General features: G+C 46.4%; 1 protein-coding gene across 15 annotated transcripts; it reads left to right on the top strand.

Annotated features, from left to right (window-relative positions):
• The first annotated feature begins 65,376 nt into the window (after window positions 1-65,376).
• On the top strand, window positions 65,377-287,980 carry CADPS (calcium dependent secretion activator). Of its 15 annotated transcripts, XM_052778693.1 has the most exons (33): window positions 65,377-65,899; window positions 109,176-109,289; window positions 113,804-114,136; window positions 146,598-146,678; window positions 150,719-150,955; window positions 153,252-153,373; window positions 172,469-172,580; window positions 176,856-176,995; window positions 179,054-179,120; window positions 187,436-187,544; window positions 188,655-188,867; window positions 199,976-200,112; window positions 205,379-205,566; window positions 206,630-206,794; window positions 215,805-215,906; window positions 216,838-216,901; window positions 217,674-217,797; window positions 220,200-220,268; window positions 221,137-221,154; window positions 227,902-228,006; window positions 230,687-230,793; window positions 236,485-236,641; window positions 237,633-237,774; window positions 244,406-244,552; window positions 247,696-247,851; window positions 250,744-250,891; window positions 255,090-255,104; window positions 256,268-256,342; window positions 257,417-257,500; window positions 262,407-262,439; window positions 265,547-265,654; window positions 284,755-284,859; window positions 286,644-287,980. In XM_052778693.1, the coding sequence occupies exons 1-33, from the start codon at window positions 65,498-65,500 to the stop codon at window positions 286,821-286,823; spliced, it is 4,359 nt and encodes a 1,452-aa protein (XP_052634653.1). In that variant the 5' UTR covers window positions 65,377-65,497; the 3' UTR covers window positions 286,824-287,980. The 15 variants fall into 15 exon arrangements, with proteins under 15 accessions (XP_052634653.1, XP_052634645.1, XP_052634646.1 ...); XM_052778682.1 differs by lacking the exons at window positions 220,200-220,268; window positions 227,902-228,006 and having other exon boundaries at window positions 65,378-65,899; XM_052778685.1 differs by lacking the exons at window positions 220,200-220,268; window positions 227,902-228,006; window positions 244,406-244,552.
• Window positions 287,981-288,358: the final 378 nt, after the last annotated feature.

Below are 288,358 nucleotides of genomic sequence, written 5' to 3'. Positions count from 1 at the left end.
TTCATATACTGTACTTGTTTACTGTCATTAATTATTAATATTGCCTTGAAACAGGAGATTTTGGAACTGAAACATACTGAAAAATTCAAGGTTTTTAACACCAACATCAGTTCAAAACAGAAGAAATTTTTTAGAAATGAGTAAGTAAACTTAGGCCAAATCTTATCCAAATTCTTAAAGCCAAGACGCCATGTTCTCCAACAGACAGCACGTAATTTACTTCTATCCTCATTTTGTTCCCGGTCGACTTGATTAAATGTTTGGAAATACCATTATGATCGTTAAGGAGGAGCATCCATGTATGGCAGATTCTTTCTGTGTAATAGAGATCAGGAAGCAAAAAACACTGAGATACTTTCCCTGCCTATGGAGAGTTTTCGATTGTGAGTGAAACATGGAAACCATTGCCATGCTTCCTTCTGGGTTTTGCTAGCATTTTAGCATTTTGCATGCAGCAAAATTTATTTTTTGGATAATGATCTTACTCATTTAAATAACTATTAAAATCTCTGCACAAGGTGCATTTCAGAGGAAAAAAAAAACTATGCATGTGAAACTTCCATCTGAAAAGAACTGGGGGGCACATAAAATAGGGGAAAATACGGCATTTTGTCTATTTTAAAAATACAAAGTTTTTGGAAATGTAAAGCATTTTGTCTCAACAGTTTCAAACTGCTACCGGACTCTTCATCTGAAAGAATAGGGTTTTTTTCTTTTAAAATCTGACCTGAATTTTTAATGAAGGAAATCATTAAATTGTTTACAGTGAATCAGAGCTTTTCATTCCAAGACAAACAAAAAGTTTTAGGTGTACTCAAACAATTTTTTTTCTTTGATTGTTTCATCTAATGGTTATTATTCTCATTTTGATTAAAACTGAATTACTTTGCCCTTGGGACAAAGAATGCATTAGTCTCCCATTTCCACCTGCAGGGTTTCAGAGAGAGCACATGGCAATTGCACTTGCTCTGTGAGGGAAAAGATAAGATGTGACGATGATTTAAAATTAGAGATCTGCCTGGGAATAACAGAGACAACAGACTACATTACAGCAGGCATTACTACTCCCTCCACTTTTCTCATATTAGCTGTTTAATCCTGTGACTATTAGTGGCTGTGCAATGACAGCTTTTTAAAAATCTTTAATTTTAAGCAACCCAGGTTCCTCGAGGTGCCCACGGAACTGGGGCTTTGTTAGACCTGTGCCCCTTCCCTGGCAGTCCTTCAGTCTGGGTCTGGTGTCTGGCCAGCCCCGCGCCATGGGTGCTCACTAAGTCACGTTGTGTAGAAGTCATCATGCACCACGCAAAGGTCGAAATAATAGGTGAAATACAGCTATTGGGATATATGTAACTGACTGGCATTTACCTATCAGCATAGGGCACCAAATTCTTCTTTAGAATATAGTAACAGCCTCACTTGACTATACTAGAAGAGATATTTGCATACTTAAGGGCGGTATTCGGCAACACATTACAGTTTCTATGGAAATACATGGTTTTATTTGCTTGGTATCTGAAGTATAATGGCAGACATTGCAAAATCCATACCAGAGGCTTGGTACTATATACGGCACTGCGACTGTGTAATCCCATGCCCCGTGGAAAGCTTTGTTGTGTGATATAAGGGCTCACTGGTGTTCATCATTTAATTTGACTCCAGGGAAGCACAGAAGACTAATGAGCTCCTGGACAACTGAATGCTTACAGTTGCTATTACACAGCTACTCCTTTCCCTAAAACATAAAGATTTACATTTGTACATAAATTCCACTCAAAATTGGCTTGCAATATTGCTGATAAAACATGATGATCCTTGCCACAAGTTATCTACTATTTTAACATAAGATGAGATATGGAAAAATGAGCAAAAAAAAGAGGAAGAAAGATGACCAGAAAGAAGAGAAGAGACAATGATGTTTTATCTGATAAATGAATTTCATGGTCAAGTAATCCACGGATATCACGCGCAGAAGAAAACTCATTGTTGTGTGCGACTCAAATCTCTGTATAGACTGATATTGGCAATGACCAAGGCAAAATTCCTATTGAAATCCGCAACACTAATATAGATTTAAAATAATCCTGTTGCAATGCGCAGAAGATGGCAATTCATTTCCAGAATCAGCAAAGCAACTCAGCTTTCTAGAGTGCATAAAAATGTCTGTGTGGGGACAACCCACAGAAGCTGCTTTGCTAAATGAAAATGGAATTGAAAAAAAGAAATATTCTGAAGGATCCTGGCTGTAAAAATAAATCCCATGTAGGAAGCTACACTGACAGAAAAACAAAATTGTCACAGATGACTCTTCCGCATTATCAACACTAAAAACCACTTGAAAAAAAGGAAACCTCAGCTTAGCTCCCAACTCTTCTCTGGAAATAGCAGCAACAGTAAATTTTAATCTCAGCGCTGATTGCATGGGAGAAAGCAAAAATAAGAACCCTTCCCAAAGCTGTTACAAAGCTTGGAAAAGCAACAAGGTTTTGTCATCAGTTCTAGACTTCCTTCCTCTAGCAGCGTGCAGGTCAGACCCTGAGGGCTGTTGCTTCTGCTGAACTGCCTATTCCTAGGGATAAATCAAGAAATAAGGGTGACAATAACCACTGTGATGTGCCCCAAGCAGGACTGAACCCTGAATCTCCCATTGAAGCTGGAAAAGTGAACTTGACATTGAAAAATTGGCCAGTTTTCATTCATAGACATTGCCAACAAAATTATTAGGTGACTTTGATCCTCAAAAATAGCAGTCCATATTTTTTCATTGTTTTTTGGGGGGATTGATCATTTTGCACAAATTCCCTGATGCTGCCAGCAGACTCATTACCTTGTTCGAAACACCATTGGTTGTAGGGTGGCAGGTTGTCCGGGGGCTTGCCATGGCCTCCTTCCCAAAGAAGGCAGTTTCACAAATATGCCAAATATTTTTAGGGTTTCCCTTGCTATTACCCATCCGTTACATCACACTACAGTATGTTACAATCCCAAGCAGGAGTGGCCCATGTGTCCCCTTCTCTCCCACCCATGTAAAGCAGCCCGCCGCGGCACTGCCTAAAATACAGCAACATGCTGTAAAAATCATTCTGAATACCAAGTAACTCTGAGAAAAATCCCTTCCCAGACCATTCCAGATGAGAAAAAAAAAAAAAAGCAAAAACAAGGAGGAAGGGTTTGGATAACCTCAGAGGGGCCGGTGCTGGCTTTCTCACGCCCATCACTGCGTCGGAGAGCATTCTCATACCAGTCTTGATCCTGCAAATTTCTGCTGCAGTTCTGGGGATGAGCTACTCACATGATTGAGAACTTGTGAAAGAATTAAAAATAAACCCCTGCATACGTGTGCTGATAACACTTAAAATATGTCCCCAGAGCTTTATCTGGAGAAAGTCTGAACAAGCCATCCTGTGGTGAGAAGGTAATGACCACTCTGATCTTCATTGCTGCTTCCTTAGGCTGTGTGACCAGCTATGTCTAGAATACAGCAACATGCATCTGGACTCAATACAACAAAGCTTCTGAGAGCATTTCACTCTAACTAGACACTTAAATCTTATATTAGTATCAGTGGGACATAGGCAGCTGCTTAAACACTTTATTGAACAGGAATAGACTTAAGCAGGCACTTACATGCTTTGCTCCATCAAGACATAAACTAGCTCTGAAGAAAATCAATGAATTTTCCCTTTCTATATGCACATGCATAAAACATGCACCCAAGCTGAACACTAAATCAGAATGTACTTTGTCCCCTAGTCTAAGTAAATTCTTGTTTGCTCCAGACTCAGTTCCTGCCAGATATTTTTCATTTCGGCTCTACTAACAGGCACGGCAGGCTCAGCTCCGGCATTTTTAACAAAGTTATTTTGATGGGCACAATGGAGCACATTCTGCATGAGGCACATAGAGAACAGGTATGCAGGGCCCATTAACAATGACAATACCAGTTTGCCATAGCAAGTCTACTAGAATAACACAGGTGGAGAAATTAGAATCATTAATCTGTCTCTAGATCCAGACTTCTACCAGTCTGAAAAGGAAGGTCTCCGAATTATGAAACTTTCAGAGGTGCACCTAGCTAGCTAGTAACAATAAATTAGCTCTCCCCCTATCTGTTTTTCAGCCCAGTTGTCTGGTGGGTATACACAGAGGCACCTGCTAGCTTTGCTGCGGCTGAGGCTTTGTCAGTATTACCATTATTAAATCCTGTTTTCAGGGTTTTATAACTTGCCTGTGAAAATTTACTCCAGGCTCAGAGTTGACATTTAAAGTGTCAGCTAAGAAGAGATTAATTCTTGAAGTGTGTTTTTGAATGTGTATGGCTGCATTTTTTTTAAAGTTGCATGAAAATAAATGGAATTGGAAGTTGGAGGTTGGGATGCTTTTCCTAGTAATAAATATTTTCAGCCCTCCAGGGAACCTTCTAGTTTTGTTTTTATATAAGGCATAAGACTTTGTTCTTACTCCTCAAGGGCTTGACCAAAACCAGCTCATTCACTTCAGATGAGCCATTCTTGGGGGAGTAGAAACTGACCTGACATGGCAGATTTCAAGAGGGAATCACTCCACGTGCACTGTCAGCTCAATCTTCTTACCCAGGAAAGCCCTTGCAGAAGATGCTCCGTGCAACTAGCAAGGATCGGATGGCTTCAATACATACTGCCCACCTCTCTCCATGGCAGGAGCGGGACGGGAGCTCCATGGGCAGTAAACTGGAGGTAAAAGCCACCCGGGAGGTTTGTGTCGGGCATCTGCGCTCTCACAAGGACAGAGGAGCAAAGAGCACCTATGTGCAAACCACTCTCCTTGCACGGGCAGTGTGGCAGCCTCCGTTCCTAACCTGAGACTTAACCCTGTTAAGCATGCACGTGAATACTTCTTACCATGGGTCTCAGGTCCCTGCCTGCACTTTTACTGTCCCAAAAGTATAAAATCAAGGATCTCAAATACAATTACTTATGAGGCACCAGCACTTAACATTTCTGATGTATGCAGGAAGGTGCTTTATGCATCCAGTTGATCCTACAAGCTCTAAGAGGAGAATTCCGTTTGCCTGTACGTCGCTAATAAAGCCTTGGTGGTCAGTCACCGCTCCTGCTCCCACAAGTGGTTTATACGCTGGTGCCTTCTTCAAGGAGAAGGTTCCTCTGCAAAGAGTGCAGCTTCACAAGACCCTGATGCTGATGCAGCACCTCAGTGAGACACTGTGACACTGCTCCTGGTGACTGCAGCAAGACCAAGGTTTCATCCCTCCCTTGTTCACTGATACATCCTCTGTCTTTCACTGTCCTTGTGATGCAGCCTGGACTCTCGTGACATGCTTTCTGGGTATATATCTGCTTTCCAACATTACCTTCCTGCCCCAAATTCTATAATGGTTTTCCTTGATGTGAATTTAAATCCACCTTGTAGCTGCTCTTTATAAGAAGCCCCCTTGCCTTCCAGACTAGTGTACTCATTTTGTGTCTTATGTTTGCTCAGGAATGAACTAATTTAGCCAAGGCCAATCTAGATGACAAATTAAGTTTTTCTCTAGTGGGCATTTAAACTTTTAAAAAAGCAGAATGATTGTAAAGACAGTTTAGAGCCAAGCGTCTGGCAGGCATTGCATTTGTCACTAGGGAGACAAGGGCCATCAATCTAACTAAATTGCTGTGTCTATATGAAATACTTGGCAATAATCAGGCGGTGGAAAAAAACAGAAAACAAGCACAAATTGTAGGCTTTGCACCCTCAGCCTTGCAGGAGTGAAAATGAGAAATTTCTTGTTGCACCTTTCCCCCTGTCATGTTGGGCTGTGCACTGCTGGTACAGTCTGACATTTGCCATCCACCCAGGCAGCAGCACCAGCCTGCACGGGGGCAAGGAGCATCGCTCCCGACCTGCCCGCTGCAAGAGACCTGGGAGGGACCTTTCCAGAGCCCCTCAGGGACGGCATTGCTTGATAGCAGCTCAACAGCCACAAAGGCCAGGAGTCCACTTGCAAAACTGCCGCAACCCCCCCCCCAGAAAGAGACGGTCCCACTCCAGAGAGCTTCCTGCCCTAAAAGACGACGGAGATGAAGGCGAGGCGGGAGGCAGGACTGAGGAGCTGATCCAGGTTTCCTGAGCTGCAGCCACAAATAACTCCCCAACTACATGTCTTAGAGGTCCAAGGAAATCAGCAGCTCTCTGCCTCCCTCTTCCAAGCGATCTTTCTTCATAAAACATGCTGGACCAAACTGCCAGCTGTTTCCAGCCAAAATGACATCAGTGATGCTCCCCTGCTGCCTGCCTCTGGCAGAAGCTCAGGAAAACTTGCCCATGATGGTGATCATGGCGTGCTCACCTCAGTGCACCAGAACTAGTGTGCACAAGTCGTCCGATGATTATGAGGGTTAGGTGTTTCAATCCCTCTGCCTGATAACAAAAACATCCCTCTTCCACAAACGGTGCTATCAGTAGCCTGATTAAATCCCAAATGATTTACATTTGCCTAATACCTCCCTCTGCTGTGATGGACTTTGTGAGTGGACCAGCTCACAGCAGATGTTTTTTGCAAAATGCCCCTGTGCCGGGGAACGTGCACCCAGGGCACCCAGGCACCCTTCAGCCAAAATGGCCATGCCAGAGACAGTCAGATACTTTGGCAAAGCCTGTTTGTAACAAGGTTTTCATACGTACCTTTCAGTAATCCAGTGCTAGATTACTTTGCAATAGCAATGTACTCACTCTGTTCATATTTACTGGTCAGCCTGCTCCCAACGGGGCAGGTCAGAGCAGCCCCATCTCTGTTGCAGAGTGGTTGCAGAGTCCTGTGGGAGTCTGCTATGCTGAGTCGCCCTCCAAATTAGGTTTTATTGATGGCTCGTGGAGTATGGTTCCTGACTGCTTTGCCTCCTATTCCCTTGCCTTGCTGAATATTGGAATGCAATTTCATTTCAGGCAAGCTTGCTCAGCTTCTACACATTTGCTTTCTCTTTTCTCCTTGTCCCAAGTACTCAGGGTGATTAGATTAGGGTTACTTTGAGCATTACTCAGAGAAATCCAGCCTTTGTCCAGCCTTTTGCTTCTGCTATATGTCCCATCCCTATCCTCTCCCTCAAACTGCCAATCTGATTTGTAAGTGATATCAATAGTTTCCTTATACCATTTTTGTCTTACTTTGTAAATCATATTCCCTTTGTGGCACACTGTCAAACGCTTCCCTGAAATCATGATAGATGATGTCCTCTATTACATACTTATCTAGCAATGCCCCGATGTACTCAGAGAATTCAAACACATTTGTCAGGCAGAAGCCTTCCCGCATGAATGCAGCAGTCACTCAGAAAGTCCTGGTGATACTGCTCCAAGCTTGGAGGGCATCAATTCTGCTGCAGGTTTGCTCTGGTTTTGGTGTCTGTTATGGATCACTTCATGGGGCTCCATTTTTCAGATGGTGAGAAAACAAACCAGGAGATGTACTTGGAGGGCCAGAATTCTTTAAAAAGAAAATAAGGACAAACCCTCAGGTGCCAAATGCTGCTTTTCCTATTCCTAGCAGAGACAAATTACTATTCCTGTCACCTAAACTGTCCTTCTCATCTGGAAGACTTGTACGTGAACATCTCACCAGCACTAGTGGCAATGTGTTCCCTAGAAAGTGTGCAACACCTGCAACCAGGAAATGTCAGCAATTCGGTGTGGAAAGGCACATCTTTGGGTGGATGAGACCCTTGCTGTGCTCTGGGCTGGACCTCAGCCCCCCAGGAGATCCTGATGCCAAGGAGCTCCACGGAAGACCAGCAGGGAAGTGGTTAAGAAAAAGCATCTCCAAGATGACAAACAGCAGAGCTGGAAAACCTCAAAAGTCCTGCAATATGTAGGCTGGCATACGCTGGCTTCTCATATGGTTGGTTAGGTTAGACTGTGAGTGATGATGCATTCACATGTAGAAGTCACTGTAGACATTAGGAGTGCCGTCTGTACCCTCATGTGACAACTGTCCCTTGTCAGACCCTGTCCACATATACTTCCTGAAACTACCCATGTCACTTACGTAGTTGTTGCTTCTTGGAAATACTTACCCTAACTGTTCTGGAAATTGAGCAGAAATTTAGTCTTGCAGTGTTTTTCTGCTCCTTTTCCCTCTTAAAGGAAGGAGAATTGACCCACTTGCATATACCATAATTTGGATCCAGTATATTGCAAATCCTGAAGTATATTAAAAAATAACTTCTCGTGCCCCATTTCCTGTCTGCCAGGCCCGCTTTCATTTCATCAGCAGGTTGGTTTAGCTGATTAGGTAGAACCGAGGTCAAAGAAAATCAAAGCCGCATATTCAGTGTAGCTTCCTTAGAGACCTCCGCTGATGCTTAGCAGGAGAAAGGATTGCACCTATTCCTCCGGGGGGGGAACTGCAGCCACTTCCCTCCCAGCTGTGGGAGGAGGGTGCAGCAGAGATGTCTTGACTCAGAGATGTGTCCTCCAGGACGGCTTTTGGTGGCAAATGGTCTCCACAGCACCTCTCAGTGCAGGCTGTGCCTGCAGAGAGACTGAGCTCCTGTATATTCCTGGAGGACAAAGTCGGAGGGATTGGTGTTTCACCTGTCTGATGAGTCCTGTCGCCTACTGCAAGCACAAGGCAGAAGAGACATCTGCTAGTGCAGACCACACTGACTGCCTGTCACAGCCCACATTATTTTTATTTGAAACAAATAAATACATACGAGGGCTTTCTACCCTGCTGGAAAAGGTGTTCTGCCCACATTCATGGTGCTTACAGAAACTTCCCAAAGAAGCTCTTAGCATGTAGCTCAGTGTGCCTGAAAGGGTATCAGACAGATGGATCAGGTATAAGTAGGATGTGCCCAATCTGCAAGCTACCTATTATTTTTTTATGTGTGTTTTGCCTGGAAGTCATTGTCCGAAAAAATGAAGACAAAAATAAGATGTGGCCTAGATTGACTACACTAAACCTAAAGGGACTTCCAGACCAAACCTGTACTTGGTCTTGGTATAGGTAACTGCTCCAAGGGCAGGCCAGAGAGTTTGGTGGCACCCTGCTAAGGCTGGCATGTGAGTCCAAAAGCATCTGGTGTCCTTTGATCTGAACTGAATTATCCATAGTGAGAGCTGTAAGGAGCAAAAAAGGAAAATGCTTTCTCAGAATGCTCCTCTGTGAACCCCTCTATAAGGCTCATGTGGGGACCAGCCCAAGGACACCATCCCATCGGTGGGACGTGGACAGATGCTCTGGCTCTGTTCCCTGCCAGCTCTCTTGGGAAGGCAGTTGAGCCCCCGCAGCTCAGACACCGCTGCTTGCTTGCTGCTTTGCCTTCTCCGTATGCTTCGCAGACATCCAAGGTGGGCGCAAATTAATGTATGGAATGGGTAGTTTCACATAGCTTCTGGGAGCAGTTGGTTTGGGAACAGAAGAGTATTTTAATGACAGATTACAAATTGAACTTTAATGGCAAACAAATGGTGAGTGTTGTCGCTGCATCGGCGGTCTCACAGACAGGCTCTTGACCCTATAAATAAATGCTGGTTGATCCTCTGCATTAAACCAGCTGATCACCAAGGAGCAACTCTGCATTTCATATCCCCCCCCACAGATACGCCTTTCTGGTGCACCATCTTCGTGGTGCATCTAGATAGATGTCACACTCCTCAGACGGACAGGGTATCCTCGGATGAGTGCACATATTGCTTAAGCTCTCATCAAGTGACTGAAGCAATAAGAGCAATTAAACAAAGAGGTCTAATGGGAATTTTCATCTTTTCTCTTCTAAATGATGATGGATGTCAGCAAAGGATATGTGGAAGAGAATACTTGAGTGAGCTCCCTATGCTATGTCTATCGTTATGAACAGTTTTGACTTCATGGAAAGTTTATATGATATAAATAAAGCACAGTACTTAGTGGGACCAACCAACAAGACCAAACATGTCTCCAACTTTTCACTAGTTGCAGTGAGAAGGTTTCATCTTCCTATTTTTCCGTGTCCAATTGATTTCCTTTCCTCTGGTATCTGTCTCTAGTGTTTGCAACCTAGGGAAAAGCAATATTAGGAAACAGTTTCATTAGCTGTGTCCAGTGCTATACTGAGACTGGATTTCCAAAAGCACTTGTTGGCTCACGGAGGGGAGGGAATGTTACTGAAATCATTTGGGTGTAGGATTTAAAAATTGGACATTTAACTTTCTATGTAGAAAGTTATTTACCTCTTCCTTGCCAAAAGAAATTTGCTTCCACAAATTTGTTAAAACTTACAAAACACCTTTTTATTTTAAATCAGCAGTTTGTAGCATACGAAGTGATATCATGCCACCTCTGGATCAAAGACCTGAATAGACATTTTGGTGACATCCCAGTTACTGCCACCTCATTTTACTGACCTTGTGAAAATCAAATGCAAAACTCCCCGTTTCTTCTAAGAAAAATCCCAGCTGGTGATTCTCTGATGGCCGAGTAACAACTAAGGAACGCTGTGGTAAGGAGGGCATTGAAGATATTATTGTGGCAGAAAGACTGAGCTAAGCAAGGCACTGGAATAAAGGTGATGCTCAGGTACAAAATTAATGGCAAAGATGATTAGTTAGAGAGGAAATCTGTGCAGGAACTTAGAAGCAATGAAAATAAATTCAGAATGTGATATGTAGAGTCTGTTTCCAAATTGGCCTGAAAATATTACCTTCAAGGTGAGTAAAGGCAACACAGTCTCACACTCAGACAGAAACCTCAACAGCAGAAATGGCTTAAGTTCAAAGAAAAGCAAAGTTGAGAACAAAAAACATGGACTCTAACAGTAGAAGATGACATGAAGTGTCAGACAAAGTGCTCAACACCACTGCAGTACACACCAGAAAGCTTGTTACATGAGGAATTAGCCCTCTTAAAGTCAATCAGGTTGAAGAATCCCAGATTGCTAGGGCTGGATTTGGGGTTAGTGTAGCTTAAATGAGTCTGTGAGGCTGCATATCACCTTAACGACTGTATTTGTTCAGCAGAAATCTGAGAGACTTGCTGAGGAGAGCTAAGATGTGTATAACTTAGCCATCTTGGTGTCAGATCAAAACAAAATGCAGCTTGTTTTTTATTTGCCCTGAGCTTACACACAGAAGATCTTCACTTCAGTGTTTCATCAGAAACCCTCTAGACAGCTACAAAATATGAAAGTTTAAACAACTTTCGCTGTCACTGCTTCCATTAGCATTGAAAATTTAAAGCAAAGGTTAGTCATTCATTCAGACGTGGTCATTAGCCTGCCTGGTTACATGGTGCAGTGCAGGGATGACCGTATGCTGGGGTTCCCTGACACAAGGTGTTTCCACTGGGACCTTTTTCAGAAAAATCCAGCAAAGGTCATCATGCACAGGATTTGGGAGAGCGAGTGTGAGTCTATCTGTCCAAGCTTAGGTGCCTAAAATACCTCTTGTATCTGGGGTTGTGGCCTGGAATCCTGGAGTGGGATTCAGCATGCATGAAAGAGCAATTTATTTCAAGTGAAAAAAGTGGAGCAATTGTCGTGGTTTAACCCCAGCCAGCAACTAAACACCACGCAGCCGCTCACTCACTCCCCCCCACCCAGTGGGATGGGGGAGAAAATCGGGAGAAGAAGCAAAACCCGTGGGTTGAGATAAGAACGGTTTAATAGAACAGAAAAGAAGAAACTAATAATGATAATGATAACACTAATAAAATGACAACAGCAATAATGAAAGGATTGGAATGTACAAATGATACGCAGTGCAATTGCTCACCACCCGCCGACCGACACCCAGCCAGTCCCCCGAGCGGCGAATCCCTGCCCCCCACTTCCCCGTTTCTGTACTGGATGGGACGTCCCATGGTATGGAATACACCGTTGGCCAGTTTGGGTCAGGTGCCCTGGCTGTGTCCTGTGCCAACTTCTTGTGCCCCTCCAGCTTTCTCACTGGCTGGGCATGAGAAGCTGAAAAATCCTTGACATTAGTCTAAACACTACTGAGCAACAACTGAAAACATCAGTGTTATCAACATTCTTCGCTCTGAACTCAAAACATAGCACTGTACCAGCTACTAGGAAGACAGTTAACTCTATCCCAGCTGAAACCAGGACAGCAATAATGCTAAAAAAAAAAAAATCCTAGATGAAGTGAACATTTTGGAAATAGTACTTTTCACTCAGTAATGGCAATCTCATCTTTCATTCTTCTTGGAACAATTGCCTTTCAACATCAAGCAAAGCCATCTTCTTTATCTCCCAGGCCGCTGTTTCCAGGTGTTCATCTCAGCATGCCGCCCTCTCCCTCTTTGCATGTGGCTCCGAGCCATCAACAAGTTTTCCACTAACTTTGGTGGTTTTCCATCGCTTCTTTCATTACTTATTTAACTCCAAAACCTTCCCTACCCCCTTGCAAGTTTTCATTCTGGGAAACAATTGCTTCTGGTATGACTCACTCTGCAAATAACTTATCTGATTTCTGCCATCCTGACTCAGCCATGCCACCGCAGTATGGCAATCACCAGCCCCTGGCAGGCAGTGACAGAAGGGCTCATATCACCTTCCCTGTGGTCCTCAGGATGGCTCTGGGCCTGCAACATAAAGGATGCTGCAGAAAGCCCAGGGAGCTCATCCCTCTCGCATGTCGCCAGAATCTATTCTTCCTCAAATATTCTCTCCTTGTGACATATTATGACAATTCTGTGCTGAATAGCAAGAGCACCAAGTTTAATAGCCATTGAACAGCTCATAAAAATTTAAACAAAGTCATGAGCTGGCGGTGGGGCAGCTGTGGCTGCATTTAATACCTCAGCCCAAGAAAGCTAATTTGTAATTATCTGTCTAAAACACCCATATGGCTGGGTTTTCTACAGCAGCTGAACGTGCCGCTATTTCCCATGTCTGCTCAGAGCACCTCTGCACTCTGGTTTTGGGCTGACATCCCCATTTTATGAAAGCTGCTCCCAGGCCAGGCTGCTGATGCTGAGAAAACCTCCTTGAGCCAATTTAAATCACGGACTGAAGCTAACAAGAAGCCAGTGGTGCCAGCGGAGAGCTGCAGTGAGATGCCGCTTGGTGGCAATGCCATTTCTGGCCTTCACGGTGCTCAGGAGCGGGAAGCAAGGACACAGCTGGGGTGGCAGAGGCAACAGCAGCAGCAGGGGCAGCCGGGGCTGCGGTGGGTGCACGGCGGCTTCCCCCAACCCATGGCCCTTCTGCAGCTCCCTGAGGCCAAGGTATGTCTGGTTGCTCATCTCATCTCCAGCAGAGACCAGATCTAGTCCCTAAGGAAAGGGGACTTGCACCCAGGCAAGGCTCTGGCTGCCTTGTGGGAGTGACACCCGGCCTCAGAGGTTTCAGGGAAGCAAAACATCTTCTGAATCCATTTCAGGAATTAATACTGTTTGTATAGAAGGGTATCATTTTAAACTTTCTTGGATTTTCACTCATGATGATGCTGTCAGTAAGTTCACGTTGTGCTATAGGTATATGCATTGTGTGCTACAGGTGTGTGCACGTTCATCTTCTTTCAGACTGTCTCCTTGTAATCCCCTGGTAACTCCTAGTGGCAAGAGGAGCCTGCTCTCAGGGAAAGGTTCTTCCCAAGCTCCAAGCTGTGGCAGAGCAGGGACAGCACGTGGGAGAGCTTTCCTCCAGGCACAGACCTGTAGAACAGAGAGTGTAGGTTTTACTGGCTCTGCAACTGTTTGTGTTAATTAGGCACTATGCCTAGAGGATTGGAAAGGTAGAGAGACACAACGCTCAAAAAGTCTCTTAACTGGCAAAATCTGAGATGTACTACTAATGTGATATAACAAGAGGAGGAAGGTGCTGAGGGCTGAAGGGGAAGGCAAGTTGGCCAGAGGAAATTTCATCTCCTTCTTCTCTTTGACCTTGAGCAACTCACTTGCTCTTTTGGTGTCTTCAGCTGTACTGTGGGGATGACAATTATTTACTAGTGTCACCTTTAGCACCAGAGAGAAGGTGAATGGAAGATGTCCTGAAAGCCCTATTTGGATTCTAGCTACTAGGAGGAAATGGTGGGGGTTTAGCTCTCCAGTTCTTGCAGAGATTTAAGAAGGAAAAAGCTGAGAGTCTGAAGAGGAACTCAGCTCAGCTTCCAGGGATTTAAGGAAACCTGTCCGCAAGCTATGAGGAGGTGAGCCTTGGAGGACTCCAACCTCAAATGCAGTGCTGTTTCTTTCATTTTTTATGGGAGAAGCAAAGATATTGCCTTTTCCAGATACCAGAGAGAGGCACAGTATGGGCAAATTAAGGACAACATTTTCTGCAAGGCCCTCCTGTAACAATACACTGTCTCAAGCTGTTTGGAAGTAATCCAGGTCTCTCATCTTCTTTTTTACTTTATTAGCTGGGCCGAGAGGCTGTGGGGGACTGTGCCTGCAGTGATGAAAGCCAAAGCACAGAGCAGTGCTGTACACGGCTTGCTCGGCTCCCATGCTTCTTCTCTCCCATCAGGACAGCTCGGAGGGAAGGTGTTACGGGCAGGACAGCAGAAGAAGCCCTGGGTTCCCCGAGCCCTGGTCCCAAACATAAACCTCCTTCCCATTGGGGGAATTAATGCAGGAAATTGCCATTCTTATGCATTCCCCACTTCTGTTTTTCAGTTGCTCATGAGAAACACTCCAAGGTCATACCTAAAATCTCAAAGGACATAGCCAACAAACTGGGTTTTGTCAGAGTAATGGGCTGGTCTTTAAGGTCTTAGTGTTATTAAATGTGTTAACAGCAATATTTATAAAAGCCTTTAATCCCTCTTTATCTTGTGACATAAATCATAAGCATCTTTATGGTAGGTCCTACTTCCTTTGTGTTTGGAAAGCACCGACGAAATTTTAATAGGGACATTACTAATCATTTGCTAATCACTTATCTCTTGACAAATTCCTAGTGACACAGCAAGAGTAATAAATGTCTGTGCCCGATGAATATCCCTACTAAGTCAGTCTTCTAAAGGATTATATTTAATTTTTCTGAACATGCTATATACGATTTCCATAGGGGAATAAAACCACATTCCTAACAGTCCATGAAGCAAGGCAGCTCACTTGCAAACGTGTCGCACGGAAGAGGACACGGGAGGATGAGGAAAAGAAGAAAGGAGTTGCTCGAGGAGTATGTTTTGCCTACTTACATCTTCACAAGCCTCAGAACAGTCTAGTAGCCTGACCCAAAACTGAGTCTGGATCGACGGCAAGATATCTAAAGGAATTTGGATGATTAAACGGCATGGATTTCAGGGGGATTTGAGTAGTTAAGGGCACAGAGAGACCATTTCCCAAAGTGCACAGTGACCCCCTTGCACATTTGTATCCACATGTGGTAGCCTAGTCCGGTGCAGGTTGTGCCCAGTGCCCAGCCAAGGGTCTGGCGGTGCCCCCCCGAGCTCTTGGGCAGACGTGCCTCGTTACCCGTGGGGCTCATGGGCTGCACAGCCATGCAAGCGATGTGCGACTGCCATGGGGAGATGCATGAGGAACCATCACAGACCTGTCCACTTCTTCACATGCAAAAGTTGCAGTCACAAAAGGTTATTTGTCTCATCTACCAAACAAATTTCATATCAAATCATCTTTGCCAGAGGAGGGCAAGGATGAATAACATCTATTATTTTGTTTTTGAGGTTGGGAGACCATTGATTCCCTTAGGGTAACTCACGGCAGGAACCGAGACCAAAAAGGAGAAAGGTGCAGTTGTTGATTCAGTAGTTTTTGTGTCATTTTTTTCTGTGTTAAACAATGTTTTCTTTGGAAACCCTACTCTTTTTATACTGAATAACAGCTTAGCAGCACTGCATTCTTCCAAGAAAAGTGGTATTGACAACTCTATTTTAAGCCTCAGACCAACATGCTGGTAGGAGCCTATGAGCAAGGTAAACCTTTGTGGGGAAGTCAAACCACTGAGACGTACATCTCACTACTCGAACATGTCAGCTGGGATCAGAAAAGCCCAAGATTTTAGAGGGATATTAACTACATAGTCAATACAATTCTTTATGTTTCATGAAAAGTACTATTTCAGTCTAACTTTGCAAGTGTGATATCCTATGCATGATGGTATGGCAGGAAAGGCATGGCAGAAGGCAAAAAAATTATTTTTCATTTCTAATTAATCAAAAAGAGAGGAGTGGGTAACTCTGAGAGTCCTGTACGCAGCTGGCACAAGCCCCACTGATTACAAGCTGACAGGGCACACTTGGGGTCTTGGGACAAAAGGGGCTTGCCCATGGGAGAAGGACCATTTCTGGACAATTCCACACGTATTTACAAAGTTTTTGTAAATGTTCAGTTTTATTTGTAAAGGTAGTTTTTGCATCTTGTCCAAGTTCCTTTAAATCTGACTGCAGAAGTGAATACTTGCTGCGCATAATGACTTTGACTGCTTCCACCATGAAGCAAGGCTGAGTATCAGGAGCACTATTAAACAAAATTGTTTCCGGAATTGCTAGTTTAAATTTGTGATAAACTACCAGAGCTGAAAAGATCATTTAGAAGAAAAACACACACCTGGATTTTGCCAAGTCAGGTAATGAAATGAAAATCTTAGGAAGGGCGGAGCTCCCAAGGAGTGGCAGAAAAGAGTTCAGGCCTTGCCTACAGCTTAGGAAAGGAGGAAGGACGGAGGTGATGTTTCTCCGCCGATATACTGGAGAATACACCACTGTGGTTGGGATATACTGGAGAATACACCACTGTGGTTGGGATATACAAGCTCTTTTAATGGACCACTAAAAAGATGGTCTGTAAAGCTTCATGAAGAGCAGGGTGATGGCGGGCGGTGGCGGTGCCGCTGTCTGGAGGCAGTGCTGGAGGGAAGCCAGACATCCCTCGAGCCCCGGGGTTTGCAACTGGGCTCGCTCTGCCCTGCTGGGATTTAATCTTCCCTGGTCCTAACCGCTGCCCCATGCATCACTGCATCACCCATCGACCAAACAGCCCGTGGTGGCCGTCAGCCGTCCTGCCTCCCGGCATTTCTGCCTTTTCCTGCTGAAGCTGCAGTGGGCATTTTGTCCCTGGGAATATAACGTCAGCTGAGTCATTCCCCGAGTTATTGCAGGGAAGGTCAGCCATGCGCCAGCTCTCCCCTGGCACGGTTGCGGGAGCTCTCCATCAAGTGCAGTATACTGCACATCACACACAGCGGCCAGTCACTTTGGGGTTATTTGCTGCCAAATGGCCGTGGTCTTGCAACTCGGTTTAAAATAGGTTAAAAATTCATGTGTCCACAGCTGTTAAAGGAGACAAACAATACAGATTTGACATGCCTGCGCGTTCCTGGCAGTGGCCTTGCGCTGTCAGATAGTGTTCATGGTATCTCTGGTCAAAAATCTTTTCATGCTTGCAAAAATGTGGGCAACAGACTCCCTGCCTCCAGTTAGCCAAAGTCCAAAGACTTGATCTTTAAACAAGAAGGATAAATAGGAGGTGAGCATGCTTTGTTAATTTTTAATATATCCAATTTTTTATTTATCTTGCTTCTGGTGTTATCATTTATTAGCCGGTATGTCACAAGTGAAGAGATGGCACAGGTCAAATAACCTTCTCTAATGGGACTTGTGTGCTGCGGGCTGAAGTTTTGCTGTTCATATGGTCAGTCTGGACATGCGTTGCTCTTACGACCAACCGCGTTTGGACACCTATGGAGCAGAGGAGAGAACAAGCAGAGATGGGGGCCACTGATTTCTCCAATGTTTGGTTTCGGTTTGATTCAATTTCTCCGATGTTCAGTTTCAAACCTTTTCCAACAAGCATTTAATTTCCATTTCAATTTCTGCAACATGCCTTTTGTTCCTCCCCTCCCATTTCCCCAGAAATTCCACCCTCCTGTTTTTGTCTGGACGTGAATATTTTGGACATTGGTACATTAATATTTACAGGCAGCACTCAGACCTCCCAGGTCCCATCCATGCCATGTCCAAGGATGAGGCCAGTACAAGCCCAGGCCCCCTCCCACCTCAGGGACCTCTCCTGCAGCTTGGCTCAAAGCCCAGAGCATCCAGTTGGTTTGAGAAAGCAATTCTCCCCATTTCCAACCTAACTGATGGATTTTGAGTTTCTTCTACCACTGGTTGATAACATAAATCCAGAAGTGCCTGGTCTTGGAAAGCAATAAGACAAGTTGGTAATGCTTAGAGAAATGAGCATCTGTTTAAGTAACTACAGACAGATTTCTCCTAAAATTAAGTCTCATAAGTGCCTGTTGGAAGCTCATTAGAGCCATTCTGGGCCATGCCAACTCCCACTGCTGTTGGGGAGGGTCTTTTGGTTGACTTGAACAGGCGCTGGATGAGCACTAGAGCCTAACATTGCCGCTGTTTGCATACTCAAATACAACAATACAACTCTTGCCCAAGCAATGGAAAGGACAAACCTGCTCTGAGCAATACAGCAAATGTGAGTGGGGTTTCCATTTTTCCTTTTTTTTTTTTTTCTGGGGAGGCAGGGTTACGGCCAGGCTGACAAGGTGCTCCGGGCAATTTGGTGATGGGGGAGCTCACAAAGTTTTTTTGAAAAAAATCAGTTTTAAGCAACTCCTTTGGAGCTTTGCATCCCAAGTTAGTGAGAAAGGACACTTTGCTGCTGTGGCAGTCAAAGCGACCGCTTGCTCTCGTTCTGGTTATGAAAAAGTAGGGACAGAGAACTTGAACTTGGGACGGGCAAGTATTGCAAGTCATTCTGCTGTCTCTAGATCTCTCCTCCCCTTGCAAGCAGTATTTCTTAAAAGGGGGGATTACAGGGTAGTTCTAGGGGATTAATAAAATAATTATTGAAATGCACATCAAGACAAGTTGATGATCAAAGTGAAACAAGTGCTGTCATATAAAGGGAGCGTCTAAATGCAGTATGATAAGGGCAGTTATCCCTGACCTATTTAAACGTTTCTGGCCTTGGGCAGCAAAGCTTCAGAAGAAATGAAATGCATAACAATACCCAAATGAGATTCACCTCTGCAATGCTAAATGTGCTTCAGAGATGGAATTATATTTATTTTAATTCTAGTATAATCACATTATCTCAAGTGTATGGTATATTGAAAAGAACTCCAACAACTTTATTATACATACCAGCTGTGTATGTTAGGATAAAAATCTGCATATATATAGATACAATTTATTGCATTACTGATATTTCTCTGAATTTTATCTTTTCTATCTTACTCTTGAGACACAGCAGCTTGTGAATGTACTGCATTTCCTGGATAACCCTGATGATTAACATCCCAGTTCAGATGAATGGAAAAAATAATACAAGGATAATGTGAAATACAGTCCAACAGTGCGAATGCTCTGGGTCTGAAAGTCTGCAAGTGGGGTTTCTGCATCTCCCAGCAGCTGTGGCATCCTCAGAATTGGCAATACAACAAGCAGCACAGTGACCTTTCCATGCAAAGAGTTAGAAGGATATTTTTAAAAACTGATGTCTAAATTTTAGATCCTAAACTGATGCCTAGTCGTCTGAATGCAAAATAATAATAAGGGATGCAAATAGCAATAAGCAGAGCAGATTTTCCCCAGCTGACTGATTACAGCCCCAAAGATCAGTGCGTGTAAATACTGTATATTCATCGCTGCAGATATTTTAGCATGTGGCTATGTGATTATCAGTGGTCTGTGGCTCCAGTCTAAATGTCAAATAGATCTGGGGCATTTCTACATCGTCCACAATGTATATAAGTCAAGGTCTTTAAAGTGAAGGTACTTAAAATATATATTCAATACAAATTAAAGGGTGAGTTTGTGTGCATGTTAAATTGTGTTATTCCCCCTGTGGTTGGGACCCTGACACATCACACCTTACCCCACGGCTTCTGAGACGTGGTAACTGCTGATGTGCTCTTAGCTCAAAGATAATGTGAGCTGAAAAGACATTATCGCAACCTCTGTGAAAGAGGTCTAACACTGACTCACCAAAATTTATTTTAAATTACACATTTTCGGAAGTCTCATCATGCTTCAGCTAATGCCCCAAAAGAGAGCAGGCACTTACTCAGAACTGGATAAACTGCAATATTGAATAATGGCTAATATTTAGGGAAATCATCTCCCCACGGGCTGTACCATACTCATCCCATTGATGAAGAAGAGCTCACAGCAGCAGTATGACTTCTGCTCCCGGTGTTGGGTTTCCAATCCGGCTACGCGCCTCTGCAGGGCACAGATGAGTCACTCCCTGTTTCACTAACGGAACGGGCATTTCTTTACACGCAGATGATGTTCAGACAACTGCGTATATTTACTCACTTCTTCACTCCTGGCTCAGGACAGGGCTTGAGAAACACAGCGAGAAAAGCTTTTTCTTTGTAGACATCCTACTGGCAAGTGTAGGAGAAATCTTGTCTGAGTTTTCGTATCTGATTTTTCAAATTTCAGATTAAAGTTAGAGCTGAGCATGAATTATGTGTTTTGATTATGCATGTATTCCCTGGGAATAGTAGGTCTTCACAAATGAAACTGTTCATGGGAATGGACTAGTTTTGCTGGCTTCCTTAGCTCAAAATAGAGGAAAAAGTCTCTGAAACTGTCCAAATGTTTTGGCGCTGATGTTTATCATGCAGTACAAAATCCTGCACTTCATCTTCCAAGCAATATTAATGTCAACTCTGAAGCTGGTTATAGAAATAAAAATTTTAATAATGGTTGATACTGAGATGGAGTGCTTTCAAAAATCTAAATTAATTACCAAAACAGTTTGCCTAGTTTCACCCATAACTGTGTCCAGGTTTTGACATTTAGTCCCAAGGTTTGCAATTTATTTACATACATTTATTACATTACATACATTGCAATATATTTACATACATTTATAGATACATAAATATATATGTGTCTATATAAGTGTGTGTCTGTGTGTGTGCATGCATGTGTGTGTAAATATACCTATATATATGTGTGTGTATATATATATAAAAGTGTTCTTTAAGCAGATGCAGTCTCCTGAAGAAATACCTAGATGCAAATCTGGATCCTTATACCATGCCCACGTCTTACAAGGTGCAGCTGTAAAGACAAGGTGACGATTGCCACTGCTGGCCCCTCTGAAGATGCTCCCGTTCAGAGTAGAAGGGACGTGGGCTCCAGGCTGGGACTGGCATACACAAGCTCCCAGACATTTAACTCTGAGCACACGGTCACTGGGGTATATGCAGGAAATAAAATGGTATTGAAACAATGCATTTGTGTTAAATAAAAGTGCTAGCACTTAATGAGCCTCCTCTTTTTCTGTGAGATAGGAGTAGAGGAACACGAGCAGTGTGTTTATCATGCTGAAGGCATTGCAGGCTTTGACAGGAATGGAAATGAGAGGAAGGGAGGAAAAAGGATGGAAGTAGGGGAACAATATTCAGAATAGGGAACAGCTTGCCAGCTTCCTCTGAGGGCAACAGGGGAAGAGAGAGATTTTCATTAATGGATAACTGGCATTCCTCTACTTTTCAATTTTAACAAACCTTCTAATGATAATTACAGACTTTCTGTATTTATAGAGACCCAGTGTGTGTGTAGACAACAGCGTCATTTACCAAGTCCTTTCTTCTGCCGCTATACAAATTCAGCCATTATCTTTCGTGCCCTTCATTAAAATATGAAAGGAGATAAGCAATATATAGCTATGTCATTTCCCAGTAGTAGGAGGGGAGGATCAGAATTAACTCTGGCTAAGGAGAGCCAAAAGAAAATCTGAAGAAAGAGTTAGAAAGAAAGGTAGGCAGAGCCGTGCTCGCACAAATTCCTGCTGTCAGCACTGGCTAATGCTTACAGGAATGATCAAAGGTGAAAAAAAAAAGAGAGAGGACTATAAACCCACAAGGTTAATGCTCCAAAGAAAGAGACACACAGCCTACAGGGGTTTCATCTGCACTGGCTGTGCCCAGCCAGGCAGAATTCCCATATAATCCTTTTCCTTGGTCTTCTTCAACAAACAAACACCTTAGTGGGATAAAAAGCTGGACATTTTAAACATCCTGTGCTCAGCAGAATTAGTCAAGTGCCTCCTGTTTGGAATTATGGAGTAAGAAGGGGCACAAATTCCAGATTTCAGCACAAAGGACTGTAGCAGATGCCCATCATAGCACACATAGCAGACACCTGAGCCAAATCATGCTTGGGACAAATGCACATTTCTGGTTGTACCTAAACTCTTTTTGGACTTTTATTAAAAGAGATTTTTAAAAATACTTCCCCCCCCCTTCTTATATAATTTCATTTAGTAACTTGATATTGGTGAGATCAAAAAAAGGTTAAGAGAATTGATTTTAAGGAATTTCTCCCAATAACTGGTGTCCTTGTGTGCTTTCAGATGCCACAGACTCACAAAATTAGTAAGCTTCATAAGAGCAAAGAGTTTTGTGCCTGAAATGTCTGTCAGTCTTGTATCTCTACCAGCATACCAGAAGATTTTCTGTGGATCCTGGACATACTCTCCAAAGCTCAGGCTCCTGGCTGTCTCAGGGCTGTAAACCAGAGCAGTCATCATTAAAAGGCACTTTAATCTTGGCTGTAATTTTTATACTGCAAAAAGCATTTGGATGATCAATTTGCATTAAAATAAGTCATCCAAAATATGGTACCTGCAGCCTCGGAGCTGTGTGGGAAATTCACTGCAGCTGACGAGCACTGCAAGGAACACGGCTGGGGAGGTCGTCCCTATCCCTGGCTACCCTAAGGGGCCACTGGCATTTTTCTTCTGCTTTTATTGTTTTACTGTCCTGTTACAAAACCATAACCATCTCTTTGCTCCAGTCAGCCAGTGCACATCTCCAGATTTTCTCCTTTCTGTTTACCTAAAGCAGCCTCCCCCCTTTCCAAAGCATAAGTCATGGTTCTGGGGAGAAGGCACCCCAAAAAATGTCACCATAGCATTTGAAACATCGAATATTTTGCTTGCTTTGTAAAATCTGTGAAAATAAAGGGAAATAGCTTACCATCAACTTTCTGTGTGCTTACAGATTATCTATAGTATTTTTCAGTAGCAGGGAAGGCTCAGAGGCATTTTCTCTCTCTGGAAAGTAGTAATATGAATAAATTCATACAGATCATGTCCTATAGCATTGAAATTGCTTTTCTAGCTCTGAAGTGTAAATATTTTCATGTTCCCTGAGTGATCCTAGCCATGTACGGCTGTTTCTTTTTGAGTGCTGAATATTTATGGTTGATACCTTGGGAAGAAGATGCAGCGAGTGATGAGAATAACCCCTTTGCTTTGGGGGGGAATGGGAGCCAGAGGGAAAACTGCCCTGTTTTGCTGAAGAGCCTCTAGATTCTGACGGCAACAAATCCACTGCAGCAGAGATGAGGCAGAGCCTCGCATCCTCCAAAAGTGCTGTAGAGGTTGCTTTGCAGTCAGTCATCGTGTGCCACGCTCCGGTGACGTCGTTCGTCACCTGCCCTTCAACAAGGTTATCTAATGATAGTGCTTTTATTGATATTCCTAATGGTCACAGAAGAGGACAGTTGGTGGCAATTCTTCAAGAATTGGTTAAAAATAGCAACGGCGCTACAAGGCTAGGCAGGAAAGCTGTAAGGGATCTTACAGAGAATTGCTAATCCACATCTGCAGTTTCATTTCTCAGGCTTTGGTGACTGAACTGTTGTTCCATTCTCATGACTTTATAAACACCATCACAGTGAAAGATGTGATGTTCAAATTAAGAAAGCTATGGGACAAGGGGGAACCTAGACTTTAGAAATGACAGTGTATTTTCTGCTTTCTGCAAAATCATAATCACTTCCAGAATTATTTTTCTGTTTAATTTTGCCTTTCTCAAAAGCTATGAGTGCTTCCAAGCTAGCTGACATTTCCGTTTTTATTTAGCGTTTGTCCACTTTGTCATTCTTCAGTTTGCATTTTAATAACATTACCAGAGGAGGCTATTTAAAATGAAAAGTAACTCATGTTCTTTCTGCGCTAAGATAAAAGCATTAAAGGAACCCGAGCACAAAAAGTGAATGCGTTATTAGGGGATGACATTTCTGAGCAATGAATAATGATCATTGCAGCTGTGGCTTACTGTTGTCAGAGGAAAGCTGTAGTTGCCAGTTCACTACAACAGTAGTCCAAAATTTCGTGGCTCTGTGGACCACTCAGCAAATGCATATTGCTGTTCATTGCCTTGTCCGTAGGATGAAGGGGTGCCTTCATTTGCTCCTTGGCTTCCTCCACCCCTGCAACGGCACCTGTGGCATATATGGAGCAGAGCACAGCGGGGATGCTGGACACCAGATGCAAAGGCAGGTATGCCTGTTCGAATGCCCAGCTCATGTTACAACTGTTGCTTGATGACTTTGTTTTATATTAATTTAAAAATGTGGAAAACTGTGTTTCCTGTAGTGGTTTTGTACGGTGATGCGCTGTGGTACCCTGGACCGAGAGCAGAGGTCTGGGTAAGAGGGAATTGCCCCGTGTGGAGTGAATGTAAATGCTCATGTCGCCTGAAAAGAGCAGAATGTTTTTCAAGGGCATGAGCGTGTCACAGCGAAACACTGTTCCTGAGGCTGCCGGGGGCAAGGCAGAGGCAACAGCAGTTATTTCCCTCCCCGTATTGCTGGTCTGAGTCTGCAAAACCTCAGGCGGGAGATTTCAGCCTTTGCTTTCTGCTTCCTCCACACTGGCCACAAGAGCCCTTGGGCAGCAGGCTGGATGCTGTGGCTCCGAGCAAACCCTGCCAACTCGCCGACAGCACCGTGCGTCTCCTCCGGTGGGGCTGGGAGGCTCAGCCCCAGGAGTCCTGCTCACCATCGCCTGCTCAGCTGCCTCAGCCCTGCCAAAAATAACATTTCGGCTCAGAAAAGCAGCAACAAGCGACATTTCCTCTGGTAATGAGACCCACTGCAGGATGAAAAACACCCTCTATCTTCCCTATCCCCTGCATCATTATTTTTTAATTGCTAAATGATTTTGTATTTTTTCTATATATTTTTCTTCCTTTGCTGCTTTGTGCCTGGCACTGGGCTGTTGAACTGTAACGTTACACAACTACCGCCAGCCATCTGCCTCAGGGAGGCTCACCATAACCCAGATGTGTCACATGAAAGGAGAAGTTGGGCTTATGACAGTCGGAAATGCTTTTGTCTACTTCTTAAAAAAAAAATCTTCCCAGCTTCATCCTAATAGTAGAGCTCAGAGTAATCCCTGCACAGTGCTCTGAGCTGCTGAATGAAAAGGATTCTTGTTGCTGTTTTATGTTGCTTTTCAAACAAGATTTGGGTAATTAGGAAGAAAGTTGAAAACTACAGCACTTGGAAGACTGAAGCATCACCCTCCCCCCAGTGCTAGTCAGAAGGACTTGATCAGTTAAAGGGCTCAACGTCATTGATCTAAACTGATTTCGGTTGCCCACAAAGTCCCTATCAATACACTCGCAGGGCTCGGTCCATCTTTTCTCATACAAGAGAGAGCTCTGTTTATGCCACTGAGTATGGCAACCCATTCCTGTGTCCAAAGCAAACTCGAATTCATACTAAGAAAATACCAGTAGTTCTGATATGTATATCCCAAGGCATTTGGTGATTCAGGCATTAGATATGGAGTACAATGAATGATCCAGGAAGAAATAATCCTTGAAGTGTAATGCATAAGCAGGAGAAACGTTAGAATAAATGGCCACACAGGCCAATAAAATTAAAAGTCAGACTCAAACTTATTTGAAATCAGTGAGTCTTCTCACTGATTTCTGAACAGGCTTTGAATCAGATCATAAATGAACCTCTGTGGCAATCTTGATGGATACCATAAATAAGTCTGCTAATGAGAATAATAGTAATAAATAAATAAACAAACAAATAAATTTAGCTTGAAAATATCTTCCCATGATTAACTTCCCTATGCCACTGTATAATGCAAACAAGTATTTTTGCTGTTTAGTAAGTCTTTGGCATAGTTAAAGGTACAAACAACTTTTAAGGAAATTACTCATCTCTCTGTAAGTTAATTCTCATCCTAATTAATGACTTCTGATCCTGTTAGCCTATGAGTATAACAGACAGTCCATACCCTTAGGGCAGATGTCCTTAAAAAATAAGTAAAACCCAAATAAGGTCTGTCTCTATTATATGGAAGGGAAATCCATGCATGCACAACAAAACCTCCCAGTTTAAATGACCATGCATAGTACTACAATTTGGGTCATATTCAGGTCTGTTAGCTGGTGACATTCGCAGTGCAGATAAGAATGACTGGCGATTTTTTCTTTTGCATAATTGGATTACTAGCAAATATATTGTTTCAGCTTCTTGTTTTCTGATATCATAATCAATGGTGTCACTGTGAATTTGCACGCACAGAAACACTTTCAACTCCTTTCAGTTTCTTGAACAGAAAAAATTCCTTGAGCTTCTCAAGCTGCCAGTAAGCAGGAGATCTTTAGATGTGGCCTCCAATTTATTCCCCTGCAAAAAATAATCCACATTCTTATTGCTCTCTCTGTTTCCTAAGGTTCAAGGCAAGGAGACTACAGCTGACAGGGAGAGAGGAAAGCTCCGAAGCCACCAGGCACAAAGGTGAAGCATGGATGATGCCTGCAGTCTGATATCTTGCAAGCATCTGTCTTTCAGTCCATTATGAAATTCTTCTGCTTCACTTTACTCTCAGGACCAGGGGACACAGAGCACATGACAAAAATGGATGAGAACTTGATTTCCACCAGGGTATGGGATTTCAGGGGCAACCCTACAGGCCTGTGATTTTAAAAAACACTTTGGACAGATGAGATAGCCCTCCTTCAAGCTTTTCAGCCTCTGGCTTAGTGGTTGGCTACTCCAGCAAGAGAAAGGAAAAATAACCAGTATACGAAATATGCCTCTCTAACATTTATATTCCTAGAAGAGGATTTCAAGAAGAATTTGTGAGTAAATTGGCTGGAATCATCTTCCAATTCTGTAGTACTGGCACACACCATGACATGTCATGGCTGACCTGACCCACGGGTACTCATCCAGACCTTTGCCATTAATTTCAGGATGAGGATGATAAAAAGCAAAGCAGGATGAGTCCCAGTTCCTCCCCGCAGCCCTGACTCATGCACTTGGCTCCCTCAGCCAGGATGGAGAGGTGCTACACAGAAAGCATGGCTTTTTACATGGCACTTAGTCCTTTATTTAGCTAGCTGCAAGAGATGCTTTGACCTGCCTGGGCTGGGATCTTTCAGTGGGACACGGTGGTGGGCAGTAAGGGTGAGGCTCTGACGCACGCTCAGGTCAGTCGGGCTCCAGGGTACGGCACATCAGCCATCCCTACACACAGGCTTCACCTGAGGCAATTTACCTCTCATTTTCAGAGGGCTGAGGGGGTCTGTGTGAACACCGAGGGGGACCCATATGACCTGCCGTAACTGAGAGCCTCCGAGTGCCTCTGGCAGTGGGAGGATGGTGCTGGCGGTCCCAGTGAGACCGAAACTGGGGGAGAGAACTCATCGGGATGGCGGGATGCCTGTCAGCACTGCTGCTGCGAGGGGCTCTCCAGCCACTGCACCACATCTAGGACTCGGTCCAGGAACTCCAGGAATCAGATCAGCCAGACGTGTTTGTGAAATGTTATCTGACATTCCCTGGCAATAATTCAGTGGTGTCCCCTTCACTCTGCACCATCAGTTCTGAAGGGCTCTCTTTTTACTCCTTGAGAAGATAGAATACCGCCTTTCATCATGTCACTGGGGAGTTCAGGGAAAGCTGGTGCATTAATTAGACTTCCCTGCAGTTTAACCAATCATTGCTCTAGGCTTGGGATGGAAATATAGTAATTAATCTTTTTTCCTTGTTTTTTTTTTTTCATCAAAAGATAACCATTTGAGTATCCCTTGTTAGCAGGAGAGTAATCTTACACTCAATTACCACAATTATTACCATTCTTTACAGCTTTACAATGTACCCCACAAGTGACTGCACAGTCCATACAACAAATCAAGCCGTGTGACTAGCCCAGCTAAGGAAGGGCTGGGATTAAATATCAACTTTAATTCTAGTTTTATAACCAAAGCTATGTGAGTGAAGGGAGAAGATAGCACCATTTGACTTTAAAACTGAGACAACTCCTGACGTATTGCAGCCTCGTTGACTCTACTTATTGTTTTTTTTAATCAGAGTAGTGTTAAACAAAAACCTTTGTCCTGCAAAAAATGAGCAAAAAGCGCAAGCCATACAGCGAGATATCGGCTAACGCATATACTTAATCACCATTCCTGCAGCTTCAGCACTGTGGGAAGCCCTTTATGTCTATATGGATTTTATGGGGTTTCTTACATTCTTCATTCCCATTTTCTCTGGGGAGCTGCTGTTGGGCAATCTTCTCTACATCGGCCATAAGGACTCCTGGGTCTGAGTGCTCTGGGAAGAGATAGTGACTATGGTAAATTTTCACACGTCTCCTGAACTTATGGAGAAGAGAGCGGCTCAGCTGGCCCCACGCCAGCTCTGCTGTATGCTGTGGCTGTGATGGATCTGCAGCCACATGCAAAGTTCAGTAGCTAGTTTATTCATGCTACCATGCTAATGCGTTGTCTTGACACCACCACAATATGCTTGAAATTACTTCTATAAAAAAAGCAGAGTGACTGAAAATTCCGAGCAGGAATTATTTTAGGTTTGGCACCTTCAGTCCATGCAATTTCCAGCTGCTCAGCAGATTAATATTTTGCATTTTAACCTTTACATCCATCTTCAGATACCATTGTATCCAAAAGAAAATGCTTTGAAACAAATTGCAGACCTAAGCTGGGTGAAAGACTTTAAATAATATAAAGCTCTTAAAGAACAAAGAGTTCATTATGTAGGTTTAAAACTGTTCATTTATTTGTAACCAGGCCCTTAAAGGAAAATCTGTCAAAGTACACCCAAATATATCATTGCCTGAGTAGCCCTAACGGGGCGAAGGATTTTGTTTCCCTTTCAATATTGCATCAAGAAAGCAATCTCAAGCAACCAATGAAGTATTTTTGCAGCAAGATTCCTAAGTACTCTCAACAGATTGAAATTAGAAAATGAAAACTGCTGATGAAAAATGAGAAATATAAGTATTGTAATGCATAATTCGTATTTGCTTTTACTTTTTGAGGCATTGCTTATGTCTGGGATAAACAGCATATTTCAGCTATTTATTTACAATGTAAACATTTACAAACTGGAAGCATATGAATCAGGCTGTTGTAATTGCTTTGTCTTTAACATCTGATTGCTTCAAGTGATGTTTTGTTCTAGGTATGAAGTGAAACTGAGGTCTACATTCTACCAGTCTGCCTGTTCATCCGCCTATTCTCCGCCTTTGCTGTGGCACCCATTTCTTTAACAGGAAAAGGCCCAACTCACCCTACAGCTCTGGGAGCTGTGACAAAATTGCTGTAATGTGAATATTTCCCTGGGTGGCCTTGTGCCCTTCTTGTCCACATACGGCTTAATGAGTTTGGGGCTACATCCAGAGACATGCAGTGATTAGTTTATAACACATTTATTCAGTTTAATACAATTTTGTGTTAAACACACCAAAAAATGAGTCAGAACCTGCTTACTGCCACGAATTTCTGAAAGCATCTGGTATGGCAAAATGTCAGAACCTGGATACAGGTAACAGATGCTGAGTTGAGAAAGGTTAATAAATGTGGCGATCCTGCCACAGCATGCAGGATTTGGGACAGACCCAAGGCTGGGTCTGGTGGCCCCACGCTCCCCGGGGAGCACAGCTCCAAAACCTCCCAGCTCTAGAGACGGCACAGACTGGGCTCGAATCGTTTATACTTTATTTGTAATTTTGCTACCACAAGAAGCCATTAGTTGTGCATTAGGTTACCCGATAACTTTGCAATGCTGTCATTTATTAGGTACTTCTCTGGATTAATATTTATCGTTATTGCTGTGTTTATATCATTCTTATGGTTATTGATATTGTTGCGCTTATTCTGCGTAGAGTGAAATTCAGTATATTAGCATCTGGGGTAGGACTAGGCAAGGTCTAGCGTGAAACGACTGTGAGCTGCAGGTTTTTCAAATGCTGCCAGCCCCGTGCTTTGCCTTTGAGGGTCTTGCTGCGGGGCTGAGAAAGTCCTGCCCTAAGATCAGCTCGTGGAAGCCAGGACACGGCCATGAGGAGGCACCAGGAGGGATTTCCTTCTGCTGCAATCTCTGCCCAAGGTCCAGAAGGAAAAATATCCCATTTTGCATGGATGCTGAGCCCCAGGGTGGCTGAAGGGCATCCTCGGACTGTCCCTGGGATCAGGATCCTTTCAAAGGGTTTGCCAGCATTTAGCCAGTTCAGCAGCCAAAATGCAGCATGCAGATGCCCATGCATGGCTGCATTATTCAGAGCAACCCTATTCCCACCTGCCCATGGACAACTGAACTGCAATACATTGCACCCAGATTGCTGATCAATTAAGTCTCCATAATTGATTTTTGGCTCTTCTGCTTAGTGCTGTTTCAGCCAGACCTGCTGCAGAGCCCAGGATGCTGAAGTAAATGAAGTCTGGCTGCTGACGTGGTGGCGTGTAGCAGCTCGGCCACCACAGCTGGGAACAGAACCTGCTGAATGGGACTTCTACTTTTTTCTTATTTTTACTTATTCAGCAAGTGGAATGTTTATCAGCCTCAGCTCAGCCCTGCGCTCCTCCTTGCCTGCAGCTGTGGCTCAACCCAATTTCTGAGCATCCCTGGCTGCTGGTGACGCCCAGCCCAAGTCTTATAAAAATTTAGAAATACCTGTATTTATAATTGTCCTACAGGAAAAGTTGACAGGGAGATATTTTGATAAATGCTGAGTCCTTATTACAACCCATCAACACCAAGGAAAGTCCTGCTTGCAAGAGGGAAAGGATGAAATCGCTCCCTGGTCTTAAATTACAAAAAATGTGTTTGATAACTTTTAACTGTAATGACTTTCCAGTCTTCACTGCCATAAATGATCTTGACAGTGTCACTCCAACATATTGAAAGCTAGGTCAAGCAAAACATATTAGACCAGCAAATTAAATTTTCTTATGAGGAGAGTGACAGAACTGAGCTCTGCCATTTGTCCTCCTTTTCCCCTCTTCCTTACCAGATGGCCAGAGCTTGTTTTTGTATTCTTTACTGGCTTCTTTGGATGACCCAGAGGAGCAGCCACCGGATGCTTCGGTGGGTTTTCCTTTCTACTTTTTTCCCCAGCTTGAAAAACTTCAGGTTAGAACATGAGGTGGGAGTCCTCAACTTTCTAGCACAGTCACTGTTCAGGCAAAATGTTCTGTTTTCCTTGGTTTTACAACTAAAGCAAGCAAAACCTCCAATATTCAGATACTGGCCTATCTCATTCCCAGTATGAACAGCCTTTTTAGAGAGTTTATGGATTTCCATGAGCCGTGAGCTTCACAGGAGGTTTCATGTTCTTCTATGCATTTTTCAAAAGCTCCGATTTAAAAATTTTGAAGAACAAATGCCCAGCACCATGTAATTATGAGACCAAGTGACCTGGGTCTCCCAGCCTGCACCTTCTTGCCCTGAGGGTGCTACTGGAGAACATTACTGTTAGATGACACAGGTCTTCACAGCATGGTATTTCTTGAATGCTTTTCTGGCAGTGAGATAATGACAGGGCTGATAAGCACGTGGCTGGTCTCTGGCAGCATCCTTGCCCCTTGGGAAGACGTCAATGCCTTATCCACACTTTTGCTTCTGGATCGTTGCCTTTGGCTCCTTGCAGACTCAGGCACGTGCTAGTGAGGTTGGTTATCTATGGCTTATGCTCAGACATGTGTGGGCCATTTGTACTATATTTGTATCTTCTCTGTGATCAATACATGGAAGAATAAATAGATCTGTCAGTTAATTTCAGAGTGGAAAACATTTTGTTCCAGCATTTTTCCTTCCTTAAGGCAGTTGGAATAGTGAAGGTATATTATTTTTATTCAGTGCTTGAGGTTACAAGACAAATTAAAATAACAGCACGTTCCAAATGAGATTGCAATATATGTATTGGGTTCCTTTCATTTGATTTCTTTGACTGGGATATTAAATTGAATTGACTAGTCCCATACTTCACAGAGCAGTGAATTATTTACAGGAAAGCTTGAACTGCAGTTAATTTAGCCTCCTACAAACCCCAGCTAAACTGTTGTTTTCATGGACTGTGATTCAGGGTCTGGAGAGCTGCAGCTTTGGATCTTCTGGACTGGATGTCTGCAATGTTCAGCCCTTGGGGGCCCGGGGCTCCTGCAGGGACGAGGACCTGACGCAAAGCTGAGATGGGATATTCCCAAAGGGTGTACAACAGGGGGTTAGCCTGCCTCGCAGAAGTATGCAGATTCTGGGTCTGGCTCGAGTTTGGCTGAATAAAATCTCCCAAATAGTATCTTGTGTACTAACATGCTCTCAGTGCTTGCAGAAATAATGAGAACTGGAGTTAAAAGTAGCAGATGCTCAGCTCTGCTGAAAATTAAAGAGATTTTATCCTCCACCCAGACAGTCCGGTACAAAACAACTCCTTGCTGTAACGGAGACAGATTTCAGTCTTTTTAGAAAAGGACAAACCCCTCCTGCTCCACGCTTGATACATCCCACTCCAGCTTTCCTCTGCACCGTCGGTGTTGCTAGACCCTCCGTTTCTGTTGTGTACATAAGAAAGCAAAAAATAAAGCAGTCAATTTTTGCAGCTCCAATTTTAGCAGTATTTTCACAGTTACTATTGTGCCAGAACTCCACATGACACAAAGAAATCTAGTAGGTCAGCAGCTTGAAAATAAAGTCTAATTTTATATTTAGGCAAGTTATATAAGCATTTGCTAATTAAGAACCATGTTCGCCTATCATTCTCCCAGAAGAGAAAAACACACACAGTACTTGAAAGGTCCCTTAAAGTTAAAACCAGAATTGCTCAGAATTGCCCTTTCCATAAAAGATTTCTAAGAAATTTTCACAGGCCACATCAATATTTAAAAATAAAATCAAGTGTTATGTTTGAAAACATAGTGAGAAATGTGTTAGGTTTTAAGTAGCACAAGTTGATAATGTTAGCACCTCTGCTAACAAAAACTCTGAAGCACTTGAAAAGACCCAATTAAATTAACAGGGACTTTTTGTTTTCTGCTTTTCATGCTGTAAAAGTAATTTGGCTGGCCTTGGCTGGTGATTTCAACGGAGCTGAACCAGTAACCAATTTGCCAGCAAGAGAGAGGCACTAAAAATTTTAAAAGGCCTCCGGTTTTCACTCTACATGAATAATTAGTGGGATTGCTTTTGGAAAATAAGCTAAATTCTGTGATGCATCTTCAGTCAATGGGGAAAAATACTGCTCATGACAGCAACGTATCTGCTCCTAGCTGGAGGGTGGAGCACCAGACTTTCTTTCTCAGCGTGGCAGGATTGGAAAGGTGCTAGTCAGAAATCTCCTTTTCCTCATGAGAGGCAGAGAGAGGGGGATGATCGCGGGGTGACCGAGGAGAGTAAGCAAGGGACTGAGTTTTTGTACGCAGTGGTGGTGCGGCTGCCGTGGCGAACAGCAGTTGTCATTACACTTACTAGTAAAAGTGAATTTATAGATTATAAAGAACCAGCTGCTAGTTTATGAATGATTAATCAATTTTACAGACTGTCAGAGTTTAACAACTCAAAAACTTTCTTAAAATCACGGTTAATAGTTACCTATATTGCATGCTATTGATGGGCTTTAATAACCATCGATACCACACACTCATTGCCTGGCTGTGCTTTCAGCTACAGGATTTAGCTTCGAGCTACAGGGTGAGTAACATGCCCAGTGAGCCAGCTTTCATCCAATATTAGTATCTTCTTTAAATGGAGATCTTCATTAGCTGTCTGCTCATCGCAAAATATTGGCAGAGGTTGCTGAAAGTTTTGTTTTGAAATGGCCCTGCTGAAGCAGCACAGGTTGTCTTTCTAGTTCAGCAATTTTTGTGGCTTGCAGGCTTGGCTGGGCAAAACTGTTGCTCTCCTCCTCCCTTTGTACCACCACTATCGTTAGGGACTTCCAAACTCTTGCACCACTACTGACAAATCTGGCCACCTTCACACGTTTTATAGGCTTTTTTCTTTCCTTGAGGTTTCTGGGTTCACTTAATTAATCATCTTTGTTCCAGCTCATTCTGCGTGATAATTAAGTCCATTTATTCTAACCAGCTTTCTTCAAACATGGAAAATTCATATGCATGAAGGACACCTCTCAGCAGTGAGAAAAAGAAACCGCTGAGTGCTTTGGCCACGTTGCCAGCAGTGAAAAATGTCATTTTTGTTTGGCTTGCAGGTACCCTTCAGGAGTCACCAGCTAAGGAAAAAGTGTTAAAACAGTGAGCAAAATTCTTCTCAGACCTTCATTTCAACTAACTCAAATCTTTCGTTTAGGTGACTTTACTAGAAGTAACTGCCATTATTATTATACCTTCACTTTCTTCAAAGAGAAAAACTGCCTTTCCCAGAACATCCTGAATTTTCTTATCCCTCCAGTCTGCTTGGCCTTTTCTCCTCCAAGAGATCCTCAGTCTGTGCCACCTCATGTCTGTGGAGCTGATTTCCCCTCCCAGAGCTCGGTGGTCTCAAGCATATTTGCCTTTCTGAGGCTACTTCTCAAAATGAAATTTTCACAACAAGCTGCTCACAGTAAACAAACTGCTCACAATAAACAAACCTCAGCATCTAAAAGGATATTACTGTTAACTCTCTCCTGTTTCTCTGCTACCACTACCAGAGTCCAACAACAGTTTTATGGGGATCCTTCTTTAATGCAACTCTTTTCCATGTTTTGCTGGCTGGAGAGAGCTTTAAAATGAGTATGAGCTATAGCTCATCTTCCCCTAACGTCTCCACTGTGGCACTCCTCATTTGAATGCACCCTGCGTCCATCACTTAATTTCCTAACCAGATGAAGCACAATGGTTTCTGGCCTGCCTGGCTCTGGAGCTCTCATTACAATAGCAGCCTAGGTATTAAAAAAAGACAAATACCTCTGAGATCCTTGTCAGTCTAATATATTCTTACTAGAACTAATAAAACACACGTAGTTTAATAGATGAAGACTTACTCATTCTCTGAAAAATATCTTGGTGGGAGTGATGATAAAACTATTCACATTCTCCCATTTTGTGCTTAGCATTATTTGTGTAGCTATGAATCACCTCCGCCGCCGAACGGGGGACAGGGGAAAGCCGGTAAGGCTCTTGCAGGCAAAGACTTTAGCTGAATTTGCAGAAGGTTCTCTGTGGTTTATGGTTTTCTGGGAAGTATTTGTATTGCTGTCATTTTTCCCGATGCTGAGTACGTGGAGAACTCTGCAAAAGTGAACTTCAATCTGTGCTTCCCACAGATGACAAAAAGAATTTATGAAGAAGACCTCTGATTTATAGTGAGCAATTCTATCCTTGGGAAAGTGGGGAATTAATAATATTCAGAGAAATTACGCAGATTTAAACCAGTGGTGATATAAATCAATGGACAGGGCTGCATATTCTGAAGGCGCCCTGCCTGTTCTGCCTGCAGCTGTAAAGAGGGGGAGACCTGAAGGGAGAAAGCAGGTCAGACAGCTTCAAGCTAGCAGCCACAGCTAAATCTAGTAGGATTTCTGGATCAGAGCAGGTTTGTGACTTAAACCCTACAAGAATACCACCAACAGCTGGGATGCAGCCAGTGAGTCTGCATTCCTCGTCCCTTGCCATGGGCAGCCTGGAAGATTAGCCTACAATTGGGACTGAAGATGTGACACCAGCCCGTGATGGGGGAAAGTAGCAGGCTAGGAAGTAACTCAATTATTTTCTTCTGCAAATCATCTTTCTTCTTTTTGTTAAAAAGTTTTTTATTTCCTTCTTGACATTTTCCCTCTTTTCTCCCTCCCTTCTTTCCTTTTTCCTGTTTTAAAGCTGTTCTTCATTAAATAGATACAAAATCCTGCTCTTCATAAAAAACTTAACCCCTCTTCATACAATTTGAAACATTTTTTCAACCCTGAAGATGAAGAGTTCATATTCTGTGCTTTGTGGTGCTTTATAATGACAAGCTGGCTTTATAAATCTGTGGGCCATAGAGTAAAACCGAAATAAAACCAGACTGCAACCAGGAAATCACACCCGGTGAAAAGACCATTGTTTAGCAGGCATTAAGCAAACTACTCATCATAGTTTATGTTTTTTTCTGTAAAAGAGGTTAGCTACCAGGATCCCCATGCACACAGGGCATGCCAACACACACATAAAGGCAGCGCACCGCCCTGCCAGCCTAATGACACAGCAGGGATGTGGTTTTGCTGGATGTTAATTAGGGAGTGGGAGGCCGGCCCCGCCGTGCTGAGCTCCAGGACGCGGTGGGGACACAGCGTGCTTGGTACCGCTGTGCTGGATGCTGCACATCAGCAGCATCGCATATCAGCGATGGTGAAGATAGAGGAACAAGCGCTTTGCTCCCATCCAGCTGTGCGCGGAGAGGCTTCGGCTCTGCGAGGAGCCGGACGAAGGCAGTCTGCCCTCCCAGCTGGGCTCAGCCCCAGCTCTTGGCGCAATGTGCACCCCGTGGATGGTCTGTCACTCACCCAGGCCTGATCCGTCAGACCTCAGGAGCGTGGTCTTCTGGTTGGTGCCTGTAGCAAGATGCAGAGCATGTTCAGTCACTGTGAGGACAGATATCCCGTGTTGGGCACCGGTCACCTGCTCAGTCAGAGCACGTGGGAGGATGGAAGGGACAGAGAAGAGGACATCTGCAGCCCCTTTACTGGTCCTGGTAAATTCTGGGGTCCATCACGGCCATCCTCACTCCAGTGGAGCTCCTCCACCCTAGCAAAGCTGTGAAAACCCCAAAGGGCTACATTCACCTGAGATTGGAAAAAACATTGGAAAAAAAAAAAGAACGTTCATCTCCATAATCCAGTTAGAGATGGAAGAAGGTGGCAGCGTTTCTGGCTGATTAGCAGGGCCTTCCTGCACATTCCCGAGGAGCAGAAAGCCCAAGCTTATCATACAAGAACTGTTTTAAATTTGAAGCGAAATTGTTTGATGTTTGTGTTCGGAAAGGTGGAGAGATAAGTACTTTATTTCAATAGGGAAGCTAAGTTTACTTCAGGTATTTCAATGATAAAAATATTTTATTATACAATATGCTTAAATTTTGATTTTGAAGCTCTTGCTTTACCATCTCATCACTTCTTTTACCCCTTTTGTAATTCAAGCTCTCATGTCACATCCCTCTGGGAAATGTTTTTTTTAAAAAACAGGAAAAACTCTTTAAAAAGCATTCTGCCTCCACTTCTTTGACTCTTACCTGTAGCTGATATAAAGAGAGGTATAATTAGACATGAAAAAGTCAACACATTAAGCTTCTTAATTAATTATGATTTGCCTATTGAGTTAATGTCCTTGTAAATTATTCTGCAGGAGATATGATTGCCTTTTCCAGACATAATTGCATTGTTTATCCTATAGAGACTTTCCACAGAGTTCTGTAAAGCCGAAGGTACTTGTTAAATGTAATGACAACCCATGCACAAAGCAATCATTTGCATTGTCCTTTCTTGCTCACAGCTTCTAGATATGCAAGCAATTTACCAAATCCCACAAACTGCACATTTGCATCTCAGGCATATTTTTTTTCCTTCTAAAAATCTAACTATAAGTATCTTAAAATCAGGTATGTAGATTTATGTATCATATGCCATAACTAATACCCTTTGTATCTCACATTTTTAGGTGCAATATCTAAGCTCCAATGCTTTCATAACTCAGGACGTAGGTTAGATAAGTTATATTACAGCTACCTGCAACTGTCTAAAAGCAGCACTACTGAATTTTAAGCTATTTCCCAAGGCCACAGGAAATAAACAGGCCTGATTATACCATTCCAGAGGACAGCAATATTCCCTGTGAGCATACGCACATCTTCCATCTATGAAGACTGCTTATTAACAGGGCACATATTGCTGCTACCTGATACTGCACAGAGTTTTGCAATGAGTGATTAACTTGAAACAGCTTGATAATCAAGTGCAGATTAGGAAGGGGTAGGACTGGGATGTTGGAATCATTAAAAGACCAGGCAACCTCCCTTTCCAGTCTACTTCTAGAGATAAATGTTGTAATGGTTATTCTTCTGTGGCCGACCATGCTATGCTCACAGGAGAGCGGGTGAAGGAGCAGGGCGAGGAGACAGCACTCGTGCAGGCGTGGGGGGACTGTCCCTGTCCCTGATGACTCCCCACTTGGTGTTCTCCATCTCCCCGTGCTGGGCTGCAGAAGCTGCATGTCTATCGTGGCTCACATAAGGGGGGCTCCTTTGCCAAGCTGTCAAGAGATTCATCCTCTTGACTCGTGAGAGGTGGATTTGGTTCGCTCCTGAAGGTCAGCAGCTGTCAGGTACATGCTCCACCAGTGCCGCTCGGTGGGAGGCTCTGCTCCAACCCAGTTGCTTTTTCCACATACAGTTGGGCTGTACACATTACTCAACAGGGAATTCATGGGCTTTAATCCAGCTGTTTGGATGTCTTTGTTTGGTGGGTCTTTGGATATCTCTTGGGGAAGGAAGCTCCCACCTGCACTTGCTTTGCTGAATCAGGTGGTGCAGGCAAATTCAGGTGATTGCTTTCCCACAAATCAGGCTGCATCTCAAAGGCAGGGCACAGTGGTAGCTCCATAGCATTGATCTGGGGGAGTGGAAGGGCTACAGTAATATCTGTTAGCATTCGAGGTTCTCTCTGCATTCTCTGCTATCCTTTTTGTTTCTCTTTTGTTCTCTTAAGACTATGTGGTTTGGTGATGAGAAACTTCAGCAAACTTCTCATTGAAATTCTCTTTATTTCACATTTTCCCCTCCCCATTTCCAAGACTGGGCAGGTCTGCTTGAACCCTTTGCTTCTTCCTTCTGCCTCTCCAGTGCTCTCTTAGCAGAAAAATCATCCTCCTCAAATCCTCCTCCTCTTTTCTTGCAATGTTCAGAAACCACAGTCGTGGGCAGAAGGACTCGCTGTACTGAGGTTTGTGGGCACTTTCTGTGGTCTGAGTTATTTCTGAGACTAATTATCTTATCAGCTCTTCTTGACAAGATTTGTTAAGTGCCTGCTTAAAGGAAACAAACAGCAAAAGCTTTGAATCTTTAGAGAGATGTCAAATCGGGGTTCAAGCCCAGTTAACTCCCCTCCTGCAGTTTGGCAAAACGTCCCCGCATATCGGCTCTTCTTCTAGCACCTACCTGCCTCATCTCAAATTGCTGCACAAGATGTGCAAATGTTATTTTCCTTTCTGCTGTCAGCTCTTTTCTCCACATCATTTACTACTTCAAATAATGCTTTGAAAAAGGAACTCTGATGTCTGCTTTCAGATGAAAAATGACAATCCCTGGGTAACCTGTTCAAGCACATTGACAGGAAAGCTGTAATTTCAGGATGGCATCTTTCTCTATACAGTCATGAGATTTATTGCAGATGAATGGAACAACTGAGAAGTAATTTCTTAGTCACAAGTTTCAATGGATATGCAAGGAAATGCCCTGATAGTCCATTGAGGAGCTACATTGGACGTAATTTGTGCAAGTGCTCTCATCGCAGTGTGTCTACCTTCCTCCTAGCACGAAAAGATACCTTCACAAGTGTATTTTTCCAGGAAGTCTCAAAGGGTTATTTTATTTTGTTTTGGTTCTGTAACATCTAATTGCTTCACTTCTTTTTAAGTTAAACCATTGTGTTCAGAAACAGTTTTTTTAGGCTGTGTGTATCTACATGCCTTTAGGTATGACTATAGACACCCCTATGCAAAGGAGAGAATGCAATTCCTGCTGTATTTCTGCAGTAGGGCATTCAGGGGAAACCAGAGAACTGTAAATAAAGCCTAAACATGTAACGAGGCAAGAAAAGGTGGAAAGCTGTTGTGAGCATGGGTTGTTGTGCAGTAAATCCAACATAAGGGTTGTTGTGCAGCAAGGGTGGTGGCAGATTTCAGTTTGACCTTGAGGATTTCCCTAATTTTTCAGCTGGGCCTAAGTCCTTTCAAATAAGTGAAAAGAAGCCTTTGACAAAGAAATGGTGTCCAAAGCATATGCAGCTTTTTGGCTGTTTAAAAATATAGATTGTCTCTTAAGAGGCCATGATCAGACAGGTGATTTTATTGAAGAGCTGATTGTCATAGATATAAAACTCCGTGGCACACAGGACACGATGGAAGTGCTGGCAGTCTGTGAACATGGTGCCATTTATGCCAGAGTTACGATAAACACTCTGAAAAGCACTTCCAGTTATTTTAAATTACTTTATTCTCTGCATCCCCGAACTCTGATCACTTTCAAATTGAAGTGCTCTTAAAAACTTTGAGTACTCCATTAATTTTAAATTGCTCTAAACTGTGCAAGCCCAGAAACCCAAAGCACTCTTGAAAAATCTGAAGCGCTACAATTACTTTGAATCACTCAAAAAATGTGGGTTCAAAATCCATTTTATGTGTTTATTTTTTTCATGGTCATATTTTCCTTTGCAGTGCAACAAACAGAGCAGAGACATAACATGTTCAGCCCACTAGGAAAAAACTGTCATTCTAAGAACAAGTCTTCACCCAAATTGTTAAAATAAAAAAGGAGCAGCTTTGAAAAAAATTCAATAATACACAAGGATCACATGCTCCTATCTACCCCAAATCTCAGATGCAGGCAGACATATGCTATGTTGTTTCCCTGTTACTGATAACTGTATTAAATTCTTGAAGAGGCTGGTGCTGCTTCCTTGTACCCACCAGCAGCACCCTGGGCTGTTCCACATGTGTTGTATCTGATAGCAAAGCTTCTCGTGGGCTGCTGGGCACCGGCTACTGCCTGTGAGCACAGAAACCTTTCTGATTTCTGCTTGGATTGACAATAAGCTTTACCCCTGAAAAATGGCACTAAGATTCTGATAAGTATTTTAATAAATCCTATCTGAAAAGAAAGGCAGGGTTGATAAGGGCCTGAAGTTATTGGCAGGATGTGTCTGCAAAGCATGAGTACAGGGGCAGCGAAACTGTAGTGTTTCCCACTCTTGGCTTTTTCATGCTGCTAATATACCGCTGGCACAGGCTGCTGCTGCAGCTGAGATGCTTGATCTCTGTTCACATCACATCCCTGATGAGTAAGCCCGGTCAGCTCGAGTCCCCAGACCGTCTGCCTGTCCCACAGACACCAGAGCTAGTCGTGGTCATGCAGGTGTCTGGAGGTGTGCATGCTAGTGGGGATGTTCAGCAACTTCAGGGCTGATAAAGGCTTTCAAATTTCATAGATTTTGACACTATAATGCCACTGCATTGTGTCTCTCCCACCCTGCCTGTGCACTCCTTGTCATACCCCCACCCCAACCGTAAACCCCCAAAATATGTCTCTGATTTCCACCCTGGAGGTATTTGGTTATGGAGAAGAAAAGATTTCAAAATTCCTAAAAGCTGTAATATTTTTATAAAGGGAGGGGGCATACCTTGAAGTAACTGTGCAAAGTTCGCTCAGTTCCTAAACTCTTTCTATTCCTGAAATGGGACTTAGAGGACCGTGATGTTGTAGAAAAAGACCCAGACTGCTCTTAAAGCTACTGCCACGCAAGTACTTACATTGCCTCATTGACTTCAGTGGTGCTATTCCTACATGCAAGTGTCTGCCTGGTAGTTTTAGTGAGTGAGAGTTGTGACCTTAACCCCATTACACACAGACTCTCCTACCAGCTGCACGCCCCACTGAGCTGCTCTGGGTTAGTCTTGCCATAGCTCCCACCAAATCCTGGTGCTTAGGCTGTGTCTGAGCCAGAGAGCCCCAGCACTCACATCCATCACCAGGGTGATCACCTCAAACCATTCAGACTTGACTGAACATATGATTTCTATATATTTCCTTATGCTATGAACCTTTCATACTTTTGCATCAAATATGTAAAATATTGTCTGTCCTTCTACATTTCCTGCTCCGCTCTCGGAATGGGAACAAAACTGTGGTTTACTGGGTGCTGCCTGACTTCTGCATAGGTTTCCTTTTCTCAGCATCTTCTGCTGGGGACAAAGAACACAGCGTGCGGTACTGACGGTCTCTGAGTGTCGGTCACCAGCCATGACAGGCAGGTTTCAGATTCAGTGGGGAAAATGTCACCCCATTTAATTGCAAGGTTGCTATGGACAAGACACTTAAATGTAAATGAGCTCCAAAGAACATCTGTGACAGGTTCCTGGCATATGCTGGGAGCCTCTTCCCGCAAGTAGGAGAATACAAGAAGAAATGTAGCAGCTTGAGTGCAGCTGAATGAGAAGATGAGATGGCTGCAGCTCCATCCTGCCTGGCTTCATGACCACGGCTGGACTGCATAAAAACCGGGGCAGGGGACTTTTTTGATGCAGATTTTCGGAGGCCACAAAACGAAAAGGAAGCTTCATCCCAGAACACCAAACCAGGCTTTCACACCCCAGTGAACCCAGTGCCAGCTCCGACCCACCTGGGTACCAGATATGTGGGTACAGTTTCTCCTGCAAAGTGTATTCCCCACCTCTGTGGCCAGGACACTTGGGCACGGGGTAGAGAAGAGCAGAGGTGTCTCTAGACCGGCTCAGGGACATAGTGCCTTTGGTTTGCTGCTTTGGGGAAGGAGGAGTGGAAGGTACTCTCAGGTGACACTTGTTGCACGGGGTAATAAAATGAGCTTGCATTAACTGATATACTGGAGAGGTCAAGCTCAAAGGTCGATGTGACACTTTGCACTCCTGTGTTTCCAGCTGACCCTGTCCTCACCCGTCTGCTCAGCAGCAGGAGGTGTTGGTGCTGCCTTCCCCAGGGAACGTGGCCTTGCAGGAGAGCGCTGGGTCCTGATCTCCTCTTGGTCCTGGGAGCTGAGACTCCTTGCTTCACTTGTCTCCCAGATTACGGAGGCTGAAGCAACTCTTGTTCATGCACAAATGCTCAGCAGTGAAAAGCTTTCCACAAGAAAGAAGAGCAGCATTGAAAGCAGAAGTTAGTTTTCAGACGAGCACCTCAAGAGATTGGCCAGTGCGCCGGGCTGGCTGCTGGGCTGCCTGGAAACTATATATATTTCTTATCACTTATGTATCAGACCACCCTCCCTTGTGAGAGCTGGGACTATTTGAGACTCCGCTGTGCACATCAGGCCCCTGGGCTGGCCTGGCGGAGCAGAGCCGGGTGCTTTCCCCCATCCCCAGGGAACCATGCTCTCCCCTGCAAACTCCTGCTTCATTAGCGCAGCAAGGACGACGTTTAGGAGGATCCTGCAGACGAGCTGCTTTCAGCTAATATCTAATCAAAAGGAAATACCCTCTTGGCAAGGCGTGGGAGCAGCACTGTGCTGTGCTTCATTGGGGACAAGTCACACTGTGATCTTCAGCTGCTGGAGGAGAGTTAGGTATGACTAATACGTAATGAAGCGGCACAACAGGTTTGGCCCCCTGGTAAAGCCTTTGATTTCAGTGGCAGCCATTGACAGACAAAACAAAGAAATGCTTCACATGCTCAGATAAAACCATATGAATACTATCATAAATAGAAACTTTAAATAGACTTTTCCTTGCAAAAAGGATGAGAAATAATAGCTATGCAGGAAAGCTTTTGGGGATCTCTGTTAAGTTGTTTGTTTTGCATTTGTTTTCCCAGAATTTTTTAAAGTAGTATTTATCAGAAAATAAATAATTCAGTATCCTTAAAAAAAAACCAAATAAAATCTCTGATCATTACTTCCAAGAAACAGTATCAAATATTTAGGTTTTCCTCCTTTCTAAAGTAACTGTTTCTGTCACAGGATTGTGGCCTCCTGTGTGGCTGAGCAATGCACTTTCATCTTCAGTCAAAACAGCCATCAAATACTTTTGCAACCCCCCCTGCAATCGGGAAATCTGCTGTTTAAAAGCTCTCTCTACTTTTAGGCTCTGATGTCTCTGCTATGTTCAGCTGGGGAAAAAAAAAAATTAAGAATTGGAAAAGCCATTTTTCATCTCTCTGGGGAGATTCTCACTTGGAGAGCTCAGCATCCTCGGTTGCCTTTGGCACAGCCCTAATTCCACAAATACATCAAGGTCTGACTTTGAGCCCACGTGCCCTGCTGTGTCCCCACGACTGCATCTGGGGAAGGATGTGCCGTCAGAGGACTCGTCTCCGGGGCACCCTGCGTGGGATGGCTGGTACCTACCGAGGTGCCTTGTAGTCAAGGGGTTGGTTTGGAGGGACTAGCGTCGGTCCCAGCTGGCTCTGGGTTGCAGAGGCTCCGTGTGTCCCATGGGGGCCAGGGTCCCCCAGCCCCGTGGCTGTACCTGGGTCAGGTCCCTGCGTCCCACAGAGCTCCCCATCGCCACCAGCGCCTTGCTGCGCAGGGAACATGGCACATCCCCAGCGAGGTAAAAGCAAAGGCAGCCGGGTCGGTGCAACATCTTTCATCGCTACTCCCTCCTTATTAATGCCATGTCATCAGTCAGTCCATAAGTGATTAATAATGTCTCTAATTGCCTTTCTTCTCCTTCGCCCTCCCACTGGCAGATGCATCTGCACAGACCTGCCTTTGCCGAAATCCACACGTATGCTCCAAGACAGTGAGCGTGTCACCTCTGCGTGGGTCTCGGTCCCTCACTACCCAGCTCTGCGCTGGCACCCAGCACGCCATCAGGAGGGGAGATGAGCACCCCGTTTGCTTTCAGACCTCTATGTTGGTGCCAAGGACTGATTTGGTTTATTTGTCAGCGACGGTGCAGGTTGATATATTCTTTATTTCAATTTTAATTAACAGGCCCTCACCCCAAAAAGCTATTTGCTGGTATGAAGGCTGTGCGTATGCATTAGAAACGCAATAAACATCTGCACTTGAGCATTTTTGTTCCCAAAAGAAGCAACCAAGTGAAGGTGGGTTGGTTCCCTGCACGGCATTTGGCAGCATGAGAGGGCAGAAAGCATGAGCAACGCAGCCATGATGTGGGACCGCAGCCACCGCAGTGAGATGGCCTCCCAGCTTGGCCAGGGACTGAGATGCAGCAGCTCCAGCACTGCTTCTCTGCAACGGGAAGGGCGAACACTGCTGCTTTTCTTACTTAATTTAAATCTGAGGGATCCAGCAGACATTACGGCGTGGTTTAATCTGCCAGAGCTCAAATAGTCCTTCTGGTCACCCCAGTAAATTGGGCTAAAAGTGGGGGTCTCAAAGCTGCTGTGTGGCACATGAACACAGCAGACCACCTCGGGTATTTTGGTGTGGCTTTGTTTGAGGAGTAGCAAAAAGGGGAGAAAAAGGCTGGGGAGTACTTCATGTTCGGTCCAAAAAACAGATTGCTGGCATCGCCTCACTAATATGAGGGGTGAATTTTTGGCTTCAGGATAGGTCTGTGACATACAGACATTCATGAGAACTGAACTCAGGATACTTGATTTTTACCAGCTCTTGATAGCTTAAGAGAAAAGATTTGAAGAAATATATGGAGACGTGGATCCAGAGGGTACTTTGTAAATATTTTGTGTTCCCAAAGGAGCAATGTGCTATGTTGGTGTGGAGAGCAGGCTGTTCACCTTGTCTGTAGCAGCAGTGCATCACCCACTTGAACTGCAGCCGAGCCTTTGGTGCCAGGGTGCCCGGACCCCCCCAGCAAGGACCTGCAGTTAGTGATCCAAAGGGTGTGTGAAATGAGCTGCTTGGATGCAAATATATCCTAAAGCACTTTAGCCATCATCAGCTACTAGAAAGAAAAATAACCAAAAATCCACCATTACTGTATGGAAGCCAAATGGCTGAAAAACCATTACATGTGCCAGCTATTAAGTGATGTGTGATGAGGTGCTTCAGCAGTTGATCATGGAAGAGATGAAACCACTCTATGAAACAGAGGGGAAGAGGAAAGACAGAAGAATCTGCCTACACCAGACTGGGCCCTCTCCAAGAGATGAGACACTAGTTTTGTTGCACCAAAGTAACTGCTAAAAAAGAAAACCATTGAACTTGATGTTGGAAAGAACAGAGATCTCAGTTCAATAGGTAGAGTCCTGATAGCAGTGGCTGCAGTCTCCAGCTGTGCCATCACTCTAATAAAAGATCCTGTTTTTCAGTGCAAAGCCTGATGAAAACATTTCCACTGCGAGCAGATCCACCTCAGCACTTAAGAGCATGCTGCTGTGGCAGCAGCCCTCCCACTGCACAGCATTTCAAAATAATTGCCTCAGCCCCCCCTCCCCGTATTAGCCCTTTAGCTATTTTATACCTAATTACCCATCCTCAGACCCAAATCTCTCTCTCAGAAGATGATCTCCTGGGCACGGCTTCACCACGTCCCCATTCTTGGCAAGCACAAGTGCCACAACCTCTTTCAGCACATGACCTTACCTGTAACTAAAAGAAAATGTGTGTGGTTTCATCACATTCAGCTAAGCAGGACACCTGCCCTTGCATCAGGGACCTTTCCTCTCCACTGCTCACCGCTCGCCCCAGCACGGGTCAGCAACCAGCCAGATCTGATGGGATTTCATGTGATTTTTTCCAGGTAGCCAGTAAAACATTGCCTGACTTAAGGCCAAGGAGTGATTTCTGTGGAGATCCCACTTGAAAAGTACCCACATCAACTAGTCTTTGACAGGTAATTCTTTTAGCTCGTATTTAATTCACTTTGTGTGCTGTGTTGATTTTGTACTGAACTGGCTTCTTGAATGTTACATTGTGGAATACCACGTCAAATATTTTACAGAAGCTTAAATCAACACTGTTTCATTTATTAAGCAAAATTGTAATCTCATTATAAAAAAAAATCCAGTTAGTTTTAGAAGATCTATTCCTCGTCAGCCCCTGTTGATGGGCATTAACGATATTATCCCTTCCTATTTTTTAATTTCTGCAGTTGTTTCTCATTGTCTGGGATCCATTATCTCCCCAGGATCAAAGCTCAGCAGATCTATCAATATCCAAATCATTCAACTTTCCCTTAAATATTAGCTTTTCTTCTCCTGCTGTAATTTTGCCTGTACTCCATGATCTCTGCAAAACCAGCATTAGCAGTCCAGAAAAACCAGCAAGTTCTCTTCAAAACACTTCTATGCAAATTATTTAGACTGCTGATTTGAAGATGCTTAGCTGTTGTAACTATTGCTTGCTACCCCCTGAACTTCTGCTGTTATGCAAATTGTTGTATCATCATCATCTGATGGGAATGCATCATTTGTGGTTGTTTTTCTCCCCAGATTCAGAACAGGAATATTTGTTCATTAGAAACATTTGCCTTTCTGCATAATTATTGCCATTTCTATAATTTCAATTTGGTAATAGTCCAAAGACATTGTTTGGCTTCTCTTCATCCCTAATATATTTTAAAGACTTTTTCTTACTGCTCTTTTCTCTGTAGCTGTAGCCTGTCTCTTGTATTCTTTTCCTTCCCTTATCTAATTTATCCAGTTTCTAATTTCCAAATTACACTAATTGTGACTTTCCTCTTTTCTGTTTGTTTTCTATTTGGATGCAAACATTGCTCCTTTCATCGTTTCTCTGAGACACATTCGATTTCTGTAACCATCTCGGGAATCCTTTGCCAGCGGAGGGACTGGGTCTTTCAGAGGCCTTGGTTGCAGTAGGATACCTACAAAGGTATTTCTGTATTTTCTGAGTTCTGTTTCACAGTTTGCCCTGGTACATAATTGTTTTGCATTGTGAAACTGGCTCTTTCAAAGTACCAAATGGATGTGTGACTAGCTGAGATTTTTTTCCAACTTTCCATGAATTATGATCAACACTTGATCTTATGCTCCTGGAGGAGTTGGCTACATCTCTGTTCTGGAGTTAACTCCTCTCTGCCTGAGAGCAAATACTGTCTTGTTGGATGCCACTTGTGTTTGCATTAACTGAAATAAACTTTAGAGCTTCAGTGGGTGCTGACAGGTACGCAGAGTTGCCTGCTTTCAGCCAGCCCTCCCTAGACACTTTCTCACGTTTTCATCCCTAGCTTCCACCTCTGTCATAGTTGCACCCTGAGCTGCACAAATTTGCTGGCCTGGGAGAATAAATGCACTCACGTGAGCAGCAGCTTATTACTGAAAAGAGGATGCCCCAAAAATGCAAACAGTTTCTCATTGCTGGGGTAATCGGGCCAGGGCTTTCTAACTGGCTTTTCTGCATGGGGTCAGTTTGTTAATTGATGAGTATTTTCTGCTGGACAGGCAGCATGCTTTCTCAATTATTTCTGTTTCTGCCTTTAGGTAACAGACCTAGATGATCAGAGGTCATCCTATGGCCACTTTTAAGGATGTGAGTCTGGCCCAGCTGCTGCTGTCAAAACCATGCAATGTTCTCAGCGGTAGGATTCTGAGAGAGGAAGAAAGGTTGACAGGAAGCTCTTGACGCAGGTGACGATTTGGCGGTGTGTTGTCTTCCTTCAGGAAGAGCGTTCACCTCCGTGGTGGCTCTACCAAAAAATTAGTGAGATGAGCAAGGAAACCTGGTAGCCCATGCAGGGCTCAGGTGGGTGCCCTGGGGCTGCCGCCTTCCCTGGGCCACCTAGGCTTGCAGATCTGGGGCTGGGCTTGCAAGGGCTGGCATGTGTTGTCCTGAACCTCTCCTCTCTGGGATGCCACCTCTCCTCTTGCATCTCAGCCAGACTCTGGGGACTTGTACTCAACACACAGTGCCAGCCTTGAGGGAACTCCCTTTTTAATCATCTCCCCAAGTGCAGGCACTCCAGGTTTTCTGTGCGTTTCTTAAATAACGAGGTCCCAATGCAAAATTCAGCACATCTGGATAGCACGCGAGTTGGTCACACACCCTGCTGGTCATTTCAGCAGAAGACGAAGGCCAGCAAACCACAAAGACAATGCCCTCCTCTCTGATGGAGGTGCCTTTCTTTGCATTTTGCTCAGATTGTTTAAAACAAATTGCATCAATTTTCTTCACACTGCACAGTCTGAATCTTAAAAAATAGCACATTAGGTTATGAATAAATGGAGAATAACATGTTATATGCCTGAGAAGTTTTAATCTTTCAGCATATGGCTACCCACTTTGATAACTGCTTGTTCCACACAGGAGCCAATAAGTAGTTCTCCACTAATTTATGTCACTAGGTTGTAATTATTTTCTAGTAATACTCTTGTGTGAAGCTCTGTATAAATTTAAAATATAAAAATAGCCCCTGTGCTAGGAACTTGCAGTTCAAATGACATAGAAAGTAGTGCCATATTAATGAACATAAGATCGTGGTGGGCCTTATCTATCCATAGTTAGCCATCAGATCAGGCTGATATTAGATAAAATACAATTACATCACAAGCATCAACTCTGCTCACATTAAAATTATTATAGAAAGTCATGTATTTACTTAAGCAAAAAAGCCCCTCAGAGCCTGTGTTAACTTTACTTTAGTGCTAAATACAAAAAAGCATTCTATTAAAGCAAAGCCTGGCTAGCATCTTCCTTGTCTTCTATGCTGGTCCATGCATTTCCCAGCCACTGAGCTTCTCAGGAATGCCGCTCTTCTCTATTTACACTAAAACCTTTCATTTGGCTAACCATAGCTTGCTCTGCAGCCAGCAGTGTTGAGTGTGCTCTCAGCAGTGACCAGCTGCCAGGTGAAGGGATGCTCATGGTGCCCAGGGGACAGGGAAGAAGCCACATTTCCAAAGCACATGGCACAGTGTGCATCTGCAGCATCAAGGTCTTTCCCAGCAGGTTTCTATAGGAAGACATTTGTTGGACATTTTGCATTCTCAAGATGATATCAGGATCTAAAATCTTCTTCTCTACAGAGAAGAAGTAACTGAACAGAATCTCCAGGAGTCCACTCACAACGATGACCTCTGCATACACAGCAAAATTGATTAAATGTACATTCACTTACCTGCAGCTTCAGCAAGGCCAGCAGGTCAATCACATTAATATCAGATACTCCGTTTTATTGGAGATTTCTTGTGGAAATAAATGTCAGCATGGCTGCAGTCCAGAAATGTAAAGATTCACTGGAGAAGTCAAACATAAATGGATCATATCTTGCGGTTTGACAAGGCTTTTTCCATTGATATTTCTCCCTAGGCACCTCAAGCTATGGATGCAATATAGGATGTGCTCTATGATTAGGAGAAATGTTTTGTCAGATAAAGTGTCTCAGCACGACACAGAAGCAAGTGAAATACAGTGGCTTTTGTGATGCAATACATCTCTCCTGACATTGGAGATGTTATTATAAACATCTCCATCTCCATTAGTGGCATGGGTGCCTTTCATAGCTAAGGAGACAAATCAAGACTGCTAAGGCAGGAAGCTATCAGACACATTTAAGATACCTATCATAAAAGGAGATTGACCATAGCCTGAAAGTGCCTGTTGTGCTGTGGCCTCTGCAAAAGATGGTCCTTGTTTGTAAGGAACCAGCAGTTCCAGTGATAGATGGCTTGGAAGGTGCTCGCAGGAGAGCTAACGGGCTGGCCGTGGCCCGTCAGCCCTTCCACTCCTTCTCCTTATGCAGACTCCTGTTTGCAGTTCAGTCTCCTGCTTCCTCCATCGCTTCCCTGCCCTGAAACACCCCCACGATCCATGTCACTGCAGTTTTATCATCGTGGCCACATGGGCTGGAGACCTGGAAGCAGCAGAGCTTGGGGGTTTCTTCTGCTCTGCTTTACTGCCCCAACACAGCCTACAGGCTCGACTTCCGTACTGCCTGCCAAACCCAAAACCTCCAGGAGATTTTAAAGTTTGCAGTGCAGTATGTTAACAGCACACCACACGTTCAAATGCGTAACTTCAATATCATAGTATTATAGAATAAGGTGGAAATTAAAGGGAAAGAAAAGGTGAGTACTTCAGTGGTCCTGTCCTCTCCTGGCCGAGCATTGCACAGGCAATGTGACACCAAGTCTGTGCAACCCATCAAAAAGCTCAAGTACCTGTTGAAACCGGTGAAATGTCTAAGACATGAAGCTACTAGCACAGGGGTGTTTGTATGACTGGCAACTGCTCGCTAAATTTCGTGTTTTGTTTACTCATATTCATCCTTGTCAGACTAAATTAGGTTTCAAAACGCTTTAAAAATATTGGACAAATTCAGTATATCGTTAAGGGAATGATTCATTATCTGTGTAGTATTATTAAACTTATATCTTATACCCTTTTTAGCACCATTTTTTCGTAAGTTAATTACCCAAAGCTTTTCTGCACCAAGAACACTAATAAAACCTCTAACAGGCTGCAACCAAGCAATTTTTTGTTAATAGAGAAGTGCCTGGATTTATGTTTAAAGGCAAAAAATGAAGAGTAGTGCTAGATCTTTGAAGAATATACGTTGTATTTGCATTTTCAGAGGCTGGCTCATTCGTTGATTACTGGGTCCCTTAATTACTCTTACAGATGGGGTGAATATGGCTGTACAAGAGTGGCTTGCCCAGTCCCCCATGGTACCTGTAAATCACAGGCAGCAGCAATTGCTTTTTTTTTTTTCTTTCCCTGCAGGTCTCAGAAATGTTTGTGGTCACAGCTGTTTCCATGACTGGTCAAGTGCCAAGTTGCCATTTCAAACATTGTCCTGCGTCCAGTCCCGAGCAGCTGAGCCGGCTGGCGAGGCATGGCCAGCTGCATGCAGGGGCATTTGCAGGTAAGAAGAGAACATATAAAAAAAAGGCAGGCAAAAATAGAGAAGTGCCAAGAAAAATGGCCCAGTGCTGCTCTTTAACCAGAGCAAAGCAGAAATGGGAGAAGATCTCAGTGGAGTACAAGAAGACACGTGTTTTGGAAAGAAAATAAACCAAAGATGACTGTAAATACCAGCAGTGTGGGGAATGTATTGCAGTTCCCTGTGAGGGAAATGGTGGCTCCCATCTTTGTCGCGGCCACCTGGAGAGTGTCAGCGTTGAAATGCTCGCCCCGTCTCCCCACGCGGGCTGCACATCCCAGCGGGCACCGATCCCCCGCGCATCGCCCTGAAAGGGGGGTGCGTGAGCGCGTGAAACAGTAAATCTCAGTAAATGCTGGGGGTGGTGAAGTTTTGGAGCCTTCTCTCAAAAAACAACCTCCATGTGGCAGTGACGTTGGGAAGGGCTCCCTGGGAAGCCTGCTGCTCCCTGTCCACCCTGGCTGCAGGGACGATGCTCTGCCGAGGGGACCAGGAGCAGCAGCTCCTTGGCCATGAATTACCATGGGAAATTAGATAGCAAGAGGCAGTCCGCTTATGGATGTTGTGACATATGCTCTCAGAGGGCTTGATAAACTGCAGCAATATTTACCTAGTCATCGACTTTCTATTTCAGAGGGAAAAAGGGCAGCAAACATTAAGTGGCCTTCTGAGAGCTTGCTTTCTCTCGCTCATCTACAACTGTAAGACTTTTAAGAGATGAAGGACAGTAGGAAGGCTAGAAATAAACATGACACCTTTATTGGTTTATATATTTTTAGACAGAGAAACATGCTATCTCATACGTAGGAAATATTATATAGAAGAAAGGTGTATTTGCAGTGCTGCAGAACTTCACATAAAATAGTGCAAGGAAGCCAGGCAAGCATTCAAAGAACAATCCTGAGCTTAGCATCTTTGGTACTTTGGTATAATTTATTGCCTCCTAAGAGGTGACTTGACCAGAGCCTACACAAGTCTATGCAGGAGAGTACATGATGCTGTCACCTAGCAGAAAATGGCACAATGAAATGGGAGCCGAATCCAGACAAAAGGCTGAAAAGGTGGCACAAGATGTTTAATAAAGACAATATTTAATAAGCTGTGTAGATACGCCAGCTTCCCCCGCACTGCAGGCCTTTGCATTGGGACTGGGGATCCTGAACCAAGGCACTGCTGAACTGCAGGCACGTTCGGTCAGGAATTACTGGGTGAGATTCAGGTTTGGAGGCTGCAGTCAGCCTCGAAAATCAATTCTCATCACTCGTGGCCAAAAAATATTTGATTGTATCCTTTGATTTCAGCTCGGGCAGTGTCATCACAGGGCAGGGAAGGTGGGGCACCTTCCTCCCGCTCTGCAGGGAGGTGTCCCTGCCTACCTACCCCGGATTTTCTGATCACACAGAAGTGGGTACAAACCCGGTACCTCCCGCGTAAGGGTGGAGCAGCCCTCTGGGGCTCGTCCTTACTGTCTGTGGTGACAGACACATTTGTGCACTCACAGGATGGCACCGAACAGCAGCGGGATCCTGCAGGGAAAAGGCACAGCACAAAGGCTGCTCGGGAACAGCTTGCCCGGCTGATACAAGTGCTGGCTCCTGCGATGACTGGGGAGTCTGCTGGCAGTTTTTTGTAGTCATGGTTATTCCCAGTGAAGAGCTCCTTACCTCCCACTGCGCTTCAAGCTGCAGGGTTTAACTGATATTAGCCTTTTTCCAGCTGTTTGAAATCTAGTGAGCAATATTGCTTTGCTTCTCCCCTCTGCCATTGCTGGCCTCCCTGGGCGGGGAATATTTTGGCTGTTTTCCCACCTGAAGATGTGTTTGGAAATTCGGATCAGTCCAGGGAGCAAACAGTCTCTTTTGTTCTCATCGCAAATACCACTAGAGTTATTGGGCTTCATAGTTATTTCCACCTCTGTGTAGTCATTGTAAAACACTGCCCTGCCCTCGGCAGTGGTGCTAACCCTCCTAACGGCTGGTCCTCATTAGCGTGAGCTGTTGCTTGTGGTTTTCACATTGTGTTTTTGCCAGCCCTGCTTCCACAAATACTCAGAGAGGCCAGCTGGCCCTCTGCGTGCTGGCTGGGCACCGACCAGGGGCTGCTATGCACACAGCAGACGTGGCATGGGCAGCACAGCGTACGTACAGCACAGTACACGTACAACACCGTGTGTGCACAACACAGGGCGTATGCAGCATGCGGCACAGGGCACGTACAGCTCAGTGTACATAAAATACCATGCACGTCCAACACAGTGCAGACAGCGCAATGCATGTACAGCATGGTATAGATAAAGCATGGTGCACAGACAGCACCGAGCACATACAGCATGGTGCATGTATGGCACAGCGCCCAAGATTACAAGCCTCTGTCAGGTCCCTCTAGAGCCTGGTGGCAAGACACCTGAGGGGCTCTGAAGGAGCTGAACTCCCCAGTAGATTCAGTCCTGATGGCTCTGACAGAGCCAGGCTTCCCTGTGCAGCTGGGTGTCTCTCTACCTTGCTCCCAGCCCATCCGAGGACCACAATACCTTGTTCATCCTTACCCCCCTGTCCCACCATAATGGCATGGGGCTGACTGGAGCTGGTTTCTTCTACCCGTGCAGCCTGAAGAGCTGCCGGGGAGGCATACAGACTTGGTCCCACTGCTCTGCACACAGTAAACCGGCTACAGTAAATCAGCTTGCCAGAGATTATGCCAGTGAGGCCAATAAAGCAACGAGTGTTCAAACAGTGTTTCAGCTCTGCTCTTCAAAACCTGCTGTTTGGCAGAAATAAGCTCTGTCGTGATCAGCACAATCCTGTCGGAGAAACGAAGCCTGGCTCTGCAAAACTGCTGAAGTTTAGGACTTGTCCTAAAGATGTGTGATTGATTGATACACAGAGGGCTAAGATGGTCCGGGTGGAGAAGCTCCCACCAAGACTGATGGGGAGCTGGTGGGTGTCCTGGAAACCCAGCACCTGTGTGGCTGTAAGCTGGGATGCCCTTGTACTCAGAGCATGTGCAGCCCTCAAGGCAATGCCAGATGGGGAGAGATACATTAGCCCTGGGAGATCGGAGTGGCCGTCCCTGTGCGATACCGGGGCTATGCTGGTATCGCAGACCAGCTGCTGCAAACCACCTGCTGAGATGGGATTTTTCTGTAGGACAAGCCATGCCCTAGCTGAGGGCGGTGGTAGAAGCAACTCGGCAAGTCCGCAATCTGAAAAATTATGTCCTATGACACTGACTACCTGTTGCAGCTTGATTTGCTGTTAAACAAGATCTTTTCTGTTTCTGTGTAGTATCTCTGCAGATGGTGTTCAGTTCAGAGTACCGCCCAAGACCAAGGCAGTAAGATGTTCCTCTGAATCACAGAAACCATGATACAGGAGAATTATTTTAGTTAAGCGATCTGACCATTCTTATAATTTATTTAAAACGAGTAGCGTCCTAGGGTTATTACAAAGAACATAATCTTTTTAAGTAATAGGCTGAGGCTGTTCTATAGCAATTTTACTGCTATTATCATCCTCTTAACCACTATTTACATGTAGAAATATTCATTTGTGTGTGCATATATATGTATATGTATACAGTGCTTGGTATCACCCCAGAATCAAGTTTCTTAGTGAAGGAGAAAATTTTGCATCTAACCTGAAAGATACTGCATGCAACAAAAATACTTGGGGAGTAATGGGAGATGCGAACATTGCACAAGTGCTTGGAAGAGATCCAGACCGATGCTTTTAAAACCTACATCAAACCTTCCTGTTCTGTTGCTGTTGCTGTGCGATATCATGTACAGAGATGTCAAACTACTTAGAAGGCTGAAATCTGTGCAGCTCAGCACCTTTCCCATCAGTAAATTAGAGAATCAAAGTGTAATCAAACTATTTGAGGAGGTTTCCATGGTGTAGAGAGGCATATTTCCCTGCATTAATATGCTTTTATGGGACAAATTCACCCAGCAGTTGCTCTACCAGCTTGTAAAATGTGCAGCGTGAGCGCAGCCAACACATGCAGCAGTACAGACCCAGACCTCTCACTGCTCAGGAAAATTGCTTTGTCTGTGCAAACTACAGGAGCTTTATCAATCTGTAATTTTACCAGGGCTGTATTTGGGCTGTATTTCTCTGTAAGCCTGGATAGGCTGCCTCTCATTTGGGTGAGCACATCCCCAACTCAGGGCAGGTGGTTGCGAAGGGGTACTTTATAAGACAGAGCTTTCTTGTTTGCCTTGCCTGGGAAGGCTAGAGCCCACAGTGGGAAGGGTGAGGTGGCAGCAGGCTGTGCCTGTGGGCACCAGCCGGACCCCCGGCACAGCCCCTCATCAGAGCTCGCTGCGTGTAGTAAATGGAGAGGAAAAAGTCAAGCATTTTTCTTCACTGACTTTCCAAAGTCACCCCAGGTCCCCTGCACGCAGCAGCCCCCACCGGTGAAACCACAGCCACGGGCTTCCACTTCGGATTTACGTTGTAATGCCCTGGTGCTGCGTTTCTAACTCATCCATAAAAATGTGGGTGCAGCTGAGACTTTGAAACATCTAGGTGATTCAGAGTGAAAGGCATGAAGCTGAGTTTCTTTTTTTTGTTTCATCCAGCTGAAGTCTTCCTTTAACTTGGCAAGGGATTGGTTAAAAGCAGCTTTCAAGCTCTTTGAATTTGTGGGAACCTAAAACTTTCCCAGGGGATCTCTCCAGGAATTTCACAGGAAGCCTGACTGTGGCATTGCCCATGCGAATAATTAAAAAATGATCCTTTGGAGTGGTCAAAGAGGAATTCCTTTGAGAAAACTCAACCAAATACAGCAATTCCTGAAGAGCTCGGGAGGGGAAAAAAGCACTCTCCTCCCAGTGGGCCTTGGTGTATCAAGATGCTCACCATCATTTCCAAAATAACCATAGGAGAAACAGACCCTTTCTAGGTGTGTGAGCTTTCAGTTCGAGTAAATCCCCCAGCCCCTACCTCTGCAAACTCTTTTGCTCTTGCCAACCATGGCCAAGCTACTGGATGGGACACTCAACAGGCTGGATGATATTTGCATCCTGTCTGATGGCAACAGCAAAGTCCTTATGAGCAGCATAAAGTCTGCTTGCCTGAGCTGGTCCTTTGCTGAATTAATAGCACAGAAATTTCAAAGCGCTGCGAGCCATGGCCATGCCACCGGTGAGGATGCTCCACAGCACCCGAGCGGTATCGCCGGGAAGCGCGCAAACAGCGGGCTGGTATTTGTGTCAAATTGTTGATATGTAAGCAGGGAGCATGCTGCGCATTTAAATCACTTTCACACTAAATTTGGAACAGAAATCATTAAATATTTATTCTGTGCCTAAAATATTGCTAGAGTGTCCTACTTACTGATACTACATATTAATTCACATAGATTTTGCAGTACTGATAATGCATTTATTTTAAAATGGTCACTCTGAGGCATTCATTATGATTGGGCTGTTTAATAAAAATTGAGATTCATGGCCCCAGAGGAATCCTATCTAGTCACTTCTGTAAACCTGAGGAAGAGGCTCATGCAAAGGGAAATCCAAGGGTTCATAATTACTGTGAAAAAGGCACTAGCTGGAAGTTTTTAGTGATCTGTTGAAGACTGGTAACATCAGCCCTTCCAGAATAAAGACACTTCAAATCCTAGTAGAAATTAGGAGTTATTTCCTTAGCAGTGGGAGTACTGTACATTTAGAGAAGCAATCACTCAGCCAGAGCGTAATTGCTACAAATTGATTGCCACCTTCTCCGGGTGCTTTCCTGAAATGTGAGGACCAGTTGAAAAACCACCACAAGAAACTTAAAAATAAGTAAATAGATGCACCTTGACTTGCAGTGACCCTGGGGATGGCAATCAGGCACTGAATGGCAGCAGCAGTCCAGCCCAGGTTTTGTAGGAGCCCTGTGCATGCTGGAATAGATCAGCTGCAATTATTTCCAGGCTCTGGGCTAGCAGAGTAGGGTGCATTTAATAAATCTCCCATGGTCCTCCTATCTGCAATAAGCCTCAGTCATTTTTAATTATAGACGCCTCGAAAGCTGGGAGCCAGCACTGATTGGGCAGCAAAATATTGCTACAATCCTCTCAGTAGTGTTTGCAAAATGATTTTGGTGCTGAACCTGACACAGATGTGATGCTGCCAGTCTGGCCAGAAAGTGGAGATAAACAACTCGCTTGTGGATTTTGCTGAGTAGCCACAGACACCAAGTCTACCCTCTTTCAGGGCCTGCTGGGTCAGGCTAATTTGGTGTTATTTATTTTAACACCTGGTGTAATAAACGCTGGGAAGAGGCTGCAAAGGCCGGAGCCAGCATCGGGGCCAAGCACATCCCTGACAGCGAGCGGGCTCTGCCCAAGCCCAGGGGAGGAGAGCAGGGGGGCAAGGGGCCCAGGGCACGCAGATGTTTCCCACCGTGGTTAAACTTCCCCACCTCCTGCCTTGTGTTATCAAAGAAGGCGATTCAACCTCTCCTCCTCTGCCCCTGCGCTGATGTGCCTCTCACCGTGCATCGCCCCTTCTCTCCCTGCAGCGTTTGCTCTCCCAGTGCCTTGGAGCAATAGCAGGCGCCTGGGAGAAACGTATCAGGTGGATCATCACGAGCATCAGCCTCAAGGCACAGGAGGAACCAAAGCCGATGTGCTGGCTGCCTCCTTCCCGCAGAAGGACTGCGGGAGGCAGAGGGCTGGGAGCAGCCGCATTGCCTCCGGAGGCCAAGGCTGCTTCAAACCCAGCCACCAGCACCCCACACACAGCCGCGGCTGCAGCGTGTCTAAATCCAGTTACAGGGTGGAATAAGCACTCCTACCTCAGCACACATGGCTATTTCTGACTCTGGAGCCTGGCTGCTGTGGGAGCTCTCGTTTCCCTGCAGATGCTAATCAGGTCTGAAGAGCAGCACCCGGCACCTGCAAGGGAGGGAGAGGCGAGGGAAAATAACGGCTCAACAGATTTTTTTGAGGGACTGAAGTGCTTTCCCAAGGCATCTTCAAACACACTACCCAGAAATAGATTAGGAGGTGACCTCATTGCAAGCCCCAGTTTCCCGGCGGCGCGGGCGGTGTGGGGCACTCCGTCTCTCCTGGCAGGAGGGCTCTGCCAGTCCCCAGCGGGCAGCTGCTGCCGAGCAGGACACATAACCAGTCCCACCGTGGAGGAGAGACTGACTCTCAGCTGGCTGGAAGCTGCCCTCTGAGATGACAGTTTGCTGAAGAACGGAAGCTTTCTTGCCCAGGTTGTAATTCAGGGAGCCCTGTGCTGCAAATACTCTGCGTGCAGGGCAGGGAGGAGGCTGAGCAAGTGCTACAGCACTGGTAAGAGAAATGCTGAGCTGCAGCAGTGGCACAGTGGCTCTTGCACTGCCCACAGCTGCAGTGGCTGGGTCTCCTGCAATGCCTCCCTTCCCCATCCCACACTTCCCCGATGCCGAGGGGTTAAGCAAGGCCAGCAGCCCTCGCCGGCCCCTGCTTTGCTCCTGGCAGCGCGGCCCTGATGCAGCCAGGATCCCAATGTAAATATTAGCTGAGCGTGCGTGAACAGGTGAAAAGAGCACCGTTTTAAGCCATTCTGTTTGGAAGACACAGCAATCTATATAATGCTGTTACCAAGAAACAAGGATTGTTTTCTGTGCTATTTTAGGAGACAGTGAAACAAATGGAGCCTGGGACACACCAGGATTTCTATTTCCCCTCTGTAAATTAGTGTTATTACCAAGCGGCAGTGTTTCACAGTGGCACTTTGCAGCCGGACTCTATTCATGCCTAAAAGAAAAGATGTGTGGCTTGAACCTGCCCACTCACACTCTCCCGTTACCCAGTGTCGTAACTGCTGTTCTTTAATCTGCCCAGCTGCAAGGTGCAAACCGCCCAGCCCCTCACAGCGTGTGTCCAAGGACATCACAGCGAGTCCTCGGGAGAAGGTACCATTTACTCGGCACACTACTTGTTGCACAGCCTAAGCCAGGCTGGCCCTCAGCATCTCCTCTGCTTCCTCTTCCAGTTGCTGCTGAAATTTCTCATTTTGATGAACTGGAAGATATTTTTAAGTAGACTCTTTGCCATTTGCTTTGTCTCTTTTTTTCCCCTTCCCTTGTCACCTGCTACTGTACAAAATTCAGACTTGTATTGCAAAATTCCTTTTCCAAAACAAGAGGTACAGGTACTTATTTCAAGTTTTGATGGCACGTTGCCAAAGGGCCGGGGTTGCAGTGAGTAATGGCCAGAAGAACAAATGATCACAGATGTTGGACTCCTATATGCACGGAGAGCAGCAGCCAGCAGGCAATGTGTGATTCCCGGGTGGCTGGCACCGGGCGGCACCGTGCCCACCTCTACATCAACCGAAATCGGGAGCTGCTCTGCAGTCGGTCTCAAAGCGAGGGTGAATCCCAGCTGAGGTCCCCGCACACCCCTCCAGCATTTTCAGGTCCACCCCCAGCATACTGCAGGTATAAGGCAAATCATCCCTGGCTCATTTAACCAACGCCATCCAAGCTGGGCTAGGGACAGGAGCTAGCGGGTGCAGTATGTGACCGGTGGGGAGAAGCAGTGAGCACCCAGCACCAGCAGCCTGCGGGCTCACCTCACTTTCCCAATCTCATGTGCGGTGCAAGCAATTATCCGTGGCCACGAGGGATCTCAGGGGAGGCTAAACAGCACAAGAGATGCACTTTACTCTCTCTTTTCCCTTCTAGACCTTCCCCGTGACTCACTGCCATCGGTGTACATAGATTTTACAACGGCGCTAATTGCTTCCAGCTTTCATAAATATTCTGGTTTAGGCCTTTAACCAGGATTAATAAAAAGAGCGCAGGTTGGTTTGTTTTTCATGCAAATGTGAGCTCCCTGTGGGAGCTATTCAGTTAAGCTTTCCCAAATGGTTGCTTTAAATGGAGTTTACTCTTTCTGAGGGTTCCTTCCAAACCATTGGGTCCTGCCAGCCTGCTTTCAAAGGCAGCGCCGCAGCACCCGGTGCCACGTACACAGGCCCTCTCTTTCCAAAGCAAGGGCCTCTGCTTCGGCTCTGTTTTTCTTTACAGTCATTTCCACAAATCATTATCTACACTGATTTCCCCTGTCTAATGGGAATAAATGGAGAGGGATATGAATGCTACAGCAGTGATTTTTTCTAATATCAGCAGGTTCTTCCCTATGACACCTTACAAAACGGAAACAAATTTGAAACATTTCACAAAATACTTTTAATATTCTTCAACGGATGCTGCTTCCAATATCTGAGGCCACCTGAGGTCTCCTTTACGCAGCTGCAGTGGCTCCAGCCAGGAGAGGTGAGAAGCATTACACCGTCCGCAGGGATGGCGCAGGCACTGCCAGGCGGGTGTGTATTTGCTGCTCCTTGCTTGTCGTGTAAACAGCAGCAGCCACGGAGGTCAAGTTTTCCCGTGTGGCATGCATTGCCTCTTACTGGAACCCGCAACAGAGCTGGCAATGCAGGCACTTTGGATCTCATTAGGTAATTATTCTGGAAAGTGTTTCAGAAGAAGCAATTAATTTGTGATGCTGGGAACAAATAGGTAGGGGCAGATTTTTTGAAACCTCCTGGAGCCTGCTTCAAAGTGATAAGCTAGAAAGCACCATGGATTTTGCAGCTATGTTGCATCTTGAAAACCAACTGCCCAGCTTTACCCATCCTTTTAACCCAAACAGCCTCTGTTTTTGTATCCTGAGCAAACAGCAGTAGACACCGATATAATATAAAAAATTACTTAGCTAATGCTCTCATTTGTCTACATTTACCCACTCATAATGGGTAATTACACAATTACCCACCATGAAATACTACCACTGGAAGTTACGCACACATAATTTTCATGATTGCTCCACTCGCGCTGCTTCCCTTCGTGCATGATGCAGGACAGTCGTGCCTGGCTGCTTTGCTGGGTCACCCAGCCACGTTTCAGATCATCTTTCTAGCTGCAAAATTCAGGGTTTGCAGGCTGTTCATGTTTTTAACAGGGCAATATCCCTTGGAATGTTTCAACACTACGGAAGCCCTCAGATCCTGCAAAAAGTGCCACAAAGACGGGTGCAGGGAGGCTAACACTGAAAGTTTTTGAAAATCCTACTCCTCTTGGTGTCGTCAGAGGGGACCTTTCCTGCAGCTGGAGGTGCTGTAGTAGGGCTGCTTTGCAGTAGGATGCAAAGAATTGTAAGTGGGAGATGGTTTAGAGGGAGCTGGATACAGCTTGCTGGACAAAATGGCATTTGGAAAAGGAAAGCAAGAGGCCTGAGACTTTTTGACCTTGTTCTTTCCTTCACTCAGGAAAAAGCATTAATTTTGTGACTGTACATTAAGACATAACCATTGGGAAAACATGGCTGTGTGAATTAAGGAAGGAGAAAGTGTCGATCACTCTGAGGGCGATGTGCCACTGCTTCTCTGGACCAGCAGCACTTCCAGATGAACCTTGACTATTCTGTGCCTGGATGTCTAGTCAGGCCCTTTCAAGCATATCCAATTTCAAAGTTCTCCAGTAAGCAAAATCTCACCCACTAAAGGATAAATATAATTCTGAAAGCTCCTAAAGAAGAGCATATTTTTTGGGGTGGTTGTATGTATCAATTTTGCATCAATTAATTTAAGAAATCTTTTCTGACAATCTGTCAGAAAAGTCAATCTGTCTCTATAGATAGATACGCAATGTCTGTGATGTTCCTACCAACAAAAGTTGCTTCTGTCATCCCCAGCTGCTTTCCTCTAGCGAATCCACCTCTGCAGAGTTACCTAAACAGTTCAGAGCAACCACCACTGAAAGAAAGCCTTTCATAAAAAATGGTCCAATTTTCCTCTGATCATCTTAGAGAATTTCATTGCTGTCATGTCTGGGACAGGGAAGACAGAGAGCTGCAGCTTTTGAACATCTACCTCCTCAACTATGAGGGAGAGCACCTGCAGCCTTATGTCGCAGAAAGAAATTTCTCCATTCTCCAGTACAATAAACGGCATTTCTTTCTTGAAAACCCCAAAGACAAAGGCTTCTCCTCTGCGTGGGATTACCTATAGATAATATCATTATAGGCACTGGTGTAATTGATTCTATTTTTTCTGCCTTCACAGTTGGCACAACTGGACTCAGGACAATGAGTTTTTCTGATGGATAATATGAAAAGGGCACCAATTTTTAAAAACTCAAGACACCTTAAAAAAATAAGAGAACTTTGCTGAGGAAGATATCTTTGAGAGGTTCCCATCACCCTGGTGGTAGTCATACTTGCATTAGTCACGTTAAGGGCCACGTGCCAGGCAAAACGGCACTAGAAAGTGCTGTATGACCTGTCCCCATCGCAAGGGACTGGCAGCACAATTCCATGACATGCCCCTTAAGCGAGGAGGGGTAGTTGCATCACAGCAATGATAACATGGTACTTTTATTTGTTTGTTTGGGGAGATAATAAATAGGGAGGCATGAAGTGAAATGATACTAAGGAAGGCTGAGAGGGGCCAAAAAACCTTTTCCTAACCTCAGCTGGGATCAGCCTCTGTATCCCACCACCACACCGTGTGTCCTTTCCTTTCCCAGACTGATGGGAAAATGCAGACGTAGGAAAACGCCCCGTGCTGCCGGCTGTCCTCGCCGTCCTGCCCTGCTGCCAGCACTGCCGCTTGCAGAGCAAGCTGCCCGCCAGCACCAGCGCCGTGTTCTCAGTTCACGCTGTTTATCTCCGAATGCCAGCCGAGCTGTGGGTTGTCCCAGTACAATGCTGGGGTGGCTTCTGCTGGCTTTCGTCAGCCCATGGGTTGGATCGACAGTCCTGGCAGCAGCTCCAGAGAAACTGGGCAATAAAGGACCATTTTTGGAGGTGGTCTCAGATGAAAGCAGTGGCTGGGCAGAGCAAGCTGTGTGGCCGTTCCAGCTTTAGGCATCTCCAGTCTGATGTGCAGTACTTATTTGACTTGCTGACTGTGCTGTTGCAGAAAATGCAGCGTTGCTTTCCAAGAGTTGCCAATGAGTGATGCAAACATGAAGGGTGTGAAGGTGAAACAGGGCTGGAGATGTGTTTGCCTGGTGTGTCGGTGCGTGTCAGCACCTGGCGCTTGTAGGAGCCCATCCACACCCACTGGGGTCCAGGGGTCCCCCACAGCTGGCACCCTTGCAGGGGGAGAGGGCTCGGGGCTGTGCGAAGGGCAACAGTTGTGCCTTGCAGAGCTCACCCTGATGTCCTGGGCAGGATGCCCTCTGAGGGGGGCTGATCCCAAGAAAAGCGAGCCATGGATGTCCCCATGCAGTGCCAGGGGTGCGAGGCTCCAAATCCCAGCCTTGGCAAACAGGATTCCCAACGGGGAGCACAGGAAAAACTTTGCTTGCAGGAACTTGACAACTTTGCTTTTCCCTGCAGCATCCCCTGGACTTCCCACGCTGCAGGCAGGACACACACCATGGCAGGCACAGCCACAGGGCTGCAGCTGGCCACTGGCCCCCCTCATGCTGCCGGTGTCCCCGTGGGAGAGGGGGCTCCCACGGCAATGGCAGTGAGCCTGGCCAGCGAGCGTGACTGTTCCTGCATGCAGCCCTGTGGGGCATGCAGGACAGCACAGGTCCAGCAGGTAAGGCTAACGGAAACAGGGAAAGCCATTTTTCCCACTCTGTGCCAATTTTTCAGCCGTTTCTCATGGCTTTTGGAAATGCAGGGCCCTGAAGTTTTTCCAGACTCATCTGCTATGCTGAGCCTCTAATTAGAAGTAGGCAAGAAGCTCAGAAAGCCCAGCTGATGTGAAAATCCTGAAACACGTGGTCTGAAGCAGCACCCGTCTCGCCTCCCGTGAGCTAATCTCACAGCCCCATCACCAGGAATCGATGTTTACCTATTCTCCCCTAAAGTGAAACAAACATTTATTAACATGTATAACAGGTGACAGGTATTTTGACATTTACAAAAGAAGCACTGCTAATTGAGCAGAGGAAAACAAACCTTGAAAACACCCACCCACCACAAATACACGCGTATGTGCAAATGAAGACTCAATCAGATCTGAAAATCACCGGAAATTAAAATATTGAACACAGACGACGTCTTCACTGATTCATCCCTCAGAGCTGCTCCTGAAGTCCTCAGCTCGCTCCAGGTAATCTTCAAAGCAGAACACCACGATATCGTTACACATGTAATAATTAGTGACGGGTGAAATATTTATTAGCAGTATCGCTTTTCAATTAAGATTTTTAGCTGCGTCAAGGTGCAAGAAGAGCCGCTTGGTGGAAAGCAAACTTGCCGAGACCCTCGAGCCTGCAGGGATTCGTGTGGCTCACACAGCTGTGGGGACACTGCGCTGCCTGCGTGGGGCCGTGGGGCCACGGAGGGACAGCCGTGTCTGTGGGGACGCTGCGGGCACGGTGGTGTCTGCCTGTGGCTGTGGCGACAGTGTGGGCACAGCCGTGTCTGTGGGGACGCCGTGCTGCCTGTGTGGGACCGTGGGGACACGGAGGGACAGCCGTGTCTGTGGGGACACCCTGCTGCCTGCGTGGGGCTGCGGCGACACTGCGGGCACAGCCGTGTCTGTGGGGGCACCAAGAACATGGCGGTGTCTGTGTGGGACCGTGGGGACACGGAGGGACAGCCGTGTCTGTGAGGACGCCGCGGGCGCGGTGATGTCTGCCTGTGGCTGCGGGGACACCGCGGCGTCTGTGGGGACAACCAAGAACACGGCGGTGCCTGCGTGGGGCTGCGGGGACACCGAGGACGCAGCGGTGCCCCGGCGGGCGCCCACCCGGGCGCCGGCCGGACACCCCTCACGCCGGCGCTGCCCTCCTGAGGCGACGACCATGGCGGCGCCCCCGGCGGTGGCCGCGCCTGGCCGGCCCCCAGCGGGCATGCGCGGCGGGGCCGCTCTCTCGCGCTCGCTCTCTCCCTCGCCGTGCAGCACCGCGGCCAGCGCCCGCGCGCACGGGGCGGGGCGGGGCGGGGCGAGGCGAGGGCGGGGCGGGGCGGCGCGGGGGCGCGCGCGGGCGCGGCGGGCGGCGAGCGGAGCCGGAGCCGGAGCCGGGCAGAGCCGAGGCGAGCGGAGTCAGCGCAGCCCAGAGCCGGCCCGGCCGAGCCCAGCCGTCGCCGCGATGCTGGACCCGTCGTCTAGCGAGGAGGAGTCGGAGGAGCTGGTGGAGGAGGAGAGCGGGAAGGAGCCGCTGGCCCCCGCCGCGGCGCGGCTCTCGCCCAGCCGCCCCGGCGAGGGCCCGGGCGGCGGCGGCGGCGGTGGCGGCGGTGGTGGCGGCGGTGCCGGCGGTAGCGGCGGCGGCGGCGGGGGGCTGCAGCCGGGCGGTCGCGGCGGCGGCGCGGCGAGGCCCGCTAGTCCCAGCCCCTCGGTGGCCAGCGAGAAGGAGAAGGACGAGCTGGAGCGGCTGCAGCGGGAGGAGGAGGAGAGGAAGAGGAAGCTGCAGCTCTACGTCTTCGTCATGCGCTGCATCGCCTACCCCTTCAACGCCAAGCAGCCCACCGACATGGCCCGCCGGCAGCAGAAGGTACAGCCGCCCGGGCTGCCCTGCCCTGCCCTGCCCTGCCCTGCACTGCCTGCAGGGCCAGGCCCGGCAGCTCCCCTGCCTGCACCCCCCCCTTACCCACCCCCCGGCTGCTCCCTGCCTGCCCCTGTCCTCCTACCCTCTGGCAGCAACCTTCCTGCCTGCTCTCCTGCCTGCCTGCCCACTCCCCTAATTTTGCCCTTCTGCCCCCTGCTTACCCACCCCTCTGCTTGCTCCTCTAAATGCCCTCCTGCCCACACCCCTGCCTCTCGTTCTGCCCCCCCGTCTCCATCCCGCTCCCCAGCAGCCCCGTGCAGGCACTCCCCAGGCCCACAGCTGCCCGGGCACCCCAAGGGCAATCCCGGTGCCGGGCACCTTGGGCCCCCACGGGTGGGGTTTGCCAGCAGCATCCCTGTCCCGGGGCGTGGGGAAGCCCCCTGCCCCCTTGTCACCCCTCCATGCTGCTCCCCGCTGTGGTCTCCCACATGGAGCCGGAGCGCTGACATATGGCATTGCTCCTAGTTACGCAACATCGGGATTTGGGAAGTTCGGGATGTTGGCCATCTAAAGGTTGTTGAAAGGAGAGAAATGGGTTTTATTGCTGGAAAACACGAGGTGCGTGCCCTTGCCTCCTGCAAAGGGACTCTGCAACTCCATGCTTGCTGCAAAGTTTGCTTAACTGAGAGTGCTGGCACTGACTTGGGGAGTTACCAAGTCTCATTTCAACTTCTTGTAAATGTTTATGCGTGGTGAGCTCCCCGATGCCGGCTTCCTGGCAAAACGTGGCAGCAGAGCCTTGCGATGAAGTCGCTGCCACAATCCTGACTCTTCCTCCCCGAGTGCGTCACCACGGCAGGGCCGCGTGCCGCTCCAGGCAGCAGCTGGGCAGGAGAACGTCCCCTGGGCTCCCCATCCCGAGGAGCCGTCTTGGAGCTTGTTTCTCCACTGAGGCACGAGCTCATGGGCCAGGGCAGAAATTGAGTTTCTTCAGGGTGCGGACATGGGCGCTTTTTGGTCAAATGCAGCCAACTTTTTCCCTGTGAGAGCCAGAGTTAGGGCTGTGATGGGACGTAGCTATCTGGAACAGCTGGCTGATTTTTTTTCTCCTTTTCAGTTGAGTTTCTTAGACGGCAGTTTTAGCCTTGATACCATTCTGTGTTCACAAATGACCTTTACAAATCAGGCAGACTCCTGGATGTATTGATGCAAACGACATTCAGTTCTGCTACACCACAGGACTATTATTAGTCATTGCAACATACGGAGGTAGGAAAGTGTATCCGTACTGCATGTAGTTTAAAGGCAATATAGGACAATCTGGTGTTGCTGGAAGGTTGAATGATCTGCTTTTGTTTGCTGAGCAAAGTGCATAGCTGAAAATATAGCTAGGTTTGGAGATTATTTTTTTTTATATATATCTATTTTTTTTTGCCTACAACCCTTTTCAATACATTGTGGATTTTCAAAGTCGTCTTCGCTTTTGTTCCCTGTGCAACTTTTTCGCATTAGAAAAAGGTGACAGAATTTAAATAATTGCTAGTTTTGCAGAAATTAAAACAAACAAACAAGCTCTGCAACTGTTTCTCACATAAAAGTGAACTGAGATTGAAAAGCTGTTTTTCCAAAGGAGCAGGCAGCGTCTTGGCAGTCCAGAGAAGACTGGCTGGGAAGAAGGGCGATTCATAGTCCCTGAAATCAAAATACTGTGCTATGAAGGGACAGAAAGGGGGGAGGGAAAGAGAAAAGGGGGGAATAAAGTGCAGGTGAAATGAAGAAATGAGGAGTAATGAGAAAAATGGTAAACTGGCAGCAATACTCGAGGGAATGGGGAAGTTACACAGGATCTTGGGAGGAAATAATCCATTCTCTGTGAAATTAAGAACATAGGGAAATGCGTCTGGCTTGCTTATACAAATAGCTAAAATAGGTGTATCTGGGGGGCTGACTGTCTCCCCTCAAACTTAGCAGTGGGAAAGCTAAATTTAACTTGACAACACGTGTCAAATTGAATTCACCCTTTTAAAGGTGAATTCATTCTGGGTTTTTGTCTTCGGTATATCCCTATATTCAGTTGTCATGCTGGGAGTAAATCCTTGCTCTTTTTCCTTAGCCAAGACTCCTATTAAAGTCAATTAAAGGACTGCCAGAGCCTGGAGTTTGTTGCTGGATTTCATATGCTCCTCTGCTTTCCTCATGCATCCTTCTGGGAGAGCCCATCCTTCCTCCTCTGGCTCGAGGGGGACCAGAAGATGAAGATGAAGGTGTGGGACTTGTTCCCTCTTGGGCACTGAGCTCCTGTCATGGTGGCTCTGCCAGGTTGAATGGTCTCTGTGGGGACTTTGAGTATCGGTGGGCCTTTGGTAATGATGGAAATACCAGATGCTTCAAGACTCACCAGGGTAGAGCAAATGCATTTTGCTCCTCAGGGGAAAGGTGGGAGAAGACCAAGTTTTGGTTCTGTTCTGATGGGAGCTGTTGCCTCAGTTTCCTCATCAGCAGAGGAGTGATAAACTGCTCCCTTCTCCATGTGCCGTTTGCCTCTCCACCCTCACAGCCTGCCATTTGCGAGGGACGGGTTTCGTCCTGGGAGAAATGGGAAGCAGAAAACCCCCAAGCGTTGTCGTTTGCGGTCCCCATGCTGGTGCGCAGGACCGTGGAGGTGCTTGATCTGTTGCACGTGTGGGCACCCTGGAGATGGGAGGGCCCGACCCTGCCGATCCGCCGGTTGCGGTCGCTGCCCGTGGGCAGGATGCCTGGGAATCCCGCTGGTGCTCTGCCAAGGCGTGGGGCCCAGCCAGGCTTCCCGTGGGGCTGCTTGGACCCCACGCCTGCATCGGGGAGGTGCCCAGCAGCCACCGCAGAGGTGTTTTGGCGGAGCTGTGCAGCGGTGAGGGCTGGTGACCTGCCCCCAGCCCCGCTCAGCGGGTCCTGCCTGGCGTTGGGAGGAGGAGGAGGAGGATGCCTGCCTTCACCTGGCCCACAGCTCTCCCCTGTAGCACGGGAGATGCTGCCACCTCCGAGCACAGCCCAAGCAGGGTGACCGTGGATTTGCGGACGAGGCTGTCACCCTGCACAGCAGCTGCCTGGCACAACCCAGCATCTCTGGGTTACCTGATAAGAGCTAGCTCACCTCAGCGGGAGGACCACAGGGCCTGAGATGGGTTTGCTTCTGTAGCTTCATCTTCTTCTTTGCAATTTTCCTGGAAAAGAAAGCAATTGATTTTGTTGCAGTTGCAGCGCTGAAGTTCTTGCGTGGACCGAAGATCCCCGCGGTACCTCCCCCGAGGTGTGTAATCCTCCCTCCTTAATCCTGCAGCGCTGCTGTATGAGAAGCGGCCGGTACTCTGAGCCCTGGGGGCTGCACGTTACGGCGGTGTAATGCACAGGCACCGCGGGTACCAGTTATGTAGCAGCACGCCTGTGTGTAGTGCTCGGGAGCTGGAAAATGCAGCCTGGTGTTTTACAGCGCTCGTGAACCACCTTGGAATAAAGGGAAGTGTGTACTTAAGGTACTGTTGCAACAGAAAGATAATTACATGCGGTTTGGTAAATTATAACGTATATGAGAGCGAAGAGAGCAGTGGAAATGTGTGAATGGACGGCATAGGCGGGTATATACTGCATGTGGGCATGACAGCGTTGCTTGTTTACACCAGTAACAAACTGTTGCAGATTTCAGGATGAATTCCAGCAAATGCCACTCAGAGCTGGTATTTTTCTGATCCTGACACCCCAGAAGTTTCAGCAACAGGGTAAAAATTGTTTTTTAGATCAGTGTGTTCAAGCCTACACCTCTGCTTCAGGTTTGTCTTGATGTTTATGTGGTAAGGCTTCACTTGAGTAACCTCACGTTTGTGATGTCTACCTGTAAGTTCTTTTATTTACATCTCACTTATTAGATACCTGCCCGTGCTGTCTTACTTCCCGCTTGGATTTCTTTTTGAAGCCACCACTGAATTCCAGGCACATTTGACAGGCAGACAGCGGTCTGCAAGATACTTGTCCCTTAAAAGCTTGGTGAAAATAGGGAGATCTGTTATTTATCTCCTACCTCAGGTGGGAGGAAGGCGGCAGTGTGTGTGCAGCCCTTACTAGGCACTGGGCAATCTGAGCAAGAGACCTGCTGAATGTGTGGCCCGGGAGCAAAAACTCCCATCAGAGCTTGCACCTTGCCGGACACCAAAAGCTCCAGCTTCGTGATGCAGCTCAGGAGGAAAGCAGCTTTGCCAGCTCTGTTGCTCTCAGAACAATGTGTTTTAGTACCGCAGATGGCACTTAGCTTGGTAATTGCTTGCCCAGGATGTATTTAGTCTTTTCTCTAGCTCACGCTGACTTGTTGGAAGTAGAGTTGAGACGGCTGGCTGTGCTCTGTGCCTCTGCCTGCTTGATCCCAACTGTCTGAAGCCTTTGGGAGGAGAGCTCAGCCGGCAGCCTGGGGAAGGCAGGCAATGTGTATGTCTCTGTAGTGATGCAGACCGAGCACCCTTGGATGTGAATTATACCTCTTGCTAAATACCTCCAAAGCACGGCAGCCAAAAGGCACAGCACATCCCAGAAATTGGCATTCGTTCATTCAAAATAGCATAAACTGGGAGACCTTCTCCAGATTATCACCAGCCCCTTGAAAACTCTTGTTGGGAGAGGGGCAGCAGGAAGAACTCGTTAGGAGATAAAATGTGGAGAGCATGTTAGGTCAGGCATCACTGCAGTCGTGGTTGCCATCACCTGTTTTCCTCCCCGCAGGCATGAGGTGGCACGCAGGAGAGTAAATCAGTTCCTAGCAGGATAAATGTGGGATGAAAAAAGTTCCAGCTTAGTTGCAGATTACCAGAGCTACTCCTGGGAGAAGTGGCTTGTGATTTGGGTCCTTGTGTAAGCCTTTGGGATGACGTCAGGTGCATTAGCAAAATTCTCAGTCAAATTCAGCAAAGCGCTTAAGCTTGTGCTTTGCTGAATGGTGATTGATTTAAGCACAGCGCTTAATGCAGAACAGGTGTGAGGGATCAGAAACTCTGTTAAATCAGTTACGATGCATCTTAAAATATCGAATTTCTGCCATTTTGGCATGCAGGCAGATGCTACAATGGTTAGGAACATAGTAAAGCTAGTGCAGCCTTCCAAATAATCACATACTTCTTTGCTATCATGGGTTGGGTTGCTACTCTCATGCCATATTTACACAAGTTCTCTCTTAAAACCACCGACACGTCGTTCTTCTGGGATGGATTGTGACTCAGGTAGTGTAGGGACTTGTTTTAGCAGCTTTCTGCTGGAGGAACTGTGATTTTTATGGTCAGGTTCTGCTGTGCTGGCCCCAAGAAACCCTTGGAGGTGTGGTTTTCTCAGCTCTGCAGGAGAGGAGAGGTAAAGATGATGCTCTGCTTATTTTCTGTCAGTTCCTCAGTTGCTCTCCTGTGCTGTTTAAGATGGAGATGCAAGGTCCAGGCAGGTCTTAAGCGTGAGCTGGAGCCCATGCACAGCTCTGTAGTTGCAGCAAACCTTGCAAGATAATTATTAGTGCTATGCCTGTAAAAACCTGGAAGAGCAGTTAGGGGCTGCCTTCGCTGCTTAGCTGGCTCAGTGTGGGCATAGGCCACTGCCACCATCAAATGAGAGCTGTGTGTGTGGCTGGGCTCTCAGCTAGGGCTGTCCTCGGGTCAGCTCTGTGCTAACCCCAAAGTGAAGACGAGCCTGCCCGCATTTCACTGCTGCTTGGAGAGCATTGCCATGGGGAACAAGGTCTGGTACATCCGAGATGCGGTGTGGAGTGCAGAATGGGATCATTGTGCTCAAATTGTCTGAAATCTGCAGGAAATGGTTATTTGCAGTTAAAACATGTATTTATTTTGCCAGCACCTTATCTTAATTTAATTCTAGCAGATATTAAATATTTGTCATACTTTGGCTATTTATATACTTGCAGCTTATTGGATTGGGAAGCAGGTAATTAAATAGGCTGTGAGCTTGTTCTTTGGCTGTTGTAAAACTTTGCTGTTCCCGATCCATAGCCTGATGATTCAGTTACTGTGGGTGGCACCTCTCAGGCCAGAGATGTTGTGAACTAAGAGTGGAGAAGACTCATTGGATCGTGCAGCTCCAACCCGTGCTAAAGCCCATCATTTCCAAAGGGTATTATTTATGGCCTTGCTCTGCATAGTCTAGACGCTCTCCCCGAAGCACTTTGCCTTTTGCACAACTTGTAATTCCTTCTGCTGAATGATGAGTCACTTGTTCTCTGTTCACCTAAGCGGGAAGCGGTCAGCAAGTCATTTCCCTATGTAATTTTTTGTTAGCTGGAGAAGTGTTTAATTTGTTTTTAGTGTGGTTTAGCAGTAGGCACCCAGCCGTCACAGCACTGCTACTAGCAGTGTATGTATACAAACCCCTCACAGCTACTGCCAATGCTTTAGTCCAGGGGGGTACAAGGTAAACATCCTATTTCTATTTAATTCTGTAAACCTGATTAATAAGTGAAGACCAATCAATATAGTATAATCAATAAAGCTGTTGCTTTGTTGGTGTTGATGTGAATTCAGTTAGTGGCTTCAGCAGCACCAGGGTTTCTCCCACAAAGTGATCTTTAGGAACCACATATATGTTAGTGTGTCTTTAAAAACTAAGACTAATTAAAACAGTAGAGTTCCCTTAAAACAGCAGACGAGGGGACCTTCCCTGGTGGTGAGCAGGTCCTCTCTGTTTGTCACCCAGGTAGATGGGTGGCTCCTCAGAGGTGGGGTTTTGATGGGTGGCCCCTCAAAGGTCTTAACCTTCCTGGAAGCAGAGCAGGGTGAGGTGCAAGTGATGGTGATGCCTCGCTCCCCAGCTCTCGGAGATCGTGGTGCAGGCACAGGAGAAGAAGCAGAGTTTGCCTCCTCGCCTTGGCCTCTCCACGCAGCAGGTGGCACCACTGGCTCCCAGCGGGTCAGAATTGGGACACCCTTCTCGAAGGGCATGCTTTGAGGTCCAGCAGCAGGGTCCAGCTCTGTCTTCATGAGGGTGGGAGAGGGGAGATGCAGGAGACGGCAGGTTCCTGGGGAGTTTCCCTGTGTCATTACCTTGTAGGTACCAACAGAAATACATGGAGCATCCTAACCTGGCACTTGCTTTGGAAGAAGTTATTTGTGGGTACAGGATACTTGGGGTGCTTTGACTGGGTTTTCTTCTGGATTGGGTGGGCATCGTTCTTCAAACCAGACGTAAGTGCAGTCACTGAGGGTTTGATGTGAACGGGTGAAATTGTTGTTTGAAAAGGTGCTTTTAGTGGTAATATTTGGTATTGTTTGTGATTCAGGCTGATAAAGTCAGATGTTTTCTAGAATTTAAACACTTGAGTCAAAATGTCATGCAAATGTTTATTCAGCTTAGGGTAAGCAATGCTGTGTTTGTAGTTGTCATAGTTCAAAACCTGTCTGTCTATCTCGCAGTAAGGTTGGGAGCTTGGACTTCTAGTAGCGTGAGGTATATAATGACGTTAGTACAGGCCACCTCCAGCCTGGAGGGATTGGAAAACTGTCCCAACGCACAACTCAATGACTTGACCCATGTGCTTCAGGACAGTTGTGTGACCACAACCGCTCAAGTGCTGAGCGTCTGCCCATAGCCAAATGATAGTGTTTGATGAAGAAACTTAATGAAATCTAGATTTAGTCATGTTTTGCGTAGTCGAAAGGGTGGGGTTTTTGTAATGATGGTGCTGCAGCGTTTATCTTTGGGGACTGGAGATGCAATGTGCAGATCTTGAAGGAACGCCACTGACTTTGGTAGGACTTTGGGCGGATGCCACAATGCATTTGTACAAATATCCTGGCAAACAGGGCTGCCTGCTAATGGTCCAGCAGTAGCCTTTTGTGATCTCGTGTGCTAAATTAGGGTGAGTTCGCCCCAGGGCAGGGTGCTCTTTGTCTTCAGAATATGATGAGACAGTCTTCAGGTCTAGCTTTGGCTGTAGACCCCCCTATTTCCACCTCCCTCTCCCTTTTCAGGTGGGACTTAGATCCACACTTGATGATTTAGGATGAGCACTGGGTATGAACTGGATCTGATCCTGTACAAGCATGGAGCAGAGCGACCCTGTCCCTGCAAGCCCATCACCTGCTGTTTGTATTCAGCCAGGGGAAGGATCGGGGCGGGGGAACTCAAAAAAACTTTTTGGCAGTGGAAAAGAAGCACTTGTTTTGGATGTTGTCGTTGCCTAAGGAGACAGAAGCCCTGCACCTAGAGCAGCCACAGCACCGTGGTGTGCACAGGCTCAACTCGGTCCCTTGGAGCAGGGCTCAAAGGGGGTGGATTGGCTCCCAATTGCCTGTCTGGCTCAGGGGAGGAAAGTAATAGGGAAGAAAGGCTGTTTTCCAGGCTCACGCCTTGAGGAACTACTGATAGAAGAAGCTATTTGTTAAGAAATGTCTTGTCGAAATATTCTCACATGTTGCCTTGTGAAGAGCATCGGTGAAGTCTGCTCTAGCATCTGGATTTGATCCTGAGCACCTGCTGAGCTGGAGAGGATGGTGCTGGGAGTTTGCAGATCCTGTAAGTTTGTAGTAACCACTGATGTCTATTAGTTGCAATGCGTGTTTGCAATCGATGAGGTGTGTGGGGTACGCCAACTCCTGTAGGAAGCGATTCTCCCTTCCATAGGGAATTTATTGTATTTCCAGTCCAGATGATGCTAAGTTGGCATTGCCCTGAGATGCAGAAGGCTGTGTGTTGAGGTGCAGGCTTTTACTGTCTTAAGCACCCCAAAATGAGGCCGCAGTGGCATGTTGGGGTGCTTAAGATGGTAAAATCCTGCACCGCAACACACAGCCTTCCCCACCTCCATATCACAGGGGAGCAGCCCTTTGTTTTCCTTGGAGCCACTCGAGGAGGGGCAGTGATTTGCCTCTTTTGGGAGGGATGCGGGGGTGTGTGCATGAGGGTTGTTTCGGAACCCAGGGAGTCACAGCCGATGTACAGGTTCCATCTGGGAACAGGAGAGGAAAGCTGCCTGGCTGGTGGCACCCCGGTGAGATAAAGGGACTTGGATTTGATATTTGGCTGTCAGAGGGAACATGAAGTGATGCTCCTAAATACAGAACCATGCTCACTGGAGTAAGATATGATGTTAGTTCAACAAGGAGGCAGATTTGGGGTCAAAACCTTATTTTTTTTCCTCCTGTATAGAGAATGCATTTTTCTGTACATGACCTCACTGTCCCTTCTACCACCCATCTCATTTCCGACTGGTGCTTTGCTTGGAAACGAGCTCTTAGCCCAAGGAGAGATTTGGGGGAGCCCCGTCCAGCCAGTTGGCCAAGTAAAACAAAATACTGCAAAGGCACTTTGGGAGGAGGTTTCTGGGCTTGCTCTGGCTGACCTTGGCATGTAGCTGGTGCAGGTGACTGTGGAAGAGAGATGTTCCTCTATGAGCAGCCAGCCAGGTGCAGCCCATGTGCTGTTCAGTGCTCCCCTTGGATGCCCCTGTCTGATCGGTGGGGGCCAGGAAGGAGATGGGGTTCAGATGTTATGTTCTACGCACAAAAAATATCAGATGATTTGGGAGCAATTAAGTGAAGCTGTTCAGAAGTTCTCTTGGCACTGCTGCTGATGCTGATGGGCTAGGTTTTGCAAGAAAGGGATTTCACTTTGCCTGGTGTGCTATGGGGAGGGTCAGCCACTCTTGCACCTCAACAGCAGAGGAGTTAGGCAGCTGGGAGGTGATGCAGGCATCGTGCAAGCGGAACATCAAGCAAAAGGCAAATTTCCTCTAAGATGCCAAATATCCTTTCCTGATTCAGCGAGAGGGCACAAATGCTTTGCATATTGCACATGCCGAGTTTGCTTTTATTGCCTATAGCCCTAGATTTCCCCTCCCTCCTAGCAGACTGCTCCCACCCTTCTTGCAACCAGAGACGACAGACTCATTGCTGCCTCGGAAGGAAGCTAATGGGGTGACGCAGCAGGAGCCAGCTGCTTTGCTACCTGCATGGTGACAATGCAAGGATGAAGGAAGGACACAGCCAGCACTTCTTCAGCCACGGGCAAGGCTGCGTGACCCGCCAGTGGTATGCGCTGCAAAAACCAGCGCTGTGCCTCCCACCCCCGGCACCACAGACCACCCTCTACCAGCGAGACCTCTAGGCAGAAGCCATCTGCTGCTGTTATCTGGGGACGTGCAGCTGTCTGAGCTGCACAGGGTTGTTTTTTGGTGCGTAGCCAAGAGCTAGCTGGAGTTAGGACTGCAGAGACTTTGTGTGTGCTCAGTCATTCGCGAGGACAGAGCAGCTCCCAAGCGTGACTCGATGCCGATGCTCTGCGGTGGGAAGGAGCGGGGAGCTGGGAAGGGCACCGGGCCTGGCCGAGGGAGTTTGGAGCTGGGAAGTGACAGCTTTGCTTCTTCCCTTTCTTGGGCCTTTGGTGCTACAGTCTGCAAATTTTCCCCCTCCAGAAGGGTATCTGTGAAGGGGCCAGGGCAGGCAGGAGGGATTGCTCGCAGTTCTGAGGCACAGCTGCGTTTTCCTTTTCCATCTCCTATTTGCTTTGCAGCAGACGTGGCCCGGGCCCCTGCAGAAATGGTGGGCAATAGTACTTTTCTAGCCTCTAGCTGTCTCAAGGCAGAACTGATGTCCTCAAAAAACTCAAGATGATCATGGAGCGGTGGTTTACATTGGCCAGGGATCTGCCCAGTACAATTTCTGCTCATTGGTGGGTTCCCTGGACTTCAGCGCTGCCTTCTGCTCTTAAAGATGTCGGTCACAATGCTGCAAAGTCCCTGCTCCTGCCTTCAGCTGGGGTCTCGTGGGTTTTATCTGCTCTGAGGGCTCCTTCCCCAGGACCTCTCGGGGCACATTCCCTTGGCCTGAGCCCTGTTCCCGGCAGGGAGAGTGCCTCGCGGCAGTCGGTGCGTTTGCTGCAGCCTGGCTGGCCTAGGGAGGGAAGGCTGGGCAGGGAATGGCATCAGAGAACTTGTTCTTTAAACAGTGAGCTAGCTGCTTGCACTGGCTACCATAAGCCTGTACAGCCAAGACATGAGCATCCCCCCAAGGGTTACACCAGCTCAGGGGAGGGGGTTAAGTGTCTGCGGAGCAGTCATGCTCCTCGCTGCAGAGCAGAGCGAGCACACCTGAGGGACAGGTAGGGAACAGGAGGAGCATGCTTAAGTGAGTTTGGCATTTGAATTCCATTTCTAAACTTCTCTTTTTGCTTGCTGTTAAATGCTGTAACAAGTGCATGTGTGCACGTGCTTGTGCAAGGGTTATGAGCTGAGCAGGGCAGGATCTCAGTGGATGCCAGAGAGCAACGTGGTTAGTGGGTTTCTCCATCAATAGTGGCAGCCACTGAACTGCCTGGACCCCAGTGCCATACAAGTTGCTGGCTCATATAAAGTGGCTGTTTCTTTCTAAGGCTATTTTTCCTCTCTGCTGCTGAACTTTTATTTGGAATTCCTCAAGCTCAGACCCCTGAAGCCTCTGTTGCAAAGCTCCTGCTTGGTGCGTATTTCATGCAGAAGGATGTATGTGGTAGAAATTCTTCCTGTAATCTCATCTCTGTAAACTCTCTTCTCTCAGCTTCTGTCTCACACCAGAATATTCCTATCTGCGCAGAAGTCACCCCAAAAGTGAATCAGATCCTGCTGAGCAGGACAGTCTTCCCACCACCTATTTATAGTGCATGCAATTACCCTCCATGCATCTCGGAACTCTAATTGCCTTTTTATTGCTGTTTAGCAGTGTGTTAAAGGTTTTTGAATGCTCATGCCTTGTTTTCTCATTAGCTCTATTTATTCCTCCTTTGGCTCCCTTCCTCAACCTCATCAAATTTAGCATCTTGCCTTCGGGGCCTTGGGCAGCTCTGCCACTTCTTACTTCTTCTCCCGTGTCCTTTCTTGTGTTGCTGCTCCAGATGCTTTGTGTTCCCTGGTCTTGCTCTGACGTGTTCTCGGGGCCCATCTCCTGGAACAGGCTCTGTGTCCTCTGTGATGCCCTGCCAGCGATCCCTTTGCTGGGCAGGGTGGTCCAGACAAGATGCCTCGGTGTCTCCTAAGGCAGCTGCCTTGTGTCAGGCAGGGCTGGTTAGTGTGGTGAGGCTGCCCGGGCAATTAGGTGCAGGTACACGATCTGGGAATGGGGAGTAATGGTCAAGAGTCTGCAGAGGAGCTGGTAAGAGGGACTGGGAGTTGGTAAGCAAGGTGGGAGGCAGGTGCTGTGGCCTGAGGTCCCCTGCGTGGATTTGTTTTGCCAGGGTGGCCCCGGAGCTAGCTGCTGCATCGCCAGTGGTCCCCGTGTGGCATGGCCCCCCTCTAAAGCCATGGTGTGTTGGGCTGGGGCCACTTACAACTGGTATCACTGGGATTGCATTTTTAATGCTTCGTGTGTATCCTGTACCTGTCTTCACCTATCTACTGTCTCCTATGGCCACGACGTTTGTGCTTGTACAGCGCCAGGCAACCTGCATGGATAACTGGGAGCAAACAGTAGCCTGCGTTTGTCTCATACAGTCTCTGAGTGCAAAGCCCTTTTCAATGTTATTTGCTTTGTGTTTTAGCCTTGTTGTGTGGCATTTCCATAGCTTGAATTAATTTAATTATCTGCCAAGGTGCTTGCTTGCTCACAGTTGTCCAGGACTTTATTGCCCTCCTCTTGTGTATAGAGGAGCCCACACAATTCTGAATCATCAGTAAATGTAATCACGGTGCTTGATGTTTGTTCTTCCAAGTCCATGATATATACAATAAATGAAACTGGTCTTAATACCAATCTGTGCCTCCCCTTTCGCCACCTATTACGTTGCAAAACGCTTCCGTGCTGCGTACGACCCCGCCACTCAATCCTAACAGCATTCATATTGACTGGAGAGATTCATATTTTATGTAAAATCGTATCAAAAGCTTTCTTGCCCTGTAGGTGATTTATGGCCAGGGCTTGCCCCCAGCAACCTTAGCACATCTGCTAAGCGTGGTGTCAGCTCGGCAAGGACTTGGTGACCAGGCTGAATTAAGTAGCCTGCGGTGCTCTGCAGGTCGCGGACTCGGTACAGGTGAGTGCAGCGTGCTGCCAGCCTGCATCCCTGCCTGCGGCCAGCGTTTGCCTGCGACCCACCGGTACTTGCGACGTGGGCTGCATGCAGCGCTGCCCTAGGCTGGCATCCTCACGGGTGGGCTCCAGCTGAGTGCGGGGGTTCATTAGTCGAAGAGAAGATTACTGAACTGAAACAGGGACCGGAGCTCCCTGGTCTCGGAGGGGGTTTGCTCTTTCACGTTCCTTGTGCTCCAGGGTGAAAGCGGAGCCAGAGCTGGGCAGTTTGGGTGCTGGCTGGGGCTTGGGTTTGGGCTAGCTTACAGGCTGAGCTCCCTGCTCGCTCCTTCGCAAGCTCGCATAGTTCTCCAGATCTTTCTTAAGCTGCTGTCAATAAAAAGGTGATGAAAATATTTCTCTTTCCTCCGTAGAGCACTGGAAGACGGTGCGAGCTTATGAGATACTGAGTTAATTGCTTAGCTCAGGATGCACGGGGTCCCTCGGAACACTAGGACTGGACCTGGTGAGAGTGGCCGTGCTCAGACACGTGCAGACGCTGAGCACCCATGGGATGCCCCTTCTGTGACTTGCTGTGTCCTCTGAGCAGCTTCTACAGCTGCTCCCTCTTATAATAAGACAGTTAATAGTCTTACATAATTCATGCTTACAAGTTGTATGCACTTGGTGATAAAAGGAGCCAATGTTTAATTTACACACGTGGGACTTCCTATAGATCCTAACAACTCTATGCACAATAGCTGTGCATCCTTTCCTCCTCGCTGTTTGCATTTGGGAAGGTGAGCAGCGGGCTGCCTGGTGTTTCCATACGGAGAGGAGTGGATGGCTTGCCTGCAGCTCACTCCTTTATCGTCTCCTGAGCCTGTCACAGGTGCTGCCATCCTTCAGGAGGGTGCAGCAGGGAGAATTGCACTGTAATGCAGAAACAGGACAGGAAAATCTTCAGCCTTCTTGCTCCGCTTTTCTCTTTCCTTTTAATGCTCTCAAAATCCAACCACTGTATGAAAGGAAGGCAGCCTGGAGCACGGAGCCTGGTTTTGCATTACTGGGAGTCTGCGAAGCAAGGCTCTGCTCCAGCCGGGTGCTCTCTGGATGCATATGCATGTGCTCCAGCTGCCCTTGCTTGGGGCGCTCCCAGTGCAAACCACAGCCTCCAGATGTTTGTCCTGTGGTGATGGCTAAGGCTTGCAGGGACAACCAAAATGGGACTAACAAGCGATGGGCATTTAAACTAGCGTTAACAGCTCAGCTGCCCCCAGTTTAAGCCCATACAAGCAGGAGAAGAGGAAGACACCCGATTCTTTCCTTTCAGCCAAACACATAAGATTCAGGGGCCAGCAAGAAGCAGATGGCTTGCTATTTCTGTGCCCTTTCGTTTGATTGCTGCAGGTCTGGGAGGGAGTTACAGCTGCTCCAGTAGTGTGGCAAATCATCTCCATTTATCTTGCAGCGTTATACCTCGATGATGTCAGATGGTCTCTTTACATTGTGTATATATTCAGACTAAGCATATCGCAGTGTTTTTTCTATTAAAATTTAATGATGAAAGATGGCACTAAGTGATTTATTTTCTTTTTTCTTTAGCCAATTGTTTCATTTGCTGTACAATCCTCATGTTAACGGTAATAATCTTTCCTTGCTGTGGCTCAGGAGAACAGATGTGCCTTTTGAATTTATTTTTTTTTTTACCTAGACAGAATCTTTTTTTTTTTTTTTTTTTTTTTTACAGCTCTGATTACTTGCTTTGCAATGCTGTGACCTATATTCAAGGTGAAACTTGTGATAAATATTTGCTTTGGGGAGGGAGGCACAACCACATTTTTGAGAAGATTAAGGTCTGTCAGGCAGCAGCCCTCATTTCAATTAGATGTCAAAATGCAAATCATCCAGGCTTCAGAGTATGTCAAGGTGAGAATAGAAAGGACTTTAATCCATTCTGAGATTAGGTTGAAATCCTCATATGCTTTAATTGTTCTTGGTCAATTATGCTGGCCAGGAATGGTGTGGGGGTAAGGCAAAGTTGTGCAAGGAAATCATTCAACGATATTTTTTGTCATGCGTTAAAAGTCTTGCTGGCTACATGTAGTACTTGCTCACTCAAAAGACTATCATCCCTCAAGTGATAGAAAAATGACTCTGAAAGTTGCAGCTGTAATGGCAACTCCCCTGATTTTAACGGCTCTATTATTATTTATTCATTTTTGCATGGGGTATTAGCAGGTGAGTGGTGCATGAGCTGGGCTGTGGTGTGCCCGACACAGGGCACAGGCTGTACTTTTGGGTTAGCATCCCTGCATCATGTCTGGGGGATGTGTTGGGGGCACAGTGTCCCCTCCGCCCCAGCCGCTGGGGTTGTGGCAGTCGGTACCCAGGGTACGCAGCGTGAGGCTGCGGGGTGGATGCAGAGGATGTCTCGTGCTCTAAGTGTTCCTGTCTGCCTGGTGATGCTGCTGGTTTCATGTGTTTTGACCAGAAGAACAACAAAACCTGGAAGGTTTTTAAGGCTGGCATCGCCAAGATGCATCCTGGTTTGGGCTTCCCAGCCAGCAGGGTTTGTCTAGATTGCCTCTTGGTGCTTTTGGTTAAATCAGCTTCTTTCATGAGGGGGATCTGAAAAAACAGGCATGTTCTCAAAGCAAGTAAAAAAAAAAAAAAAAATACAGCAAGGGCAGGTGCAATATGGGTGCTACAGCCAGACCTCCCCAGGTGACCTGTGGGACCAGCCAGCCCTGCGTGACTGACCCTGGTCCCTGTCCCGGCCAAGGGCCGGGGTTGCCGTGGAAAGGCAGGGGAGCTCATTGCAGGACGGCAGGGAATGGGAGCAGTCCCCTGGGGCCGGTGGCAGCTCCGCTGGATGCCCCGTGGCTGGGATGGGGCAGTGATGCTGAGCGAGGCCTCAGCCAGAAGTCGCTGAGCATCAGTATCACTAAATAGCAGGACTGGGGTTTTTCCATGTGACACTGGTGCCTTTGGGAGAGATGGTGCCTGGAGCTGAGAGCACAGTTTGCTAAAGCGGAAAGGAGCACATTAGCTCCAGGACTTTAGGGGCTGGAGGGAGGAATTGCTCACACGGATGCTTGGTATAGAGTGGGTAGGTGCTTGGGAGGTTTTTCTTCCCTTTGCTGGCTTTGAAAGAGTGAATGAGAGAGCTCGGGTGGGGGGAAGGTTCTGAAATATTTTCATTCTTTCTGCTTGAAGAGATAAGTTACAGTTTTAGGCAATGTAAGGTAAATGGAAGATGATGTTTCTACTCTCCGGTCTTTCTCCTTTTCATATATCTGCTTCTCCTTCTGGCTTCTCAGCTAACAGTAATGAAAAAATTGGGGGTGAGAACCAGGAAAAACCAACTTGTCCCTGTTGCAACCGTGTGTACAAGGTCATAGCTGTTTATGTAGCAAATCTCACAGGACTTGAAAAATGTCCTTGGTGTCATCTTGTGCAGTTTATCAGGGGTGTTTATGGGGTCACAGCACTACTTTGCACCAGAGATGGCAACCATACGCTATGGTTGTTCATCGTGCCTCTTTTTGTACCCAGCTTGGCTGACTAAGATTTGTAGATACAAGGCTCTTAAGCTCAATGAAAAAATAGCAGAAATGTGGATTATGCAGCTATTTTCAGAGCAAAACACTTAATTATGGTGGCGTGTAGACTTCGCACTAGAAAAGCTGCTGTAGACAGGGCAGCTCTATAAATGTCTGTGTTCTTGGCAGCTGAACCTTGCCTGAAGGGCATTTGCAGGCACCCCACGGTCACTCCCTTCCTGAGGGAGCTGAGCAGCCGCCGAGTCCCCTGTGGCTGGCAGGTCTTCCCCAGCCCCGTGGGGTTGGTGGTGTTTTTGCAAGGCAGACCTGGGCATTGCTCTTGGGAGCTGCTGGGAGTCGGGGACCCAGCTGAGGTGGGAAGGGCTGCAAACAGGGAGGCAGAGGCAAGGGAACAACCTTCTGCATCACGCGGGCTGCTGCTGAATCACTGTTTACGCTGTTTCTGTACCTGCTGACTCGATGCATGGAAATAGGGTACCTCTATTTTTAGTTCTTACCTTGTGCATTCATGCACATGCACGCTGAAATTAGACTTTTTGTGATGGGAGTAGTTTCTTGCCTGCACGGGGAAAGTATTTCAGAGTTGTGGCACAGTAACGATTCCCAATGTCTTCCCTTCCTGATATCATCTGCACAAGGAGAGAGTGGGGGAGAGCTGCTTGCTTGGTGTAGTAGTAAAGTAGCATGGGATGGACCCCAGTGCCCCAGAGCTGCCTCTCCCGTTGGCACCGTCCAGCTGTGGTCCTGCCCTGCTGCCTTTCTGACACCAGAATTGCAGCTGCCAAATTTTATTCTATATCCTGCTGGCTTCCTTTACCCTCTCCTTTAGAGCTGATTTGGTACCTAAGTATGATCTATCGACTCTTGCAGCAGGACCAGGGTGTTTTGGTCTGCTGCTGTCAGTTTTTACTCATCTGTGATTTCCTTTGCCCATCTTCTTGCTCATTGATGCTAGTGGAGCAATAACGAGCTCTATCAGCAGAGGAGTAGGTCCCAAGATGAAACCAGCACATTTGTGTTGGCAGGAGTTGTGTGTTGGCTGTTACCTGCTGCTACAGTTAATTGTGTTGTGAAAACAGGCGCTGCTTTTGCATACGAGCTGGGACATTGAGGCGAGGTAAAGCAGTGATTCGTCAGTGGCAAAAAATCACATCGATTTCATTGGGGCCAAGATCTGGTTTACTTTGTTAACGCTGCACGGAGCAGGAGTGCAAAGGTGGTTGCTGGTGGAATATTCCAGTGAAAACAAGGCTTTCTCATCCTAGTGTATTGGGATTGACAATGACATTTTGGGAAGAGAAGAAATAAAAAGTGCGTGCTGTGCTTTTAAATGGCTCTGCTATCCGCGTGGCAGCAGCTCTGTGGCACTGCCTGTCTGTCCTCTGTCACTGCTGTGACTTCAGAACCTGGCCAGGATTCCCCAGAGCTGATGAGATTATTTGACTTAGTGATGTTATTTAGAAGATGCATTATTCCCTCCCTGGTGTCCTCCTGGTGCGCAGGGTGCTGGTCCCTGCCACCAGAAAGCCTGGGAGCTGGTGCTCTTGCTCAAAGGAGCGAAACGGCACGTACGGTGATAGCAAACTGGTGTGAGTGCTGTGTCTTGTGTGTACAGGGAGTGCCGTGAAAGGCTCGTCAGGATTCTTGCCTTAAAACCCCTGCGTCCAAAACCTTAATGCCATATTTGCATCCGTGATGTTCTTCCAACTGCCCTCTCGGTTTTGCTGTCAGGAGAAGGTGGCAGGGGAGAGACCCTGCTGCTCTCGAATGCTGGGCGAGGTTTGGCATCGGCTGGTGGGAATCACGGCTTTGACCCCAAGGTCTCTGTAGCTTTGGTTTCTGGAAAGTCTGGTTGTTAAACTGCCTTCTCCCAGCAGGTCTTGTGTCCTAAACCGCTTGCAGCAGACCCTGCAGCAGTCTTTCTTTCCTTACCCGGCTTGTTCAGAGAGTCAATATTCAGAAACTAGTGTTGCCTCCAAATTCAGATCCGTTTCTTAGATAACCATTAACTGTGCTGTGAGAGTTTGGGCTGGCCGGAGAGAATGACTTAGTCATTCTGGTACTCGCTCTGGCCCAGCGATGTCTGATGTCTTTTGGCTCCTTTGCTGCCCTTCATCATTACAGTGCCTTGGCACCCGCAACCAGGAGAGCGTGGCGTCCTTGTGAAATCCTTGCTGGGCAAGTTCCTCCCCTCATTTCAGGGATATTGGGAATGAAGCAGTCACTTGCATCACTGCAGAATGGTTTTCTGCCTCTGGAGCCGTGCATGGAGCTGTGGCGTGTTCGCTCCTCGCTGCACGCGTAGCCTCAGCTTTTTCGCGGTATGAAAAAGCCTGTTGAATTGTTTTGAAACTTCACAGCAGGAAAGAGCTATGTTTCTCATACTCTGTTGTGTTTGCCAGCCCAACTTGTGAGCTGTTTGACAGAAGTACACGTGTGGGTATAAATGCTTTGGCTTCACGTGGACTGGTTTTCCACACGTTTGCGGCTGCCCTGTGGAGGGGCATCACCAGTCCGTGCTGGAAACCTCCTGTGACAAAAGCAGGGAGAAAGGGAAGAGAGGAGAGGTGGGAGGAAGGTCCTCGTGCTGAAGGAGAAACACTGTTTGCTTTGCTTCACCTGCCTGCAAAGAGATATGGAGGGCCTCTGGTCTGTGCCAGGACACTTCCATCAGCAGCTGGGAATATCGTAGAGCAAGGGATCAGCCCATCCCAAGCATGGGATAGTGCTAACCAAGGGTATGGTGGATACGGGGTGGGAACCCACCCAAATCCCCGGCCCAGGCGTTGCAGTGTGCTGCCTTGTATCCGATGCTCTTGGTGCTGTGATGCTGGCGTGGAGGGACGTGTTCCTCCCCTGTGGTTCCCTCCTTTCTTAGAGAGCACCAGTGATCTTATTAATATCTCCTTAGAGGAGCAGGCTTAGAGGGCTATTACTAAGTTTATATTGAAAAGCCTATTTGTCAGGTGGGTTTTACTAAGCTTTTTAGCTTACAGATCCACAGTACCTCTCTGTTTTGGGGGGAGAAACACTGAAGGTTTGGGCACTTGAAATCCTTTTTTTCTGGACCCCAAACTGAGATGCAAATCTTTTCTCTGCAAAGGTGTTTAAAGCCAAGCATCGTGTGGCTGAAACTGTGTGCAAGGAGGCCCAGCTGTCCCCAGGGCTTCTGTCTCCAGGATTATTCAGAGACTTGCAGATTAGAAGGGTGCTGAAACCAGTTGCCTTGAGCTTCGGTGGAAAAGTATTTGATGGTATGTGGTATCTTGCAGATAATTTCCCAGGCACCATCCTACATCGGTGGTACTTTTCCATCACCGATGCTATCGGTGGCCAGAGCTCTCTGCTTGGCTTATAGCCATGCTCTTATTTAAGGCACAGAGAAACCAAGGCAAGGGGAAGTGAGACTGAGCACAACCTGTGCGGGGAAGGCACTCCCAAATCTGTGCTGTGCTCTAGTTCTTCCCCTGCCATGCCTGGGGAGATGCCAGTGGCTGTGCTGGGGATGCTCCGGTGCTCGACACAGGGTATGTGACGTCTCGTCAGACACCTGCGCAGAGGGCTTGCGGGTCAATTCCTCGTTATAGCAAATCCATGTGTCTGGCTTGCCTTTTTGCTCTCTAATTGCCGCCTCCTTGCTTCCTATCTGCATCCAGTAAGCAAGCTGCTGTGATAGCTAATTACTCTCCTGGGTCGAGTGCTGTATTATAGTCTGTTCTGTCAATACTAATTGTTTTACAGAAATATGAAGTACCACTTTCCCTTCCCTCCAAGGACTTTGAGATGCAATGTGGGCTTTAATGATATCATTTGCCCTTCTGTCCAGTGTGAGCAGGAAAATATGATCTCCCATTTGCAATGGACACTTAGGGTTATCTTTTGGAGAGCCGCAAGCACTCTGCTCTGCTTTTGGGGTCCGTTCGCCTTTCCAATAAAGCTCTTTCCCTGCCCTAGTACCTGGACAGTGGTGTGTATTTATAGCTAATCGATTGCAACCCAAGATCAGAGCGATGACTACTGTTTGTACTGGTGAATCCAGGCAATCCTTCCTTACACGGTTCCCTTCCTGGGTGGGGTTCCTTCTTCTTGCTTTTCAACCTTTGGTTTAATAGATAGGTGTGCAAAAGAACAAGTAAATAAGAAGAGGTTGTACATGGGCATCTCCTGAGAGTGCACACAGTAGCACGTAAGGATATCACATAAGGAAAACTCCCCTTCTCATGCATGAAAAGTGTCAGGCCTTGGCGTTCAGTTGTATCTCTTCTTGCTTGCACTGGCTCTGGTGGTCAAGGTAGGCATCCACTGGTGATGGTTCTTGGCAGGGGGATTTATAATTTCGGATGTGTTTTTATTGTTCTGGAGTAAACACCAGATAAACCCACATTCATTCATAATTAAAGAAAAGTAAATGAAAATGTGCCCTGCGTGTGTTCAGCTTCACGTTACGCAGTGTGTTTGTAGTGACTAATGTTTTGGGGCTGTGCTCTGGTTCTCTGTGCCTTGCTGGAGGTTTTGCTGTTAGCTTTTGTCATTAGCGGTATTGCCCAGAGCAGGATGAACCCCCAGGTGAGCACCCGAGATCTGTGCTAGCTGTTGTGCAGAGATGAAATGGGAGAGCGGGAAAGGGCTTGGTACCTGGCTGTGGGAAAGGCCCTGCCACCAGAATGCTCTAGACCTGATCCTGACTGCTTTGTGTACCCACAACTTCCCACAGAAACCTCAAAAATGAGATACAGGTGTGTCTGAGGTGCTGGTGTGATTTTAACGGAGACGGGGAGGGTTTTTTGGCAGAGTTGCGTTCCCCAGTGGGGCAGGGAGGATGAGAGGTGTCTTAGCCCTTCACTGCATAGCACCTCCTGCTTGGCACGTGCCTCTGCGTTGCTCGACGCAGCTGCAGGGGCACGTCTTGGCACTTAGATCAGGGCTTCAGCTGCTCTCCGCTGGTTACACAAAGCAAAAGGAGATGGGCTGTGCAGGAGGAGGGCTAGATGCAAGGGTTGATGGTATTCCTCTGGCTTCCCAGGGGATTCACGGAGCAGAACCATACTTAATTAGACTTGCTTTCAGAAAATAGTCCAACTTCTGTTGCTATCAACACTTTTCAATGGCAAGCACAGGAGGGCAAGCAGCGGTGGAGGTATTGCAGACCCACAGGGCCAGAAATATTCAGAGACTGAGAACTGCAAGGTAGGAGTGCTGATACACAAGTTGAATGGTGGCAAAGGACTGCCAGCTGCTCCCACCGGCATGCCATGGCGTGGGACTGCTGGACGTCCTCGGTGCATCCTTGTCAGGCTGAGGAATCTTTGTTGAAAGTCTGAAACTGCTGTATGCAGGGTGAGATTGTGGCCAGCTTTTTCTCTAGGGGAGGGGTTTTTTTGCATATCATCTGGGATTTATAAACAAAACTTACTCCAGTATGGGCTGAACCTTTCCTTTATTCCATTAAAATACGGGGTGGGGCAGAAATGGGCTTTTTTAACTTGGTCTCCATCCTCTTCATCTGAGGGCTAGGTGTTTTTGTGACCAGAGATTTGTTCGGTTTGGAGTTCCCATACAAGGACTTCCCATCCCAGCTGAGCACTTTCAGTGACTTTTTTGCTGTTTTTCTCTGCAAGCATTCAGCAAAGTTTGAGGTACTGCTGCTGTCACCTGCAGAAAGTCCTGTTCCATGACCTTAAAATGCATCCCAACTTCAAACCTGCTCCATCAGGGGCTTGAGAAAGCCTGCGCTGGTGTCCTTGCTGTCGTATCGCCCAGGCTTGTTGAAGGCTGTATGTAAATTGGTCTCTGAGAACAGTTTTCTGGTCTCAGCCACAAATCTGATTATGGCTACATTAGGGAATGGAAGCATGAGAAGCTGGGTCATTGCTTTAAATTTTAGCATTAAAGGTCAAGTTCAGTTGATTTTTGTTAATCCTTTGATAGCAGCAGCAGTCTCCTATCTCGTACACCTGCAACTTCATGTGTGTCTACCGAGGCATAGGCAGGAGCTTAGAGATCAGGCACCAGCAAGGCCAGGCTTTGCTTCTGGGACTTTTCTGGGGAAAAGAAGCAGGAATGTCTCAGCTCTCACTTTGTTTTAAGACGAGAGCCTGGAGCCGCTATTGCTTAGTGGGACCAGATGCTGCTGCTTTGTGCCCACCATCAGTGGGATGCTGGGGAGCCCCAGTGCTGTGCGCAGCCCTGTCCTGGGCAGGAGCGATGGCACCTCGCTGTTTGGAACCAGCACGTGGAAACCCGTGGCAAAACACCCACAGGCTTCAGTGGGAGTGGGGCCAGCTGCCAGGCTGTGCCCGCTCGGGGCCAGTGGCACGAGGACGTGTGTTTTGGGAGGGTGTGGGTTGCGTGTTTCAAAGGTGAGTGAGGCTCCCACACACGGACCTGGGGATGTGCAGTGGCTCAGGATGCCACCGATACCGTCAGCTTAATATTCATCTCCTGTGTTTGCAAATCTTGGCATGAGCTGCAGATTCTTCTGTTAGTGTTTTGGGGCTATTTCCTTCAGTTCCTTATTAAAATGCATGTGTTTTTCCTCATTTAAAGAGATCATCTGTATCAAAAAGCTAATGATCACAATACCTGGCTTCCTTTTCCCCAACAAAGATGACAGCAGTGATATAAATCATTATGTTGCTGATTGTAAAATTGCTACCTTCAGGCACGTCTTTATTTTAGGGTTGGATTTTTTGGCTGCCACAATTTACAAGAGAAAGACAGTTGGAAATTTTCTCCTTTAATATGTAGTTTTCACAGCTCTGAAGTCTCTTTATCAAGTCAAGCTGCTTTGGCTGCTAGACTGGAAAGAGCAGAAGATTAAAGTGTCTTTTTTTTTTTTTTTTTTTTTTAATATGCAGCTGTGCATGTAAGTATATTGTGGCTTTCCTGAGGTAAGATAAAGTCATAAAGATTTCCTGGTGGGCTTTTGCATTGCTCGGCTATTGTGGTCCTTGCTGCAGTAGATAATGAATAACCTTTCCTCGGGACTTTTTGCTCATCTGTTTTAAGCCCCAGTCACCCTCCTGCAGTTCCTGGCATGGTCGTTGTGGGACTATGGACCCTCCTAGCACCGAGGTGCAGCAGCTCCAACAGGGCTGGAGTGAAATCTCAATGGGATTTTAATGCAGCATCATATGGAAACACTAAGGATTGGGGGATTTTTCTTTTTTTGAGAGTTTGGTTTTTTTTTTTTTTCCTCCCACCTATGTGGGGAGACGTAAATGCCTGTCTAGGAAAATCAGGAGCTGCAGAGTATCAGAAATGCCACCACCATCTGCCCACCTCCCAAATGGCTGAGGTCTGTGCTCGATGAATGACGACAGCGGGCCCTATCAAGGGTATGGCTTGTATTTAGTTCTGCATTACAATCCCTTTAATCTAGGATTATATCCAGTTGTTTTCTTCATGCAGGGTGTATGCTGTCAGATAAAAGCAATAGCAGCTGGGAGGAGAAAAACTACTTCAAACAGAGGCTGAAAACCTTGAGTATCTGCGAATGCTTTTGTCAGAGACGTGAACCTATCTCAAAAAAAAGTCCAGGCAGGTGCAGGGGCTGACAGGACTGTCCAGCTCTGATAGATGAAGACCCTGGGAAGGCAACTGGTTGCAAATGAAATGGTAATTGCTTTCCCCTCACTGAATGAAATCTTCTCTGAGGCGATTACACAGATTAAAGCTTCCCACTGCAATGTACCAGAATAAATATAGCCTGTGCCTCTTGCGGGGGCTGCTGCGGAGCAGCGTCAGGCTGCGGGATGCCTCCTGCAAGGTATGGCAGGGTAGCTGGAGTCAAGAGTAGAAATCCTGTAAAAATAGGGCTGGAAGGACCTCAGGCTATCTGATCATCTTCCTCCCTTGAAGCAGGATTGAGTGTGCCCAGGCTGCTTCTGGTGCTCTTTGTCCGGCTGGTCCCGCTGGGGATACGGGGACAGGGGCTCCTGGGCCACCTCCTCCTGTGCATCTGCATCCTTACTGGGACAGGGCTTTTTCCCCAGTATCCAGCCTGGCTTCCTTGCTGTAACACATACCTTTTAATTTCTTGTCGCGGACACAATGGAATGAATTATTTTCTTCTTAGCAGCAGATTTTTCTGTACTTTGAGGACTCTTGTCCTCAAAACCTCTCCCTCCCCGAGGGAGCTCTGCGGTTCCCGCAGCCCTTCCCCAGGCTCACACTTCTAGCCTTGCTCCTGCTCCCCTTCTCGGGGGCTCCCCGGATGGTCAGTGCCACAGGGGTGCCCCTTCCCTGCTTCAGGGGAAGGAGGGTGCTCCCTCTGCCTCTTCCCTTGTCTACCCATCTCTATGTGATGCTTTGGCTTTTTTTACAACTCAGTACACCTCCCTCTGCTTGTGCTCAGCCTGTAGTCCTCTCCACTGACGGCTGAATAGCACTGTGCAAATGACGTAGTGCACCCCCAGCCATGCACTTTACGTGTTAAGTTAGACCGTTGCCCTCAATAATGGGTACGTTTTGCCAACTTGGTAATTGGTAGTAGATGTCGCTTTGACCGAGGTGCAAGGGAGACTTTGCCATGCCTACACAAAATCGTTTTCCTTGCTTATCACAGCATGATTTAACTAGCTGGTGTTGTTAGTGTTGTTTCATTAGGTTACGTGCTGTGTAATTCCAAGTACAGCGTGTGCATGGTAGTCGGATAACACAAATTAGAAATCTCTGAAGTACAGGAGTCATACATGTGAGAGTCATAGAGATCCTTTTCTACTCTAATGAGCTCCTTTCCAGAAGAAAAGAAAAAAAGCATTTAAAAATGCAGCTCACTTCAGTGTGTAGTAAAAGATAATGCATTGTGTGGGCTTGGACAGTGCCACATGATGGAGCATCATGCTGGGTGGTACAAAGCTGTGTCTCTTCCCTGCAGCAGTTTGCTCCCGTGAAGAGTCTGGCTTTTCGAAGGTGGCTGGCAAACCTGATGTGGGCAAGCGCAGGTACGGCAGGAGTGGAGGGCTCTCTTCCTCCCCTGCACCCAGCGTGTCCAGACCCCGTCGGCACGAGCTTGGGCTCCCCTCCCGGAGCTCAGCATCAGTCCGTGCCCAAGGGACACAGACTTGTGTCCTTGATACAGCCCTGTGAAGGGGACTGCTCCTGGCTTTCCTGGGTTATCATGTGAAATGATTCGAGTTATGAGTACCTTGGGGCACGGGCTGGTGGGGTTTTTCTTTACTTCCATTCTGCACTGAGCAGTACAGGGAGGCCATGAGAGTCCAGTTATTGGCAGCAAAAATAAACCCTGGAGCCGACCTGGGTGCAAACAGGACAAGGCAGGTCCCTGAGAAGCACAGGCTGGTGCAGAGACATTTGCGACCAAAGGGACTTGAGTTAGCTGGAGTGGAGCACTCAGTAGTGCTTTGGGTTGTGAAGGTGATCTCAGCACCATCACCTCCTCTCAAATGAATCAGCAGGAAAAAGGTATTTCTCTGGCTCAGGGCTAGTTAGTTTAATTAAAGGTCTGTTGCTCTTGCCAGCAGTTCAGGCAGAATTTGATGTAGTCAGCTAAGTTGGTTGCTTAAATGATGTGATGTTGTTATGCCTATTTTTCCTCGAGCCTAAATTTCTGTGGTGTAAGTAACAGGATGAAATGACCTGCTGCTGTCTGCGGAGAGCTGATGAGAAACGAGTGGTGGAGGTGGTGGGAGACACTTCAAACTGGCAGGGGGTGTGCTGTGAGACCTGATGGTTTTGCTGCAAATTGCAAGGGCCAAGGATGTGCCAGCGACGCGCCTCGTGTGGCACGCTCGATAAACAGCCACCACAGGCTCAGCACCTGCTTATTAAACTGTTTTGAAGAAAATAACCTTGACATCCAGTTTATCCGCTCTCAGAGGACTATGGTTTGTATCTGGCTTTTCTTCTAATGACTAAAAATCTATATCTATATCTTGGGGATGAATTTTCTCTAGGCTTTTGCATATCCAAAAGCCTCAGTGACTTGAAGTGATGGTTGTAATGATGGACTTTTCCTTCTTTCTGAAATGCTGGACCATAATGGGGGATGTAAAGTAGTACGTTTAAAGTGGGATTTGTTTCTGTAAACGTGCAATGATTGTATGATTGCTGTCTGCTAAAAAACAATGAAAATAAGAGCAACTGTCTTTCCCTTGGTATAATGAATTTACAAGGCAAAAATAACACTGAAGTGTCACTCTGAAACAGAGTTAGGCACAGCTGAACCCCAGGCTCTTGATGTGGTGCTGTGTTTGAGCAAGGGTTATTAACTTTTTCAGTTAAAATCTCTGTTTTGGAGATCCTGAGCTTCAAGGGATCTGATAACCACAGGGGTTGCTGGCTGTAGGAAGCAGAAACCTGAGTGAGCAGGCTGCACAAGAACTTTACAGGCTACTCCCAGGAAGATGTTTATGTGCATTGAGCTAGGAAGCAGTAATACTTCTTTCTGGTTGCTTGTTAGAGAGCTGTGCAGGTGAAGCTAGATATAGCCACAAAACACCACCTTCGGATTTTAAGCCCCTGTTCTTCCATACCTGTAGTTTTCTCATGGACCATCTTATGTTTCATGTTATATTATCTTCTGATTCTAAGCCCTTGTTTTTCCATACCTATACTTTTCTTCTGAACTATCTTATGTTTCCACTGAGGATAGAAAAACAGCCTCCGTGCCCCATGCCAAGGACCTTCGCGGTTGTTGGCAATAGCTGTTCCTGGGGTAGCCACAAGAAACACTGTGGTGGCCACCTGATTCCTTCGAGCTTGCTCCCAAGGACTGTAACTGACCTCCACATGAACGCTGGACCAGGGGCAGGCTTATGGCATTGCTGACACCTCGCTGGCCGTTTGCACTGCTCTGGCTCCGTCTCCCCATCCCAGCTGGGATCCAGCCCTTCTTTGGAGCCCGTTGAACTTGAGTCCTGGCTGTTTTCTCGTGCTCGCAGCCGTGATCATTTGTGTGGTACAGCTGCTGGGACTGACTTAATGCAGATCTGTACTTATCAAAGGCAATCATCGAGATTGGAGGCTTTTTGGCTTCTTGGCTGCCGCTTCTGTCAGTAGTTCCTATTAACACTAATGGAAATCACGCTCTGGCATCAGCAGCACAACAGCCCCTGCGCGGTGCTCCGCTGTCTGACAGCGTGATGCTGCAGGATTCGCAGAAATGGGATCATGGAGGTAATTCCTTCTGCGTCACACAGAGATTTTACAGCGAGGGGTCCTGCTATCACTTCATACGTACTGTGCCAGCTTAATGGTCTGTTATTTTCTTTCTTGGGAAGAGCCTGTAAAGCTGAAGAACGTGGTGGGGGTTAATGCTGGTTCTGTGCGCACCAAGAATAAAGGAAGAAAAGTCATCTTTTGAACTCCAGCCTTTGACACAGTGCTTCAGAGGGTTTCTCTGTGGCCCTCTGTAGCTACAGGGAATGTTGGTTTCTCTTGAGCAGCACAGCAGCAGCCCCTGAGCAGGGAAAGCAGCCTGTGTTGCCCACCCAAATGTCAGCCCGTAGGCAAGAGGATTTGTGCACAAGTTTAGCAGAGAGCTCAGCTACCAGACCAATTCTGAAGTCTCCTTGGTCTTCCAAACAGGCTGGTGTATGCCTTGCTCTTACTGACTCACGTTGGCCAGACTCTGGGTTACTCAAGATAAGCATCTTCATTCTGTCATGCACTTGCTGCATATGTCTGTCTGCTGTTAGCCTGCAATGTGGCAAAGGCATCTATCTTTCTGTGTTGTTTTTCTTTTCTGATGCTATCTTCTCTTTCTGTGCTTCTCTGTTGTATCTGGATGAATTGGGTTTCATTTTCCTTGCTTAAATCACATTTCTGTGAAAATTGTCTAAGGAATTAATCAACAAAATAGTGTATGGTTTGAAAAGAAGCGGTCACAGTATAGAAGATTAAAGGAAATTAAAAAAACATTTTGGCCCCCTAAATTTAAGAGGAGTTTAGGTATACCCCAGGAGATGGCATGGGAGAGAGAAGTGAAAATTGCAAAGAAGACACAGACATGCATCAACCAGAAGGAGTGACCTGTGCCCGCTAGTTCTGCGTTTGGGCTCGAGGAGCTTTTCCAGGGGGTACATGCTCCTGATGAAGACTTTGAATTTTGAGTCAGTGAGGGGAAAGTATCTTCTCCAGGACTGGAGCTGCACCTTTGCTTCCCGATGGGTAGTGGTGCTGAATTTCTCAGGTGACTTCTATTTCCAGCTTCCCTGGCCTTTCTTTCCAAGACTTCCTGTGGGGGGAAATTTGTTGCTGATTTTTGTTTGCCACAGCATGCATAATCTCTGGCTTTCCAAGCCCGCAGCCGGGGTTTTGGCTGGAACCTGGCAGCTTTCTCTGCTGCGTGGGTCAAGCCAAGCGCTGAAGCAGGGATGAATTGGAGGTGGAACAAAGTTTCACACCAGTTTGTCCTTCTCTTGTCAGTGTGGGCAGGATACTTGCCCACTCAAGTAACTGAAGTCTCTGAAGTTTGGAAACTGCAGACAAGGAGTGGCTGAATGGCAAAACAATGCTGGCATCGCTGAAAAAAGCCCTGCCAGCGTGAAACCGCTGCTGCACCGAGGGGTATGGGCTTGTTCGTGCTGCTTCGCTGGCGCTTTCCTTTCGTGCACACCCCAGCCTTGCCCGGCTTTCGGGACAAAACCTGCTTGGTTGCATTTCAGCTTGGTCCTCTCTTCTTTACGGGGTTTTGAGGCCATGTCAGAGGAGCTGCACCAGCTAACGAAGCCGGTGTGGTGTTTTTTGGCAGCGCCCGCTTTCACCTGCACACCCCGAGAGCTCGCCGCTCCCTCCCCATCTCTCGGCGTGCCTCCTCCCTCGCCCGGCTGCCAGGGAAGCTTGCTGCCGTTATCCCGGAGGGGTGTGAAGGCATTTGTCTTTGAGACAAGCATCAATCAGGGACGCCTCCTCCCGAGCAGGCTGTGTGGGCCACTTCTGCAATATGTCGCCAGGCCGCGTGCCTGGGGAGAGGCGATGGCTGGCTGTGCCGGTGCCTGCCCATCAGTTAGCACCGGGAGTGAAACTCTGGGCTCCTCTCATTCAAATATTGTTGGGGCATTTTCATGTAAAAGACTGGATTCCCAGATCCTCAGTTCTGCAGCTTTTATTTAAGCAATATTTAAGATTAGTATCTTTCCTTCCAATTTCTGCAGGTAACAGTTATCTCTAATTCTTTGGCGTAGGCTGAGGCTTGTAATAGGAATGCTTGAGTTTTGGAGAAAAAAAAAAAAAAAGGCAATCCACGCTGTAGGCTGAGGTGAGCTGGAGTCGCTGGGACTGTGCGTGCATGTACAGCACAGCATGGGATCAGAGCACACGGGGTCCTGTGGTCCAGCTGCCACTGAGCTCCGGGATCTGCCACCGGCACAGACCTGCTTCCAGAACACAGCCTGTTCCTCACGCTTGCTGGGAGGAGGAAAATGGGAGTAGTGATTTAATGCATTGTGCTCATTTGGGGAGCTTATTTTCCTGCTTTTTGTGGTTTTGACTCTGACGGTTTCAGTGACCTCTTCCAGGGCTGCTGGGAGCAGAAGTGAAACTCCGGGGTGGAGAATGCTGTAGGCAAATTCTAGCACAGCTGCCTTTTACGAAGAATAATTTGATTCTGTCTTTTCCTCTTTCTGTATGCCCACGTGTTTTCTTCTCCTACAAACGCTCCTCTGAAATTATATGCTTCAAATCTGCAGTAGCTGTGTTGCTTTTTTTGTGGGGGTTTCAACTTGTACTCTCAATGTGCAGACAAACTCGTTACCAGATGTAGTAACAGGCAGTTCTTCCCTCCTGCCCTTTAGGACTGTGCTGTGCTGCCTCTGTGCACAGCCTGCTCTCTTCCCTCCTCCTGGGCTTTTTCAGCCAGTGATAAGGTAGCATAAGAGACATAAGAAATCTGGATTTTGGGCTTGGACAACATATTCTGGGGGTGTGTTGAAGAGGGTGTTTGCTCCATCTGTTACATCCCCTTCTGCTGCAGGTCACTGCTCTTGTAGCATCAGCTTGCAATTCTTTTCATCCACACACAACCTGCAGCAAGCGAGGAGCAGAGACAGCTCATCTGATGGGAAGGGGATAGCAGTGGGCAGTAACCCTCCCAGCAGAAATGCCCAGAGCTCATCACTCAAAGCCCTTAAAAATATCCTGCCTAAAGCCCAAAGAAGAAAAATGGCTCTCTTCTTTTTGCTACGGTCTTCAATATACTACACTGCACAGGAATCATTAAAACAGCTTTCCTAGCTTTAAATGAGAGAGGTTTTAATGTGTAATCATGTGTTTTTGGAAAGGATCTTTATGTAGGGCCATATACAACTGTTGTGTTGAAAATTGCCAGACTTTAAGTAGCTAATATATAATAGTGGTAGCAAACTTGCTTTTTCTGGGTTTGTTAGAAAAGCTGGATGTTTAGAACTGGTATCTTTCACCTTTGGCCAAAAAAAGGCACTACAGGCCATCAAGGCACAAAAAAAAAGCTTTCTTTATGGTTTTGTTTGTTTGTTTTTTTACTTCCAGCTTACCAGTACTGTTTCTGTCTCCAGGCTGGGTTGCAGATGGGTGCTGGGAGAGCCAGGTTGGACTGGACCAGATTTGGCTGCATTTGCTTTCTGTGCCAGGGAGACAGCATGAGATATCTTGCAGTTGGGCCCTGCTGTATGGGGCTGGATGGCTGGTTCTGGGCTACAGCAAGCAGCTTTGGGGGGTGTTATTTAGCTCTAATTAAACTTGGCAGGAGGTGAAAGGCAAAAGACAACCAGCATGCCAGCTAGAGGCACCAAGGGCAGAGAGGGATAGTCACTCGGGCAGCTAGGATGTCCCTCTTGCCCCTGCCAGATGCCCCCCAGGGATGCTTCAAGTGCGTGTTGATTATGGCATTGCTTCTTCCACTCTACCAGTGGGTTTTGCTGTGGGGAAGGTCCCAGTGCCAAGCTGTGTGTGGCCCGGACATCTCATCCTGGGGGTCCCTGTCCTTCCACCAGTTCCCCAGCAGATATCCCTGTGTTGCAAAGCTCAGACTGATCGCTGCAGACTCCAGAGCCTGTCAGCCAGCAAATGGCCTTTCTCTTATCTTAAAAAGCATTATCGAATTCTATGCCTAATTTCATGCAAGCAGCTAATTGTCCTCTTTGCAGATGCCAGCACGGGACCTGCACACGCTGCACGCATGCTGCGTGTGCGCTGTAGTGAACGTGATTTCCCTAGCTACGTTTCATTTATATTTACAGCCCAAAGCTGAGAAAAGGCCACTGCTTCCTCCAGCCTCCCCTGCCAAGTGAATATGCTCCGAGCCTGGAAATCTGAGCACTTGCTTGAGTTAAACTAGCCTTGGGGGAGATGTCCCCATCAGACTCTCACGCCATCTCTGTGATGCCTCAGATAGTTTGCAAGATTCGCCCCTTTCATTTTCAGCTTCCTGACGTAAACTGGGTCCAAAGACTAGGGCTGTGGAAGAAAATTGGATAATTTTAATGGTGCCTTACCTTAAAATAAATAATAATAATCACCCCAGTGGAACAATGTTATTGCAAATAATGTTCCCTAATGTCTCTGAAGGAGCAGACATTCATTCTCAGCTATTTTGGGTACGTACCAGCCACCACGCAAAGGCATATTCCTATGTGTCTGCCCGGCAGTGGCGATGGAAAGTTGAAATGCTGTGTTTTCTTGCAGTAGTTTGCTGCCTCAGAACAAACTACCTTTTACCAAACTTTTTATTCCAAACAACATGCCCTTGTAAAATCTGAGATTACTCACTTTAGCAGGAAATGTGAGGAGGAGGAGGAGGTGCACTACAGTTTCACACCTTTTCTCTCTTGTTTTTCCATCTAGAAACAAGTTCTGTTCTGGCTTGACTGATTGATTGAACCTTTTTCAAGTGCTGTCTGAAGGAGACAGCTTATCTTTTACTGGATCAGAGATGTGTTTGGCTCTTAAACAGCTTTTCTTTAAAATCTGGGGTGTTTTCTTTCTTTTTGTTTGTTTCCTGGAAATCATAGCACATGCATAGAATAAGGGAAAACTTCAAACATGACAAGTTGTACTTAGACAGAGCCCTGGCATGTAATAGGTCAGGTCTCTTGATGGGCTGCTTTGAAAATGTGCTTTCTTCGGAAAAGAAATATTGCTCAGACCTGCGTCTGCTTCCCTTTCCACCCCACCAGCCCAGTTTCAAGTTGATCTAGACAGCAGCCCTCCGTTTTGGGGGGGTTGGTGGTTCCCCCAGCTCTCAGCGAGGGGCGGCGGGTGCGTGCAGGATGCCCACGGCAGGGCTGAGCATTTCAGCCTTTTCTGCCTGGAAGCTTCTCTCCATTTCTTGTATCTTGGTCAGACCCACCTAACATATTCCCTCCCCTGCTTACTTTGCCGGGCTGAAAACAGCACTTTCACAGAGGCTGGGACACACCAGGAGTCCTTGAGTCTCCATTCCTTTGTCCGTTGCTTCTGTGCAGTAAGAACTGTTTTTAAAATAGCTTGTGACGTGGAGGAAAGTTAAGAGCTTAATGATGAAAATGGTACAAAATTAACTCCGATGATGGTCAATGTACTTTTTTTTTTTTTTTTTAACAAAAAAAAAAGGGACAGGCTGGGTTTTTTTGTTTGGAGGTCTGAAGTGTCAGTAGGAGATCCTTAGTTCTGGTTGTTTAATGTTTTCAAGTCAGCATGAGCCACTGTATACATTAATCAGGAAGGACGATTAGCTTCTGCAGTATGTAAGGTCTGCCTGGAGTGGGAACATAGAGATGAAAATAGTTCAAATAGTGATTTAAAAGTGCCTTTCTAAAAGTAGCTTGCTTTTCTTCTTGGACAGCCCACCATCCTAGTCTGTGAGAGGCTCTCAGTCTTTTCATGCGTGTAGCCACTTCTGGAGAGAAGTGAAGTGCTGTTATTCTCCTTTCACAAATGGGAGATGTGGCACAAAAGCAGCAGACAACTGGGCTGTTGGAGAGTGAGGACTTGCCTGGATCCTGGGACACTGTCCTCCTCTATGGGGGACCCACCAGCATGCACCAACTTGTGTTCCCACCCTATCCCTCACCCACTTTTTGGAGTCAGTTAGTTTATGGATATTTAGCTGTCTTTAGGCTGTGCCTGGGATCTCCAAACGCAGGATATACCAAGCCTTGCCTAGCCCCTAAAGTAGTCCAAGAATGGAGATGCTTGGGTGGTATCGGCAGCAATATGGGTTACTGATCTTCAAGAGTACTTGGACAGTACAGTAACATTGACCAGGTTGGTGGGAAGACGTTCTCCACTGATAGTTACTCCTCAGGAGGGGCTGGCAGGGTGTCCCTGGTCAAAGGGGCTCTGGCCACGTTGATTAGCTGAGTAAAACCATTCACTTTTATGCAATTCTTTTTTTTGGGCACCTGGGCATCATTTGTGAATGTACCTTTGTAGCGCTTGTAGGAGATTGTCGTGGTTCAACCAGGACAGAGATTTTGCACAAAATTTTTTATTATTAAATAAACATGGTAACAGCTATCTATTGTAGGTGATTGAACTGAGAGATTTTACATGCCTGTCTCAGTGATAGAGCAGGAGGCTTGGAGCTTTGTGGCCACTAGGCAATAGATGTGCAGCATCCATACCCCAAACTGACTTTTTTACTTGCCTTGTCAGTAAGGCTGTAAAACATCTGAGTTCTGGAAGTTGTCCTCAGAATATACTGGAAGAAGTACAAATTCTAGTAGGTTCATAGCCCAGCCTGCCCCTGACTTTTCCAAGGGACGCAGCATGCGTGACCCATGGGAGATGACCTGTGACATTCTCCAGCTCCACACCATGCCCTTCCACTGTGCAGCACACCATGGTCGTGAAGCATGAAAGTACGCGAGGTAATGTCTCAGAAGCTGTGTCGCATCAACACTCACAAGCTTCAAGCGACCATGTGTTGTTTTCCAACCAAAGGAAAAAGAGGAGTGAAAATGTTACTGTCCAAGACTGCCTTTAAGGCTCAAGAGGAGAAGAAAGATCTTATCTTGATCCTTTTTCCTGGGCTAAGTTTTGTTTTGTTTTTTTTTTGGAGGTCTCAGAGCAGCAATGGACTGTACATACCACATGCACTGCACTGTTGGAAGAAAAGAGCAGGCCGAGCCATTTCTGTTGCGTTTGCAGAGAGCTCCTGTGCCGGTCAAAGCAAACATGACTTGACCTGCACCTCTGACCCAGGCCCTTGCTAGCAGGATTTTCCAGAGGAGTCTGTGTAGGTGGTTGTCAAGCAGCCTTCGAAACTTGGGGTAAAGCAGAGGGTGACTGGGAGGGAGCAAAGAAGGTGTTTGGGCTGGAGTGAGGAGGAGGAGAGAAGCCAGCTGCAGAGTCCAGCCTGGAGCAGACCCCAGGGAAATAAAGGGATTTGTCTCCTGCCTTTGGGGCACCCAGTGTTGGGGGGCTGTGCATGTCACTCTGTCCATCCTAGACAGCCTCCATTCTATGTGCCTCCTGGTTTTATTTGCTAGCTGTATTTCTGCTAGTATTTTTATGGGTTTGTTTTTTCTGTTTTATTAACAGAGCAGCTACACTTTTACCACAGGCAGGATGATGCTGGGCTTTCTGCTGAAAGCTGCCAGATCACGATGATGCGTTCTACACAGCAGAGCTTACCAGGCGAGGCTGCCATCACAGCAGAAGTCACCAGGGACGTTACTTAGAGCAGCAATTGCCCCTCAGCCCATGCTCAATCCCTGGCGTAGTATTTCATCATTGCTATTTCTTGCTTGTATTTTGTGCTGGCTTCTCCATTTTTCTGAGATCAAAGTCATATTTTTATTAGTCGGTAAAAAAATAGGGGCACGTATCTGTTTGATCATACACAGAAAAATACCCAGCAGGGCTAGCTTAGTCTGTTGGATCTATTGCAAACTCACTCTGCTAATGGCTTGCTTAGGTAAAATAAGATCAAAGTTGGGAGAAGTTCCAAGTTATCTGTGCTCTTGTCAGGTGGCTCCATCTTGGGGTTATTCACTTGCACACCAGCTGCAGAGGAAGGACCAGCCAGGAGAAGAGACAGACAGCAGGAGAAAGAAATTTGCAGACAGGAGCAGAAGTTCCTGAACCTGTCAGAGGTGCTTTTTCCAATAAGTGTGGTTGATCTCAATCGAAAAGGGGACCCTTTGCAGGGGGGAGATGCAGGGTTGGCATGTGAGCGTTGGATGGACACGCCTGGTACAGACGGATTTAGCGAGTGAAGCAGGCAGTGGCAAGGTATCTTTTGATGTTTCTACACCTAGGCTTGCCCTGTGATGGCAGGTTGCAGAAGGAAGGTGTAGCTTGGAATGCACCAGGGAGAAGGTCGTCATGGCAAAGGCCCAGTCCCAACTTCTGGCTTTGCTTTCCTCTTTTAGCATGGTGCATCACTGTGTTTCGGAAAGTAGGAGCAGCCATAATAACATTTTAGGTCTTTCATGTGTGTCGAAGAAGTGTGCCTAGCTGGCAGAGTGAATCATAGAAAAAAAATGCACTCAGGGTTTGAGAGGACAAAAAAGAGCATCCACGTGTTTCAAAGAGAGCGACTCGGAGCCTGTGCTTTGTCTCTTCTGACAAACCTGCTACTGGATGTAGTCTGGGGCAGTGGAAAGGAGAAATCTGCTCTGCTTCATCTAGAGGCTCTGTGCCTGCAACTGGCCTAACCAAAGGGGTTGATGATTTACCTTCCCGTTACTTACCCAGCAATACTTGAGCCTCTTTAAAGAAGAAATGTTCTACCAAGTGCCAAAATCATTTAGCACTTGCTGCTCGTGCTGCAAAGCTGCTGGAGTTTGCTTGTAATAACAGAGGTAGCAAGAGGTCCTGGCAAGGATCGGAGCTGATGCTGTGGTAGGGCACCGGCTGGGTGGTAGCTCTGTGGCTGGGCAGAGGAGGGGGCTTCCTTCCTCTGCAGGCAGCTCTGGTGGGTTTTCTAACCCCTTCAGTCATGTTGCTGAAGCAGACATTTACTGTTAGGTCAGGAAATATTGTTCTTGTATTGTTGGGCTGCTCGAGTGAGAGGTTGGTTCAGTCTCTGAGCTGCAAATCAGTGCTGGGCTGGCGTGGAAGGACCCAGGGGCTGTTTGCGTTGCTTGTCCCCAAACCCAGCACGGCGCAGGTGGGTACGTAGGAGTGTTGCTTTTGGAGGGTCCCCATCACTCTGACCCATCCCCAACATATCGAGTGGGCTGAGCAGGCAGGGCATGAGCTGCTGCAGGCAGAAGGGTCAGTGTGTGCCCTTCGCTGCTTTGTGCGTGCAGACCCAGGCATGGTGATGGCACAGTCATTTTCTCTGCAGCAAATCAACTGGGCACCTCTTCTGAGAGAGGAAAAGGTGGCACCAGGTTGGTGGCTGGGGACGTGACCGGTGCTTTCCTTATTTGCCATCCACAAAGGAGGAACGTGGCTGGAGAAAGGGCGGGCAGTGTGGATGCACCAGGGCCTGTAAATCATGGACAGCGTGGGGAGGCAACAAATCGAAGTGCCCACAAAGAGGGAATTGTATAGACAGCAGTAGATCAGTGGGTGTGTGCACAGTGATCCACGTACGGTCAGACTGTAAGGGAAAAGGACGTGCCAGACTGGTATCCCTGGAAAGATGTATTGTGGCTATCAGAAAGCAAAGCACAAGGAGCTCTCTCTGGTAACAAATATTCAACTTCTCTGAAACAACCAGAAAATACACTGTTAGGCAGCTGGAAAAAGTTCCCTGAGACTGGCAGTTAATGCTGGTTGCTTACATTAACAGCGAAAAGCCAGTGACGTTCAGCTATTTGCAAAGCAGCCCCGTCTGCCCAGGAGAGTTTGCAAGTAAAACACCAAATGCTGGGGATGTGAGTCACCCCCCCGTGTGGTCCTCTCTCCCGTCAGGGGGAAAGCGGCATCGGCGCAGGGAGAACCTGATGCGTTTTCGCAGTGCAAAATAACCTGATGGTTTTTTTCTAGTCTCATGCCCATTGCTGGGGCTTCTGGCCTCTCCTCCGGGGCCAGCACTCAGCTGCTCTGGCCCCCCCGCACCTTCTTCCCTCCCTTCCACGTTGTTCACGTCGTGGCTGGTTTTCTGACTGTGGAAGCAGTGATGATGAGGGATGCTCATTCAGTTGGTTTAGCTTCTTCCTAAATCACCTGGTGCTGAGGAGTAATAAAGTATTTATTAGATGTTACGAAACCAAACCCAGAACAACAGCGCAGTGAGCAGTTAAATATTCCCCCTTGCAGTGGCACCTGAACGGCAGGTGCCCTGAGGAGGAAGAGCTCTGTGCTGCTCTTGGTTGTGTGCTGTAAGCTGGTCTCTCTAGACAAAAGGCAGAGGTGCTTCCCCTGGGAATTACCTGCAGTCCCCAGCTGAACCGATTCCTGCGAGACACGGGTGATACTGATGGGCTGAGTCATCAGGGACCGGCATGCAGCACCGTGGTGCAGGCTCATGTCCTGGCTGCGGGGCAGACCCTTCTGGTGGGATGCGCTGGGTGCAAGGGCACCGTCAGCCATCAGTGCACCGAAACACCCAGTCCTCGATCAGAGGTGTTCAAGCGTGGCAGTAAAGGGGGTCACCTCTCCACCCCAGGGGTGCCTTTCACCTGAAAACCTCCTTCTACAGGGTTCAGATCTGACAGCTATTCCAGCAGCTGTAACATTGATGGATATGGCTTTATTAGCTGGTTTGAGTACACGTACAGCTGTGGATGGGTTATTCTGTAGCCTGCCACTGACAAATCGGCGGTTAGCCCTAAAACATTTGGCAATCTACAATCTAGGATGGCCTGTCCTTGCAAACCTTCTGTTGGATATGGTACTGCCATAGCGTAATGGAGGTTGCAAGGGACTTCTGGAGGTCTCTGGCCCAATTTCTCTGCTCAAAGCAGGGCTCCCTACCAAACCAGATTATGTTCATGCAATCGGGTTGTGAAAATTTGCAAGGCTGGAGATGCCACAGCCTTTCTGGCCCCCCATCTCAGTGCTGGACTGCCCTCACTGCAACATTACGCAGAAATTCTTATAAATTCTTATGAAACGCTCCTTTCTATTAGGTTTCGAGGCATGTCATCTGTGGCTCTTGGACATTTAATACTGTTGGTGTGCATCATACAAAGCTTGGAAAGGCAACTGTCCTGCGAGTGCAAGTCATCTTGTTTTCTTCACACATGCAGGTTTGAAAGTTCACTTAAAAAAAGTAACGATCTGCAGAAGTTCTGGTTCTTTGAAGTTCAAAGCACCTAAATCTGACACTCTGCTTTGAGCCCATCCATGATACAGCATGGGGTATAAAACATCTTATTGTGTAATATAGACCCTAAGCAGCGAGCTGTATGGCCGTACTTATTCCTGCATGCTCAGACACAGCAAAATGTTCTGGAGAGAGGATGGATTAGTGAGGCACGTTGCTGTGTATAACTTTTTTTAGGGAACTTTTCTGTGCCAAGCAGCTCCTCTTTGCGATGTTTGCGTTCCCCCGGTGTAGGCGAAGGAGGCTGGAGACCATGTGCAGAGAAGGTGCCAGCTGTTCACTGGCTGGAACAATTCTGGAGAAGGTGCCATGGCTCTGTACATTCAGGTTTGCGTTCGGCTCCGAGTCAGATGGAATATGTGCAGAAATAACACGTAGCAAGAAAGCTGCCAGTGAGTGTTTGTCCCGAGGAGGCTGGTGTGGCGTTTGCTGAGATCTCCATCAAGCACATTCAAGAAATTGCCTCTGTGATTTGCTTGTGACCATGGTGGGGACACGGCACATGCCAGAGATTGTTCCACCCTATTTCTGAGGTCACTAGATTGTGCTGGGAATGTAGTTTCTCTTTAAAAAAAAAATATTTAGACCAAGAAGGTAGGGAGCATTTGGATACCCAGATCTAGTCACTGGTGAGCTCTTCACTGTAATTTAGTCTGTTATGGAGAAGACCTCTGCCAAGCTTCTTATAAAAAGCCATGCAATCCACTAAGGATGCCAGCCCAAAGCTCCATGGGAATGCAGCCTGATACCTGTGCCAGGAGTTCATCATCTCTGACTCAATTAATTACATTTTTAATATGCATGTGTGTATCTGGCAACTTAAGTACTCACATGCTTTAGATAGATAAAGGCTGTGAAACACTCTGCATAAACTTGCCACAATATTAACTTGGGAGAGTTCACTTGGGTCCAGAGTCACTGCATGCAAGCAGGGTGTTCTGCAATCTCTGTCAAATGCAGAAATGACTGTTACTTCTTTAATGGCTGTCACGCACTGAAAGCAGTTGTGGGGAAAAGCAGTGAGGGTTGGAAAAACGAGGGAAGGTAAATAGGATAAACTTCTTCCACCCACCACAGTACTCCCGCTTACTCCCAGTTCTCAACTTCTCTCCTGTGTGACGGCACCTGGATTTGTATTTGCATCAGGGGCAGGGATGCTCTGCCCCCCACCAGTCTTACACCCACGGGGCTCACAACCCAACAGGGCTTCGTCTCCTGCCGTAGCTGGTGCGAAGGCTGTGCTATTGTACTGATGTGCTTCGAGGGGGAAGCAATTCTGTTGTTTTCCGCTATTTGTAAGCACGCTACGGAAGGTAACTAAATGGGAAGTGGTTTGTATTGGCCCCTTAGTGGCCTTACTGCATCTGCAGAAGCTGTTGGCTTGCTTCATGTGGATTTCTAGCTGATCGCTGGTGCCTCTAATAACGAGAGATAAAGTACCACCCCTGCCTTTAAAACACTTAAGCTTCCAGGTGGGTGTTCAGGGCATGTGCTCTTCTAAGCCTGTGGCGGGTTGGTGGCATTGCTTGGCCCTGCTTAAAGGCTTTGGAGTGTGACGTTGGGGCTGAGGTTACCCCCCTGCCCCGGTCCAGCCTCTGCCAGGGAGGTGCTGCCTCCCGGGTGCCCAAGGGGCAGTTCTGGGCTTTGGCAGCAATGCCCTTGGTGCCTGATGGGGAGGGGAAGAGGCGTAAAATAGGAGATGGAGCGTGCTGGGCAGATTTCGTTGACCTGCGGGTCTGACCACCCTCCGCTTGCTTCCCGGCTGGTGCTGACTTTCTGCACCAGGCAGCTGCTGCTGTGCTGCAGAAGCTAAATTTAATATGAAAGGAGTTTAATTCTGGCTCAGATTGTCTGCTTTCTTGATAATGTCCATAACAGTGGCACAGACGCAGATCAATACACCAGTGCTACTTCACAGTCTGGCGGCGATGGAAGACCGAGGGTTCCATTAGCCAAGGACTGGGCCATGCTGCAGCCTGGTGTGATCAGAGAGGATCTCATTTTCCCCAGATGAGGAAAATACATGCATAAAGCTTGGGGGCGAGGAGGAGGCAACTGACACTCCAATAGAGACAAACCCAGTGATTCATTTCCACAGCCCCCGGGAGCTCACATGTGAGCTGTATATTGGGAGTTTCTAGGAATTTCAAGGAGCATCATTCGTTTTGAAGGTAGCTCATTCAGTATTGAGGAAGGAGCATGAAATATTGCTGCTAGATGGCATTATAGAAATTGAACAAGCAAGGACTTTTGGAGGTTGTCCTAGGAAATAACCTGGAAAAAAACAAACAAAAAAATGCCACGCACATTCTTAAAATCCCAAATGAAAAGCCTCTTGGCTCAGAGTATCTGTGCTCTTAGTGTGTCTGTCTTTGTGCCTCAACACCCTGATTTCAGTGTTACCTGTAGTTTTCCTGTTTCTTTCCTTGGTTTCATACGGCCTCTATCGCCCCGTCGTTTCTGCCTGACGTTCACAATGGTTGCTAATACAAAACCGTCAATACATTTAATTAACATCCTGCTTTTCTCTTCTCCCAGATAATTAAATGCTTAATAAAAACAGACCTAGCACCTTCCCACAGGTGTCTCCCACTCGATCACTACATTGTCTCTGGCTCCTCTTATTGCTGACCCAGTTTTCTTTTCAATTCCATCAGGAGCTTCCATCAGCTCAGATAGGTTTGGACCCTCCTTTATGTCTGATGCCATGCATATTGCCCAAGGGCTCATGATGTCTCGGGTGCTATTGGCAAACGCCACAAAGGGTTTTAGGTGCCTAACAAGGCAAATGGACTCTTAGAGCCAAAAATTAGATCCTGCCAGCCTTAAAGCCGGGAGCTTTTGGCAGTGCTTTTCCACAGGGCTCATTGCAGATGATGACCAAGGCTGAGGTGGGTCAGGTTAGAGGGACAATCCTTGCTCCAGCCCTGTGATGCTGAGCCTTGTTGCATGTGTGAGACCCTGCGAAGCGTGGGCTGCTGTTTTGGGGGTGGCAATTACCCGTCTTTCCAGCACCCCCAGGGATGGCAAAGGCTGTTCCATGTTTTCTGAAGCAGAGCATATTGAGTCTTGCTTTATGTCACTTCGATGAACACCTCTCCATAAGCACCAGGATAAACTAATCCCAGATTATCACATCAAATTGCCATTGCTCACTAACCCTACTCAGCGTGGTGTTGCAGAATTAATTACCAGTATTCATGGTGTTCGTTACTGCAGTCCCTAAACACCCTGCGTGGCACATCATCTAGATCTAGTGATATTTATCATTGCATTTTCCAAGTGGTCCCTCTCGTGCTTTTTATCACTAGTTGTGTTTACCAGGCTTCATTATGCTCTAGTTGTTTGGATCTCTGTAGTTTTTGATACTTTATTCAAAGCCATTTAGACATTTGGAGTGATTGCTTTTATTTTTCTTTTCCATTCTAATGGGCTGATTTCTTCTGCTGGCATACAAGTGGGGAAAAAAACCCCTCTTCTCTAGACCTTTTGGTCATTAGTAAACAGTTGTCCTAATTCTTACTGCTCTCTCTTCCCTTTAAGTTTGAAGTTGTCATATATACATCTTGTTTGCTTCCTTCTCTTTTGTCTAAATTAATTCTTATCCTCAAACCTGAAGTAGCCACGTGGTAAACCAGGCATAACTACAGTTAAATGCCTGCAGTGCTTCAGCATGAGTGTTATCTGCATCTTAAGCTGTTGTACTGGCATTGCTGGTACATGACTTATGTGCCTGCTGTGACTTTGACTGCACTGCAAGCTGAAGATGTGGGTGTTTTTAGCTATATCTGTTTTTAAACTGACAGATAAATTGGCAAAATAATGTCATGTTATCTTACAAGGCTGGAACAAACCCTTGTAAACTTTCTACTGATGTCACTGTGCCAAAATAAGAACTATCTTCTAAGTTGTACCAGCTGTATGCTGGACAGAAGCTGTTTTGAGCAGCAGAAAGACAGCAGAGAAGGTCCTTGCTAGGATAAGTAGAAGAGGTTTGCCCTCGTATGATCTCTTTGGCATTAAATGGCATTAAATTCTTTCACCAGTGGTCCCGACTGGTGTTTTATAAGTGACAAGCCAAAAGAAATGAGCAAGGAAAAAAAAACAAATGAGGAAAAACCAAGGCCCTGGAGTGCTGAGGAGTGCCATCTTCAACAGCCAGCTTGCAAGGCTTCCCGTTCAGTGATAAAAACTTATCTTCTGAACGGGAGGAGAGGCTAAATGGGGAAGAGATTGCGCTGAAACAGTCTCTTCCAAGCATGCACACAGCAGCTTGCTTTTGACTTAGGTGTACCCGAAGCGGTAAAAGTCTTGTGTGCGTTTTGTGGTGGCAGAGTTGTTTAGAAGTGATGTTGAGGGTGGTTTTAGGTGCTCACGATGCTTAAATGAACTTGCCAGGCTGAAGAGTGCGTGTGTGTGTGTACCCATGCATGGCTGATTCCTCATCTATTGCTGCAGTCCCTAAAGGGGAGCAGAAGTGCATATCATTAGCACCCTGATAAGATATTGCAGAAGAATTAGTGGGTTTTTTCCTCATACACAAACGTTTCTTGACTTATTTTCTCCTTTTCCATGTTTTGCAGATAAGTAAGCAGCAGCTCCAGACAATCAAAGATCGTTTCCAGGCCTTTCTCAACGGAGAAACCCAGATTGTGGCAGATGAAGCATTTATAAATGCTGTCCAAAGCTACTATGAGGTAAGGAGAGACGATACAATATTCGTGTGAATCCCTGTTCTTGCCACTATTCACAAACAGGGTTGAATTCTGAACTAATGGATTGTCCTTTATCAAACAGCACAAATCAAATGCAAGTGCAAGGCTTCTTCTGTCTGATGTCTGGTACATCACAAGGTTTGTGAGGTTCAGGGTTTGAACGTGCAACAATACGGCAACCGTGGCAACCCCTACACCATGGTGTATCCTATAGCTTGATTATGGGAAAGATCACCCTTCCTTTAAGCCCTTCCTTAAATATCTTCCTGATATTTTAAACAGTGTACTCTAAAACAGGGAAGATGGCACAATACAAAATACGTCACGTGCTCCCTCTGAAAAATACCAAGAGAAAACTGGGCAGTACGTTCAGTTCTCACTGAAGCTTTTGCATTGTGTCTAATGACTTTGGGATTTTCAGCAAGAGTCTTGTCTTTTCTCTTTGGTATGACAAGTGCTGTAAAGCAAAGGGAGAGGGAGGAGGATGTACATCTACAAAACTAGATGATACCAAAGAACATGAAGCATCATTCATAATTGTGCAAAAGAATAATTATGCATGTCTGTCTTTTTGCACCTCTTTGTATGCAGCCCTTAATGCTGCCTTTCATATCTTTTCTCAGAAGGAAAGAGCTTCTGTTTTTGAAGGAAACAGTGCTTGTGATTTGTATGAGAAGTGTCGCTTATTTTTTAGTTAGCCTTTCTGCAAACCATTCTCTTTCTCCCTAGAGCTATTCTGTCATAAAAGGTGAAGATTTTGAATTGCCTACATAAAATATTTCTCTGAAAGTGGAATCTAAGAGGGGACCAAAATCAGATACTAAAACTGAAGAGAATTTTAACTCTATAAAAAAATGGCAGCAGCTGCTTTTGTGTAAGGAAAGCACAAATTATCCCCGGATTAACTCTATTAAACCGGCCTAGTAGTTACTGCTCCATCATCCTCTGTACAGGAAGGAAGCTGAGAGTAATTTACGTCTCTTATCAGAAAAGAAATTGCCAAGGGATCATCAGTTTATCCACAGCTTCACCGAACAGATGCTCTCAGAGAAAGTTTTCAAGATGGCGTGAGCTGCATTTTAGCATCTAAGAGCAACGTAATCTGTTCAGATAAGACTATTGGGCAGGAAAAGGAAACTGCTTAAAAACAGGCAAGATACATCCCTGTTTCACTGGTGGGTCTGGCTGAAAGTGTGTCCTGACGAGCTCCAGAAGTCCTGTGCTGTGTAATTACCCCAAGTAATCAAGCGTACACGAGCAGTCGATCAGCTCTAGGTGTCTGCAAGCCCTATGTCTTCAGTTCAACTGGACATTCCACCTGCTCTATCCTACTTAAAACAGGCCACAGAAAGTATAACGCATCTCTCTCTGTCCTTTAGCGCAACTTTCTTTTTCTTCTTTTTGACTGCCGGTCTCCTTTAATTTACCACCGTGTACTTTCAGCTTCTGTGCAGTTGTAGCATGGCTGCATGTCTCTTCCTCGGCACCATCTGCAGTGGCACAAGGCAAAGCAGAAAGCCCCTGCCCCCTGTCAGTGCCTGAGCAGTGTTCCCTGCTGATGGTGTTCTCCTTCCTCCCTTCTCTGCAGAGGGGTGCCCACCCTTGGTCGAGCCATGGTGCAATCGCAGCAGATCCTGCTTATCTCAGCTCCTGCAAATCTCAGAGTTTTGTGCAATTGACTGTGCCTTGGATGGATGCTATCTAGAGATAGGTGTTTAGGTACTGACTTATAAAGCTGCATGGTGGCTTGGAAAATACTAAAACTTGGGTTTTTGCTCAGCTGAAACTGGTCATCTCTGTGCAGGACATGGCTGGTGATTCTAAGGGGTCCACTTACTGACAGTGCAGAATAGGTTCATTACCTGGGGAGTGATTTCTATTTTGCTGGAGAAAGAAGGAGGTAGAGGAGGCATGGTAGGTCAGGGATGCGTTTGTTCTTGCCATGAACATGTTTGCATGGCCACATTCTGCTGTTAAGTCTGCTGTCACGGGGTAAGCGTGTGATTGCCAGTCTTAGAGTAGTTCACGGGCCGCTATCAAATTGAAAGATTGAGTGAGCTGAGCCGGCTCCACTGCAAAGCACCGCTGTGCCTGCAGGAACGCTGCAGATCCATGTGTGCAAAATGGGCCCAGCACGCTCCAACAGACACTCCAGGAGAGCCTGTCTCATGTCTTTTTACTTCCAATGAGTAAAGCTTCGTCTGTCAACCAGCACTTTACTCAGCAGTCCCTTCAGTGGGTATTATGGAAATGCGTTGTTAGACCCACTTCCACTCTGCCGTGGGCAGATAGAGCCAGGACCACAGGTGACCTGGGGGGCTCGTCCATGGACGTGGCAGGAGATGCCTGACCCAGCTCACAGAGGCCAGTTCCCTTCTGCATGCTCCAGTGTATGCACCCACTCTAGGCTTTTGCTCTGGTAATTCTAGACTCCTGGCAATCCTACTAGGCAGTCTTACAGCCGGGCGATTCACCTGGTATTTTCTAAAGAAAGCAGCTCGCTCTGCAGGACAAAACACCTCTCATCTTTTTTTATCTTCCTATTTCACGGTCTTTTTCTGCTGCTTTGTGTCTGACTGGCGCTCCCCCCCGTGCCTGCCTCCTCTCTGCCAGCCGCAGCTCTCCTGTCTTCTGCTGGCTGCTGCTCCGCACCCGGGGGGGGATAAATCGGGGGTGAGGGGAGACGGGGAGTCAGGTCCGTCTGCTCGCAGTGCCGTCACCCCTCTGATGGGGGGGGGAGGACCACGGATAACCACAGCCGCTGGTGCTGGCAGGTATGGGATGTCACTAGCGCTGTCGCACAGGGTCAGGCCAAAGGCAGCCGGAGAGGATGATTAGAGAGGGGACGTGGGAGCCGAGGGCTGTTCACCATGACCTCCCACCGTTTCCAGCAGTCAGTGTGCTGGGGACTTTCTCGGCTGCGTCGGGAGCTTGGATTTTGATAGCTCTCACCTATTACTTAAAAGCACCTGCACACACCTGGGGTGTTGTCACTCATATTTAAGCACTGCAAGGAGATGAGGTGCGTGCTGGTATCGTTTCAGCGCGGACTGAAGAGGCTACTGGTGGCAACCTGCCTGTCTCGTCTGCAGGGAGCGCTCCCCAGCACGGTGATGTTGGAAGGAAACAGCCCAGCTCTTCCTCAGAAGCGTTTTTGGGCTGGTCCTGGAGCAAAACCCACTACCACTGCTGACAGATGCCTGTGCCATCAAGCATCTGGGAACATGGAGTGCCATGTTGCTGATAGGTATTAAAAAAATCTACCATGTCCTTAGGTCATCCTCAAGCTCTTTAATTATTGAGAGCTGACAGATATACCCCTGTGCTGGCACAGCTTCTTCCCAGCCTGCTGCATTCATCCATTCTCAGCATCGTTAATAAAACAGCAGTTCTTGCTGGGCATCGATTGCTCTCCTGTGTTCAGGGCTCGGGAGAGGAGAGCCAACACAATATCCCCCTGTCCCTCTCTCGCCCTTCAGCTCTGCATCTTTCCCATGGCATCTCCTGGTCGGCAGGAGTCTGTTACGTTTTGACCCTTCTGCTGCTCTTGCAGTAGGAAGAGCATCTTCATCAAACGCCTTCTCCCTCCCTTCTGCTGTCAGTGTCCTGCACCTTGCAGGCTGTTCTCTCTGCAAAGCCTTCCCAGGCACCCTCAAGTTGTGCTGAGCCATCCCATGCTACTTCAGCAGAGCTGGAGCGGGAAGGGATTTGGCCTCATCCACCTGTGGCCATGTCACCTTTTAGCGATCTGAGTTGCCTTGGTGTTTACCCGTCAGTTTGCAAAGATCAGGCCATTCATCCTTGTCCTTTCCCAGGGTGTTTTAACGGTGCTCTTGCAGTGCTGGTTGCCCAGGGTGGAAAGACCAGGGTATGGGAGAAGTGGGGACACACATGTTATTTAACTGAAGGTAACATTAAATTAATTAATACAAGGCCATTCCTGTCATCTTGTGACAGCAGGGTAGTCTGCAGAGATCTTCTCCAGTGTAGTAGCTTAATGTAAGCCTGCTCCTTGCACAGGTCAGAGGTTTCCCAGGGGCCTGGCTACCAGGATAAATGCAAAGCAATGCTATTGACTTGAGGAAGATGACTGGGCTCCCTCTAACAGGGCAGAACTTGGCTAGGTGAATGTTGTTGTGCAGTAACTTCCTTATTAAAACATTTGATAGAGCAAAATATAATCCTGTTTTCCCAAAGTGCATTTACGTATCTGGTGAGGTGCGACCACAACATCGCATGAAGTCCTAATTGCATCAAAATGTTCCATTTTAGCGGATGCAAAGCAGAAGCTTCACCTGATTTCATTATGCTTCCCAAAGTACAGCGGAAACCTCTGTCCATCTGGCAACATGTGGTTGTTGAGTGAGGAGCTGGAAAGTGTACTGGCAGCCAGTTAGTGGGCTTCCCAGCAGTGAAACCACGTTTTGTGGTACTTAAGGGGGATTTTTTTTTTTTTTTTTGAACTGACACCATCTGAAGTCACCCTTTTTTTGCAGGTATTCCTGAAAAGTGACCGTGTTGCTAGAATGGTGCAGAGCGGAGGGTGCTCAGCAAATGACTCCCGGGAGGTCTTCAAGAAGCACATTGAGAAGAGAGTGCGCAGCCTGCCAGAAATTGATGGCCTCAGCAAGGAAACGGTCCTGAGCTCTTGGATGGCTAAGTTTGATGCTATTTACCGTGGGGAAGAGGATCCCCGCAAGCAGCAGGCTAGGATGACAGCGAGCGCTGCCTCGGAGCTCATCCTCAGCAAGGAGCAGCTCTACGAGATGTTCCAGAACATTTTGGGGATCAAGAAATTTGAGCATCAGCTTCTGTACAATGCATGTCAGGTAAGGTCCTTCTCCCAGGCTGGGTGGGAATGGAAGGGGTTTTCTTGGGGAAGGGCTTGCCAATGGGAAATACTGCTATTATGAACTGGAAACTTTGGGTTTGACCAGAGTGTTTCTGAGAGAACTTCCAACAAGGAAGGGGGGTTTGGTTCATGGCAGGACTTCTGCACTGCCAGTTTTGTTCTGGCTGTCCAAGTGGGCCTCCTTCTCTTGTTTGTGCTTGTTTTCTTGTGAAATCCCATAGGATTGCTGAGTTGGGAAAATTTTATTCCTCCAGCTCTGTGTCAGGATGACCAGGTCTTTGATGGTGCCTAAGTGGGCTGTTTTGCTGTGACTTGCTTGCCTTTCCTCTGTCACATCACCAATCTAAATGACAGAAGTACGTTCTGGCAGCCTGCAATAACCTTATTAGTACTTGAAGCTCAGATGCCCCTGGGGTAGATGTCTTATGCAAACTCACTTACTGAGGTTGTACGGGTTCTCCTGAAGTAGACGGAGCCCCTGTGACCCCTGCGTGCCTGTGGTGGAAGGAGAGAGTGTCCCAAACCCCCATGACCTCAGGGTGGCTCTGCTTGCACTATGAGTTCCCAGACAGATGAAAACTTTTCCCATTCCTGTCTTTTTCTCTCCCAGTAAGAGCCAGTTCCCCAGAGGCGCAGAGCTGGGACTCTGTAGTGCTGCTTGCATTTCCAGCAGCTCTTGCTGAGGGTTGTCGGTGGCTGTCCAGGCTGTTGGTGACCCAGATTATGGTCCCCTGCTATCGGATATAAATATTACAGGCAGGTTAAAGGATGTCAGAGTCACAGGGAGGGTAAGGTAATGCTGTGGAATGTTTTCGGAGGAGGAGCAGACCTCAATCTCTCCCCCGTAATTCAGGGCTTCAACTCCTTACTGAAACTAATACATTTGAGACCAATTCTGTCTGTCTTCTGTCTAGACGTTTCCAATTCTTTTTAAGACATAGAAAATTATGTTTGGTCTGTTTTTTCTCCTGTAAAGAGCTTAATTATCTTGCATTTGTTTTTCCTCATCTCAGACCTTAATGGCAGAGTAGGGAGAGGATAATAAATATCCTTGAGTAAGGCATCTTCATAGCAAAAATGCAACAGCAAGGACTGCATTGGTCCTCATAAATTATATTTACAAACCAGATTTTATGCCTCCATCTTCTGTTGGAGGACTTCTTTAAAATCAAAACCATAATGTCTTCAGGGATGTGTTGAGAGCAGAGTCAGTTCTGCAGTGTTTTTTTTTAACTTAAACCAACTCAAACGCTGTGTCTTTCATCCTCCCTTGACCTGTGCTCAGCTAAGGAACTAGGGTGGTTTTGCATGAGCGTGTGTGTGATCCTATTCTCTTGCTTTGTGGGTCCCGGTGATGCAGAAAACAGTATTTAATCGGGGCTGCCCTGCTTTGTGGATGATCTCTGCTTATGAGAGCCTTTCTGGCTGACACCACGAACCCAGTGGCTGCTCCCTGCAGATTGCCCCATTGCATCGAGCAACGTGTTTCCTGCAGTAGGTCCTGGTTTTACTCTGAAAGTGAAGGATTTAATTCTGGGTCTTTTCTAATACTCAGAGGCAGAAAACCTGTAATTTAAGTTTTTAGAGAAAGACGTCATTTCTGTTGAAAGCAAGTATTAGCACGGGAGTTACTCTGGTTTTAATACCTGGATAGAGAGGATTAGCTATGCAGAAGGGAAAGCCCTTTATACAAGGCACGGCTCAGAAAGCTGCCAGGCCAGCAGTTGTACAGCCTTTTGGTATTTTCCTGGGGTACAGTACAAGTGGTTACGGTGCCATGGTGCCAGCATGGTGGGGTGGGAGCCTACTCCGTGGGGAGCGGAGGTGGCAGCAGGTCTCTGCTGCTCCTTCTCCCGTTAGGTGCTGTAGTGAAGGCAGCAGTAAGCACGCAGGGAAACTGCAGGCTTTGCTGTGGGGACCCTTATTTTGGTGTTACCTGTGGTCATGTCATCTGGGCTATAGCAGAGGGATGTCTGGAGCTCTCTGGCCAGCAGCAGCCCTTAGGAGAACAGCAGCAGCTGCTCTGCACTTCCATCTTGCAGTGAAGCACCAAAATCGGTGTTGACCACTACTTCTTCCCACAGGGTCTCAGCCATTGCTTGCAGCCAGTCTGTTGTAGGGTATAAGTAAAACCTATCAACCTACATATGTTTTTGTTTGCTTAGCTTGTATGGGGGGTTCCTGGCAAAAGTCGAAGGTGCATGCCACTTGGCTAGTGTGTTTTCTGCAGCAGAGCTGCAGGGGAGAGCAGAAGATGATACGGAATGAGCAGTGATGCGGTAACCTGACCCTCTCCCCCCATGAAAGCTTCCTCCTGATCTCTTGTGATGAAGCATCGGCATCAGCCCTGAAACAGGAGATTTTTCCCTTTCCCACCTAAACTTTAGTAGCAACTTATTTCCTACTGCAAAAGCTCTTGGTGTTCACACAGGGCAGATTTCAAAGCCACAATGGCAGTTGGGTGCCCGATTGCTGCAGGCTGGAGATGCAAGTCAAGGCCTGGGCACTGCGCTTCGTGGCTTGGAAACTCTCCCGTGCTGTAACCCCTTGGACTGCGCTGAGCCGCTCTGCATCGGAGTGGGAAGTCTGACACCAATTAGGGAGCCAGAAGCACGTGCCAACGTTACAGCACTAAAGCCAGAGACATCTGGAGAGAGGAGAATTGCATGTACAGCATTGCAGCAGCCCGGATGGGTGCTGGGTGGGAGAGGACCTGGGGCAGCTGGAGGGGAGGAACGGCTCCCTGCTTTGCATGTAGATGTGTGCTGTGGCCACGGCAGGGCTGGGACTGGCTTCTGCAGGACTTCCTTCCAGCTGCTTGCTCTCTCCCCTGCCCCACCACTTCACATTTTCATAAAATTTTATTTGCCGCATCTGTCTCTGTTTGACAAGCCGTCTTCTGTAAACAGCTCTGCTCTGCCAGCCTGTCCTGAAGTCAGCAGTGAGCTCCCTTCCCGGCTGGGTTTGCAAACACCTCTCAGCCTGCACCTGGAGCTGTACTTGCAGCACAGGGCACACCTGTTGAGCTTTGGGGCACTGGCCCCATAGCCTCTAAAAATGGTCATTTATTTCCATTGTGCTGTTTTGGTTTGGTCCGGATTGTGTTTTGGTCAGAGTCAGCCTAAGCAGTGCTCATTTGCCTCCCTTTGAAGACACAGTGACTCTGTCAGTCTGACTCTTGTGTCGTCAGAATTAATTGAAAGTACAACTTAAATTTTTTTTGTAATAATTTGATTGAAGCTTCTGTCACCTGTTTTGTAAGAACAAAATATTGTATATATTCTGTTTGTAAATAAGCTTTAATTAAAACAAAACCACTGGCGTTTTCCTGGATGTGCTGAAATTACAATATTCCCAGAAACGCCGTGCAGGCTCAAGTTGTGCATGATGGGTGATTAATACATTTGCTTTCCTCCCTTGGGCAGCGGACAGGCAGCTCCTGCCGGAGCCCACCGCGGACCCTGGCTCGGCAGCCTGCCATGGTGCCAGCCGCAGGCTTTGCACTGAGACTGAGCAAACCTCCCAAACAACTCTGGGGGCAATCACAAGCTTCCCAATGGTGGTTTGGCACTGTATAAACTACGCTTATTTTTGACCTACGCTTGTCTGCCGTGCATGGGAGGAATTGGGAAACGGAGCCTTTTCCCTGGCAGGCTGTCTGAATGCCATCACTCTTTCTGGAGCGGCAGTGTGGGGCTGTTAATGCAGTTTATCAGTCAATCACCTGTCTTTAGAAAAGCAAAGCCTATCAGCTTCTCCTGTTGCTCTCGTCTGCTGGGAGCAGAGGGGCTGGCTGGTCTGACATGCTCTCCCTTGCTTTGGTGTGCAGGGTGCAACTGCCCCAGGGGCTGTGTAAGGAGGCAAGGGGTAAGAAGGCTTTGCCTAGTTATTTTCCTCCTAAAGCGTGAGCAGGAGTGGTGCCGAGAGCCCCTAACACTTGCTTGAACTTCTCCTGCAGTCTGGAAGGAAGGTGCTTTATGTGGCCTCCTGTTACATCATATTGACTGATTGCATGACGATTACATCACTAGGACAGCATTTCCATTGACTTCTGAAATAATATTTTGTTTGTGCAGAAGGAGGGTGATTTCTAAAGGGATTATATATTTTTTTTTTTAATACAATATCCCCAGGTGGTATGAGATAAGTATATTCTAAATGTGATAGCAGTGATATAGCAGGATCTGGGATAGCAACAGAGCAAAAGGGATTGATGCAGTTGGAAAGGCTTTTAGGAAACAAAGATGGGAAGTGGTGTTGTAGCAGAATGGTTGTGGAGATAACGGTGGTGTTAAGCACAACCTCTGACTAAAGCATTTTAAATAATACACAGAGGCTTAAGTTTTTTGCATAACACACGCTATGTGGCTTGGTGTTTCTGCTCCACTGGAGTCAGTGTGGGAATTGAGTATCTCTGGTGCCAGCAGCGAGCTCCTCTGCTGTGCAAGAGGCATTGTGGAGGGAGAAGCATGTTTCAGTCTTGGGTTTCTGGTCCAGAACCTGTTGGCAAGGCTTGAGTTTAGCTCTTCTGCTTTGTAATTAACTTGTGACTGTGGAAGGGTCATACAGGAGCTATTTTCTGTAAGTGTTGGGCAATTGCAAACTTGGGTCTTTGCTGCAGTTGGCATTTCCTTGGGTATGAGCCCTGTGTTTCCCACTGACCTTCGTGATGGCTGAATTGCAGCAGCATCTCTGAAAATCAGGATGTGGCTTTCTCCCCATTTTATTCTTCCCCAGCCATAGGGCAGTGATTTACTTTTCTATCTCAGACTGTGTTTGAAAGTCATTTTTAGCAACAGTGAGAAGAAAAAGAGCTAGTACAGTGCTGTTCAGTTAATCCAGCAGCAGTAGCTGATATCCAGACCACATCTGCGATGAGCTGCACACTTCCATCCTCCTGCTTTGGAGGAAGCGTGGGACTCTGGGCTGTCCCTGCAGGACTGTCTGAATTCACAGGCTTCACAATTGGACTTTCTCTTCTTTCCTGGGCCTGAAGTGTCGCGTACACTCTGGTATTCTTGTTAAACGTGGAAAATACCTGTGTTAAGCTTCCAATTTCATCTAATTCCCTTAGATATTAGATTTGAAAACAAATAATTAAATAGATGCATGTCAAGCCTGCTGAGTAATACATGGTAATACATGGTCGTGGTTTTTCAGCATCTGTTCCTGTCCATCCAGGTAGAAGGTAAAACATCAGAGAAGCATGCATGTGTGAGTGGGCTACAACACAGACCAAGTCCCATCGCTGTCTGGTGGCTATTTTCACATTAAGGGCTGAAAGCCTCTAACCAGTGCAACTGCAATTGTTTCATAAGTTTTGGGGGCCTGTGATTTTAGCTAGGAAACACTTCAACCCAAATTTTGATGACCAGAGCTGGCTTAAAACTAGAATTCACTGTTTTGACATTTATTTTTGCAGCTGAATTAGGACACTGTGTCCAAAGGCTGACATTTCTCACAAAGCAGAAAGTTCCGCTGCCAAAAAAATTGGTTTCAGAAGTGTTAGCAGAAAAGATATTTAGGATTTCTGTCCTGAATCAAATGTTTGATTTTAGCTCAAGTCAGTATTAGAGATGATTTGCTGAGGTGGTATCTCACCTTCTGCCCCTCTCTCATCTCTGCAGTTCAGGTGGTTTCCCCAAAGTTCATTTCTTGACTCACTGCAGTGCATTGAGCCCGTTGCAGAGATGCTGCGGTGGTACTTGGAAGATGCAGCCCAAGTTAGGGCAGAAACAAGTAGGGAGAGAAAACCCTGTGAGGCACTGTAACAGCTCAGACAGTGAGATGAAGGTTAAGGTGACCTCAGAATAAATGTTTGGTTTGTGTGTATCCTCCCCAAACCAAGTATTTAATTTAGTTTGTTGTGATGAAAAATTCCCAGGCATGCCTTGCAATGACAATTAAGCCCAGGTCGTTGCGCACAGCGTGGAGTTACCTGTCTGTGCACATCTCCGTGTTCTTTCAAGTCAGAGATACAGGGGTTTAGTGTCAGATCACTCCCTTCTGTTCCCTATTCATCATTTTTAAAGAACATGAACCAATTCCTTTTTATTCTAGCTTCATCTTGAAGCTCAATGCCTATGAAATGGCCATCTGCAGTTCTGGGCATTTAAGCACTAATGCTGGCTATAACAACCCCTCCAAAAGGGCAGGAGGTTTGCTTCAGCCCCAGAGTCCCTGCAAACAGATCATTGGGGGGGGGGGTGCTGCAGGCAAGGACCAGTGAGCCTCCGTGGGATCCTCTCTCCAGGGCTGGATACCTGGATGCTGTGGACAACCAGCAGCTTCAGCCAGCACTGCTGTCCCCCTTGCAAATCCGCAGGGCATCAGCCAGACCCCTTGGCTTTTTTTCCCCCTCTTTCACTCCTTCAAAACACCTTTTGGTTGTTCCGCCTATCTCCACACTGTGAGCGTTATTCCCCCCCCCCCCCCCCCCCGCCTTAAAACAAAGCCACCACCAATAAAATAGGTTAAGGTGGTTTTGAGATGATCAAAAGCCTCAAAATCCATAAAGCATCATACTCTGTTTTCAGTAATTCAGTATTTATTTCCATGGAAACGGAAATGGCAGCCTGGAGCCTTCTGCAGGGTTGTAATTACTCCTGTAGCAGCCAGTGGCAGCCGCAGCATGCCTGTCAGGGCTCGAGCATCTCCCAAAGACAGCAGTGATTTAGTGCCTGATGGGAAATTGAAAAAGAAAAAAGCGTTGGGAAGCGAATGAAATTTTCTCCTTCATAATAACACAACGTAGATACATGTGGTCCTTTGGGGAGGAGGGGGAATTGCCCTTCTTCGTCGGCTCAGGGTGCGATACTTTGAAGAGTGACGTTGGCGTGGGAGGGCAGAGAAACTGAGAGGGGACGGTGCAATGTCAGGGATGGGCCAAGTGCGATGTCTGCCTCCGTTGGACCCTCGGCTGCCAGCCACCCCGTTTGGGAGAGGTTTGCTGATGAAGGTCACCCAGGAGGTACAGAGCGGTCCCCTGATTGTCCCTGTTAGTCCCATGTGGTACAGAAACAGTGACCCTACATGGGATGCATCGTTTAGTGTCTTTATAATTAGGAGCAGCAGAGGCAGTTGAGATGGGACATCTGTCTGCTCCAGCATCCGACACCCGGTCTCCTCCAGCATCCAACGGAGAGCTGTGGGGAAGACCTAGGCCGGTTGCAAGAGGACATGGCGGTGAGCAGGGCAGCCTTGCCAGCCCAGCAGTGTGCCACAGTGCTGTTGCCTTTTGGGGAGGAAAATGCAGTGATTGCTCTCCGCCAGGGTGGGACCTGCTCCCCCAAGCTGTCATCACCGAGCGTCTGATTTGCAGAGACACGTATGGACCTACATGTGCGTCCATTAGCTGTAGGATCAGCTTATGTTCTGTGCTGTTATGGACTTAGAGAACAATCTTGGCCCCCGTAATTAAATTTAAAGCAAATTAGCTCTTCTATTAAACAAAATAAATCTGATGTAGCCTAATGCTGTATTCTCTAGCTATGGCTGATCAATCGCTCCTGCAAAGAGCAGGCAAATGCTGCTGAGCAGATGGTCTTGGCTGAGGCATGGTCAATTAAACTAATTAAAGATGCTTTCATTTAATCAGAGGGTGTTTTAACCCTGTTAGCTGCCAGTTGGGGATGTATGTTTTCGTGCACTAGGAACTTCCAGTTCTGGCCCTGCTATGGAGATCTTCTGGTTTTACAGTCCTTTTACAGAAACCAGGCTAGAGTGTGCAACTGAAGAGCAGATGTTTAGCAGAGAAATTATAATGTCATGTAACAATAGTGAAGACTTGCAGAGGAAAAGTCAGTCGTTTTCTTCTAACACTAACCAGAGATGTTTATTAGACTGAAGTCTTCTGCACTGAATCATTCCCACGCTACCTCCTGCCAGCCTTCCCTCTGGGTTTAGGGGTGTGGATGCCTCTCCGCAGCCTAGCCAAATGTCCCTTGTTCCACCAAACCAAGCGGTGGCTCGTTATGGTATATTATTCAAGGGACAGAAAATGGTTTCAGCATCCAGACAGATTCTGGAGCAGAGGAACAGCCTCTTGTTTCTGCTCTCTGCTGCCATGCAAATGTTTTGGCTGCTGAAAGCCCCTCCGCCACAGCGTTCTGGAGATGGATTTAGTTCATTATTTGCTGCAGAAGTCCATGGGGACTCCTCCGAACCAAAGCCCTCTTTTAGTTAGCTTAATAGAGCACTCAGTCGTTATTTGTCACAACTCGCTGTTTCCTGACCCCCCCTTCCGATCTGCTGTGCTGCTCCCCTGCCCTCACTGTAAGGGGTGACACCACTTGCCAGCGAGGCAAGTGTGACCAAGAGAGCTCGTTAGCCTAATGGAAAAGCATGCAAAAATATCTCAAGAAGCAGCAGTAGAGAGGACTAACGCATCCAGAGCATTAGTGACCCCTTGCTGGGCAGCACTGAGGGGCTGCAGAATGCCGGGACCAGTGGTCCTCTGCATTCCCAGCAGCTCGTACAAATTAAATTAGAAACATTTGTGCTTTATCCAGAGGCCACATGGGCAACTTCACGCATCAGGCCAGATCTATCCTGCTACAGCAGTATTGATCCCTGCAGGTACATTAGGGCTAAAGTCAGGATGATTTTCAAGATGTTCATCCTTTGTGAAATGGTTTTTAGTCATCTCTTTAGCTAGGGGTTTTTGTGGTGCCGTATCAGCTGAACGCTCTTCGTTGTCTGGGTGGACTGATTAATTTCCGCAGTTTAGGGTTTAAATTGCCATCAGGATATCTCTTCAGTTTTATTTTTGTTTCAATTGGCCCATGAATACTTTTCATCATCTGCATTCATGCTGCAAAGGAATGCATAAAAAATAACCATGGTTACCTTAAAAATATCAATGACTTGACATTTTCAATCTACCTTAACCCCTCTATTTAGGGACTGCTAATTCTCTGCTTTCACTGAAAATCTAGGTGTTGGCATGACTTTCCTGCTGCTTAGATTTTTTTTTTTTTTTTTCCCCTATCGGATCAGGAGCCTCATTTCCAATGTATGTTTATTAATACAATGCCATTTCCCTACTACCACCTTGCATTTTGGAAACAATAAGTTGAGTGGTGAATTCCTGGCTCTAGGAAGGAGCAACTGGGGAAAAGTATGAAGGATTGAAGTAGCTGATGATGTGCTGATCTGTTGATGCTGCCATTTGCAGGCTAGCAGAGGTCTCTGGGAAGGGAAACACTTTGGCCCTGAGATTATTAACTGGGAGACCTGTTCTGGTGTCTGCTGCCTCTGCAAGTACCTGGCTGCTTCCAGCTCTGAGCTTTATTATAGGAATAGATCAGAGCAGAAGGGAGGGTCAGGAAGATGGACCATTCCTGGCACAGCTGTGCAGAGGGAGATGCTGAAGTGGTGGGGAAGGTTTTGCAGAAGCTAGAGAAATAGGAAAAGTTCTTGAGCATCATAAAATGTGACAACATTCAGGAATTATAGCTTGAAACCATTTCAGTGGAGAGGAGATTTGGGATGGCACAAAATATAAACCCCAGAGGTGTTACCTTTGTGTTGGCAGAGAGGAGACTACTGATAGAAATGGGGGAGCAAGTGGAGAAGAAGTTGCTGAATTCCGCCTTTGCACTGAAAAACCCAACGATCTCGTGGGGCACATTGCCACTGCGCGGGGTGGCCTAGCCTCAAAACACCTGGTGGGTCTGCCCAAGGAGAAGCCAAGCCAAACGTTGTCCATCATGGGGGAGGCAGTAGCCAAAGGTGATACATAAAATCAGGTGTTTATTGCTGATCCTCCAAAAAAAGAACCTAAAACGTAACTGAGATGGGTTGGAGTGCGAATTCTGAGTTGGGCTTCCACGTGGTCTGGTTCCCAGAGGTGGGATTCGACTCTCGAAATGCCATGTTTATTTTGAGCGATCTCTCTTGCTTCCCTAACTTTGAATTCAGTGCAAGCCACCATCCGTAAAAACCAGTTCCTCAGCATGTCCTGTGTTTTATTAGGAAAGGAAAATATCACTCCTCCTCTTTGTCTTTACCTCACCCAGAGATGGTGAGCAGAAGACGTGACAACGAAATGACCCCACTGGCCCCCTTCGGAGACAGTAATCTTGTTTTTTCTTCGAGCAGCATTTGTTCCCAGCAGTACATGTTCCTGTCAATCAGCCCAGGAGGCCCTGGGAGACAGAAGGGGTGTTATCCAGACCTCTCTCTCTTTAAGCAAGGAACTGCTAGCTGCAAAAGAACCCATATGTGATGCTTATCTTAAGGAAGGCTGGAATACTTAATAAGACATAACTGGTGCATGACCCTGCACTATGTTAATGCCTCTCTTTCTCTTCCTTTTAACTGGAAATACAATGGAGCTGCTAGAATTTAATTTTGCATGTAGGTCTCTAAATCTAATTTGAATTCCACATGAAAACCTCAATGCTTTGCAGCACTTCAACCCTCACTCCTGTATTTTATCACTGAAATCTTATTGCTTTCCTGGGGAACTTTCAATGCCTATCTCATGAACAAAATGGAAAGATACTGTCGTAGTTGCACACAGCAGGGGTTATACATGGCCATGCTGGAGGCTTGTGCCAGAGCTCCAGGGTCTTCATGTCAACCAGCAACGTCTTGTTGGAGAATCTGGACTGGTTTTCATTGAGCTGTGCTAGCCTGACATTACACACTACTCTTTCAGTTTTCTTTTTATCGTCTTAAATAGAGAGATCATTCTTGTGACATACATCATCCACTAAGTGAATATTTTGAAAGTTCTGTATTAATATTTTACTGAGTTTTCTCTAATCTTTATTTCTGAAAGAGGTGGTTTCTCCAAGGCTGCTTCTACCCCGTTGCAATCGATATCATGTTCAGTATTTCAGAAAAGAGATCTATTTAAAAAATAGATGTGTTATTCACCAGTCCTTTCCTCTACTCCCTACATTTCATTCTTCAGACTACCAGTGTTTCCACGTCACTTGACAAATGCTTCATGCCACAGCTTGGGATGTGATAGACAGTGTCATTTTAATTCAGAAAAAACTTTGGGAGTCAGATGGATCAGGCCATAGAAAGTACTGCATGAATATAAAATACAGCTGGGTTAATCTTCCAGTTTGCGTCTAAAAAAAGTACCAAAATAAAAAGAGAATAGGTGTATTTCTTAAGAGAAATGAGGTGCCAAGAATTTTCTTCAAAAGGATATCAAAGTAGGCACGTATTTGTTCCCACTGAGCTGACTTGAATTGGGAAATGATCAACAAACTAGATTTCATGCATTTCAAAGGCTCAGTCACAATATTCCAAACTACAGGGAATGCAACTTATATAAGCTGTTCCTTACCTCTATTTCAGTGTTGAGTTTTCATATTCAATATACTATGGTTTTTCTGGAACATCTGATTCTATTCATGTTTTGTGAGAAATTAGAGTGCAAGTTCAATGGGGAATTAGATACAAGACAGCTTCAAATATAGCCTCTCGTGTATTTAAAAGACAGCTGTAGTAGCTTAAAGTCATACAGAAACCGTGCTGGCCTCCATTGCACAGACTTTGTTGTATAGTGCAGGGTGGCAGTGATATTTCCTAGCAGGAGTGATCTATGCGTTTTTCATGTGTTGTAGCCTTTGGTCCAGTTCTTTTGCCTCTGAAATAGAGGACAATAAGAAAATAGGGAGGTGATGGCACAACATTCTGTGTCGTTCGGTGTGAAGTCTTTGTAGAAACGTCATTGCAACAAAAGAGGGAAAATTATTGCATCCCCCCATTTAACAAAGAGTAGGATGGTGTGACAGCCATTCCTTCCAAAGAGTATTTTCAGATTAAAGGCAATATTGAGCTGAAGTTCATGTAATATGGGAAGACCTAGATGGCAAAGGAGAAAGGTATAAGTCTCTCTGCAGGTTGTGCAGCCAGCTCAAAGTCAGGCTTCAGGGGCACGTGTTTTGCTGTAGATGCTGTAAAGTTGGAGACTGTTGTTATTAAACATTGACAGCTATTGCAGGGAAGTGAGCAGAGTTTCCCAGCACGGCTGTACGTGAGCCCCGAGTGCTGGTGGCCCAGGAGAGCGCAGTGGGGGCTGGAGGTTGGAGTCTGAACCTTGTGGTGTCCCCGTGTCACTGGGCTCCCAGTCACAACCAGGTTCCTGTGCCCTGTGGGCTCCTGGGCACTGGGGGAGCCAAGCTGCGTGCTCTTGTGTTCATGTTTGAGCCTTAAGCCTTCCTTAGAGTGGGCAGAGGAGGGGCCGGCCGAAATTATAGGCTTTTCCCGCAACAAAGGAGAACAAAGTGCAGATGCGTAGTTTTGCTGTCCTCTTCTGAGCGTCTGTCGTGGTTTAACCCCAGCCAGCAACTAAGCACCACATAGCTGTTTGCTCACTGCCCCTGCACCCAGTGGGATGGGGGAGAGAATTGAGGAAAAAAAAAGAGGTAAAACTCATGGGTTGAGATAAGAACAGTTTAATAGAACAGAAAGGAAGATAATAATAGTGATAACAACAATAATAAAATGACAATAATAATAATAAAATAAATGAAATATACAAAACAAGTGATGCACAATGCAATTGCTCGGCACTCACCAACTGATGCCCAGTTAGTTCCCAAGCAGCAATTTCCCCCCAGCCCAGCTCCCCCTGGTTTATATACCGGGCATGACATCACACAGTATGGAATATCCCTTTGGCCAGTTTGGGTCAGCTGCCCTGGCTGTGTCCCCTCCCAACTCCTTGTGCCCCTCCAGCCTTCTTGCTGGCTGGGCATGAGAAGCTGAAAAATCCTTGACTTAGTCTAAACACTACTTGGCAACAACAGAAAACATCAGTGTGTTATCAACATTCTTCTCATACTAAATCCAGAACATAACACTATACCAGCTACTGGAAAGAAAACTAACTCTATCCCAGCCAAAACCAGGACAACATGCTGCCAGGGGAGTGAGGTTTGCAATGACAAAAGGTGGTGGGGAGGAAGCAAGCACAGTGACAGACAGTGACCCACAGAGAAGCGCACACAGACTTTGCCCAACGCCCTGCTGAGTTTTGGTTAAATGTACCTACTCGTTCTCATGGGTGCTGGGACATGCCCCATTCTCATTTCTGCATCTTGACCAACTACCACCTGTGTTTACAACTATACTGGCAACAGCAGCAAGATTGCAGGTCTCCAGTTGTCATTAGTCCACAGGAAGGGAAATCGGGCAAGAGCTATACTGAGGTTATTTTGCTCCAGATACCAACATAAAAAGGTAAAACATAGGACACAGAAAGCAAAATACCAGGTCACCAACAAAGCTAGGAGATCTTGGCGGGTAACACAGATTGCAGGAGGATGCTGGAGGGAGGCATCGAGTGTAAGGCTTTACTCCTTGGTTGTTCCTTAGCAGAAGGAGCATCAGTGAAGAGGTTCCTCGTTCCCAGGTTGAGGACCATGAGCTGTTGGCTTTTGTGGAGGGTTTTGCTAAACATAACTAGCTGCTTTTGTGACCTAGCTAACTCCAGAGATGACAGTGAGAAAGTCTTTTGGATGGTTTAAATAATAAAATTCTAATAGTAGAATAATTAAATGGTCTCTTATTTGTTCTCAACACCAGTCATTTATCCTGCTGATAGTTCTGCCAGTTTGCTGGTGAGCTCATGTTGTCCAACATTGGTGAAATGAGCTGCAGGCATGTGTTTGGCTGCCATTACCAGGAGTCTTGTGCGCCTGCCTGCAGAGCTGAGACCAGGACTGATAAAATAGCTGCAAAACAGAGATGTGGTTTCATGGAGAAACTATTGACACAATAATTTTATTAAATCAGGTGATGCCTGTGACATTTGATAAGCATGTCATTTGCCAAACACAGCACTTCATTTTTTGTTTTAAAATCCCATTAAAACCCAGTGCTCTCTATATCTGATGCAGGCTGTTGTATAAGCAACAGTTTCTCATTGCTGTACCCACCATCTCCTTGTGGCTTGAAGTCTCATTCCCTACCTTCCCTCCTGTGCATATCCAAATTCTGAAAAATGTAAAATATCGAGCAGCCATTTTCAGTCACCTTCTAACTCAGTTCTTATTCACCTTTCTGCTTGTGGATTTTCTCTTTACTTGGCCTTTTTCTCCCTAACAGGGGATTTTGGCTGGGAACAGTTGTGCTCAGATGGTTAAGTAGCAATTGAGTGTAAATTAGCTGAAGGGGCTGTGGCTGCCACTGTCAAAATGATTCCAAAATAACTTTGTGGAGGAGAGTGACTGTCGGGTCAGACGAAAGTGGCACGGTTTGAATATGCTTGGGGGGAACAGAGTTAGAGAGGATAGTACAGGCTAGATTAACAGAAGAGCAATGCACTCTAAATACTGGCTTATATGCTATCAAAGGTCTGTAATAAAAATTACAGTGACCACTCGTGAGTATGCAGCAGCAGTATTTGGGAAAGGGTCTGTTTCAAACTCTGCGTTTCCCATAAACATCTGCAGTATTTGCGATGAGGACCGCCTGGTTTCTTCGAGGTTGGTACAACAGCTTTCCTCTGGGAAGTCCTCGCTGACAGTGTGGTCCTTAGCAAAGCGAGAGGAGAAAACTGGCCACCAGTTTTGCTAATGGTTTGGCTAATTAATGTGCTGCTGTTCTCTCTGGGTGGCATCAGCTGCAGCCCTGCTGCTCCCCCAGCACCACCTGGTCGGTGGCAGGGGGTGACTCTGCTCCTTTCCCCTGCATTTCTTTTGCCAGCCGTGTAACTCCTGATCTTCTTTATTACCACTTAACGTAGGCAATTGTTCAGGGTCATTGCTTGGTCAATCTGTTCCGCCTTTGTGTATGGCGATTGCAAAACAGCTGAGGATGTCTGGCAGCCGGTAGAAGTTTTATTTCTGCAGATGAAAATAGCCAAAGATACGTTCAAGGAGATAATTGAGATCATTAAACTTTCCTATCATAATGCCAGTTGCAGTTTTATCCATTGTATGGCTAAAAACATAAGCAGCGTCAATGAACCAAAAAAAAAAAAATCTCTTTCTATCCCAAATATACCAGCAAAAACACTGGCATTGTAACGTCAGAGTATGGGCCCCGATCTGAGCATCGTCGTTAGTGATCTTGGAAAGACCTGGTCTGCTTCAAAGTAAGGGTGATTTTCTGGATGATGACCATCAAAATACATTTTGTTTAGGCCAAGGCAGTGATTATCACTGTCACATGAAGCACCATGTGAACCACTACAAGTCACTAACTCACCCTGATATCTGGGAGAGCTGGTGTCTCAATGCCTTAAATTTTGTCTCATCTGCAGTCAGGATAGCAATAGATGCACGAGATGGTTTAGGGAAGGGCAGCGCAGGATGCAAGGGCAGGAGAGCAAGCACATCTGTCTCCCTAAGGCTTCATGCCATACCAGCATGCCACAGCAGAAGGGAATCTCTCTCCACTGTTGCATGAAATTACTGGATGCCAGATATCAATCAAAAGTAAATCGCTCCTGTTCAAAGACGGAGAGTTCATAAGAATCATTAATAACAAAACTCCTTCTGCGTGGTGGCTGCTGAGGAGAGGTGTGTCAGACTGCTAGCGAGGGGTGTGGGTGAGGAGAGGAAGAGAAAATGGCTCAAGTCCTGCAGGAAAAGGAGTAAATGCCCATTGACAGCATTAAATCACATGAAACTGGAAATCAACAGGGACAAACTCTGTTGGACATGAATTGGCCTATGCCAACATGATCCCCGCAGAAGGGAAGAGCAGTGCTGGTACAGCAGCTAACAGCAAATAACAGCAAGGGATGGGCTCAGAAAAATCCAAGTAAAACAGAGTTCAGCATGAAACAGGAGCATTGCCTTTCAAAAATGACATTAGCTGCCTGCTGTAAAGCTGTCTTCAGGCTGTAATGATTCCTGCCTTAAGACGGAGCAAAACCCATCCCTCTGGTCTGAAGGTAGTGATCTGTGTGGAGAACTTTTCCAGCTGCCCTGGGATGTCTTGGTGGGAAACCCTCCTGGGCAGAACGTGTGGACGCAGTTGAACTGGAGATGGGGCCGGTCCTGCTTTGCTACAGCGGTTTGCCTACTCTGTTTTCCAGCATCTAAAACAACTGTGCTACCCCTGCTTTTCTCAGGATGCAAGCCTGTAACCTCCAAGATAACTTCTAGCAAACTTTAGAGGAGGATCAGCTCCTTTTTTTTTATCCTCCCCTCCGCCTTTTATTTTTTCTTCCTTTTTCTGCTTCAAAAGAGACGCTGGAGAGGACTTACAGGGAAAGCAAGCAAGGAGGATGTACGAGCTGTCATAAATGAAGTTGAAGCAACAGTCAGACTTGCAGTAAGGTAACAAGGTGCCGGGAAGGTGGTGACTGAGTTGTGAAGGGTTTTCAAAGCGCTTGTGTATGATTGATGCCTTGGGGGCATATGCTGAGGCATCTCAGGGCATTGGTGTAAGCAAGGAGTACAGGGTACAGCCACAGCCTCAGTGGGCGTGCTGAGGTCTCCAGCCAAGCCTTCGGCATGTGTGAAGGTTTGGCTCTTGCAGGAAAGCATGAAAGAAGAGCCGGGCTTTGAACTCTGTGTGCCTGGAGCCGTGAGGAGGGCAGGGCCAAAGATGAGATGAAGACTGAAGGACTGAACAACGCAGTGGAAGAGCATGTATCTCCAAAGAGAGAGTGAAGGGAAAGAGTGCTGACGAAGGGATGGGGATGAGGAGGATGTTTTGGGATCTGGTGAGTGTAAGTTAGGGACTAACCACCCTTGTGGGGTGCTGAACAGACTGGAGAGGATTTGGCTTTCAGAGCAGCCTCTGAAAAGACTGTGAGGACTATTGCGCATGAATGAGTCTGAGCTCAGGGGCAATGCTGTAACTACAGTGGCTACCCAGGTCTTGGCTAGATAAGCAGAGGAACCTCAGGAAACACTGGGGGATACCATTATCCTTCTATAGGGCGGCAGAAAGACCTCTACTATATCCATATCTGGGATCTGCGCTATAAAAATGCGTTGGAAAGGTCTTGGGAGTCACATGAAAGGATAAGGAAGGACTAACAGTTTGGCTTACCTGGGAAATGGTCCAAAGTAATTTGATCTGTTTGCAAATGTATCGGAGCGATCTTTAACCGTGCATGTACAAGTGCAGTAAAACTGGGATCAAAGCAGACGCTGTCGGCTGCACTTCTGATAGTCAGGGCTGGAAGAACTGGGCAAAGGTTGTGACAGCCTTTCTCTCTCCTGAAGGATACAGTGGATATTCTTCTGTCAAATAAGGTCGATTTTAAATGGAGGGTACAGCCTTAACATAGCAACTATAGGCTGAATTTTACTAGGGGTGTACAGGAGATTGTGTGGGAAGGGGCTAATAGTTCATTTTGGGCTGGGAGTCCATCAGCCTCACATGGCTGGGGGGGTTTTGGACACCACGAAATTATCAGTGTTACGGCTGAACATAGAATCAAAATAGTTCCATTATTTAATCGAACTTTGTCTAGGCTGGTTATTTCATTTTAGTCTGCAGCAAAGTTGTGGTGGGCTCCGAAAAGGAGCCCAGCAGCCAGGCAGATTGGAGCTGTTCCTGGGTCACCTGCAGCCAAAAGCCTTTGCTATGGAAATACCCGGGTTAGGAAGCAGGACTGGGATGCATGGAGCGCTCGGTGCTGCGTGGCAGTGCAGATGAGGTGATGGCAGATGAGGGGACGCTGCTTTGCCAAATTAACTTTGTTACAAATTCCCATCTGTTCTGAAGCAGAAACTATAAGGTTTGTGCTGTGCAAGTAATGATTTGTTATACATTTTTAAACATGAAATCTAGTCCAAATGGCAAATATTTTTAGTGTGTGTCATTGTGCAGTTAAGAAAGCTGCCAGCAGCGTAAACCTGCATAACTCTGCGTGATGGTTGGGGTGGGAACGGGAGGTGATTACCTTCACTTCAGTGCCAGCCTTGCAAACCAGCTATTGCATGAGGTGTCCCCCGTGCCGATTTTGGAGGGCGCCTGCAAAGAAGGTGGTTCACAAGGAGCGGTGAAAGGTTTGTGCCAGGTTTCTGTTTGTCCTGCTAATGGTGGCAGTGAGCATGGCAGGGTGTGCAAATGCAGCCAGGCGCTCTGTGAGCAGGACTGCAAGTGAGCATTGCCTCTGCTGCCTCTGCCTTAGTGCCAGCAGTTGTCCTTGCCTGCTGGGCGAACAGGTTTAGCTGGAGAGGAAGAATAAATACATTTAAAGAGAAGGATTTTCTACTTTGCCCATTTTCCCCTCCCTATGCTTAGGTACTTGCTCCCTATTCAGCTGGTCTCCTGCTCATATGAGGCAGCAACTTGCAGAGCTGGCTGCTTTCTCGCCCGCTCCATTCATTTTACCTACGATGGAAAGCACACATCTGGCACAGCTGGGAGATGTTCGGCCGGGTGTGAAAATGGCTCCAGAGAAGACGGGAGAGGATTGCTGGGTTTCTGCCGGTGGAATATGGAAGAGGCAATCTCACATCTCTCGCTTTTCAGCAAACACATCCTGCGGAGTGAGCCTGCACGCGGTTTGTAATATATGCAGATTTGCGATGAATGAAGCATTTTTCAGATTTTCAAGGAACTGGTTGAGTCGTTTCAGCAATATTTTATCCTCCACTCTAAATCCCCCCAAAAAAGAGTGAGAGAATGGGTTTGAGATGGATCTGAGCATTTTAGAAACAGAACAGCTTAGGGGTTTTAGATTGCAGAAAACTTAGTAAGGAAAACTGGCTGAAAATGAATGCTCTTTGAGGGGGTGGGCTCTGTTGTGGATTTTGCTCAGCCTCTAAGCCAAATGATTCACTTACTCCCTCAGCTTTCATGCAAGGTCACAGCGTGATCTTCAGTTGATTCCCTTGCATCTGTGAAGCAGCACAGGCAGGTATCAGAGCGTTTCCCAGCTGTGCCAGTTCCCAGCAAGAGCTCTTTCGCTCTTCTCCACCTTCCTTAACAGTTCGCAGCATTTAGGCCATCAGTCCCATAAGAGGCTGCTTTTTCCTGTTGTTTTTTCCCTATAACTCCAGCTGGAGGCAGAAGGGGACGCAGAGGGAGCTGCTCTTCTGCACGAGTATGCAGCCAGGGCAGCAATCTGACCCCATGGGTGGCTGCACACACGCATTATTTTTTTCCAGTGCCCTGAGCACTGCTTTCCTCCCCTTGATTTCCATAGATCTGTTTGATTAATAATAAGCAACAGAGGGGAAGAGTTTCAGCTGTAGGTTCCATACGTGTATATTCCTGTGGTTTTATAGCCGGTAGCATCTGATGGTACCTTCATTTGAAGTAACAGGGTGGCTCTAGCAGTGCAATTTTGAGTTGGTTACAGAGCAGAATGCAAAAAAAGCTGAATCCCATGAGAATGCTTCAAGCATTGTTTTTTCTCTTTAATCTCTTCATTGGTGTTTTTTTCTTAATTTCTAAAAAAAATGGCAGCTGCTGTCTGAGATGGGCAGGTACCGACGCTGTGGACCTGCAGTCACGGTTGCACTCTGGCTCACATCTGGATTCCAGCTGCATATTCTGCACTACTCTCTTGCATGTCCTTCCTGCATATGAAGTGCGTTGCCCTCAGTGGAAGCTTAAAGGGAAGACTGAGGGTAGAATACAGATGAAATGGGATCAGAGAGCAGGTTATCACCTTATTTTTGCAATGCACTGCCATTCAGAAAGCACCAAGAGACCTTAACAATAGCAGAGACTATAATGCCGTACTCTCAGAGCGTCCAATATATTTTCCCTAACTCTGTAAGCAAAAGCCTCCTGCCCTGGTAACAATTTCAAAGGAAAGAGGTCATGCCTTGCTGAATGTAGTTCGAAATAAACCGTATTTCCTCAAAAAGCAGGAGATCAGAGTGCTCCTTGCAGAGGAGCTGTCTGGAAGAGTTACCATACAGCTACAGTGAGGCTTGACCCACCACCCATCCCACGTCCCATCCTTAAATCAGTCATCTTTTGTTCATGGAACTCTGCTGCGGAGGACTGTGCCATCTCCTCCGGCATATCCCAGTCCTGTCCTTGCCTGCCCTCCTGGGGTGGGCTGCCCCTCCGGCGTTCGCGGGTGGTGGGTGCTTCTCCCTCTTCTCCAGCTGTGTTTCATCCTGGCACGTGCCAAAGCTGAGGTAGTCTAGCCTGGGTTGGGATGAAGATGTTGAGCAACTAGCGTTTTGTTTGGCCTTAAATACAAAGAATAATTAGTGAAACGGTGTGAAAAACAGCTCTCCACCCTATGGGGATGGAAAGGCTCTGCCTGGAGGCTCCATCCGAGCTCTAGGTAAAGATAATTAAGAGGCAGTGGGTGAAGCCTGGAGGACGACTGGAGAAAAGCTAGCGGTGCTTTTATGAACACAGTGCAAGACCCGCAGGGTGGCACCGGACTCTTTTCTGCCTTGGTCCCCCCGTACGCAAGATGTTGGGGTCCATGTCACACACAGCGTCTGCAAAGAACGAGCTGTGTGGGGTTGCAGACAGTGTCGTAAAATGCTCGATAGCAAGCTGACTCCATTCGCCATCTCGTGGTGATGGCTGTCTGGGGCTGAGGTGTGCAGGGTGGCCTGTGCAGCCTCAGGCGGGTGGTGATGGACAGACGGACGGTGGTGGACAGACAGACGCCTCATCCCTCCGCTCTGGCCAGAGCAGGCTGCAGCAAACGGCTCTCCTGCACCCGCCGGGAGAGCAGAGCAGCTCAAAAGCTTCATATAATAATATTCCACATGGAGAAGGATGTTAATGACAGGGAATGTGATTGACTGCCTTTTTCTGTTGCTGCTGTATTATCTCTATTTAAATCAGCTCACATTAACTGCAGTTATATTTAATGCTGTCTGTCTACACTGAATGTTTAGATTGTTAATTTTCAATTGCAAATTGCTTCATTATGTCTGACTTTTTACAAATATTTGTAACGTGAGTTAATATTTTCTATTACGTGCGATACACGTTCTGGAAAAAAGTAATTGTTCTCACTGCTGTGCACTGGGTCTGGCGGGAGCCCCCAAAGCCTCGGTGCTCTCTTATCTAAAGGCTGTTGCCTTTTACAGCTGATGTGTTAGAAATAGAGGTCTGTAGCTGGCGCTGTCTGTGTGTTATGGTCGGGAAAGCCGTTAGGATTCATTTGGCTCCCCGACAAGAAGAAAAGAAAATGTTTATTGTCCTCAGAGTGATAACATGGTGAAGACTCAACACTCGTGACACTGCATGTATGTATTATTGCCACACTCCTGAACATCAATATGAGATGTGGAAGGTGATGGCTCGTAGCCTAGGAGGAATTTTAAATTGTACCATTTTCAGGGACTTTGAAGCCCCGGACCCCGAAAGCCCATCCCCGTTCTTGTAGGGGGATGCCCGCTGCCCATACTCCCCTGCCTGGGCAGGGCTGTGTGCGGTTTGTGCCCAGCAGACACAAATATTTGTCTTGGCGGGTCTCCTGCAGGTTTTCTGTAGTGAAGGGTGAAAGACCGAACATCTCAGCTTCGTATCTGCCTGGCTCTCAGCTGGGGCTGCTCCGTTCGCAGATGCCCTGAGCGAGGCTCCGCGGGGCAGGGAGGCAGAGGAGAGCCTCTCCCGGCAGCTCCGAGGGCAGGTCCCCAGCAGCATCTGCCATGAGGCTGTTCCGCGGAGCTGCCTGGGAGCCTTGTCTAGCACACAGGTTCATCGGTGCCCAAAAAACCCGCGAGGTGCCAGCCTACGGCAGCAGCCTCTAGCTGGGGTGGCAGCCTCCAACGGCAGCAAAGGAGGGAAGCGCAAAGCGCTGTCTGGACCGCGGTGGGGAGTTGCTGGTGGGGTATATCTCCCCAGGGAGCAGCGCCCTGTCCTTTGGGGTGCACCCGCACCCCAGGCAACGCCGGCGAGCGTCGGCACGGCTCGCTCAGCCGGTGGGAGAGCTGTCGGGGGTCAGCCAGGCACGCACCGAGCCCGGATTCAGGGTGGGACAGTGCAATGCCCAGTCTGTGTCCCAGCTTCACAACTGCCGTGGTTTGAGCTAGTTAGAGTAAAGCTAGTGCAGGAGCTGCTGCTTCCAGCTGAAGCATCTTCTTCTGTAGTTGTTATAGTATCTGTACACATAAATTATTTATCTTACATTTTATATGGACACATAACAGCATTTTCCATGTTGCATAGATGGCTTGCTAGGCTGACCGTCCTCACCAGTAAAGTAAGGAGGACGGCATACCCCATGGGAGGACTTGCCCCATCTGCTAAGATCTCCCCCTGCGTGGTACCTTGTACTGAACTCCTCCTTCTCTCGCCTTACGGACTAGCTGCTTTTAAAAGCGTCACGTTTTTGCTCCCTGTGTTTGTTTCTTCATAGCTATCTCTCCCACTGCTTTTCTGTGTCTGCTTCAATTCTTCTCACATCCTTGATCTTAATGCAGGTGCCAGAGCATCTTGCAAGGGTATTGTGCAGGATTAAATCCCACACGACAGCTTGCGGCTCCACGTGGCCCTTCTCAGAGGTGCCATACATCCATTTTGGGCCACTGGTTCTTCAGGGGCAGAATAGGTCCTGTTGGAGGGGATCAGGCTGTAAAAGAGGTGACGGATGCTCCCAGTTAGTGGAGCTAGGATTCCAATCCTTGTGGGTTTTTTTCACGTTGCTGAATGATAATATTTTAAAAAGAAGTGTCTTTTCCGAAATGCAGCGATAAATTAGATAGGATTGGTATGGCTAAGGGTATTGCTTCCGTTTAAACCCAGGAAATTCTCCCCGAGGTAAATTTCTCCAAAACCTTTGAATGACTCAGAGCACAACTGTCAGGGCACTGTTCTAAGAAAGGCAAGGAATGACCTTTTAATTAGCATAATATAGTAATTTAGTGTAATAATAATGATTGCTTATTAATCATTAATAATTGTTGTTGTTGTTGTTCTGTATTGACCAAAGGGACTTATAGACGTGATGTTTCTGCTCTGGTTTTTGATAAATTGATACCAATTAGTGGGATGTTAGGTGCAACCCAGGGGGCCTGCACATAGCTGCATCTGCTAAGGGCAGTTCCCTTCCAGTTCTCCATTGCTGTAGGAAGGGGGTCGAATGGCAACCTATAGAGAGATTTCTGGAGAAGTGTGGTCCTGGTCACGGGTGGGACGAGCAACTTCAGCTCCCTTAGGATGCCGTCCGCTGAAAACATGTAGCAACCTCTTTGCACGCTGAGGATTTGCTGCCTAGAGGCTTAATTCTCCTGACTGCTTTCTCCCTGACCTCACAAGAAAGTTTGCTGCATCAAACCAGTGTGAAAGACATCAGCCTTGTTCAGGAGAACAGTCTCTTTAGGTCTCTGGCTGTGATAAATCTAAACTTCACGCATACCAAAATGAACTGTAACAGGCAGTACTGCAATTTTTGCTGTCTTAGTCCTTGAAAAAGTGGGAGCCATAACCTTCCCTCTACGCTCCCTCTCTTCCTTTTCTGCTGATAGCCAGTTGTTTAGCATAAAAGGGAACCAAAGCCTTGCTCTTCACGGCCAAAGTCTCTGCTTTGCCGGTTCTTCACTCAGAGCTTCTGCAGAAAAGCATCTATCACCGTGCTACTGCAAGAACCAGTGTTGCAGTTCAAACTCCAAAGTATGCACTGACATACCACGAGTATTTATTTTGGAGAAGAGCCATCCAATTTCAAGCTACATCTCTGTGGCAGGCAGGTTTCTCTCTGAATATGGTTTTTCTTTCAGTTTTGTTAGCTATTTTTAACGAATAGAAGTGATCATCATTCACATGATGATCTGTAGCTTCTGTTATCTACATGTTCACCTGTATCATCATCTCTACCAAGCATGATGCTGGTCGCAGCAGAGGAACTTGAGTCTTTGTTTTACCACCTGGTCTCAGCCCCTGAAGGATATCTGATTTTGTGTCAACAAGGAGGCCAGCTAGGGAATTTTAAATTCATGGCTCAGGCCTGATCCCCGAGCTGTCATCAGAGCTGGGAACAAAGCTTGCTCGGCCAGGGAGCCAGCTACACAAAGACCTCCGTGGGGAGGGCTGCACGGCACAGCCAGGGAACCCAACGCCTCCGGTTCAAAAGGACTTCTCCCTACAGGAGCAGTCCTGTCCTGTCCCCTCAGGACACCTTCTTGTCCCCAAATACCCACCTCTGCCAAGCACCAGCAAGTGGAGGTTTTGACTTGAAATGTGTAAATACGCCGTGACTCTGTGAAGCCCATCAGAAGGTGCCGCCTTGTGTTTGTGGAAGGCTTTCAGGTGCCGCAGCCGTGGAGGTCAGTCGAAAATCCCTCAATATGGTGATGAAGGAGCAAGAAAAATCTGAGTTCTCTGCTTGAATCAACAGGAATTGAGACCCTGGCCCCAAGCACATTTCAGCACAGAGGGGGAAACTTCTAAAGGTGGCATGAGTTCCTCTGCAAAAGCCTTGTCCCAGCCCTGGCCATTGCATAGTTACCACTGGAGATGTTCCCAAGTCTTATTCCGTCACCTTAAATCCTGCTGAGTGTCAAGGTACTGCAGCTTTGCTGGACGAGGTCCTCATGCAAGTTGCTTTACCTCCAAAGGCCAAAGCCCATTCTGAGTTACTTGACAAGTGTATCTACCATTAAGCTTTTAATCAAAAGATGAGCATTTGAGGATATGTAGATCTTCCTTCCATGATGATTGGGATGAGTTAATTGCAGCTAATTCTAGCTGTAGAAATTACTTGGAACTGTATAGTAGTTTGTTGTCATGTGTAGGAAATTCAGGTGATTCTCTTCCTGTTAACTGATGTGAAATTCAGCATATGATAAGCTGTAAGGAAACACAAGCAAGCTAAATGTAGTGATCTACCTCGGGTTGCGTCAATCAGCCAGAGTTCCAGTTTCTTTCGTGGTGCCATAGCTCAGCGTATGCTGCCCACATGCCTTCAAGCTTCCTTATGCAATGCCATAAGAAGAGGGTATTAAGGCATGCTCAGAGGTCAGAGCCTCTGGACAGCTTAGTTTTTAAGCCCTTTCAGTGTTGTACACCTCGCACGGATGATCTTGCAGAGGGATTTGCAGGGTTCAGAAGTTCTCTGGCCACAGATGGAAAGGACAAGCCTTTCGAGTGGAAGTGTTCCGCCATCCCTTTTCTTAACAGCTTGCAAAACATTTGCAAAGGCAGGCAGCGCTTTTTCTTCTCCTTCCCGTTTTGCTGAATCTGGTTTTTCATTTACTTTGATTTATCATTACACATAAATCTGGAGGTATCTTTGCACAACCTGCTGGAAAGCCGCGTGCTGCATTTGCTTGTCTCAGCTTTCCTCAGCCCAGCCTTGCAAAGCTGCAAGGGGGTATGGTGGTAGGCAGGTCGGTAACTGGGATGGCACGGGAGGATGTCCACTTCTCCTGCACAGGATCTGTGCCTGCCCTTGCCATGCCACTGGCACGGGCTGGTTGATTCATCAGCGCTCTGCAGACGAGCAGTGGGAACCCGTGGGTGCTGCTGACAGCAAGGAGGGCATGAGAAACCTCTGCCCGCATGTGCCACCAGTGCTCCTCTGAAATATGTTGGAAACCAGCTCAGCTTGTGGGATAAACAGCTATCCCAGAGGCAGCGTTTAGACTGGAGTTAATACAAGGGTGGATCTTTTGACCTCACCTGGTGAAGCAGGCGCAGTCCCAGCATCTGCCGGCGGATGTGATGGGCGAGAGCCGTTGGAGCACTGAGATTTATTGCGGTGTTATAAGATTCAGCGCTTGGGCAAGGAAGGGCCACTGTACATCCCGGGGAATATTTTCACTGACGAGTCTAGCACAACCCTACAGTTTGTGAACCGTGAAATAAGATTTCTCTTAGAGGGAAGCATCAGCCCTTACTGAATTATCCAAGTCCTTCCTGCTGTTTTAAATCACCCCCCCCAGGACCCCCTGACTGCTCTCTCTTGGCAGCAGTGGTTCATTAGATAACCCAGGAGCTTGCCACGGTAACAGGAGCGGGCACCCATCCACAGCAAACAACTGACAATGTGCAGCTGCAGTTGGAAGTGATTGAATTCCTGCAGCAGGGCTGATTTTACCTATGCAGGAGCAAAATGGTCTGGGCTTTTCTCCAGGAGAGGGGGTTTGTCATCTTTTGGGATGCTGGTGCCCTGGGGCTATATGAGGAGCTGGGGCCGATGGGAGGGAAAAAGAAAATTTTGGTGAAGTAATAGGTGCAGATTGTAATTCCTTGAATTAAGGGGAATTTTACGTTGTGCTAGAAATATTCTGCATGACTCTGAGCCTAAAAGACTGATTTGGGGAAGTCTGACTGGCCAGAAGAGAGGTGGCCTGGAGCATGCCTGTCGTGCAGTGGCACCAGGAGAGCGGTCCTCCTGGGATGCATGGGGACAGTACAGCATTGCAATCTGGAGAGCTGATGGAGAGGACGTGTCCTGCTCGTTCCCTCCAGCCCTTCCAAAATCCTCTCTTGAACCGCGTGAACGACAGTTGCTGAATCTGTGGTCGGGCTGTGCTGATGCTGCCGGTTTGGCTGACACGGGGAGGTGTGTAACACAGGGAAGCTGTCCTTGCTTCCTCTTCCTTGCTCCCATTTCAGATCCCAAGGCAGCCAGTGGTCCATGGGTTGCAATTTGCTGCTCGGAGGATTAGCATGTTGCCTAGGGCATTAGCGACTTTCCCTACCGAGGCAGCTTAGCATCGTTCGCATTCCCAATTTAAAAGGGAGGTCGGCATGCCACCTGCGGTCGAGGGAGGGATGTTCAGATCCTCCTCTGATTTCTGGTTCAGACATGTGGGCAGAGGTCGGGGCCTCGAGCGCCGGGCTGCCTCCCTCGCTCTGCCCTTTGCCACTCGTAGAGAAGTGTATTTGCTGTTAGTGGGGAAAGGATGCTACGGATCAATCCATGACGGTGGAACGGAATGTGTCTCAGGAAGCCGTGTGCAGTTCATGGTGCCATTCTGTCCTGTCTCACATCACTTTATCTCCTAGAGTAGTGGTTTTCCAATATGAAACCAAGGGCTTCCCCTGCAATGAGTCACTTTGGGGGCCACGTGCTTCTTTCAGCTGGAGCACAACATGGTGCCGGATGCCATGAGTTGTGAGTACGCCTGGACTAATAGATTAATTATTAATTGATGGGGGCTTATGAATTTTTTAGTATTTTCTCTCACTGTGCATCACAAAGCGAAACTACCTTTTATGAGACAAAGATCTCTCCTAAAGCCCTACATCAAAGCTGCAAAATTGTCACCCATATTGTGATCTTGTTCAGCCTTCACATGCAGTATGTTTGCTTTGAAATACTTAATCAACTATTTGCTCGCATAGAGCTCGCAGCATGTCAAAGGATGAGTGCATTGAAACTTTCTCTTTGAGGCTTTTGGCACTTACAACTGTACACGACACAGGTATTGGCTGCGTTAATCATTTTGGGAGGACTTAAGCCAGGCTTAGGAAGGACATGAGTGGGTCACGGCTTTTGTCCTTGTCCTCCACCCAGGGAAAACAATTCACAAAGTGGGATTTTCAGACTCCCCCAGCTGCGTGGTGGTGTGCTGGACACAGGGATGGAGAAAATTAATGTTGGAGACCGCTGACAGTGACCGCAGCCAGGGTGGTCCCTGCTCAGCAGCAGCCCATCTGCGCCTGCCTTCGGCTGTGCAGTAGGGATCGCCCGTCCCCCGGTGCCGACACTGCCGTGGCGGAAAACCGGCACAGGCGGTGGCTGTGGATTTCATGGAGACCTGGACTAAACGCTTTCATTTCCAGAAGGTGCAGAGCCAGGTTTGTTTCCGTTCCCGATGCAGCACAAAGCAGGTTGCTGCAGCTCAGCGTTCGCATTGCCAGAGCATTTAAAATGTGGTTTTCCAGAACCCTGTTGCAAATGGCTTGTCCTCTGCAGGAGCACGGCTGGATTCACCACCACGTTGTAACCTTTCTCAAAGGGAGGGGAGATACTTTCAGACAAGCCTCAGTTACGCTTCAGAAATGGGGATGTTGTGACACTTGCTGCCCTTGCTGGGAAGCGGGGATCAGCATTAGCAGTGACTGTCAGGGAGGGATTAAACTGTTAAATGGTCCCAGTGGTTTCTGGCTGGGGCTGATGGCAATTATACCGACAATACCTGTCATGTCCACGGCATGTTGCATAAGTGCTACGCTGATCATTGAACGTTGTATCTCTATGCTACATCCTGTCATTATAAATCCTTGTAGCTTACAACAACATTATTTCATTATAAACCCTTGTAGCTTACAACAACATTATTTCCAACAGTGCTGAGCTCAGAGCCTGGATATAGATCCGCATCGTGTTTAACTCACGCATGTCTTTTGGGAGCGTGCCCCATCAATAAGTGTTCGGTGGCACATCCAGATCCACTCTTCTCTTACCGACCGGCTGAGTGCTGTGGACAGCGTGTCACTTGTGCCACCGGCATCGTCCCCAGGCTGGGCGGCTTAGCCCCAGCTGCAGCCCTCTCACTGCGGCCGATGGCACAAGGGACGTACCCTGCTCGGTCCCCAGGCAGGTGGGTCGGTCTGAGGTGTTAATCTGAGCAAAACTGCTTTGGGGCTAACGAAGAAGGGAAGAGGAGGGCAGCCTGCACCGCCCCAGCATCACATTTGGAGCCGGGGCTGTGATTGTAAATGGTTTGGCTTTAAGCTGTGATAAACTGAAGCTGGAGCTTTAAATATATAACACTTTGACTGCAAAAACCCGGGAATTTAAAGTGTCCCTTAACGCTGTTCATGTCCTTGAACTGCCTCCGGTGTTTCCCAGGGTGAGTGGAGGTGACCCTGGGCTCCTGGCTTTAAATACTACAAAGCTCAGGTTGGGCAATACGGTGGGAGTGTCTGACACACCAACCAAATAGTTTAGGCGTGGATTTGGTAGGTGCCTATGCATCTCGTTGAAGATCTTATGACTTAATTAGGTTGGTTGGTTTGCCTCTGCTTCTGCCTTTCAAAGGTGTAGAGAGATTGTCTTCCATTCCTCTGGGATAACATGAGGACAAGTCTCGCAGTGAATTTGTTTCAGGGTTGTAGAAGCAAAGGGTTGCTTCTGCAGACCAGTGGCTGGTTCTTACTGGTGATTAAAACTGTCAAACTCGCGTGATGAACATTTTTAACCTCTTTCTTTCATTTACGAGTGCCCATTAAAAATTATTCCTTATTAGCAGTTTATACGTAAAAAACCCCTGTCTTCTGCAAGATCTTCTTCTTGCAGTTGAATGGTCTCCAGGGGTTAAAGTAGGCACATGTCCTGCAATGCCTTCAGCGACGGGCTGGCTGCCATGCTAGTCAGTTTGGGGCTCCACTCAGAATCTGATGTACATAATTTTAAAAATTTTTATTCTTTTACTTTAGCAATTGTTACACCAACATAGATAAGCTCTGCAGGGCAAGCAGAGAGAACTAATGTCGTATGCGGGTAGACGTATGAAAACATCTAATTTACCAGCAGGCAGTCAGGTAATGATCAGTTGAGAATTGCAAATTATATACGTCATATATTTGTGGCATGCTGCTGAAGAAAAGCCCAGTGCATATGACAAATCATATATATACTGAAATTTATAATACTTTTCACATTTAATTGACTGGGGCAACCTTATGATTTATATCTTTGCTTTATTCATAGCACACCCATAACGTAGTCATAATGCAGAACAAAACTAATTCAATTTCTCTTTGACTTTGTAAATCATTTATATATTTGGCTGTCAAGTATTTGAATATAAAGTGGGCATGCATACGGCAGAAAATAAATATCTGATTCTCTAGTTAAGAAATTGAGTTTTAACGATATTAGGATCTGTGTTGCCTTACTTGGATGTTTGGTCTTGCTTAGGTAGCATGCCTTACATTTGCCTCTTGCTTTATTTCACAAGCAAAGTATATTTTATGGGCACCAGCATGACTCTCTTAATGGCCCTATATAGTGTTATGACTGTGTAAAACGTACTCGGCTTGCTTTGACGGCAGCAGGTGCCCTTCCCAAGCTCAGGAGCAGTAAGTGGCTGAGCTCTTGGGCTGCTACTCTTAGGCACAAGAGGTCTGCTGGAACGTGCCAGGAGGACACGCAGGGACTGCAGGCAGGGGCTGCCTCATTAGTACTGTTCTGTAGATAGCAAGAAGAAACCGTTCTGCTGGCCACAGCAGTGATTGCTTTCCCAAAGATCAGGTCTTACCATGGAGCTATCATGCAGTCTTTGAAAATAAGGCCTGGAAAGATTTTTTTGTTTCCTTTAAATACCAGGTTACCTGACTTGTCATCGCTAATTAACCTTGGGAAGCAGAGCAGTATATAGCCCTGAAAAGGAGTATCTTACCCACTGACCACAACCAAGGAGGCTGCCAAGGGTGCTTGTTGCCTCATAAGAAAAATAATCTTCTGCAGTCAGATATTTCCTTGACGTGGTTTTTGACACCTGTAGCCTCACTGGAAAACATCTGCAAAATCAAGATAGTGCAGAAAGTGTAAGGCAGTTTGCTGGCTCATTATCATATCGCAAAAAAAGCTCTCCTCCAGAGCAGCATCCTTGATTTCTAAATTTAGCACATGAGTTATTTTGGGTAGCGTGTGATTAACCTCAATTACTGTAGCTCGGATTTAATTCAAATAATGCCCCCTCTTTCAGAGTTGCAATGAAATGGAAATCTGGGACTGTACATTCCCTACCCTTAATGAAGCAGCTCTGAGAGATGCTTGCACATTGGTGGAGGTCAGTTGTGTGATGCATTTGTTCATGGAGAAATTAATGGGGGCAGCTGATCCCAAAAGGTGTTGGTGGTCCGTGGCTCTGTACTGGTTTGGGGATCAGGAATATACAGGTGAAGGCAGCAGGTTATGTGGCGCGCCTGGTGTGAACGAAACCTGGGTGGCCACAGCAGAGATCACTGAAACTTCAGTGGATTTGGATCACAGTCAGGACACTTTGTAGTTTTCCTGCTTGAATTAAATCAGTAGCAGAGGCTTTCAAAAACTAATCAAAACCAGACTTTCCTTCAATCTCAGCCGTAATGAATGTCGGGTCTCTGGAAAATCATCGGTGGGGAAGCAATACGCAAATACGCGCCTGCACGTGCCCAGAGCTACGCGAGCATGTGTGAGAGAGAGGAGACTTGGGATGCGCAGGCAGACAACCGAGAAGATGCCGTGGAAAGCGGTGGGTCTGGGAGAAAGCAGCATATTTCAGCCCATCCAGGGAGTGCTAACGAACGAGCTCATCGTTCGTCAGGCTGAGAATTGAAAGTTTTGTTGTCGCTGTAGCTGTAACTTTCCAGACTGCACTGCACCAGCCGAGCCTTTCTTTGTCAAGCGGTTTGTCTCCAGAGGAGGATAAAACCCAGAGAGGTGGTTAACACAACCCCACGCCAGCGAATAAAGCTCATTTATGTGTAGCAGTCGGCAGGAGAGCTGACCTACAGTAGCTTGTGGCAATTGCGTTTGCTGGTAGCCAGAAGGAGCTGATACTTTGCAAATGAAGGCAGGATTTGGATGGAGGAGCCAGCCCTCCCACCTGAAGTCACGTTTGCTTGAGGAGGTGAACCAAAACCATGAGGTTTTGCACCAGGCTGAGCTTGGTTTTGTGCCTCGTGGGTGGAGTGGTGCCGTGACCACCCCGCTGCCGCATGTTTCTAGCCTTGTGCCGTGGCCAAAATGACCCCGAAGGAGTCTAAAGAGTGGTTAGAGTCTGGAAAGCAGCTATAAAATTGCCACCTCATTACAGCAGGTATCGACTTCTTCGGGGGCTAGTTTGATTTTGTGCTTTTTTATTGTTCTATAATTTATGTCTGTGTATTCCCACTAAAAATAACAGATCTGCCCGCAGTCCTGCCAATGGGAAACTGTTCACAGCAGTCCCCGTGCCTCTTCCGTGTGTGCTGTAATTGCTTGCTTAACTGGCAGAAACAACATTTTACCCTCAGAAGACATTTCGGGGCCAGGCGGCCGCCAAACACTGAACCACAGGGTTGTGGGTAGTGTGTTGCAAAAAAAAAAAAAAAAAAGAAAATCTCTGCTGAATGCTGCAGGAAATCCAATTGCATGAATTGGGTGGTAGCACAGGGATGCAGCAATATGGGGGAAAGGGGAAAGAAAACAGGCAAATGTTATTGCTGTGCATTTCTGCTGAGCCGCCTTCTGTCTTTTTCTGGATGGCAAGCAGGGCTTGGTGATCTGGAGCTGCCATGTGTCCTGCCCCAGCACAGGGGGACTATGGCTTCCAAGCACCAGTGAAGTGATAGCGGGGAAGGCACCCCACTTTTCAAGGGTTCAGATAGTCACCGTCAAGGCTTGCTGCCAGACTGGCTCACAGGGCAAAGCGGGCGTAAGACCTCGGGGTGAGGATGCTCAGCCCCAGGAGGCAGCTGGGCAGGTATCAAAACAGGGTCTGCACAGTCCCCTGGTCGTGTCTGTCTTGGGGTGGTGACCGTTGTGTGTGTCCTTTGTGGGGGGCTCTGTCCCAGAGCTGGGCCTGTCACCGCTCCCTCTATGCTATTACTGATAATGTAATACAGATGGTCAGCCTGAAGAACTGCTTGTAAAGGCACCGCATTGGTTGATTTTTCATCTTGATTTGCCTTTTGTTTTTATACAGCTGGACAACCCAGATGAGCAAGCAGCACAGATCAGACGCGAGTTAGATGGACGTCTTCAAATGGCAGAGCAAATTGCCAAGGTAAAAAAAAAGTCTTCTGCATTAATAAGCTCTTCATAGAGAAGCACATAAGTAGCTTGATGCAGTCCCAAGGTCCTGTCCTTCTCTCACAGGTTTCTTCTCCCAATAATCACCAGTTAAAAATTAGCAGATTTTTAACTACAAACAAAACAACAAGTACAAATGAAGCTGTTGTGGTGCGCATTTCTTGGAAGGTCCTGATGAGCTGGGACAGTTTAGGTTCCTGCAAAATCCCGTATGAATCCTCAGCGGTGGGGAAGATACTGTCCTGAAGTGCTCCAGCTAGATCTGCAAGTGCATGTCTGAGCCCTCTTTGTCAGACTTCTATGCTAGGCAATAAGGTGGGCAATGGCATGTAAAAAGGAGCCAGAAATTGCCCTAATGGGGTTTGTGCCATTCGCTGGGCTGCTGGGAGCCACAGTTCCCTGCCTATAGGTAGATGCTGCCTCAGTAAAGGTGCTTCGGGTGCGTTGTCCCAAACATGTTCACACTTTGCACAAGAGCAGTCAGGCTAGCCTTGCGCCGTGCGGACACCACTGCCATGTGGAACAGCAGGCATGGGACCTCCAAACAGTTTTCATAATCAAGCACTCAGCTAAGCTCCCTAGAGACCTTTCTGTAAGGAGACATCTCCCTAGGAGCAAATCACACTGTCACTCAGTGCAGATTTACGTGGCCGCCAATGGACCATAGATGGACGGAAACCCTGGATCCTGTTGACATTAGTATGGCCAGGATTTTATCCTTGCCTCTAATCAGATGCTCTGAGTCACCGATAAAGCCCTAATAGGGCTGAAGTCATTGGGAATGATCTATCTGGCTGTTCTTGATAATCAAGAAACCATTACTAGAAGGAAGATAAAAAGGTCTAATCAGAGAGACGTAGCTCAGGCGAGGGGCCTGCCTTTCAGCAGCAGTCCTCCTGGCACTGAGCTCTGCCCAAATTGGGGGGTTTTACGAGAAAGGTAGTATCAGAGCTGTTTGCAACCATACTGATATCCCTGGGTGTGAAAAGCAGAGCACATTCATTTACGGTCAGGCGTTAGCAAGGGTGCCGGTAGCGCCTGCGCAGTTACTTCTCACTAACGCTTCTGTTAAACAGCTACAGTCGTTGCGTCTTTGGGGAGGTGGGTTCTGTTTTTCCCCACTTCACTGACAAAAACAGTAAGGTGGCCCAGGACCACGTGGCCAAATGATGGCGCAGCAAAGCAGCAAACAGACTGCAGCTCCTTTGTTCAGCAGTTACCCCTTTGCCATTTTGTTGTCAAGAAAACCGACAGTATTTTTTATTTGTGGCAAAATGTAAGCCCCTGTGCAGAGCGCTGCTGCTCCGGTTCTGAGATGGGTAGCCAGGGACTGGGGTGCCAGGCTGAGATTGCCTGGTTTCATTGTTTCATTTTCTCTTTATGGCATGTGGGACAACAATATGCATGGTTCAGTAGCAGCCAGCAGAGGCTGCAGCTTCATGAATTATTTTTTGCAAACGAGAATTTGCCATTTCTATTCCTCCCCCAAGGATGCTGAAAACAAGCCATGCCACTGCTGGCCCTGCGAGAGACAGTCAGGGGAGAGTCCTCAATACAACCTGGCATTTCCCCGTGCAGAATTCAACCTTGAAAATACAGCTGTGCAGCTTGGAGGGTGGTTTAGAGTAAAAGTGACTTACCTGTGATCCAGTTGGCAGGTATTGATATTTAATCTCCTTCACATTACTGCTGCAGGCCTTCTCTCCAGAATGTCAGATCCCTCCAGCACCTGCCTACAAGAAACCTTGTTCTTTCAGACCCATGTATACCATCTTTTGGAGGCATATCCAAATGACCTTTTGAATCCTTCTCTGTATCCTCCTTTCCAGGCAAGGCTGCTTTCCCTCTAGCTTAGGGCAGGTTCACAATTCAGCTCAGCGAAAGGGTAGCGTTTCCAATTTTATCTCCAATTTGCAGCTTTTAATGCAGATTTGCTGCACAGGGAGACTTACAGTGCTCGTGAAACCAGCCCTGAGGTGGCCGTCTTGGAGATTCCAAATCAATGCCTTGATAATAAATTAAGAAATTCGCATTGGGACATTTGTACTTCAGAGGCAACAAAGGCTGTGGAGTCTAACGGGACCTGGGTTTGCAGTGTTGGAGAACTGGTGGCTCTGCAAGCCCTCGTCTGACCTGTCGTCTGACCTTGAACAAGTCACTGTGCACACCAGCTTTCCTGCATCTGGATACCAGGGCACAGCTCTGGGTCTTTTTACCTCCTCGTGTGCCCAGGAGAGCACAGCTCAGCACAGCACCGGTGCAGCGTTAGGCAGGGTCCCCCACTGAGCCTGACTCCATCAAAGCACATAAGCCCAGCCTCGGAGCCAGCCAGCTTGACGATCACGTTCAAAGTCAAGCAGATGTTTTAAAGCTGAATCTGGACAGGCTTTTTACTCTGCGTGTTGTACTTTTCCAGCAGCTAAATGAGAGCAGCATTACAGCTGAGAGCTTAGTGATGCCAAGGCAGAGGTATATTTTTCTCTGCAGTAGCAAGTGCTCTGCTGTCCTGTGGTGCTCTTCTCCCCACCCAGTCACCTTGGCCTCAAGGGCACGGAGGAGCACGTATAGGGGCAACTAAATGAGACCTTGTGATGACACCGGAGCAATATGTCCAACTGGGGCTGGACCTACTCTGCTCCAGCCTGCTGGACTGGTCATTCCTTCTGAAGAGGTTTGTGGGGGCAGTGCCAAAATTGCAGTCCCTGGAGAGATGGATAGCAGCAGGGTGAAAAAGCAATAATGTTTGAACATCATTGCTTCAGCAGTAGTTCTCAAAATCTACAGAACAGTTGGTTTTTTTTTTTTCCTAGGAGTGGCTTGCAACTTATATAATGCATAGATAGTAAACCAGACTGATTAGGTAGTTTATCTTATGCCAGGTCTAATTTACATGAGGGAATTGCTTCCCAAGATTGAGACTGGAAACAGAAGACTATATTTTAACTGCTTGGTGTGAGTGCTGCTGTGAGCTGTGCTTGTAATGGGTAAGCTATTGAGGACCGATGCAAAAATTAGTGCAGTGGAGTACTTTTTCAGCAGCCTGATGACGGTCTTCTAGAAGAAACATGACCTTGTTTTCTTTTCTAGCATATATTTTACAAACTGCTTTTTACAATATTATGAATTGCCATTAAGATACTTTGCACGTCAGCCTCAAGTTCCCTGGCTGCAGATGCTGCCCGGCTGTCGTACGCTTTGCACATTCTCTTGTAACCCACTGAGAGACGTTCTAACCCTGAGCAGATTCGAGGCGTGGGCGGAGTTGTCAGAAGATGTAGGGCTCAGACCAGCAATCCTAACAGAGCTGGAGCACGGGCAGCAGTTCAAAGCTGAGAACGCGCATTGGGGAACATCACGTTTTGCTCTCGCTGTCACCTTTGTTTTTAATGTTTAAGTGTCCTGTTTACAACAAGCAGCACTGGAGGGCCTTACAGTGAAAGGTTGTCTTGTCGGAGGGAGACACAGGCCCTGGCAAGTATTGGAAAAGGTGGTTTACCCCTTCTTCCAGTTGGGACCACACATTCCTGCCCACACGTTGCTGATTTTCCCTCCTTGGGCTTCTTTCACACCTAGAGAACTAATGGAGCTCAAAAGTGTTTTAAAAAGAGCTGGCACATTTGGGAGACTGGAAAACAAGTCCCTTACTGTCAGCATCCTCTGCATCTTTAGTAAATTGCTGTCAATCACAAAGTTCAGCTGAGATCTGGCCTAGAGTGTTTGTAATTGTGAATACATACGTATAGGAAGAAGTCCATTTGCAGATAGAAAAACCAATGAGATGCAAGTGCATGCAAGAAACAGTGAAGTTGGATAAGTACCAAGTAGTAATTCTATGGGTAGCTAACAATAATGTTTCTACATTACACGGGGGGAAGCTGTAATTTGTCATCTGGTTTGTGGGAGTTCTCTGCTCGCAAACCTCTCTGCAGATGCTCCTGGGGGATTTTCCCAGTGCAACAAGTGGTTGCTGATTGTCACAGCCATTGATTCTGGTTTTTTGTTTCCAAATCCAAGGAGCGCAAGTTTCCAAAGTTTGTGTCCAAAGAAATGGAAAACATGTATATTGAGGAGCTGAAGTCGTCTGTCAATCTCCTGATGGCAAACTTAGAGAGCATGCCTGTGTCTAAAGGAGGCTCTGAGTTCAAGCTGCAGAAGCTGAAACGTAGTCACAACACCTCAATAATTGACATGGGAGAAGAAAACGAGAACCAGCTTTCCAAGTCAGATGTCGTGTTGTCATTCTCCCTGGAGGTAAGGTTCATGCACACAACAGTGTGCAGAGTTTGTGGGAGTAAAAATCACAGCAGCCAACTTCTGCTCAGTTCAAACTTAAGTTAGGTGGAGAGAAGACAGTAGAAATCACTTTCTGATCTCCATGAGGAATGGCTCCTCCCTGAGTTACCAGAAGCTTTGCCTGTGGTCAAACACTGTGTCCTTTCTGGACATCTTGTTAGAACAAACTATGTGAGATAAACTGTCTGGCATTTCCTGGTGATATATATATCAAATGGCTCAGAAATCCACATCATTAACTGATGCCTCCATGCAGCTTGTTACTGAGTGTACCCCAGTAACCCTGAGCCTGTATTGTCCCTGAAACCACTATAATAATGCAACGCCATAAATGTCAGGATGTTTAATTATTGCCAGTTAGAGGTGTCACTGTATTTCCCTGCAAGCCTTGTTTCCTCTTTGGAGAATTGCTAAAAATGGCTGGGGTTTGAATGCACCCAACAGATTGGCTTGGAGTTTGTGTGGAAATACTGTGCTTTGCTGGCTTGCTCTCTGCTTTGTGTTGAGCACTGACTTTCTGCTCAGTGCTGTGTTGAGCAGTTTGTCTGTACAGCCCAGGGGAAGGCATGGTGCTGCAGGGACCTGCCGTCACCTCCGACACAGGCTGTCTCGGTCCTGGAAGCAGTGTTGCTGCAGTATCTGTTTTCAGCCAACTTAATTGTTCTGTGCGAACATATTTGCGGTCTAAGTAAGACATTTACTCCAAGGAGTCATCAGTACACCCATACAGAGTTGTTCTTGTCTGTCAATGAGTAGGTTTATGTTACATTGTCAAAACAACTACCAGGATGGGGTCAAAAATGTAGGATGCAGAAAAATCAGAAAATTCTATTTTTGTGTAGTTTCCTGTTTATTTGTCTTCCTAAGGGGTCTCTTGTTACATATATCATGCCAATGCAAAACTTAACGATGCTGGTTGTCCAGTCTCAGAGTTTAACTCATTAGAAGTCTGAAACCATCTTTATAATATTCAGTTCAGTCTTATTTAAAAATAGGTCTATGAACCCAGAGATGGTGCCTTCAACAGCAGCATCAAATAAAGCCTGACTTCTAAGTGTTCCCATACGGAGGAGCAGGGAACTATCACAAAGCAGTAGACCTCTCTGTTGCAAAAGCCTGTGCAGCGTGTATAGCCGTGCATAAAGGGACTTGCCCTTACCGCAGGATGTCTCAAACGCTTTGCTCCAGCCGAACCCCGTCTGGTGGGAAGCAGAAGCTCAGCGAAGCACTGACTTCAGGAGCTGGCAGGTCTGTGCACTGCTCTGTGCACAAAACTCTTGCTGCAAGAGAGCTTTTACTGAAAATGTGTGCTCATCAGAGAGGGTTTGTGGAGCTCTGTGTGCCAAGGAAGGGATCCTCAGTGCAAGGACAGATCAGAAGACCTGAGGAGAGGAATTTTAAACCCCTGTGGGCTATCACAGATAGCCGTAGTAAAACAGGAATGGAAACTCCCGCAGTGTTTCTTGTAGAAATGTTTAAGGTACGTGGTTAACAGGATTATCACCTTTTAAAAAAAAAGGGTAATTACCTGCAAGAAACTTAGATGGTGATTTCTTAATAAGGAAGATTTCTTATAAGAAAGGTGGAGAAAGACTTTTTACCAGGGCCTGTAGTGACAGAACAAGAGGCAACCATTTTAAACTGAAAGAGGGTAGATTTAGATTGAATGTAAGGAAGAAAATGTTTACGATGAGGGTGGTGAGGCACTGGAACACATTGCCCAGAGAAGCTGTGGATGCCTCGTTCCTGGAAGTGTTCAAGGCCAGGTTGGATGGGGCTTTGAGCAACCTGGTCTAGTGGAAGGTGTCCTTGCCCACAACAACGGGACTGGACTAGATGATTTTCAAAGGTTAAACCCAAACCATTCTATGATTAATCTTGAAAATAGGCTTTTAGCACCAGCTGAGTAGCTGTGTGCTTTTTTTCTGGATTTCGTATATTAAGGCACTTTTAGGTGGGGCAGGACCTTGTCTGTGAGGCCCATCTCCTGAATCTTGGTGCAGCCCTAGGCACCCAAGGGTCTCAACGAGCCCACGTGCAGTCAGAGGGAGACCTCCCGGTCTCCGTACAGACCTCGCTGGCTGCCGCGGTCCCCGCTCCACCGGGGCAGTGCCACCGTCCCTGCCCACCCGCCACCACGAACGTCCAGCAGCACGTGGAGGACCTCAGCGCTGGCTGACCCCCTGGGTTCAGCAGCCGGAGCGAGGCCTGAAGGACGCTGCTCCTCTAACACTCCTCTTTCTTTGACCCGCAGGTTGTCATCATGGAGGTGCAGGGTCTGAAGTCACTGGCCCCCAACCGTATTGTGTACTGCACTATGGAAGTCGAAGGTGGGGAGAAACTGCAGACTGACCAGGCTGAAGCCTCAAAGCCAACGTAAGTCTTGCTTTGCCTTTTGTTCTCTCCACCGTGCTCTCCTCTGCCCCGTCTCTGTGCTGCTGAGCTGCTGCGGATAGCTCTGTAAGTAAGGCCGGAGGGGACGCTGAGAAGCAGAGTTGAAACGTGGCCTTTCACGTATGCAGAGCATCATCCTACGACTAAGAATGGCACATAAGCCCTGATTGAGAAAAAAGTGTTAATGAGAGGCTTACATCTCTTGTAGCCATAGAGACATAAATTTGTGCCTATACGTAAGTACTTTGCTAAATAGGGATGGAGTTAAGCATGTGCTTAGATAAATACTTCTCTGAGTGTCCATCTGAACTGGTGCCATCAAGTGTAGGTACATAATCTCATCCTCACCGTCAGGGTTTTGGTGGTCCTACGAGAAAGGGAAACAGCTGGCGGGGACATGCTCCAGCAGCCACAGCTGAAGGTGGGAGAGAGAAGCTGGGGAAAGCTTCAAGTCACTCGGTTAAAGCTTTATCTGAGGCCACTCTGCCCTGGTCCAGTTCAAAGGCAGAGTCTTGTTCTGCCCTCTTTGACCTGGTCCCCAAATACCCAGCCTTGGCTCCAGACTTGGCTTTTTTGTCTTACCCAGATGTTGTTATAAGCCTGCTAGTAGTGATCGATCTTTGTTAATTTGGAACGAGAAAATGATTAATAGCTTATTTCCTTTCTGATTTGTGGGATTAGTTAACTTGAAACACTATCTGTATGAATTTGAGGCAGTTTTCCTCTGGTTCACTGCAGAGATTTCACACTTAAATGAAATTCTCAGTGCGCATCCTTGCAATGGAGAATTGCCAAGGTAATATGAAGCCTCCTCCAGCGGTGGGGAGCAGCGCAGGAGGGGCTGCTGTTGGGATATTCCCACTCTGTTCCCATATCCCCTTCCCTTTGAGTGACCGGTCCCCAGCGGCGTTTCACCGGGAGCTTCCCAAGCTCATGGAAGGAAAGCCGAAAACACCTGGCTGCGTTACATGCGAGTGCACAAGCACTGCAGGCAAACAGTTCAAGACCAGCTGATGCAGGCAGGAGGAGAGCAGAGCTGAAGGCAGGCTGCCTTCTCTCGGTGGTTGTCCTCCCGCGGAGGCACAGAAATTGCTGATGCCTTGTGCCCTGCACTGTACCAGAGGAGCAAGAATCTGCAGTAAGCGGTTTAAAAACAATATTCCCAATCAGGGAAAGTGCTGCAGCTTGGCTTACTTTTCAAAATGCTTCAAAATCTGCTTCAGAGAAGGAAGTAGGAGAGCTGTGCTTGGAAGAAAAATTCCATAAGAACCTGCAATTGTCACTATTTTAGGTATTTTTCTTGCTTCAATGGACAAAGTTGGGCTCTATTTAGGGGAAATTACTACTACCCATACTGAAAAGCACACTTCTGCTGGGTTATGTGTGCTTGTTTAGCTTGGTCTGTTCATCCTGCTTTTGCTCAAAGGGTCTGTCCTTCCTTATGCAAGCCTTCTTGCTGTCAGCTGTAAGACCATTTATACAAGTGTTGTTTTGAAAATAAGGGCTGCAGGAGTGAGCTCTGTAATTGAGTGGGTCTTTTTATCATAATGAAATGTACAGTGTCTGGGCATGAAGCCATCAGCCCTCAGGAAAATGCAGCCAACACTGAAAGCTGTGGCGTGATACAAGTTACGCAAGTCCATCACACTCATCCTCTCTCTGCACTGGCTTCCCATAGAGGTCCGAGTCAGGCTTGAAGTCGTCTGGGTTGCTCCAGCACTTGGGCTAATACCTACGGAAATGCCTTAGGAGGGGAGTAGGTTTGACAGTTGCATTCCTTGAGGGTCCTGGACTTTTTACTTCCAAAACCAAAGACTACCCAAGCCAAAGCTCTAGAATAACCTTCCACAGAAACCAGAGACCATCACAGAAAGCTTGTCCTTTTTTCCTCTCTGCATTAGAAGTGCTTCTTTCACCTTGTTTCCCCTCCCAGACACAACAGCCCAGACACGGAAAACCAAAGCCCTGTGAGAGCAATTTACTGCACTTAGGTTCTCCTCTTCAGAAGAGAAGGAAAGAGAGAATGAACCAGCTGTGACATGTTTGTCATGTTGCTTAATACAAGACTTGAAGGCCCTCAGGTATTCCGGTGATGAGTGCAGTGATAGAAACAGCTCAGAGAAGTCTTTGGTGCATTTTTGAGCTACACTGCCTTGGAGACAAAAGATTTGTGGTCAGCCAAAGCAGCCTTCTGGAGTGTCTCTTTAGACGTTGACATCACTCTCACCGAGGTCATTCACACCGTGTTTCCTTGTGTACTTTTTATCATAAACAAAACACTTATTGATAAAGGAACTAGATCAGCAAAAGCAAGCTGGACTGCTCTCCAGGGGAGCTTGCTCCCCAGGCATCCCAGGTTTTGTGTGCTTTGGCAGGGGATGCTGCCTGGCCTAGGGGTGAGGAGCACGCTGTGGGGATTTTGAGCCTCAGCACTCTGAAAGCGTAAATACTGAAGCAGGTTACCCCTGTACATCCCAAAACTTTTATATCTCAGAGGCTCAAAAAATACAAATGCAGGTTAAGTGCCTGTACTCAGAGGATGCAGTGAATGGGAACAGGCAGTATTTTCTCAGAAGTTTAATCTGTCTTCAAACTGTTTGAAACAGTTTTGCCGTCGTCTGGAGGCTCTACAGGCTACAAAAGACTAAATTTCTCATAAACATCAGGGGAAAAAATTTTACATTTTAACAGTAAGATTCACTGGAAGACTTCCTTTTTTACGACAGCCCTGTGTCCTGGGGTGGAAGGGAGAGTGTCACAGGGATACACGACCTTGTAGGACATCTTTTTACCTAAGAATGACTTATGGAGTTGTTCATGGTATTCTCACATATCCTTGAAATGCAAGCCATCAGGTAAAACACCCAAGTCGCAGCACAACGGTGGCAGTGGCTGCTCTTCTGGTCCATGCTGTGCCGGGGGGCTGACCTGGGCACCTGTGCTGGGATAGAGTTAATTTTCTTCATAGTAGCTGGTATGGGGCTGTGTTTTGGGTTTGTGCTGGAAACGGTGTTGATAATACAGGGATGTTTTAGCTATTGCTGAGCAGTGCTTACCCAGAGCCGTGGCCTTTTCTGCTTCTCCCACCACCCCACCAGTGAGGAGGCTGGGGGGGGCACAAGGAGTTGGGAGGGGACACAGCCGGGACAGCTGACCCCAACTGACCCAAGGGATATTCCAGACCATATGGCGTCATGCTCAGCATATAAAGCCAGGGGAAGAAGAAATTAGCAGTAATTAGCACCCCTAATGGAAAAAGGCAATTTCCCAGCCAGGGAAGGATTTCCAAAAGCACTGGTCCAGATCTGTGAGAGACTCACCTTTCATCTTCTCTGGTGCAAAACCAGCGGTTTTTGAGAATAAGATGTTTGAAAGCATCTTAGTGACTTTGGAGCTTGAATCCTGTTTGTAGATCTTGAAAGAGGCAGGGTAGCAGCAGGGTTAGCAGCCACACATACCAAGTGATCAGATGAGTCATGTGCGAGGAGTGTGGCTCTTGGGACAGCAATAAATACTGGCCTTCTATTTCTTCTCAGGCTCCATGTTGGATTCCTGACATTTTAAGCCCAATCCCTTCACGTAGGGATTATCTGCCTCAGCACGGGTACAGGGGATGGCACAGTTCTAGAGAAAGCCAGACCTGAAATAGCAATGGTTATTTCAGATCAGGCTTGCAGTGTATTAGGAGTAGTGCTTTTAATAAGTTGTGTAAGAAAAAGCCTTTGTATTATGCCCTAACCCGCAGATGCCTCTACAGAATCCCAATGTGAGTGGGATTTTACTGCTTTTTGCGCTGGAACTGTATTCTTGCAGATCGTTGAGGGGTTTATACCTCCCCTCTTCCCTGCGTGTTGGCCTCATTTCTGCCCTCTGCAAAGCACGGCGGGTGAGGTGGCTCTGCACATCTCCCACACTGCCCTTCCAGGAGCTACATTAGTAATGCTGCTGTTTGCACGGCCTGAGAACAGGGTTGCTGAGGGGTCTGGGAATAGCACAAAAGGTCCAGCCACAATACCCCTGTCCTACTGTCTCTAAAGAGGTTGCTGGATATATTTAAACAGTGACCTGTGCTTGTAGCAGTGCTCATGTGCTGTACCAGTGATTCATCTTCTTACCATATTGCCTTTCTCTGAGGTGAGCAGAACAAAAGAAAACAAAAGAGATGCAAACAACAGCAAGGTCCTACATGCCGTTGTGAATAAATGCTGTATATTCACCTGGACATATTTCAGTCTGCAGATAAGTCTCATTCTTCCCTGGCTCACAGTAGTGAAAATCAGGTGTACCTGCATTTTGCTTAGCTGAACCATTTGGGTTAAAAGCAGTGAATAACTGGTGGGGGAAGAATCTGGCCAACCTGTCTGGGCATTTTGGCATGCCCAAGAAGGGACTGAGGTGTGGGCTGTTCCTCTGACTCTGGAATTGCCTTCATTTTGGGGTTATATATCCCCCCCTTGCAGAGCAGCCTCTTCAGTCCTAGTGCAAGGGTTGTGCAATAGCTCAGAGTATGAGAAGTGAGGATGGAGCTTGTTATTTTTGAAGGAGAAAAGATCACCCTTTATTGCCTGTATTTTTATCCACGAAGTTTTCTTGAGCATGTGCTGTAGGGCAGTGCTGGAGAGAGCACACTCAACAGGTCTCATCTGACTTCATGTCACTTCTTATGTTGTTTGTCGTGACTAAGAGCTTGGGCCTCATGCCCTCTCCAGAAATTCACTCCTGATAAAGTAATGTCTTTGGTAAACTTTCAAACCTCTCCGTCTCTGTTCCCATAGCCACCTCACTGGGAGACAGGGGTGCCCTGTTTTATCTTTGTGCTCGCTCGTGATGCTGCTCCCTGATTTGCTTTCAAGGTGCTCTGACAGCTCAGCTGCTTATCTCTGCTGTAACAGGCTCCCCTTGTTTGGATCCCTACACCAAACCTCCCAGCTTACCACTTGACTAGGGTCTTCATTTCAAATCGGTGTGCCGCATCCTTCAGAGCCCGCTGCCTGACCGTGAAGAGGGACAGGCACTCCACAGCATCCTTCCTCAGCACCGTTCAGTCACCATCTCCTTTCTGGGAGGTGGGCAGCAAAGGGAGAAGCCCTGCGGGAAGGGAAGCTGGCGAGCAGGGATGCCGTCTCTGTTTGCAGAAGGGGAAAATTTGGTCTTTTCATTCAGGAATCCCCTGCCTCAGGCCCTGGAGTTTGAAGTGATGCTCAGTGGCTTTGCACAGAGTAGGAGCGTGATAAGAGCGTTTTGTTGCAGTCAGTGTTTTGCTGCCACGGTTAGTTGGAAGATGCTGTGAACACTTCCCAGTGGTACAATGAGAAATGTCCTTTTGAGATGTTTAAATTACAAATAAATAGTCCATATGCTGTAGAACTAATTTTAACTCTGCCAAACTAAAGGGTTTTATACTGATACAAGTGAGAGCAGAGTTTAGCCCATAATTCATGTTGTGTATCCCTCAGTACAGCTGTTGGTGCCGTGCCTGGTAGGTCTTTTCCAGACGTGCGGATCTGCAGTCCAGGAGGCTGGCCACCGCTCTCAGCGTTGCCATCCTGGTTGCTGTAACAGCCCTGTGGGCTCCACAGACAGGCAGGAGAATCAGCTGCCGTAGACCTTCTGGCATCACCTGGGTGCTCTGAGCCCATGCTACACTCAGAGCTGTTGTCATGTTGCAGAGGTATCACACCACGGCAAAGCTCAGGAAGAAGACCTGCGTGGCTACACAGTTTTAAGCAGTCATTCATATTTAGGTTTGGATGCCTAGCTGAGCCCTGTGTAAGCAAAATTCATGATGCTGGGTAAAAAACAAAGTCAAAATTTTTTTCTCCCCTCCCTCTTCTAGTTGGCTTCAGCATAATTATAAGCTGCCTTAATTACCCAGGCTGATTAGCTTGCCTTTCCAGTTGCATGGTTTCGTTTCACAGCTGTGCAGATGTTTACAGCTCTTTTTCCTCAGGAAACCTCCAGGAGCCTTATGAACGTGTCAAAGTAGGTGAGTGAGCCCTGGGTACAGCTAACATCAGACACTGTCACTTCTGAGATACAGCCCTTGTCCCTGGGGTGAGACTCTGAGCAGAGCAGAGGGTCAGTCTGCCCCAAGGCATCTGTTGAGAAAATATCTTCCAGGACACATCTTAGGCTTTGCTCTATGTGAGCACAGTGCAGATGCTCTGAGCCCATGTAGTGACTGCTGGGCTAAGAGGTGACAATGACAGGGACGGGAACTTCAGGGGAGTTGCTTTTAGCCCCTCTGTCTAGGGCTGAAGGGTACAAAGCGGTGTGCAAATCCCCTACACAAGATTTCTTCGCTTACAGCTATTTATCATGTCTAGGAGCCAGTTTTCCAATGAGACTGTGCATGGCTTTGCGCCTGAAGAGTTCTGCTGTTAGTTCGGTCTGACCTGCTCTTCAAATCCCCTTTTGTGCCTGTGAGTATTTCCATAATGCTCCTGAGATTTATGCTATGACATTCCCATTTTTGAAAGTGGAGGCTGTGGACAAGTCATTAAGCACAGCAAAAAATGCACTAAAAAGTTATTACCCAGGTGCAAGCATGTGATCTATTATGGGAAGTCTTCACGCAGGTGGTTTAGTGGCCTTTTTAATGAGGAATTCAGAATCTTTTCTGATGCTTCCTCGTAGCTGCTCTGCAGGAGTGCTTCTTACACAGCTCAGCTGCTGCCCCGAGGACCATGCGGGGACAAAAAATCTTATTTAAACAGCTGAGTTTTCCCCAGAATAAAGGCAAGGTCCCATAGGGATTCCCTTACCCTGAGTATCACTCAGATGGTCACACTGCCGTGGTGCAGCCTCCTGGACAGCAGTGCAGGAGTCTGCTGGGACTGCAGATGGTGATCCCAGGTATAGTCCTACTCCCAAAGGTCTCATGTGCAGTCCCTCCTCTCTTCTGTACTATAAATGTTACACTAGAAACCGTGTTGAAGAATAATGAAGGCTTGTTTCTATAGACTTACCTCTTGTAGTTGGGTTCTCTGGTATCAAGTGAGTGCAAGCTCTGGCTGTGTTTTCCCTGACCTTTAGAGCATACATAGCATTGCTTTCACATGGATTCTCTGGTGTCTAGTAAGGTTGAGCTCATGTACCTTTTCTTTCACAGATGAATGTCTCTCTTTTCTTGCCAGCTGTCTAATTTCTTGAGTGTTCCTATGCACTTGGGAATTATGTATTCCTGTGATAACGCATACAGTCAAATTTAAGTATTCCAGAAGGTGTGATGATGCCCAGGGCAATTTTCACCGACACCCGTCTGCTTCGTCACTCCTATGCATGCAACCTTAAGATGGGATAGTAAAGACCAAAAGGACATTGAAATGAGATTGAGATTCAGTCATCTGAGATAGTGCTAAATTAAAAGGAGGACTGCAAAACAGAAGTCCTGGGATACATTCAGTCTTCTTGTTTGATGCTCATGGTTGGTGTTTTTAAAAAAATGAAGCCATGCCTTAGTGCAAGTTCTGCACATCAGTTGCCGAGGGAAAGGCGGGGGATGAGACGTGAAAAGTGCCCAGTTGTTGGTTTATTTATTAAGTGCTGTGTACACGTAGTGCTCATTATTATTATTTAATGAGGGGTACCGCTATTGCTGGTTGCAAAGCAGCGTAGGGAGTTAGAGACCATGCTTTAAAGAAATGGTACTGTGCCTCCTCCTGCATGGACAGAGCTCTGGAAGAGGGAATGGTTTAAAGGGAAGGCCAACCTTGACAGTGATTTCTCAACATTTTAGTTGTCCTTTCTGTGAAATGAAGGTAGAGATGCCCGTTGCCTTTGTGAACGTCCTATGTCTCCCAATGAACAACAGCACTATGTGTGAAAGCACTTAGAGGGAGTTATGTACTGTTGTTACTACACGGGCAAAGAAGACAAGGCGTGCTCATTGGAGAGAGGAGCTTGCAAACACGGCCGGAGTGCAGAGACACGGCAGCATTTTCCTGAATCCCTTCTAGAGCAACTCCAAGGTGTTTCAGATTGAAAAAGTCCGTGAAAGGCAGGACACAGTGCACAGGAGCGTCTTGCCCATCTCACCGGTCTTTCGCACCTTTGCCGAAAGGCCTCGTAGGCAAATAAAGCTGAGAGCATCTGCAGCAGCTCCCACTCCGTGGCTTAGAGGAGGTGAGAAGGGGGATCCCAGCAGCTGCACACAGCCACTGCAGCTGCGGGATCCATCAGGATGTGGGAAGAGGGCTCACCAGCCCCTGATGGTGGCTGCTGAAGGAAGGATGAAGTCTTGCAAGTCAGGGCTTGCTGAACCCTGCATTCGTTGTCAGGCCAGAGATGCGACATGCATGTCTAGGGACGGATGTCCTACGGAAACAAAGGATGTGGTGTTAGCAAATTTGCTCTAGCTCTTCTCAGTGGCTGTGTGTCCCTGGGCCACTGGCTGGTTCAGTCCTTACTTTGGGTTTCCTATGCATGAAACTAGGGCAATGCTTTTATTTCACAGCAGAGGAAACGCTTATGACCGAGATGGCTGGGTGGGCATCATCTGCTGGAAGTGCCCACTCATCCCCACTGACCCAGGAGATGCCAGGATGATTTTGCTTCTAGCCATCAGAAGTTAGGCAAGATAAACCCCATTCCAAGTGTCTGGCTGGATCTGGGCTTCCTATCCTGGGTCCTGGCTTAGAAGAATATAGGACAGCAAAAATTTGGGTGGTGGCACAAGAAGACACTGCCTCGCACCTCTTGTTCCTCTCTTTGGCTGGTTTTGGAAGGGTACCTTGTGCCATTTTCTGCTCTGTTTACATTAGGAAATATGTCACTGCTCTCCTCTACTGAATTTTATAAAGGAGGGTCTAGACTATGTTGGCACAAAACCGGTATCCTGTATTTTCAGGCAGAGGATTTCTCTCTCCTTTTCCATGGTCTGTGCTTTTGAGACACCCAAGTTTCTGTAAGCAGGCAGTGCATGGCCTTGGTAAGTCTAAATCATAACCAGGCCTTAACCAGCTGCAGGGCTTCCCTTTGCAGTTGTGTTTTCTTCCAGGGTGGTAAGATTTGGTAGAAGTGATTAACCACATCTGAATTAAATAATTGTTCTGTGAAATGAGCAGCTCTGTGGCTGGTTCAGTGGAGCATCTTTGGCCAAAGGAAACTTTGATTAGCATGTGCGTGGCATTGCAGTCACCTTATACAAGAAGTGGTAACAACCGCAGATAGTAAATGCACACAGTGCCATTTCATGAATGAAACTCTAACTCGTGCTGTATCCAAAGCAGATATACTGATGAAGCACATACAGTAGGCAGCCCTTGTAAAAGCAATTATTCTTTCAGTTCAGACCTTCCAGTAAAAGGTTGCTGGGCTTACATTTCCATTTCCTCCTGCTGAGCTTTTCTCCTCTAATTGTAATATCATAGTATTAAGCTGAGAGCACAGGGCATTTGAAAAGCAGTCGTCATTTAAATCACGCTAAGTAATCACGCTACTTATTTTCCCTGTTAATACCCCGAAGATTGCAGTGAATAGCATTGCCATAAATTCTCATCCAAACCAGCGGCGGGATTTGTGCAGCAAAGCACACAGCCTGGGGTGAAGCAGGCTGGGAGGAGTGTGTGGTCCTGGGCACAGGAGGTGAGGCTGGGCTGGGTACAGGCATGGCAGAGGGACATCTCTGGGGCAGGAATGCCATCTCGTGGCCGTAAATAGCTATTATGGGATTAAATCCACCTCTCATCCTTCTTACAACTTCCCCATAACACTTCCCCTGCTTATCAGCTATGCTTAGGAAACACTTTGTGCTGAAATCAAGCTCTGCATTTTCTATATAGCAAAGATTATCCTTTTTTGGGTTCTTAAAGCTGTGCCGTCGACCTCAGCACCTCCTCTTGGCTGCAGTGCCCTGGCAAGCGGGTGACACGGTGCTGGCACAGGAATGGGGTCTGCGGGGACTGTGTGTGAGCCACAAGCAGATCAAGAGCAGACCTTCACAGGCTTTGCTTTGCTGCAGTCTCTGTCAGCTTTACCCTATTCCTTCTGCACCTTGCGTGCTCAGACGCAGATGTGATGCTCTCCTAGACATATTTCTCTCTCAGCCGGCAGTCATAGTGTTGCCGTAGCCAGTTTGAGGATGTGGGAGTTACAGCTCCTGGAGGGAGGGATGGTGCCTTTTATCAGCTGTCTGGTGCTGCTGGCTGCATGATGTTAAGCAAGATGGTGTCTGCGTGCATGACACTTACATTGTGTCTCAGAGCCGTGGGAACAAAAAACGGACAGTCCATGAAATGCTGGAGGTTGGATGACATCCTTAGCTGCTGCTAGGAGGAGCCGGGTCCTTAGGGACATGCTGTCTCTGCTCACCTTTTGGATAACACCCTAGTGCTTTCTGCAGTGAAATGGACACCCTTTTTGTAAGCAAAAGAATTACTAATGGTGCTTTTTTTTAGCAGAGGGAGTGTTATATGCTCCGCAGGAATTAGGACATCACAGGAAACGATGGATTCACTCAGCCCTTGGGTTATCCCATCAGAGCAGACATCAGTGCCCCGTGCAGAGACGTGGCCTCATCCAGCGTTACATAGCTCCAGGGGAAGGCAGGTACAGGCGCCGCTGCCAGCCAGTGCATGCGGGGATGCTGACTTGTTGGTCACCTGCACAGTAGCTGCATAGGTGAAAGCAGGTTTTAACCATTGTTATAAAGACTGTGCAGGAAAATCTAGGAGGAATCAAATCTGTTTGTGCTGTCACTCCCACTTTGGCTCAGCTTCTTCAGAGGGGATGGGACTGAAAGGCTGTTCTGTTAGCAGAAAAGGAGGAGAGGAAACAAATGTGAACAAAAATAGGTCGCATTCTCAATCTGTGTCTGATGACTTTGGTTATCCTGTTCTGAAGGTGAGTAAACACCTCAAACTTTTGCCATGGGAGTAATCCCAGAGGAGGCTCAGCAGCTCTTGGGAACCAAGCCATGTTGTAGATGCGAACCGTTCTCAATCCGTTTCTACAGGCAGAGTGGAAAGGTACCTTTCTTAGCACCTGAACTGTATTTCTTAGCCCAGGGCATTTTCACATGAGCAGAAACATTGAAGGTTCTCTGCATCTATATATATTCTTTGAGATTTTCATTTCAGGTCTTTTTTGTGCACCTGGAGCAGTCACCTCCAGCACCCCTCTTTAGCAGTGGAAAGACAGGGGCGTTTTTAGGGAAGGCTTCATTTCATCTGCTTGCTGCCTCTAAATCGGGATGTGGCAGATTGAGGGCTAACTCCACTGACTATTAATCAGATCTCTCATTATTAGAATAGCAGGAGCCCAAGGCAGGTGACATGGGCATGTGTGCATGATAGTACAGTCCCCTGCATTTGTGGTTTTCCGCAGTTGTGATCCATCTCATGTCTCAGCATCCTCTCCTGATAGCTAAAGATCAAATCCTTTCCTCAGAGCCATAGTTCCATTTGAGGCCCTCTGCGTCATGTGAAATCCAAACTTAGTCCCACAAAAACCACCAAATGGATTAAATTACTTGCTCTTTTGCCGGTGGATGGCTGCTGCTGGTGGGAGGAACCAATACCTCCCGTACTTCATCCCCGGTGTGATGCACTCGCTGAATGCCACAGAGCAGGAAGCACGCGCTTTCTTCTTTGTTTGGCGTCTTTACTCAGCACCTTATTTTGTTTCTGACTAAATCACTTTTTATCTTTCAATAACGGTATCTCTTGAGATGGTGTTGCCCACTGGGTTGTGTTTCTTAGAAGAACTCAGATGACCTCAGTCGAGGTTTGTAGTCCTCCTGCAATAGGTTGCAAACCAGTTTGTAACTGTCCCCAGCCCAGCATCACCAAACTGGCTGTGGTTTATGGCATTCTCCCACTGAAACAGAGTTGTGTGTGGAGCTGCACCCCGTGGGTCTCCGGCTGTGTGACCCAGCCTGTGGGTTTTCGTGGAGAGCCTAAAAAAAAGCCTGAATTCTTCTGTTGCCTTTGTGTTTTTTCAAATCCCAAAGACACAAACCAAAAACCCATTATCCATTGCCATGAGAGTTGCAAAAAATACATATTTTCCCAAAGGCTTTGGGATGCCCTATTTGTTTTTATTATGGCTTTGTGACCCAGCTGGTGCAGGTGTGAGCACCTGCCTCTGCCACACGTCACGGACACATCTGTGCTGTCACCTCCCCTGCCAGTTCGGTGCCTCACCATCACTGCTCCCAAAGAGGAGCGAGCTGTCTGCCCTCCCAGTGCCTGCTTTGAAGGGCTCAGCACTTAGGCAGCATTGTCTCATTTATGTCGTTCCTAGGAGTTCACAAATACCCATTTCTGAAAATGAAATGAGCATTTTCATCCCGGGGGAATTAATGCTGTCCCTGCGTCAGGTTTTGCTGTTGAGCTAAGTAAGTCTGTGTGCGCTCCTTTATAATGAACTGCAGCCTCAGAGTATGGGCAAAGGAAGTTCAGAAAGATCACTGATAACCATAATCTTGGTCATCAACCTCTATTTCATGTTTTTGAATGGCTGGTATATGTAAAGCATTAGAGAAAGCCTAATAAAAAGCTTTCCTGCATGCTTCTTCACATACAGTTAACTATTAAACATGTTTAAAAACTGTTTATTTTCCTCCTTGCTTGTATCTCTAGAAATATGTAAAAAAGAAACACACCTTAGCATTACATTAGAGGAAAAGGTGTACTACTCCATCATCTGCATGAAGGTAGGTTAGCTCAGTGCCTGGTGTGCTGCTTCTCCAACTTTGTTTTTCCCAGTGCTCAAGCTTTGGGCATACATGATTTATGGCCCAAGGTTTAAGGCTGTTTCCTGGAAAGGTCTCTTCTGGGAGGAGAGGAGTGGGCTGAAGAAAGAAAACCATTGTTTGTTAGGCAGGATATCTGGAAGTACTAAATCAAGACTGTACATAGCATTTCAGTCTCCCAGCGATGAAGCGGGATTGGAGCTCTCCATCCTCAGAGCAGGATCCAGCTCCAGCAGGCACCACGGCTGGGCACTGCGGTAAGCCGAGAAACGAAAGCGGGATTAAAAGCATCATACCCCACAAGGTGAAGCAGTGACCCAGCAAAAGGTGACTTTGCTGACACGTGTTTCCTCAAAAAACAGGCAGTGTCTATCAGGCTGCTGTCTCTGCCGCCCTCTTGACGAGCTTCCCTTCACCAGCCGGCTCGCTTTGGAGACCAAACTACAAATACACCAGGAAGGACACAGACACGCTGGTGTGGGTGCCGGGAGAGAAGAGGTGAGGGATGTGGATGAAGAGAAGTGCATGAAGCACAACCCTTCCCTGCCTGCACCGGCAGCGGACGAGGGAGGCAGCCTGGCCGGCCGGTCGTTGCGTTCTCACCAGATCCCATTCTGGCAGCAGAGGACAGCAAGTGAGGTTAAGCTGGCCCTGCACATTTTGTCCCAGACGTGGTCACATATCTTAAAGGCCTTTCAGATGGACCTCCCTGCCTCTGTATGGAACCAGCTGGCTGCCGCAGGAAGGCGGGTGGCACTGGGTGCTGGTTTAGGTGGCTGCACCCCTGCGGGGATGGAGAGAGCTGCACTCCGTGTTCTGCATTCCCAAGGATGGGCTCCTGGCCTGGCAGGGGACAGGCGTTGCTGCTGATTCAGTTACATTTGAAAAACGATACTGAGCAGGTGGCTCAATAAACTAGTGCAAATCTGACCAACGTGCAGGAAAATTATTCTGCCAGACTTTTTTTACTTAAGCAGTAAATTTGTGGGAACAAGGCAGAAGGGCAGCATCTCCCGCAGAGAGGTGCCGTGTCCCAGGCTGCTGCTGTGTACATTGAGCGTAATGCACACCTGGAGTGAACCCACCGAGGGAAGAGTGTAGCTTTCCTTTAATACACATTTTTACTTTTATTTTCTGATTTTTTCACTTTTATTCCATGCAAGCTGGCAAGCAAACCCGTTTCAATAAATGTATCTGGAGAGGGAGAAAAGGTGTCCTCTGGCAGTTTTGAAGCCCATGAGAACCCGTCATAGATCATATTTAAATGTCAACCCCGTTGCAAGCACATCACTCTCCAGCTGCTCCCATGTTAGCCTACTGAGAGGCCGAGCTGGTTAGAAGGGCTGATTCATGGCCCAGCAATACAATTCAGTTTGCGCTTGTTCATTATTTATAGAAATCAGAAGCATCCATGTTCTGGCTATATCAAGTTACAAGAGCAATGATGGAAGAAGGGTTACTGTTTCAAATTAGGCAGGGGCTAAGCAGACTTGCTGGAGACCACAGTACTTGAATGAACGAATTTAATGCATTCTCCTGCGTGTTAACGTGAATGTTCACTTTTGGGAAGGTCATGGGTGCTAAAATTTCCTTTAGAGGAACTTACACACTAGCGGTGAATAGAAATGACTAAGTCAATGTCTCTCAAGGACAGCTGAGAAAATCGTAGGTTAGGCCACATAAGTGGGATATTGTGGAGAAGAGCAGCTGGAGTCAGAGACCCTGCTGCCTGGTTTCATGCAATATGTGAGTGCAGTCAGGATGAGGGCCCTTGCAGGGTTTTGCTCAAGCCTTATTCATATCCCAGATATTTTTTTAATCATACACTGTAACATAGCAGTGCTGTGGCATTTGAATGATTATGTCTTTTTGGCTACATAGCAATTTAACTTTATAATTGCTGTGTCTGCATTTTGGTAGCACTCAAAGTCTACAGCCAAAGATCAGGATGTAAAGCACTTCACATCCATAGGATGAAGACAGTTGTTTCTGCAGTGGCCTTATGGCAGGAAAGGGTAAGAGCTTGGTACAGCAGCAACGTGAGTAACCTACGTAGTCTTACTTGTTTTGTCCCCAAGTTGGGAAGGGCTGAGTAGCGTCAACGCGAAGGTTTGCCAGAAGATCACCAGCGTGTTGCTTGAGACAGCTGACAGCAGCTTGGTCTGAGCAGCCTGACACCTGCATTGGCAATGGCATCGCTTTCCCTCCGTGTGCCAGTAAGGACAGTGCCTCTGAGAGCTCCCAAATGCTCCTGAAATCAGACAGGTAAGCCCATCTTCAAGTGCTCCATGTTAGACGAGCCCATGGAGGTAGTGGGGGACAAGGCTGGCCTTTGTCCCTTGTCCACTCACGCACTCTGGATATGTGTCATTTTATGTTTCAGTCAGAAAAAAATCTCATCTCTTTAGGCTGCTTGGTTAGTAACTGTGATGGCACCTCTAGGTGAATCTGTAGACATGAAGTCTACAGTGATGATCTACTTATTTTGCTTGTAAAAGGTAAAACAAAGGCCAGCGATTTGTCAAGTTAGTACCTGGGGCATATCTCATCCTTTGGCTCTGTGCAGCCAGAAGAGTTTAGCTACTCATCCTAAGTTTGATGCCTAACTAGAAACCCTGGAGATGCAAGTAGATCTTAGTGATATCACTGGAACAGCAGAGATGCCATAAATAGGGTGATAATTCTAGCAAAGTCCCTATGCACAGCAGCATTTCTTGGTCAGCTCCAGGTTTTGGGATACACTGGGCAATACGAAATGCTGGGCTGAGGGTTTCAGGTGGGATTCAGATAGTTAATATGGTCCTAACTGAGAAAGTACTGTCAGGATTTTTCTGCTTGTGTACTTCTTTTCTGTGACGTGTGTATCTCTCTCTCTCCACCTTGCCCCCCCCACCGCTTTTGGCCAGAATGACATTATTTGTCCTCATTTGCAGATGTATTATTGCTTTGAAGAGTCAGCATGAGCTCTGTGATATGGAGACAAGATAGTGTGGCTACTTCATGAGAACATTTGTCCAGAATGGGTCCCAGGGCACTTTCCCAATGAATAAACTCCTGCAGTGATAACCTGCTTAATTATTAAATATGGCAATGAAACCATTACACTGTTAGTCCCCCAGAAGATCCTAATACCTAACTACTGTCCAGAGCTAATTTTCTGAACAATAATTTAATACCCAGCACAGATAAGCTGCGTACTTAGATTGAATACAAATGATGTTTCAGTGACATGAATTATGGCCTTATGCTGAGCATCACTATGGCAACTAATGACATCACCGCAGGCTTCAACCTGCACAAAACCCAACTTCTGGGGGTCTCTATTTGTTGGCGCAGATCTTCTCAGGACTTTTGGGGGTATGAATATGTAAGCACCACAGTGTTGTCAAGGGTTTGCTATGTATGTTTACTGTCATTTGAAACATTATTCCCTTTGTGGTTAATGTTGTTCTCATGAAGGAAACCTAATGAAAATTACTGTTTGTATTTGGTTAGTAACATTTGTTGATAACATATGGTCTGGGAATGCTTCAGCAAATAAGAGCTTTTTAATAGTAAACAGAGATATGAGTTCTATAAAGCAGATGCTGTCAAAATACACAGCGTAAGGTTGGATATTTTCTTACTTTTGCCTCTTACCCAGAGCAAGATTGTCTTCCTACTTTCCCTGCTGGTGACAACACAGTTTTTTTAAGAGAGAAAACATAACCTGTGACCTGAAGCCGCAATTAGAAAATAAGGTTGTTTCTTGGTTCTTGTGTTTAAAACATTTACTAGGTAGCTGATGGCTCACACATGAAAAAGATCTGATATTGAGGATCTGAGTGGACCTGTAATGCTGTAGATAATTTATGCCAAACCTCTGCTCCCTGGCACTGGTGGCAGTTTGATGCATCGACATAAAAGGTGAAACACGTGGAACAGTGACACAGGGAGAGAAAACTTCAGAGCAAAGCTGAAGAAGAACTGAGTTCGTTAATCAGCTCTGCACTGAACACACTCATCTGCTAAGCTCAGTTGGACAAGATTTGCTCAGTGGAGAGCAAAGCGTAAACCCATACTCCTTGTGCACAGGAAGGAGTAAATTATTTTTCCCGATAACTTTCCAAATGCAAAACCTGCTGTTTGGTATTTATGTTTGAAGAACATCTGGTTGCTGGACCACACGTCATCTGAGCCTTTTCCCAGTCATTTCAAGGTAACTGCCTTTCTTCATCAGAGGATCTGGTTTCAGGACAGTGTAAAATGAGAAAGTGTCATTAATAGAGTAAGGGTGAATAGAAGTGGTTAGTGAGATATGGTATAAGCTCTCATCTGACTTGCAGTATTCTAGGTTGCAGTGTGTGTTCCATCACATCACTCGGAGATGTTGCTCATGGCACACTCTTGGTTTCTTCTAGTTTACAAATAGCACCATGTCTGTGATTCTTCTTCAAGCTTGCTTTATACACTTTGCGTGAGTTTTGAAGTGTGATGAATTTTCAGGGTCTCTGGGAACAACATAGAAATCTAGCTCACAATGAATTATAAAAAAAAGACAAAGAGAACAAAAAAAAGAAAAAAGAGCAGGTTTTATCTGCTAGTTTCATGTTGGGCCTCTGCATGATCGGATGTTCAGGATCATCCTCCTTGCAGCGCTGCACTCTTCCCCAGTCCTACCTCTGCCCTTTATCTTTGCCTGAGCTCATCTCTGCTAACAAGGGAAAGTGCAGTTTTAGGAGTGCTTTGCTTAGCTCTGTCTGGAAGTTTCTGTCTGGCTTTATTTTAAAAAGTTTCTAACTTTCTAAGCTGTAGAAACAAAGCTTGAAACACAGCTGTGAAGTCTCAAGCATAAAAGCATCATGACTTTTTACCCCTCAGCGTAGAAGGTATTTTCTTCTCTTCTCTGTTACTTTCAAGATTGTTTAAAGCTTACAAATAGGCATTAGTTTAAGTTCCACGTAATTTTTGTTTCATGACCTCTTCAGTCTGTGCCTGTTTGCCAGAGGGGACCATTTTCCTGTATCTCAAAAACCTTAGCCCAGGTGAGTAATTGGACGTGTTGGTGTGAGTGGCACCGCTCGTGGAGGCTCTTCATGAGCCTATTTGAAAAGCCGTGGTGTTTCACGGGTTTCTTTTCCCTACCATCTCTCTAAATCAAAGCTGACTGCAGTCTAAGGTCTGGGTATCCTTAAGAGAACCCGACGAGGATGCTCGCCAGCGCAGCTCAGGTGAGCCCTCGCGGGTGTCACCAGGCAGCAGCTCCAGCTGCAGCACGCTGCTCGCTGGGATGGGAACAGGGCCCAGGAGGAAAGTCCCTGAAACAGAGTGCAGTGAGCTGTGGTCAAACTGGGGCTCTGTCCTCAAAGCTTCCCCAAGTGTCTCTGTCGAGAGAGGAAACCTCTAGAACGACAGGGTCAGGCCCATCACCAGACCTCCCTCCGGAGAGCTGCGGGGCTGCTGCGGTTCCCACGTTCGTGTGGGGAAGGTCAGCTGTGGGGTGGGCTCCCCTTGTACGACTTAAACCGGCAAGTTTGGCCATAGGTGTCGGCAGACCGTGGCTGGGATCCTTGCGCCTGTGGGGTTCCACGTGGAATGAGTTCATGTTCTCTGCATGCTTGGGCAGCCCGTGGTTGCAGGAGCTTGGAGATGTCCTCTAGAAAACATGCATGTCTAGAGGGGATTTTCACATACTGTGGGTCATTCAGCCTCCGTAGCGCTCCTTTCCGAGCCACAGGACCAGCCAGGGGATGACTCGTGGAGTACAAATAGCAGAAGGTGGTCTCGGTTCATTGCATAGTTGGAGAGGTGGCCGCTTCCTTGCCACTGCCATCCCACCCCCAAGGAGCTGGTGTCCTGCTCTGCAGTCCCAGCACACTAGGATTACTCCAGATGTAATGGCTTGAACTTAAACCTGGGCTGGGCTGGAGGACTGGGCTGGGACTTGGAAGAGGACCCAGGTTAAACTGGGGTTTCTTCAGAGAAAGCAAACCTCACTATCAACCTGGAAAGGAGAGGTTAATTAGCCAAGAGAAGAGCAGAGGCATGAGTGATTACAGATGTCCTAGGTGCAGATGTCCTCGATCCTCAACTTCTGTTGTGACTATACAGGCTGTCGCTGCAGGAGACATATTGTTCTTTCTAAATAAAAAAGTTCTCTTAAATTTGGTTTCATGCTGCTCCCAAATACTCTCTTTTTTTTTTCCCCAAAGAACCATCATGGGTTTTCCAAACATCTGTCCCACATTTCCCAAAGAAGATAATTAATGCCCTTGTCACTCAGACAGTCCAGCCACTTCGGCTTGTGCCAGACAGGATATTTTCAATTAACCATTGCACACCTAAGCAATAGTGCTGCTGACCTGCCAGTCGAGCTGAACATCTCTCTGTCTTTATTTTCACAGCTGGGGCACCCAAGGAGACTTCACAACAACACATGCGCTTCCTGCAGTGAAGGTGAAGCTGTTCACAGAGAGCACAGGAGTGCTGGCTCTGGAGGACAAAGAGCTTGGGAGGGTAAGGAGATTTTGAGTTTAATAATGTTTCCTTCTGGCCCTGCTTTTCTAGAGAAATCTCTCCTGTACGGAAATATCTTTGGAGCACAACATGCTCTGCTTTTTTGCCAAGCTTCGGGAGGGGGAAAAAAAAGCAAGCTCTCCACTGCTGGAAAGGAGTGCATCTCGCATGCTGTCTTTGTTGTGAGTTTTTAATGGCAGGATTTCAGCTGGCTGTGCCTGCACTGAGTAAAGGCAGAGGATCTTGTGTGCAATATTGGCAGTCCGGAAAGCCTTAGAAGTTGCTTACGGAAATGGACATTCCTGAGGCAGAAAAGGGGATTATGCTGAAGCAAAAAGAGGGGATTTAAGTTTGGCAAGAGAGTGTTAAGCTGCTCTCATATCTGCTGAGCAGCCGGTGCACGGTTTGAGCATTTGAAAGCACTGACTGCGGTACTCACTGCAAAGGACTTGAAATCCTGGCTTCCCCTGGGGATTGTGGCTGAACTGGTGGCTTCAGTGGGGCTGGACTGGGGCGTGAAACGGGGGGGTTCTTTGCCCCCATCAATGGTGTTAGTAGCAAAGAGCTCAGATTCCCAGGGTACTGGCCACAGAACCAACCTTCCCACCCCATCTCTGCCCCTCACCTGTGGTCTCTAAACCAGCACCCTGGGCCCGGTGGCCCTTCATCACTGCAGCCCACAGCTCCCGAATATCTGTGGACGGCACTTTTCTGTGGCTTTGGGACGCTTCAGTTACTCTCCGTGGATTTTTTGCAGCTGTATAATTTGTGTTGGCCCCAGGCATAAGTGGCAGCAAACTCCCTGCCATGCCTTCCTCAGCTCTTCAGGGGTGTGAGATCAGCATGGTGAAGACCCCATGAAAATCACTTCAGGGTGAGAGAGGCTGCACCTTACACATGGGCTTGGAACCTCCCGTGTCACGGCTCAGCGTGGCCTGAGCGATCTCCAGGAGCAGCCTGGGCTCTGTCTGCCCGGCTCTGCAGCACACCTTGCTCTCCTCCCTGTCTACGTGGCCGTGGCCACAAAAGCGATGGCCAAGGAAGCCACTGATCCTGTGGCAAGCCCAAGTACGGTATTTCCAATTATGGACTAATCTGTTTGGATGTTTCTTGCTAACTCCCGTGGCTCCTTGTGCCTTGACACAGGTGAGTCTGTGTCCATACAAGAAAGTTTTTCCTAATTCACGTGGTTTTGTGTTCATCCTATTCATACAAGTGCCACACATTCTTTCAGGTCCTAGTGAGCTGTGGATTTAATTTATATTTTTATGCTGGAGAGCACTGCATGTGGTTTTGTCTCATATGATTTATGTTCATGTTAACTATTTGTGTTTTCACGTTCATGTAACGTTCTTTGTTCTTGCACTTGGGAGAGAGAGAAAAGCAAAGCTACCCCTTCTTTTCTCCTCTCAATCTTCTCTTCAAAGAGAGTCACAGCCTCTTCGGACTTTCCTCATCCACACCTTGATCCTTCCTTTCTCCCGTCCTCCTCCTTTTTTGACAAAGGGGATGACCCCACTAGGCTACAGTACCCCAGCCGAAGACCTACAGTTGCTTTGGTGCACAGCATCATAATATTTTCAGGATTATTTTCAAAACCTTCTTCTTCACACAGCCCAGCACTCCTGCCTTTATCCACTGCAGCATGCTGAGCAGAGCTCTTCACCCAGGCCATGATGCCATTCAGGGCTTTTTCCCCTGAATTGTTACACTCAGCATAGACCCGCTTGCTTTCTACGTCTTGTTTCCACTGGCAGCCATAAGCGGTGCTGACTTTGCTGGTCTCGGGAAGCAATTAGCTGTGCATGTTGTTCTGAGAAAGACGTCAGGCCCCAAAGCAACCCCTCTTGCCCTGAAACGCTGCTGAGCCAGCCCCACCAATGCGCTTTAATTCCCGGTCCAGCGGGAAGCCATCCCTCGGCTCTGAGCTTCTGCGGGCCGAAGGACGTGGGCCAGCAGCGGCGAGCGCGGGGAGCCGGGCGGTGATTTCCCCTGGCCCGTGGCCACCGGCGCTTTCAGTCGGCCGAACTTCAAAGGGATGCTCGGTGTGCCCAGAGCAGCCGAGAGATGACGCGTGTCTGCTCAGGCTGCATTAAAGATTTCTTCTTTAATGAAATAATGAAACCAGGAGTGTGTTAAGCCCCTGGTTTAGCTGTTGGAGTGGGCACGAACCTGTCTGCACGGAGAGAGAAGGGAAGCAGGTTTTATACACAAAAACACCCGTGCTCAGCCGTCCTTTGAGAAGCGGCTTTGTGCTCTGCCAGGCATGTACAATGCCCACTTTCTATTGCAAGTGTTAAATTGGCAAGCGGCCGGCACTCCTCATTTCACCACTTTTATCCACGGGAGAGCTGGAAAATGCTCCCAAGCCCTAAACTGCTGGATGGGCGGCTGAAGGCATGGGAATACATCCTGGCCCTATTGAAGCTGGTGGCAAGGCTCCCACGGATTTCAGCCATGCCAAGACTTCATCTACAGAGAGCAAGGAGGGGAAGAGCCATGAATTACAACAACACTGGGCAAAGTTTATGCACCTTTTGATGAAAAAGAGTTAGAAATCAAAGTAGAGAGCATCCCAAACACCCTGAGTGGCTGCTGCCTCACTAAGAGATGTGGTTTAGTGCAAGTCTATGTGCTTGCATGACCTGCCTTGTGGTGGGGGTCCTTGGATACTGCTCAGAGTTTGGGTCTATCCGTGTTTCTAACAACACCTAGTGTGGAGGACTCACTTCTCATCTTCAGGATTTGCTTAAATATGTTTTTTTCCAAGAGTGATGCAGTAGAGACTGGTGTTGCTCAGTTATCTATGTAACTAATAACAGCTTCAGATTCCTGCCAAAGAAAGCATTAGTCTAATTCAATAAAAGAAGTGATAAATAATGTTGATGAATAAGGGTGAAGTCGAGAATCTACTGATCTTAACCTCAAGCTTTGGAGGAGGCAATAAAATAATTTTTAAAATCATTCATCAGAGGGTAATAGCATCAAAGATATTTTGGTGGAAAGAGCCCCTAGATTGTTGACTCAGCAATAAAGTTGAAGAGCAGAGGAATACAAGATTATAGTCTGGGCTGGAGTTTGGCAGGAGCACAGACTTAAGTGTGAGCAAGGAATGAGCGATGGCAGGACATCAAATAACGAGGGTGAGTGCTGCCATTTGTAAAATAATTTGCTTGCGTAAAGGTTAATGGATTTAAAGGAGAGTCATCTCACTATGGGACAGTGGAGACTTGAATGAATTCGTGCCAGGCAAAGTCACCTCTGAGAGTGAAAGCATCAGAAGAGGAATGGGTGTAGGAGAGAGAGGGTTAAGCCACCTCAAAGGACACATATGGAAACACCAGGAGAAGACGGTGGATGTGGTGTAGTTCTGGGAGAATACTCTGTGGCCCGCTGTCTGAGGGAGCTACTCTGCTTTGTAGGGGTAATGGGTGAGTGGGAAAAGCACAGCTGTGATCAGGAAAGATTACTAGCCTCTTGAAGCCTTTCAGTTTCTTTGATGAGCCAATGGTGTTCATCTGCACAGCTCCACTGCAGTCAGTGGTGTCACTCTGATTTACCCCAGCTGGAGACCATCCCATCATTTCCTCACTGCATGAAATGGAAGCAGAGTGTCCTGCAGCCACTGATGTTATGACATGGGATGCAGATTTTATCTGCTGCCATAGTGCAGTCAGACACACCAGCCTACCTAAAATGTTGCCTACTGCATCCAGTCTTAACAGTAAGCAAAAAACCAAGCCAGCTTCCCCACAACCTGGTAGTAGCAATCGATGAAGCATTTTAGGTAGAGCTTTCTGAGCCCTCAAAACAGCACACCTCACATGGGAAATGTCAGGAAGGCTGGAGGTTGACCAAGTTGTATGAGTCTGAAAGTGGGCGACTGCAGTGGGCAACCCCACCAAAAAAACTTGTTGCTGGTTTGCTAATCGCATTAGTCCACCATCAGTTCTAGACTGGTTTACCTGGACAGTTGCGAGTTCATTTACCATGATCTTTCCTTAAACGATGGGAACTGATAACGTAGTTCTGTTCTGCACAACCCCATGAACAATGGCATGGTAGATAGAGGAGCCAAAGAATATATGAACTAATCTCAAAGTAATAAGCTGTACTTTAGAAAAGCATTAAAAAGCCATCCTCACTGATGTGAATATAAAGTTCCAGATTGACTTTTAGGGCAAAAGTAGCTCATCTGATGTGCTTTTGTTCCCCATTAAAACCCATTTTGTGAATAATTTTTCCCTTTAACATTGTTGATTTTGACGCTTGCAGGTTGTTCTCCACCCTACTCCCAATAGCCCAAAGCAATCAGAGTGGCACAAAATGACTGTTTCCAAAAACTGCCCGGATCAAGACCTGAAGATCAAGCTTGCCGTGCGAATGGATAAGCCTCAAAACATGAAGCACTCTGGGTAAACGCTTGTCTTGATCTGAACTCAATTTGTTTTGAATGTGCTTTAGAAAATTTCTCTTTTTTGAGATTCTGGAAGAGAAACACTTTTCGTCAAGTTCACTGGAGGTCAAATGGAAGATAAATATAAAAATGGCCTTAGTTCAGTCATTTATAATGCACTTTCTATATTCTTAGCATAGTCTTTTAAATGTATATCAGCCAAACAGTTTAAATTTTAAACAGTATTCCTCAGGAAATTGCAAGGTTATTTTTTTTCCTGTAAGGAAATAATAGGTGAGCTGCCTGACTCTCTTACTGAGAATGGTATAATTTCCTAAGTTATTCTGTGTTTCCCTGTATTGACTTCTCAGAACCAAAAGCACAGTGCACCTCCCACTTGAAATAAACCCCAGTGTGATTGTCATTATTTATACAGAGATACACAGCACAATTAAATAGCAGTTGCCTGGAGTAGAGCTAATGATCTGGAAGGTTAAAAGGGAAACCTCTCCCCTCCAGACGTGAGTGTCAGAGGATCTGCGGCCAGGGGGATCCCTGACCGCCACCCCTGGCTTCCACCTTCGTGCCGTGCAATTACAGATTAGATCATCCTTGGGAAGATCTAGCTAACGCCATTGGCAAGGCTTTCCTCTGTTTGCTCTTCAGAGCTGAGGATGTCATAAAAAATAGAAACTGTCCAGGAAAGTCACTGTTTTGGTTAACTCTTTCTCCGGTATGTTTTTGGTGCTATAAAAGTGACTTTGTTTTTACTTTTATTTTCATAGTGTTTTGTTAGATTCAATCCATTATTAGATGGTTTGGATCACTCATCTTTTTTTAAATTCCATCTCCTCCTCCTCCTGTCTCCTCTGCTAATGAGATCAGAGCCAATAGCCACATGTGGTTTAATTTTTCCACCATGATCACAGACACCAAAAGCAAGAAAGCACAGTTCACCTGTCATATTTACTTCCTTGACTGTAGCTGATAGCAACAGGGCTGAGCAGTCCTGGCTTTTCTCAGGCTTTCTTCAGCTAACATTTGATTTACAAGATACTGCTTAAAACTATGTAGTTTACAATACTAGCTTGCTATCAGAACAGAGATTGTCTTCCTGTTGATGTTAGTGGCAATAGCAAAAAGGACAATTATTACCCTGTTCTTGAACTAGACAAGGACTCAGTGCCCACATTAGCATGGCTTGGTGTTTTGTGGCTTAAACGTTCACCAAGAGTATGCTGGATCTCTTCTGGCATAAGGAACCACTAGCATAACCAAAAAGGAATTGTTTTTCTATTTATTGAGCCAGAACTAAAGTCATTATGAAGATACATACAACATATTAATGCTGAATAATGTCCTTGTGTTTATTATTAGTCTGGTGCTGCCACTATTTTTGCCAATCTTTGTATTACAGTGTCACAGTGGCCACTTCATCACAGAGATTAAATGCTAATTTTGACATTAATTTTAAAAGTTAATTCCTCCTTTATAGAAAACAGTAAATTCACTCCTTCTCAGAAATTACTCAGTTTCCTTGAATATCTGTAGCCAAGCGATTTCTAGGAATTCATCTTAAGCTGTTCAGCGAAGTGTCCTGGTTTAGTCCCAGTGGATACTGGGATCCTGGGGACTGGTTTTGATGTAGTAAGTATCCCTCTGTTCGACAGCTCCCCTCAGCTAAATGATTTTATGAAGGCTTAAAGCAACATTTGGGTTTTCTCACCCTTAATTCTTCCATTGCAAATGTGTTCTTCACCCATCTGACTGTGTCGTAGCTATTCACTGGCATTGAAGAGCTTCTAAATTCTGAGCAAGTTGTGAAAGACAAGGAGGAGGAGAGAATTAATACTGTGTAACATTAAGACTCTGGGAGCTTTTTGTGTCACTTTCTTTACAGGTTATTTGTTCAGGCTAGAAATAAACATATTCATGAATGCTGCTGAGCTTAAGAGTCTTGTAATTACTTCTGCTTGTGCATTAACTTCAGTTTCCAGGTGTAAAGAAAACATACGGAAAAACAAGAGAACAACATGTAGTCACTTGTGTACTGAATTCACCTGTTCTTTTCTCCTAGGTATTTATGGGCCATTGGTAAAAATGTTTGGAAGAGATGGAAGAAACGATTCTTTGTCCTGGTCCAGGTAACAGATTTAACTAGAAGTGATCTTAAATCACAACATGAAATATTTAAATCTTTCCTCTGGCCATTTTCAGTGCTTTGTAATTGATGCTGAGCTGTGGTTCTGCGTAGAGTGTCTGTTAAGTCATGGGTTTTTTTCTAAATGTATACATCTTCTCAAGGATATCCCAGTTGCAGATCTCTGGCCATGAGTTTCCTGATGCACACGAATACTTGGTGAAATGGAGAACCGATTTTAGTGAGGAATTAATGAGATGAGGAGGAAGCTCAGTCCGTCTTGGCTGGAGGTATTTGGGTGCAAATGCTCCCTTTTGAGCCTCCAGGTAAAATTTGAAGTCCATTGAGATCTACAGACGTTTAATCACTGGCTACATCAGAGTCAGTATATTGTTCTTGACACTTATTTTGCCTTCGTGTTCATTACTGCTTCTCATTGTCTACAGCTCTCATCGATCATTTTGCGCTGTCTTTCTTCCTTTTTCCCTTTTTTCTTTTTTTCACTTTCTGCCTTCCCAGTTTCAGTAGGCCTGTATGTTTGACCGTGGTTAAGAATTTCAAGGAAACAGGCAGAAGATGTCCTCTGTGACCTAAAAGGATCTGGTCAGTACTTGGTGTGTTAGATCTTCCCTTACCTTCCTAAGGACAGCTGAAACCACTGCATTGGCCACAGAAGTGTGGGGTCCCAGTATGAGCAGCTCCATCTTCACACCAGTCTGATAAAGCCACAGAGTCCTCTTGGGTCCATCTCTCTTTCCCTCCCCTCTGGGTTCCCCGGGGTATGTTGTCTCCAAGTATGAGAAATAAAAGTTTTGTGCAGGGTCCTGTGATGAAAGCAACACAGATGCTCTGATGGAGTAACATGGGATCCAACTGAGATCTTGTGCCAGCACAGATCCGAAGCGATCAGGTCAGAGGGTGAAATCCTGCTGCTGATGAAGCAGACGGCAGGTCTGCTGCAGAGGGGCTGGGATTTCACCCATGTGTAAGAACGGAGAAGGTGTAAACCTGGTGCACCAGGCTCCCCATTTGGGATGGGGCATGCTTGTGTGCTGGCTTTCCTGCGCCGGTAAGAGGAGTCCACGCAGTCCATCTTCTGCCTTACACAGCTGGCTTCTCTGGTCCTAAGTCACCTGGTGTAAACTGGTTATTAGTCCAAGTTCAGCTGTCTCAGTAGGATGCTTAATTGCATTCCCCGTTTCTCCATCGCTGCCAGCCTCCACAGCGCTAAATCATGTGGCAGGTAAGAAAAACCATTCTGGGGAGGTAAAAGGGATTTATGATGTGCGTGACCCATGTAAGTAGGAGCCTATTTGGAGAGACCAGTTGAGTACCTAATCCAATAACCAACTATGATCAGCAGCGACAGTTTAAGTGCTCATTTTGTACTCCGAACGGGGTCAAAATGGCCACAGAAGTGGGGGAGTTAGTGTAGAGCAGTCACAGGAGATGCCTCTATCTGCCCAATCAGTATATTTAGATTTAGGTAAAAGTGATGTGTTTAGGAGCTGCGTAATCCATTCCTAGAGGCATCCATTTGCGATGCACCCTCCATGCAGGGACTGCCAGGTCCCTGGTGGGGTAGGGTGCTTGGCACCTCGCGGGGGAGCCCAGCATCTTGCAGAGCTAGATCGCTGGAGGTAAATCCCAAACTGTCTCCTGGGTAGGAAGCAGCAGAGGCCCTAATGAAGGACAGGCCTTTTGGGAACATTATGCAGTGACCCTGTTCTTGAGCAGGGATTGAGGGATTGCTTTTCTCTGTATGTTTCCTTTATTATGTTCTGAAATGAAGTTAAAAGTGCTGTGGCAGTCTGTGATCACCTGTAGAGCAACTAGTATTGCTTTTCCTTGAGAGATGATTCATTCCTATGAGACCAAGTTCTCAGTCCCTTTTTCCTTGTGAACAGAGATTCTCCAAAGCAGAGAATCCTCTTTCCTAACATAGCTTCTCCCATAAATAAATCTATTGATACTCTTCTGTGCAAGGGTTTGCAGGTTTGGACATGGATTCACATGTCTCTCTCAAGGAGCCCTTCTTCTGGCCGTTCTCTGTGGTTGCAGTTACTTCTCTAGTTTTCAGTTGCTATATATCCTTCAGCTTGCTGTAGAATTGAAGCTCTCAGAGTTATTCCATGTTTTCTCATGTTACTAGGTCTGTATTCGTCAGTTGGCATATAAGAGCAGAATTTGGCCAGAAAAGCAATTCATTTGAATAAGATGAGCAGACTTTTGCCCCCAGAGTCTCTGTAGCCCACCTCAGAAATTCCAGCTGCCACTGCAGCTTCTCTGTTATGTTACCGTTTGCTCAACATTTGGTGCAATGTAAAGTGTTCTGCCGTACATCAAATATAAACAAGAAACACTCTCTATGCAGTCCCTCAGATGTAGTTTGAGCATATTGAACATGTCAGCAGGCAATAAAGATGGAATAAAAATACTTTGCTGTCCGTATGTTTGTCATTTGCTTTTTATGCAATGCAAAGGATGGGTGCTGATACGAACAGGGATTGGCAGCAAAGGTGTTGATGTCCAAGGATGCTCTGAACTCTGCTAAACCACAGACAGAAAATAACCCCCACAGGAAGGTGAGCTGGCTCTGTTACGTAAAGAATGGACAAGGAGCAGCCGCTGTTTCAGGAGCTCACTCATCTGCAGCAGGCTCCTGCTTGCACCAGAGCCGAGAGATGGAGTCCAAAGCATATAGTCCATTTGGGATATAGCGGTCTGGTCAGTCCGTGACACTGCCAGGAGGGCAAGGCTGTATGTTCGGATGATAACTAAATGTTTCCTTTCTGATGCCTTGGCTCTGTCCCTTACCTGTAGCATCTTCTGTTGCAGCTCTGTCTCCTCTCCCGTCCCTTGCAGAGTAACCTCCTCCTCCTGGTCCTGTGCCCTCTCCTGCCCCTCTTTCCTCATTTCAGATGGACGCAGCCTCGGTTCCTTCAGTGCTATTGGGTGGTACCGCTCTGCCTTCCCGTACCAGCGGTTAAGAAATTCATGGTGATAAATGCTCAAACTCTTCATAGCCATCTAAACAAGGCACAAAGGTGCCAAACTGCATGGGCGGCACCAAGGAGGAAGGTGTTGATGGCAGTTTGTCTCTTTTGTGTCAGCGATGCCTCGCCGGTATGAACGGAGGCTTTGCGCGCGTATGTAGAAAAAGGAGCTGTGCAGGGAGCATTTCCACTGCTGCTTGGCTTGTGTGAGCCCCGGAGAGAAGGGGAAAGGAGCAATAACTGCCTTGTAATTTGGGTGGAATAATCCCTCGCACCTTCTGTGTCTGTGTAGCTGCGAGGGTTGTACAGGAGTGGAGATGATTTGTTTGGGTGTAGTGGGTGAGAGCGGTTCCTTTGTGCTGTTGCTAGAACTGGGCCTCGCCTCTCCAGCACACGCATCGCTGGGTGGACTTGGTTCAACCCCGCGGGGACGGTTTACGGCATGGCACAGCCGGCGGAGCCGGTGCGTGTGCTCCTCCAGCATGCACCCGTGCGTTGAGAGGGGATAGTTTTCTCTTCCGAATGAATCGCAGTCCTCTCTGCGCGCTGCCCACCCTTCTCATAGACACCCTTTGAGATGAGCAGCAGAAGAGCAGAATACTGATTAGATGTAAATTACATGGCAGAGACTCGTTACTTGCCTAATTTTAAATCCTGAGATATGCAGCGTGAAAGTGATGGCAGAATATGGCCCTGAGCTTGGATGGAAATGGTCCGCAGCATCACAAGTGAGGAAAATGCTTCGTAAAGGCAACAGTAACGCCAGTGGTAGCGGTAAGCGAAAGCAATGGAGCAATTTAGGGCAAAGTTCTCCGTGACTGGTTAGGAAAGAAAATGTACATCCATCACAGATGTTATAAGTGTTTCCTAAGTTGCTCTATCAGCTGCCTGAGCACAGCTTACAAATTTCAGCCAGTTTGCCAATTAGACCCTTGATCGTGCAAAAGCTGGTATTTTTGATAGCTGACAGAGCTTGTATGAATTCTTTGCAAGATCTAATGTGCTGTACTGGTAACAACACTATTGTTGGTTCTGGTGGGTTTGCTGGCTTTGCGATAGGAATTTTCTTATAATGATTCTTACGGGCAAGCGAATTAATTACATTGAGATTTCAGACTGAATCTGCTCTTCTCTTGTCATAACCCCATTTCTGTGCTCTGGCAGCATATGGGAAGTAACACTCCATGGTACCTGGATGACATGTCTGCTGAGTAGCTTGAAGCAGTTTTTGGCTGATTGTGTCTGATGGTGTTTGCAGAATGTTGTTGGAACCAGATCAACTCTCTGCAGATTAAAACCAGTTGCAGTGTCTACGCCTGGATCTATTGTTCTAGTGACAGACTCCCTGAACTCATTATAATTTAGACTAACAGTGACAGTTCCTGCTTTTAGCAAAACTCAGCTGACTTGGGATAAAATGAAATGAAGTAAGTGTTCAGTAACTCCGAATAACCAACAGAATTTGAAAGTAATTCAGCAAAATTGCAGTGTACTACACCAGCAGTCCTAGACTGTGGGTCCTCAAGTCAAGGTAAATGACCCGTAGCTGGTCCCCATAATCATATTAAATCATGTTTTCAGTTAGACCCTCGCTGAGAACTGGGCATATGTGGTGATTCTTGAGAAACCTCGAGTGTTGATGATAAATACAGAACATTTGGAAACTGCTGGTTAAACAGATGCCACAGCTCGTTACACCTGACTACAGTAGGTCCTGCACATCCCATCTGTACTCACACGGGATGGCTTCCCATCACTGCCCAAGGAGAACATACGCACACCTCCTCCTTGGAGGAGGAAGTTAGGACAACTGCTATGTGCAATTGTTTAGGGCTGAATGGATGTGCTGAGATGTGAAAACTGTTGTTTTCACATTTTTTTCTTTAAGCTAGATCATTTCCTCTGCTCATTTGTGTCAGGAAAGGGCTCGGGAGGCAACGTACAGCTGCAACCAGAGGACAAGAATCTCCCATCAAAAGTGGAAAGCTGTATTACAGCTGGCAGTATCTTAGCACAGTTTCTCTCCCTTGGGACAAAATGCATGCTGTTAATCTAGGAAAGGTCCATTTAAGATTTTAACCCAAGTGGGGCGGTGTTATGTCAACAGTGAGAAAGGGGGAGGCGAATGACTGAGCTCGGAGTGTGAGGCATGACAATTAACAGGTTTGAGCAGGATCCTGGGGAAAGCGGTGCTTGCTAGAGCAGGAGTCTCCGGTGGAAAAACAAGGACGAAGTCAGGACTGGTTAATACATAGCTACTGTATTTATTAATCAGTCAGATTATATAGCTGGTGACAGAATATGGTCGAGTGCCAAGAAAGTCAGATCTAATTTAGCAGGCTGGGAATAGTGAACTTTGGCATTTGTCTCCCGCTGTCTGCTTCCCCTTTCCTGAATTTCTTTGTCTTTTTCTCTTTCCCCCTGCTTTCTTTTCCTTCTGTTCTTTTGTCTCAAATTATTTCTCAAAGCATTCTCCCTTTTTTTTTTGTAATGAACTAGCCAGGGCAGCCTTGGATTATTTCCCTTCTTTTAGTTTTGCTCAGTTCAGCTCCCTTGGATGCTCCTTTTCTGGCCCTCATCGAGTCCCTGGATGAAATCCCAGCTGCTTTGAGAGTTTGTCCCTCACTGGGCAGAGATTTCTCCTCTGTCTTCCTTCAGTTTCCTCCCTGTATCTGTGTTTTTTCCAATTACTCAAACCATTCATCTTGCCCATCCCATCTGCTCGCTCGCTCTCATACTCAGCTATGGTTCGGTGTGAACTCAGCAGGCTGTAGGATTAATTTCTGCTATTAACTGTTTCACTTGTCTGGCCACTTCTAAGCTTCTACAGAAAGCAGGCTCTCTAAAGCACAATATTTTAGAGGACTGATGAAAGGCAAGCTGCAATCTCCACTTGACCCTACACTGCTGTTCAGCAGCAAAGCACGATCGTGACATACCGAGCTTTCCAGAATCTCGTTTTGTCGGGTTTTGCTTTACCACCGCTTGTAAATGGAAGGAGCCACATTGCGCTGGTAGCCAGGGCATCGGTTCTCTCTGACCCCTAGCAATAAATGCTTGACGCAGCAGGATAGGACAGACAGGCTGGTATGCCAGTCCTTGAAGTCAGTAGCTCGAGTTGTTTCGGTGCAGGCACTCTGCGTGACACAGTTGGCACCTTTTCCAGAGGCCATCGATAGCTGTCTCCTCCCTCCAGCCTGATCCTAGCCTGCCTCCTGCCAGCAGGCTCTTGGGCAATCCGGAGCTTGGGCTTCGCGCTTGAGCTGCGCGAGTAGAGAAGTAGGACGTGAACCTGGCTCATCGCACGTTGTGGACCCAACTGTAGGTTTGTTTCTCTTAGAGGTCTCTTCTAATAACGGTGTAGAGCAGCTTCTTCCAAGGAAATAATGTGAATGCTAACAGGAGGGACCAATTTGCTTTGCCTCTGTCCCGGGATGGCTCCACCAGAGCCTACTGTCTACATCTGTCTTTTATAACTTTCAACATGAGAAGTACAAGCTCTGAAATGCCTGCGTGTGTTTCCATACATTACTGTTGTGCTGGTATGGTTAGCTTACTGATAGGGACGAAGAACATTTTCTGGGTCCAAAGACAAGAGGAATTATTTGTACATAAAGAAGAGCCTGAAATTCAGACCTTATGTACAGGGTCAGAAAAGAAACTGAACTACTGAATGAATTTTACCTGTTGCTATAAAGCATACAGGGGAAGAAAAAAACATTAGTTGTATTAATGTTTTCAATCAATGTCAGCATAGGTTAGCACTGACTCATTTCAGGAATTAAATTTATCATGCAGTCCCTGAAGTTCGGGCTGTCTAACACAGAGAAGTCAAATCGTCACCACTTAGATGAAATCTCCAGGATCTTACCATAAATAAAGCACATTCAAGAGTTTCTCCAGGAGATGGCAGCAATATACTGCAAGTATGACTGAATGCACGCTGCAGGAGTCGTCTGAATGTTGTGCTGTGGGGCACTAGGTTATTTTTAGATTTCTTCGTGTTAATCTTTTTAATTTTTGTGTTGCCGGTACGATGGTATGCATTCAAAGTTCATAGCATAGAATATGCACTGGTGTGCTCCTGCTATTGGTCTGTTACTTGTCAATCTTTCGTCAGTGCTGGTAGTTTTAAGGAGGATGCAAGATGCTTAAAGCATCACTTTTAGTCTTACTCCCACAAATGTGTTAATGATAGGGTTTATTCTTAGGTGGCTTTTGGAGCTGTTCCTGGAGGAAGGCACGGTGCAGGCAGGGCTGCTGAGAGCAGGCTGGCAGCTAGCAGAAGCCCGCAGAGGGCAGCAATAAACCGAGCACCGGCTGGGAGACGCTATGCCAATAGACGGCTTCCCTGACTTAAGTAAATGACATTTTATTAGCGATAGATGCCACCAAAATAGGTGCTGTGCGTGTATTTGTAGCCGAGTGATTTGTCTGGAGTTTGGAGGCAAAATCCACCAGCCCAGCCGCTCGTCCGTCTTTCAGGATGTCTCCTGACTTCCAGAAAATGACGAGCACGATCCGTTGCCACCCACCGGAGTTTTAAAGTTTCCTCCAGAGGTCAAGAAAACGTCCAGACGAATAAAATTACGTCAGGCGTCCAGGATGTGACATAACCTTAACAAAGTCATTTGAAATCATTTGACAGTAAATTTCCCTGTGAGTTCCTAGCCTGGGGCACGGAGAATCCTCTCCTCTCCTCTCCTCTCCTCACTGGACGAGCTTCTCGCCGACCATCCAGATTGCAGCTCGCCGAGTACGCGCGGGGTCTTGATGCGGCCTGATGGCCTCCTAAAGGCGATTCGGGAGCCTGGCAGAGCCCCCGCAGCTGAGTCGGCTTCCGTCAAGAGCTTGACATTGAATGTATCGTGTCATGCAGATGGTACCTCAGAGGAGTGAGAGCTGCCATTTACAGCACTGATGACAACAACTGCCGAGATCAGTGGGATCTTAAGATTGCTTTAATATGACTGGCACCTAGCAATTTAGCTCACATTGTTTGTGACAGGGTGTCACTCTTGCACTTGTCTGGGGATGAATGATAGAGGGGTTTAAAGCGTGGAGCTTCCTCTTTTGGAGGAGATTAAACCGCTGTATGTACTGATGCGGAGAATTAGGTGCCTGCCGCAGCAGGGTGTGTTAGGAGAGAGCTCTCAAAAGCCTGGTAAAAAGTTTAGTCTGTCTCGTATGGGCAATGACCGTCAAAATTACCCCACCACCCCCAGTCCCTGTAAACACGCCGTCAGCACGCGGCATTTGTAAGCGCTTTGGATTGCCTTGTCGTGATCACCCGGTGCCATCTTAGCTTTGTGGTTTTCTTCAGGTTAGTCAATATACATTTGCTATGTGCAGCTACCGGGAGAAAAAAGCGGAACCTCAAGAGCTGCTGCAGCTCGATGGATACACTGTGGACTACACCGACCCACAGCCAGGTACGGGGCCGACAGCTTGCTGCTGCGCCCGCAGGTGCTCGCGCTCGCCACGCTGCGTACGGCTCCCAAACGGGAGCCCTCTGTCTCCCTCCCCGCTTGCAGCTGAACTGTGATCAGCATTATTATAAATATGTTTGTGTTTATACTGATCATTAGCTATGCATGACTTTACTATAAATAGGTCTAAGAAATTGAGGTAGGAGTTGCACCAGAGGAGGGAAAGACTCATCTTCTCTGGGGAGCCTAAGTGAATGAGATGCTTAAATCCCAATGAAATTTGACTGTGAACTGAATGCTCAAATCGAGTGATGATCCTAACCTCTGCCTTCGGATTGTATTCCCTAAATAAAAGGTTAGCAGCTATGCCTGTCTTCATTGTAGAGAATATTGATGGGACCAACCCAGCATTTTTGCCTGTCCCATTTTCTTTCTGATAGATATAAGTGAGTGGAAGGGGCAGGATTAGAAACTCCCTGGTACCTGGCGGTACCTGCCATGTGGTGAGAGCCTTCTTCAAGTGGAGGAGCATCACATTTCTTTTATTTCAGTGGGGCAATACATTGACCGTGGTGATCCTCACCATGCCCTGGGTAATGGTGTCCCCAGAGGAGATGAAGACCGACACAGTAGGTTGGTTGTCAAGACCTTGATTCCAGGTTAATTCCAGTGTTAGGGAGATGGGAAGATGGATGCCGAATCAGGGCAAAGACAGAAATAAGCACATCACCCAAGCACCTTTAGTGCAGTGTGAGCACTGGTGCGCTCACTCTAATTGGGAAACCTCCCACTACCTCCCCTCAAAACCCATTTTTAATGCAATGCAACCCGCACAGGACCTGCACAGGCGGGGCTGTAGGTGAGAGAAGCAATTAATCTGAGTGTGTTGGGGCATGTTTCAGTAATTGCGGTGCAGGGTGCTACCTGGGGACCTGGCGGGCTCCCTCGCAGGTGAGTTTGGTGCAGGCGAGGGGACTGAGCTCGGCCAGGAGCCAGGGGCAGTGCCGGGCTGGCTGGGGACACCCGAGGCGGCGGTGGGGTGGGAAGCTGGGGGAGATCCCCTGGCTGGCCTCAAAGTCTGTGAAACTCCGTTGTTGCTTCCTCTCCTGCCAGGTTTGGAGGGCGGCAGAGCATTCTTCAACGCTGTGAAGGAAGGAGACACGGTGATTTTTGCAAGTGACGATGAGCAGGACCGTATCCTGTGGGTCCAGGCCATGTACCGAGCCACCGGCCAGTCTCACAAACCTGTGCCGCCTACCCAAGTGCAAAAGCTAAATGCTAAAGGAGGAAATGTACCCCAGCTAGACGCCCCAATCTCTCAATTTTGTAAGTAAATAAATTCTCCTAGAGAGCAGAAGTCTTTGATGGAAAGATTTTCTGCGCTGATGTAAATCAATATTCGCACACATGTTTCTGACTCCAAAATGAAATTTTTTTCATTATCATTAAGCTGCTTTTTACATCAGTGGATCAAGAAGCAGTTAACCTGTGTGTTTAGCACAACCAAACCCAAGAAACGTAATTCTTTGAGGAACTTGTCAATGAGTATTTTAAAGTGCAATACTTGATGGAGGAGAGACTGGGATCTGAGAGCCTGAGACCCAGCTTGCTTTCTGCAGACACGCGTTTTACCCCCACACAATAAACTGCACACCCAGATCAGAGCGATTCATTAGCGCCATTAGCTGTCTATCAAATGCATCACGTGCTCAGAACTACAGGTGCAAATCTTGCAAGTATGAAATGCACACACAAAAAGAGGTCTCCTGTTGAATATTCAACTGTAGGAAAACATATGGTATTTTTAACAGGTTGCTTTGCAGGCCAGTTAGATGTGAATTTAAAGCAATCATCTTTTAAGTCGTAGCTATGCTGCATGTCCTGCGCAGTTATACCCAGTTTGCTTAATTTGAAATTTAGAGCAATTTCTTTTGTCTTGCAAATGCAGTGTGATTATAAACCAGATGAATGCCTCCTCACTCATTTTTCTTGAAGGTCTTGATCACACGTCTGGAGCCCCTTTGTTATGTAACATGCAGTAGTTCTTGCTAATTTCAGCAAAATTTAAGAATTAGTATCATTAAATATAAGACAAATAAGAAAAAGTGGTAAATAGTAGCAAATTCTTCTAATTAAATCAGATTTTAACATTTAAAATTGTCTCTGTAAAGCTGTTATGGAGCATTTTGTTGTAAGGAGCTCCGAAAATCTGCCCCTTGCTTATCAATATCATTTGACCATCTTTTATGTTGATTTAACTTCTTCATGTCAGTATTTATAGAAAATAACAATGCAAGACATACAGCTGTACGATCAATGTTACAGCAGAAAACCTCTGCTTGCTGCTTTTTTTTTTTCGTATCCTCCACATGCCTGTAGATTTTGGACTCCCTTCTGCCTTGCATTACTGCTCCTGTCAGTGAGGACGTAGCATGATGCAGCATGGTAAACCCGTAGTCAGTATTTTCATTTCAGTGACGCTCATCCTCTTCATCCCAGTCAGGTCACTGACTTTGGGGGTGCAGGGTGTAAAGTGTTGGAGTTGGGAAGGATGGATGCCTCTCAGAAAGCCAAAATGGGACGTAGGAATTGGGGTCTTGCAAGTGGGAAGTTTGTTGGCTGTGATTAGCCTGTAGACCTGGCTGAGTCGTGCTGACCCGAGAGCACTCCCAGGGGTTGTGTGTCCCTCAGCCCGGGATCTTGGATGTAGCAAGCACAGGTCCTTCTACAGCTGCTTTTTTACATGCTAAAAGTCTTCAAAGTGTAGCAAAGGAGAGTGGCAGAGGGATGCTGCTTGTGGCTCCCTCTCCTAACAAGCAATGCTGAAGGATGCTCTTAGCTGTGTGGTTGGTGCGAAGAGGATGTGCTCCTGCTCGTCCCAGCATGATCTCTGTGGATTAGGATAAGGGCAGTGAGAGAACATCAAACTGGGGAAGCACCTTTCCCTCCAGTCTTCTCCCATCCCTGCAGACGTCAGGCCTGGAGAACTTTTCTGCTGGATAAATTCCTAATGTTTACGGAGTTTTCACTTTGCCAGACCAATATGTGGGGTCAGGTGAAGGGTCCCTTTACCAAACACATGGCAATTGCCTGGCAGCAGCTGTAGCAAAGTTTGCCAGGAGTTTGGGGAGGGAAGGGGGATGCCCGGGGCCGTGGACCCTTGGGTGTGCTGTCCCCACGCACAGCCAAGCGCTGTGTGTGTGGGGAGAGCTGAACCCCCCTGTTTAGGTTACCTGGGATGGAGAAGGGGCAGCTGAATTGTCCTAGTCCTTGCCAGGGAGCAGTGAAGTCAGTGACTGAGCCCCGGGAGTCCTCTCTGCATCTAACCACAGCCCAGCACGTCCACCGGAGACTTGTGCTGCTCATGGTCCTGCAGACTGTATCAGCGTGACTGTGCTCGCAGCTAGAGAAATGCCACAGGTTTGACCTTGGTTTTTCCATCTCACTCACCTGCCAGGAGGCAGGGATCCCTCATAAAACAGCCGAGATTTCACCCCATGGTCCCTCCACGGCATCTGAGGGGGTCAGGATCTGACCTCAGTTTCTCTCGCTTGTTCTCATGCCAATACCAGCTCCAAATCTGGATCATTCAGCTTTTTTTTATGCCACCACCCTCTTTCCATCCACAGTGTGTTTTCCCCGTAAGCTGGGTGGCTTCAGGCTCCCCTTTTTGCTGTAAGCACTGGGAAACCCTCTTGGTTGTGTTGTGCCAAAGCCTGGCAAGGGGAAACCAGTCAGCTCATCAGTCTGATGATGACTTGCTACTTCAGCACCCTCTGGGCTAGTGTGTTTTGTCCTCAGTCCTCCTTCCCCCTCCTCCCTTGGATCTAGATCCCTCTGACAGCTCTTTGTGCACAGGACCTTCATCCTACAAGAGGAGGAGGGCAGCATGCTATGGTACACCTTCATCTCAACAGCAAGGGCTACTTTTTTTTCATATTTCAACATTCGTACGTGGCAATGCTCCTTCCAAAAGTCATTGGGCACAGCAGTTAAATAATCAGAAGCAGAAGTGAGTCATGCATGCCACACATGATGGCTTGTCGGGAGTCTTAAATACACAAATACATATCTCAGCTCCTTCAGTCTTGAAATTCAAACATATCAAGTATTGCATTTTTAAAGGGTCTTGGTTTGTTACTGGCGTTTTTTTGGCTTGGGTTTTTTGTTTTTTTGGGAGGGGGGTTGCCTGCAGAAAGGTAAGGACTTTCGCGAGACATTTTATCCTTGTACATTTATCTTTATACCTGTCATATTTTTTGTGCTTATTAGAGGTTATGGTGAATGAGGATGTGCAAAGAAGTAAATGTTAAGCCATTTGATGAGTAACTGTTGTTACAGCTTTCATGTTGTAGCAGTCTGAGATGGCACATGCGCATGCATGCACATGCAGAGAAAATCCAGCCCTCCGCTCCTGTGATGGAGCTGTCTGTTAGAAAGTTGAGAAGAACATATTTTGCTTTGGGGGAAACTTGGGAGAAATAGTGTATTCATTTGGTTCCCACCTCTTTTAACTTAGTAAATACAAACTTTGAGTAGCACTCAAATTCTTACCCACAGTTCGATAGCAGCGCTTGACTTGGAAGTAAACAGACAGCTCCGAACCAGGGTGGAGTTTATTTTATTTGCAATTTAAGTACCGAAAAAAAATAGATCCTGCTATTCATTAATTTTTGTATGACTCTACAATTCCTTTTATGTGGGTGAACAATACCTGTTAGAGTGAAAAGTTTTGCTTTTTTTGTTTTGCTACAATTTAAAAGAAAAACTCCATTCACGCAAAGCTGTGCTTTTCTCCAATGTTCGCATTATAAAAGAAAAACCCAATCCTGTTCTTGTTTACTGTTGAAATCATGCACAGTATTATAGTCAATAACGCTGCCAATACATATTACACCTTTTGGCAATATTTAAGCTTCATAAAAGTGGTCACTTGTCTGAAAGCACCAATCTTTGTTCGTTCTGTGTTAGTGATGCATCAAACAAAATTCCCAAACATGCTCAATGTTTTTTTTTTTTTTTTTGAAACCCTTTTCTTTTTAACACGAAAGATTGGTCTGTACTTGTTTTACGTATCACTTGTGGTTATATTTCATTTTTTAATGTCTGTTTTTATATATATGACTGTTAATCACACCATATACAGAGAGTTGGTTGTTTTGAGAATTTGTAATGATTTGTTCCCCCATAATAAGTAGTGAGGTTTATTGAGCTGCTTAAGAAATTTTCAGCTGTAAGTGGTTTTTTTTTTGGTTGGTTTGATTTTTCTTTAAGTTTCTTTTTCATTCTTTGCTTGAACCCAAATATTTAGCTGCTAGGTTAGGGCTCCTGTCTGCTTTCCTGAGCCTTGTTGCTAGTCTTTATGTTATTCTGGTTTGTTCCTTCTTACCCTGCTAACTTCTAGCTGGACTCAAGGGTAAGTGCTTCCCTGTAGCTAGCACAGCTCAGATAATCAGACTAGATTATCTGACATATGCAATGTGCTTTTTTTTCTCTTAAATCTTTCTCATGTTTAGATTTTGTAGTACAAACTTTCCATGTTATTTTCCTGAATTGAGGTTTGAAATGTAAGTTTCCATACTGAAATTAGGATGCATGTGATGTTTGCATAATTGCCTTCTCTCCCTGGCTTTCACATTGGCATCAAGTGATCCTCTTAGTAAAGCCAATCATTAACATTTCTATTTTTCATTCCAAGATGTAAATATTAATTAACATCACAATAAAACTGTAAATAATACCTTCTTTTGTTTCATGGAATTTACATCTAGTTGACTGCTTCCTGCCTGAAAACAGATCATTTTGCACTCTGACAATATCCTTTCTCTCCGTGCCGATGATTAGCTTGGTGCAGCGCACCAGCGTGCGGGGCTAACTGTGGACACCTCGAAGGGCAGAAGGACAGGGCAGGAGATCCCAAGAGATCTAGACGAGGTGCAGGACTCCACAGGAGCCCCCCAAAAAACCCCTCTGCACATGCCTTGTGAAAACAAGCCCAAGTCATCGAGGTTTGGTAGTTCCCCCTCCCGTAAACTCAGTAGGGGATGATTTCGGCAGCAAGCGGCAGCTCTCTGGGTCACCCCGGGTTTGGAAATGCTGACCCGCTCTGACTTAAATACATTAGTCACGGAGGGGTGCTGCTGTTCCCCCAAATTATCATGAATTAAAGTTTAGCGTGGGTCTCGATCACCAATCAAAGCAATGCTTGCCAAGGAATAAACCAGGGGAATTATTATTTTGCCTTTTCCCACTGGAATACCTACTTTGAAAAAGATAAAAGCCCAAACTTGTGCTGTAAAAGAGCTTCTCCGTAGTCTTTGTTCAGTCCTAAATACACCCGGTACAAATCCTTTATTGGTGTTAAAAGCTGCTTCTCTAATACCTGGTGAGTGCGTGCTTTCCTTAGGAGGGAATAGCATCAGTGGGTCATGAGAGCTGGCAAATATGTATCCAGAGTATCTGAATGCAATTATGAGAAGGAACAGGCGGTGTCATCCCTCCTGGCCATCAAACAAGACTCCTTTTTTTCTTCTTCCTCCTTTTGTTTCTTTTTTTCTTCTTTTTTTCTGCGTGTGAGTATGTGCGTGTGTGTATAAATATACCCCTGGGTAGCAGGCAGAATTCCTTCTCAGCAGACACTTTCTTTTTTCTTTCTTTTTTTTGTTTTCTAAATGTTTGGATTTCCAAAGAGGATTCTTATCAGACTTTACTGCAAAAAAAAAAAAAAAAAGTTTAATTTGATGGAAATACAGATTTTTGCCACTTTGAAAGAAAGAAAGAAAGAGTGAATGAATGAATGAACTTGGGTCTGGCAACATTACATGTATTTGCACCACAATGCATTGCTATCCTATTAGATTATTAGTTTTGTGCTTTAATTGCTTTATTTTTTTTAGATAGTTAGAGATATCATGAGAACGCTGCTGTGTCTTCTGTATTGTCAACTTGCAGATGCTTCATTGCAGGAATGCAGAATTAAAATGTTAATTCAGTTCTCACATAACTTGCATGAATTTAAAACTAGCCTGTAAATCACTTCTACGTGCTTTAAGAAGCATGGGACTCTAACTTATGAAATACAAATTCACAGGTTTCTGCAGTCACAATTCAAAATATTTTTAAATAGTTATAAAAATGCTGTGAAACAATGTTTTCTATTATAAATAGCTGTTCTAAAACTGTGTTTTTAACTTGCCACGCAAGGAATTATGTAAGTGCCTACTACAAATTCTTATTCATTTAACTACCAAACATTAGGTAACTTAGATTTCAATTCAGTGCCTAGTATGTCTGGTGATTTACAGGAACATTCATAATCGTTTATTAAAATTGTAACTCGAGCAGAAAAGAATTTGTTTGCAGCAGGGGAAAAGCCATAAAATACAGGAATAAACAGCCAATTAAATTTAAAGCTATCTTCTAACGTGGAATAATACGAAGGAAAAAAAAAAAGAGCTCTCGGATATCCAGCTGAGAGGCGAGTTCAGCCTGCTGCAGCGTAGCGGGGAGGAGGTTTGCAGAGCCCCGGACACACACACACCCCCCCATCACTTTTCAGAGGTGGCAATGCCATAGCGCACGGTGAGGAGGGGACGTGGTAAATCACCAGCCAGCACTGCCAGCAGCTCGCTCGCAATCAACAGCCCGGCATTCTAAGTCCCGGTGCGGTTTGGGGTTTTGTTTTTTTTCTCCCTCCAGAACACCGGTGTTTGCCAGTAAAGCCTCTCGCTCCACGCAGCTGAACAAAACGAGGTTTCTGGGCGCTTCCCCTGGGTATTTCCTTAAGGATTTGCCTCCCATTGCGTGCCCGTTAGCTCGGCTGAAGCGGCGAGAGCAGGAGGGGCCCCCGCCGCCCCCGGAGCACGCGGCCGAGCGTGCGGCAGGTCGCGGTGGGCACACGCCGTCGTTGTCGCCGGCAAGCACCGCGCAGGCTGGCAAACTTCTCCCGCTTTGCCCGGCCAGGCCAGCAAAGAGTTTTCTAGAAATATCTGTAAATGAATAGCTGCCATCAATCATTGTCATTCCTTTATTTCATGTCTTCTGATGAGGTTGACTAGTGTCATTGTTTGTTACTGTCCAAACCACATCTTCATTCTTGTAACGTCAAGCAGATATGACAAGCACACATTTTCCAGATGAGTAAGATACAAAGTCACCTTTTAATTTACAGTTCTTTGGGGTTTTTTGTTTGTTGGGTTTTTTTGGTTTTTTAATAAGCAAACGTGTCATAAAATTTGCTGGATGTTCAGTTGCCTTTGGTACTAAAACAAAGTCACTCATTAATGAAAAGAAATAAATCCGGAGTAAGAAATTCTTATGATAAAATGGCTACCTAAAGCCTTTTATAACAAGAATTCTTTTATGGAGCTTGTCCCCCGCTATTAACTTCACCACTCTCAGAGCAAAATCTGCCAAAATTATTGCTGGAGCAAAAGAAATGCAGAGGGCAGGGAAATACATTTTAAAAAAAGAATGAGAGATTTGACTGGTTTGCCTCTTCCTTTTTAAATAATAGTTAGATAAAGAGAAATACAGCCCTCAGAGGACCAAATGGTGGGACAGTCCTTTGGTTTGCATTATTGTTGTTCTCGTTGAAATCTTTGTGTTCCCGACACTGGCAGATTTTTAAGACTCTGATTTCAAACACTTGTAGGGAGTGTGTGTGTGACAGGGGGCTGGTTAATGGAGTCAGTATAAAATGCAAACCGGATAAAAATTAACAAAATAAACCCGGCAGTATTAAAAAAAGACCATAATGTAGGTGACCAAGTGTAATATAAAAGGCCAGAGTCTGCAGTTTTCCAGCAGAAAGGTTCGTGGAGTGCGTGCTGCCCATTTACCTCCGCTGACAGCCTCCCTTCCGAGACCACCATCGAACACCTTTCAGCTGCAGTTGTGTGCAGCTTGTCTAAATATGTAAGATAACTTTTGTGGGCCTGCAGCAGCATTTTGGCTGGGGCCCCGAACAAAGAAGCACCAGCGAGCTTGGCACGGCACCTTGGGAAGGGATTGTAAATTACTGGAGCATCATATAACTTTCTTTCTTTGGTTTCTCCTTTCTTTTTGGCTAGAATAACAGAGCAGGGTCAAAAAAGCAACCGTATTTGACTGAAACAATTAATTTAAAGTACTTAGAAATTAGCTGTACAGTTTGGGTGTGAATATTAGCCATTCTCATTTTGTACTTTGTTTAAAATCTCATTCAAACTGTACAAGCCATTTTGAAAGAGGATAGATTACACATAAAACTTATTTCATATGCAGATGTTGGCATTATTTTAAATCGCAGGTCAGCCGGCTGGAGCGGAGTAATAATATATTTAGATCTATCCTTTTCTTTTTGTATTGCCTAGGAAGTTTAATGCTTCCAGTATAATTTGGTTCCTAAATTTCATTTTTAAAAGCAAGTCCATTGGAAAAATCAGAATGCAAAAAATAAATTGCAAGTTGCATGGGGTGTTTATTTCCTAATTAAGGGAAGGTGAGTTCAGTGTAGGATTGTCCTTTTTTAACCTGCTCCTAGTTATTCTTAACAATTTTAAGCATCTGGCCCAGAGCAGATATTCCATTTAAGAGAAATACGTAGGTATATTACCATTCTCCAAAGACATCTCCGGTTCACACCACACCAGCTTTATCCCCTGGGTGGACGACGTGCACCCACCCAGCCCCGCAGCTCTGCCGATGCAAAATGGTTTGCTCGTGCCAAAACTGCGGTGCTGGGCTGCTGCAGGGAGAGCTGTGGCTGGTCATCTTCCTTCCCGTGCCAGAAAACCACATTTTAAAGCACCGACCGAGCGGCTTATACTTTTCTGGTCACTTGAGCTCGTGCAGTGCCATGTCTGATACCTCTCTCTTCAGGTGGTTGTTCTGAGGTGGGGAGATTTGGGGCCAGTGGACTTCAGAGCAGGCACCCAACGGGATGCTCAGTAAGGTGTGGCTTCAAAGTGATTAATGAAAGTAAAATTGCCCCTGATTATGGACAGTCAGGAAGGCTGTTCAATCACAGCGTCTGTTCTCACGCTTGGCAGGGAGCTGTCTGTGTGCCTGCCTTGGGCAGGGAGATCTTAAAAAGCCCGGGACAGACCCTCAGCTCCGTGGAAGCCAGCAGAGCTTCAGTCACTTCACACCAACCAAAGGTCCATTCTGTGCCCACCTTCCTCAGAGAATGTCAAAGTGGGGAAAAGCTTTTTAGTCTGGAGTAAAAAATACTCATTTCAAACATGCTTTCTAGCACATATGCTCAAAAAAGTTCACCAGCTAAAGGGCTAGAGGACTCTTCAAATTTCCAGCTGATTTACTCAGCTCTCAGAGCCTCGTTGGCTGAGCAGGAGGATTGACAGTGTATCAGGGCTCCTAATTGAAAAGTAATAAAATCTCTGAGCAAAGCTGGCAAATGAAGGCCTCCAGCCAATTTGTCAGCTTGCAGTCAACTCCGAGGAGCCGGGCAGAGCAGCAAGCCATTAAAAATAGTCTGATAATATCTGTTAAAACATTTTGCGGGCACTAGGGATGGAATTGAAAACAGCACAGGCAAACTCTTTGGGAGTGAATGCAATCAAATCGATCTTGGCCCAAAGGGACAGAGACGATGGGGCAGAAAGCTGTCAAAACAGACAGGAGCCGGCCCGTGCCGCGAGCCCCGGGGCTGGGTGGGCTTCGCATCCCAAGCCCAAGGATGCTGGAGAGGTGCCGTGGAGGTGATGCTCTCCTCGGGGAGGTTGTCCCCCGTCCCCCCGAGCCAGCCCTCGTGCTGCCACGTCGCTCGGCACTGGCGGCGGCTTCTTCTGTCCCCGAGCTGCCGGCGGAGGCAGAAGGGGGATTTGGGGCCGGGGGAGGGAGGCAGGGGGGGAGGCAGCAGGACCCGGCGCGAAACAGGGGAGCGGACCCTCAAAAATTAACCAACTGTAGGAAAAAAAACAGTGGTTATTCAGCAGGGTTTTAGTGAGGAAAATTGCCAGCCACTGCTGAATTAAGTATTGCTAGCAGCTAATTGAAATGTTACATGGTTTAATTTGTCTGATTTCTTTCCAGTGGGTGATGTTATTTATATAGTTTGTATATAGCTAACGACAGACTATACAGAAAATGTAAAGATTGCTTCCAACGATCAGTAATATCTGAGAGCACAGGCAGGGACAAGGTATTTAGGAAGACATCCATCATTCACAGCTTAATATTAAATAGTAAAACATGTTTAAAAGAACACTGTCTCATTATCATTTAAAGCTCTTTTTATTTATTTATTTATTTATTTTATTAAGGATTTTTGTTTTTTCTGGTAAAGAGGGATTTTGTTTTAAAACAAATACAGTTACCATATACTACTATTGCGGAAACCTGCATTTTTGTGTCCTTTCAGCCACATTGTTCCAAGGCCACCCAGTTCCCCTAGGAGGCTATAAACAGGGGAAGGATTTAAATCCTATTTTCTTTGTCAAGGATTTGGCAAGAGCCCATATAGTAGGAAGCTGAGCACGGACAAAACCGAGTGAAAGGTGTCCTTTAATTCCCCGGCCGCTGGTAGAACAAAGCCTGCTCCCAGCGGGGTCCTGGCTGGCCGCACCCAGGCCGGCTTGGCGGCTTCATTTCAACTGCTGAATTCGGTGTATTTTTAGTTAACCATGTTGAGATTAATTAATTAGCCCTAGGAGTTAGTGCCTGTAAACGTCACCCAAAGCAGAGAAGTGTGAATACATTGAGGCTGTTAATTCACCCAAAAATGGCAGCTCGTAATCCAGGCAGAGGAAATTCAGTCCCTCTGTCGGGATGACTGGCAGCTCCGTTGCACCATCGGGTTACTGCCTCAGTGACAACAAACTACATATCTATTTAACTTCTTAGCGATGCTTAAAAGAGCATCTTTTTATTTCAGTGAGGTAGCATTTAAAGTTGCCATTAGGAAAAAAATTGCCGTGGGGAGACAAACATTGGCATTTGGATAAAGAACAACATAACTGGTCTGATACCTAGAAAACCTAGTAAATGTAGAGAAAAATGCTACAGCTGTAACTTCATTAGAATGGCAGAATCTATTATAACCAACCGCAACTATCTAAATAGGAGCTAATTTACTTACGCGAGCCAAAATTCTGTTAACTGATAGTGTATTGTAAGATACAGAGTAAGTTCTTGGGTTTGTGTTCTGGTTTTAAGTACAGAGTAAATGCACTATAATGAGCAGTTGAGAAGATGTTAATTCTAAAATCTTTTGCCTAAATGCAATAAGATAGTCCATAACTGATGCAAGTTGACAATGGGAGGTGAAAAGTGTACTGTATAGCCTGCAAAGAGAAAGGTTAATGGCAATGTAGGGAAGAGGAGATACTTAGCTTTCATGCTTCATACTGTATATTTTTTTCTGTTGTATTTGTCAACTAAAATGTCTTATATCTCTCTAAATGGTGTCTTTCTCTATATGTATAAATGAACAGATGCAGATAGAGCTCAAAAGCATGGCATGGATGAATTTATCTCTTCCAATCCCTGTAACTTTGACCACGCTTCACTCTTTGAGATGGTTCAGCGCCTCACTTTGGACCACAGACTTAATGATTCCTATTCTTGTCTGGCAAGTATATTCTTTGGTCTCTAGTGATATAAACATCAAGCAGCAAAGTCAAAGCTAGTGCGAGTGGGGGCTAATCCCCCTGTTGCTGGAAGATTGACTTCTGTTTACACCAGGTTTGAATTTGACCCAGAGGTATTTTCTTTTGAGAGGCTACCAGCAGTGAACTGACTGCTGTTCTTCTCCAGTTGCACTGTCTTTATCATTTCTGTTTGCAATGCTTAAAATGTTTCTTCCTGCAAAGACAAACTCCAGTGTGGGGAAGTGAAGTAGAGAGCAGTGTTTTGCAGCCTCCCGCGCTGCCTTCCAGAGTCTTCTGGATGAAAGAACAGGGGAAGGATAACGGTCTGGTACCACCTCCCATGTCAATGGAGTCCCACCAGGAATAACTGTGGCCCAGCTTTGTGTCTTTATACAAGCAGGGACCCCAAGCAGGTAACAGATGGGACTAGGTGGATAACTGCAGTCATGCTGCAGTCTGTCCCTGCTCATGTAGTCGCATGCCCATCCTGATTATTTTCATGAGCACAGGTTGCAGCTCTCAGCCCGCTGCTGTGTAACATGGGCTATAGGACAGTGGCACTGAGATGCTCCAGGACAGCCTGTAGACTTTGGGGTGCAGTGCTTGGAGGCTCTTAGGTACTGTGAGGTTTTAAATGACAAATAACCTTTAGCCATCCAACTTGAATAATTCATTTTTAGCAGTTTGAGTGAGGAGGGTGAAGAGGCTCTTAGTTTTCGAGAAAACAGCAGGATGAAGCCTTTCTAGAGGGGCCTGAAATGGAGGTCCTGTCCTGAACATGGCATGGGACAGATCCTGACCTGTAGCCCTCCCAGTGCTGCACAGAAACCTCCACTCTGGGGTGTCCTCATGGGCTTCTGCAGCAGCAGGACCACCCCGTGCCGATAGCCTTCATCTTTTGCCAGCTGTGCAGTCACTGGAACTGGAGCTCTTGAGTGGCTTGCTGTTAAAAGCAGCAACCCGGGAACACAACTGAGCAGTTGGCAGTGAGGCCGTCGGTCTCAAATCCTGCCCTCCGCATCCCCCTCCACGACGGTGCTCCTCTCACCTGCTCTGCTCCTTGCACGGCACGCAAGGGCTGATCTCCTCAGAAAGGCTAAGATCCAGTAAATGCCATTAGCAGTAGTGAGATGTCACCTTCCTGATGAGAGGCAGAGCTAGGAGGAACGGTTGTGGACGTCCCCGGAGGTAAGGACGGGCTGGGGGAAGGCAGCAGCGTGCACTTTACTCGCAGATACCCAAGTGGTACAAGTAGGCTTGGTGGGAGCATTGTCAGACCTGCAGCAGGTTTCTCACCGGTTCCATCGAGGTCTTTGCTCTGGCAGGCAGTGAATTTGGCATGCAGCTTCTGCTCCCCACGCATGGCTGACCCTAGGAAGACCATCCCCATCCATGCATGTCTGACAGGTTGGCTTGCAGCTGGTTTGTCTCTGTGCAGTCTCGGGCCTGGTGAGAGAGCTGTGGCCGTTGAATTAAATTCATGGCAAGGTGCAAGGCTATCACTGAAAATGATTAACGATGTTTCTCTTCAAGAAACCCACCAGCCGCACTTCTGCTTGTTATTGAGGTGTTTAGGCCCTTGCTAGAAGCTACTGGCCTGGTGGAGCTCCCCTCAGCACCAAGACTTGTGCCTCTTCGGAGCAGAGCATCACCAATTAACCATCTTGTTTCAAATCACCCATTGCAGAGTGTTATAAAGAAGAGAATAATGGCCTGTGTTCACCTATGCTTGGATTTCACATGCTTCTTTACTTATTCTAATATGGTTTTGTCCCGATTATGGTGTAAAAAACCAGACTGACCTCAAAATTTGAGTTCAACTGCAAAGAGCTCCCATTGCCCTTGATATGTCTGTGGGACGTTGGCGATACCACTGCGCTGGCTTGCCTGGAAGAGCTGTGAGCCCATGGTAAGCCTGCTCTGTCCACTCTGTGTGCCACTGGGCAATTGTTATTCTTCCTACAGGACATTCCCATGCAAGGTCCCGCAGAGTTTTGCCTCGTCACACCTCTTCTTGTTTTCAAATGTGGACGTGGAGGTGCCAGGGAAGACTTACCCAGACACAGTGGCTTACCCTGACACGGAGGATAACTCAGCGTCGCCTCCTTTCTGCAGAACCAGGTTAAACAACGTTATTGAGAGCCCACTCGCTGGCTGAGCCAGGCATCCCTATGAAAACAAACAGGCTGGCTGACTAATCTCAGCTACGGCAGAAGTGATGTTTGCTGGCAGAGAGCACCGTGCTGGGGAAGGGGAAGAGCGTTGTCTGCAGAGCTTGCTGAGGGCTCCTGCCCATCATCCACAAACAGGTAGCACAGTCGCTTTTACAGCTCTTCCTGGACTTTTGGGAAGAGTATGCAGCTCTTCCAGCTTAGTGTGGACCCCACACACGCATGAGTCTTCATTCCTTCCTGCTTGGACATGTGTTGTTTCTGAGACTGCCCTTCAGCTCTTCCCAAGACTTCCCAACCCACTGCCAGCATCCAGCTCGTGCAGCCGGGTCCCTGCCGGAGCTGTATTGCTCATGATGTGTCAGCATTCGTGGGATTCACATAACACAGTACGGCATGTGCCGAGGAAAGGTGGTCTTCCAGAGTGCCCAGCCTAGCTGAGATGATGTGAAGGAGTCAGATTAAAAGGCCCATGAAGGAGGCCACCAAAATGAAATTCTTCTGGTTTTCCTATGGTAAATGGGAAAATTCAGCTACTGAAAAGTGAAAATTATCCCTCAAAAATTCTGGCTTTCACAAAAGCTGCGTTTGCCATTAGAAAAATTGCCCGTGTTTCACCAACCCTGACCAAGCCTTGCTTTACCCGGCTCCAAAGCTCCTGTTGCACTTTCTGCTGGTGCTCGGGACACGTGTCCCCTTCTCAGTGCAGTTCAGCTTGTTGAACACGGTCAGTCGAGCTCCCTGTGCTCTGCGGCCTTCCTCCATTGTCCCCCCCAGGTTTCCTCACGCCAGTGAAGACCATCAGGGAGACCACGCTGAGCTACACCTCGCTGCCTTGGGGAGAGAGATGCCTGGTGTGTGTCATCGCTATCAGCTGCATTTGCCAGACTGGCTGGTTGTCAGCTGGTTGCACCAGGCAAATCTTAACCGAGAGCCAGGATCTGCCTGAAGATGTGAGGGATTTGTCTGAATACTGCCTTCCATCAAACCTTAGATTTTTTCTGGGGCTGTGGGGAGCAGCATTTACTGCTCCTTTGGAGCCCTGTTCAGCAGCAGGTTTTTTATCTCCTACCTCTGCCATGCAAAAGAAGACCACCTGGTCCTCCTGGGCTCTGGATCTCTCCACCCGTAGTCTGCTTGCCTGTGCTCTCCTAAGGTATGAGGCTCATCACTGAACCTCTGAGCTTCTGCTCGGGCTTCCCCTCATTGAGCCGTGGCAGCGATCTTGAGTGTTTGCCCTTATCCTTTCTGTCCGCCTGAGGACCAGCACTTCTCAGACCCCGGTGCGGGGGAGCAATGTGGGGTGCTCTGGATCGCTGCGTCCAGCCTCCTGCTTTCTTTGCCCCAAACTCTGGGCTTGATACTTGGCTCCAGTGAAATTAGTGCCAGCCTTCCCCTTAATGTCAGTAGGGCCAAGATTTCACTCCATAGGGAAGACTGAGTCCTTTGTGTGTATTAGGTGAATATAACAATTTCAACTGCATTTCCACCCCAGTAACCAGATGCACACATCCTTCTATCGCAGAGCAATCGTGGCATTTCTATATTTTTACCATGCCTGATCGCCAAAAACTTGTGTGAAGAGAGGCAAGGTGAAGAGACGGTCCAAGGATGTAACAAACAGGCAACGTAAAGAAGTCCAGAATCAAGCATAATACCACCAACCAAAAAGCAAATAAAAATACCGTTAAAAGCGGTGAAGGCAAATATACCCCTCCCAAAAAATAGCCTTCCAGAGTGCTGTCCCATCTGCATTGTTCTGTGTCTTCATTTTGAAATGTGCACTTCTAGTGATCCCAGCACTGTAGCTACTCCCTATATCTATCATTTTCCCCTCATTATTTTAATTCTTTTCTCAATCTGTTTTGGAGTTGGCCCAATAAGGATGAGCAAATCCTTCTCTATGTCTTTGAGCTCTTAATTGATATTTCTTCAACTCTTTTCAAAGCAGCTATTTTGGCATCTAGAAAAGATTTGGTGTCATCTGAGTGGTAGAAAATATATTTTAATCTTTCACAGCAGTGTTGTTTCTAAGATGTAGCATTTGGGGTAACAGATGGGGTGGCAAAGAAGTTGCCTATAGGGGCAGTGCTCTGCCTCAACTACTCTCCCGCCCGCTGCAGGAACTTTTCAATTAAACGATGAAAGATTTTGCAGCTTGATGCATTCCAGAGCTGCGTCTTAGCAATTGTTTAGCACCCAAATTTCCATGTAAATATTGACGGTTTTGCAGCATTTTGAAAAGCAATCTACAAGAATATTCTTGTTCTCACTAGCGCCTTCCCCGAAGGCAGAGGCGCGCTTCGCTTCGGCTGTCCCGGGATGTTCTCGCGGCGAAGGGCGTCCTCCTCGGGAGCCCAGACATTGCACCACAAGCTGTGTGTCACCAGGCCCTCAGGACTGACAGACAGAAATAGTCTGAGGTTTCTGGATGTGTAAAGAAACCCTGCTCGTGAGCAGAGCTTCCCTTTGCTTCAGTGCCGAGGAGGTGGGCGATGGCAGAGCGCGTTGCCAGCGGTACGCAATAAGGATGATGGGAAACGTCCCTTTCTGATACTGCGGAGCTGCCTTCCTCCGTCTGCAGGACGTTCCTACCTGCCAGATGCAAGAGAAGTCATTATTCAGTGTAATCCTCCATGCTCTCCCCCAGATCAGTCTTCTTGCTCCTGGCCGAATGTACAATCCCATCCCCAAAATGAGATTACTGTTTCACGCTGTTTAAATAACCAAACCTTTGTCATCTCTTAAAGGTGTAAGTCTTTTTTTTTTTGTCTTTTTTTTTGCTCTTTTTTTTTGCTAGGCACATGAACTGGCCTAACCTTTCAGCATTTTAAATGACATTTCCCTTTAATGGTAGCATAATATGTTTTTGTTAACAGTTGCACTGAGTATATGCTGTGTTTGGGTGATGGTATACAGACTGTATTGTTTAAGAGTGACCTCTCTCCTTTTTCCTTAACATAGCCTTAGGTTTGTATTTCTTTTATTAGAACAGTTGACCACTACACCTCCAAATCTGATAGCCTTTGTATTTAATAACTTATATTTAAAATCAAGTCTCTTTATTTCTAAACAGGGCTGGTTTAGTCCTGGCCAGGTCTTTGTGCTAGATGAGTATTGTGCACGTAATGGAGTGAGAGGCTGTCACAGACATCTCTGCTACCTCAGAGATTTGCTAGAGCGCGCAGAAAACGGAGCTATGATTGACCCCACCTTACTTCACTACAGCTTTGCCTTTTGTGCATCACATGTTCATGGCAACAGGTAAGGAATTCTTCTTGGCTAGCAGTTCCCTGCCAGCAAGGGATGACTTTGTCAAATATAGGTTTCCTTGGATAATGCACAACAGTCCCCAATTTGTTTTCACAGTGGATGTTTGGCAGCAGCGCTTCTAGTGGCATAGTCTGTTTGTTTGTTTGTTTCGTTGCTTGTTTAATGTAAGCAATAAAAATGCACGTAGAGGATCCAGAAATAAGGGGTTTTAACTTTCTTACCCAGGCACCTGCTAGATGCAGTTCTGGACAAGATAGGGTTGAAGTACATGTGACTGTCGGGGTTTGAATAAATAGAAGCAAACAATACGCTGTGCTGATTTAATTGCTCTGCGAGAGGATCTGACAAGTTGCAGCAGTGAAATTTTCAGCAGTATCAAACCTCAGTGTTCAGAAGGGCTTTAAGCCCTCGGGCACCCATGTCTCATTTAAAGTCCACGTGATGTCAGTTCGGAAACTGCTTAGGCATAACTGAAAATTTTATCTTGCTGCTGTTGCAAAGCAATTTCAATTTCAGAAGTAGCCCATTCCTTTCTCTCAAATGTGGCAAACCTTTGATGGGAGGAACTGGAGCTGTGCTTTTTGCTTTTCTCTTTATTTTGTTGACAGCTGTAGCATCTATTGCAGCTTCTTTTTCTGCTTTTTTTCTGTTAAGTTGTATTATATACTTGGAGATATCCCTCTCTATCCTGCATATGCTGCCGAAGAAAGGAATGTTATAAAATAATTACATGTTTTCATAAACCCTCTGGTAAATACCATCCTGAATTATGACACACATTGCCCAGGTTTCACGTTGCAAGGCTGCCGCTTGCTTTTGCAGTTACTTTCATACATCTTGTCATGGAAACCGAGTTTTTGCTTCCTTAGTTTCTTTTTTAGTTCTGACTTTCTTTTGCTCGTTTGTTCCTTCTTTGCCAATTGTTACTTGATTTGAGTTGTTTCCTTTCAGTTTAGTTTCCTTTTGTTTTATTTTGAGTTTTTTCATGCTTTCTTCTTGTTTCTTTCACTTTTGCTGCTGGCCTTGCCCCCCGCGTTTCAATCACTCCCCAAAGCCAACACATGGCAGAATTACTTGGTGGGTCCCAGCCAAGCGCAGAAGGCGAGGGGGGCAAAGTGTCTCATGCCTCTGCCGCTGAAGCGGAGACAAAAAAGGATTCCAAAAAGGAGTCCAAAAAAAGGAAAGATTCCAAATCCCAGCCGAATCCAGAGCCGAAAAGGTAAGTGAAAGCGCGCAGTGCACGGAAGCGTGTTGTAGAGGGCACCAGGCTCCTCGGTCACTGAGCACACTGGGCAGTTTGCGTCCCTGCGGCACTGGGAGACCCGCTGCGGCACCAGCATTTGGGTCTGACACTCTCCTGGGAGTTGGATGGCATTTGGGCACCCACGTCCCGTAGCAGGTCAGGTCCTTGAGTTTTTTAGGCGTGCGTTTAGGAGATGGCTCACACAGCATGTAGGGGATGGGACCGGGCAGGTGAAACTGGCTGCCCCCCATCACCCCTTTTCCATAGGCAGGAGGCTCGTGTGGGGACAGGACCTGGTTCAAAGGCCATTTGGCCCAAAACAGAGAGGAGGTTGGATGCCAGTCGCGGCTACCGCATGTACCTCTGCACAGGGCCCAGCAGAGCCGGAGCTGGAGCCTCCTCTTCATCAGGAGGTATCTGACGGTACTGGCCAAGGTGACACCCCGCCATTCCCTCCCCGTGAGGCTGGAGAGTTGTGGGCTTAGGAAAATGTCTTGTTTTAAAACCCGTGTGGTGTGTAGACCTCAGTCCCGTGCCTGTAGAGCTGCCCAGGGCTGCGTGCGGCTGCTGCGCCGTGCTGGGACACTGCTGGGCACTGCCAAACAGGCAACTCAGCCACGGACAGGCTATTCAAATAATTAATTTAAAATATTCCAAGAAAGGAATTAGATGTTTTGCTATGACTTAGCTGTCTTTAGCTGATGGTTGACTTCACATCAGAAGGCTGAAGTTCCACATTCCTTCTTGGTGGCTGCCGTCTCTCTCTTACCTGGGGATTACGGTGCTAGATCTGTGCTAGAGCTGCAAGGCTGCGGCATTGCGCTTTCTCACCGAGGGCACACTCGGCGTAACGCCCGGGAGCCTGGTGCGGAGACTGCGGGGTGCGGTTTCTGGCCTCTGCTATCGGGAGGTCACAAAAAGGGACCGCAGGGGGTCTGAGAGAAAACACGACTCCGTATCTTTCGTGTCTATATCAGAAATCTGAATATCTGGGTGGAAGAGTCACGGTTTCTTTTCAGAAAGCTGTTTAGGCCACATGCATCATGCATTTGCGAGCTGGCTGGCAGAGAGAGACAGAAAGCCAATATTTACCCATGAAGTCCTTACTGGCAGTTGCGACGTGTGTAAAGCCGGGTTCGCTTTAGCTACGTCCCTTCCTCCCACCTGCTGCATCCATACGTTGCTCATTGCCTTAGGGCGGCCGTGCGCTCCCCAGGAAACCTATAGCTCATGGCAGAGCTGGAAACTTTCCGTGTAAAATTTGCTAAGGCAGGAGCATGCCTGCCCCGGGACCTGGCACGGTGTCCGATGAAGCATCTTGGAGCAGCCGTGTATTGCGTCGTTATTGGTATGCACGGTGCTCTGGGAAAGATTCGAGTTACAAGACATTCTTCTGTTTAACAAAGGCTTCTTCTTCTGTCAAAACTGAGAAAGTGTTGATTTTCTTTACAAAAGGAAGTTCCTTCACTTTAAAAAAAACCCGAACGGGTGGTTCAGCTTTCCCCAGAATGAGGTTGGCTGTCAGTCAGAATATGCCACCCAGTAATGAAGGTCGAGCAGGGAAATAATTCCATGTGGCTATCAATCTCCTGTATTAGCAGCAGACAGTGATGGAGCTGAGGTGGGCTGTCTGTTTGTATCGTGTTCGCGTAAGGTCAGGCAGCGAGACAACAGTCGCTCGCAGTCAGCGGGGAAGTGCAGGCAGGCTGCGGTGCGGATGCCGAGGACAGCCCGAAGGTCAAGGCTGACAGGATGACAGGCGTCAGTGCGGGGACGATGCCTCCTCGCCTGTCCGGCTCCCGCCTCGGCGGCACGGCTGCCGCGCCGCAGCCGGAGCGGGAGCAGGACGGCTGCCGGTGGAAATGCACCTCCAGCTTGGAGCCGACCCTGCGGCCCCGGCAGGTGAAATGGTCAAAACGGGGTTTGGGGGACGTTTTGGAGCCCTGTTGCGTTATGTGTCAGGGTTTGGTCTCTCCCGCTCCTTTGGGCTCATGTGGCTTATTCAGACCCCTGAAAGCCTGACATAATCTCTCCAAACCCAGGCTGTAAATCGCTACTATTTGCATGACAGTCCCCTTTTTCTGTTAATTTCATCCTTTTCCAGGTAAAAATGGAGTTAAATGTAAATTGCTTGTCCTAAGCTTAACCTTCTGCAGACACCTGAATATGTAAGGTGCGGGCTGTCAGAAAGGCAGGGACCAGCAAGAGGCAAAGACTGCTGAATATCCGCATGGTTTGCTCTTACCCAGGTACTTGCTCTTTACTAAGACTGAGGAACTCGAGGCTTTTTCACTGTTGTGGTCACTAGTGAGTTGATAAAAAGGTTTTGTCCACCAGGTATCACTCGATGCCTTTTGTAAAGTCCTGCCGTTATGAAAGACGATGTGATTTCTGATGTATGTACCTATGTGACAGGTAAGAAAGGCATAGTGTTATTCAGACATCCAACAACACACGCTGTGCATTTATTGATGTCTCTCTGCTTTTGGTACCACCACTATAGCACCGAGGGTGTTGCTTGCCTTTATTGATAGTCCTCCAAAAAACTAGCGAAGGCAAGAAGCAGGAATGGTTTTGAGAAGACATCGTGATTTGGGGTAAAATTATGAAAGGTTTTACATGATCGCCCAGGTCTTTCCCTGCCTTCTGTTTCCATGTTTGTCGCTGTCCTCACGTTGGAGGGCTATGACAGTACTGCCAGCGTCGTTTGACACGCGGAGAAGTGATGTGTTAGAGGAGCCTCGCTGCTTCCCTGCCTGCGCATGGGAGAGGCATTGCGGAGCAGAAAGTTGAGCTCAGCTTTCCCAGGCCCAAAGTTAGCACCTAAACCTTGAGCAGTGGTTCCTGCCCCTTTCAGGAGTGACCTTGGTTCCGCTTGTGCCTTTTTTTTTATTTAGGCATATAACAACTTTATTGTTAAACTTTCAAGTTGGCACCAAAAAAGACTCTTTCTGTGCTTGTTAATCCCGAACTTTTAAAAATAAGACTAAAATATTGATTGTGTCCATGCTAAGTATTAGCAGACATTCAGCTTATCAAAATCAGGATGCCGGACTGAATCCCCTCCAGTCTAATAACGACTGAACACCATCATTTTCTGCAAGTTGTTCAACGACTATTTACCCAAGGTCCGAGCAGCTACAAGTCTCTCCGTTAATTAATTTGGTATATTAGTGACTTGCCCTTTCCTCTGTAAGCTGTATTTTACGGCATCAAGCTTGTTTTCAAGAAGTAGCTCTTTCATTAGCTAACATTACCATTAGCTTTCGTTAGTTTTTTACAACTGTAAGCCAGCAGAAATAATGTTACTGTCATAAACCTCAAGGAACTGAAAAGCCCGCGTAACATATTTGTAATTTTTTCCATTGTATTCTAATTACATATCTGGCTGTTTCACATAAAGGCAAGGTTTCCATAGAGCTAGTTAAAAAAACAAAACAGGATGGTTTTGGTCCCTTGAAAGAAGTAGTAAGCCTATGAACTCTTCATCACAGTATCTTCATATGCTTCCCTAGTGCTCTGTGTTTGGTTTCCACGTCTCATTCAGACGCCTAGCCCCGGCTGCGGTAAGGCAGGTTAAAATCTGGCAGGGTGTAACGCCGTAACCTCTCGTTAGGTGCCGGCACCGTGTCCCGACCAACCCTATGATAAGTCCGCGGTGACAGGGCGTGCGTTACGGCCGTCTGTCGGATGGGATGCGGTGTCTGTGCTGAAGGGCGGTGGGTTGCCAGCCACCAGCAGATAACCAGCTCTGTGCGGCGGGCTGACGTGATTCATTACAATGGGTGTGGGATGGCGGTGCTCAGAAACCATCCGGTTCAGCCGCGGTATGTCAGGGGTGTGGATCGCACATGAGAAGCGACGAGCCGTGACTTGGCTCGGCGCTGCGGCGTGGAGGAGACCCCAAGCAAAACGAAGGCAGGAGTTGGGAGGATGAAATGGCTCCCATGCTCTGCAGCATCTCGGGCGGGCGGCTTGGGCAGCGCCCGGGAGAGCGGTCGGAGGGCCGGGCTGAACAAAGGGCTTTCAACCGGCATTTCCCGCACGGCGTGAATTCCCAGGAGAAGGGGGAGTTTGGGGAAAAGCGATGTTTGCCGAATGAGCTTTTTTTCGAGGGGTCTAAACAGGTGGGCTCTTTCAGGTCAGGTTTGCTGGGGGAGAGGTAGGAGGCAGCAGGCAGGCAGCTGCGATCCTGCCCGCATCCCCAGAGCCAGTCCCCGTGCAACCAGTGGGACTTCGCACAGGCAAGTCTTCCTGCGAGGGATCCTTTGAAAGCCTATCCTGACACATGCCGTCCAAGGCACTAATCATCGATGTTTACTGTATAGCTCATATGTGCTGCACCTGGCAACCAGCAAGGGAGCTGAAGGCAGCACGTGTTTTATATTTGAGTTGTTACTTCAAAAATCAAATTATTTGCATCAGTTTTTGACATTGTTTTTTTTTCCTTGGCTCTGTATGCCAGGGCTCACAGTGCGTGCAAAGATCTGTTTGCTACGTGTAAGCAATATTTTCCCCAGTAAAAAAAAGTGTAGACAAGTTAAACATAAAAGGTGTAAAAGATGGTATGTCTTTTCATTTATAAGCCACCATGGTATTTCATACAGTCTTATGTCAAAGAGATTAACCCACTGGAGCTATAGCGTATATTTATAATTGCATACAAATGCATGCCATTGCTTCATATATTAGTCTTTGTTAAAAAATCATTTTGATATATTTGTTTTAGCAGCATAACTAGCCCTAGGGGCACTGGGTATAATTAGAAAAGGGCATGGGGGGAGGCGGGGCTTGTAGAATAAAGCAGTGGCCTTAGGATCACAGGTCCTAATTATAATTTATAATTAACCCTGGAATTTGCACAAACCATCTAAGCTAAACAAGGACTATAATTTTTGCTGTTTAAATTGCAACCCTTTTTTTTATTTCACCACCTGCTTTGTTGATGTTGTTGTTTTTGTGGCTTAAAACTTAAAAACAAGGGGGGATTAGGAAAGCGGCATTTAAAACTTTTCCTATGAAATATTTACAGTGGGAATTTACTAGTTTAGAGCCAACATAATGAATCTGCAGCAGAAGGAGTGATTTTAAACTTGTTTACTTATAATTAAAAATCTCCTTATTTATTTTTCTTGCCTTTTTTGCCCTTCTGCTTCCCTCTGTGCCCACAACTTCTGCCATACACCTCAAGTGTCCGTGAGCAGGAGCTGTAGAGAATCAGATAAAATTGTGTCTCCACACAGATGGAAGCGTTTATGTTGTTTGTTAACCCAAATTCATAGTCCCAAACCCATTCTGTCCTTTGTGCATCTGTATATACCGTGTACATACAGAACTTTTTTTCACCCTTTTGCTCTCCTCTCGTTCCCCATCACTGCTTCAGTCTAATAATGATTGCGTGTGAGAACATCCATTTCCTTCAGCTGCATTTTAGCTAGCCTTGCTGCAGAAATGCTGCTCGCTGGAGGAGTCGGTGCTTCTGTCCGTGAGATCAAATAGCAAATAGCAAAGTTGAGCTGGAGACCTTTGCTGAAAACAAAATTGCCGATAAGCATCAGAACGAGCTGGTTCAACTTGAGCTTCTCCTGGGGATTTTTTTCAGCCCCATCAGCCACGTACTGGAATTGTCTAGAGCACAGAAGTGAATCTTAAATTATAGAGATGCCAAGTTATATACCCTTTGTGTTCTTGCAAAAGGGAAAATAAATATGTTCCCCAAAAAGATTACATTTTCAAAGTATATTTGACTTGAATTTTTAATTAGGTTTCAAAATTATGGAGCTAATAAATTAAGTGCAAGGCTTTGGGTAGTGTTTCTCTAGTTCTATGTATATCCTGCATTTGTCACTAATTAATGAGTTCCTAATGCTTCAGCTTCTGGGAAGATGAGCAACAAAGATTAACACAACTAGTAAATCCGAAGATGTGCAGCTGGGTTATAGTGTTTGAAATTTGACAAAAACATTGGAAGTATTATTATTTGTGACATGGCTCAAGATGGGGGATTGTGAGGAAAGCAAAGATGACAGAACTGGTGCTAACCACTGTGACAACAACTTGAAAAGCAGCCGACATGACATCTTTCCTATCATGCTGCCGAAAATGTCAACTTTGTGAAGGACAGTGAGAAAATGGTTTGCCGAAAATTTGAAAGGTAGATTCAAGAGATGCTCATCATGTCAGATGCAATATAGTCCACAGCTGGGTGAGAAAGGGAGTCCTTGCCGTGGTGATGGCTCTCGGTTGGCAGGCCCTTCCAGACATCCGCGCTGCTCCAAAAATGGCTACAGCTGACCTGTAGATTGTCTCAAGTTTGCAGTAGCATGATACGCGAGAGCGGCGTGCGTTTACACAGCGCGGCAGGCCCTGCACGGAGGGAGCGGTGGCTGGAGCCACCGGTTCTGATGTCCTCCTGGCTCACAAAGACCCCGAGAAAGGTGAAGACCAGGGTGTTAAGCCTACATGGTCTATGCGGGCCTTGGTGGTTGGGTTGGTGTCCCTTGGGGCGTTGTGGCTTGGGCGAGAGCCGCGTTGGCCAGAGGTTGCCTCTCCAGAGCCCACCCTTTGTCTTCATGTGGGTCCGTGTTTTCAGAGCGATGCTTCCAGAGCCACCGCTGCCCAGCCGGGACGCGACCAATGCTGTCACATCAGCCCGTTTCGGGTGTCCACCATGGGTCGTTACATGGCGAGCGTGAATAACCGGTTCTGGCAAAACCAAAGCCCTTTGAATACAGTGAGAAACTGCGATTCATGTGAAAGGGCTGCGACCCAACCGGAGCTGTCAGATCCTGCCATTAAGTCTCTCCGGTTGAGGTTATTGACCCAGCAAAGGGTAACATAACTACATAACTTTCAGACCATTTCCAGTCCATCAGCAAATCACTGCCAGGGCAGCCGGCTTTTCCTACCTCGTTTGTCAGCGCTGATACAATTAACCTAGTGACACTCTGTGAGCTGTTACGGGTACAGGAAGAACTGAATGCCAAAAGGCAAATGAGGGCTTCAACCTTGCCCCTTAATGTACGGCATTTATTGCAGTCTGCCTTGAATTATGTGCTCTTCTGCTTGGGAGCAAACCAGGCGCTGTGAGGTGCACAGCATCACAAAAGGCATGAACATCTCTGTCTGAATATTAGATATTTTCTGGAACTTTGGAATAAAAATATATTAAGCGTGTTCAGACATTAATTTTTGCTCGATAGCTAATTTGGTTTTTTTGTGGCTTGCTCATTTCTTCAAAATAACTAGTCCTAATTAGGTACTAATGAGACCAGATCCATACTTCCAAAATTGTTTATGAAATGTGTTCCCCAGCTGAGACATTTTATCCAAGTTTCAGCCTAAATCTTTTTTCCTTTTTTTTTTCCTTAATACACAACTGAATTTGGCAAATAATCAAGTAAAGATTTCTGATTAAATGCTGCTTAAATTTAAATACATCCCCTGGTATTCAAGTCTTTTGCTGTGTCCATGTTGCAAGTTTTATTTAATGCATATTTAGCTTTAAAATTTTGCGGTAAATAACATGTACCGTTTGCAAGTTCCTCTTCCGAAATATTTTAATCGTTCATTCACCTGTGTTGGAATATCAGAGTTCATATTTATGATATTAAGAGCTTGCTAAATGCAGGGTCAAGGAGAAGTGACTGTACAGATTTTATAGCTTTTAAATTTTTATAGCTTTTTTTTTTTTTTTAAAGTTTAGGGCCTTTGATTCTTTAAGAGGAAAATAAAGCCAACCAATTAACCCCTGACAGGAGGTTCATTAGAAGCTTTGTAATCCCTTGCCAAGTCTTTTGTATAGCCAAACCAGTCTAGTACTGCGGATTTATGCAGCTTAAGCTGAACACTGGAGGAGGCCTTTAAGTAAGAACATTTGTTCAATTTTAAGACGTCTTACATTACCTAAAGAGCGCCTGTGCCAGCAGAGTTGCCCAGGAGTACACAAATCCGTAGACTTTGCTCGCCGGCAATGGGAAGCCGTGCCGTTGATTGTCTGCCTAGCCGATTCCCTTGGCGGATGGATTAGACTGGCTCTCTCCTCTCGCCCGGGATGCTGCTGCGCGGCGTATTTTGCCGTGTGGGTGTGGGGGAGAAGGAGGGGATTGCCGCTTTTGGCTCTCGGATGGGTTGGCATCGGCAGAGGTACGGGGTGGAAGAGCACAGGGACCACTGCATCATCCAGCCCCGGGAGAGCTTCGGCAGGGTTCGCCTGCACACTGTGCTCTGTGAAAGATGAGAAATACCCCAAGGCAGCAGGACCTGGGTGTCTCACGACGTACTCCTGTGCACTCCTGAAGTACAAGAGGGTAGTACGTAGTCCGAGAAGATCTTTGATAAATTGTATCGATGTGTTAATTTTTATAAATTAAAATTAAATGACCGAAAAGGCATTGCATTTTCAAATACAAAATGCATGTCGCTCTCTAGGCGCATTTCGGCAAAAATTACATTGAAGATGGTTCACTTCAAGAAATCACTATATTGGGGTGATTCAGCGGTTATGAAGGAGTGCAGAATTTTATATTCTGTTTGTATATATGCCTGTTGACAATACTCTCTTATACTGTGAACTGTATTAAATTAGCAGCTGAATTTTCCTGCAGAAATTGAGTCCCTATTTTGCCAGCAATGGGCCCAATCCTGCAGTGAGAGCTGGCATTGTGCTCCCTGTCACATACCTATATTTAAAAGGTCATTCTTTTTTTCCCAGCTTGTCTATCACAGGAAAAATAAAAGCGGGGGGGGGGGGGTGTCCACATCTAGATTATCACTCTGAGAGAGAATATTTCTTGCTTTCTGTATATTTGATACCTCAGCAGTGGTGCTGCTGTGACCACCCGTGTCTCGGCGTGACACATCCTCTGTCCTGGGTCTCACAGTTGGTGACGTCCCTTTCCGAAAGGGCAGCGTGCTGGGTGCTGTGGGGATGAGTTACCAGGGTGGCGAGGTGGAGTCTGAGTCATCCGTGGCATTTCTCCTCCAGGCCTGATGGGATAGGAACTGTGACCGTAGACGAGAAAGAGCGTTTCGAAGAGATCAAGGAGCGGCTTCGTTTGCTTCTGGAGAATCAGATCACACATTTTAGGTAAAGGCAGAGAGCCCAGGCTGAATGCGAGAGGACTGATTTCCTCCTGGCTCCCTCCTATAAGCAGCAAAGCCAAAAGGCAGGTTTTGAACGCATACGGGAATTTTGCAGAAGTGGCACAGACCTACACAGGGCAGCGAAGCTTGCACTGTAGCATGTTTGTAGCTGGAGACTGATTTTAAATATATATAACCTTTAAAGGATATTTCAAACCATCTCGCTCCCACAGGCATGGTAACGCTACGGATTTTTTCTCAAATATAACAACAACAAAAATCCCTTATCCTCTTATTACACTTTTCCCCTCTGCCTAGTTATTACCCATTTATTTTCCCTTCTCCTTGGTATACAGACAGGCAGGGCTTTCTGCAGGAATGTTGCAGTTACGGAAAGGATGGATCCTGCCCCCCCCCAAAAAGGGACGAATTGCCCCCAGCACACCAGCCGGCTCCGGGGCAGGTGGTGCACGTTTGCAGGCAGAGGGGTGATGTGCATTTGCACAGAGTCCCTGCGGGAGCCCCTTGGAGCTGCCACTCGCCAGGGACGGTGGCTGGTTCAGCCGGTTACCTACAGCCTGGTGCATCAATGGGTCTCCTGCTCGAAGTAAATGTCCTTTCCAGAGGGGCTTTTTTTTTCCATCTTTACAAGGAGATGATCTTTAACTCCTATGAGATCTAAAAACTCTCCAGGTGACACCCAGATTTAATAAGCTGCTAAAATTATCAGCTTATTACTACCCCGTATTCTGTTTTGCTGCCTTAGTGTCCACACCATCAAACCCTTTCAGAAAATTACCTTGTAGAAAGACTGCTCATTCCAGGCAGAGGGACTAGATCATTGCTTGGGCGTATTTAGGAAAGCATCTTTATAGTGCTGGAAAGGCTTGTTTGCATGCACCTGCTCTGTTGTTAACATGATGTGTTTTTTCCAGGTACTGCTTTCCATTTGGCCGTCCAGAAGGTGCACTAAAAGCTACTCTATCGCTGCTGGAAAGGGTAAGCATAAGAATAACAGAGAGCAGTTAAAATTACCTGTATTCTTGTATCTTTCCATCCAGAAGAGCTAGAGGAACTGTTGTTTTTGCACAGGATGTGTAATTAATCATAGTTAATATTGAAATGTGGGGTATTAGGTGGGGTTGTTATCTCTCCTGCTTCAGCTCGGAGGCCAGTGCGTAGCCTGGCCGCTAAAGGCAGCACAGCCTGCGTCTGTGTTGATAGTGGAGGATGTCGCTGGCAAGCATCTACACCGCAGACCCTTGTAAGCGATGCCTGGCTGCTGTCCGGTGAAATTCCCATCTCAAGGCAGGCTCATTCCCCTCGGGCACAGGAAACGTGCTCACCATCATCCTCCCCATCTCTTATTTCAGCCTTCCTGCTGCTCCGACATCCTTCTCACCTCTGCTAACACACAGTATGGCCAAGCCCAGACCTAAACCCAAGTCAATCAGCAGAGCCCGGGAAGGGCATAACATTGGCTGGCACTGGGGAAGTTGTGGTAGATCTTAATGTCATGCCCTAAAAAATGAGAAGCATGGATTTCAGGGCATGCCATAGGGTATAGATAGATACAGAAGGGGAATGATACGGCAGGGGTAGGTCCCATGTCTCAAGCTGGCCAAGGTGACCTTGTAGTGGATCCTGCATATTGTACGCATACCCCGAGAGCCACGCAGCGCTAGTGTAGGAATGGATGTATGTGCTGGGCTTGGAGAAAAGCAGTCCTGTGTGCCCGATGCCACAACAAATCAGATTTTCTTGTGTCAAGGTTCTGATGAAAGACATAGTTACTCCGGTCCCTCAAGAGGAGGTAAAAACAGTCATCCGTAAATGCTTGGAGCAAGCAGCTCTAGTCAATTATACTCGACTATCAGAGTATGCCAAAATTGAAGGTAAGGCTCTTTCTTTGTGAAATTACAATTTTGTTGTGTTTCTAGGTGGCAACTGTGGCTGGGAGCTATTTAAAAGAAGCTCGTTTGCTATTTATTCGCTTGTCAATAAAACTGATGTGATTCTGAATCATTTTTGTGGTGTTGGCTTCGGAAGCAGTTAAGAATGGAAGCTATGCAAAACGTTTCTTTTTCTGGAAAAGAGAGAGGAAACAGTTAAAAGGAACTGTAGCTTTTTTTTTTTTTTTTTTTTTTTTGATCATTAGTGCATTTGGCCAGTGGTGTAGTATTCAGACTCATGTCGTGGTTTTAAAAAACAAATTGAGAAATACTTGGGATGTCATCTTTGTGGCTGAAGGTATAGTGCAGCTAATTGCTTGTGACAGTGGAGTTCAGGAAACAAATGAAAAATAAGAAGCTGAAAAACTGTTTAATCTATGCTTAATCGTTTGTAGCCAATTTAAAATGTCTTTTTTCTGGGAGTGTTTCATTGTCTTTGCAGTTTGCATAGCAGTCATTGATCAGTGATCCCATACTTGCATCAGATTTCTTTCTTGTCACTCTAAATCTGGCATAGCTGATATTATTGACCTTTTAAGTTATGGGAGAATAATAACCAGTGACCAGAGACACATGTAGCCATCAAAAAGACATTTTAAAGCTTGCTGGAGGATACGTGTTAGCTGAAGCTCTACGATCCAGTCGTTCTTTACGTGTTAATCAGTTTACGTTGGTACCTTGTTGGCTGCTATTCCCAACTTGAAACTATTACCCAACTTTATCCGAGTTCCCAATTGCTTAAACCTGTATGTTCCAAATGAATGGTATGTTCTGGTCTAGACTTTGGGTTTCTGTCATGTGTGATGTGAAGCTTTCCCACAGCTGAGATTATTGTTGTATGCCTCTAGGACAATATTGAGAGGAGAAAAAAAACCCACCAAAACTCCCTCTGATTTGTTCTTAGTTCTTGTTTACATGAAAAATTGGGTTATTATATGACAAATTGTCCAGGTTCTGTACATGACATGTCCTCTCTTTTTCCATTTTTTTTCTGTCTAACGATGCAAATTGTGTACCAGTGGTAATGAATTCATTGTTATGCATCCAGTGAGAAACACTTAAGAATTGGGCACTAAAAGGATGTTTATCAGCTCTTGACTTGGTAATGAGTGACAAAAATAGAGAAGAAACAAAGGTTTCATAAGCACTGTATTATCAGGCAATTTATCAAAGTACTCAACTTCACAGGATATTTTAATTGGTGTATTCTGTAAAATGCAATGTTTAAATATACTTCACGAGGATGGAGAAGGACTGAGAATCAAAAGCAGCTTTTCTGTTGATGGATGCTTCTACCCAGGGCTGGCTCCCTTAGGTTCTCTGTGTAAATATCACTAACTCGTTGGTAAGATTTGCTCTCTTCTTTCAGATAAAACTATGCAAAAACAAACTTTATGATCTGTAAGTAAAAATGCATTCATTTCCAAAGTAGAACAGTTAGTGTGTACTTTTCCTTTTGTGCCTCAATTCTTCTTGGTTGTGTTAATTATCTGCCCTCTTTTTCGCACTGTGACTTTTAGGTCTGGGAATACTTTGAAGCAACAAACCTATTTTTTTTCCAGCTACCTTTTCAGAGAAATAGTTCATTCCACACTACCTGCTCTCTTCTGCTTTTTTCCTCCTTTATTTGTGATTGGCCACAGCCACTTTTTGATGTTATCTCTATAAAAGTGGTTGTAACACCAATTTCCAAGCATGCTGGGATTGTTAATTCAAACAACCCAACATCCGCCAGCTGCATGCATCAGGTTTTCTCTCATGAGCATAGTCCACTACGTGTTCAAATACTTCCTTAGAAGAGCAAATAACAAATTTACCTCAGTGAGATGCGTTCCTGCACGCCGTATATCGCTTTGAAATCTTGCTTTTGAAAGCTGACATTTGAATAGCCACATGTTTTAAGAGTTGTCAGAGACGCAGAACCAAATCAGTGGCAGCAGTGCTTGAGGCTATGCTTATGAAGAAATACCTGTGAAAGCCTTAGATACTGAAGGCTGAAATCCTTAGTATCTCGGAGCCTTAAACCAATGAAATTCTATTTCCCTCTACTCATGACGTTTTGATCATTATATTCTTGCAAACAGTTCAGAGCAAACCTCTAGAGTCATGGTCACAGCCTCTCTTGTGACTCATGGGCATGCTGAATGGTTAATCCAGTAGATCTCCAATTTTAACCCTTCTTTTTTTTCTTTTTTTTTTTTTTCTTCCTTTTATCCTGTGTGTATCCCAAAATACTCTACGGCTACTTTCCTTTTAACCTAATATAAAGTTTTCCTCTGACCTATAGCCTATAACCTCTTTACCTCTGACCTAAGCCTCTTGCATGCCCAAATCCTCTTTTATAGGGAAAAAGAGAGAAATGTATGAGCATCCTGTCTTCTGCTTGGCCTCTCAAGTGATGGATTTAACCATTCGTGAGTACCTACCACCCTCCTCTCCATGCTGTCCTCACTCTTTCTGTTTTCATTACCTCAAGAAAGTCCAGATCCAAACCAACTCACTCTCCTTGCTTCAAGTCTTTTAGCATTGGCTTGTCTGTTGCTTCTGTCTGTGAAACCCAGTGTGAGAAGTCCAGTCACTTTTTATCAGCCTAAACCAGGTTAGACAATTAACCCATCTGTTTGTGATAAACTCAGATTGTCTGTAAGTTTTTTCAGTTCTTCTTTACGTCCGTGACCTGAATGCATTTTTACTTTGCTTCTGTGTAACCCCAATTTGTAAAGTGCTTGTCACTGGTACACAATCAAAAGGTAGCAGCTACATCGGGGAGAAGTGAGCTAGAGGTCAGATAAAGGACACTTGGAAAAAGCCATCCCTTTGCCTGTGTATAAGATCTTTACCCAATCCTGTGTATAAGATCGTATGAGGCTGTCCTTTCTCTGTACGTCAGATCTTACGTGTCTCCTGTCTGTTAGCTCTGGAGCGGAAGGATGCGCTTTAGTTGCTCTCCTCCTCGATTTTTTTACCGACTCCTTTGCGCCGAGCTCTGGAGGGGACGTCCCAGCCCCACTGTCACTTGGAGATCCCCTCTGTGTCCTCAGAGCTCGCCCTCTCTGGTTTTCTATTTGTGCAGCGTTTTCTTTCACCTCTGTGAAAGGAGCTTCTTTTGGTAACCCCATGCTTTGGGGGGGGCGGGGGGCAAGACGGGGCGACTTTTCTTCTTTTCAAATGTCATATATCACGCATAACTGGGGGGCTGTGCGGTCCACTTGCTCATTAATCCTGCATATCTGTTCTTGTTTCTCTCTTTTCTCTCCTTGTTGCTTTCTCTCTTTCATATAGAGAATCAAAAGGATGCAGGTGAACAATTGTATATGCATTATAAATTGCTAGGACTGTTGAGTTATATTTATTTTGTTTTCTTTTTTCATAGCTCCTTAAGATATGTACTCCTTCAGGCTGAAAATGGAGATGCATTAATACTTAAGGAGTTAATTTGTGCTGTCTACATAATCTCCTTTTCCTCCTTCCTTAGAATAGAGTGTAGGTTAGACATACCTTATAGAAATATAGTATCTTCTTGGGAGACTGTTTTAGAGGAGAATCTAGCCTTTGTAAAGAGAAAGTTTCTTGTTTTCCAAAAGAACTGCAGCTCATTTGGGGTGAAAAAATGTTGGTGATTTGGCCATTAATTTAACACACCTAATAAGCACATTTATAACTAAACTAACGTTCATTTTTGGTTTTCATATCTTCTGTTTTATGCCCTGATGGGAGGACTGGGTTTGAAATTTTTTTTTTTATTTTCTATTTTTTTGTTAATGTGTAACAAACAACCCGGTGGGACAGAAGTCGTGTTTGTCTCTCGTTTATAACCTGTGGTGACATGTAACAAGGCAAAGGCTCAGCTCAAGTGCCTGTCTCTTCAGAAGGGATGGTGGAGCTCTGCAGCCCCTGTTCTCGTTTCTGTTGCATCCCAGAGTCCTAGTTTGAAAGTCCTTGAAACCTGAACTGTTCATTTCTTTTTGTGAGTAGATTGTTCTGTTTTGTGGGGAAAAAAAAAAAGTAAAAAAAAAAGGATTGGGTTGATTTCAGCTCTCTTTGCAAAGGGAAATTGCTTTTAAAAGGCAGTACAAGAGGCTGGGCCAGGTTCTGCCCTGCCTTCCCCAGGCCTCTGCAGCTCAAATTTGGCCCATGATCTAGAGCTGTTGCATGACAGTAAAAGTAATTTTGAACAGCAATAAATATTTAGAAAATGGAGAATAATTTTTCGTTACGGCTATGAGAGGTGCAAATAAACAAATAGCAAATGGAACAATCCCAGCTATTACTATTAACTACAGCGGATTAAAGTGAGCGCAGGCTGTTGTGCTTTAAGCACAATAAATGCACTGAGCATCGTGCTTGCTGGCAACGGCTTGTCACGTGCTTGCAGTTTAGAAATTCAGAAAGACGTTTCTATGGCCCAGCTCATTTAAAAATAAAACTACTTCTTCTCGATGCTTGGAGCGAGTGAAAGGACGCAGGGAGTTGCGACTGCTGCTTCATGCCCACAAATCTCCTGTTGTCTTAAATGAAAATTTTTCAGGCAAGGTCAGCAGGACTCAAACTGAAACCAGTTCCTCGGCTTAAGTGGAGTCAAAAGTGACTGGGTTTTGGCCTGACTTTTTATTTTGCCAGAAGCAAGAATAAAAATAAGATACTGAAAACAACTTCTTCTTAAACACACAAATGTCACCCTTTGATGTCCTTTCTCCTGTAAAGCGTATAGTCTCTTGCCTTGCTTTAAAAATATTGAAATAGAACATTAAACAGAACACTATGCTAAAACAATTAAAGATGAATGACTTGCTTTAATTATTAATCAGACGAAACTACTAACACTCAGATTAATAAATGCAACCTTTTAATAAGTGTTCTTCTGCTTATTTATGTAAGAAGTCAGGAATCCATCATTCCTTTAGAAAAGAATAAATTCTCCATCCCTTAAGCACAGGATTTGTGAAATGTGCTGCACTGTGTTGGAGTGCCGTGGCACTGAGGCATCCCACGAACACGCGTGCCACTTTGCACTGCTGGAGTTGGGTACAGGCAGCTTTAGAGCTGGTGCCAGCCAGGGCAATAGTTGTCAGTTTGACCACTGATTGTGTTTAGTATAAGACTTTTTTTTTTTTTTAGTTTTCAGGTCAAATATTTCTCATCTTGTGATTTGGTTTTGGTCTCTGTAAAGAGAGGCTTCTTGTGGTACTGCTGAGTTGCTGTACAGAGAGGAGAAGTGAAGGAGACGTGGGGATGGAGGCAGCTCTTGCCTCGCTGCTCGGTGCCAGGGCAGCAGAGCAATGGGGCACAGACTGCAAGCGGAAAGTAACCGGAGAGCAGATGGACCCACTGAAGTCCTACTGCTCTCTCGCCAAGGGAAATCAGCTACTCTTGGGCTAGCCAAAAATGCCAGGTTTTTGCTTGTCCCACAGCCTCCCCAGCCCCTGTCCAGGGAAGCAGGGCTCCAGAGGTGCAGCATCTCACCACGCTGCATCGCTGGCACGCACCCTCCTCCCCAGATCCGTCCCTCCGGGCCAGGCTGGCAGGGAATCCTGACTTCCCACAGAAATGCCCCCAGTGGTGGTGCCGGGGTGGGTGCAAAGCCACGGAGCAGCGAGGGGCAGCCGTGGTGCCCGTGCAGAGGCAGACATCTCTCGGGTGCCTGTGTCAGGCTGGGGACCGGGGTGCACCCGCCGGAGAGGGACGGAGCACGGCGGCTTCAGCTGCATCAGCCTCGGCTGGCACCGGCCGTGGAGCATCTTGCACGTAGCGCTTGTCCCAGCAGGCATGGAAAAACTCCTCAGCTGAGGGAGTGGGTGCAGAAGAGGTCGGGTGTTGACTAGAGGAGTACAGCAGGTTGTTAAGAAGCAGCAGTATTTTGCAAGGCGTTCGTACTGGCCCTTGCCCCCATGCTCACTTCACGTCACTCGCCTCCCCTATTTCTGGATCTCAGCCTGGGAAGCTCGGTGCACACATCCGTAACTCTTAGCAAGTGCGCTGAAGGATTAGGGGCTGAGCTGCCTGTTGATTAACCTGGTCCGAGTCAAGGAAAGGCCCTGTGTGATTTGTCAGCCCAGCCGCCGCTGGGCAATCACTCCCAGCGTTCGTGATAAACCACAAAGCTTAAAAAGAAAATATAATTACATTACCCAAATAATACGGATGCAAAATGTATGAAAACATCAGTCTTTGTACGCGGGAGCGGAGACTGAAGTCATTAATAAATCATGCACTTTAAGTCAGGCATAGCTACAACCTGTATTTGTGTACTGCTGAACTGCTGCTTAATTTGTCTCATCCTTGAAGTGGCATTCTGTTGTGTTTAATGAAGAATCATTATGCAGCTTTTGAGATTTCCTCTTGCCCTTTCAAAGACAGTGTTTAAAGCAGTATGAAAGTTATTACAAGAGCTTCAGAAATCACAAAGATCTGCATTGTGCCATTATCTTTCTACAAGTCTCTTGCCAACTGCAGAGCAACTTGCTGCCTGAGGCATGAGGTATAATTCAGATAGGCAAAAATTCCTCACTAGGCTGAATAATCATCAGAAAGTCAGGGGATCAGTTCTCTTTTCAGTATGCTGAGTTTTGAGAGCTGAATTAGACTCTCCTTCTGAGTTGAAAAAAAACATTTCTATGAATTTTCCTTACTTTTAAGATAAGGCACCTTATTTTGAAAGAAAAAATTATATCATCACTGAAATCCCTTTCAGATACACGCAAATTCATTTCACAGATATAATAAAAGGCTGCTTTGCCTCATCCTCAAGCTAAGTCCATTATTCTTTATAGTCATCTTGAACAGCAGCTCTTTTTTATCATTTCCATGATTGCTTGCAAATGAACACACACATAACACTTGCATACCAAAGCCTTTGGCAGGGGTCGTATATTTTTAATTGTTACAAGGAAATCATTGAGTCAGTGGCTACGCTTTTAAAAAATATGAAAAGCCAACAATACTCCTCTCCTGTTGCAAGTGTAATTCTCACTGTTGCTGATGTGTTAGTAGCCCATCTAGCAGAAATCATGATGCTGAGTGAGAAATACGTAGTTTGAAAATCTTCCAGTCCATAGAGAGTTGCACACAATGAATTGTATGCACAGAATTTCTAATACACCTGTTATTGCAGGCTGAAGCTTATTGCAAGCACAACCCCAGAATTTACCAATTTGGGTTTCTGCAAGTATTTTATTTGCAAGTATCATGCAGAAGTGCAAAAACCTTTGGCAGAAGTTTGTCCAGGAAAGCACTTCATCAGGTTGTTAGTAAGGAACAAGCTGCTCCTGCCTCTGATTTCAGTGATGGAGGTGTTTAAATCTTATCCATTTGACACATGTGAGCAACAAATCCAAGAGTATTTCTGATGCTAAACTGGCTGCGGTGAGGGATTAGAGAGGAAGAGGACAGGGAAGAAAGGAAAGCCAAAGTGAAACAAAACCTGCCGCATGCTGCAGCTGATCCCTGGCAAGTGCCATAAAACCCATCCAGCCTTACGCATCTCCCTCGCTCCGAGCAGGAGCCGAGACACCCCGTGAAAGGGACCTCACGTGTCATCTCTGAGACCTGGACCCAGAGATGCACGTAAACTCCAGCGCCTTATGGGGCATTGCAGTCACAGCCCCCTTTCTATTTAGATTTACAGAGAAAATTGAGCACTTTCCTTAGCCAGACCTTAATCTTTTAAATTTTCTTGCAATAAAGAGGCAACAAAGAAAAGCGTGGGTCGGGGCTCAGGAGGCATTCAGTGCCCTCAGGAAGGGAGAGAACAATTCCTCTCCTCTCCTTTGGCTCCAGGTGGTTTTGCAGCCATCATGCAAGAGCTCTGGATTTGGGTCTGAAAAATTTAAATGAACAAAGGAGCTGAATATTTGTGCAGATCGGGCCAGATCAGAATTACATCAAGAGTTTGTTGCTTAAACTGCAGTAATCCCCTGCGGAAGCTTGTTTTCAAGAGTGGGTGGTGGGGGGGAGATGCCAGGAGCAGGGGTAAGGCGCTGGGGGGGATCTCTCGCAGCCCTCCCAGAGCAGCGAAAGCCACCCCGGGGCACTCTGCTGACAACTGCACAGTGGGAGCCTCCTCCAAGCTGTTTCGTACATGCTGCGCTAGCGATTCGTGAAGTCCCAGTGCTGCTGCATCTCTTGCCTTTTCCTCCTCTTCCTTCCCCATTAATGACTTTTCCCTAGTACAGAAAACACTTGCATGAGTCAGGCCTATTCGACACCATGGGCTCTGGATGTCCGTGAAGTCCGAGACCTATTTTTCAATGGGCAGCTGTTGGGGATGCAGGGGCTGGACTCACATTTAAGGGTGCTCAAGGGTCGCAGCACTGAGAGGTGCAGTGGGGTGCAATTCTTGGGATGCGATTTTCCCCTGGCTTTGATGCTCTTAGGAGGAGATCTTTCTCTTTGACGCTCCCAACTTTGGAGCCCGACAGACTCCCTTGGGTGGCAAGGGGTTCCCACCACGCGGTTGCCAGATGCGGGTGGGAGGAGGTGTGTGGTCCCCTCTCCCCACGGTCCCTTCCCATCCGGGCACCTTGGCACAAACTGCTCTCCATAGTCATGGGCCCTAAAATACTCTTCCTACGTCTACATGTTGAGCTCAGGAGCCATCAGTGAGTAGCCAAATTGAATTCTTGTTTGTGTTTTAAATTAGAGTGAAAGTCATTAGGCCAATGCCCAAAAAGCAGTTATTTTTGTCACTTGAGGCCGAGAGGTTTGTTTCTGGGGACAAAGCCGCCCTTGGTAAACATTGAACAAGGATCAGGATGACTCCAAAGATGAACAAATAGATTTGCTTTTCCCGTTATCAGAAAACAACAACAACAACAACAAAAGCCAGAAACCGGTAGCTTGAATCTGAGAGTCTGAAATAAATCATTACACAGCTTAAAAGACTAAAAATGTGTGTGTGCGCGCGCGTGCACGTGCGCATTGTATGTGTGTTTATGTACGTATGTATCTCTATCTCTGTGTGTGGAGAGGGGAACCAACCTAACTCATACTCTTTAACTAATGGTTTACTCGAATATTCTTTATTATACTTCGATAAGTGTTATAATTCTGCGAGAATTAAAAGCAATCAGAAATCTACTTTGCACAAGCCAACTGAATTTTTATTCCCCCACTGGAAAATGCAAGCAAAATGGCAAGGACTTTTGGCAATAGAATGTCCAGATAAATATGCCAGATTCCTTGCAAATGGCATTATTAAAAATAGTCACAATGCTGCTAAAAACTGTTATTAAATGGAACAAAACTATTGTGTTAATATATTCACAGTATGTAATTTATTCTCTGAGTGTATGTAAAAGGAAAGGCTATTTTCTTTGAATTTTTCCTATGCTGATATTGTAAACTATATGACAGATGGGTCAAGTCCTGATTGCAGTATTCTAACATTTGGAATAGCAAGTAACATATTTGATAGAGCTGGCAAGTTTTTATATATGATTCAACCCAGAATATAAAAGCCACTAGAATTCCAAGTTGAAAATAATTAAATGAGCTGGAAACGATCAGGAACCACACATTTTTAAGTGACAGATTTTTTTACATGTTTAAATTGCACAAGAATATTTTATAGCTCCCTTTAACCAACAGTGACGTTTAATTCTAAAATGTGTAATTGATATTTGCAAAGCAATTAATTCCTGTGGCTCGTTATTCTATTGCTAAATGTACCTAAGCATTGGGGCGCTGACTTAAAGTCATCTTTTTTATTTCACCTTTTCTGAATTCCAGAGTTTTGACTGAATTAACCTATTTCAGTTTCCTCACGTGGCTGCATGAAGTGCAGTTTCATACTTGCATTGAATTTTTAGCTTTCTGATTGCACAGTACCGTAGGATGTTCAAATCTGCTGACTTCTAGAATATGTGTTGTCAAATGGTGTCATTGCCATGTAATACTTCAAGTACTGATAAGCAAAAACCCAGCAGCTTATTCCATTTGTATTTGATCATTTCTGCTTATGTTCCTTTTGAAGTTTCCATCTTTTTGTCACTGTTTATGAAGTCATTTGTCTCTTTACTTTTGGCGTCTCTCTCCGTCATGCACAAGCAGCCCGTCCGTCCAAGCCTAAGCCACCGGCTGGGCCACCATCATCTCCTCAAACGCAGACTAACATGATAAATCATATGCTCAAAGGCATGGCCAAACAGCCGCCAAGTACTGTAATAGTCTTCCTTCCTTTTATTCAGTGGTTCTCTAGTCTAGCAGTCGCTTGTGTAGTAGTAGAAAGCTAGTTCTCATGTGCAGCTTTATACAAAATACCTAGCGCGATGTGGTAGGTTTTAGAGATTTAGAGGTAGCATTTATTTCAAAATGTCCACATTTTTTTGTCTAGCAATGTCTGACATATGCAACATTTTCAAATATCAACGTCAGCACAAAATAACATTATTGTTGCATAACATTTTGCATGAAAACTATAAATATGTATGAGCTTTACATGATGTTGGATGAAATGTTTGATAAGTATATCGTATATGTTTCATGTAACTGTCAGTGCTCCAGCTATCTTAGCAGAATATTCTGATGTATAGTAACTTAACCAGGGAAATATTTAAAATAAGAAGAAAAAAAATTAAGATTGACATCTGCTGGCTGCCAAAGTTGTATAAGCATCAATATTTTCTTTAAAGACAGCATCTCTGAGCAGTTGTTCTTATTAACACTTTTGTCTTTTAGTTGTATTTGAGAGCAGATCAGTGTTGCAAATGAGAATGGGCCTGATGCTGCTCCGATCAATGGAAAAGCTTCCCCTTGGCTTTGGAGCTGCAGAAACAACCAGAGCTTACTAAGGGACATGTCTTTGGACTCCTTTTGCAAAAGGAAGATGTTTCTACTTCTTGTAGCCAGTGAGGTGCTGGATTGAATAGGAGAAAGAATGAGGAGTTAACCAGCAGTTCTCCAATTTCAGTATTTGCCCAATAAATTATATTAGGGGGAACCTGGATTTTTTTTCTTTCCAGTGATACAAGAAACAAAAGGAAAACTGGAGAAGAAACGCCCAAGGCCCCTATCTGTGGCATAAATCAGCAAAAATGTAGAGTTCATTTGCAGGGTGCTTTACCATGTTGCACCTCTCAGCCAAGCTGAGCGCCTGCAATGCCAGACTTCAGCTGACCGGGTTGCTGAGCTCCTCTGAAAACCAGCCTGCGTACCCCTCGCTCAACCGCCCGTATGTGACTGTTCTGAAAAATATGGCTTTCCTTTTTGTGGGAAATTTGTTACCCATAAACAGGTATTCAGGGAAAACTAGGAGCAGGCAAGATTTTAAGGGGCAGAATTAAGTCCTCGAAGCTCAGCAAGCCTTCAGCAAGGCAGGGATTTCTCCCCAGGTGACCCCGCAGAGCAGAGCGGAACCACCTGTGTGCAGCCACAAGTTTCTGTCCCATCAGTAACGAAGACCTAAACACTGGCAAAAGACTAGTGCGTGCAGAAGGCTGGAGCGAGATGCCCAGACAGCGCCTTGCGTGTCGGCACAACCCAAGCTGCTGGCTTAGCTGGGCTCCTTCGGAAATCCCAGGGTGGTTGCTAGTAATGGTGCTTCAATGCATTTTGCTGTGTTGGGGACATACAGCCCGTTGTACACTGCTAATTGCAGATTGATTTGGCTATTTGGGTTTTGGCTTTTTGGTACTTCACCCATTTACAAATTCTCCAGTTTTGATATCATGGAGAGGCCAAAATATACATCGGTGCAGAGGTACAAATTGGCTGGCGTAGCTACCAAAGTGCGATGCCGTTCTTCGCCCTCGCTGCACTAGAGAGCTGGGATGGGCGCCCGGTTGTTACCCGGAGGGACGCGTCTGTAGTTAACGTGGTGACGTGCTGCAGCGTAGGTGGATCACCGGGCAGCAGGTCTCCTGCTCTGCTTCTCCTCGGGGCAACCATCGCAGGGAGATTTTGCACACCTCAGGGAAGCGAGCCGTGGCATCGGCTCACAGAAACCTCCGCGGTTGCACTCAGCCAGCTCTGCAGAAGCTGTCGTTCGGTGAAAATGTGATTATTTTCTTTTTTCTCTATATTTTTCTAGTGACATACTCTGAACGTTCCAGATTGTTAGCACCTCGGATGTTTAATATGTTATTAATAATATAAATTACCCAGAAGAACATAATTTAATTATTTGTAAAAGTCTTCAGAAAACGCTGCAAAATAGCTCAACGTAGCTAAACACCACGCTCCAGGATTTAAACTCTTTGGTTTGTTTGCGGGGTTTTTGCTGTAAAGTTGCATCTCTTTTCCCATAAAAATCTTACCTATGAACGTCTAGTGGGATTTACCACTTTCCACTCCCTCCAGCATGCGTAACTCCTTGACCCTTGTGGAGTTAAATCCTGGAGCAAGGCAGACCTGCAATTTTTGCTTTCAGTAGCAGGTGACATTTAAATTGCTCGAGTCTGACAATTTATTAAAAGTACAGACAGATTTGTTTAAATTGATCTTCTTAAAAGAATTTTAAAATTATAGAGACATGATTTCTGTAATAGCATCATCTGCATTGAAGGATACATATTGTTCGTATATTACTGGCCAGATGCTGTCTTTAGGGAATGCGATGTTCTTATTTGAGCTAATAAAGTGCCACCATCTCACCATAAAGCAAAACAACTCTGACAGTATTGTGAAATTTGGAGCTGGAGCACTGTATTTTCATAGTATAATAACGAATGTGGCTTTCTGGTTTGCTCAGTACTAATTATATAAGCATTTAACATATGCATGAAAGATCTTTAAAGCTGTAGAATATTATGGGATTTTGTTTAAACCTCTAAAATAACTTACTGTACATCTAGCTTTTCATTCTGCCTCCCTTTTAACTCGAGTTCTTGTACTACAGAAAATGTAGGCCGGTTAGTCACACCAGCTAAAAAGTTAGAAGATACAATACGTCTGGCAGAGTTGGTAATTGAAGTCCTACAGCAAAACGAAGAACACCATGCGGAGGTGAGCAGCGGTGCCCGGCGAGGTCGTGTCCCCCAGGTTTTCAGCAGGCTCCGGTGGCTTGCTGGGAGCTTTGTATATTTGTGTGATGTCTTCCCAACTGGTGCTGGCTTGTCTTCTTTAAAAGCCAAAAGTATTCTTAAATAATGGTGCTGGAGTGCGATGAAGGCAAAGTACAGTTCAGGAAGCTTGCTTTTGCAGAGGGGAGGGAGGGCTAAAGGAGGAATTAATTCAGCTCTGCTCTCCTCTGCGTCAGTCTGCAGCCTTTTCTACAGCGCCAGCAGGAGCCGAATCTGGCCAAATATATTCACCACCAACTACATACAAGAGCAAGCCTGTCCACTTTTCAGAAAGGTCATGTTTTCAAGTAATGTCATCTGTTTGTGCCTCCAGACAGCATTAGCGGGGTCCCTGCAGCAGCTTACTGCTCCTGCTGTCCAAAGCTGGAGCAAGGAAAGTCACCACAAAACAAAACAAGTCTTTTTTTGTCCCTTTCTGAGCGTTCAGGTTGTTTTCAGGGGTTTCCCTGGGCCCCTGCGCTACATGGTTAACTCACCTGGTTTATTCTTGGCCTCTTCTGCGTTGGCTTGTTGGGAATACCTCAATTACTAGTCATGGAGGTTAGGATGCATTATTCTCTGTAACTAACTCATTATTTGGGTTATCTAAGGCCTAATACAGCTACTCTTAACTCTTCAAAGCACTTTAACAAAAAGATTCATGTTTTAAAACCACTGAAACCATGTAAAATATAGACCAGAAAATCATGAGGCTTGATCCTGGAAACACTTGACCCCACAGGCAGCTGACATTGCTGGCTGTAGTCCCGCTCTCAGCACGTCGGGACATTTCTGCCCGAGCAAGTGACGTTGCGTACCCATGTAAGTATTTGCAGGATTGAGCCCTCTGTTCTCCATAAATCTGGTGCTCTTGGATACATATTGAAAAGTTAATAATTTTGAAATTCGGAGTGAGCAGTTATTGTTTATGACTGTAGGTAATGTAACACTCATTCACTATTTTCTCTTTTCCTTCCCATTTATATATATATATATATATATACTCACTATATTTTGCATTAAAAGCATTTGATAAATAATTTCACAATCACCTAAAAATCATTCCAGTGTATATTAAATTTGCAGTATAATTTAACTTATTGATAATACACAACAATCCACAACACCCAACTAATGCCTGATTGCATATTTAAATTTCCTCCCTGTTTTTCTACTGTTCATTCAATCTTGGATGATCCTGGCAGGGGAAAGAGGTATGTGACTAAACCGAATGAAACGAGTCACTCCCGTCATATTTCGTGCATGCCCTCTCAGTGCCATGTTTCCTACTGGGATTTTACCCGGGTTGCCCTCGCTTCTGTAACTTTGACCAAGTAACAGCAACTTCGAGTCGGCTGCTTGCAGAGCTGGTAGCCTGACACAGGAGGGTAAATGTGGCATAGTAGTCCGGTCCATGCATGTAGCAATGGGTATATTTTACAAGCGCTGCAGTTACATCCCAACACAACCCTACCTGCCTGGACTCTCTCCTCAGCCTGTTGTTACCTCTGTTGTTTTGCATTCACCCAACCTCTAGTACACTGTGGTGGAGATGGACTAAGTACAACACGAGTGCCTAGAATGGTAGTGGTCTTCCTCTGGTTTTGTCTGTATGTGCCTTGTACTGGATATACAGTATTTATATGTAGAGAGAGAATATATCGGGGTGAAGAGTGAAATAAACTTCATTTTTACAAAAGCGAGGCAGTGCTTGAGAGCGCTGCGCTTGCGCATGAGCTGTCATAACCTGACCAAGGATAACGAGTGTTTTATTCCACTCATCACCAGCACAGGCTGGATATACAGCCAGCCGGGAAGGAGCTGTTTTTAAAATACAGGTTATTTTGAAAATAGTAGACTTTTACAGGGCCGGTCGCGTTCAGCCAGCCACGCTGCCGAGATCCTCACCAGGAGAAAGACTCAAAACTGTTCTCCAGCATCTTTTGTGTCACAAGGTTTTGATTAGAGACAGAAGGTTAATGCCAACACAGATAGGAGGCATCCCGGTCCCTTGTTCTGAACGGTGACCTGGAAGGGTGAAATTCATCTCTCTCCAGAAGCCCGGCACACTGTTGGTACGTTACTGAATCCCTGTCCTGAGGGTGGCTGTGGCATTTCAGCAGTGTACAGGCAGTTGGCCAGCTCTCTGCACGCTTTGAATTGCACCCAAAGGAAGAAGAGAAGAGGCTCGGTGGTTTATCACTGATTTTTATTATGCATTGTAGCCACATTAAGATCTCACTGTGCAATGAGAATTGCTGAGGTATTGCACTTCCCCCCCCCCCGAATTATTCCAGGCGAGGTTTTTTTGACATGTTGTCCTTTCACCTGGAGAAGGTTGGACCTGCAAGGTGTGACTCTTCAGTCTGCTTTGGATGTTCAGCAGAAAATTAAATTGCACCGCTTACTGAAGAAATGCCTTAATTTACTGAAAACCAACAGTTTTTGCAATTAAAACATGCCCCTCTTTTCCCCACATGGACATCCAGGCAGACTCCCTAATGAGAACCCAGAAAATAATACTGAGAGCATGGAAAATGTTCAAAAAGCATTACAACAGAAGTACCGTGTCTAGTCAGTCGGTTTGTCCTGCCCATAAGAGAGAAGCAAACCAGCGCAGGCAGAAATGCAGCAGAAACCGTGTGCCTACGTCTGTAATCTGTGAGAGCGGGAGGTCTCTGTCATTGTGTCATCTCTCCCATCAGATGTCTCCCACCTCCCTTTCCGTTCCTCTGGATGACTGATGACAAATGCCAGAGACGATGGCATTCACCTATTTTTAAACTTGTGTTTTCTCTCTCTATGTATACGTATGTGTATATGTATATATGTATTTTAACTCCTTGAGGTCATACATATATACATGTGTATCCATGTGTAAAATATACAATAATAGGTGTGTTTGGCTAGAAAGCACACTTTTTTTTCCCCTTTACATTGTGTTTTGAGCAAAGCAGGTAAGTAGATGGTAAATGAATGAAAAGTTACCATCCTGAAGGAGATTTTCAAAGTATGGTGTTACCGCTCCCACCGCAGGAAGGTCCTGCTCACCGAGGCTAGGGAGGAGGAGTTTGAGGATGCTGACATAAGTTAGAGGTTTAAAGAGCTAAAATTTGGCTTTTCCAGCAAAAGGGAAACTGTGACTGGTTTGGGCGTATTTTTTTTTCCACAAATGATCACATGCTTTTCTTCATAATTTCTCTTAAAACTAGCTTTTTTTGCCCTTTTTCATGGAAGCAGGTTTTTCTTGCAGGACTCTGAAGTGTTTATGTTGGCATTTGTTGCGGAAGATATTCTTTGGCCTCCCCTCTTTTCCCGCCCCCCAAAATGCCGGTCGCCTTCGGTCCTTCGTAGCGATCGCTCTTTGCCCGCAGACCCGCGGGCAGTACCTGATGGGGAGACAGCGTGGCAGGCTCTCGGCAGGCAGAGGCACAGCCAGAGAAACCACACCAGTGCAAGGATAGCCCCGGCACCCTCCTTAAAAACCACAGGCGAGCGCTGCTCATTTTAAGAGGACCCTCCAACAGCCCCGTTGCCCAGCATCCCCTCGTTTCCCACCCGCGCTTGGGGGAGAAGCTTTGAGCAGGCATCGGGAGCAGACCTGGGTCTTGACATTTGCGGTTCCTGTGCGGTTTCGCAGCGGTTTGATGCCTCCCGATGCGGCACTCCCGGGCGTCCGGCTCTGCGCTCGCTTGGACACCAGCACCGACCATGGGAGGAAGACCTGAAGAGCATCGCCACGCGTGCTCAGCCCCTCGGGTTTGCCTTTTCCAGAGTTAACGACTCTGCAAACGCCCAGGGCCTCCATCACCGCTGTCTCTGAGCTTTCCGAGCACCCCCAGGGCAGGTGCTGCTGCAGCAGCACCCGACGGCTTCCTCCACCTGCGTGGGGCTGGTTTCTGTCTGTTTGCAGACGAAGGAGCCCGGCGTGGCCACCTTGTCCCCGTGCCATGACCACAGGGACACCGTAACCTGCCGGTGCTGCCGCTCCGGGCTCGGCGTTTGCCCAGCCTGCCCCTGGGCGCGCTGAAGCCGTGCCGTCGCGGCGCAGCCCACCTCATCCGCATCTTCACCCCCATGACAGGGCAGGCCCAATACGAAGAATGGTTTGGGTGTTGTTTGGTTATTTTGGTTATTTTACATCCTGGATGTGCTCTGGGCGCATAATGGCCAGCGCTACGTCCAACCTGTGCACTGGTGTCTTCACACCAGTTTTGTATCAACTCATAGAATAATAGCGGGGCAATGTCAGTCTGCTTTATATTTTGGGGAAATGAAGGAGTGGGAATAGTCCCAAAGACCCCCTGCCGATATCACTGGCAGCTGAGAAGTCAGGCCAAAATAGGAAGAATTAAAGGGGTCCATGGCAGTAACGTGGTTTTGGGGCACTGCTCCCTCTCCGTGGCCAAGTGAACCAGCAGCCGGAGTTGTGCTTTGCACATCACTGCAGGTCTTCATCAGCGAATCAAAACTGAACCCTGAGAAAGTGGAATTCCATTCTGCTTATTCGTGTCTGCTAAAATCTGCAAAAAATACCCCTCCCTGACTGGCAATTCCTCTTCGAACCGATTCACCTATTCCCAGTCTTTTCTGTTTCATCTCCAGTCTTGTGCCTATGCTAGAGTTTTCTTTTTCTTGCAAAGTGCCGAAAAGCTGTTTCTTAGATCCTTTAAGTCCCTGAGTAATTTCCTGTCACTTCAAAATGACAGCACATGGTCCTAAGGACAGCACTTCTCATATTGCATGTTCCCAGCCAGAAGTGATTACTAAACACGCATGCATGCGTTTGCAACATTCACATCTGAGCCATGTATGATGTGAATGTCACGTCAGAGAGCCCGTACAGTGATATTTAAGGACCCGTGTGCATGAGAATGAGTTACTTCACTGATATTTTTTGGTTTTCAAGTTTAGATACATTTTTTCCTGCCTCTGTGAAAATATAGGCTTGCCGTAGATTTTTTTTTTTTTATCTTGGCATGTTGATAATAGAGCTTTGTAATCGGTTTCTTAGTCAGTAGCATTATGAAGGTGGTAGTGTGTTTCTATGGATGTGTATAGCTGAACATGTAAAATGAACAGTGCTGTAATAACTTTGACTGGTGATGTCTGAAATATCTCTAAAGGAGAGTGTGAGTGATTTAGGACAGATTTTAATGTCTTAGGCTTCTAGTTTTTCAACACAAATAAAAGTAGTGATTCCAAATAAAATTTAAACTGTTGACAAACACAGCAGAAAACCGGCAAGCACAGTGAAGAAACTCCCAAATTTCTATACTTTAGAATAAGAATGAGTTGATTTTTTTTCTGATAATTAGCATAATTAAAGATGAATGAGGTCATTTATTGTAAATTGAACAGACAAAACCTTCTCTGCCACATTACAGCTGCGTGCCTTTACGGTGGAGCTCTGAATAGATCCTCTACAAGAAACCTTTGTATTAAAATAGCAGTGCCTAATTCCTGCGATTAGCACTGTCTGTGCAGACTAGCACTCTAAAGCACTGTTCTCTTTACAATAAAGGTAGTTTCCATGGGATGCACATTCTTTTTGCGGTATGTGGCCTAACATCCTTCCCTGTGCTTTATTAGAACTAATATACTTCTTTATTATCTTTTTCTACCAACTCTGAAGGCCTTTGCTTGGTGGTCAGACTTAATGGTTGAGCACGCGGAGACCTTCCTGTCACTGTTTGCAGTGGATATGGATGCTGCGTTAGAGGTGCAACCCCCAGACACCTGGGACAGCTTTCCGCTCTTTCAGCTTCTAAACGATTCCCTCCGTAGTGACTGTATGTATTGTATTTTGATCATTTCTTTTTCAGTGGGCAGCTCAGGTTACTGATAATACTTTCAGCCTCTCCATACTGCACAGAGAACTAAGATGGGTAGAGATTTACAGTACATACTCTTTTAGCATCAGCTTGATTTTGTTCCATTTCCACTAGAAAAAAGCACACAGACACCCCTTAAATCAAATGCCTCAGTCAAAGATGAGAAGTTGAACTTTTATTTTGCTTCATCTTCTCAAGTCTCTTCATAATGGCTGCCTGATAAGCAGGGAATTAGGTACTCTACCTCACTGTCATTAAATGTGTGTATCGTTTTATATGTGTGTACTGCATTTATTTAACATGGAGTAAACCAGTCCCTGCTTTAAAAGATTTTATTGAAGGGAGGAAAACATTAAAGTAAATGGACACAGGAGTAGTTCAGAAGAGTAGTGCTTTGTGAAATAAAGCTCTTCTCCAAAGCACGTGGGCCCATGCCTTCAAAACCCGGGAGGATTTGGCACTCTCCCGGGTGGTCCGACTGCTCCCCGGGGAGCTGGTGGCAGAATTGGCATTGCCTTCAGTTAGGTCCCAGCCCAGGCCCCAAGTTAGCTTTCTAAGACCACGTGAAAAAGCTAGGGACTTATCCTCAGAGAGCAATTTCCAGCATCATGGTAGGGAGTAACCAGAGAAGAAATGATTCTCCTACCTGCTAAAGCCATAATGTTTGCCATGCTGTATTTCTTACATCCATTTTATTCACAGGAAGTAATGATGTATTTGTAAGTTTGACATTAATGGAAAAGAAGATTTGTTGTCTGTTTATTTGTTTGGAGTAAGAAGCCATTCCTGCTGTCTTTGTCGTGAACACTGATGCCAGCTCCTGTTATGTTCTTGAAGTTTCTTCCTGTTCGCTGACAAATTCGTTGTGTAATGAAGTGCCACGCTGTGGTTTGTTACAGAGGTTTTAGTAACAGTAGTGTCTTACTATACTTTTATTTATCTATTCTAGATAATTTGTGCAATGGAAAATTCCACAAACACCTCCAAGACCTGTTTGCTCCACTTGTTGTTAGATATGTCGATCTGATGGAGTCCTCAATTGCACAGTCAATTCACAGGGGCTTTGAGCGGGAGTCATGGGAGCCAGTAAAGTAAGGAAACCTCCTTTGATACAATCGGAATTTGGGTGCAAATGGATGGAGATTCATACAGAGATGAATTAGCAAACGTTAGACTGGACATGCCAAAAGTGCGTTAGATTTTCTAGTTTAATGCTAAAAATAGAAGGCCTGATCTCTTCAGGGTTTTCAAGTTAATGAGGGAAATGGTATTTGCTTTTTAAAATGCATTGCTGCCTCAGTTTGAACCGTGTGCCTTTGGACATGGAAGCATGAAAATGTGAAAACCTTCTTAGCTGGCATGGCTTTTTGGATCCCGTTCTAAAAGGCCTTTTCCAGTGCTGCTTTTGAACTCGAATAGCTCCTTTTCAGAACAAAAAAACTTGCTTCACTGTGTTCAGTCCAGCCCAATAACCTGTGTGAGTCATTGCTGTACTTACTCTTCCCAATACTCATTTTTTCCACCCACCCCATGGAGGGATGGTGCAGCGTCACGTCAGCCCCGCGGCTGGTGGCTGCACGTGTCCCCGTGTCCCAGGGCAGCTCTGCCGGGTCCCAGCTCCCTTGCCTGTAGGATTAGGTGTGCAGAAACCATAGTGAAACACAGGAGAGATGATTCAAGCAGAATCAATTATTAAATTTGGAGAACTAGGAATTTACCAGCTAGGAATGAGTAGCCTGAGAGAAACCCAAATTGAACTCAAGAGCTGGTGAATGATAAAAACGTGACATGTGCTTTGGATTACTGTTGTTATTTCACAGGTTTTGAAGCATTGCTGAACCCTGTCACGCTTGCTCTAAAAAGCCAAGTCAGATCCTACAAAGGAAAAGAACTGACTTTTCCTTCTAATAAGGGTATTAAAAGAGAAAGTTCGACCCTTTGCAAACAGCATGAGTCTGGTGGTGCCTCAGACAGGGGGTTGGGACCAGGTGACCTCTTGGAGAGACTATTTTCCCTGCTTTTTTGTGATTCTCCAGGCAAAGTTAAGTGGCGCTGCACTCTCGGAGGTTGCTGTATAAAAGAACGTGTGGTCTTTCAGGGCTTTTCACACCAAATATGTTCCGTTTACAAGGAAAAGAGATTTTGTTCAGCAGCCAGCCTCCCATATGCAACCTGGAGTCTGAGTACCCAGGTTTTTTCCTTTCTTTCTTGTGCATCCTCAGCATCCGTAAGGATTCTGCCTGCCAAATCTCAGGCCTTTTCTTGACACCTGATCATCCCCTCTGTTTTGAGTGGGGTTAAGTGGCTGGCATTCAGGAGCCTCTCTCAGTTTCCATTTGCTGTCTTTGGTCTGCAGGCTAACAGGATTAAAAATCCTAAAAAATCTTGTTTCAAATAAGCAGATGTGACCCAGAAAACATACAAGAAATAGATCTTTCGAGTAGGAGAATGCCATTTTTACAGCCACTCCTTCAAGCAGAATTGCACTTCGAAGTTAGCATTAACTTTAGTTTCAGAGCTCTGCTTTAGTAACGAATATGTTTGTATTTCCTTGTCTGTTATGAAACAGAGGCAGTTAACTCTGTGTACCTGTCCGCCTCAGTCAAGCAGTCAATAAGCAATTTGTTCTGCTTTTTTCTTTTGTCAGAAGCTGACATCATTTTGGCTTTAAATTACTTTAGTGGCTTAACTATAGATGTCCATAAGTAATTGGCTGTGGTGCTTGCCTGTCAAAATGCTTTGTCCCTGGGTATGCCATTATCTATTATTTTCAAGTTATCTTTGATAATTGTAAAATATCTTTTCTTAGTTCTCTTGTAATGGTTATTCCGTTCTGGAGTTCAGTTGCAGAGTGCTTTGAGCGTTCCAGTTTCAAGCAAAAGCCCAGGATGGACTATCTGTCTTACAGACTTGGGTATTTAAAAGATTTCTTCCAGCAGGAAAGTGGGTGCTTTTCACAAGAAGCTTGTGTCCATCTGGTGAAAAGATGCACTCCGGGGTTTTTTTCACTAGTTGGTATTTTGTTCTTGTGTCTCGCACACAAAAGTGCAAGTTGCAAATGCTGGCTTAATGCGATGTGACCCGGTGAAGGAAGGCACCAGCGAATGCACAAAGGGTGGCACATACAGTGTAAGGAAAAAAAGGGGATCCTTCGTTCCTAGGATCTTCTGACACTTTTGATGGGCTGTTCAGAACTAAATGTTAAGGCATCTTCATCTTTTGCCTCCTGGGCAGACCACCTGCTCCTCTTTGTCTGATCGACAGTGAACTTGCAGAAAAAATCAGGTCAGAGACTTATTTTGTTTGATTTGTCCTCCTGTATCTACTGCCTTCTCCCCCGACATGTCCATACTGCAGCACAGTTAAATTTTTGGCCACTGATTTTCAAATAGTTTGGACCAGCCAATTCCCATCCAAGTCATGCCCTTCCATTGCCGCCTCTCCAACAGAGCTTTTTGGGAATTGGAAACACTGCAGTATGTTTTCCCATGGCTTTCTTCTGCTTTGAAGAAAGGCCTTCGGGTTGGTCGGAAAGGTAGATCATCGTGGCTGTCCGTTCCACCAAGCTTACTGTTCGTCCTGCTTTGGATCTCTACAATGAATTGGGAGAAGGAAATCTTATTATCCCCTGTTAACCAAGAAATTATTCCACAACATGGAGTCTTTTGAAAGGGTTTCTCTATGCTCGTGCTTGCAATCAAGGCTGAAATACGTAGCCCTCCATAACCTGACCAGATGGCAGTTTGCAAGCATGTATTTCTTCTATTTTCATTGCTGAATACTCTGCACCTTATGCTATGAGGAGTTAGGTATAGAAATCACAAACAGTGAGAGAGATACTGTTAAGTATTGAAAACATGGGGGGAAAAAGCATCGATGAAATATGCTCATGAGGGCTATGTAATCTGCCTCTGCAGAGCTGCTGAATTTGCAGGGGGTCCGTGCCCTATAGCTAGAGCAGCTGGTGTGCTTGTATGAATCCACGCAGAGAAATGTGGAACACTTGTCCTTCGCACAGTCATCCAAATACGGAGGATACAGAGTAGGTCTGTTCTCTGGTGAGTTGAGAGGTCTTGGAAAAGTAGGGTTTGCAATGGGGTTTTTTTCATGCTAGCTTCTGGGAGAACGCTGATTTATCTTGCAGCCAGGAGACACGTATGTGTGTGTGTGTGTCTCTGTGTGTGTGTCTGTGTTGAAAGATCTTTTTGAACAAATGCTAAAGCCGGCGCAATGACAACCAGTTTCAATCGCTTGATGAGGACATTACTCATTGACCTATGGCTGTCTCTACCACACTGTAGTCCTGGCTTTAGCATCTATTAATTGGTCACTAACCCTTTGCAAACTATTTACAAATGTATCATTAATATAAAAATAAGAACTTGAACAGTATGATTATACTAATCATTTTATAAGGTTGTACTACTACAAAACGCTAGTGAAAAATGTTTCCCCTTAAAAGAAGCACCGTTGTAGTGAAAATGAGTATTTTTGTTACTATTTTGGGTGTCAGTCACAGGAAGAGCACAGATTTGACTGCCTACTTCACTATCAAGCTCTTTGCTTCACATCAAGGCTTTTGTGAAAAGATCTGCTCTTGAGCATTTGCTCAGCCTAGGCAGTAAGGTAGTAAGTGTTTATAGTGATGGAAGAGACAGGCGTTTGCGCCTTCCATCACTAAATCATTTCAGGCATCCCGTAGGAACTGAGCATTTAAGTATGGACGAGGGTCTCTTTTAGCTCTATTCTGAAGCCAGGAGACAACTCAGTAAAAATACTGTGATTTTTCTGCCGTCCTTTCAGTACTAGGGCAGCTCTACAGGAGCGGCCCCTGTGCAATTGGACTTGTTTTCTGTGATCGGTGCTACAGTACAGTGTGAGCGTTGGGATGTTGTCCAGGGGTGTATTGCCAGTCTGTTTGCACTGAGAATTTCCCAGCAGGCAGTACAGGTGAAAGCCATTTACACAGCTAACAGACACAAACGGGGGTGAATCAGAAGAAGCCGAGAAAACAAGCAGTACAGCTCCAGAGAATGCACCTTTTATCAAACATATCAGGATCCAGTCCTGAAGCTGAGTCGTCTTAAATCAGACAGCCCTCATCTTGTTGATGCAAATGCCCACATTCCCTGCCTGATGGCTGAGGTTATATTTAGCCATCTATATTAAATAGGCATGGCTGGCTTCTAGAAACAGTTTCTCATCTTGGACCTGTAGTTTTATGGTCTGAGCAACTGCAGGCTGGAACATTTGTTGGTAATATTAATCATTTTTTACAGGTCTCACTGCAACTGTTACTCAGATAATTAGATCGGTTGAACCTGCAAAACTGTGCATGTCAATTCAGGAGAATATTTTTAAAATTAGTTACTGTATGTTAACATAATATACTCCATTATTTTGCTGTTTTGTTTTGTTTTAAGAGTACTAACTTATTCTTGCAACATATCCTTGCATCAGCAAAATAATGTGTTGTATAAAAGAAATATGTTTCCGTGTGAATATAGTATACTGTTTACTCTAGAAGTCATATTTTATTAATACAGTGTTTTTATTAATATAACACTGTCACTTCTTGAATTTTAATATTAAAACCAAAGGTCCTCTGATTTATGTATTTACCATCTGGCTAAGTTATTTAAGTTGCTTTTCCTTATACATTTATATGTTGTCCACCTCTTGCTATTTCTTTATTTATTCCATATCAGTATCTAACCACATGCACTGCCATTTCTGAAGATTTAACACTCTCTCAATCACTATGGAGTCTGTGTCTCATTCAATAATCATATCATCTTAATAGCAGATACAGTATGAATGGAAACAATGGACAGCTTTGTTACGTTAGTCAATTCTCCTGTCTGCTTACTGCCTAATAAAGAGAACGAGCAGATAGCGTGAAGTCAAATCTACTAAGAATCATAGAAACAAAAGAAAAGAAGAACATACTTTTTTTTTTTCCCACTAAAAAAAGACTTTGGATTGTGGTTTTCCTCCCCAACAAGGCATTTTATTCACAAAGGGAGAATGAGGATAAAGTCTGTTCCCTAAGATGTGCCACCGATGACAAGCTGAGCTTGCAGAGATGTGGTTCAAATCTTCTTTTGCATTAGGAAACATTTATTCGGTATAGCCAGCTCAATTCCATTACTTTGGTTTTTGATATATAAAACTTGCAGTAAAAAATGGAGTTCAAAATATGACTCAAGGAAGTTGCTAAGGTTCTAATATTCCTTGAAAGACATAGTGTATAATTTGATAGTTTTCCAAGAGTCCAGATAATGCTGCCTGTACAGTACCTAATTTAATCCAGGGGAATGGGAGAGACCTCCTAATGTGGCATGTCCCGGTGCGGTCCCTGAGAGCCAGGAAGTTTGAACGCTGAAGCTGTGCCCATGAACAGCAACAGAAAAGCTTTCAGTAGCTTCAGCAGTGCAGGGTGAAGCTGAAATCCTGAAGTCCTGATTCCGTTTTCACTGAGCCCAAATAATGATCTGGTGAAAACGATATCAAAGCATCTGGTTTTGTTCCTCAAATGGGACTGTAAAATCATCTATGGATTGTGTCCCAGTGTGCCATATAGTATTACTAGATTAAGGCAGAAACAAGATATATTTCTGAAACTGACTTCTGATTCCCAAATCCCATGACATTTTTATTTTGCATAAAATTTAACTGTGATGAGATACTCATTAAAAAAGAATTAGACCAATTATAACATCTAGAGACCTAGCACACTAAAATATGTCGGGGTGTTTTGCAAACTTTGGGCGTGTGGTGCTGTTAAACTGCACATTGTTTCAGGAGAGTGTGTTGCATTAAATTAATGCACTGGCCCACTTTTAAAAGATTTCTTATTTGCATAACAGTTGCATGTCTGAAAATATTTATCAAAGGCATGATGCCCAAGTACACATGCTTGATAAATTAACCTTTGAATGTCTTAATCACCCTGTGGCCCATTTCCAGCCAAGAAACGTTCATATACCAGTCCTGGATTTATTAAGTGCAATTAATTCAAGTGTACATGTAGAGCTGGGCAACCTGCGGGACCCATTTTCTCCACACCCAGGAATGCAAGGGCAGAATCAGGGCATGAGTCTTCACTGAGGAAGAACCTTGTGGTTCACCGTTTCATTGCTCCAGATTAGCACATCTTCATTATTTGTAGAGTACAACATAAACAGAGAGGTTCTGGAGTGAAATCCTGACTCCTGAATTTGGTGGCAAGAAGAACTCTTATGGACTTCTGCAGGGCTGGAATGTCAAACTCTCTGTTTATTATTTTGAATCTCAATTCTCTAGTAGATCTCTTAGTTTAGCTCTTTCATCCAACCTAACTGTGAGAACTGAGGCTCACTTCCTTACGAGAGAAATTTTTCCGAGGAAAGGCTGCTCTCTGGACTTTGGAATGGTATCAGGACTTGAAGGTGGAGTTATTTTCTGTGGGTGTTTGAGTAGTCTGTTAATTTGCTGCTTTGTGATTCTTCTTCTTTTCATTCTTGGGTTTTTTTTTTGAGTAACTCGCTTTTTATTGCAGACTGCAAACCCAGTACACTTAAGCTTCCATACTCGTGCTTCTTTCTGAAGTGTTTTGCTTTAGTTTTTTAACTGTCATCGTGCTGTGAACTTTGCAGATTTGTTTATGAGTTTCACGTGCTTCTGCTACATCTGCATTGTCACTGTTATGGTATTTTTTCTTTCTGTCTGTTTCTTCCACAGGAGTTTAACAAGTAATCTGCCCAATGTGAATCTACCAAATGTGAATCTCCCTAAAGTACCAAATCTACCAGTTAACATCCCGCTAGGCATCCCACAAATGCCTAGCTTTTCTGCACCGTCATGGATGGCTGCTATTTATGATTCTGAGTGTGTATTCAGTTCAAATTAGATCTCATTTAAATTTAAAGTAATCTTGGCATGGATATGTATTGTTTGTTTCTGTGCATTATATAAAACTTTAAAAGAGTGATACAGTTAATTAGACATTTTCTGAATGAGACACTAGTGAATTTCTGGCATTTGTATTTTGAGGATTTTTTTGTATAAATCTTGAAAATTTGTTTTACTCCCACTGAGAGTTTGAGCAAGTATCTTGCTTTACAAAATAGCTGTCAACAATGGGACATGGTCTGAAGAACATACAAACCACAGAACTTGTAATGCAACATGATGTGTCTCAGCAAAGAGTTTTGTCCAAAAGAGAAGATGAATCAATTTCAATGCCAGTCAACCAATTTCTGTGGACCAGATGTAGATCTAAAAGTGAATTTTATTTAATGCAAGCTCTGCATTTCCAAGATAATAATTTTTGTCTTGATTTTGATGAAACAGTTTAACAAAGAGTAACACCCTGCAACAGTTTTTATTCATGTTGGGGGCGGCCCCAGAGAGCAATTAAAGCAATTCATTATAGCCTGAATAATGCCGTGACCAACCAAAGAAAGATATTTTCAATGTGAGCTTTAGATTATGGCCTGGAAAATTGGGCACGGTGTCAAAGCAGTCAGTCTGTAGGAGCCTTGTGCTCTGTGCTCCCAGCTCCCTGTCCGAGCATCCCAGGGTACGCAGGTGGAGCTCAGGGGGGACACACTGCAAATCCTGAGCACAGATTAGGCAAGTTCTCTTCTCATAGCAGATTTCCCTTAAAAGTCCCGGCCACCAAGCAGCATGGAGGGTGGTACACAGTGGCTCAACCCAAATTTCGTCATTTGAGGTAGCTCATCTCCCAAGAAGTCCTAGCACAGGAACTGAGATCTTGCCAGTTCTCCTTCTAAATTCCTAGAGGGTTATTCAGGGTTGGCATAGGGTGGTCTCAGCCAGCACTGCACAGATGTGTTGCTTTTTCCCTACCTTCTCACTTAAAAGGTAAAACTGAAGGACCCCCCCCAAAACTACCCCCTTCACTGTTGCTGAAACACCCTCGATTACATCTACACCTGGAGTCCACCAAAATGCTTCTGCCATTAGCCTCGCGCAGGCTGTATTGCAGAGCAGTGGTAATGAACCAAAGTAAAACAAACACCGATGTCTGATTTTTTAATAGATTTTTAAAACTTTTTAAATATTAGCACGGTCGTTTATGTTTCAAAGCTATACAACTCATATTCATGCTAAGATAGCTATATTAAAGGCTAGCTTAGGCAGTTGTCTGTAAAGAGTACTTGAAAGTTTTAATCTTTCTCTGTGCATGCTTTGTGGTATTGCCCTTGAAAAGATAAGAATCATGTCATGACAGAAAATTGGATAATCCCTCTGAAAACGCTTGAGAATCAGTGGTATATTGCAAGCTGCCTGCATGATTAGAGTAATTGCGGTGCTCGCAAGCAAAATACTAAGAGTGCATCTTGGAAATGAATATACTATATTGCTTACCTGCATGGAGCCTTAATCAAAAGTGAGAAAAAGACCAAGAATAATACTTTTTAAATTTTAAAACCGAATGGATGTCATAATGTTGCTGTAGTAAATACCAATTATTGTATTTGTATGTATTTAATTATTTAAAACATAAATTCATGCAGTTCCAAAACTGGGTTTAGACTGTTAAAGCTCATTTATACCCCAGCACAGGTTTGAACCAGGCGCAACTAAAAACTGGCGGTAGATGAACACTTGAGACTCTTGTACAAACTGGTCCCCTGGTTAAAGGAAATGCCTGATTCTTTATCTTTTCATCTCCTTGGTTTCCTTTTACTCACCCTTCCCCTCCATCAAGGACATGTTACCTGTTGCTTAGTGTCAGACACGTTTCTCCTACAACCGAGATGGTCCATTCTTTATCTCGTTACCTCTGTTAGCACAGGACCCCACAGGACCCCTCTAGCATGTTGGACTACGGTTCTCACCTTGCAGGAGCCATGTATGCATTAGCTCCGATCTCCTCTAGCATTAACTCAATGCAGCTGGCATCTGTCACAATAGAAACACCCTCCCTCATCTGTTTCTATAGATGATGTCAGCACAAGTGGTAATGCATGGTGTGTTAAATATCTTATAAATTACCGTGTTAGCATTAGTGGTATGCGAGGAGGGGGTTGAAACTCTTGAAGCTCCCTTGGTAATTGTTCTGAAAAAAAAAGTGAGGGAGAAGGAGAGCGCGAAAGAAAAGGGTTATGAATGCATAAATTTCTCTGCATAAACAGAGCGCAATCCAGTTCTGTATTTTTATTCTGTAAGTGGAGGTTTGAGATATAATTATACTGTGAAAAGAGCCGGTGTAGCTACACACTGCAGGACCAAAGCCTTCCATCTGGGCAGGGGTGTGGGTACGAGAATATATGCTTGGGAGAGAAATTCAGAGTTTTGTGAGAGACCAAAGATGTTGCAAAATAAATTTTTTAAAAAATGGAAATTTGTTGTCCTATAGATGCCTTTGCAACGGGCAGATCTGTGAAACAGTGCAACGGGCAATCCTGCCAAAACTCCTGGATATGAGATGTCTAGTGCCCTTAGCCCAGTTGATTTACTCCGATTTTTTTTCAGCTGTTCAAGAGATAAAGCGTGTCCTCGCTCACCACTTGTTAGCACTGTCCCTTACCTGGAAATGGGGGCCTCACTGTGGGGGGACAAGGCAAACTTGAGGTATAATTTGGAGGGGGGAGAATTGCATGAAACCCTAAATCTTAATAACTGCGTACAGTCTGGTATGGCAGTTATTATTGATGAAGGATTTTCTACCACAACTTCTAGCCTTAATTCTTAATAATCACATATGTTAATGTGGTTATTAACTAAGGCTGATTTTTACCATACACACATTCTTCCTGTTAATATGTGTAACTCATAATGTTGTCTTACTCATCTGGTCTGGAAAGTTTTGTGGGTTATGACAGCAAGGTAGATTAGGCAACTGTATGGTAAAACTCAAAATCCTGATGGTGGAGATTGCCAGCGTTGTCCTGTGTATGAAACTACTGTCTGCTCTACACTTGTTGCAGGAATGGTCTCCACATCAGGTTACAAAGAGCCTGATGCCACTTATGACTTTTGTTCTCATTTTGCCCTGCCAGCAATGGATCAGGCACCTCGGAAGATCTGTTCTGGAAACTTGATGCCCTACAGACCTTCATTCGGGATTTGCACTGGCCTGAGGAGGAGTTTGGAAAACACTTAGAGCAACGCTTGAAGCTTATGGCGAGCGACATGATCGAGTCCTGCGTGAAAAGGTACGTGCCCATGAGCGAACTAGTCATGTTTCTCATAGCAGCTCACAGGATGCAATGTTTTTTTCTGTCTTATTATCGATGAAGCTTCACTTCAGCCACCATTTATTAGTGACCCCAGCTCACATCTGCCCAGCACAGACATGGTGGAAAGCCACCCTGTTGCTGTGAATTGTAGACTCTCCCAAGCGAGCGCTTCTCCCTTGAGACTCTGGAGAGTGCATATGCACAGTAAGGCAATAAATCACCCAGTCGTTCAAGCTTTATAGGTAGCTACTTATTTTCCATGCCGCACGTGAGGTCAAGTCTTTGTAAATGCAGTTTGGTGTCGACAAGGTTGAGTGCTGAAGGCATAGCCCTAAGTAAGATCCCAGCACCCACCTAAAAAACAGAGATCCATGACAAAACAAGCAAAAAAAATGATCCAAAAAGGGAATAGTGTGTAGCTTGGCACACAGGTTTCACATCTGCCGCCGACTGAGAAAAGCTGTTGTACCATCAGCCATAGGATATTCACCTGCAGATCTTCCAGACGGGAGAGATTTCTTTCAAAAACTTCTAGACATACAGGCAGCTGTCATTTTGAAAGCAAAATGTTGAGATTAAATTTCTAACCTTTCCACAGTAATTTATGTCCATCTGGCATCAGAGGTGATGAGGCAGGAGGAAGAAATGAACTTTGCATTCCATTGTGCAGAAATTAATAGACAAGGAGACGAACCAAAGGAAAAATGGGTGCCAAATACAGCTGGTACATGCTAATATTAGCTGCAATGTGTGATGTGGCTGTTCTGTACCACAGTTGCCTGGCCACTCTGCAAGTGTGAGTGTGGCATTTATTGTTCGCACGTTCCTCACAGTCTGGATGTACAACGTCACCGTAGGAGAAGGCACATTCGGTCCCCGAGATGTAGGCAGGAGACTCGCCCGCTGGAAGGCAGACAGCTAGAGGCTTGCTCTCTTACCATTCTGGAATAAACCCCGGTGCATTTTAAGTGCAATGAGATGGTCGTGGTGTCTTTGGCATTGAGCAAGTCCCCCTTTATTGCAGCAGCTCACCTTTGGTCCTTTGGCTGACACGAACGCTGAGCTTCAGTTGTCCTCCAGTTGTCAGACTGTCCTTTAGGAGCAAACCCAGTGCTGGAGCCCTGCTCTCTGCTCTGCCCCCAGCACCACCAGCAAAACACTTATTTTCTTTTTTTTTCTTTTTTTTTAATTGGAACCAAGGCACCTTTGCTGCACCTGCAGTGCAGGTTAGCTCAGCTGAGATAACTAGGAAAAATAAGCAAGTTTCCAGGTACATCTGAAGAAGGGCTTGTGTGCCTGAAAGCCGGAATTTTTTTCCCAACTGCTTCAACCTTTCTACAAATATGTTGTCCCTCTGTAAAAACCTGGCCCAGCTTGTAATGGTATGACTATATATAATGGTTCTGAGCATAAGTAAGTAGGAACATGCTCATCTCCACAAGGAGATGGAAAATCCCAGTCACTTTGGGTCCTTTCAGTAATTATCAAGATTCTAGTCCCCGAGTCCAGGCTAAATCTGGCACTGGTAATTAAATCAGTTCAAATGCCACTGCTGATGTAAACCAATATGCTGCCTTCCCTATTTATATCACCTGCAAACAGGGCCTGGCTAAGGTTTCTTTAGCAATTTCAGTTTGACACAACATTTTTCTTCGCGTCTGTCTCTGAACTGTTGAATACCATGGAGGAGCCACCCCGCCTTCCGCACTTGGTTGTGTTTCGGTGCTGTCAGGAAAGCAGCCCTTGCAAGGAAGGCCTGTTTCCCTAACAAATCTGGGCAGGAGGACCTAGGTACCAGCTCAGATCTGGTCCCAAGAACGGGAGTTTCACATTTATAAATGAGTTTTCATTTGCATAACCCTTGGGGGATCATTCAAGATCAGAGTTATTCCTGAGCTGCAGCTGATATTATTTGTTATTTCTAAATTGGAGCTCCTATGTTAATTTGTTGGCAGATTCTGTCTAATGTGATAATTGTTCTGTGTTAGGTTAGATTAGTGAAGTACCTCTGGAATCTGCAGAGGGGCTCCAAAAAAAGGCAAGGCAATGCCCACTGTAATGCAGAGTATTCCCCATGTTAGAGTCACAAATGCCTCGGTATTTTAAAATATGACACAGGATCAAATTCTGTAGTCCTTGGCCCAACAAAGCTCTTGGTGTAACACAGTTTGTAACTGCCAGGATGTCGAATTTGAGCTCAGTGAAACCTCAGGAGAGCAGAGAGGTGTGGGCTCGTGCGATGCATCTGCGTGTGTTCATACATACACGCGCGACTGCGCCCGTGCACATTTTGCAGAGGTATTCTGGTGAATATGTATGGTTCAGGGAAACCACTTCTATAAACTTACGAGACAATTGGGAACTTTCAGCAAGCAAATACAATCGTGTAGACCTAAAAATACAATGAGCTGGCAATGTCCCTTCAGTCGAGCGATAAACGAGTTTCTGTTATTTGTAGTTGATATCATGGAGCAATAGGAGCTTCCTTTAATGCGTCAGGCTTGCCTTTTGTCTGTGGTTATAAATCAGCTAATGCAACCAAATTATAGGTGTACATTGACACTGCTGTTTGTAACATCATCACACTGTTCATCAAGCATGAGAAAGTCATAGTTTCCCTGAAACCGTTGCACACTTTATAAATAGTGCGTATTATGGAAAGTGGGTTTATTTTTAAACTGGAAAATCGTTTTTAGTAAAAGCACATTTGTAACAATTGCAGTGTAACACTCCCAGCAGCATTCGGCTTTCTGGTTTCTTGAACTCTTAGTATTGTTTCACATTATTAATATTGTTATTATCATCATCATCATCATCTTCAGTATGTTTAAAAGCAACTGAAATGTCTTTTTCTACTTTCCTTAACAGAACCAGGATTGCATTTGAAGTAAAGCTGCAGAAAACCAGCCGATCAACAGATTTCCGAGTCCCTCAATCAATATGCACCATGTTTAATGTCATGGTGGATGCCAAAGCTCAATCAACAAAGCTTTGCAGTATGGAAATGGGCCAAGAGGTAAAAATGCAGGTTCTTCCTTTCACAGCTTTTAAAGGCAATATCATGAAATTTCCGATCTCCTGTTGTGCTGGTTTCAGAGATGTCGTATCAGTTGTGGATTTAGCCTTCCATATAGAGTGTGCAGATGAATATGCAGGGGGTTGCTCTCAAATAAATCTAATGAATATAAACATTCAGAATCCCTGTCACTTAGGAGTGGCTTTTTGCAAGGACTGTGGTATGCATAAGGTATCTCTTAAGCTTGGTTGATGCATGATGACCGTATATATTGAGTCATTAACTGCACCTTGGAGCCAGGTGTCGGCAGCACACTTTCGGTATATGACTATTTTCTGTAGACAAACATAAGGAAAACAGAAGTGCCAAGTTGTTGCTGTGATGCTTGTAAGAAAAAAAAAAACAAACCCAAACCAAACACCAAAATAGATGGCTTCCAAAAGTAGATTGAAATTCCAGCTGCTGTGGCTTCCTTGAGTATTGGCTATAACCACCATGCTTGATGATCCTGGATTTCCAGGTTCTTAATGACTCAAGTTTCCAAACAACAAATCTGTTTTAATTAATTGCTGATACTTTTTTTCTTCTGAAGCCATAGTTGCAGCTTGAAGTTTCTGTGAATCGATCTATGAATTAGAAAGACATGGTAAATTGGACTAGCTTAAATGCATCATAATGATTATTTTGCTACAGTGGCTTCAAGCCAAATTAAATATTCATATACCAGTGCAGAATAAATTCACAAATACTGTTTGGTTCTCCTATCCTGCTGTTTGTCGGCACTTCCTAGATAAGCCCTTTTGCTACAACTCTCCGTGGTCAGATTTTGCAGTGAATCATTGCAAGCTGTTGGGTTTTTTTTTTTTTTCCCAATTGTTTACCTCACCCTGCTCCTCTGAGAGGACTTGCTCCAAAGCCACTGGATGCAGCAGGGATCCTTGCCCTGATGTCAGTGCTGTTTGGATCAGATCCAGCTGTTCTTTTGATTTTTCTGATACATGTTTTAGTTATGACATTTTATTTGTGACAGTCACCTTGCAAGAGAGTTTTCATACTGCTCATCATCAGGTTCTTCCCTTGTCCTCCAGGTCAGCTGAGGCAGATCTTGAGTGGGCTTTTGTTGTCCAAGCCTGGACATGAACTTCTCTACCATTTTCCGTTCCATATTCGTACCCATCATCTCCCCAAATCCCTCAGCCTGCAGCTGCTGCAGCATCTGCCCTGGCAGTGCCCCGTCAGCCAGGAGGGGCCGTGGTTGCGATGCTCCCCACTGCAAACCAGGATCAAACCCTTGTGCGTTATACTAGCCCAGTCCCTGGGGATGGGGATGTTTTGAAGAGCAAGCAGACTCCAATATCGTGACAGAGCAAGCGCATTGCGTTCATAAAGCTGTCAGGTTAAGTATTCAGATGGCACGAGACCGATACCATCGGCTGCATCTGGATAGCGTGTGACCAGGCACTCACAGCATCTTTTCATGCTAACTTCTGATGCTCTGTGCTTGCCAGTTTCCTCCAAATTTTGAGCGTCAGTCACCATGCACATTCGGTCTGAGTCAAACTGCGAGAGGGGAGCAGGCGGCAGCGCGGTTTTCTCGGCTGCAGTGGGGATTAGCTCTGCAAATCTGCCTGTGCCGCTTCAAGAAGGTGTTTGGTACGGCAGCTCGGAGACAGCCTAACTCCTCTGGCAAGCAGCAGTTGCTGGGGCATGAGGTTTTTAACAGATAGCTGAACTAATAGACCTGTAAAGCAGTTGTAAATTATCGGTGCATAAGTTACCATTTCGGGCTGCAGTATTTTATGCACCCTCCCTTTTTCTTTTCTTTCTTTTAATGAGTGTTCCTTTCTCCCCCTCCATTTGCTCGTGCCACTCCATATTTTGGCTGCCTCCATCTCCTCTTCTTGAAGCTGTTTAAACCTGTGCCCTGAGATGGTCGTGCTATGGGGGGGGTAAAAGTTAAGATGTAGATCTGTTGTCACAGCCCGCGAGGGGAGGACAAAATGCCACCCCACCTCTTCCAGCCCTGCTGGAAATTATGAGACAGTCAGACAGACAGCAGAGGGATGAGAAACCGGGTTTCCAGCCTGTGTCTTCCTCTGTAATTCGGGGAGCTGGGTCCGTGCGTCATTGAGTCCCTCTGTCCCCCCATCCCCGGTGTGTGGCTGCATCGGGAGGGAGGGACAGACAGACAGACACTCCTCTCTGACAGGACGCTTTTGCAGACATTTCAAAAGCAGCAAAAAGAGTTCAAATTGCCCACTGTGGTGTTCATGCAGGGGCATTTGCCCAGACCTAGCCGGAGAAGACATTTTGATTGGAAACAAACCAGTGATTTTTCTGATGGTCCAAGCTGTACATGGGCAGAGACCCTCTCGACACATTATTTGACCTTGCTCCTGTGGTTTCCCTCCCACCCCAAAGGCCTTCCCTTTAAGACTACCTTCGGTTACACTCACTTTAACAGATACTTGAATGCATTTTGCGAGCATTACCCTGTGAAACAAACACCCATCATTTCATTTCCATTTCCCTGTCTCTAAAGGCAGCTGTTAAAACATTTGGTAAACATACTTTACCATCTTAAATATTTATTTTTCCTCTGAATTTTTAATACATCTAAGGGGATAAATGTATGTATTAAATGTTTCTCAGTTGGTCTAGTATGTTTCTATTTAATATCTAAGGTCAGATGGTCCTTAGAGAAATACAACGTACACACAATCTGTTACATGACAAGGCAAGATACTCATCACATAAAGTCAAGTTGAATCATTGTAGTGCACTGATTATGGATTGTAATAATCAAGCTAATAGAAAGCTGCGATAAACTCAATTGAAAGAGGGGGCTACGCTGGGTAAAGCAAACCAGTTATGTGATCTTTAACCTCAGGCGTTTTCATAAGAAATGTGGAAGCAGCTGTTAGAAACACTGGTTTTACGAGCCAGGCATCTGTGAAAGCAGCACCAGGCAGTCGTTTTCCAAACCAGCGCCTTCTCCGACCCTGTCTCGGCCAGGGCTCGTCTTCCCATGGTGGAGCTGGGGCTGGGGCTGCAGCGTGAGCACTGGTGGTCACTGGTCCTAGCGCTGGCTCCCAGTCTGCCCCAGGGATTGCGGCCGCGATGGGAATGAGCGATCGGAGTCCTGCAACACCGCCTTGGAGCGTGCACAGGGTCCTCTCCTGCTCTCAGAGCTCCGGTTTTATTCCATCAGGGCTCTTACTTGCTTTTTAAACAATTTTTTAATTGGAAATGCATTGGTCAGTGCATTTCACAGTGCTAGCCACTTTTGAGTTAAAACTCATGACTTACCGAATGAAAGCAGTTAGCTAAATCCTTGGTTGCAAGGTCTTCCACTCACACAGAAGATGCAGCTGCAGAAGGAAAACGTCATGGGGAAGACACCCTCAATATATGCACAGCCCCTTCTTCATCTCCCGTAGGAGGTCCTGGCTGCGTATGCCAAGGACGTCAGCAGCTCCTACCCGTACCCAGCTGTTACACGTCCCTGTCACCCCACAGCTACATCTCCAGCTGTGCTGGGAACGACCAGGTCAATCCTGGGAGCCGATAAGGGCTAACTCTGCGTTAAACAGGTTAATTACAACTATGATCCCATAAGGGACTTGTATATGTCTCAACCTGCAAAGCAGGACATGGAAATGGGAGCTGCAAATGCAAATATCGCTTGTTCGTGTATGTTTTTTCCTCCGAGTGGGCCCAGCAGATCGCAGCCTCTGGCACGGCAGTGCCAGCCTGTCCTCCCGCCCGGGTGAGGCTCTGAGTGACCCCAGCCAGGATTTCGGCTGGGATGTGCTGCACCGTGTACCCCTGCCCTGCCTGCCCTGCCCCTGCAGCAGGGCTCACCTCTCGGGCACATCCTCCCTGGTGAAGGGTGCGCAGCTGCCCCAGTGCTGAACCCTAAAACCATAAGAGACTGTCAGCAGTTAGGTACAATCCGGTCTCTTCCCCCTGTTTTATTGCCTGCAAATACTACGGGTAGCGATCTCTGATATTTCAGTGAAAGGAGGTTTTGATCATGTTTCATTTTCCATTGCTTATTTTTTCTGTGCATGCTGCCGTTGTTCTCATACGTCTCTTTTTTTAAAAGATTTTGGTTTATTTATTGTTTCTCTTCATATGTTCTTTTTCCTGTCTTTTGCACTTTCCTCTTTATTTCTGTCCCCAATGATCTGAAAAGTTTGCTAAAGAGTGGGTAAGTGTGTCCTACTTTTATTTTCTTTTTTCCACATTCCTGTATTAATATGTTACTGTCATAGAAAAAAATCCCCAAACTGTAAAGCAGTTCAGAGACTACCAATCAGACACTGAGACCAACATCTAGCATTTGTAAAGCCCTCGCAGTCTTCCTTCCCAAAGTCTGATTAGTATTTAAAGCAGATTTGTCTCTTTCAATGTGATTTGATGTTAACATTTTAAAACAATATTAATGCCAAGTGGTAATGAATATAGTGACTAGCACCAGTGCTTGAAATGTTTGACTGAAAAATCAAATGTTTTGTGTTGGAAAGCAGTCATAATCAGTATTTTCTCAGTCCATTGAAAATAAGAATATACTATATGTTTTCACTAATTAAATCTTGTATTGGAAACAGGTCTTTTCTAAATTAGAAGACGACTGTATTTTAGTACCTATTCTAGCCATATTGCAGCTGATTGCATCAGAGCTCCCAAGCTAAGCAAGGTTTGGCATGTGCAGAAATTGGGTTGAAGACTCAGAAACGCTGGTGCTGCAGGCACCAGCGTTGGTCAGCCCGTTCTGAACTAGTGCCACGGGATCTGCTGACACCCAGGGCTCGGGGCTGCACTGCCTGCTGGCTTTTGCGTGGGACAAAAAGACTCTTTTTGGTTTGCTGGGGCAGCAAATCCTCCCCACTCCCCTTCCGAGGGCTGTGCGGTTTGCGGTGCCCTAGGCAAGGGCTGCCCCTTTCCCTCCGGCAGCAGGCGTATCTCATTGCCGGGTGTGATCCATGTGCAAAATGAACAGGATGGTGCCTGCAGAACTGAAGCAAAAGGACCTCAGGGTCTCTTGGAGCAGTGGGTGCTGGTGCTCACAGGGATGGCAAAGCCTCCCCTCCGACGTCTGCGTGTGGCTCCCGGAGCTGCGGGCACACAGAAGAGGGCAGGGTTTGCCCGTGCTTCACAAACCGATGTAAGATTCTCCTGAATTCAGGGTCTCTCCTACGAGTGTAAGTAATCACTGGCCACTGTAGTGGAGCACAGGGTAATAAGCTGCATCATTCTTTGGTTTAATACTGCATATTGTGGTTTACCGAGGGAAGAGGCTGACAACCGTAGAGCTCTTGCCTGCAATCAATGCTAATATTTTCCTCCCCCTCTCCTTTTATTTTTCTTTAGCACCAGTACCATTCAAAAATAGATGAACTAATTGAGGAAACCGTCAAAGAAATGATAACACTCCTAGTGGCAAAGGTAACCTTCGACTTCAGGTGAAGTGATTCACTGTTAACATTGCATTTTTAATACGTGCGTTTCCATTAAAATGTGACACATTAAGATGTTGAATTGGCTTCTTGTTTCTCGCAGGCAAGATCATACATCTCCCAGTCCTTTCATGGTGACTCTTTGATGATTAGGAACTGCGTGAGATGTAATACGCTGCTAGCAGGATTGCCGTACTGGGCCAGAAGTGGTTTTAAGGAATGGGTGTTATGTTAATGGGGTAACACCCCATGGTCAGCGTCACCCCACAGCACTGAGGGTAGCTGCAGTCAGGGGGTGGCACTGCTAAGTGCTGCTGCGTAGATGTTGGGGTGGCACGCAGAGGTGGTCACCACTCCTACGCGTAAGGTTGTGTGGACAAAATAACTCGTCTTATGCAGCATCGCCATATGCTCTTCTAAGAAATTAATTTAGAGGTGACAGTAGTGGGAAATACATTCCAAAATGTCAGGTTTAATTGTTTGGAAATTGTTTTTCTTCAGAGTTGGCTCCTCTAGCTCAGCTGCCAGCATTTCCCTTGGGTTGTTGTGTAGGTCTGGTGTGCTGCGCTAACACAGAGGGGAATTGGTACGCAGGGAGAAAGATGGTGGGGTGTGTTTTCCTCTAGTTTCAAACTTTCTGAGAACAAGTCATCCCTATTATACAGTGGAGACCTTTAAACATAATCCGCCAACATATGCCAGTTCGATTCTTCTGCAAGAATACCCAGCTAGCTGCGTGCTTGACACTGCGTACTGGGAGCAAGAACCACCGGCTTCCCCATCCGGAGAGGCTCTGCTGGCTTCCCCGTGCGCTGCACCCACCTCCTGTCCCCAGCATCGCCATGACACCGAGGGGTGATTCCCACCCAGCGAGAGGTGGACCACGTAGCACCCAAAAGGCAGTGCTCCTTTCTCCCCACTCCCTAGCCCGCTGTGCTCGGGGACAGTTTGTCTGTTCCTTTGGCAATGCTGGGAGCTCCACTGGCTTTCTTCAAAGCCGATGCTGATTTCTACACCCTTGTTCAATTATTAAAAATAATTGCAGTGTTTTTTGTCTTCATAGTTTGTCACCATTTTGGAAGGAGTCTTGGCCAAACTGTCTAGATACGATGAAGGAACTTTGTTTTCTTCTTTCCTGTCATTTACTGTAAGTACAGACAATATTTTCCTTTCTTTTTTTTTTTCCTGAGTTGTAATCTCCTGCTTTCCCAGGGCTAGATCAGCTACCTAATAATTCTGCCATTCTGTGATGTTTGAACACTAACCCCACATGAACAGACAAACAACCTGAATGCAGATATACAGTACATAAACACCCAAGATGCATAGGCCGTCGTATTGTAGCACAGAGTAAAGCCATCTCCAGTCATCATTCAGGCTGGTGGAGTTCAGTCTATTGAGGATGTGTATGAAGATGAAGAAAATCATTGCACTGTACACGCAATTTCCCTAACTAAAGAAGTTGCTTCATTACCACCTTGCATGATGGCTGTGTTCCTCTCAGTCCTCTGGCCATAACGGTGACCATCTTAGGTAGTAAAAAACAAAATAAGGGAGATCTAGCGAGTGCTTTTGTGTTTCTAATAGAGAACAAGGTAGGGGAAATGCCATGAGGTTACACAGCACAAGGTGCCTCTAATGCCACATTTCTCCCTAACATTGCAGAACCAATCCACAGCTCATCACATTACCTATTTCCTAGAAAGGTACAAGACAAGAATAATATTCGTGCAAAACTGGCCTCAGTCTCCACCAAGGGTTTAGCAATCTGAGCTGTATTCCAGAAAAGTGTTGTGACAGCTTCCTAGGATGAACACATAGCAGCTGATTTCAGGTCTTCTGAAAATCCGCACCACAAAGTTTACAGGAGTGTCTCTTTGCAAGCGTGGCTTCTGTTAGCTCAGCTCGCAGACAAGTGTGCACCCAAATGCATGTGTCTGGGGTTGCTTGGAAAGTTGCATTAGCATTTTCACCCACCGTTCCCACGTCCTGCGTGTGCAGCCTGTCCTGCGCTCACTTGTTCACGGAGACTGGGCAGGAGGCAGAAGGCGCTGCTCTGCAAACTGGGAAGGCTTTCCAAAATCTCATTCAGGAGTTGTCTTGGCTACTTGCAGTCATCTGTTGTTTGTTACTCTTGGGCTGTTTTTGCTGAGTTTGAGGCAGTTTTGTAGGATCCGTCTGGAAACGGGGATGGATGTGGGAAGGCTTACCAGCGAAGGCAAGAAACTCTGCTCACGGGCAGCTGTGTGCACACAAAGTCTAGCAGCTTCTCTAAACCACCACAGGGTTCAAACTAATCATCCTGACTTCTCAGGTGTGCTGGAGGCACTTTGTTCTTCAGAGAAGGAGAGGAAGGGAGGGTGTCCCACTCACTGCCCCGCAGTGCAGCTCTTCTCCCAGGGTAACCCCTGCGTGGTTGCAGCCCCGGGGCTGTGCTCGTCCCTGCTCGGGGGGATGCAGGGGATGGCTTGGGGTGGATACCTTCCCTCATTCCAGTGCTGCAGAGGGTTAGGAGACGCTCACGTGCCAGCAGCAGAGAATGTGGAGGTGGCAGCTTCCCAGGCATCGGAAGCACCAGCATCAGCCCGGGTAGACAGTGTAATGTGCAGCCCTTCCTTCTCCGTGAATCCAAGCTGTTCCTCGGTTGATGCTGCGCTGCTCCCACCACATCCTACTGTTTACGCTGGCGAGTGCTGCTCCCTTCGATTGCCGAGTGAACCCCCCGGCCGCGCTTGGGCCGTGGATGCCCGTGAGGAGGAGGGAGCACGGAGGTGCGTGGGGTTCAAGCATCCTCACGCTGCTGCTCCTCGGACACTTTCTGACAATTAACTGCCCCAGCAGCAGCAAAACGGTCTGTCCCGCTCCAATGGCCCCACAGCCTTTGAACCTGGCCCCATAGCTTCAGTTTTCCTGAGTTTCCAGCCAGGAAGGGATGTACATCCAAGTAGTTACTGTGGGTGGTGTGCACTTGTCCCCGGGAAGGTGCTGAGCCCTCGCCCCCAGCAAGGAGGCCGGGCATGCTGCAGAGGAGCAGGATTGCTCCTTTCCAGGCAAGGGATGTCTCCCGCTTTGGCCCGCTTGTTTGCTGGGAGCCACTGGGCAGCACCAGCCTCAAGAAGAGGCTGAGGAACAGCCCCGACCCCTTTGGCACTGGGCTTAGAAAGTCTCCCTTCCCTACAGTAGTAATGTGATTTGCCGTGTTTAGTCTTTGCAACGATAAATGGAGAAAGTCTTTCTTGTTACAGCATGCTTGCACCACCTCCCACGTTTTCCCTGTCTGAACAAATACAACAAAGTGTGATGGTCCAAGCCGCTGAGCTCTAGAAAGCATTAGTCTCCCACCCCCTTCCACCGACTTCTTTCATCGCGTGTTTTCCAGGCGCTCTGCAAGTGACATGTAATCGGGGGTCTTGTGACAGACAGTTTTATCACCTAGTAGGATATCCTCATTTCCAATTCTTGCCTCGAAATTCAAGATAAAATTAATGCATCTGTTGTCCTAATAAATTCTCACTAGCCACTTCTCCTTGCAGAGCACTTTGAGAGGAAAACACCCTTCTAAATTTGGCCAGACTTTTTTTTTTTCTGTTTGTTGCTACATTTAAGTGCATCTCGGCAGCAGCAGCCCAGGCCCTGGCTGGGCGTCTGCATGTGCAGATCCACTGAGTCACAGGAATGACAGCTGCTAAAGTTCCCTTTAATCTGGATGGCCTCCGTAGGCGGAGAATTACACCTACAGTAATTAAAACTAAAGACTGCATATTACCCAAGGGAGACAGAAGTAAAAGATCTTATTTTTGTTCTGCACAAAATTTGTATGGTAAACTGAGACGTTCCATGGCAAAGTCACATACTTTGTGAAAAACGGCAGCCTAGCAAAAATCACACAACATCCGGCAGTTTGGAAATTTCACGAAATGTAGCCAAATCTGAGTTTAAAGAAAAACAAGTAATTATTCTGATTAAAGGGGAGTGGGCAGGAGAAGAAGCTCAGTTTTTTTGTGGGTGGAGGGGGGAGATTGCAGGAAGCCGACTAAGTTATTCTCGTCGCCTCTCGGCTTTGGAGAAGAAGGTAGTTTGAGACAGTGGTGCTAAGCTGGACCCGAGTCCTAAATCCACGCTCAGATTGCAGGTTTCCTGGGGTGCCGCTGCATCACTTCACGCCCTGCGTGATACCTGAAGATAGAGGTGCATGGCACGGTGCAGCCCTGAGCGCGGACCCCGGTTTGAATTCTGCGGGCTGTCAAGCCGCATCGTTTTCCGAGCTTTCCTCCTGGTTGTTTAGCTGTGTTGCTCGGAAAAAGAGCTCGTTTGGAGCTAGCTCGGGCAGCCCTGCCTGTGGCTGCTCCACGCCGGCGTGGGTGTGCCGTGACTGCCTGCTCCTCCGGAGCTGCAGCCGTTGGCCCGGCTCCAGCTGCCTTCACGCACGGAGGCTGGGGCTCCTCCGCTCCCGTTCGGCAGGAGCGGGGGATAGCTCTTCGCTACCTCCCAAGAAAGTTGTGAGGATAAATGCAGTGAAAGGGCGAGGCGCCCAGACGGCCGGCTGGAAACGGGGGTACCTGGAGGAGAGACAAGCGTTCGCTCTTCGCTGGGAGCGAGGGCTTGGCGCTGATTTTGCTACCTCCTTCATCGACTCGTGTACCGGGACGTGACCCCGTCCCCCTCCATCCCCTCCGACAGCCGGACCCCGGGTCACATCGCGGCGGCAGGCGCTCGGCACCCTCCCTCTGTTCTTGCCCCCTGGCTCGGCAGCCCCGGCGCTGCCAATACTTGCAGCGTTCACCTCGGCAATTACCACCAGTCTGGTCTTTTGTATCGCCTCATTGTGCTTAATTATGCACCCCCCACACACACCATATGAGTGCTTCCACCCACTCTCACATTCTGTCTCACACATACATTCATTCTCTCATTCGGGACACATAATTTATTCATCCCAAGATGCAACTGTGTGCGTGTTATATTTAGGCTGTTTTAATGGTAGCTTTAGAAATATTTAAAAGCAGGTGAGCTTTTACACCCAAACAAAGATGGCCGGCAACGCTTACCCTAATTAAAAGCAGAAGCGTTGTGGAAAATCCCAGCCGTACTCTTTCTAGACACGGTGCCTTATGCTACAGTGGGAAAAAGGTCTCTCTGGCCAGCTGGGCACTGCTCGGTTGGAAGACATCGGGGGCCACCTCGCCTCCCGTGCCAGGCGATGCGCACCCTGCTGCGTGGTCCACCGGAGACAAAGTACGTTTGGGGTCTTGCAGCCCCCGCCGGCTTGTGAGGACACCGCAGAGTGCAGCGTCCACCCTCTGATACCCTCCCTCAAATAACATCTTTTAAAAGGGGAGGAAAATCGTAGGAAACTAATGTAGCTGTTCGGGGTCTGGGAAGCGGAAGAGCTTTGGGGCACTTCTCTGTTGCATGGCGTGAGCACGCTGCCCCGACACGGTCTGCGAGCTCCTGCCAGCCCCAGGGCCAGCAAAAAAGGGGGAAAATAATGTCCCAGGCAAAGCCGGGGGAAGCACGCTGCATGTGGGACTATGGGCAGGGGGCAAAATTAGGGTCCTTCGGGCACCTTCCACTGGCCACCCTGGTGCAGGTGCCTGCCAGCCCCGCCATGCCGTTGTGCCCGTGGTGCCGGCGGGCTCCCACGGTCCCCGGGATGCAGGTCCCAATGGGAGAGACACGCGCTGCCTTCGGAGACACGTGGCATCGGGCGGAGAATGAGGCCTCCGAAGAAAATAACGATGTCTACTTACGAACCCCGTCTTCCCCCGCTCGCTGAAGTAGAAGAGGGAGAAGCACAACTCCCACACTATCATCTGTTGCTATTAGAGCTTTAGCAGCAGTAAAGTTACCTCTCCAAAAAAAAAAACAACAACAAAAATACCACCCTTGTCTATTCTTTTAGATGGGAAACATAGTTTTATCACCCTTTTTCCCTCACTCAGCATTATGTTGTCCCAAGTCTTGGCTGGAGAAGCTCTTACAGGTGTTTAAAGAAAAAGCAAAGACCTGAAAACGTACTGATGGTGTAAACTTTCTTCTTGTTCCTTTTACAGGTGAAGGCTGCTTCCAAATACGTGGATGTACCCGTAAGCACAATTTAAACAACTTCTGTCATAGTAATTTGCATCATGCTTTGGTTTATGGCATGTGTAGCAACCCACATTATGCATTAACAGCCAAGATTGAACCATGGGCCTTCACACTTCTAACATTTGAACTGGAAAGAATATCTCCATGACGTTCATAATGAGCAGTTACCCTCCTATGGAGACCTACAAGGCTGTTTAGGCAATAATTTGCAGATGGTGTCAAAAAGGTACCATATTTATGCAATTGGCTTGAATCACATTTAAAAAAAAAAAGGGAGCAGTGCATTCTGTTAATTCTTCATTTGGACTTGTACAAATACAGTATAATTTCCAAACAAAAAGGTCCAGACATGTTAGAACTGAGCCAACACACATCTAACACATTAGCTAATCTATTTTATTTTTGTTCTTCTAATTGTTGGTTTATTTTACTCTTTCGGAAAATGACTTTTTTATTACTTTGGGGAACTGGTGATGAGCTAGCAACATGTGTTTGGGAAATTGTTAATGAAAATAATTTTTTCCATTTTTCTGTAATTGGTATAGGAAAACTGTACATCGTCTCCTCTAATTAGACCTTGATTCATAAGGAAAAGAGCCCTTAACATTCTTAGACAGAGCACTTAACTTGCCAGGAATTTACATTTAAATTAAGTTGAAGTGTAATATATGAATGTTGGCTGGAATAAGGGGTTACTGTAACATTTACAGGCAGAGAGATCCTGAGCAATTACAAATGAAAAAAGAGAGGATCTTAATATACCATACCAAATCCTGCATTCAGTTAGACTGGGCAGTGTAAATCAAGAATAACTCAGTTGAGTTCGATGACCTGTATGGGTAATGTATATATGTACATTTAACGTGGATATGATTGCTCTGCATGCTCTCACATGGCAATGTGATAAATTTATCAGACATCTTGGACCACATCATCTGCATTCGGTGTTTCCATCCCTTTAGCTCAAAAGAAACCTTTCCTACCAAATTGCCGTATCTTTAGCCCAGCATGGGAAAGACAAACTCTTGAACAGAAGAGGTCTTGCGTGGTTTAAAATAGCCCAGTGCAGAGATTGGCATCCTGGTGTCTTGGAGTAATAGAAACAAGATATTGAAAGCATTAGAAAGGGGGACTCAAAATTCATTTCTGGCCCTAGAAAATGTGTAGATTCTTCAGCTGAAATTCCTAGTTGTTTGAGTGCATCTTAAATATTTAGTCATCAGGAATTTGAGCACAGAACAGTTATTTTAAGTAACTTCTAAGGCAAAGCATAGCCTTCTTTGAAACCTCTATGTTCCTGGAAAGTAAAGCATCTCCAGGGAAGTGGTCTTGGTAAAATGCTATATAACCCTTTCAAGCTTTTCCAAAAGCACTGTACCTGGGACACCCTTGGGAGGTCCGCAGCATCGCGGCCATGCGGGAGGAGCGAGGCTCTGCTCCTGTCTTCGGAGCCAGTCGGACACTCCAGTTATTTGCGTAAAATAGAGCACAAATCATTCATCTGGGTTATTTTTTGGTTGTTTCCCCACCTTCCCCTGGAAATGAAGCCGTGTTACAACGGCTTCCTTGACAGCCCCACAATTTTTGATTAAATCAACCACCAGCCCCGCACAGCTCCCAGACCTTTGCAGGAGGATGCCCCATGGTCCGTAAGCCACTGCCTTTCTGGGGGAAGGAGAAAGAAAAACCTGTTTGACTAGAGGACAGAGGGGAAATCCTGGTGTTGAACAGAAAACCATCGGTTAAATCTAATTCCGCAAACACCGTTGCAATAGTCTGGGTCCAAACCAATCCGTTTAATGCCACCTTGAAATGGGCACGATCGGCATGCTGAAAATTGCTTGAAAGTGTAACACTTGACTACTGCCACATTTGTGTTGTCCTCATTGTTTTTCAAATTAATACCTTGTCATTGTTGCAGTAGGTGTTAAGAAATGTTACTGGCTTCCCAAGGGCCAAGCACTGGCCCTTTGCTTGATAATTGTTTGCTTTGTATTAAAAAACTCCCTTCCTACTGCTTTCCAAACTGTCCTCATTTTCACCCTGGAAATTACACAGATGTGTTAACTAACTTCAATTTACAGTGGCTGACAATCGTATCTTGCAGAGAAATGATACTCTGTGATCTGAGGTAAATCACAGTAATGGAAACTAATGACACTAGTTATTAACAAACTTACAATGTGCCATGGAAATTTAAGATTTTGTGGCAGCTCTTGTAATGACTCATGTTACAGTATTTTAATGGGTTTCCTTTGAGGTAAGTTTGATTCCAATATATCAAGCAATGTGAACTCAAACAGGATTTTTTTTTTTTTTAAGTATTTTCCCATCCACCTGCTTCAGTTCCCATTTTCTTTAAAGAAATGCTGTTGTCCCCCAAATCTTACACACTTGCAGGTTACTGTTTAAAATCAGTTAAATTCTGCAGAGAGCTGTAGAGATGTGACAGCACAGGCAGGCTTCCTGCAGTTTAGCGGCGGCTTAAACATTCGTGTAGACATACATTCCCTGACTTACCATTTACCCAATTTATTCTTAAGAGCAGCACTAAATGTGAGCTAAAGTCAGGGGTCTAAACAGAAAAAGAAAGGTGATTTTGGGATGCCTCCTGCAACACCAGCTGCTTACTGCACGCATCCTCACACCATAGAAGAAGAACCAAGAGCCCAGCTCTGGCTGTTAGGTTTCTACCTTCGGAAACCAGAGGGCTTGCATAGAGAAGATGACCCAAGAAAAGAACAAATCCCCAGCCCGGCTTGCTGGTTCACTCATTAGGTCAACAGCACCAAAGGTAGCAAGACAACTTCCCGGTGTCGGTATGTGGAGGAAGAGCTTTATTCCTCTGACCGGCTTCGCTCTAGGCAAAAGAAGAGAAGGAGCAAGTGTCTTTGCATGATCTTGGGCTGCACACAGTGTTTTGCTGGGCACGGGGCACAAAGCAGCGGGACTCGGTGTCCGTCAGGTAAGGAAAGGGTGAACTGCAGGAGGACAGCAGGAGATGGAGGAGAAGGAAAAGCAGCGACGAGGCTACACAGGGGAGCTGCTCCCTGCGCCGCTATTCATGTTTCTCTCTCTCTCTCTTCTTCTCTCCCCCATGCAGAAGCCGGGGATGGATGTTGCTGATGCCTATGTGACATTTGTCCGCCACTCTCAGGATGTCCTGCGTGATAAGGTCAATGAGGAGATGTATATAGAAAGGTTATTTGATGTAAGTAAATGCCTTCTCCTCCTTGGACACCAAGCAGGAGAGACCCAAAATGTGACAAAATAAGACAGGAGGATAAGTCACATTTTGAGAAAATTTATTGGTTATAGCTTTAAAAAATAAATAAATCTTTCCTTTCTTTCTGACTAAGGCTCGTATCTGCTCTCTGCCTGCTTTAAATCTCTACTCTAGTCTACTGTGTCTTGGTCTGTCTGTGTGTGGATTTTAAGGGAAGAGCATCTTCTAAGAGAGCCCTTTACTATGTTTAAGCTTGTGGAAAATCTCTCTGTAACAGAACATCTTGGTCATTGTTCTCACTGTTAAAATTTGAGCCGGGTTTTTGGCAGATGCATTTGCTAAGGGCCATCTCTTCTGCACATTTTGCAGTGTGTTTCATTGACAAGCGCTCCAAAACTGACAGTGAGTTAAGCATGCTAAATTTTAATTTTAAAAGCTAACCAAAACAGAGCTGATTAGGAATGGACTTCCATATTTCAGGAGGACCACGGTGTGGTGTCTGACACCAAAGGTAAAGTTGAGACACAGTCTCCTTGATGAAGATGGCATGGTAGGAACTGACCCAGATGTTCAGAGCTATTTTTCTGTTGCACAAGATAAATTCATTGGACTGTAAGAGAACAGTGACCTGTGATGCCCGTTTGTTTTCGATTTGGATGCATGTTAACCGATATCTCTGTTTCTGTTGCTCTTGTTGCGTTATAGCCTTTCTGTCCTCGTAGCTGTTCTATAGCGAAGGTTTTCTGTTGACGGCCAGCCTGTAGCATTAGTGTTTCAGTCTCCTTTAGGGTATTTGTCCATATATTGATTTCTGTTTGAAGCAGCTTCTGTTCCTACTTTCCTTCCTTTCATCTCTCAGCAGTGCCATTTCTCAGTCTCCCGGCTCTGGAACTGTAACAACCTTCCTCGCTTTCTTTACTCGCTCGTTTGCTTCCTCAGTGTGCAGGGAAAGCTGCTTTTTTCCCCAACCAACCTCCTCCTTCACTCGATACCTCTCTTTCTGCGCATTACCTGTCCCTTAGAAACCTCTTCCTCCTTTACAATTCCCACTCTTTCTTTCCCCCGTACCTTATCGGATTAAAATGGAACTTATCTCTCATGTCAAATGTTTTATCACATTATATCAAGTGGCATGAATTAGAGTCAAATAATCTTACTGTGTACATCTACTAGCATGACCCATATCCACTGAGAATGCCTCATTCATGCACGGAGCACGGCCGTGCCTCCTCCGGGCGCCGCACGTGCTCGCTCCGGGGAGAGTTTGCAGCGCAGAGCACCAGACGCAAATCACCCATCAAGCAGGCATGGGGAGAAAAAACAAAACATAAAACAAAAGACTGTCGCTTCCATCTGCAGCAGGCCTGCGAGTGCATTGCTCGTTTGTGTTGAAATTTGTTTCATGAGCAGTTAAATTTCCAGAGCTCATCTGGACTGTTCTTTTCAATGCCCACACTGCCTTTTCCCTCATCCTTTCCCTATGATTCACAGTTGGTGTGTTTATACCCTTTGGGCCATTATTTCCAATTTTCAAAAGGCTGTAATTAGCACAAATACTGATTTCAGTTTGATCCACTCGTACTTAGTTTTACCAAGCCATATTTTAAACAAATTAACAGTTGACATGAAAAAAAAAAGAGCAGCTACCTTGGTGGAAGGCAAAAAGTCCAAAACCTTTCTTTCCCTTCCTGCTTTCCTCAAGTCTCCCTGGTCCATGCAGAATAAAAGAATCAAGAGTAGGGTTTTCACATTGCTGTCCTGTTTTGACCCACACCGGCTGCAGGCGGGAGCCGCAGCACGTGGGAGCTGTTCCCATTCCTGTTCCCGCTCCCATTCCCATTCCCCATGCCGGCGTTGGGACTCGATGCTGCCAGCCTCTTCGCACGTGTCTCGTGTACGTGAGTGTGCGCCCGCGAGCGGCGTGAGCTGCGGGGCCCTTGGTTTGCAAGGAGGGAGGGGGATGCGCCGAGCCCTAGCCACCCAAAATCGGAATGATGTTTTGAGCGGTCGTGTCTCGTCTTTGCCAGGTTGCAGGTGAAGAATCTGATTGCTCCTGAGGTCAGCTCTCAGCAAGGCTGAGATGCTGCTGGCAGGTCAGTAGCAGCAGGGTTTGTGAGTACGTGCGGGTCACCTGGGCCCAGACCCTGTTTAAATCAGTGCTGTGCTCACCTACGTTTCCTAAGGACAGGAGCAAATGCTTAACTCTGTTGTCCCGAGCTTAGCCTTTGTCCTCCTCATCTAACGCAGCGAAGCAGCATGGCCACAGGGTCTTTAAGCTCCTTTGGTCTCTGCACCAATGGTCATATTTTCCAAAGACATTTTAGGTGCTAGCTACCTTTTTAATAAGAAAGAGAAGAGGAATAATCAAAAATGGTATTTACAGTGCCAAGTTAGACTTGGACCTGATTTTGTTCTTGCTTCCCCCAGGGTGGCAGAGGAGCAATCCTCTTAGCTGCAGAGTTTCTCTAGGCAATGAGATTATTAACGCTTTTGAGGCCAGCTCCTCTGCTGCCTTAGTGCAGTGATGCTGGCTTACCCCAGCCAAAAGCTTAGTCCAGTTTTAGGATGTTATATGGTAATATGTGCAGCAGTGGCAGGTAAACAGCTTAAATGTGCCTGCAGACAGTTCCTCTGCTCTCAGTGGGATCACGTGAGAGACACAATATAGGGCTAAATCCCCTTTCTGTGCAGTCGTGAGTAGCGCAAGAGCGGAGGTGCACAGCGCAAGGTTGCCTGTTGCACGTTCGGTGGGGTTTGCAGCTCCCGGGATATTCCTAATCCCCACATTTCTTCTCAGTCCTGCCCAGCATTTCCATTCATTTCCCTTTTGTTTCCTCCCAGGAGCAGAGGGTGCAGAGTGCATTAGGCTGTCTCCCAACAGAAGCTGCGTTAATGCATCTTTGTTGGCATTTGCCGTGATTTCTTAGCTCAGAAACCATCTCTCTTCCCCCGCATCGCGTGCCCTGCTCGCACCTGCAGAACAGGGCTATGCTCTTCGGGAGGTACTGGTGTTTGTGGAAGATTATTGTAATATTTCTGTGTGGTCTGTGTGTTAATCATCTTAATTCTGCAAATTAGTCAGGGTTTCCCCCCCCCCCCCCCGAAATAGAGTCATCTTAATTTTAAAAATCTGTATTCTTGGGATCATTGAACGAACAGATTGATCGTGGAGTTCTGCTGGTAATCAAAACCTAACTAGCTTTTTGGCAGTGCTGTTTACTGCAGAGTAACATGACTTATTTACTTGGCCTGGCTCACTAATTTGATAACATTTAAAGCTAAAACACTGTAATAAGGCCCGTTTGTAGAGAACAGTGGTAACAGAAGGGTTTCAGAATAGCATCGTAGCGTCCGCTCCCCGCATTCCTGTGCGTGGCTGGGTGCTTTGGGATTTAAACCGCTGTGATACTTTGCATGCAGTGCAGAAGGATCGCAAACTCTGTGTAGTGCCTAATAGAAAGTAAAATTTTATCACTTCTTCCCCAGAAAGGGGACAGAGTTGACACGCAGAACGTGACTGTAGGAACAATGAGGCAGAGGCAGGCGAGTGTATCTTAAACATAGGGAAATATCTTCAGAGTGATCTCGAGTCTTCAGACCAATCCTGCAAAATTCAGGTCCTTTTGGCTTGGGACACTCAGAATTTCATAGGATCAGAGTTCATACATCTGTAAGTTTGTCTGAAGGCACTGGGAGTGTTACTTGTAAGGGTTGTGCCCTTTGGTGGAAGTTATTTATGCATGTGTGTATGTGTGTGTATCTTGACACACACCCTTAGATACTCACAGTATAGGTTTCAACCTGTCAGAACATATGTGATCCAGAAAGTCTGATTGACTAGTAGATAGTGTGAATGCCAACCTTTCTTCCTCATAAATTGGTAAACACTACTGTAAAACATAGCAAGAATATTTCCTCCCCAGCCGCAGGCGAGTAGCACGTACACAAAAAGCTACTGAATGTCGAGTGAGCTCCCCGAGATCTTGCGAATTCCAGCATCCTGATGCAGTCCCTAAATAGCGCAGATGGCATTTTTCTCTCTGATGATTAATTCAATATCTTACCGAAAAAAACAAAAACATGCTTTTGATATGAGAGATCAAAACACCAAGAGAAGCTCCTAAGATTGCAAGGACCTAAAAAAAAAATCAATTTATTTTTTTCCTCCTTGTACTTCTTGAAGACACCAGCCTGAGTAGAAGATAAGGATTAAAACAGATGTGCTTAGTGCTAGTTCATCTGCTTAAATCTAGCAGTCTCTGAGATCAGTGATTAAAAAGCCATCTCTAACTTTGATGAAATCCACTGCAATGGTAATACTGTGTCTCTGATCGCTTTCTTATGGGCCTCATGTCTGCCTAAACCGGACATAGAAAACATTTCACTGGAGATGATACATGGATTATATGGGTCAATTATACACTTAATCTGCCTTCTGGGGATTAAACGTGCATAGATTGACCCTGCGTATTTGGCTTGTCCTTGGCAGTTATCAGATCAGGAAGGTTGCCTTTACCAAAAAGTCTGGTAAGAACTTAATCACGCAGCGATACAGCCCGCTGAGGTGGCACTACTCACGGTGCTTTTTGCAGAAGGCAGTTTTACCACTTCACTGTCACTGTGTATGTTCGGCTTCCTCGAAGGTCTGTGTCACAGCCGGGATACCAGACGGAGTATTTTCTCCTGAAACGAGAAAACGAGCCCGTTCGTCTCTGCAAGATGGAGGCGGTTTTTTAATCTTGATGGCGGGGTGGGATCGGCGGGGTCCGGGCGGGCGTAGTGGGGAGGGTGATGGGGGAGACCGGCGTTTTGCTCTGCCCTGTGCCGTCCTCGGTGCAGAGGGACAGTCACTCCAGGTTCTCTCCCAGCACCAAAGGAGAAGCCATGGCTCAACTGTTAGAGGAGCCAGCATCTCCTTCCCACCACCCTCGGGAAGGCACGAGCCCTCAGCTGGGGCTCCAGCGCCGGGTCCCGTCCCCCAGGCTCGGTTCAGCTGGGTTTTTAGGAAGCCCCAGCAATATCCCAAGGCTGATGTTGCAGCTGGTGGATTTTCGTTTCCTTTCCCCAGCCAGGAGCCCAGCAGGAGCGCTGGGCCTGAGGACACAGCTCAGGACTGTCCTTGTATTTCCAGAGTTACTGGTAACTGACTTCCGAATATCAGAGGTATTGAGTAATAAGGATGCAGGGCACTGTGCGAGTCTCGGACTACAGCAAAATCCTTATACAAATTTCCAGGAACCTGACTGAGCACTTCTCACTGGTTTACTGGAGGGGCTGCAGGCAGCTCAGCATATGTCTCAGTACCTACTGATTTGGAGCTTGATGCCACGCCGGAGCGTACGAACAAATTACAAAATTTGTCCTAGATCAGTTAATTCAGCAAGTCCTCTGCAGACACTTAGGCATTAGCTCATTCTTAAAATCAAAGCTTTTGCCTTCAGTGGGGTTACCCACTTGAATTTTGGCAGCTCCTTCAAGGCGTGCTTGCAGGATCATGGCATTTCTTGCTAGAGTGTGAGCCTTGCACGCCACAATCAAATGCCAAAAGAAAGCCCTTCTCACTCTCCCTTCTCCTTCCCCTCCTCGAACCCAAAAGCCTGGACGTGAGTCAGTGGAGCTACTCACTGTGAGTTAGAATTACTCACAGGAGGATGGGTTGCAGGATCAGGGGAAGAACGGATATCAGACTGTGTGCTGGGCTCCCATCTAATATCTGCTTGCAGCCGCACTCACCGCTTTCTCTTAGACAGACAACAACCTGTTTCCCTCCTACGCAGCTAGACTGCTCATTAGGGCAGTAACTCTCTCCCACTCCCATCCTGATATGGCCTCCACTGAGCTATTTCTTCTGCGTTGTTTTTTGCTTTTTTTTTTTTTTCCCCTCTCCCCCCCTTTCCTGAGTGAGTTGTGAAATGAAGACAATTAGGCAGATTGATCTCGAGGAAGTGCAGCTTGCTTTTTTTCTCCCCGTGCCTCTTTGGAGGTGCCGGAGCAGCGCAACTTTCGCTGCAGAGGCTGCCGCAGCCCTTGGCTGGCTCGGCAGGACCCGGACCGGGACCTGGAGTCAGTCCCACTGCAGGGACCTTTGCTGGGAAAAAAAATAAAATTGTGATGGCAACTGCCCATATATCTTCTAGGAAGGGACAAATTCTCTTTGTACGTGCACCATCCCTCTGCGGCCTCTTTTTCTTCCCGCGTGCCCTCGGAGCCACACGGGAGCGGGGAAAGGAGCTTAGCACGGACACCGCTCCTCGGAGCCAACCCTCGTCCTTTTATACTCCCATATGTGAGCTTCATACGGCAGCAAGCATGCACTCGCGCGTGGCCTCCCACCTCTCCTGCATTCCCCTTAGCAAGGCTTCTTTCCTGAAGTGCTCATTTAAGTGGGCGCCATTTAATTTCTTTTAGGGAGAGTCTTAATAAAATAAGTCCTAGATCTGTCACTGGATTTTACATGCTCATAAGGGGTTTTTTTCCCTCCTAAATGTCTTTATCAGAACAGCTTTTCGTGTTCCAGTAGACATTTGGTTGAAGACAGTTAATTTGATTTCTTTTCCAGAGGAGATTTTCTATTAATCGTTCTAAGAAGGCAGACTGATTGCTCCGTTACGTTAAGGTCAGCATAGGCTTGCTAACATCATCCGCACGGTGCTTTTGAGCGTCAGAGATTTTTGTTTTAGGGCCGGCACTGAGTGAAAGATCAGTTATTTTCCGGTGGACGTGGGTAGCCAAGGTAGGTTTTGGGGAAGAGGTGCCGTCGTGCTGTGTTGCAGGCAGCGAGGCATCCTCGATCCAGAGAGCCTTCTTGCGAGCAGCCTCTCTGCTCCCCGAGCGGGAGCTGCCTGTGCACATTTATAACTGTGTACGAGTCACATCGTACGCTCTGAGCTGAAGCTGCCTTCCAGCTTCGTTTAAGAGGCCTCAGCTAATTGAAGCTCCAATCTTGCGGGTTGTCGGGAGGGAGAGCCTGAAGGTGCTGGCGTTCCCCGGGAAGCCCAACCCACGCGGGTGCCTGCTGAGTCTGGGGGTGCGAGGAGCGTGGGAAGGGCCGGGGCATCCTGCTGCACGCAGATGTGTGGGGCTGAGCCCCCAGCCCGCCGGGGCACGGCTGCCGCGGGGCTGAGCCCCCCGCCGCCGCCGGCAGCTTTGCTCCCTCCCTCCGGGCTGCGCAAAGGGCCTTTGCCCAAAGAAACTCCCGGTGCGCGCAGGGGCGAGCCGACGGCCCCTGCACGGACAATGAAGAATTGTCCGATTTCCAGCAGCGCCTGCAATCCCTCTTTTCCTTTTCTCCCCCTGCGATCCAGCCCCACACAATTGCTGCTGTTGCCCGCGCCGGCCAGCGGTGCATGCGAGATTAGCCGTCCCAGGTCACTTCGTTTCTCTTGATCTGCGGCTCTTTCCTTTCCCGGAGCTCTTTTAAACCTCACCCTGGACGTATGATATCAGCATTCAAAAATGCTTAGCAAAACTCAGGCACGAAGTGCCTTGTCTCCAGGCGTGTAACCCCAGGAATGATACCAGGGGAGCTGCTCCCTCCTGCGCTCAGGACCGAGATACCTGGGCAGCCTCTAGCTACTTTTTTGGAATTTGCAGGTTATAAAAGAGCCAGCTAAAGTTTATCGAGTCCCTCTTCGTGACAGCTTTCAATTCAATCTGACAACAAGTATAATTAAAGTATTCCATAGCATGCATTACTGTATTGCATCTTATGGAGCAACTTTGCATCCAATTATACCGTCACTGCCTTGCACTAACAGGGCCCTGGAATCGGGACAGAAAAATAGCAGCACGCTGTGTGGATATTGTGTTTTACTAAGCTGCTTTATATAGAAACTCAGATTTTAACATGTCAACTTCATTTCTTTTTTGAAAAATGGAAATAAGCAGAGAATATTTTATAGGTTAAAAAAAGTATTTGAGAACAAGCATCCATACAGAAGTGGTTTTATGTGTGCACGCCTTTACATTTTTTTATGCAGAAGCTCTTTCGTTTAGGAAAACCCAGGTCTGCAAAATCCTGCAGAGCAGCAGGTTTTGGGGCGTTTTATCTGACAGTTCCCAGCAAGTGCTGCGCACTTTGCTGAGCTGTATCTACAGTGAAGGGGGAGAGGGTCCAGCACCCAGAGCCAACCTGACCCTGTACCCAGGGCCCCGTGAAGACCTCAGTCGGCACACGGGATGCTGCGTGCCAGGGCACCCTGTATAGGCAGGGTCTTCCAGCTCAGCGATGCACATAGCCAGGAGAAGTTATCCAAAAGGCAGCATTTTCTGCAGATGTATAATGCGGTGGTGCCCAAGGATTGGGTCTGTCCCGTCTCAAAGGGGAAAGGGGGGCACCCGCCGAGGCTCTGAGCCTGCAAACCCACAGGTTTAGGCATGGGGCGTCCGCGGTGTGAGGATGTTGTAAACGAGAGAGAAGTTAGAGGTGCCATCAGGACCAGTGTCAGTGGCCTTCCTTCCCAGATCACCGTGAGCATCGGCCACTGCATCCCTCCCTGCACCCTGCCGTAGATAAATGGCTGTTTCCACACAGGTCTCCCTTGCACTTTTCTCTGCCTGCTGCCCTCCATCGAGCCCTGACCAGCGCACAGCTCGAGGGGTTTGCCCTCCTCAGAGCAAGCGTAGCAGCGTGAACTTGGGCTGTATTCGGAGATGGTCAGCGCGTGGGCTGGCGTAGGTGTTTGCTCACAGCAAACCCCGGCGGGCTGGGACCGGGGCATCCCGGCTGTAGGAGGAGATGATCCAACATTGCGGTAGCTCTTTCAGTGAGATCCTCCCCAGGGGAGAAAGCTCAGTGAGACATTGGCATGTCCTGCCTGTGGCTTGTCCCCAGAGCTACCCTGCCCTCACCTCTGCCAGGGACGTGAGTATGTGGCTCTTGCCTAGGCAGAGATTTTGGCGTCTGGCTAGCGGGGTAGACACCCTGACGTACAGCTTGGGAACACCTGAATAAGCACGAGCCATTCTATCCCCAGCAGCAGAGTTGTTCCTCCCCTGGTGAAGGTGCAGTACCACCTGCAGGTCCCTTTCTGGCTCTGGCTGGCTGCGTACTTGCAGTGGGAAACCTTTGCTTGCGTGATGAGAGCGCACGGATTGCTTGCAAAGCCACTGACAGGCAGAGTAAACAAACCTGCACCCACCACGGCGTGTGGAGTTGCAGCTGCACAAAACACGTGTAGGTGTTAACCAATTTTGTGCAGCACTGAAAGCGGACAGCGTTAGAGATGATCTTCTTGGTCATCTTTATTTGCTGGGGACCTTGGCCCCACTGGCATGAAAGATGTCGATCCTCTTTTCCCTCCCTGAAAAGGAATGAAACAATTTGGGGATAAGAGCAGAGAGAAATTTGCAGCGAGGAGCATGCAGGATGAGTTGTGCCCTTTTGGCGAGTGGGGAATTGTGCAATCCCACCAGCACGTGCAGAAAATGTACCCATGAGGAGTCCCATGCCTCCTTCCCATTAACACCAGTCACACCGACCTGCCGAGCCCCGTCGGGTCCAACTTCAGGCCAGTTAAGGGTGAAGTGCCAGCCTGAGCGTACCCTGTTGCTGCGATCCCCAAACAGTGGGTGATCTCAGGTACCATATGTACTGCAAAAAGCGTGCGGCACTTCAATGCGCCTGGGTCTGTGTTTCAGCTTTCATTCTGAATTCTCTTCCCTGTTTGAAGGCAGAGCTCTTACGCGATTCAAAGTTTTTTTGTGGTTTATTTTTGGGAAGGGAAGGGGAGGGGGGAATGATAATGTAATTCGGTGATGCCATTTGCATCCTAGACAGATGATGAGTTGCTCTGGCTAGCAGCTTAACCCTATTAGGCAATGCTGGGACCGTGACTTTATTAAATAATAATAATAATTATTTTAATATTGAGCCCCTCTGACTTTGTAACTAACTTCCTCATATAGCTATGTTGTCAGTGTGAATGAAATCTCGTAGTTAAGGCATATAAAATAGAGTAAAAGGCATCCAGAAATCACAGCGGTGGGGTGGATGTTGAAGAATACACTGTGTGTGCTTGCAGTGGTAGCATTATAGCGATACAAAAAATCCCAGGAAAAAACAGTGCAGCCGTTTATTTCAGTAATAGCTCGGTGCGAGTGTGACCTGGGAGACTCCAGACAGATTCACGAGGCTTTGATAGAAAAAAGTCATAAATTTTACTAAAAAAAAAAAAAAAGACCCTGGGGTTCCAAGGGATTTCTATTAAATTGTTAGCACTTTACTAGATCTCTAAAATTTAATGGAGAGGTTTAATTCAGAAAAATGAGGGTCATGTCGCCTCTTGTGAGGACCGCTTGCCCAGGCACAGGCAGAGCCCTGCCAAGCACGGCTGACGGAGGATTTGCTCATACAGGCGAGGTGCGAGTGTAGAGTCCAGAGTTTGGCAAAGAGTTCATGATCCCAAACACTTCCGATTTGTGTGCTCCGTTTCTGAACACACCAAGCCAAAGACCCTGCAGAGAAGTTAAATTAGCACACTTCAATCTGTTACCAAAACTTAGATTTATTTTCTGAAAGACAAGATACTTTCCGAAGTGTGTGAATTTGGGGGGGAATTACCTTTCTAGTAGCAAACCAAGAGCTGCCTGTGCCCTCTCGGTGCTTTGCTGTTGTGTGCTCCGTAGAGCTACACTGAAAGACCTACTTTTGATGTCAACTTTTGCATACCTAACAAGAGTATACGCACTTAAAGAATTACATGCAATAGAAAAGCTACCTAATGATCAGACAGTGTTATTATCTGGCGTGCGGCAGCGTAGCAGGACCATAACTATTTATTTACTCTTTGCGGATAATGTTCTGTTATTTTCTAGTCTTTGGCAATAGCAAGAGAGCATCTGATATATACAATATTGGTGTGTATCCAATTGTTTGTGAACATCCCAAGTTTTGAAACATGGTTGTGAGAGAGGAATATAAGCTTAAGCTTGAAAGGCTAAAAAGCAGAAAGCCCCACACGTAAATGCTATTATGCACTTAATGAGGCAGGGTTTAAAAAAAATCAGCCACACAAGTTGGTTTTATCAAAGAAAATGTATAAATAACAACCAGTGATTCAAACTGCCTCACAAAGGGAAAAGCAGGGACGGGAAGCTAGCACTTCACTTGTGGCATTCAGATAATAGTATTTACTACACTAATCTTTGGGGCTTAGCAATTGACAATCAATATATTATTATCAACAAGCGTTAACGCAAACAAAAAGCTTCCATTTCTTTTTTAACTGTGTTCCCCTAAGTCCCTTAAATTTAATTAAAACCTGACAGCTCTCCCCCTAGTACAAATTAGAGTTAAAATCATATTAAATATTTGTTCTACGGGAAAACAAAAGTGTCAGCTTGTGCTACCGGTTTTGGCTGCTTTTTTTTCTTCTTTTTTTTTTTTACACACAGAGGGGAAAAAAAAAATACCAGCTACTCAAAGTTAAAATAAAGTCTCTCTCCCTCCCTCCCTGTCTCCCAAGACTACTGTCTATAACATGTTGTTCCTTATAGAAAGTGGGATATGGTGGCATTTGCTTGATTAACTTGCTCGACAAAAGTGACAGCTGCTGTGGGTGCATGTAGCTAAGCTGCACAGCGCAGTTCCGCCTTTGTACATCTGTCAGCAAAAAAGGAGGAATAAAGAGTGAAAAGAGACAAATTGGTCCCAAAAGGCAATCCATTCAACTCAGGAGGTTTGCTCTATTCAAGCACTCGCTGGGAATCTCAAGTGCTAGGTAGCTTATTCAATTTCATTCATTCTTTAGAATGAGCCCACAAGTGTTTAATTTCTTATTCTGTTGAATAAAAAGGGGGAGCTTTTTTTTTATTGGAAGCATTAATTGTAAGACTAGCTGATCAATGCCTGTGATATTAACTCATTGCTTATTTTCTGGTTAGCTGTGTGCTCTTAGATCCACAGCCACTAAACTTCATTTCTGTTACATGGGCAGTGTCACACCAATTTCTCTGCTTCCAGGCAGAATACTTGGTCCCCTGAGCCTTGGCCCCTGCCAGGCTTGGGGGAACGGACCAAATCCTCGGCAGGTGTAAATCGAGAGCATCACTGATTTATTAGTGATGCCACCTGTGGCCACGGCTGGTACACGACCGAGCCAGATGCTCTTTGCCGGTGGGGCCGAGTTGTTGACCCCGCTGCAGGTTTGGCCCTCTGCACCGGAGGAGGAGGAGGAGGAGGAGGAGGAGGAGGAGGAGGAGGAGGAGGAGGAGGAGGAGGAGGAGGAGGAGGAGGAGGAGGAGGAGGAGGAGGAGGAGGAGGAGGAGGTGGTTTTGTAGCTCAAAATGCTGATCTGCCTTTGGATGGCTCTTCTGGTCCCCTGGCAAACGGCAGGGGAGGGGGAGCCGGTAAGCAGGGCACCGTGGAGCGATACCCAGCGCAGAGGATGGGTTTTGTTGAGTAGTGGGAAGAAGAGTTGATGAACGCGTGGGATGGGGACTGCCGCGTGGGCTGGTCTCCGCTTGCCGTCCAGAAAACGTACGCTTGCAGGGGAGGGATGTGCCTCTTCCTTCCTCATCGTGTGGCAGAAGGTCCGTCCCTGCCTCCTCAGCGACACTGGGGACCAGAGCTATGTGTGTGCCTGAGGGACCATGGCTCTTCGCCCGCCTCGGCTGTGCCACGTCCTCCTCCGGGGCCACCGCCATGTATCTTAATGCAAGAGTTTCAGACGCATTTGTGTCACCAAGGCCCTGTCCCTGCTCTTCCCCCACTCTCCCGGCTGTGGGTCAGCCTGGGGGACGGCACATCGTCCTCCGCAGCAAGACAAAACCCGGGTTTCCAAAACACTGCCTGAGAAATAGCCGGGGCCCAGCTCTGGCAGCCCAGCCGAGACCTCGCTAGCACTGTCTGGGAGCAGGGCAAGAGGCACGCTTCGTCCCACCACCGCCCTCATCCACAGCCAGCATCCCGGCTGAGCTGGCCTTCGGAGGAGGCTCTCAAACTGGGATCGCCTACGCCGCCGTGTACGGTCAGGCTTGCTGGGAACAGCTATCTTTTTTTTTTGTTGTTGTTGAAAGAAAAGAGTAGGAAACTGCATTGGCCATGAGGCTCTGTGCTTCATGCTTACTGTCTTTACCGAGTTTTTGTAATTGCAATGACTGCCTGGGATCAACAGCCAAAGAAACATTGAGAGAAGGTGGAGAGGAATGCTTTGATGGCCACAGAAGATTGGAGGGACAAGAAGGGTCCTTCCATGACTGCCGCTGAGCAGCCTGGGCTTTGGGTTGCAGGCCTGCAGCCAGCTTCGTGCGTACAAACCTGGCTGTGTGTGCGTACAGGGCACGCCGTGAGCAAACGCAGGAGCACGGTCCCTTGGACAGGCAGACTTCACCAGAAGAGCTCCTGCTCCCATTCACCGAGCAAGTCTTCCCGCAATGCTGGCAGCTGCGTGGGTAGAGCTGATCCCTGCAAAGCACGGTCCTGAGCTGCTGTGGCCGCATCCCGACCTTCCCTGCGGAGACGACACCTGCCAAGGGGAGGTGGCTGCCGTGAATGCATGTGACAACGCCGAATACTGAATTTGATCTCAGAGGCGCCCAGGATGGGGATGGACACGGCTCTGTCGGCTGTCACGTACTGTCAGCAGTTGTAAATCAGCACAGCCGCGCTGTGCTTTCCACCAGCTGAGCTTCTGGCCCATTGGACGGGGATGCAAACACCAGATACAAAGAGTCGGTAATTTTTAAATCCTTTTTTTTTTTTTTTCCTGGCTGATGGAGTCGCTTTGAGAGAGGGCTGTTGCCTGAGAGCAGGTTCAGTTTTCCTTTGGGAAATAAGAATCACAGTCAGCCCCTTCCTCTCTCCCTTCCCACCTCTGTGGTCCCCTCACTCCATGCTGGCCAGCTCGGGGATGCTGCGGAGGCAGCCGCCCGACATCCAGTCCCTCACCTTTGAAACACCTTGAATTCAAGGGTTCATTTCAAAGCTGCCTTTCAGCATTTCAGAATAAGTCCATGTCCCGGACAAAGAGCGGGAGGCAGCCGGCATTCGGAGCCTCCTTGTGCAGTGTGTGTGTCACCGTTTTAAATAGATTGCCCTGCTTGGATTGGTTCTGCTTGGAAAGCGAGTACTGAAATGAGAGGTCATAGGGGAGAGTTACTATGGTAATTGAGTAGTATCACCAGTAGTTTTGCTCGTATGAGCATTAAAGCACATAATAATAGACAAACAACAGTGGTTAAAGCAAGCAGGTAGGATTACTATGTTCTTTTGTCGGAAGTATATAATGTCTTGTAGTCAGTTTTAAAGACTTCTCAACCCCCAAATCCACCCAGCAGTCACCTGCTGAGTAATTTTGTATGCCTAATCTCTAGCCCTTAACTACAAGCTTTCTGCTAATTTGAGGCAAATGGGTATTTTTGACACTAAATAGGGCAGTAAAGAATCCCTGACCTAGAAAAACTCCATTCCAAGGCACTGAGAGCAGAAAAATATTCTTTCAGCATCCTTGTGAGACCTTTGGAATGACATAAAATAGCTTTGACTAAACTGTGCTGCAGCCTTCGATTAATGGTTTGCAGAAACTTGCTGAACATCCCTACTACAACTTCCCCCATAAAACTTGTCACTTCAGATTGCCATCAGCCACCACAACAATAATCATTTCATGCCTATTGCTAATTGCAAGCACAGCTGAGACTCAGCGGGGTGCTCTTGCACAGTCCCAGGCCTTTATACCAGCCTCAATCTGTTGTATGGCACTTGTTCACACACAAAAAAACTACCAGTAAAGGCAGAAAGAGGCAGAGTCACAGGTTCCTTGTAATCCCTCTGCTACCCTGCTGACAACCCAGCCCTATAAGCATTCCTGGTTTTGTCCCACTCTTTACAAAAGCTGAAGTGACCTTAAGCTACTAGTATGTAAGCTTTTGAATGAAGAATACAGCTCCTTCAGGTGCCTTAAGAAGCAGTGTTGCATCTGGCTTACGAGATTCTGTTTGCAGCACCCCTGGGGTGAGCTGTGGCTTCCTGTAACATGTAAAATATGAGTGTGAACTCAAGGTTCATGGTAAGGAACAGGAGGTCATGCTTCCATTCAGCTCACACCAAAGAAGACGGGGGTTTGCAGATGTTCCTGGGTATGTGTAATGACACCACCTCCCGGAAAGCGCAGGAACCCAGCACAGGGCTTTTTTTTGATAAAATGTGCCACACAGTGTGTTACTTGCAGATTTATTCATATCAATTTTTGCAACTTATATATTCAGAGACAAACTTGCTATTTCAGCAACTTATTGATCATGCTTTTGCATTAAAAAAAAAAGGCGGGGGGGGGAACGACACGAGGAACCTTATTGCTCAAGCTGGTTGGGGTGTTGGATGGGCAGTTGTGGAAGCCCACCGCTTGGCATGCTTCAGCTCCTCTAATGTCTGTCCAGGAGCATCCTAGCCAGCCCATGGCCCACCTCATCTACCCAGGCCAGCACCCAGCAATGAGCGTCGCTGTGAAAGACAGAAGGGGAACAGGAAAACTAACCTGAAAGAGGGATTAAATTCCTGGCGGTGCAAATACGGGATCTACTTGCTCTTACTGCGCTCTGATAGCACCCAAAGAGCATCTGTTTGCATTTCCTCTGCTGTTAGCCAGGTCGCACCGCACAGCAGGCAGCGGGGGCCGCGGTGTGCCTCCGCGGGAGCCCTGGTCCCTTCCCTGCTGACATCCCGGTGGATGTGTGGCATCCACCAGGATGCACCCTCCACAGCCATTCCTCACCCCGTGCCCCCAGACTGAGTGTAAATTGTCCTCTGAGCGATGGACAGGGATGCCCGCGAGCATCAGTAATGTGTGTGTGCAGCAGGGAGTTATATGTGGAGTTGAGGTCTGTGGGACAGGGAGCATCAATGAGGTCTACTCGGTCTTTACAACCAGGTGTGAGGAGTTTTCAGAAAATATATTTACACTAGTTACTTCAGCGTGCCCATGCCACAGCTTAGCTGGCACTGGGGCTCCAGAAATGTGCCAAAATGTGTTGCAGCCCCATGGCGAGGCCCCATGTATTTGGGCCGTGCCCTCTGCACCTGGTGTACGGGGACCCTGCATCCCCGGCACGCACACCGCTGCCCTTCGGGGAATGGCAGACCCACCCGGGGAGAGCGAGGCGGCCGGTGTCCCGACAGAACCACACTGTGCTCTTTTGTCTGAAATGATCACGTTTCTGTTTCGGAGCATTTGGCTTTGTTGTTGTTTTTTTAATAATATAATCATATGCAAATGTTATCTTCTTTGGTAGGTTAGTCATGAATCAGAGGGCTTGTGCATCTTATAGCACATCAACACTAGTGATAGCTAAAGGGAACATTTAATTTATGGGCTAACTTATTTTTATGAATATGCAGGGCTTAAATTCAGCAGTTGGTGTGTGCTCTATGAAGTGACGTGACGGTTTTGTGTATCAAGATCAATGAATTAGACTTTGTCTTTTTCTCATAAAGCAGAAAGTCTTTGGAGTAACTTAGCTTTGAGAAAGAGAGCTCCTTTCATGCAGCCGAGCAATACGCCTGGCTGAGCCCTTGTCAGCCGGTGCTTAAGAGGAGAGGGGTACGATTCGGATTCGGCTCAGAGGAGTTTGCATCTCCCCAGAATCCAGCGTGTTGGAGTGCCTACCAGAAACACAGAAAAATGTTTCATTTTTCTTAATCTGAAGGGCTCGCAGCAGCAGTCACTTGCCAATAACCTCCGGGCAGAGGTTATAATTTCTGTTTCGGATCCATACAGCCATGTAGGTGTGCACGGCACGGGTCAAACAAATGGCAGGACCTGGCTCCACTGGGGACTTCTCATCTCGTTTAGAGGTGACATAAACACCAGGCAGATCGTTTTGTGGACGATGAGAGGCAGCAGTGGAAGGGAGAGGGCGTGCGTATATAACATACGGTCGCTTCATTCCTCAGTGGGTTTTGATTTAAAGAGGTGGTGGAAGGAGGCGTTTGGGTGACCTGGGCATCCGTGTGCCAGCGCAGCCCTGGGTCACAGCTAATGTCGCCGGAGAGCATGACTCATTTAAGCATGCTGATTGCAGAAAAGTAACACTATAAACGTTAATGATTTCTCTCTGTTTTGCCCATGTGGGCCTCCAGCATTACCAGGGAACCCAGGCAGATCCCCCAGTGACAGCAGTCGCTTTGTGCTTTTGGTCAGGCCTACACCAGCTAACCCGGGTGCCCCACTCACAATTCAACCCCCATCTGATGTCAGGACCTCAAGTGACAGCTAACAGTATCTGAGCTTGACTTCTGTTACGGAGAGACCTCCTGCTTGCCTGACTCAGTTTCATTCGAGCTCTTAGCTCTTGCCAGGTCTCCATCCTGGAGACAAAGGGCCAGCAGGAATCTCTGCCACAAGTTGCACAAGGTGTAAGCATCGAGCAAGAGATCACCCCATGCCGTTTCTTTGGTGACTCTTCCATCCCTTTATTTCCTCTGTTTTATTAAGAGGTGGTGTAGAAATAGAAGTACAGGAACATCTTCACTGAAGTGGGGGCGAAAAACCCTTCCCCATGCAGCATGACTAATCTCTGCTGTCTGCTCCTGGTGGAGGGTAGCAGCTCCCAGGTGCATTACCGTATGGTTCAATAACGCGTGTTGAGCCCACATTTTTGTGATGCTGGGACTCATTTGTTTGCTTTGGTGAGCCTTGTGCCAGCTTGCGGGTGCTCCAGGACAGCAGTGCCTGCGGGTCTCAAAGCTGCCAGCTAAGCCCTCCCCAGGGATAGCTTATGGTGTTGGAGCCGCACGTCCAGCAGCACCATCCGCATGCTGCTCGCAGGCAGGTGCTGGCCTCTCAGCTGATGTTGAAGGATGGAGGGTAACAAGTCACCCGGCCTCAGTTTTGCAATTACAGAATATTCAGTTGTCTCTATTCACCTGCTGCACTGGCAGCTTCAGCAACTAGAGGGAAGAGGGCAGGTTTCTGCGTCAGAGACCCCCACCCGAAGGTGCAGTGAATGGAGGCAGTAATACCTGCGTTGTTAGACTGATGCAAGGTTTTAGGCGAGTTGGGAAGGAGCTGCATTTCAGACTAACCTGGATGGCGCTTGATCAGGTTTTTTATAAACTGGTCCGGTGGGGGTTTTTTATCTTTAACTGGTTCTAGGTTAATTGCAGCTGGTCTGCAGTACAGGTTTTGATCTGTCTGTGTGCGTAAAAGAGATTGCAGGAGAAGGGTGTGAGCGTGCATACGGAGGCGTGATGGGTCCCTGTATGCAGACCACTTTGTAGTCAACCGCTGCGCTGAGCACCGTGGGGAGGTTTTGTGATTCCCCCCACACACCCAGAGCCCCCGCTCTTCCTTCTCTCGAGGGCTTGCTGCTCGGCTGTGTGGCGTCAGACGTGCAATGCCAGCCCTGCGTGAGCAGGGCACTGATCCACAGCCCACCGGCGACTTCCCGCACTGCAGGGCTGGCAGGCTGCTGCCACACAGCTGCAAGGCTTTTTCACAGACAAGCAGCAAAATTTCAGCCCCTGGAGGGGCCCTGCGAGTTCAGCAGCTTGAAACAAGCTCATTTGTTTGCTGCTTTTCCATCTTTCATAATTGTGAGGGTGAAACCAAAGCATTTCCCACGCAGCCCGGGCAGGCGCCCGTAGGTGCTTTCACCAGCATCCTCACCCGCAGCCAAACCTTGCCCCGCACGAGCCTCCCCTCCGCTCGCCGTCAGGGAACCAGACTCACCCCGTGGCTGTTTGTGGTTGAATTTCAAGACGGTAAGTAGCTTGAGTGTGGGTCTGACACACTTAAAGGCAGGACTGTGCTCTCACTGAAGGGGGGGACGGCTTAAAAAAATGGATTGGGCCAAACGCACGCCACTGCTGGCAAGTCCCGTCAATGGCAAAATCAGATTATAAAAACCTTGCGGCGTTGCTGGTGGCCATTACCCCTCTTAATAAGTTTGTTGTTGTTATTCAAATTTAAAAGTTCACGCATGGAAATTCTGTGTAAAAGAGGGTGCCTGTGTCCCCCTCTAAGTCTGTCGTATCCCACGAACAGGCTGGCTAGCGGGCAAGGCTGGTGCTGGGCGCAGCCTGCGTCACGGAGGGCACAGCACGCAGCCCTCACGTGGTTGCTGGAGAAGTCCTGTCTCTCTTGCAGCAATGGTACACCAGCTCGATGAATGTTGTCTGCACCTGGCTGACAGACCGCATGGACCTGCAGCTTCACATTTACCAACTGAAAACTCTCATTAGGATAGTAAAGGTAATCATCCCGTGTGTTTTCAATAGCATCTTGCTGTCAGAAGGAGCGTGTGTGTATGTCTGCATGTGTGTGGCATGTTCTCTTAGGCAAACTGTCATCGGCAAATAAATTAAGCCATTCATTAAAATTCTTAAAAGTTAAGATACTTGGCATTTAGTGAAGGATAAACAGGAACTTGAAATGCATATAGATGCAAAATGCAGGTGTGCAAGTAAGAATAAAGTAACTGCTTGCATGAAAAAAGGGAAACACTATTGCTATTTGACCCTACCTGGACAGTAAACGCACCAAAATGAGTCTTTTTGTGGACAAACATGTTGATCACACCAATGAACTCCAGTGTTAAAATGGGTTAAATCAAACCAAAAGTTTTTAACGCTGTTTTACTAGAAACATTTAAGCCCAGCTATGGCTTGTGATTATCGTCAGAATGCAAATGAGGATTGTTCTCATAGTTAATTGAAGTCGTTTCTTTTACAATGGGTGTATATAATCAACTCTAAGAGATCACAAAGGTGAGATAACATACCCTGAAAGTAACATTTTTTTCCTTGAGTGCACGTGTATGTGTATATGTGTGTGTGTGCGTGCCTTGGACTAACGATAATTATTTCAGTGTGAAATCACAGTGGTTTACATGAAATAATAAGATCACAGAAGGGGGTAAATATATTTTTGATCATTTTAGGTTCTATCTAATGCTTTTTGGTCTAGTATTTTATAATGTTTATGGTCTTGTGTGCAGTGAACACATTGAAGGCATGAATAAATTAAAACTGAAATGTATTAAATGTGCTTTTCATAACTGAAAACAACAGGCACAGACAAATTATTTCTACTTGTCAGCTAGCTGAGGAAAGCTTTCTTCCTTGTGCTTTATTTATACCAATATTACATTCAGAAGCAGCTACAACAAATCCAAGGACTTTCTGAAATAGCAGAACAGTAAATAGCTTCCATGCAGAGCACAGAGCAGAATTAAATGAACTGCAAGGCCAGAGTTTTACCTCACAGAGTCAAGAAGTTTTTAACCATAAATTCAGATGAGAGATATTAATTGTAATAACAAGGGAAATACAGCTGACCATGGAAATACAACTCCAGCTTCAGAATTAGGTGAAGAAAGAGAGATTTAAGAAACACATGACGTGTGCTTATGTTTATACATCAACAATTTTCTCTGGTATCCTGGACTTAGCTTATTTAATCCCAATACTGTAGGTAGGATTGTTTAATATGGAGCATTCTGGGAACGTGTAATCACGTCTGCGGTTACAGGCAATAAGCGTTCTGCTGCATGAAGAAAAATAACTGACATTACGGGCAGGATGAACGCATCCAGAAGCAAGGGAAGTTAGTTGGAGCAGAGCCCTTATCTGTTGCTTCGATGTCTTTTTAGACCCCAGCCTACCATATGCAAAGCTCCCCTGAGCAGCCCCCAGTACATCCCTGCTTTGAAGCCTGCACGCGGCCTCCCAGCCTGGCCACCCTGCAAAGGCAGGGCTGGAGTCGCAGAGCCATAATTTGTTGCCAAAGGGACCTCTGCCACGGCAAAGCGGTGGCCGGCAGGGACGGGACCCCCCCGCCGCGGCCTCTGCGCTGCCCAGGGCAATGCAAAATGTCCGCGGGGCTGGGATTTCCCTGGGGTCCCAGCCTCTTCCAGTAGTGTCCCCAAACGCAGAGCGCGGGGGCACGGGCTGACTCCTGGGGAGAAGCGGGGGTGCCGGTGTCGGCCCTGACCTCTGTGCTGTCTCCTCCTTCCTCCGTGCCTCTCCCTGCTTTAGAAAACGTACCGGGATTTCCGATTGCAAGGTGTGCTGGACTCCACCTTAAACAGCAAAACCTACGAGACCATCCGGAACCGGCTGACGGTAGAGGAGGCCACGGCGTCAGTCAGCGAAGGCGGAGGGCTCCAGGGGATCACCATGAAGGACAGCGATGAGGAAGATGAAGAGGACGACTAGGGAAGCTGGCCCGCAGGACCGGCTGGGGGTCGCCTGGTATCCGTGCATGTACCTCGTCTGTAACTCAGTTAGCCACATTAGGAATTTTTATGTCAGCTCTAAATGCCCATGAGAAGTTTACCAATACAAATGCCATGTTAGCTGTGTGGTAATAAGATTAGCACCTCTCTTTGATTCATTGGTTTCCTAATTTCATATCTATATGTTCATAAGCAATATGGAGCACCATTGTTTAATACTGTTAATGGAAAAACTACATAGAAAACATGCTAGGTGTGTCCCTGTTATAATTAAAGTTTAAACAATGCTTCATTAATGTACTGTATATACATTGATGGTAAATTGTTGTGAAGATGAGTGAATCAAGTCCTTTCATTTCTTTGTTTCTCTTCTGTGGATGCCAACTGCTTAAAATTAATAAAAAAAACAGCTTTGTTTTTAAAAGAAGAATGAGGCAATTACAAATGATTTTTTTGTTCTCTCTGTTCATTTAAAAACCAGAAAACAAACAAACCCAGACAGCCGTTTGAATCATTCCGCATCCTTGTTAATGTACCAGGTTCTTCCCTTCAATATGCAGTTAACTCCATAGAGGCTACATCCCAAAGGATTAGTCATTCTAATTGCCACACCAGATTAATCCTATCATTATGGATATATCATGCCACATTACAAGTCCAAAGCAGTTGTTTTATGTTGACGTTTGCTCCTCTAAATGTTACATTTTTGTTAAAATTTCAAATAACTGTGTATGTACAAAGACAACTTTATTTACAATCTTAGACTATACAAATGTGTTTATAATAATATATTGAATATTTATTTCAGTAGATTGTAACCATAATTTACAATTCCTCTGTTTCACAATGGTTTTTATATATGTCATGTACATTGCATTTTGACCAGTAACTGCATGTCCATCAGTCCCCCCTCCAGAGCTTTTACTTTCTGTGTAAAATAGTGATCCATCTTGCTTTTTTTGCCTTATACAAGCCGACAGTTGTAAAAGTGTGGGAACTGTGGCTTCTCAATAAATAACTATTCAGATGTCCTAAGAATAAATTATGGAGTCTTTTTATGTCTGCCTTAGAAAAAAAAATTACAAGCTGAGATGTAAGAGCCCCCACCTCTCAGAATAAAGGCATTTTCTTTTCTCATGGGTGTTTTTATAGTTTATTGATTAAGAAGATTGCTTACTGATTTGCTCCCCAAGGTCAGGGTGGGACCAGAGTGTCTATTCCCCAGGTACAAGGGCATTTCTGCTGTCACCTCCGCTGTTGTTTCCACCGTTATCTGCACTCTACGTCTTACGATTTGTCTCTGGACATCTAATTGATGGTCTGCCCTGGTACAGCCCCTGTCGTTACATGGGAATCAGCCTTGCCCAACACTTACCTTCCACCAAAAGGCCTCAGTTGTTTGTATTTTAAGCAGCCAATTCCAGCAGCCTCCAGGGCGTTTACAAACACGCGGCACAGGGCAAATCCCTAGCTGAAATTAAAAAGCAGGCTGGTTTGATGGAAAGCATGTTAGAT

This window comes from Harpia harpyja, chromosome Z (assembly GCF_026419915.1).
Source record: "Harpia harpyja isolate bHarHar1 chromosome Z, bHarHar1 primary haplotype, whole genome shotgun sequence".
Taxonomy (NCBI): Eukaryota; Metazoa; Chordata; class Aves; order Accipitriformes; family Accipitridae; genus Harpia; species Harpia harpyja.
Note: the sequence above shows the minus strand (reverse complement) of the source record. Positions and strands in the feature narration are given on the sequence as shown.

Coding starts and splice junctions, on each gene's coding strand:
- CADPS (XM_052778693.1), top strand. CDS start 65,498: ATGCTGGACCCGTCGTCTAGCGAGGAGGAGTCGGAGGAGCTGGTGGAG. Junction 217,798..220,199: donor AGAGTATGCCAAAATTGAAG/GTAAGGCTCTTT, acceptor CCTCTTTTATAG/GGAAAAAGAGAGAAATGTAT. Junction 228,007..230,686: donor CATGGCCAAACAGCCGCCAA/GTACTGTAATAG, acceptor CTTGTACTACAG/AAAATGTAGGCCGGTTAGTC.